Raw genomic sequence first — 288,358 nt, 5'->3', positions numbered from 1 at the left:
ACTTGTCTGCTGTGTGACCCTAGGCAAGTGGCTTCCCTTCTCTGTGCCTCAGTTACCTGAAAACAGGGATGGAGACTGTGAGCCCTACGTGGGACAGGGACTGTGTCCGACCCAATTATCTTATATCTATCCCAGTGCCTAATAAAGTGTCTGGCACATAGTAAGTAAGCACTTAACAAATACTATTATCATTATTATATTACCATATTGAATTTAGCCCCAATGACCAAGAGCTTAGAGGGTGATTATAACTGTGTGAGTCTCTCTTTCAAATCCTTACCACTCCAGGCATGCCTGATGAAAGAAATAGAAACTTAGCTGTTGTCTACAGGGATGTGTGTGCAATAAAGTGTTCTTAGCACACACACAAGTACACACAAATCCCTCTTTGACCCCATTGTATACCTATTTTGAAAAGTTTGTTAGACGAACCCGACTGGTCATAATTCACTGTGCCTCATGTATAATAAGCAGAAACTCACAGGCCTTTATGATGAATTGCCAGGGTAACACAGAGACATCTTGTTTGCATTTCAATGCAAGCAAGTGTCAGATTCTTATTTCATTACTCGCCAACACATTAGTGGATGGTTTTTAATTTCTTTTTTTTTTCTTCTCCCATAGCAGACGAAGATCCATGGAGACCTCTTTGCTCTTGCCACTTTCATGAGGGGCAAGGTTGTATTATTTTAAAACGCTACACTGTCTCAGACCTCACTCCCCACTTTGCTGAATTAACAAAATAAATGATAGGCCATGAGCCTGCTTGGTTTTCTTCACTTTTTGCAGAAAAAAAAAAACAAACTTTGTCCTCCTTAGACCACTTTGGTATAGAGCTAACTCAAGGATAACTGTGGCCTGTTCCTTCGAATTTCAGATTATTTAAATTTAGGATTTGCAGAAGGGTGGGGTCAGTGATGAGAACCAGAAGAGGGTTATTTCCCACAACTTTGATCCACAGCCCAGTTGTTTTTGATATTTCTGTTGATAATGACAAGCGAGAACAACAGATGAACCTCGGTCATGAAGGTCCAAGAGGCTGTCCATGGGAATTTATCGCAGTGCTTAATGGGTTTACCCAGGAGATCTCACCCTCTCTCATGCCTATTATTCTCATAAAGGGCTGATGGAATGTCAAAGTACCCAGAGAAGGGGCTTGGAATTCAAAACGACCTAGGTAAGCTTTAGAAGTGGGTAGACATGGAAAAAGTGTAAAGTCTTCTTTCTTCTTGAATGCTTCTCTTCCCTCTCGGTCACCCACAAATTTCCCTTTCATCTCAATCAGTTTACTGAGCACTTACTGCGTGCAGACCTCTGTACTATAGCACTCGTTTCCTTGATTAATTTGCTTCTTCTTTCCCTGAAGCCCTCCCTCTTTCGCTTGTCTTCCACTCTTTCATTCATTCAATCGTACTTATGGAGCACCTACCGTGTGCAGAGCACTGTACTAAGCTCTTGGAAAGAACAATTCAGCAACAAATAGAGACAATCCCGGCCCATATGTGAGTCTAGAAGCCCAGCTCCTCCCATCCCTTATCCCCTTCTTAATCCTCTTTCCTGCTTTCATTGTCTCTTCTTACTTCTCCCCCCATGTTTCCAGGCACCTTTCAGAGCCTAGAAGCTCTTGTAGAGGGGAGGGAAAAAATGCTAGAACAGGGGAAGAGTCAGGTGATGGAGAAAGTTTTCCCAATTCCCTTCTGCTCAGCTCAGCTACAGCAGGACCACATAATTATCTTGAGCATCAAGGAGTGCAGATTCATTGGAGAGTCACCTCACATCTGTTGAGTTTAATGTCATTCAGAGCGGCCGCTGATTAAATGCACTCAGCGGCAGCTCCGATTAACATTTTAAAGATGGCAAACCAAATTGGACATGGAGCCTTGTAAAAAGAGGTTATGGAAATAGTTACAGGCACAATTACAAATTCCTTGGGTCACAATCAGTGTGTCCCTAGAATTGCAAATAAAGAGCCGGGCTGCCAGCATATCAGTCTACTGGCGTGCTTAGAAAGAAAGGACCCAAATCAAACACAGAGGAGCCTTGGATTTAGCAAACTTTCCATTCCCAGTTGCTTCTCTTCCTCATTGCTTTCCATAGGTAACCAATGATCTTTGCTCTGCAATTAAGCAATCAATGGTATTTTCTGATTGTTTACTGCTCAGAGCGCTGTACTAAGCCAACCAACCAGTGTTGTACAAATACCAACATTATTACTAAGCGCTTGGGAGAGTACGGTACAAAATAGTCTAGTGAGTTACTGAAAAAAAACTAAAGAAGCAGCATGGCCTAGTGGAGAGAATGGACAGGATTGGGAGTCAGAGGACCTGGGTTCAGTTTACCACTTGTCAGCTGTGTGACCTCGGGCAAGTCACTTCACTTCTCTGTGCCTTAGTTTCCTCATCTGTAAAATGGGGATTACAGATTCCTTCTCCCTTATACAAATGTGAGCTCCAAATGAAACTAGGGGCACTTGTATCTACCCAACAGTTTGGAACCGGGTTTGACACATATACTTAACAAATATGCTTAACGAATATAACACATTCGTTATATAACAAATATATAATGAATATATGTAACCGATATAAGAATATGCTTAACGAATATTATAATAATAATAATGATAATAATAATAATGTTGGTATTTGTTAAGCGCTTACTATGTGCAGAGCACTGTTCTAAGTACTGGGGTAGATTCAGAGTAATCAGGTTGTCCCACGTGAGGCTCACAGTCTTAATCCCCATTTTACAGGTGAGGGAACTGAGGCACAGAGAAGTGAAGTGACTTGCCCACAGCTGCCAAGTGGCAGATCCGGGATTCGAACCCATGACCTCTGACTCCCAAGCCCGGGCTATTTCCCCTGAGTCGCGCTGCTTCTATAATAATAATAATAAGACCTGGGGAGCGGAGCCTACCTTTCTATATTATCTTAGTGAAGGTACATATCCTCTAAGTTAGCATTCTCTGACTAAACCCTCATTTCTTCTTCTCCCACTCCCTTCTGCATCGCTCTAACTTGCTCCCTTTATTCATCCTCCGCCTAGCTCCACAGCAGTAACTTCTAATATCTATAACATTTATTTATTCATATTAATATCTGTCTCCCCACCCAGACTGTAAACTCATCGTGAGCAGAGAATGTTTGTGCTTATTGTTGTATTGTACTCTCCTAAGCGCTTAGTACAGAGCTCTGCAGAGCACAGGGCATTTTTAATTATGTTTCTAAGTGCCGTCGAGTCATTTCCAATTCACATCAACTCCATGGATATATTTTCTCCAGAATGTCCTGTCCTCTGCCATAATCTGCATCTTTTCTAATGGTTCTTCCGTTATCATTGTTATGGTCTCTATCCATCTAGCTGCCGGTCTGCCTCTTTCATGTTTTCCCTGGACTTTTCCTAGCACTAATGTCTTCTCCAGAGAATTAGTCTTCCTGATTACGTGTCCAAAATGCACTAATCTAAATCGAGTCATTTGGCCTTCCAAAGACCACTAGTTTAATTTGCTCTAAAATCCATTTGTCTGTCTTTTGGGCCATCCATGGTATTCGCAAAAGCCATCTCCAACATCACATTTCAAAAGAATCAACGTAAGGACTCAATAAATGTGATTGAATGAACAGAGTTAGTAGAAATGACCACTGCCCTCAAGGAACTTACAGTCTAGTGGGGAAGCCAGACAATAAAATTAATTAAAGACAGGGGAAGCCGCAGAGTGCATGTATAGCCGGAAATGAGATGAGTATCAAAGTGCTTAAAGGGATACGGGCTCACATACATAGGTGACACAGAAGGGAGCCAAATAGGATGGGGAAATGTCTTCTGAAAGATCGATCAATCAATGGCATTTATTGAATATTTACTGTGTGCAGAGCACTGTTCTAAGTGCTCAGGAGAGTAAAATACAACCGAATTGGTAGTCGTGTCCCCTGTCCACAACAAACTTACAGTCTACAGGTCAACTTCACTGGAAAACCTAGGGGTAAAGATGAACTGCCCCTGCAAGAACTAAGCCAAAGTCTCCAAGTGGAGATTAAACAAATCTGGACCCAAGACATCAATTTTCAGGGTGAAGTAAAGTTGCGATGACTGCCAATGTTGTCTGTGGCAGCTCTCTCCCTCTTAGCTCTCAACTCTCTTTTCCCTAACACCTCATCTCACACTCTTCATTGCCCCAAACTCACCTTCTCCTGCTCCTTTTCTCCTTCCTCTTCTCCTTCCTCTGTCTTTGGCTCCCACCCTGTCTGGAACTTCCTCCACCTTCAAATTCACCAGATCACAGCTCTCCCGGTCTTCTAAATTCATTCATTCACTCAATAGTATTTACTGAGTGCTTACTATGTGCAGAGCACTGTACTAAGCACTTGGAATGTACAATTCGGCAACAGATAGAGACAGTCCCTGCCCAATGACAGGCTCACGGTCTAATCAGGGGAGACAGACAGCAGAGCAAAACAGAATGAAACAAAAACAAGACATTATCACGATAAATAGAAACAAAGGAATGTACACCTCATTAACAAAATAAATAGGGTAATAAGTAATATATACAAATGAGCACAGTGATGAGGGGAGGGGAAGGGGGGAGAGGGGGAGGAGCAGAGGGAAAGGGAGCTCAGCTGAGGGGAGGTGAAGGGGGAAGGAGGAGGAGCAATGATGGTATTTGTCAAGCACTGTTCTAACATAGATACAAGGTCACGAGGTTGTCTCACATGGGGCTCACAGTTCTTAATCCCCATTTTACAGATGAGGTAACTGAAGCCCAGAGAAGTTAAGTGACTTGCCCAAGGTCACACAGTAGACAAGTGGTGGAGCCGGAATTAGAACCCACGCCCTCTGACTTCCAAGCCCGGGCTCTTGCCACTAGACCACACTGCTTCATGTAAGCTGCTTTATGCTAAGTCTTCCTCAAATCCTACATCCTCCAGAAGGAATTCCCTAATTAATTTTGCTTCTCCCCAGGCCATACCCTTCCAAATGCCACATCAGTAGGTATATTTAAATGGTATTTGTTAAGCACTAACTCTGTGCCAGGCACTGTACTGAGTGCTGGGGTAGATACAAGCTAATCAGGTTGGATTCAGTCCCTCTCCCACATGGGGCTCACAGCCTCAATTTCATTTTGCAGATGAGGTAACTGAGGCACAGAGAAATGAAGTTACTTGCGCAAGGTCACATGGCAGAGAAGTCACAGAGCAGGGATTAGAACCTAGGTCCTTAATGTTAGTATTTGTTAAGCGCTTACTATGTGCCGAGCACTGTTCTAAGCCCTGGGATAGACACAGGGGAATCAGGTTGTCCCACGTGGGGCTCACAGTCTTAATCCCCATTTTACAGATGAGGTAACTGAGGCACCGAGAAGTTAAGTGACTTGCCCAAAGTCACACAGCTGACAGGTGACTGGGCTGGGTTTCGAACCCATGACCTATGACTCCAAAGCCCGTGCTCTTTCCACTGAGCCACGCTGTGTTCTATCCACTAAGCCACTCTGCCTCTCATATTTGCATTCACAGCCACCTGTAGTGCTTTAGTACATATTGATTTACATATTCTACTATTCCTACTAGATTTTGAGTCCCTGAGGCCAGGGATCAGGTTTACTAATTATATTCTATCCCAAGCACTTAGTTCAGGGCTTTACCCCATTTAAAATCTCAATAAATAATAATAATGTAATAATAATGTTGGTATTTGTTAAGCGTTTACTATGTGCTGAGCACTGTTCTAAGCACTGGGGTAGATACAGGGTAATCAGATTGCCCCACATAAGGCTCACGGTCTTAATCCCCATTTTACAGAGGAGGTAACCGAGGAACCGAGAAGTTGACTTGCCCAGAGTCATACAGCTGACAGGGGGCAGAGCCGGGATTAGAACCCATGACTTCTGACTCCTGAGCCTGTGCTCTTTCCACTGAGCCACACTGCTGTTGATTGAATACTTATTGCTTCATCTAGCCTTCTTTCTACTCTTTTCCTCCAAAGTGTAAAAGTGTTTGCTGTATATTTTATTACATTATAAACTCCTTGAAGGCAGGGATCAAGTCTATTAACCGTATTCTACTCTACCAATTTTCATACAGACTAAAATCTTAGTAGATAGTATTGACTAGGCCCTAATTAACCTTTTTTTCACTCTATTTTTCCTCCAAACTCTAATTATATTTGTCCCTCTCTCCTCCTTTATGAAATCCCATAAGGATGGGATTAAATCCCTAGGATGAAATCCCTAGAAGGATGGGATTATGACTTTCATACTTCCATTTGTATTTTCCCAACTACTTATTACAATGCTCTGCATGCAGTAGTACTCAATAAAATTAGACCTACCCCTCAATATAACCATTAAGCTCCTTGAAAATATGGATCTATTGTGAATGGTTGTATGGTGGGCAAGTTTTCCCACAGAAATCCAGGCTGTAAATTAGGTTCTGCTTCAAGCCCTGGAAAAGTTACATAAAGAATAATAATAATTGTGGCTTTTTTTAAGTACTTACTCTGTGTCAGGCACTGTTTGCAGTGCTGGGGTAGATTCAGGATAATCAGGTTGGATACAGTCCCCGTCCTACATGGGGCTCACGGTCTAAATCATTGTTTTATAGAAGAGGTAACTGAGGCATAGAGAAGTTAAGTGACTTGCCCAAGGTTACACAACAGCCAAGTGGCAGAGCCAGGACTACAACCCAAATCTTTCAGATTCCCAGGCCCGTGTTCTATTCACTAGGGAATTCTGCTTCTAAAATTCCTTTATGTCCCAGATGCTATAAGGTTAAATGCCCCTGAACTATAGATTCAATCTTCATTAATACAATTCAAAGTTTAACATCAAAATTCTAAATAAATTAGGAATTGAAATATAATTATGAGTTCTTACATGAGACTGCAGAAGTAGAAACTTGTTTTGTTGCCGGTGGTAGACGTTTTGCCACTTCAGCAAAAAATGTGTCCATCTTAAATTGAATAGCACAAACCTGGGAGTCAAAGGACCTGGGTTCCAATCCCATATCTGTGGCCTGCCTGCTGAGTGACCTTAGACAAGGCAAGTACATTCTCTGTGTCTCAGTTTCCTCATAGGTAAAATGGGGATTTAAGTCCACTCCCTCCTACTTAAACCGTGAGCCCCAAGTGGGACAAAGTCTGTGTCTGACCTGATTTTCCCCAGTGCTTAGTACAATGCTTGGCAAATAAAAAGCACTTAGAATTATTATTACTAGTAGTAGTAGCAATAATAATAATAAGATCAACCTTATTATTTTCTTCTTAAAGCAGGGTTATGTCCACTGAACTCTTCTGGGCACTCCCGACCTCCTTTCTTCAGGGTCTTCTTCATTCATATTTAAGAATTCACCTGCTTTCTTGAAAACTTTTTAATCTCAAGACTTTAGCTGGTGGTGGACGAACCATAACCTCTTCATTGGTTTCAGATTCTACTATGATGCCTTAGCTCATCAAAATTGGGTGAGGTACCTAATGGTCAACGAGTTCACTGAACGAGATGTAATTTGCAATGTGCCCTGTTTTCTCCATGAAATATTCACTGTTGATTGCTTCATCTCTGCCCAGGGAGCAAAGATCACGTGAGAAGCAGCATGCTCTAGTGGACAGAGCACGGGCTTGGGTGTCAGAAGCCCCTGGGTTCTAATTCTGGCTCCATCACTTATCTGCTGTATGACCTTGGCCACGTCCTTTCACTTCTCTGTGCCTCATACCTCATCTATAAACACGTGGGGCAGGGACTGTGTCTAACCCTATTTGCTTGTATCTACTCCAGAAGAATGCAATAGAGAAAGTATACATGATCTGAGTCCTCAAGAAGTTTATAATCTAGTGGGGGAGACAGGCCTGAAAATAAATTACAGGTAGGAGAAACAACTGAGTATATATATAACTGTGGAATATATTGACATTATCTTTGACTAATCTCACTCATTCAGCCCACAGATTCAATACATCACCAAATCCTGTGGTTTCTACTTTCACTCCAAATTACTATTTTGCTGGTCCAAGCACTTATGCTATTCTGCCTTGACCACTGAATCACTCCTCCTTGACCTCCCTGCCCCCTGTCTCTCCCCACTCCAGTCCATATTTCACTCTGCTGCTTGTATCGTTTTTCTAAAAAAACATTTTGCTCATGTCTCTCCACTCCATCTCTCAGGGTCAACCTGGAGAGTTTCCAGTAGTATACCAGTCTCGACTACAGGAGAGACAGTCAAGCAAAGGCATAACCATTCCATCCCTAGCTTGGGCAGTGGCTAACGAATGGAAGACAAACTCACCCACGCTGGACAGCGTGGGAGAGAGTCGAGCGCAGAGATTCAGGTTTACTGCGCGGGAGGAGGCAATAGTAAACCGTTTCTGTATTTTTACCAAGAAAACTCTGTGGATACACTACCAGAACGATTGCAGATGGAGGTGGGGCGTCCTGGGAGAGATGAGTCCATGGCATCGCTATGGGTCGAACACAACTCGACAGCATAAGACAACAATAATTCTCCACTCCTCAAAGACCTCCAGTGGTTGCCCGGCCACCTCTGCATCACCCCCTCCTATCTTACCTCACCGATGTCCTACTAAAACCCTGCCTTTACACTTCACTCCTCTAATACCAACCTATTCACTGAACTTTTTTCCCATCTATGTTCCAGCCCACCAAAAGCTTGGAGTCCATGGTGGGGAAACAGACATTAAAATAAATTATGGATATGTGCATACCTCTTATGGGGCTGAGGGTGGGGTGAAGATGGGGTGAATATCAAGTCCTTAAAGGGTGCAGATTCAAGGGGGTAAGCATTGCCAAAAGGAGAAAGAGGAGAGGAAATGAAGCAGCGTGGCCTAGGTGCAAGAACATGAGCCTGGGAGTCAGAGGTTGTGGGTTTTAATCCCTACTCAGTCTCCTGTGTGGCCTGGGTAAGTAACTTCACTTCTCTGTGCCTCGGTTTCTTCATCTCTAAAATGGTAATTCAGTGACCTTCCCTCTCCTACATAGACAATAAGTCCTGTGTGAAACATGGACTGCGGCTGACCTGATTATCTTTTACTTACTTCATGCTTACTACAGTGTCTGGTACATAATCAATCAATCGTATTTGCTGAGCACTTCCTGTGGGCAGAGCACGGTGCTAAGCACCTGGGAGACTACAATATAAAAGAGTAGACATGTTTTCTGCTCACAACTAGTTTACAGTCCAGAGGGGGAGAAAGACATCAAAATAAATTATCGATATGTATATAAGTGCAGTGGGGCTGAGGAGGGGTGAAAATGGGTACAAATCCAAATGCAAGGGCAACCCAGAAGGCAGAAAGATTAGGAGAAATGAGGGCTAAGTAAGCAGTTATATGGTAAGCCCTCAATCTCACCTATCTCGCCGCTGACCCCTGGGCCACATCCTACACCTGGCCCAGAACGCCCTCCCTCCTCAAATCCTCCTAACAATCACTATTTCCCCCGCTTCAAAGCTGTACAGAAGGCCCACCTCCTCCAAGAGGCCTTCCCAGACTAAGCCTCCTTTTCCTCATCTCCCCCTTCCTTCCACGTCACCTCGACTCGCTCCCTTTGCTCGTCCCCCTTCTCCCTACCCCACAGCACTTATGTATATATTTACATATCCATAATTCTATTTATTTCTATTGATGCTTGTTTACTTGGTTTGATATCCATCTCCCACCATCTAGATTGTAAGCCTATTGTGGGCAGGGGTTGTCTCTTTTTATTGCTGTATTGTACTTTGCAAGTGCTTAGTACAGTGCTCTTGATACAGTAAGCGCTCAATAAATACAATTGATTGAATGAATGAATAAATGGACAAGTACCATCAAAAAAAAATAAATGAGAGTCTAATGGGGGAGCCCTCTTGGAGGAAAGTTCAGCAGGTTGAATAATCATCCTTACAATAATAATAATAATAATAATGGCACTTATTAAGCACTTACGAAGAACCAAGCAATGTTCTAAGCACTGGGGTGGATAAAAGCAAATCAAGTTGGATATAGTCCCTGCCCCCCATGGGGCTCACAGTCTCAATCCCCATTTTACAGATGAGGTAACTGAGGCCCAGAGAAGTGAAGCGACTTGTCCAAGGTCACACAGCAGACAAGTTCATTCATTCAATGGTATTTATTGAGCGCTTACTATGTGCAGAGCACTGTACTAAGCGCTTGGAATGAACAAGTCGGCAACAGATAGAGCCTGCCGTTTGATGGGCTTACAGTCGAGAACCCGAGACCTCCTGACTCCCAGGCCTATGCTCTATCCACAATGCCATGCTGCCTTCTCATCATCATCAGTACCACCTATTTTCATGAAGAACATTGAACTAGTCACTGGAGACAGCACAAAAGCATTCGAAGATGCCATCCTTGTCCTCAAGGAGCTTTACAGACTAGCAGTGAAGGCAGGTGGTTACCAAAGTGGTAACAAGTGCTTAGGTTTCTTGGAAGAGCTCAAAGTGGGAGATTAGAGATTACCTGGGGAAGACTTCCTGGAGAACGTGATCTCAAAAGATGGAAGGAGAGAGGTGGTCTGTCAGACAGAATCGGGAAGGGAGATCTAGGCATGGAGGGGGGAGGTGTGATCAGAGGCAGAGTTAGCATGAGTGGACTAAAGAGTGCAAGCTGGGGACTCTCAGGGTTATCTCCTGCACTTCCAGGCCACAAAAATGGCACTTAAATCTCACAACTCCCCCCCAGCACATATCTACAACTCTTACATACTCCATTATTTAAGCACCAATTTATGTGCACATTATTATCTGTCTCCCCGACTAGACTGTAAACGCCTTGAAGGTTGGGATCATATAGAATCATGTTCATTGGACTCTCTCAAAGAGCTTAATACCGTGCTGTACACACAGTAGCTGTTCAATGAATCAACCCATCAATTGCATTTATTGACTGCTTACTGTGTGCAGAATACTGTACTAAGATCTTGGGCGAGCACGATATAACAGAGTCGGTAGCATGTTCCCTGCCCACAAGGGGTTAATCCTATTGATTAACTGATGGATGGATACAACCGGGAGTCACAGGACAAAATAGTGGGTAGCCTGGGCCAGCATTTCTATCAAGGTGGCCTCATCTTTTTTCTCACCAGGACTACATTTGCCATGACATCTGCCCTGGTCATAATCAAAATTTAGCCGATGTAACAAAAGCACCTTCAACCCTATTTTTCAATGATTTGCCCTTCCCCTAGTTCCCTTGCTTGCTTGCTTCCTTGACTGACGGTTCCCTTGCAGACATGACCTCTGAATGAGGATCCAATTATCTTGAACTTGGCCCCGATAACTAGACCTGTAAAATACAATCACAGCACCACTTTATTAAGCCTGCTGAGAAACCGCATTTCAAATCTTCTCCAAGTTTTACTAAATCACCCAATCCATCAATCATCCAATGGCTTTTATTGAGCCCTTACGATTTACAGAACACTGTACTAAGCATTTGGGAGAGTACAATGCAACAGAATTAGCCATGATGTTCCCTGCCCATAACGAGCTTGCAGTCTAGGAAGACCAAAAGATATTTATTTTCCAAAGGAAGGAGATTGAGCCCGTGCCTAATTTTGAAGATTTGTGGGGCACCTCCCAGCTAGAGAATTTAGAACAGTCCACTTTGCCATGGGAGGAATGAAAATTGGCCCATTCTAGAAATTGAAAGTCAGAGTGTGGGAGGAGAGATCCATTAACAGATACTCGGAGATCGAGGCTGGGGAAAGAGTAGCTTCTTTCAAACTCAGCCCCTCTCTGCATCTCAGAGTTAACTTACCTCAAGCGTTAGCAGACCTGTCTTCTGTCACTCCCCACCACATTGCACTGTGGTAATGGCTGCCTAAATCAAGCACATAAGAAGCTGAGACCCGACAGGTTTCAAAGTTTCTGAAGGAAAAGAAAATTGTGAAATGCCCCACTGGGGCCATGAAGCAATATCTAAGAGAGCAGACAGAGGCCCAGAGCCACGATACTCTGGCGGAGAGATAACGAGGTCCCACGCTGAGCTGCCACCAGCATTCTCAGAAAAGTAACAAATTGACAACATTCAGAAAGAATATTCTTCATTTCCAACAGTATCACTTATACCCTTTGGCATAAAGCACCTCCTGTCTTATTAACGTCTTCAACTTATTTTAGTGCTGAATCCAAGGTGAAAGGGGGGAGGGGAAAGCGAGGATAAGTTTGTTCCCGATTCCTTTAGGAACCAGAAGGAGACGGTGGCAGAGATGAATTGTAGACCTAGAAATAGCATTTTGGGGGGATGTAATGTATAATGTACGCTTTTTTTTTCATTTAATTCAGCCTAAACAACATCCTATCAGGTCAGACGGAGAAGAGGGTGAAAAGAAAGATACAGAGCACATGGGGAAATTAAAACCGAAATTATAAAGTTGTCCTTCATATTCAAAGAAGGCACCACTGACCGTGAAGTTTACCCAAGAGTGGGTGTGTAAATAAAAGCTAATGCAGGAACCACTGTTCTGGCCACACTGTACATGCCACAACACTGTCCTTCATGTTGTCATGCTTGGTGTATGCAACACCTGGCATTTTATTTTTTCTTTGCTTCCTTGTCTACCGCTCCTGGTGAAGCATTTCCTCAAAGAGAATACCTCCTTTCTTGATGGTACTGTACTACTCAGTTCTGTCCTCAAAAGTGACACCCAGAGGGTATATAGCTTTGATACAGCTTTCAGAGGCTTTGTTTCATCACGTCCTTAATACGTTTTCTATACTGTCTTGCTGTCCGTTTCCCAGTTTCGACGTGCCATACAGTAGTTGCTCGGGTATCCTGCTGTCGCTCATTCTCCACACACGTTCTCTTCCGTCCCCCTTCCCCTTCCAGTGTAGCTGTGTTACGGTGAGCATAACTTCTCTGTTGGAGACAGATTACTTTCCATAGCTTCATTGTCTGTGAATACCCAATGTCACTGCCACTGACTCTGGCTCATAAATGATGCGGTTGGAACTGCTCAAGGAGCCAGATGAGGTACCAGGGTGCCGTATTGAAAGTTGATAAAGATAGAGAAGGTTAGATAATCCTACAGTCTGTTTGCCATTAATTTTGTCTGGACTCTGAAAGCACTCTAACAGTCTCCCAAAGGGTGTGCTGGCCTTCTTGCTTAGGTTATCTTATTTCTTTGTCTATCACTGCATCTTTAGTCTGCTGCCTAGGTAAACAGGATACTGTGATAGCATTTTTTTCCCAGTGGCATTCATTAAGCACTTACTAGGTTCCAGATGCTGTACTAAGAGCTGGGGTAGATATAAGGTAATTGAATTGGAAACAGTTCCTGTTCCACATAGGACCCACAGTCTTAATCCCCATTTTGCATCTGAGGTAAATGAGACAGAGAGAAGTGGAGTGACTTGCCCAAGGTCCTTTGGCAGACAAGTAGCCGAGCCAGGATTAGAGCCCAAGTCCTTCGGCCTCCCAGTTCTGCACTCTATCCACAAGGTCATGCATTTTCCTCTGTGCTGCCAATATAAATTTTTGCTTGTTCGTATGGCTTCCCTGGTGCAGGCTGATACTTTGCTTCAGTTTTCTTCTGACAACCTTAGCCTGTATCACCTGGCTAATTTGGTCAAGTGGTTAAAACTATTTGCATGTCTTACTGAATGTGGGCTTTTAGGATGCAGTTATGTGCAAACTAGTTCTTGAATGACTGCTTCTAGGATTGTGGATGATGCACAAAGTGTGTCGAGATGGAACAGATTTCCAGAAGCACAGCCTAATGCCTGCAACCAATTCCCTTTTACCATCCTCCAGCAGGAATGCAGGAAATAATCAGTACAGAACCAAACCCATCTGTTGCTGAATTGTACATTCCAAGCACTTAGTACAGTGCTCTGCACATAGTAAGTACCCAATAAATACAATTGAATGAATGAATGAATCCCCTTTGCACTCCACTGGAAGTGGGAAGTAGATCAATCAATCCATCAATCAGTGGCATTTATTCGGTGCTTACTGTGTGCCTAGCACTGTACTGAGAAGCAGTAGAGCCCAGGCTTGGGAGTCAGAAGGACCTTGGTTCTAATCCCAGCTCAGCCACTTGCATGCTATGTGACCTTGGGCAAGTCACTACTACATTTCTCTGGACCTCAGTTACCTCATCTGTAAAATGGGGATTAAGACTGTGAGCCCCACGTGGGACAGAGATGTCCAACCTGATTTGCTTGTATCTACCCCAGCACTTAGTACAGTGTCTGGAACACAGTAAACACTTAAGACTTTCCACTCTCATAATTATTATTATTATTATTACTCATTCATTCAATCAATCGTATTTACTGAGTGTTTACTGTGTGCAAAGCACTGAATCAAAGCTGTACACCATCTGGGTGTCATTTTTGAGGACAGAACTGAGTAGTACACTGCCATCAAGAAAGGAAGTGCTCTCTTTGAGGAAATGCTTCACCAAGAGTGAGAGACAAGGAAGCAAAGAAAAAATAAAATGCCAGTGCTGCAAACACCGAACATGACAACACGAAGGACAGTGTCGTGGCGTGTACAATGTGGCCAGAACAGTGGTTCCCGCTTTAGCTTTTATTTAGCGTGTTTGGGAGAGTACAGTATAACAACAAAGAGACACAGTCTTGCTCACAACGAGCTCACAATCTAGAGGGGTTCTTGTCTTAAATATCTAGTCATCTCTGACCCATAATGATGCCATGGACACATCTCTTCCAGAATTCCCAACCTCCATCTGTAATCATTTCAGTAGTGAATCCATAGAGTTTTCTTGGTAAAAATACAAAATTGGTTTACCGTTGCCTCTTTTAGTGCAATAAACTTGAGTCTCCGCCCTCAACTCTTTCTCATGCTGTTGCTGCCCAGCACAGAGGAGTCCTGACTTATAGCATATTGCCTTTCACTCGCTAGTTGGTATTTGTTAAGCGCTTACTATGTGCAGAGCACTGTTCTAAGCGCTAGGGTAGACACAGGGGAATCAGGTTGTCCCACGTGGGGCTCACAGTCTTCATCCCCATTTTACAGATGAGGGAACTGAGGCACAGAGAAGTTAAGTGACTCGCCCACAGTCACACAGCTGACAAGTGGCAGAGCTGGGATTCGAACTCATGAGCCCTGACTCCAAAGCCCGTGCTCTTTCCACTGAGCCACACTGCTTCTCTGTCACTGCTTCGCTAGTCACTGCCCAAGCTAGGAATGGGATGGGTAGGCCTCTGCTTGACTCTCTCTCCCAAAGTCAAGTTGGATAGGATCCAGAGGGGAGAGAGGATCCAGAGGGGGAGACAGACATTAATATAAATAAATAAATAAATAAATAAATAAATAAATAAATAAATAAATAAATAAATAAATTACAGATATATACAGATGTAAATATATGTGCTGTGAGGAGGGGAGGGAGGATGAAAGGAGGATCAAGTAGGAGCGGCACAGAAGGGAGTGGGAGAAGAGGAGAAGAGGGCTTAGTCAGGGAAGGCTTCTTGGAGGAAATGTGCCTTCAATAAGGTTTTGAAGTGGGGGAGAGCAACTATCTGTCTGATAAGAGGAGAGAGGGTGATCCAGGCCAGGGGTAGGATGTGGGGGAGAGGTTGACGATGAGATAACGAGATGGAGGTACCCCTTGACGCTGTTTATTGCCACTGTTCTTGTCTGTCCGTCTCCCCCGATTAGACCGTAAGCCCGTCAAACGGCAGGGACCGTCTCTATCTGTTGCCGACTTGTTCATCCCAAGCGCTTAGTACAGTGCTCTGCACATAGTAAGCGCTCAATAAATACTATTGAATGAATAAATACTATTGAATGAGTGAGAAGGTTAGCCTTAGAGGAGCAAAGTGTGCGACCTGGGTTGTAGTAGGAGAGTAGCGAGGTGAGTTAGGAGGGGGCAAGATGATTAAGTGCTTTAAAGCAAATGATGAGGAGATTTTGTTTGATGCAGTGGTGGATGGGCAACCACTGGAGGTTCTTGAGGAGCGGAGGACATTAACTGAACTTTTTTTTAATAAAAATGATCCAGGCAGCAGAGTGAAGTAAGAGCTGCTCTTTAGTCTCTAACTTTCTCCTTCTCCACAGTCTTACATTTCCTCCCGCCTTTGGAACATCTCTCAACTGCCGACACCACAAAAGTAGAATGACCAAAACAGAACTCTATCATCTAGCCCACACTGCTTCTCTACAGTCTGAAACAAGGATGTTTACCCATCTGGTGAGAATGTACCCATTTTTCTTTTTCCGCGTCATTGTCCCTTGCGGTGGAAAGATTTACTATCGATCTGGATCAGGGTACTGTGGGCCCCAATCACTGTCAACATCATCATCATCATCATCGTCACTATCATCACTATCATCAGTGGTATGTTTCAATTGTCTACTCTGTTCAGTGCAATCGATCAATCAATCCAGTGGTGTTTATTGAGCACTTAATGTGTGCAGAGAGAGCAGCATGGCATAGTGTATAAAGTACGGGCCTGAGAGTCAGAAGATCATGGGTTCCAATCTTGGCTCTGCCACTTGTCTGCTGTGTAGCCTTGGGCAAGTCTCTTAACTTGTCCGGGCCTCAGCTACCTCATCTGTAAAATGGGAATTAAGACTGCGAACCCCACGTGGGACAGGGACTGTGTCCAACCCGATTTGCTTGTATCCACGCTAGCACTTTGGTACAGAGCCTGGCTCACAGTAAGCACTATGCTATAATTATTATCATTCAGAGCACTACACTGTGAGCCCATTGTTGGGCAGGGATTTTCTCTATCTGTTGCCGAATTGTACATTCCAAGCGCTTAGTACAGTACTCTGCACACAGTAAGCGCTCAATAAATATGAATGAATGAATGAATGAACACTTGGAAAAGTACACCAGAACCCAAAGCCCCAGACCCAGTCAACATGGAACTTGCATATGCTCTCTCAGGAGAGGCACATCTCTCTCATTCTTTTTTTATGGTATTTTAAAATGTTGGTATTTGTTAAGCACTTACTATGTGCCAAGCACTATTTTAAGCACTGGGGTAAATACACGGTAATCAGGTTGTACCACTTCGGGCTCACAGTCTTCATCCCCATTTTACAGATGAGGTCACTGAGGCACAGAGAAGTTAAGCGGCTTGCCCAAGTTCACACAGCTGACAGGTGGCAGAGCCGGGATTAGAGCCCATGACCTCTGACTCCCAAGCCTGGGCTCTTTCCTCTAAGTCACGCTACTGGTTATGTTTATCAGGTTGACCACAGTCCCTGCCCCACATGGGACTCCTAGTCTACATCAGGAGGGACATTCAAACTTTCACCAAATCCTGTCAGTTTTTTGTTTTTCTAATGGTATTTGTTAAGCGCTTACTGTGTGCCAGGTACCATTCTAAGCACTGGGTAGATACAAAACAAGCGGGTTGGACATAGTCCTTGTTCCACATGGGGCTCACACTCTTATCCTCATTTTACAGATGAGGTAACTAAGGCACAGAGAAATGAGGCGACTTGCCCAAGGTCACACAGAGGATCAATGGCAAATCCAGGTCCTTCTGACTCCCAGGCCCCAGCTCTATCCACTAGGTCATGCTGTTTCTCTACCTGCTGCATCTCAATTCTACGGTCTACTTCCACAACATCACTAAAAGGAGAGCTCACCTCCTGAGAGCTCACCTCCTCCAAGAGGCCTTCCCAGACTGAGCTTTCCCTTTTCCCTCTGTTCCCTCTCTGCTCCCCCTCCACTCCCTGCTCCCTCCCCCTTCACCTCCCCTCAGCTAAGCCCCCTTTCCCTCTGCTCTGCCCCCTCTCCCGTCTCCTCCCCTCAGCACTGTGCTCATTTGTATAGATTTTTATTACCCTATTTATTTTGCTAATGAGGTGTACATCCCCTTGATTCTATTTATCGTGATTATGTTGTCTTGTTTTTGTCCGTCTGTCTCCCCCTATTAGACAGTAAGCCCGTCATTGGGCAGGGATTGTCTCTATGTGTTGCCAAATTGTATATTCCAAGCGCTTAGTACAGTGCTCTGCACATAGTAAGCACTCAATAAATACTATTGAATGAATGAATGAATTAAAATCTGCAATTTCCTCTCTATCCAAACAGCTACTCTGCTGATCCAAACACAAATCCTATCATACCAGAAGACTTCTTGGGTATTCTTGCAGCGTGGGGCAAGCCAAAGAAATATTACAGCATTTCAAATGTGCCATCTCCATCCCCTCATGGAGGAGAAAATGTAAAAAACCTAATTCTGGCCTTTTCCACAGACCTCTCCAGGCTTTTTCCAATACCACGAAAATAAGGTTCAGGATTTTCCTGCAACACAAAAGAGCCTAAGATCGTTAGCCTTAGGTTTGGAAATCCGAGATCAGTTCATCCTTGGTACTATGGATAATTACGATACAGGCAAGTAAGAAGAGCATTCACTGGAGTTCGAAGAGTCAGATTAATTGGACACGTCACAGTACTCACAGCCAAAACCCTGACTATGGATTCAACTGTGCAGTCTTAAAATAAAACATGCATTTTACTTTGGGGATTGGTCTTCCCAAACAAGGAGCAGACAAACTGGCAGGTCACATTCCTACGGCATTTGGGGCAAGTCAAAGCCATCCACTGGCTACCATAGAAAGGGATGGCATAGGAAACATGCCCTAGTGGATTGAGCTGGCATCTGGGAGTCAGAAGGATATGGGTTCAAAACCCGGCTCCGCCACTTGTCCGCTGTGTGACCTTGGGCAAGTCAGAGTAGCTCGGTTGAAAGAGCACAGGCTTGGGATTCGGAGGTTGTGGGTTCTAATCCTGTCTCTTGTCAGGTGTGTGACTTTGGGCAAGTTACTTAACTTCTCTGTGCCTCAGTGACCTCATCGCTAAAATGGGGATTAAGACTGTGAGCCCCATGTGGGACAACCTGATTACTTTATATCTATTCCAATGCTTAGAACAGTGCTTGGCACATAACAAGCACTTAACAAATACCACAATTACTATTATTTTTACTATTACCCCCACCCACCCAAAGCTGGAACTCACATCTTTCCAACAGCAGATCTCCCTGTCTTCAAAGCCTTCCTTAAATCCCATCTCCCCTAGGAAATCTTCCCCTATGAAATCCCACCATTCCAGGCCTTCCAATAAAACTGTCACCCTTAGCAATTCTTTTATATCACAGGTGTTATATTCCCCACAGATTCCCCAATCTAAGGATTTGAATATATATACAGAATAATAAATATGTACACTTATACCCAAGTGCTTATACACTCACTCCCTCGGTGAACTCATTCGCTTTCACGGCTTCAACTATCATCTCTATGCAGATGACACACAGATCTACATCTCTGCCCCTGTCCTCTCCCCCTCCCTTCAGGCTCGTATCTCCTCCTGCCTCCAAGAAGTCTCTACCTGGATGTCTGCCTGCCATCTTAAGCTCAACATGTCCAAAACTGAGCTCCTCATCTTCCCTCCCAAGCCTTGTCCTCTTTCTGACTTCCCTGTCACCGTGGACGGTACGACCATCCTTCCCGTCTCTCAGGCCCGCAACCTCGGTGTCATCTTTGACTCGGGTCTCTTGTCTACCCCACACATCCAATCCGTCACCGAGACCTGCCAGTCTCATTTTATAATATCGCCAAGATCCTCCCTTTCCTCTCCACTCAAACGGCTATCTTATTGGTACAGGCTCTCATAATACCCTGGCTGGATTATTGTGTCGGCCTTCTCTCTGATCTCCCTTCCTCCCGTCTCTCCCCACTCCAGTCTATTCTTCACTCTGCTGCCCGGCTCATCTTCCTGCAGAAACGCTTTGGGCCTGTCACTCCCCTTCTTAAAAACCTCCAGTGGTTGCCTATCAACCTCAACACGAAACAAAAACCTCACTCTGGACTTCAAGGCTCTCCATCCCCTTGCCCCCTCCTACCTCTCCTCCCTTCTCTCTTTCTACCACCCACCCCGCACTCTCTGCTCCTCTGCCGCCCACCTCCTCACCGTCCCCCGTTCTCGCCCATCCCGCCATCGACCCCTGGGCCACGTCCTCCCGCGGTCCTGGAACGCCCACCCTCCTCACCTCCGCCAAACTGATTCTCTTCCCCTCTTCAAAACCCTACTGAGAGCTCACCTCCTCCAAGAGGCCTTCCCAGACTGAGCTCCCCCTTTTCCCTCTGCTCCCTCTGCTCCCCCTCTTTCCCCCCTTCACCTCCCCTCAGCTAAGCCCTCTTTTCCCCCCTTTCCCTCTGCTCCTCCCCCCCCCTCCCTTCCCCTCCCCTCAGCACTGTGCTCGTCCGCTCAACTGTATATATTTTCATTACCCTATTTATTTTGTTAATGAGATGTTCATCCCCTTGATTCTATTTATTGCCATTGTTTTTGTCTATCTGTCTCCCCCCCAATAGACCGTAAGTCCGTCAAAGGACAGGGACTCTCTCTATCTGTTACCGATTTGTACATTCCAAGTGCTTAGTACAGTGCTCTGCACATAGTAAGCGCTCAATAAATACTATTGAATGAATGAATGAATGGGGCGGGGAGGGGGAAAGAGCAGAGGGAGCAAGTCAGGGCGATGGGGAGGTGAGGAAGAGCAGAGGAAAATGATGCTTAGTCAGGGAGTTCTAATACCGGCTCTGCCATTTACCTGCCATGAGATTTTGGGCAAGTCACTTAACTTCTTTGGGTCTCAGTTCCCTCATCTGCAAAATGGTTATTCAATACTTGTTCTCCCTCCTTCTTACTCTATGAGTCCCATGTGGGTCCAAATTATCCTGCTTATACTCCAGCATTTAGTACAGTGCTTAGCATAAAGTAAGAACTTAACAAATACCACAATTATTTTTTATCATTATAATTACTATTACTATTTGTCACAAGAACGCTCCCTATTCTAATAATGTTTCATTTACTTTATTTATTTACTCACTCTTCCCTTCTATATTCTGGTTACCACCAGTCATATCTTTGCTCTTCATACTTCCTTCTGTTAGTAAATAACTTGTTCCTTCTCCATTAGCTTGCAAGGATCTTGAATGTAATAATAATAATAATGGTATTTGTTAAGCACTTACTATGTGTCAGACACAGTACTAAGTGCTGGGGTGGATACAAGCAAATCAGGAAGGACAGAATCCCTGGACTCAAGTATTTTTACAGATGAGGTAACTGAGGCTCAAAGAAGTTAAGTAATTGCTGAAGGTCACACAACAGACAAGTGGTGGATCCGGGATTAGGACCCAAATCCTTCTGATTCCCAGGCCCGTGTTCTACCCACTAGGCCACGCTGTTTCCTTGGTTCTTAAAAGCAGAAACCATATCTTAGGGACCTTTCCCAAACACTGAGTATAGTCCTCCTCAATAAGTACTTTGGATTGCTTGATCCAGTAATTTTGACAAGCTCACCCAACTCCCTGGGTTCCCAAGAGTGTTCACCTAGAAAAAACTTTGTTTTTGAAAAAGAATTTACCACCATCAAGCACAAATCCTAACTGAATTCCTAGTCTCAAACCCTTTTCCTCCTGCTGGGTCCCCTGAACAATAATTACTCTCCCCTCTATATCCAGAACACTTTACAAACCAAAAGTCCCAAGGGTGCTTTCCATACCAAGCACTGAGAATTACTTCACCAAATTTATTTATTTATATTAATGTAATAATGTTGGTATTTGTTAAGCGCTTACTATGTGCAGAGCACTGTTCTAAGCGCTGGGGTAGATACAGGGTAATCAGGTTGTCCCACGTGAGGCTCACGGTTAATCCCCATTTTACAGATGAGGGAACTGAGGCACAGAGAAGTTAAGTGACTTGCCCACAGTCACACAGCTGACGAGTGGCAGAGCCGAGAGTAGAACCCATGACCTCTGACTCCGAAGCCCAGGCTCTTTCCACTGAGCCACGCTGCTTCCCTCATAGATAATGTCTATGAGATTATCCCTCGTAGATAATGTCAATCTCCTCCTCTAATAATAATAATAATAATGATGATGATGGTACTTGTTAAGTGCTTATTATGTGCCAAGCACTGTTCGAAGCACTGGGGTAGATACAAGGTAATCAGGTTGTCCCACATGGGGCTCAGTCTTAATCCCCATTTTACAGATGAGGGAACTGAGGCACAGAGAAGTTGTGACTTGCCGAAGGTCACACAGCAGACAAGTAGAGTCGGAATTAGAACCCACGACCCATGACCTCTGACTCCGAACCCCGGGCTCTTTCCGCTAAACCACGCTGCTTCTACAAGCAGCTGCTTCTAGACTGTAAGCCCACTGCGGGCGGGGAACGTGTCTTTTTATTGTTGTATTCTCCCAAGTGCTTAGTACAGTGCTCTGAACACAGGAAGCTCTCAATAAATACAACTGCCTGACAAATTATGGTGAGCGGTCACCTCTGGGAAGGACCAAGGTGGACATCTTAACTGTCCATCTGTCAACGGTGGAGGACCAGACGTATACAAGAATAGCAGATCCAATCCAGGGTAGAGCTGGGAATCAGATTGTCAGAAAGTAATTACTCAGTCTGGAATTCGGCAAAATCACAGGTGGAAGTTGAGAGAGGCTTCCACAAGACCCTCGTTTTCCTAAGCTCTGCTCCCCAGCGGAAACTGAAATTAACAAATCCTTTGAAGCATGGTAGCGGAAACGTTTCTGAAGTCTTGTTAATTTCACTTGACCGCCTGACCAGGAGTCCCCTGGTAGAGGGGAGAAAGAATGTACAGAGGATGAGGTGAGGAAGCACAGTGGTAGGTGAGAAGTGGGAGGATTAAGGAGGATGAAAAAAGAAGTAGTAGAGGTGGGATTGAAAGCAACCCAGGGACCGACCAAAGGCAAAAAGAAAGAGAAGAAGAAAACGAATAACTTGGAATAAAACTAATAACTTGAGGGAGAGTCAGGAGGGCAGAGGATATTGCTGGGGGTTGGCTCTGGAGAGCACAAGAAAAGGCAACATTTTAGAAGAGAGGTGAGAAGGAGAGCCTGTTCAAATGCCATTTAAGAGACACCCTAATCCCACCTCCCTGGCCTCAGGTTGAATAATTCCAACACTTAGGCTGCTTGGCTCTAGTTCTCTCCCTCCAAGGTGGAACTTCTAGATATAAAAAATGCCTATCGTGAGATATATTGTCTTCTGTTTTATGCATGCTAATGTGGAAAATCAGTCAATCGACAGTATTTATTGAATGCTGCCCTCAAGGAGTTTACAATGTAGCTTGGGAGGCAGACATTTGCGATTTTAGTCTAGTTCTTTCGGGATCTGGATATGTGCCGAAAAGAGAAAACAACTATGGCGTTTTGACATATGAGAAAAGAAAATGGTGGGTGAAGTTAAAATTATTTACTCATTGACTCAGTTGTATTTATTGAGCACTTTCTGTGTGCAAAGCTCTGTACTAAGCGCTTGGGAGTGTACACTATAACAGTAAACAAATCCCTGTTTATCAGGTCCCCGTCCCACTTAGGGCTCGCAGTCCAAGAAAGAGGGAGTAGGATTTAATCTCCTTCTTTTCATCTGAGGGAAATGAGACTTAGAGAGAGTAAGTGACTTATCCCAGGTCACACATCAAGCAATTGACAGATCCAGGATGTATTGACAGCCCACAGCAGTTGTATACATCCACAGCACTTCCGTACATATCTGTAATTGATCTACTGCCCCTCTAGATTATAAACTCATTGTGGGCAGTGAATGTCTCTTTTTACTGTTATATTGTACTCTCCCAAGCGCTTAGTACAGTGATTTGCACAGTGAGTGCTTAATAAATACTATGAATGAATGAGTCAAGAAAGAAGAGAATTAAATGAATCCAGCCCATTCTTTGGGCGACTGTCAAGCAGGATATGGTGGCAGTGTGGTAACAGACTCCAGACCAGATTATAGAACGGCAGCATTGTCCAGAAGCAGCGTGGCCTAGTGGAAAAGAGCATAGGCCTGGGTTCCACCATCTATCTGCTGTGTGACCCTGGGCAAGTCATTTCAGTTTTCTGGGCCTCAACTTCCTCATCTGTAACAGGTAACAGATGACGGGTGGGGTCCACGCAGTCCGTGTGGGGAATTCAACCCGACAGCCCCTGTCGGACCGGTGGTTTCCAGAAGAACTCCCATCCTTCTTCACCCTCCCCCATCCATCCGACCCGCGTCTCGTCTCTTCTCTCTCTCTTTCCAATTGCTTTCTATCATCTGCTTGACCTCTACCCCTAAAACCAATGTTGCCAGATACTGGTCAGGGATGGCCACAGAGGTTTGGAGGAAAAATCAATCAAGTATATCAATCAATTGATCATATTCATTGAGCACTTACTATATGCTGAGCAATGTACCAAGCGTTTTGGAGAGTACGATACAACGTATACCAGTCACATTTCCTACCCACAATGAGCTTAGAGCCTAGAGGGATACACTATAATGTTTGCGCTCTTAGAGTTCCAGCCTAATGGTTAAGGATAAACCTTCTAACAGCTCTATTTTTCTCTCTATATCCCCACCTTGCCCTCAGATAACCCACCGAGCCCCTCTCATCCATGAATTTATCTTGTTTGGATGGATAGAGAAGCAGCGTGGCTCAGTGGCAAGAGCCCGGGCTTGGGAGTCAGAGGTTATGGGTTCGAATCCCGGCTCCGCCGCTTGTCAGCTGTGTGACTGTGGGCAAGTCACTTCACTTCTCTGGGCCCCAGTTCCCTCATCTGGAAAATGGGGATAAAGACTGTGAGCCTCACGTGAGACAATCTGATGACCCTGTATCTACCCCAGCGCTTAGAACAGTGCTCGGCACACAGTAAGCGCTTAACAAATACCAACATTATTATTAACATTATTATGGAGCAAAGACCGTGAGTTGGGATGTGGCAAGAGTCAAGAACAGATAGCTAAGAGGAAACCAGTTGATCACAAACCATCGAAAACCTATGGTCAAGAGTCTTTCAGTCAATCAATCAATTAATGGCATTTCCTGAGCACACTTCCTTTAATCGTACCCTCTCAAATGCTTAATACAGTTCTCTGAGCACTCTAGGGGCTCAATAAATACCACTGATTGATTGACCTATCCCAAGGTATCCAGTGGCTCCTGCTGGGAAATCATGGCCCGATTGGAATCCAGCTGTGGATGTGAAATGGGGAGCTACTCGTTCCAATTGGGTTGCTCAGCATGAGAATGCCAGACCTATTTTTGAAGCATATTCCCCAAGAAAGAGAATATATCCTGGGATACTTTCAAAGACGTAATCAAGTTTGAGTATGCTCAAGTTCAGGGTAATGCGATCTGTGGGTACTCAAAAAATACCATTGCTATTAAAGCAGGGAAAACTACACTAAAAGAGAGGAAGAGCTCAATTGGCTAAGACGAGGTAGGGGAAAAGACCATTCCAAATGATTTAAACCAAAGGAAAATACAAAATGTCAGAAGTCTTCATTTGGCCTCTGAGTGCTTCTGGCACCCAAGCCATTGGGTCAGTGATGAAGGAAGAGTGAAATGCCTCTGACGATTAATTCCTCAAGTGTAATTTCAAGCCTGGGCCCATCCTGGAAGATCCCAGGATGCTAATGAACCATGACACTGTTTTAATTTTCCCTTCGCCCAATACTTTATTAAAGCTGAGAACGGACTCCATCAAATATCCCTTCAAGGAAAAACAACAGAGGAGCGACATTTACCTCAATGAAATGTGAGAGAGGAGAGTTAGCTGGGAAGGAGGGGAAAGGGAAGGGATGAGACACGGAATTCATGTGAAATACGTGTGTGCGCTCACATGTGTGTGCGTGTGTGTGTTTGTGTGTGTGTTATTTCTCTTCTGCAGTGACCTCCTTCTGCCTCATCCATCAGCCTGGGGTTGGCTTATTCTAACCAGCAGATTCTTTTATTCTGTATAACAGGCCCATCAGACACAATCTGCATGCCAATTACTGGAACAGACCCCCTGATACCAAAAAATGGAAATTAGCTGTCAAGGAAAGGCTTCAGCAGCCCGGGCTTGGTGTTCCTGCTCTCTCTCGTTCTCTCTATCTCTAGCTCATATACCTATGCGCTCTATTCCGTGGGCAGCTCTGACAAGGGAGCCCCCAATGGAAAAAGTAATCTAAAAAAAAAAAAACCCCAACATATTTTATTGTTATTAGCATTAGTTGCTGACGTTTTCGGTACAATATGAAATTCACCGGAGGGCAAAGGCTCCCGGGGGTGAGGGTTAGGGGCAGGGGAAAGGAGGGAGATTTCTGATAATTGCATTTGGATGGTGGGAGATCAAAGCAGCCAAAAAAAGGGCATTCAAAGGATTTCGAGGATAAGGGCAAATGCAATGGAAAAGTGCCTAGGATCAGAATCAGAACGTGGATAGACCGTTCATCCCAGATGGAGGGGGGAGACACTACTAACTGGGACAACCCACCACACCTGGCTGCTGTCGATTCTAGCCCCCATTTCCACAACGCTGAGCCCGATTATGATGAGGGGACAGGTAGGGAGGGAGATTTTACTTAAGGGGCTCTTGGTTCACTCCGGGAGTGCTGCTCATTCTCTACCTCCCATTTTGCTTCATTACATAGTTCATTCTTACCACAAGCCCTATGGTGATCTTATTTTCCTGATTATTCGGCTCAAATCTGCACACTGGATCCTTGGAATGAAAGGCCCTTCCCTGTGTCTCTAGGCAGATTATTGCTTTTAAAATCTCCATAGAATGAGATTCCTCGGCCTCCCCCGGTGACCTCCCTATGCGTTAATTATACATGGATCTCTTCATCAGCTCCACAAGTACTGACATCTTAAGTGGAGCTGAGCAGGATAGTAGGAGAACATAGAAGAATATAATATGTGATCTTTACCCTCAGGGAGCTTGTATTCCTATGGGGAACGAAAAGTACACAAAAACTGACAAATACATAATAGATTTTAAAATGAGAGCATAATGATAAGTAATAAGTACAAGAGAACGTCAGTCATTTACAGTGAAATAAATAGATAACTAAATTAGAGTGCCGAGATGCCTATCGGGATGGCAAGACGGGATAAATTGGAGGATTCATTACTTGGGGCTCCAAATGAAAGAACTTTACACTGGAAAGTATATTTGATGCCCTTTTTGACTCTTGGATCTGTAAGAATTTTCTATGTATCAAAGGCCCTTGTACCCTCTGAAAAATCTCCTTTCCCTCACAGTGCAACTCTCCATCGACAAAAGGTTGGGCATAGTTTCTTGGAGAACTCTGAAGCAATAATTCTTAGTTCTGCTAAATGCTGACTCAAGGGTTTACTGACTCCCCTATAAGAGCTGAGAATAGTCCCTCTAGACAGTGAGCTCATATTGGTCAGGGAATGTGTCCATCAATTGTTATATTGTACTCTCCCAAGTACTTAGTAGAGTACTCTGCACACAGTAAGCTCTCAATAAATACTATTGGCTGACTAACACAGCAGTTCACAGTCCCAGCCTTTGCCACCTTGAGACCATTCACAACCCTAAATGAGACCCTAGATCCCTTTATGGGAATCTCAGGTACTGCTTCTTGTCTCCTCCCCAAATCCTGTCAGTCCCACCTTCACGACATTGCTAAAATCTGCCCTTTCCTCTTCATCCAAACTGCTTCCATGTTAATACAATCATTCATCCTATCCCACCTGGATTACTGCACCAGCCTCCTGCTGATCTCCCAATCTGACCCCACGCCGGTCCACACTTCACTCTGCTGCCGGATCATTTTTCTACATAAATGTTCAGGACGTGTCACCTCCTCAGAAAACTCCAGTAGCTGCTCATCCACCTCCAAATCAAACAAAAACTCCTCAGCATTGGCTTTAAAGCAGTCCACCACCTTGCCCCCTCCTACCTCACCTCACTTCTCTCCTTCTACAATCTAGCCCACACACTTCACCCCTCTAGTGCTAATCTTCTCACTGTGCCGCGATCTCGCCTCTTGACGCGACCTCTAGCCCATGTCCTGCCTCTGGCCTGGAATGCCCTCCCTCTTCAGATTTGACAAGACCATTACTCTCCCCCACTTCAAAGCCTTATTGAAGACATATCTCCTCCTTCCCTAAGCCCCACTTTTCCTCATCTCCCATTCCCTTCTTCATTGCCCTGAGTTGCTCTCTTTGCTCATCCTCCCTCCCAGCCGCACAGTACATATCTGTACATATCTGTAATTTTATTTATCTGTACTGATATCTGTCTCCCCCACTCTGGACTGTAAACCCGTTGTGGACAGGGAATGTCACTGGTTTTTGTTGTGTTGTACTTTCCCAAGTGCTTAGTACAGTGCTCTGCACACAAGCGCTCAACAAATAAGACTGAATGAATGGTTAGGGTGTCAGCAGTCACTGGAAAATGACCATCCTGAATTGCTCTGGCAAGAACAATTTTATATCGCCACAGCATAGCCTAGTGAAAAGAACACAGGGTTGGAAAACAGGAGATCTGGGTTCTAATTCCGCTCTCCCACTTACCTGCTGTGTCACCCTGGGCAAGTCATTTGACCACTTGGTGTCTCGGTTTCCTCATCTGAACCCCGAGAAGCTCACAGTCTAAGAATAAGAGAGGAAAGAAGGCAAGCAATTCAAAATGGAACATGAAACAACAAACACAAAAACAATAAAAAGACGTGGATGATGAAAAATGAAAAGGAAAAAACATAAAAGAGCAATAGGGAACCATGATTAGGGGAGCAGAGTTTCAGACTTCTCAGGACTCGGAGTCCACAGTTTGGCTTGCACTTGGATGTGCCCCCTTTATTCTTCCCATCCTCAGCCCCAAGTTACTTATGTCCATATCGGTAACATATTTATTTATATTAATGTCTGTCTCCCCCTCTAGACTTATGTTCATTGTGGGCGGGGAATGTGTCTACTGACTCTGTTGCAATGTACGCTCCCAAACTCTTAGCGCAGTGCACCGCGCTCACAAAGCGCTCAATAAAAACGATTGATGGATTGATTGTGGCCCTCTCAACCACAGTGAAAAAAACACTGCAGCTGAAGCGGCTGCCTCTGCTTTTCCAGTGTGTTGCGCTTGTGGTGGTTGGGCATTGATTTGTTCCCTTTCACCATGCTGACGTCGGGCAGCCCTCTACCTTAGCCTGCACAGATGAAAATCTATCAGAATGCTTGATATGCCTCTTGAGAAACAGCATGGCATAGTGGTTAGAGCTCAGACCTGGGAATCAGTAGCCCATGGCTTCTAATCCTGGCTCCCCCCACTTGTCTGCTGCACGACCTTGGGAAAGTCACTTTACTTCTCTTTGCCTCAGTTACCTCATCTGTAAAATGGGGATTGGGACTGTGAAGCCCATCTGAGACAGGAACTGTGTCCTACCCATTTTGCTTATATCCATTCATTCATTCATTCAATAGTATTTACTGAGCGGTTACTATGTGCAGAGCACTGTACTAAGCGCTTGGAATGTACAAATCGGTAACAGATAGAGACAGTCCCTGCCCTCTGACAGGCTTACAGTCTATTCGGGGGAGACAGACAGACAAAAACAATAGCAATAAATAGAATCAAGGGGATGAACATCTCATTAAAACAATAGCAAATAAATAGAATCAAGGTGATGTACATCTCATTAACAAAATAATGAGACAAAATAAACAAAATATCCACCCATGCTTAGTACAGTGCCTGGCACATAGTAAGCGTATAACAAATATTAAACATTATTATTATTGCTATTATTTTTATTATTATTACCGTGGCTTAGTGGAAAGAGCACGGGCCTGGGAGTCAGGGGTCGTGGGTTCAAATCCTGGCTCTGCCACCTATCAGCTGTGTGACTTTGGGCAAGTCATTTAACTTCTCTGTGCTTCAGTTCCCTCATCTCTAAAATGTGGATTAAGTCTGTGAGCCCCACATGGAACAATCTGATTAGTCTGTATCTACTCCAGTGCTTAAAACAGTGTTTGGCACATAGTAAGTGTTTAACAAATACCTTCATCATCATCATCATCATCATCATCTATCCATTATTTATTTACTTGCTCATTTATACTAATGTCTGTCTCTCCCTCAAGACTGTGAGCTCACTGTGGGCAAGAATGTGTCTGTTATTATACTGTACTCTACCAAGCACTTGATTCAGTGTTTTGCACACAGTAAGCACTCAATTAATACTAATGAATGAATGAATGAATGAATGAATGAATGAATATTTTCCCAGCCAAACCTTGGAGTCACTTAAAAGAGGGCTGCGATGCCTGGGGTATCCCCAGAGCCCTAAAATCCTCAATTTTCCCTTCTTCAGACTTATTCAGGTTCACTGTAACCCCGCTAAATTCATCCCAATTAACTTGGCCCTCCAAACCCAGAATGACACAGGCTCGGTTTCTGGGTGAACCTGGTGGCCTGAGCCCTGCCCTGGTCCATCAGTCAGTCAACAGTATGTCTAGAGTGGCCATGGTGTAGCAGATACAAACCCACTACATTAGGGCTAAGGAGAATACAATAGAACTAATAATAATAATGTTGGTATTTGTAAAGCGCTTGGTATTTGTAAAGTCATCAGATTGTCCCATGTGGGGCTCACAGTCTTCATCCCCATTTTACAGATGAGGTAACTGAGGCACAGAGAAGTGAAGTGGCGTGCCCACAGTTACACAGCTGACAAGTAGTGGAGCCGGGATTCAAACCCATGACCTCTGACTCCCAAGCCCGGGCTCTTTCCAGTGAGCCACGCTGCTTCTCACGGTCCCAGCCCGACAAAAACCATATATGCCGGCAGGGGAATAAATTATAGATCCTGCAGGTGAGCTCCTGGGGTGGTTACCTCGGGTCCCAGACTGAGCTCCCCCCTTTTTCCCTCTGCTCCCTCTACCCCACCCCCTTCACCTCTCCGCAGCTAAACCCTCTTCTCCTCCCTTTCCCTCTCCTCCTCCCCCTCTCCCGTCCCACCCCCTCAGCACTGTACTCGTCCACTCATCTGTATATATCTTCATCACCCTATTTATTTTGTTTAATGAGACGTACATCACCCTGATTCTATTTATTTGCCATTGTTTTTATGAGATGTTCTTCCCCTTGACTCTATTCGTTGCCATTGTTCTTGCCTGCCTGTCTCCCCCGATTAGACCGTAAGCCCGTCAAAGGGCAGGGACCGTCCCTATCTGTTGCCGATTTGTCCATTCCAAGCGCTTAGTACATTGCTCTGCACATAGTAAGCGCTCAATAAATACTATTGAATGAATGAATGAATGATGTCTGGGGGTCAGGCAGCAGCCCACTTCCCTGAGAATGGGCCTGTGGGCCTCTGTTGTTGCCAACTCCAAGCAATAGTGGCAGACCCCCCACCCCTCCCCTTTTTAATGGAATACGTGAAGCGCTTACTACGTGCCAGGCACTGTTCTAAGCACTGGGATAGATACAAGATAAGCGGGTAGGACACAGCCCCTGCCCCACGTAGGGCTCACGGTCTTAATCCCCATTTTACAGAGGAGGTAACTGAGGCCCAGAGAAGTAAAGTGACTTGCCCAAGGTCACAGAGCAGAGAAGTGGAGGAGCCGGTGTTAGAACCCAGGTCCTTCTGGCTTCCAGGCCTGTGCTCTATCCACTGGGCCACATTTCTCTACACCCATTCATTCCCATGCCTTCAATTACCATCTCTAGGCGGGTGATTACCAAATGCACCAGTCCAGCCCTGGCCCCTCTCCTCCGCAGGCTTGCATCTCTTCCCGCCTTTAGGACAGCTGTACTTAGTTGTCCCACTGACACCACCAACTTAACATGTCCAGAGAAGAAGGCCTCATCTTCCCACCCAAGTCCTCCCCCTGACTTTCTTCTCAATATAGTCAGCTCCACCATCCTCTCCGTCTCACAAGCCTTGGCACTATCTTTGACTCATCTCTTATTCACCCACACATTCAATCTGTTACCAAATCCTGTCGGTTCTACCTTCACAACGTCTCTACAATTCACCCTTTCCTCTCCGTCGAACCCGCTACCACGTTGAGCCAAGCCCTCGTCGTTTCCGGCCTTGACTACTGCATCAAGCCTCCTTGCTAACCTCCCTGCCTCCCGTCTCTCCAGTCCACACCTCACTCTGCCGTCGACATTATTATTTTTCTGAGAAACCATTCGGTCCACATCTCCCCACTCCTCAAAAACCTCCAGTGGCTACCCACCTCCTACCTCCACATCAAATAGAAACTCCTTTCCATTGGTTTTAAAGCACTCAATCCTCTTTCTTCCTCCTTCCTAACTTCAGTGATCTCTAACTCACACACTCCGCTCCTCAAACAGTAGCCTATTCTCTGTAACTTAATCTAAGGTATCCCCTTACCACCCCCTTACCCATGTCCGTCCTTGGGTCTGGAACTCCCTCTCCCTTCATATAATAATAATAATAACGTTGGTATTAAGCGCTTACTATGTGCGGAGCACTGTTCTAAGCGCTGGGGGAGATACAGGGTAATCAGGTTGTCCCACGTGAGGCTCACAGTTAATCCCCATTTTACAGATGAGGTAACTGAGGCACAGAGAAGTGAAGTGACTTGCCCACAGTCACACAGCTGACAAGTAGCGTGGCTCAGTGGAAAGAGCACGGGCTTTGGAGTCAGAGGTCATGGGTTCGAATCCCGGCTCGGCCACTTGTCAGCTGTGTGACTTTGGGCAAGTCACTTCACTTCTCAGTGACCTCATCTGTAAAATGGGGATTAAGACCGTGAGCCCCACGTGGGACAACCTGATTCCCCTGTGTCTACCCCAGCGCTTAGAACAGTGCTCGGCACATAGTAAGCGCTTAACAAATACCAACATTATTATTATTATTATTATTATTAAGTGGCAGAGCCGGAAATCGAACCCATGACCTCTGACTCCGAAGCCCGGGCTTTTTCCACTGAGCCACGCTGCTTGTCCAAATCTGACAGTCCGCCACTCACCGAGCCTTCAAAACCCTCCCTAAAACACATCTCCTCCAACAGGACTTCCTTGATTAAATCCCCATTTCCCTATATTCTGTCCCCACACTAACTGTGCACTGTGTGTACTCTGATCCTCACCCCTACCTCACAGCACATATATTCATATAATCATCATCTACTATTTCCTCTAACCATAATCCATTTTAATGTCTATCTCTCCCTGTAGATCGTAAGCTCTTTGTAGGTAGGGATCACATCTCTAACAACTCTGTTATATTGGACTTACTTAATGGGCTTAGTGCAGGGTTCTGCAGAGAGTAAGTTTGCAATAAATACCAGTGATTGAGTTGATTGATGCCTTTACAGAAACTGTAGAGAAGGCTGGCAGAGAATAATAAAATTATAATTATGTTACTTGTTAAGCAGTTACTATGTGCCAAGCACTGTTCTAAGCGCTGGGGTAGATACAGGCTAATCAGGTTAACTATGAGAAGCAGCATGGCTCAATGGAAAGATCATGGGCTTGGGAGTCATAGGTCATGGGTTCTAATCCCGGCTCTGCCACTTGTCAGCTGTGTGACATTGGGCAAGTCACTTCACTTCTCTGTGCCTCAGTTTCCTCATCTGTAAAATGGGGATTAAGACTGTGAGTCCCACATGGGACAACCTGATTACCTTGTAACACTCCCCCAGTGCTTACAACAGTGCTTGGGACATAGTAAGCACTTAAAAAAATAGTTGGACACAGTCCCTATCCCACATGGGGCTAACAGTCTTAAACCCCATTTTGCAGACAAGGTAACTGAGGCCCAGAGAAGTGAAGTGATTTGCCCAAGGTCACCCAGCACACAAGTGGTGGAGCTGGGATTATTCATTCATTCATTCAATCGTATTTATTGAGTGCTTACTATGTGCAGAGCACTGTACTGCGCACTTGGAATGTACAATTCAGCAACAGATAGAGACAATCCCTGCCTAACAATGGGATCACAGTCTAAGAGGGGATTAGAACTCAGGCCCTTGTGACTCCCAACGCCATGCTCTATCTATTTATCCATGCTGCTTCTCAGAGAAAATTTGGCACTGATTTGTTATAAACACCAGACTAAGTGGAAAATCAGTCAATCAATGGCATATATTGAGAGCTTCTACCGTGTGCAGAGTTCAAACACTCGGGAGAGTTCAATACAGTAGAGTTTGTAGACACAAATCCTGAGCACAGGAGTTTATAGTCCAGATTGGGAGGCCAACATTCGTTTTCAGTAAATAATTTATAAATATGGGCATAAGTTCTTTCATACAATAGTATTTACTGAGCGATTACTATGTGCAGAGCACTGTACTAAGCGCTTGGAAGGTACAATTTGGCCGCAGATAGAGACAATCCCTGCCCATCGACGGGTTTACAGTCTAATGGGGGAGACAGACAAGACAATTTAATCGCCATAAATAGAATCAAGGGGATGTACACCTCATTAACACAATAAATAAGTGTTGTGGGGCTGAGGGTGGGGCAGTTACCAAGTGCCCAGAGGGTATAGATCCAATTACATAGACAACACAGAAGGAAGAGGGGGGTGGGGAAAAGAGGGCTTAATCAGGGAAGACCTCTAGGAGGAGATGTGATTTTAATAGGGTTTTGAAGGTGGGGAGAGATGTGGTCTGGCACATATGGAGGAGGAGGAGGGAGTATCAGGCCAGAGAGAGGATGTAGGAAAGGAATTGGAGATGAGATAGACTGGATCGAGGCAGCGTGGCTCCGTGGAAAGAGCACGGGCTTAGGAGTCAGAGGTCATGGGTTCTAATCTTGGCTCTGCCACCTGTCAACTGAGTGACTTTGGGCAAGTGACTTGACTTCTCTGTGCCTCAGTTACCTCATCTGTAAAATGGGGATTAAGACTGTGAGCCTCAAGTGGGACAACTTGATTACTCTGTATCTGCCCCAGTGCTTAGAAGAGTGCTTGGCACATAATAATACCAACATTATTATTATTATTATTAGTGAGCAAGCTGGTGCTGGAGGAGCAAAGTGTGCGAGCTGGACTCTAGTAGGAAATCAGGGAGGGAAAGTAGGATGGGGGATGGTGATTGAGTACTTTAAATCCGAAGGGAAGGAATTTCTATTTGACATGGAGTGGGTGGGCAACCCCTGGAGGTTCTTGAGGAATGGAAAACATGGATTTAACTTGTTTTCGAAAAATGATCCGGGCAGCAGAGTGAAATATGGACTGGAGTCGGGAGAGACGAGAGGCAGGGAGGTCAGAAAGGAGAGTGGTGTAGTAGTCAAAATGGGATAAGTGTTCGTATCACAGTCGTAGCACTTCGGATGGGGAGCAAAGGGCGGATTTTAGCAGTGTGATGAAGTTGAACCGACAGGATTTGATGACAGATCAGACTACGTGGAAAAATCAGTCAACCAATGGTGTACATTGAGACCTTCTACTGTGTGCAGAGTTCCAACACTTGGGAGAGTTCAATACAGTAGAGTTTGTAGACACTCTACAAACCATGACAAAACCTGGGTTGAATGAGAGAGCTGAGTCGAGGACACTGCTAAGGTTGTGGGCTTGTGAGATAGGGAGGATGGCGGGATTGTCCACAGTGACGGGAAAGACAAGAGAAGGACAAAACATCAGAATCCCCAGACTAAAGATCAACGAGGGGCCAAGCACACTCTGCAAGACTGTTGGACTATACAACTGTCACATTCTGTTCTAACTTGGTTGAATTGTATCTCCCAAGTGCTTAGTACAGTGCTCGGTGCAGAGTTAGCGCTCAGTAAATACCATTGATTGATTGATCCTCAATCCTCCAGTGTCCATTTTATCAATAATAATAATAATAATAACAATGGTATCTGTTAAGCTTACTATGTGCCAGGCATGCTTGGTTAATTTATCAACGCTTAGAACAGTGCTTTGCACATAGTAAGCGCTTAACAAAGAGAAGCAGCGTAGCTGGAGAAGCAGCATAGCTCTGTGGAAAGAGCATGGGCTTGGGAGTCAGGGGTTATGGGTTCGAATCCCAGCTCTGCCACTTGGCAGTTGTGTGACTGTGGGCAAGTCACTTCACTTCTCTGTGCCTCAGTTACCTCATCTGTAAAAGGGGGATGGCGACTGTGAGCCTCACGTGGGACAACCTGATTACCCCAGCGCTTAGAACAGTGCTGTGAACATAGTAAGTGCTTAACAAATACCAACATTATTATTATTATTATTATTAACAAATGTCATCATTATTATTATTATTATTACTAAAATGCGGATTTGGAAAGAGTCTTTCCCATCTGGGGGCTCTAGCTTTGTACCCCACTCTAGTAAATATTTTTACATTTGTGTCCTCTCCACCTCTGAGTGGAAACTCCTTGAAGGAAGGGATGTGCCACTTGATTCTATCCTTCCAAGTGCCTAGTACAGTACACCGCACCAAGTGGATGTTCAATAAATACTAGTTACACTGTGAGCCAGGCCTGGCTCGAATACCTGTTTCTGTGTATTCTTTTCATCTGACTCTACAGAAAAGTGCATCTTGCGTAGGTTGATACACCACAGACAAGTTATTTTATTAATGTACCTTGAACTTCCTTTTGTCATGGTTATAATCATTCTTACATGCTCGCTAAGTCTGCCTTTTCATCTGCCTCACATTATATTCTTGGATAAAAATCAGAAGAAAAAGAACATAAAAACGTCATTTGCCATTCGTAAAGGGCACAGAATCCACCCTGGCCCCATTTACCATTTGTGGGGAGACTTGAAAGCCACTTGCCACAGCTCCTGATGCCCAAGTCAGACTGGGGATGTGTGAAACATCCCCTTAAAGACATGGTCATTTCATTCAATATGCAATTTTTCCTTCAGAATGGATCAATAACTTTCCTATAAGATTATGTCATTTGTACATCTTGAGAGTTGTAGGCATAGGTTAAGTAAAGTCCTGTGGGACAGAGAGAAGCAGCATGGCCTAATGGATAGAGCACGGGCCTGGGAGTCACAGTCAGGCAATTGTATTTATTGAGTGCTTACTGTGTGCAGAACACTCCTAAGAACTTGGGAGAGTACAATATAACCGACACATTCCCTGCCCACAACGAGCTTACATTCTAAAGACAAGCGTACTGTGAGAAAAACCTGGGTTCTAATCCCGGGTCCACCATGTGTCTACTCTGTGACCTTGAGCAAGTCATTTTGAGTCCTCTGTGCCTCAGCTATCTCATCTGTAAAGTGGGGATTCAGAGTGCGAGTCCCATTTGGGATGGAGACCGTATCCAACCTGATTAGCTTGTATCTACCCCATTGCTTAGAACGCTGCCTGGCACATAGTAAGCGCTTAACAAATACCATTAAAAAATATAAAATAGATCAGATGAGCATCCCTCTCCCCATCCTTCCACTGTACTAGGTAGCAAGGTCACAGTATTTGACATCTGAAGGAAGACCCAAATTCTAGTTTCACCAATCCTAGTGACTTTCTGAATGACCTTGGGCTAACCCTTTAGAGGCCTCATTTTCCTCATCTGTAAAATGGGAGAGTGCTGTCAACTACTGTACAGTAAAGAGCACCGATTTCTTTTGAAATGCGGTGTTGGAGAAAGCTTTTGCAAATACCATGGACTGCCCAAAAAACAAATAGATGGATTTTGGAGCAACGTGGTTCTTGGAAGGCCAAATGACTCATTTCATTTCAGATACATCATCAGGAGTAATTCTCTGGAGAAGACACTAATGCTAGGAAAAGTCCAGGGAAAACGTGGAAGAGGCAAACCAGCAGCTAGATAGATAGAGACCATAACTACATTAACGGAAGAACCTTTAGCAAGGCTATGACAGAAGATTGGACGTTCTGGAGAAAATAAATCTATAGCGTCGCTATGAATCGGGACGAACTCAGTGGCTCTTGATAATAATAATAGTAATAACAGTAAAGTAAATAGACATGATCCCTGCCCTCAAGAAGTTTACACTCAAGCAGGGATAAAGTGCTTTGGAAAAATACGAGTACTGTGTGAATTCCAAACATATCAGGGCCTAAACTTACTAAGAAGAAATTGATAGAGGGATTTCCCTGTGGAAGGCTCTGGCTTCCTTCTTTACTACTGGGAACTCTTCTTTGATTGAAGCAGCATGGCCTCTGAAGGGCGTCTGAAGGACCTGGATTCTAATCCTACCCTGCCACCTATCTGCTGTGTGACCTTGGGCAAATCACTTCAATTCTCTGGGCCTGTTACCTCATCTGTAAAATGGGGATTAAGACTGTGAGCCCCTTGTGGGACAGCGACTGCATCCAATTCATTCATTCAATAGTATTTATTGAGCGCTCACTATGTGCAGAGCACTGTACTAAACGCTTGGAATGTACAAATCAGCAACAGATAGAGACAGTCCCTGCCCATTGACGGGCTCACAGTCTAATCGGGGGAGACGGACAGACAAAAACAATAGCAATAAATAGAATCAAGGGGATGAAACATCCAATCGAATTTGCTTGTATCTGTCCCAGAGCTTAGTGCAGTGCCTGGCAAATAGCAAGCACTTAACAAATACCAAAATTATAATTATTACTTCTCTCCCCTGATGCCTGATGGTCTGGCTGGGAATCCCGAAGTGTCTTCTTTCAGCTCCACTGATTACCTTCCTCCTCCCTTCCTCTCCACTGGGACTGAAGGAAAGCTCACTCACTACAGCCTCAGCGGGAAAACGTGGCTCAACCGGACCTTTGTGGCAATCGATGCAAAGTGTCATTAGTCTGGGCTATTGTCTCTCGTCTTGGCTGTTCATCCAAGATACAACATCCCCCCCTTGTAATCAGCTCATGCCCTGAAGCCCAAGGATTGATAGCCCTTGTAACTCCGTGCCAGGGAGTGCAACTGCATATTTGAGTCCTATTCACAGCCGGGTTTAATCCTTATTGGAGTCTTTCTAAGCCATCTGCCAGTATACAGGAGAGCGGCCAGAAAACGGAGCGGCGTAATGAAGGGGGGGATTACGGAGCCGACTTGCAAAGAAGGACCTGGGCCACTTGTGCTTGTTCGAGGCCTTAGTTCCTTCCTCCATCACTGAACAGTTGCAAGCCATTTGTCCAAAACTGTGGGTGCTGCGGCCTTGCAGATAAGCTTTTGCAATCTCTAGAACTGCAGGCCTGTCTGTGTTTTCCTGCACAAACCGACAGCATAGAGATGGGCCAGGGAGCATCAGGAGAAAGGATAAAAGCTTAAAATTGGGACCCCCTAAGTGAATCCAAAGAACCCCGACATTATCAAGGACCCTGGAAGGAGAGGGGATTATAATAATGATGGTGTATGTTAAGCACCTACACTGTGCCAGGCACTGTACTAAGTACTGAGATAGATATGGCTTCAGCTATCATCTCTACGCAGATGATCCCCAAATCTACGTCTCCTCCCCGTTCTCTCTCTCTCCCTCCAGGCTCGTATCTCCTCCTGCCTTCAGGACATCTCCACCTGGATGTCCGCCCACCACCTAAAACTCAACATATCCAAGACTGAGCTCCTTATCTTCCCTCCCAAACCCTGTCCTCTCCCTGACTTCCCCGTCACTGTGGACGGCACGACCATCCTTCCCGTCTAACAGGCCCGCAATCTCGGTGTCATCCTTGACTCTGCTCTCTCATTCACCCCACACATCCAATCCGTCACCAAAACCTGCCGGTCTCACCTTCGCAACATCGCCAAGATCTGCCCTTTCCCCTCCATCCGAACCTCTACCGTGTTGGTACAATCTCTCATCCTATCCCACCTGGATTACTGCATCAGCCTCCTTTCTGATCTCTCATCCTCCTGTCTCTCCCCGCTTCAGTCTATACTTCACTCTGCTGCCTAGATTATCTTTCTACAGAAACGCTCTGGGCACGTCACTCCCCTCCTCAAAAATCTTCAGTGGTTGCCTATCAACCTTCGCACGAAGCAAAAACTCCTCACTATTGGCTTCAAAGCTCCCCATCACCTTGCCCCCTCCTACCTCACCTCCCTCCTCTCCTTCGATATCCCAGACCGCACACTCCGCTCCTCTGCCACTAACCTCCTCACTGGGCCTTGTTCTCACCTGTCCCACTGTCGACGACTGGTCCACGTCCTACCTCTGGCCTGGAATGCCCTCCTTCCTCACATCAGCCAAACTAGCTCTCTTTCCCTCTTCACAGCCCTACTGAGAGCTCACCTCATCCAGGAGGCCTTCCCAGACTGAGCCCCCGCTTTTTCCTCTGCTCCTCCTCCCCTCCCTATCGCCCGTACTCCTTCCCTCTCTTCTACCCCCTTCCCCTCCCCACAGCGCTTGTGTATATTTGTACATATTTTTTACTCTATTTTATTAATGATGTATATATATCTATAATTCCATTTATCTGTTTTGATGGTATTGAAGCCTGCCTACTTGTTTTGTTGTCTGTCTCCCCCTTCTAGCCTGTGAGCCCATTGTTGAGTAGGGATCATCTCTATCTGTTGCCGCGTTGTACTTCCCAAGCGCTTAGTACAGTGCTCCGCAAGCACTTAATAAATATGATTGACTGAAAGAATGAATGAAGAAAAGATCATCAGATTGAACACAGTCCATGTCCCACATAGGGCTCACGGTCTTAATCCTCGGTTTTACCGTTGAGGTCACCGAGGCCCAGAGAGGATAACTGACCTGCCTATGGACGCACAGCAGACAGGTGGCGGAACTGGGATCAGAACCCAGATCCTCTGACTCCCAGGCCCATGTTCTTTCTACTGGGCCATGCTGCGTCCTTAATGACATCAGAATCAGCCCCCACTTTCCACCCTCCCTGTAGCTAAGAGTCTCCCCACTCCCAGTGATCTGTTTCAAAAGCGTCAGAAGCCCTAGGGAGAACAGGGTACCAGAGCTTAATTGGAAGTGAATCATGCTTAACCCCCTCCTCCCATTGACAGCCCACCCAGTGTAGATGCTCGGGTAGAATGTCTGCCTCTAATCAGCATCCTGGGGAAGTTGGAGGTCCAGAAAAGGGTCTTATTTTCATGTTTCATTCAAATTGTTCCCAACTGAAATCAGCCTGATTTCAATTAGACCTTCCAGACTCCCCATGGCTTTGAGGAGACCTCTGAGCTGGCTAGGATGACAGGTCATCCAGCTGGACAGCCTGGCTTTCAGTTGACCTGCCCCTTATCTGGACCCGAACTTTTAAGGCCTTTTGAAATCTGGGGTTCCATGCCTCTCTCCAAAGCCACTCCCACCACCGGGTTCCAGTGCTTCAGACGCTCTGGCAGATGCCACATGGGCCTAGGAGGGGATTGCCAAGGGTCTGGAGCAAGTCGGGGGGTCAGGGGACCCTCCCCCAAATAGGAGCTGTTAGCCGGAATGCTGAGAGCTCCTGTCCTGGTTCTTGGTTAGCCAGCAGTGCCTGGGATATTAGTACTGGCATACTAGTAGTAGTAAAGTAGTAGCAAGAAGAAGGAGAAGGAAAAGAAAGAAAGGGAGAAAGAAAAAGAAGAGAAGGATGAGGAGAAAAAGGAGGAGGAGAAGGAGAGGAGGACAGTATTGATCACTTCCCTTCCCTCCCACACCACCTCCTGCACCAGCTGAGCTTGTGCCTGTATGTGACATATAATAATAATGTTGGTATTTGTTAAGCGCTTACTATGTGCACGGCACTGTTCTAAGCGCTGGGCTATACAGGGTAATCAGGTTGTCCCACGTGAGGCTCACAGTCTTCATCCCCATTTTACAGATGAGGGAACTGAGGCCCAGAGAAGTGAAGTGACTTGCCCACAGTCACAGAGCTGACAAGTGGCAGAGTCGGGATTCGAACCCATGACCTCTGACTCCCAAGCCCGGGCTCTTTCCACTGAGCCACGATGCTTGGCATGACTGTTCAAATAAGTAAAAATCTAAAGAAGCAGTGTGGTCCAGTGGATAAAGCAGCATGGGCCTGGAAGACAGAAGGACTTAGGCTCTAATCCTAAACTCCACCACTTGTCCGCTGTGTGACCTTGGGCAAGTCATTTCACTTCTCCATGCCTCAGTTTCCTCATCTATAAAAAGGGGATTGAGGCCGTGAGCCCCACATGGGACAGGGGCTGTGTCCAAACTGACCGACTTGTATCTACCCTAGCGCTTAGTACAGTGCCTGGCACATAGTAAGTGCTTACCGAATGCCACGATCGTTATTAATGTGACGTAAAAGTCACCGTCTTTGCCACTGTGCATATTTGGCGGTCCTGAAAAGACAACAGGGCAGTTTTTAGGGGATTAATTTCGCCTTCCTCTCAACAGGGGCTTCTCTTCAGTTTCCTCCAGTTGCTCCCCTCATTGTTTTGTGTTATCCATAATAATCCGCTTCACTGCATTATCTTTGGGTGCTGGTCACCTTGGGAGTGAAAGCTTCCCCACCCCCCCACCCCGAACCCCCACAGTGTTAATCCTTTTGTTCCCCACTGGGCACATGCTCAAGTCACGGGAGTCAGTCCAGGGAGTCAGAGGACCTGGGTTCTAATCCCAGCTCTGTCACGTACCTGCCGAAGGACCTTTGGCAAGGTACTTATTTTCCTGTACCTCAGTTTCCTCATCTGTAGAATGCTCTCTTAGACTGTGAGCCCTACGAAGGTCCCGGTTATCTTGTATCGATCTCAGTGCTTAGTACAGTACATGACACATAGTGAGCGCTTAACAAATACCGCAATCATCGTTAGTGTTATAAAGAGAGTGTCTCTCCTGCTGCTCTTTCGCAGAAGGGCTCATGGTTTGTTTAGGGATCCGCATCAACTGGATGTCCTGACAAGTCTCACTTAGCCTGCATTACCTCGACATAATAACCTCATACATCAAACTGGGAGAGCCTGCAGAGTCCTAGCTAGAAGTGTTCGGCTTCCACATCAGATATCATTACCAAAAGTCCCCTGTTCCCTCTGCTGCCTATGCAAAACCTCTCGGTTTCCCCAGAGTAGCTCCGGGAGAAAATACCCAGGAAAATGAACGTTTGTTATATATTCAGAGAAAGGCCCCTAATAAGCGGAAGGAAAGACACAGTCTGGAATATGCAGCCAGATTTTCTCCCGACAAAAAAATCTTTCCTGACACCTTGTGGCATCTGCACAAACCACAATGATCTACATTTTAAAGCATGGAAGTAGGCCCGCTCCCAAGCAGATCTCCAGACCTAACCTTCGTCAGGAAATTTCCACTTAAGACTTTTTCGTGAGTAGCACACAGGCCAGGGAGGCAGAGGGACCTGAGTTCTAATCTCAGCTCTGCCACTGGTCTGCTGTGTGACCTCGGGTAAGTCACCTGATACAAGGTAATCAGACTGGACGCGGTCCCTGTCCCACATGGGGCTCGCGGTCTTAATCCCCCTTTTGCAGTTGAGGTAACTGAGGCCCAGAGAAGGGAAGCGATTTGCCCAAGGTCACACAGCAGACAAGTGGCGCGGCCGGAATCAGAATCCATGACTCTGACTCCCAAGCCCGTGCTCTTGCCATTAAGCCATGTTGCTTCTTGATGGTATTTGTTAAACACTTACTGTATGCCAAGCACTGTTCTCAGCACTGGGGTAGATACGAGGTAACCAGGTTGTCCCACGTGGGGCTCACGATCTTAATCCCCAGTTTGCAGATGAGGTAACTGAGGCACAGAGAAGCGAAGTGACTTGCCCAAAGTCACAAAGCTGACAAGTGGCAGAGCCGGGATTAGAACCCGTGACCTCTGACACCCAAGCCCATGCTCTTTTCACTAAGCCACGCTGCCTCTCACTACAATACAACGGAGTTGGCAGATGTGTTCCTAGCCCACAAGAAGTTTACAGTCTCTCCATACATTTGCTGTCTTTACGCTGTCACTCATGACTTTGAACCCTCACCCCTAAAAACTTTCTCACTCTACTCCCTACCCCTACAGCACTATGTACATATCTTTATTAAATAGTATTTATTGAGCGCCTACTATGTGCAGAGCACTGTACTAAGCACTTGGAATGTACAATTGGGCAACAGAGACAATCCCTGCCCAATAATGGGCTCTCAGCCTTAACGATAATAATATTTGCTAAGCATTTACTACATGATAGATACTATGCCAAGGGCTGGGGTGGAAACAAGCAAATCGGGTTGGACACAGTCCCTGTCCCCCATGGGGCTTGCGGTCTTCATCCCCATTGTACAGATGAGGTAAGTGAGGCACAGAGACTAATGATAATAATGTTGGTATTTGTTAAACACTTACTATGTGCCAAGCACCGTTCTAAGTGCTGAGGTAGATACAAGGTAATAATAATAATAATAATAATGTGGGTATTTGTTAAGCGCTTACTATGTGCCGAGCACTGTTCTAAGCGCTGGGGGAGACAGAGGGGAATCAGGTTGTCCCACGTGGGGCTCACAGTCTTAATCCCCATTTTACAGATGAGGTAACTGAGGCACAGAGAAATGAAGTGACTTGCCCAAAGTCACACAGCACACAAGCGGCAGAGTCGAGATTAGAACCCATGACCTTCTGACTCCCGGGCTCGTGCTCTATCCACTATGCCACTCTGTTGCTTCCTCAACCAGTAATTTATTTTAGTGAATGCCTCCCCCATTAAACTGTAAACTCCTTGAGTTTATGGATCAAGTCTCCTTATTCTATTGTACTGTCCCAAGTGCTTAGTGCAGTGCTAGGCGTATATTAAGCACTCCGTGAATACGTTGATTGATGGATTTCCTTTAGAGGGATTGTCTGCTCAGGGGACTGCATCGTGTGGGCAGGATGAATTTTCTGGGGTCTCCCATCATAATAATGTTGGTATTCGTTAAGCGCTTACTATGTGCAGAGCACTGTTCTAAGCGTTGGGGCAGATACAGGCTCATCAGGTCGTCCCACGTGAGGCTCACAGTTAACCCCCATTTTACAGATGAGGTAACTGAGGCACAGAGAAGTTAAGTGACCTGCCCACAGTCACACAGCCGACAACTGGCAGAGCCGGGATGACTTAGTGGATAGATCCCGGTCCTGGGAGTCATAGTTCAAGGATTCTAATCCCGGCTCCGCCACTTATCTGCTAGGTGACCTTGGGCAAGCCACTTCACTTCTCTGTGCCTCAGTTATCTCATCTGTAAAACAGGGGTTGAGAGTCTGAGCCCCACAAGGGACAAGGACGTTATCCACCCCAGCTCTAAATACCGTATCTGGCACGTAGTAAGTGCTTAACAAATGCCATCCTTATTATCTACAAATACAATGATGATAATAATAATGTTGGTATTTGTTAAGCGCTTACTATGTGCAGAGCACTGTTCTAAGCGCTGGGGTAGCTACAGGGTAATGAGGTTGTCCCACGTGAGGCTCACGGTCTTCATCCCCATTTTCCAGATGAGGGAACTGAGGCACAGAGATGCGAAGTGACTGGTCCAGAGTCACACAGCTGCCAAGTGGCAGAGCCGGGATTCGAACCCATGAGCTCTGACTCCCAAGCCCGGGCTCTTTCCACTGAGCCACGCTGTCTTGTCTTATGCTGTTGAGTTTTCTCGGACCCATAGCGACTCCATGGACAAATCTCTCCCGGAACGCCCCACCTCCATCTGCAATCATTCTGGTAGTGGATCCGGAGACTTTTCTTGGTAATAATACAAACTTGGTTTACCGATGCCTCCTTTCGTGCAGGACACTTGAGTTTCCTCCCTCCACTCTCTCCCATGGCGCTGCTGCTCAGCACAGTGAGTTTTGACTTGTAGCCGACTGCCTTCCACTTGCTAGTCACTGGCCAAGCTAGGAACGGAATGGATAATAATAATAATAATGTTGATGTTTGTTAAGCGCTTACTATGTGCAGACCATTGTTCTAAGCGCTGGGGTAGACACAGGGGGAATCAGGTTGTCCCACGTGGGGCTCACAGTCTTCACCCCCATTTTACAGATGAGGTAACTGAGGCACGGAGAAGTGAAGTGACTTGCCCACAGTCACATGGCTGCCAAATGGCAGAGCTGGGATTCGAACCCATGACCTCGGACTCCCAAGCCCGGGCTCTTTCCACTGAGCCACGCTGCTTATCATAAGTGCTTATAAGCCTATATATATATATATATAGGCTTATAAGCTTATATATAAGCGCTTACTATGTGAGAAGCACTGTTCTAAGCACTGTGCACTGTTCTAAACGCATACAGTAAGCCCTTAACAAATACCACAGTTATTATTATGAACATCTTGGGCAAGTAACTTCACTTCTCTGGGTCTCAGTTTCCTCCTCTGTAAAATGAGAATTAAAACTGTGAGCCCCATGTGGGACAGGGACTGTGCCCAACACAATTTGCCTATATCTACCCCAGCACTTGGAAGAGTGCCTAGCACATAGTAAGTGCTTAACAAATATCATTATTATTAAACCCGGCAGTACCTATGCAGCGTGGCTCAGTGGAAAGAGCCTGGGCTTCGGAGTCAGAGGTCATGGGTTCGATTCCCGGATCTGCCACTTTCATTCAATAGTATTTATTGAGCGCTTACTATGTGCAGAGCACTGTACTAAGCTCTTGGAATGTAGAATTCGGCAACAGATAGGGACAATCCCTGCCCAATGACGGGCTCACAGTCTAATCGGGGGAGAGAGATGGACAAAAACAAGACAACATAATCACGATAAATAGAAACAAGGGGATGTACATCTCATTAACAAAAAAATTGGTTAAAAAATAATGTATACAAATGTGAGCTGTATGACTGTGGGCAAGTCACTTCTCTGTGCCTTAGTTACCTCATCTGTCAAATGGGGATTAACTGTGACCCTCACGTGGGACAACCTGATTACCCTGTATCTACCCCAGCGCTTAGAACAGTGCTCAGCACATAGTAAGCGCTTAACAAATACCAACATTATTACATTATTATTAGTCCCAGCTACACCACTAGGAAGTTACTTCACCTCTCAATGCCTCAGTTTCTCTTCCCGCAAATTGGTACCTGCTTTTTCCTACCTCACAAGGATGCCGTGAGTTCAAAATACTGTAATAAGCAACATGAAAGCACTTCGGATAATTAACCACATAAAATTTAAAGTGTCTTGAAATTCTTAATAATTATAATAATGGATAATTAACTACATAAAATTCAAAGTGCTTTGAAATTCTTAATGATTATAATAATTATGATATCTGTAATTTACTTATAGTGGGCCAAGTATTTTGCTAAGCAAGAAGATGGATGTAAGATAATCAAGTCAATCACAGCCCCTAGCCTATATGGGACTCACAGTCCAAGGGAGAATAGGTATTTAATCCCCATTTTATTTATGAGGAAATCAAGACATAGAAAAGTGAAATTCATTCATTCATTCAATAGTATTTATTGAGCGCTTACTATGTGCAGAGCACCGTACTAAGCGCTCGGAATGAACAAGTCGGCAACAGGTAGAGACGGTCCCTGCCGTTTGACGGGCTCACGGTCTAATCGGGGGAGTCGGACAGACGAGAACGATGGCAATAAATAGAGTCAGTGGACAAGTGGTAGAGCCAGGACTAGAATCCAAGTCTCCTGACTCCCACTCCTGCGGTCTAACTCCCAGGGGTCACCTTGACACCACCTCCAGGTAAGACTGAACGTTTAAGTCACCCCAGAGATGAGAGATCTTAGCGTCTCCACGGTAAGACTCTCAACACCCGCCTCGCGTAGTCTGTTTCCATGTCCAACTACCTCCAGTGGGAGATATCTTCTCAACTCCTAGGAAATATCCTTCTTTCTGCGGGTTAAGTTCATCTCTTCTCGTTCCAGTCTCAGTGGGCAGAAAGCGGTGACTTCAATCTTTCACTCCCCTTTGCGCACTCGAAAACCACTGTTAGTAAATCAAAGGTATTTACTGAGCCTTTACTGTATGCTGAGAACCGTACTAAATAAAGGATAAGGGAAGCAGCATAGTCTAGTGGAAAGAACACTAGTCTGGGAGTCAGAGGAAATGGGTTCCAACCCCATTTCTGCCACCCGTCTGCTGGGTAATCTGGATTATTAATAATAATAATAATGTTGGAATTTGTTAAGCGCTTACTATGTGCAGAGCACTGTTCTAAGCGCTGGGGGAGATACAGGGTCATCAGGTTGTCCCACGTGAGGCTCACAGTTAATCTCCATTTTACAGATGAGGTCGCTGAGGCCCAGAGAAGTGAAGTGACTTGCCCACGGTCACCCAGCTGACAAGTGGCAGAAACAGGAGTCGAACCCATGACCTCTGACTCCGAAGTGCAGGCCCTTTCCTCTGAGCCACGCTGCTTCCCCAACTAAGCAACTAACAACTTCTCTGTACCTCAGCTTCTTCAACTGTAAATTAGAGATCCAAACTTACTCCCTCCTACTTAGATTGTGAGCCCCATGTCCCTCAGGGACTGTGTCCAACCTGACTGACTTGTATCTCCCTCAGTGTTTAGAACAGTGCTTGGCACATAGTAAGTACTTAACGACGTAGAAGAAGAAAAAGTCGAGCTGATAGACACATTCCCTGCCCATAAGGAGCTCACAGTCTAGAGGAGGTGATGGGCCGACAGTTATTGTCTAGTCACTCTCCCCTCAGCCATCCCTTTGATGGGGAAAAAAATCCAGATCTCTTCGTATGGTCTAGTGGATAGAGCACGGGCCAGGGAATCAGAAGGGCCTGATTCTAAGCCCAGCCCCGCCTCCTGTCTGCTGTGTGACCTTAGGCAATTCCCTTCACTTTTCTGTGCCTCAGTTCCCTCATCTTTAAAATGGGGAACAAGAGTGTGAGCCCCATGTGGGACGGGTATTGGATCCAACATGATTAGCGCTTAGAACACTTCTTGACACATAGTAAGCACTTAACAAATACCAGCATTATCAGATACCATCATCAGTAGAAGCAGCGTGGCTCAGTGGAAAGCGCCTGGGCTTCGGAGTCAGAGGTCATGAGTTCGACTCCCGGCTCTGCCACTTGTCAGCCGTGTGACTGTGGTCAAGTCACTTAACTTCTCCGTGCCTCAGTTCCCTCATCTGTAAAAGGGGGATTAAAAGTGTGTGAGCCCCACGTGGGACAACCTGATTACCCTGTATCTCCCCCAGCGCTTAGAACAGTGCTCGGCACCTAGTAAGTACTTAACAAATACCAACATTATTATTATTATTATTTCCTTCATACCTCCTGTTTCACAGCTTTTTGATCATCTAAGGCCTCTCTCTCCAGGCCCTGCCCGTCTTTACAAGGCCAAGCCATGTTTCCTCCGGGACCCCAGACTGTAAACTCGTTGCGGGCAGGGAGTGCATCTGTTTATTATATTGTCCTCTCCCAAGCGTAGTACAGTGTTCTGCACACAGTAAGCACTCAATAAATATGACCGACTGAATGACTACCACAAAGAGATTACCGTGGTGCTCTTGGACGTTCACCTAAAGCACCCATTTCCAGAAAGTTCCTTCCTCCCTTCACTGGGCACAAGACTCAGTTCAGCAGTGTTACAGTGAGACAGAGGAAGCACTCATCTCTCTGGCAAATTGCCTTCCCGGTAAGGTGACAGCTCATTCTCCCAGACCGGGAATCTCCAGATGAGGCTCACTCAGTAGTTAGTAAGTATTAATGACAATCGCAAGGCAAGAAAACCAGCATAAGAAGCAACGTGGCCTAGTGGATGAAACACAGGATTCATCATCATCATCATCATTGGCATTTATTGAGTGCTTCCCGTGTGCAGAGCATTGTAGTAAAGTCTAGGGGGGATAAAAGGACTGAGTGATAGAGTCCTATTTTTTGTTTTTTCTTTTGTTTTATGGTATTTGTTAATACTAGTGGATTTCATCTCTCTCAGGAGGAAGCATGGCCTAGTGATAGAGCCTAGGCCCGGGAGTCAGAAGGACCTGGGTTCTAATCCCAGCTCCGCCATTGGTCTGCTGTGTGACCTCGGGCAAATCACTTTACTTCTCTGTGCCTCAATTCCCTCATCTGTAAAATGGGGATTAAAAGTGTGAACCTCATGTGGGATGGGGACTTGGTCCAACCTGATTAGTTTGTATCTATCCTAGAACATAGAATAATGCTTGGCCCATAGTAAGTGCTTAACAAATAGCGTTATTATTATCTCTCTCCCCTGATTGCCATTCCTCAACTTACCTTCCCACACCCTTCCACTTGCATGCCCTTCTTAGACATAATCTCCCGCAACCAACAATTCGCCACCAGGGCCACCCTCTCCCTTCCCGCGTCTCCTTGTCACAAGCGCTTACTACAGTGCTCCGCACATAGTAAACACTCAATAAATACCACTGACTGACTGATTCCCAGACTCAGACACCCACCTGTCCCTTTGCCCTCTGAGAGCATCTATTACACTGACACGTACTTAATCAGAAGGGATATTTATTGAACACCCATTAGGTAAAGTACAATAGAATGAGGAGACACTTTTTTTAATGGTATTTGTTAAGTGCTTGCTAGGTGCCAAGCACTGTACTAAGCGCTGAGGTAGGTGTAAGATAATTGAATCGAACACAGTCCCTGTCCCTCATAGAGCTCACGGTCTAATTCCCCATTTTACAGAAGAGGTAAATGGGGCAGAGAGAAGTAAAGTGATTTGCCCAAAGTCACACAGCAGACAAGTAGCAGAGCCGGGATTAGAACCCAGTCCCCTGACTCTCGGGCCTGTCCTTGTTCCACTAGGTCACACTGCTTCTCACACTCTACTGGGGAAGACAGTAATTACAAATAGCATCATTGGCTTAAATTACTGAATGTACTGATACAATAATAATAATAACAGTTATGGTATTTGTTAAGTGCTTACTATGTGCCAGGCACTGTACTAAGGTCTGGGGTAGATACAAGCAAATCGTGTTGGACACAGTCCATGTCCCTTGTGTCACGCACAGTCTCAATCCCCATTTTACAGATGAGGTAACTGAGGCACAGAGAAGTAAAGTGACTTGCCCAAGGTCACACAGCAGACAAGTGGAGCCAGGCTTCGAATCCATGACCTTCTGACTCTCAGGCCCATCAGAAGTGAAGCAGCGTTGCTCAGTGGAAAGAGCACGGGCTTCGGAGTCAGAGGTCATGGGTTTGAATCCCGGCTCTGCCACTTGTCAGCTGTGTGACTGTGGGCAAGTCACTTAACTTCTCGGTGCCTCAATTCCCTCATCTGTAAAATGGGGATGAAGACTGTGAGCCCCACGTGGGACAACCTGATTCCCCTGTGTCTACCCCAGCGCTTAGAACAGTGCTCTGCCCCTAGTAAGCGCTTAACAAATACCAACATTATCATTATTATTATTATTATTATTATTATTAAGAGGCGAGTAAATACATACAAATAGTGCTGGAGATGGATGATGAGGTTTGTATATGTGAATAAAGACCCCGGCCACATGTGTTTATATAAGGGTGGTGCACGTGCTTGTGTGCGTGCGTGTTTATCCAGAAAATACACAAACACACAACTCCAGGAACCAGATTCCTTTCTAAACCCCCTCTAGGAGAAACGAGAGCATCTCTCAGTTTGTTAATCTATAGAAATCAGGGCGCCAATGATGACATTGTGAAGGACTGAATCTAGCTCATCTCTCTTAAATGTTCAAAGTGTTCTCCTCCAGACCTCATAAAAGGCTCTCCGGGCAAGAGCAGCAGTTACCTAATCGACTCACCTGCCCGTTTTATAAATGCCATTGTCCGGGAGAGAATGGATCTCACCGTCAATCTGTCCCATTCTTTATCAGCTGAGTGAGAGAATTGTTGTGAGGAGAGAGCGGGGACAAAGAGGGGGAACGAAGACAGAGGAGATCGGGGCTGCTGCCTGCGGATGAAAAGATGCAATTTCGGACTCGGAGAGAAAGTTCTTTTCTGTAGCAATGTGTCTGGGTGGTCAGCAATTACCCAGCACAAAAACCCTCCAAGATTGCCCCTTCTCCTGTGGTTTTCTCTCTCTGCTCTGAAGCCGATGCTCGCCTGTCCGTTTTCCTCTCCTGGGAAGCGTATTGATCCGATATGGGAGCGGAGTGGTAGTTTTTAACCCGAGTGTCAGCAAAGGAGAGAAGGGCACAATTCAAACTACCTCTGTAGTTCAAGGTTGGGCCATCTGATGCTGGATTTCATCACTGTTCGTTCACTCATCGGTCCTCTAATGCTAACCTTCTCACAGAGAAGCAGCGTGGCTCAGTGGAAAGAGCACGGGCTTGGGAGTCAGAGGTCATGAGTTCTAATCCCTGCTCTGCCACTTAGCTGGGTGACCTAGGGCAAGTCATTTAACTTCTCTGTGCCTCAGTTACCTCATCTGTAAAATGGGGATTAAGACTGTGAGCCTCACGTGGGACAACCTGATTACCCTGTATCTACCCAGGCGCTTAGAACAGTGCTTGACACATAGTAAGCACTTAAATGCCATCATCATTATTATTATTACCTTGATCTCTTCTATCTCGCCGCCAACCTCTTACCCAAGTCCTGCCTCTGGCCTGGAATGCCGTCCCTCCTCCCATCTGACAGACTAAGACTCTCCCCTCTTTAAAGCTTTACTGAAGACACATGTTCTCCAAGAAACCTTCCCTGACTAAGCCCGCTTTTCCTTTTTCTCCCACTCCCTCTGCATCACCCTCACTTGCTCCCTTTATTCATCCCCCCTCCCAGCCCCACAGCACTTACATACATATCTCTAACTGTATTTATTTATATTAATGTCTGTCTCCTCCTCTAGATGTAAGCTCACTGTGGGCAAGAAATGTGTCTGTTATATTGTTGTATCACAGTCTCCCAAGCGCTTAATACAGTGCTCTGCATACAGTAAGTGCTCACTAAATACAATCGACTGACTGACCAAATTCCCTTTTCACAGATGAGGTAACTGAGGTCCAGAGAAGTGAAGTCACACAGCAGACAAGGTGCAGAGCTGGGATTAGAATCCACGTCCTTCTGAGTCCTAGGCCTGTGCTCTATCCACTAAGCCAGGCGGCTTCTCGTAGAAATGCCGCTTCTCATGAAGTGCTCATAGTCCAGAGGAAAGAACAACATTTCCGGGAATCAAGAGATGGGGCGGAGAGGCCTGTCTCTATTTTGCTGGGGCTTCGTCAGCGGGCGGACAGGTCCAGCAGGAATCTTGAAAAATAACCAGCCGACGAGGACGGGGAAGGCCGCACAAGTGACCGAATGAAACACCTGGCGGGTCCTCCCGTAGGCACAGCACAGACATTAGGCCACAGATTAAGACTCCCAGGCCCAAGCTCTATTTACTAGGCCATGTTGCTTGAATGTGGGAAAACTATTCTCAACAAATATGAATTTTTAAGAATCCTTCCAAAGGTCTTTTCTAATTTCTATCTTGTTTTTCAGGAAATGTGGCTGAAACTTGGTCTTTTCTGCCCTCTAGTGACAGGATGTAAAGAGCTGCTGGAACTGCTTCACTGCCTGGTTCTTTGCACATCAACTCATCATTTGCCGTGGTTTGTGAATTTGAAGTTATTTTTTTCTTTCTTTCTACAACCTAATCCCAACTCTATTACCCCATAAAATCAGATTTCCCTTACCAGATCCAGGATTCCCTGTTTCTGGTGTCCCCTTGAGAGACATATTTCCCCCACCCCCCATCTCAAAGGATCCCCGTTGTCTTAATCTGCAGGTGTTTGGAAGCTTGGGGTCTGAGTCTCTATTCCTCTTAATAAAATAATATTTCTCTCCAACATGCCCTCTGTTTTCTGAATTTTATAAATTTACCAGACATCCCTCAAAAATCTTCGGCTGTCCACTTCCACATCAAACAGAAACACCTTACCAACAGCTTTAAAGCACTCGATCACCTTGGCCCCTCCTACCTCACCTTCCTGATTTCCTACTACAACCCAATCTGCAGGCTTCACTCCTCTAATGCCAAACTACTGACTGTCCTCTCATCGCGTCTATCTCACCACTGACCTCTCTCCCACGTCCTGTCTCTGTCCTGGAATGCCCTCCCTCTTCATATCCGACAGTCACCCTCCCCATCTTCAAAGCCTTATAGAAGGCACATCTTCTCCAAGAGACCTTCTAAGTCTTCATTTCCTCTTCTCCAGCTCCCTTCTGAGTTGCCTTTGTGCTTGAATTTGCTTCTTTTATTCACCCCTCCTTCAGCCCCACAGCACTTGAGTACATATCTGTAATTTATGTATTGATAATACATAATATCTCATAATATCCCATAATATCTCATAATATCCTGGCTGGATTATTGTGTCAGCCTTCTCTCTGATCTCCCTTCCTCCTGTATATCACTACCCCTTCTTAAAAACCTCCAGTAGTTGCCTATCGACCTCCGCACGAAATAAAAACTTCTCACTCTAGGCTTCGAGGCTCTCCATCACCTTGCCCCCTCCTACCTCTCCTCCCTTCTCTCTTTCTACGGCCCACCCCACACGCTCCACTCCTCTGCCTCCCACTTCCTCGCCGTCCCCCGTTCTCGTCTATCCCGCCGTCGACCCCTGGGCCACGTCCACCCGCTGTCCCGGAAGGCCCTTCCTCCTCACCTCCACCAAACTAACTCTCTTCCCCTCTTCAAAGCCCTACTGAGAGCTCACCTCCTCCAAGAGGCCTTCCCACACTGAACTTCCCCTTTTCCCTCTGCTCCCTCTGCTGCCTCTCTGCCCCCACTTCACCTCCCCTCAGCTAAGCCCCCTTTTCTCCCTACTCCTCCCCCTCCTTCCCCTCCCCTCAGCACTGTGCTCGTCCGCTCATTTGTATATATTTTTATTACCCTATTTATTTTGTTAATGAGATGTACATCCCCTTGTTTCTATTTACTGCTGTTGTTTTAATGAGATGTACATCCCCTTGATTCTCTTTATTGCTATTGTTTTTGTCTGTCTGTCTCCCCCGATTAGACTGTAAGCTCGCCAATGGGCAGGGACTGTCTCTACCTGTTGCCGATTTGTGCATTCCAAGTGCTTAGTACATTGCTCTGCACATAGTAAGCGCTCAATAAATACTATTAAATGAATGAATATTGATATTAATGTCAGTCTCCCCCTTTAGACCGTAAGCTCTCTGTGGGCAGGGAACTCTGCTATATCATTCTCTCCCAAGCACCTGTTAGAGTGCTCTGCACCGCAAGAGCTTAATAAGTATGATTGACTGATTGAATGGTTATTGTTCTTTGAGGTAAGTCAAACCCTTTTTTTCAGTATTTCCCTTAGGTGGTAGTTAGCGTAGCCTGGCACAAGCCAACAATACCGCTAGCAGTGGAGATGGATCCTGATCTGGTTCTCCAACCTATGGAGGATTCTTAGTCAGTCAGTCAGTCAATCCTATTTATTGGGTATTTACTTTGTACAGAGCAGGATACGAAACTCTTGGGAGAGAACAAAATAACAATATAACAGACACATTTCCTGCCCACAACGAGCTTACAGTCTAACCGGGGGAGACGGATGTCATTATAAATAAATTAATTACAGATATGTGCGTAAGTGCTGTGGACTTGAGAGGGGAGATGAATAAAGGGAGCAAGTCAGGTTGACACATAAAGGGACTCGAAGAAAAAGAAAAGAGGGCTTTGTCAGGGAAGACCACTTGGATAAGATATGCCTTCAGTAAGACTCTGAAGTGAGGGAGAGTAATTATCTTTAGGCTTGAACTCTTCCATTCTCCCCACACACCATGAGGCTGGGAGGCGGCCTTCCAGCACCCTCTGAGAAAAGTTCTGAGAGTGAATAGGATGACGGGAAACCTGCAGAAGCCGGTCATGCAAATGAGCACCTGTCCGAGGCCTCAGGAGCAACCGTCTCCAGACACACTGCTTCCTCAAAATTAGACCTCAAGCAGAAGAAATTGTGTACGTTAGTACCACTTTTCATGTTGTAAATGGGCAATAGTTTCTGAACCAAGATAATTATTTTGTTTTTACAAAAATTACCCAGGGTGATGTACTCATTTTTAGAGGAAATCACCACTCTCTCCATCTTCAAAGCCCTATTCAAATCTCATTTCCTCCAGGCAGCCTTCCCTTGACTAATCTCTGTGCCCAATTTGGTGTTGCCAATGCCCTTAAAGTAGACAGGGAACTGGTCTACCAACTCTGCTGTATCACACTCTCCCAAGGGGTTACTACAGAGCTCTCTGTACACAGTAATCACTCAATAAATACAATTTATTGATTGATTGATTGATTGATTAAAGTCTGTATCCCCTAAACACTTACCCCCCTCAACCCGATCCCCACTGCACTTACATACAATATCCTTATATTCTGCCGCATCCCCTATCTGCAATTTATTTTAACGCCTGGATCTATCACTAGAGCATGAGGGCAGGGATTATGTCTACCTAGTCTATGGACTCTCCCAAGTGTTTAATACAATGCTCTTACATAGCAAAGCACTTAATAAGTACCACTGATTGATTATGATAATTCATTGAGGTATTTGTTAAGTGCTTACTATGTACCAAGCACTGTAGTAAATGCTGGGGTTGGTATAAGATATTCGGGTCACAGTCCCTGTCCCACACGTGGCTCACAGTCTAAGAAGTAAAAATAATAATAATTATTACGGTATTTGTTAAGCACTTACTATGTGCCAGGCACTCTACTAAGCACTGGGGAGGATATAAGCAAATCGGGTTGGACCCTTTCTCTGTCCCAGATAGGGCTCAGAGTTTCAAAAACCATTTTACAGATGAGGTAACTGAGGCCCAGAGAAGTGAAGTGGCTTGCCCAAGGTGATACAGCAGACAAGTGGTGGAGCCGGGATTAGAAACTGTGATCCTCTGACTCCCAGGACCAGGCTCTAGCCGCTACGCCAAGCAGGCATAAATAAAAGAGGAACCCAAACCCCTGATTCAGGGATGAGGGGGAAGGGAAAGGCAAAGGATTAAAAGCACTGTGGAGGAATTTGGAGTGACATCGAAGCAATGGACCTAGTAGAAGAAAGAGGAGTAAATACATCCGATCGTACAATCCTTGGAATCCAGAGGAGAGGATTAAGACTATGAGCCCCACGTGGGACAACCTGATTACCTTGGATCTATCCCAGCCCTTAGAACAGTTCTTGGCACATAGAGTTTAACAAATACCATGATTGTTATTATTATGATTACATATTGAATCCCCATTTTAGAGATAAGAAAACTGAGGTGCAGAGAAGTTAAGTGACTTGCCCAAGATCACACAGCCAGCAGGTGCAGAATTAGAACCCAGATCTTCTGATTCGTAGGCCCGTTCTCTCTCCATTAGTCCAAACTGCTCCTCAATAATAATAATTATGGTATTTATTAAGACCTTACTATGTGCCCGGCACTGTTCTAATTGCTGGAGTAGATATAAGAAAGTTGGGTTGGACACAGTCCCCGTCCCACACAGGTCTCACAGCCTTAATCCCGATTTTATAGATGAGGGAACTGAGGCCCAGAGAGGTTAAGTGGCTTGCCCAAGGTGACCCAGCAGATAAGTGCAGAGCTGGAATTAGAGCCCATGACTTTCTGACTTCCAGGTTCTAGCCACTAGACCATGCCATATATATATAAATGTCAGAGAGGTGTCACCATAGGTTAGCCGATTTTTACTTCTTTGGAAGTAAAAAGGATGTGTCATTCCTCCCTAGAAAAAGGGGACACATTCAAAAACACCATAACTGCCATTCGTCTTAGATCTGTCTTGGACCTGATTATCTCATATCCATTCCAGCACTCAATATGGGGGTCGACACATAGTAATCTCTAAACGAATAACACAGTTATCATTATTATTCATTCAATAGTATTTATTGAGCGCTTACTATGTGCAGAGCACTGTACTAAGCGCTTGGGATGAACAAGTCGGCAACAGATAGAGACGGTCCCTGCCGTTTGACGGGCTTACAGTCTAATCGGGGGAGACGGACAGACAAGAACAATGGCACTAAACAGCGTCAAGGGGAAGAACATCTCGTAAAAACCGATGGCAACTAAATAGAATCAAGGCGATGTACAATTCATTAACAAAATAAATAGGGTAACGAAAATATATACAGTTGAGCGGACGGGTACAGTGCCGTGGGGATGGGAAGGGAGAGGTGGAGGAGCAGAGGGAAAAGGGGAAAATGAGGCTTTAGCTGCGGAGAGGTAAAGGGGGGATGGCAGAGGGAGTAGAGGGGGAAGAGGAGCTCAGTCTGGGAAGGCCTCTTGGAGGAGGTGATTTTTAAGTAAGGTTTTGAAGAGGGAAAGAGAATCAGTTTGGCGGAGGTGAGGAGGGAGGGCGTTCCAGGACCGCGGGAGGACGTGACCTAAGGGGTCGACGGCGGGATAGGCGAGACCGAGGGACGGCGAGGAGGTGGGCGGCAGAGGAGCGGAGCGTGCGGGGTGGGCGGTAGAAAGAGAGAAGGGAGGAGAGGTAGGAAGGGGCAAGGTGATGGAGAGCCTTGAAGCCTAGAGTGAGGAGTTATTATTTACATTATAATAAACACAAAACGTCCTAAATTGAGGACTTTCCAACTGCAGAATGTGAGTCCTATGTGGGAAAGGGATTATCTCTGTCCTGATTAATATGGATGGGCTTCAGCGTTTGGAACAGTGCTTGACAATAGTAAGCGCTTAAAATTACCATTATAAATAATAATGATTAGCTGGGCTGCCTCTAAAAAACTCTGCCTTTCTCCTTTTTCCTGTTCTCTTGGTATTCATGGTGTTCTGGGCCTAGGGGTGGGAAAATCATAGTATCTGCCGAAGCTTGTGTGTGCTTCTTTTGGTGAGGGATAGCAGCCAGGGGTGAAGGTCGAAGGTCAAGGTGGGGGCTAGGGGAAAGTTGGGTGAGGGGAGCAGGGGAAACAGAGCAAAAGGAGTGGGAAGACAGTTGAGGTTGGGGAATAAGTATCTGGTAGGGATTAACCAAGCAAAACCAATGACCGAACAACCAAGCACATGCCGTTGTATGTAAAATAAATAAAATAAATTGTGGTATTTGTTAAGCGCTTACTATGTGCAAAGCACTGTTCTAAGCGCCGGGGGATACAAGGTGATCAGTCTGTCCCACGTGGGGCTCACAGTTTCAATCCCCCTTTGACAGATGAGGTAGCTGAGGCACAGAGAAGTTAAGTGACTTGCCCAAGGTCACACAGCTGACTAGCGGCGGAGCCGGGATTAGAACCCGTGATCTCTGACTCCCAAGCCCGCGCTCTTGTATGCTCCCAAACGCTTAATACAGTGCTTTGCACGTAGGAAGCGCTCCTTAAATAGGATTGAATGAATCAAAGGGAGAGGGAGCTGGACTTTTCTTTCTGACGAGGCTGCTTTTAACAAAAGTCTCCCGGGAACTGGAGCCAGAAAACTCCCAACAAAGAAGCGCTTGGGCAGCTAATTCGGGAACTTTCAGAGAGAGCCACAAGGAGACGCCAGATCCCCAAAAACATGCCCAAATAAATCCTACTAAAATGGACAAAGAATTCCCAGAAAAAGAGAAGAAAAAGGAAATCAACCTCCAGGCAGGGAGTAAACAGATGTAACCTTCCCAACACAATCAATCAATGGCATTTACTGAGCACTTACTTTGTGCACGAGCCCTATAAAAGCTCCCTCAGTTGTGTCCAACTTCAGGAAAGACCAGGCCCAGCTCAGTTTTTATAATAATAATAATAATGTTGGTATTTGTTAAGCGCTTACTATGTGCAGAGCACTGTTATGAGCACTGGAGTAGATACAGGGTAATTAGGTGTTCCCACATGAGGCTCACAGTTAATCCCCATTTCACTGATGAGGTCACTGAGGTCCAGAGAAGTGAAGTGACTTGCCCACCGTCACACAGCTGACAAGTGGCAGAGCTGGGATTCGAACCCATGACCTCTGACTCCCAAGCCCAGGCTCTTTCCAATGAGCCACGCTGCTTCTCAAAACAAGTAGTGCCAAGCACTGTTCTAAGCGCTGGAGTAGATGCAAGGTAATCCAGGATTTACTATATGCCAGGCATTGAACTGAGCAGTGGGGTAGATACAAGCTAATCAGGTTGGAGGTAGTTCGTGTCCCATATTCATTCATTCATTCATTCAGTAGTATTTATTGAGCGCTTACTATGTGCAGAGCACTGTACTAAGCACTTGGAATGAACAAGTCGGCAACAGGTAGAGACACTCCCTGCCGCCATATGAGGCTCACCATCTTAATCTCCCTTTTCCAGATGAGGTAACTCAAGCACAGAGAAGTTAGGTGACTTACCCAAGGTCACCCAGCAGACAAGTGACAGAACAGGTTTTAGGACCCAGATCTTCTGACTCCCAGGTCTGTGCTACTTCCACTAGGCCATGCTGCTTCCCTGCTCTTCTGCTCTTCAATCAATCACTCAATCAATCGATCATATTTATTGAGCTCTTACTCCATGCAGAGAATTCATTCAATAGTATTTACTGAGCGCTTACTATGTGCAGAGCACTGTACTAAGCACTTGGAATGGACAAATCGGTAACAGATACAGTCCCTGCCCTTTGAGGGGCTTACAGTCTAATCGATTACAGTCTAATCAGAATTGCTCTGAGCACTTGGGAGTGAATAATAGAATTGAGAAGCACGGTTTGCCCTCAAGGAGTTTTCCATATGGATAATAACAATAATAATAGTTCTGGTATTTGTTATGCGCTTGCTATGTGCCAAGCACTGTTCTAAGCCCTGGGATAGATACAGGGCAATCAGGTTTTCCCACGTGGGGCTCAAGTCTTAATCCCCACTTTACAGATAAGGTAAGTGTGGCACAGAGAGGTTAAGTGACTTGCCCAAGATCACAGAGCAGACAAGTGGCGGACTCGGAATTAGAACCCATGTCCTCTGACTCCCAAGCTCTTGCCACTGAGCCACGCTGCTTCTCAGGAGGAGGCAGAGACTGTGAGCTCGTTGTGGGCAGGGGATGTGTCTGCTTATTCTTATATTGAACTCTCCCAAGTGTATAGTACAGTGCTCTGCACACAGTAAACCCTCAATAAATGCAATTGAATGAATAAATGAACACCAAATTCGGTACATGCCATCACAGGCTGGGGCAGGCAGGATCAGGAGAAAGGAAATAGTCACCCAGCCTCTAGGCTATAAGCTCCTTATAGGCGGGGAATATGTCTTGTTTATTGTTATAGTGCTGAATACACTGCTTTGCGTGCAGTAAGTGCTCAGTAAATATGATTGAATGAATGAATGAATCAATGAAATGTCTCCTCACAAGTCACTAAAAAGTAAAATCAGTGCTGTCACCTTTACTCTTTACCACTTTCTCCCTGGGATAATCTGAATGAAGAGGACCTGGGGAAGTAGCATGGCATAGTGGATAGAGCCCGGGCCTACCAGTCAGAAGGTCATGGCTTCTAATCCTCGCTCCACCACTTGTCGGCTGTGTGACCTCGGACAAGTCACTTCACTTCTCCGGGCCTCAGTGACCCCATCTGTAAAATGAGGATTGAGACTGGGAGCCCCATGTGGGACAGCCCGTTGTGGGCAGGGATTGTCACTCTTCATTGCTGTATTGTACTTTCCAAGTGCTTAGTACAGTGCTCTGCACACATTAATAGCGCAATATATATGATTGAGTGAATGAATGAATGACCGGGACTGATTAGCTCCTATCTACCTAAGTGCTTATAACAGTCCTTAGAACAGTATAGTAAGTGCTTAACAAGTACCATTATTATTATTGTTATTATTATTATTATTAGTCTAATCCCAGCTCCACCACTTTCCTCTCATGTGTGAACTTGGGCAAGTCACTTCACTTCTCTGGGCCTCAGTTACCTCATCTGTAAAATGGGGATTAAGGTGGTGAGCCTCATGTGGGGCAGGGACTGTGTCCAACCTGACTAGCTGACCACAGATGTCCTCCTTGGTACCATACAAAGAGTCATGTGGGTCATCATACATTTTATCCTGGACACGTAACATCATCATCATCGTCGTCGTCGTCGTCATCGCCAGACTACTTGTCGTGTTCCATTTTGTTTTGCTGTCTGTCTCCCCCATTTAGACTGTGAGCCCGTTATTGGGCAGGGATTGTCTCTATCTGTTGTCGAATTGTACATTCCAAGCGCTTAGTACAATGCTCTGCACATAGTCAGCGCTCAATAAATATGAATGAATCATCATCATCATCATAATAACCCCACTGATATTTGTTAAGTGCTTACTTCATACTGTCCTAAGTTCTGGGATAGATGCAAACTAATCAGGTTGGTCACAATCTCTGTCCCACCAGGGGCTCATAGCCTAAGTGATGTGATGATGTGTGAGAAGCAGCATGGCCTATTGGATAGAGCACAGGTCTGGGACTCAGAAGGTTCTGGGTTCTAATCCCATCTCCACCACATGCCTCTTGTGTGCACTTGGACAAGCCACTTCATTTCTCTGCGCCTTACTTTCCTCATCTGTAAAAAGGGGATTAAGACTGTAAGCCTCATGTGGGACAGGGACTTGTGTTCCACCTGATTACCTTGTATCTACCCCAGCGCTTAGAACAGTGCCTGGCACATAGTAAGTGCTTAACAAGTACCACAGTTATTATTAGATGCTGTTTTGTGGCCCTAAACTGATTTTGCATGATCCCAGAACGTTTCTCTGGGGGAAATCTCTGAATCTTTAAAGTCGAAGTATTTCTCTCCCAGGTCAATGATTTTCCCTGAGTAATCACTCATCTCCTCGCCCTAATCCCCACCCCAACCCTTTCCGCCCCTTCAGTATTTCCCCATTACCTATGAACTTTGAGTCCTCACTCCTTAAACGCTTGGTGACATCCGCCCCACCACGGCACTTAGGTAAAAAATTTTCAACTCTGTTGCTTTCCCCTTGTCTTGCCTTATGCCGTCAAGCCGCCTCCGACCCATAGCGACGCCATGGTCACCTCTCTCCCGGAACGCCCCACCTCCATCTGCAATCATTCCGGTAGTGGATCCATAGAGTTTTCTTGGTAATACTAAGGAAGTGGTTTACCATTCCCCCCTTTTGCTCAGTAATCCCCTTTTCCCTCTGCTCCCTCTGCTCCCCTTCTACCCCCCTCTTCAACTCCCCTCAGCTAAGCCCTCTTTTCCTCCCTTTCCCTCTGCTCCTCCCCCTCTCCCTTCCTCACCCCTCAGCACCGTACTCGTCCGCTCAACTGTATATATTTTAATTACCCCATTTATTTTGTTAGTGAGATGTACATCACCTTGATTCTATTTATTTGCTACTGTTTTAATATGTTCATCCCCTTGATTCAATTTATTGCTATCATTCTTGTCTGTCTGTCTCCCCCGACTAGACTGTAAGCCGTTCAAAGGGCAGGGACTGTCTCTATCTATTACCGATTTGTCCATTCCAAGCGCTTAGTACAGTGTTCTGCACATAGTAAGTGCTCAATAAATACTATTGAATGAATAATAATAATAATAATGTTGGTATTTGTTAAGCGCTTACTATGTGCCGAGCACTGTTCTAAGCGCTGGGGGGAGATACAGGATCATCAGGTTGTCCCACGTGAGGCTCACAGTTGATCCCCATTTTACAGATGAGGTCACTGAGGCCCAGAGAAGTGAAGTGACTCGCCCACAGTCACACAGCTGACGAGTGGCAGAGCAGGGATTCGAACTCATGACCTCTGACCCCCAAGCCCGTGCTCTTTCCACGGAGCCTCGCTGCTTCTCGATAAACCTGAGTCCCCACCCTCGACTCTCTCTTATGCCGCTGCTGCCCATCACGGGTGAGTTTGGACTTGTAACAGATTGCCTTCCACTCGCTAGCCACTGCCAAAGCTGGGAATGGAATGGACAGGCCTCTGCTTGACTCTCCCTCCTGTAGTCGGGACTGGTAGACTACTGGAAACCCTCCAGGTGCCACCCTGAGAAAGGCTGCTTCCCCCTACCTGTAAATTATTTTAGCATCTGCCTCCGTTGCTAGAGCGTAAACTTCTTAAGTGCGGGGATAGTGGCTACTAACTACTGTCCTCTCCCAAGCTCTTAGTGCATTCATTCAGTTACATTTATTGAGCGCTTACTGTGTGCAGAGCACTGTACTAAGTGCTCGGGAGCGTACACTACAACAATAAACAGACATATTCCCGGCCCACAATGCTCTGCACACAGTAAGTACTCAATAAATACCACTGATTGAAGGATTGATTACTTGGTGTGAAATCTGGCACAGCATCCACACCCAGAGGGAGGAATAGAAAATAAAAATCGGTCATCAAAACATCTGGTACACGTTGCTCCTCTAGCGCCAGCCTGATCGTTATGCCTTGATCTCATCTATCTCGCCGCCAACTTCTCGCCCACGTCCTGCCTCTGGCCTGGAACACCCTCCCTCTTCATATCTGATAGACGATCGCTCTCCCCACCTTCAAAGCCTTATTGAAGGCACATCTCCTCCAAGAGGCCTTCCCCGGCCGAGCCCTCATTTCTCCTACTCCGTCTCCCTTCTGCATTACCCTTCCCCTTGGATTTGCATCCTTTATTAGCCCCAGAGCGCTTATGTGCATATCCAGAATTTATTTATTTTTATCAATGTCTATCCCCCCCCCCAGCTCTAGGCTGTGAGCTTTTGATGCTTTTCGATGCTACTGAGGCCTGACTACTTGTTTTGTTTTGTTGCCTGTCTCCCCCTTCTAGACTATAAGCCTGTTGTTGGGCAGGGACTGTCTCTATTTGTTGCCGAATTATACTTTCCAAGCGCTTAGTACAGTGCTCTGCACCCAGAAAGTGCTCAATAAATACGATTGAATGAATGAATGAGCTTGTTGGGTGGAGGGAAGGTGTCTACCACTTCTGTTATAATGTACTCTCCTAAGAGCTGAATACAGTGCTCTGCATGCAGTAAATGTTTGATAATTAGGATCGATTGATTGGTACCACACCAGAAGCAGACAGGGTGGAGGTCATCTGGAAATTGGACAACTGGGCCAGCCTAGTTTGAAATCAAGATGAGTCTTTGCAAGACCTTGGGCAAGTCACTTCACTTCTCTGTGCCTCAGTTATCTCATCTTGGGTATTCACTTACTGCTCTTTCGGGGCGGGGGGGCCTCTTTTAATGTTGCCTGTCTACTTGTTTCTGTTTTGTTGTTTGTCTCCCCCTTTCAGACAGTGAACCCATTGTTGGGCAGGGATTGTCTCTGTTGTCGAACTGTACTTTCCAAGTGCATAGTACAGTGCTCTGCACATAGTAAGCACTCCGTAAGTACGATTGATTGAATAAATGAATGAGTAATAGCTGCAGCTATTATTTTCAACTTCTCTTCTCTACCTAGAAATGCTGGTGAATCTGGAAGATAGGCCCGGTCCTTTGGAATTCTTTCACCCAGTGGGAGCCACCTCACATTAAGATCCAATTTTGCAATGGAATGGGGTCATTTGGGATGGGAGCATTTTGAAAATGCATTGGCCTAACTCGTTCAGTGAGTTCTGGGAATCCAGTGCTTTTTTCAGAATGCCCTGATGGCAGAAAGCTAAGCAGGCGGTCAGGAGTAAGTTCTGTTCCTGTCTTGATGGTTGTAGGCTTTTCTGTCTAAAAACAGATCCATCCAACTTCATTTTTTTTTTTTTGGTATTCGTTAGGTGCTTACTATGTGCCAAGCATTGTTCTAAGCTCTGGGAAAGATACAAGGTAGTTAGGTTGTCCCATGCGGGGCTCACAGTCTTCATCCCCATTTTACAGATGAGCTAACTGAGGCCCAGAGAAGTGAAGTGACTTTCCCAAGGTGACACTCAGCAGGCAAGTGGCGGAGCTGGGATTAGAATAATTATAATAATAATAATAATACTTAAGTGCTTACTATATGCCAAGTACTGTTCTAAGCGCTTCGGTAGATAGAAGCTAATCAGGTAGGATTGTTCCACATGGGGCTCCCAGTCTCAATCCCCATTTTACAGATGGGGTCCCTGAGGCCCAGAGAAGGGAAGTGACTTGCCCAAGGTCGCACAGCAGACAATTGGCAGAAATGGGATTAGAACCCAGGTCCTTCAGATTCCCAGGCCCATGCTGATCCACTAGGCCACGCTGCTTCTAGGTTGAGCCTCGGTCCCGAGATTTTACGACTGAAAAGCTGCACAAAGGACGAAGTCGGTTACAGTGTTAGGGGTTTGCACAGTGCCACTCACTCTCTCTTGTCACTGCCACTGGAGCACAGAGTGCAATCATTCCATCAATCAGGAATACTTACCGAGCACTTACTATGTGCAGAGCACTATACTAAGCCCTAGAGAGACACTTTTCCCACCCCCAACTAGTTTATATTCTAGAGGGGGAGACCGACATTAGTACAAATACAGAATTACGGCTAACGAGTGATTGGGCAGGGTGCAGTCTACTGCGATGTACACTCAAATAGTCGTATAGGTAGGAGTCACTAAATTGTGATATTTGTTAAACGTTCACGATGGGTCAAACACTGTACTCAGCCCTGGGGTAGATACAAGATCATCGGCCCCACATGGGGCTCACAGTCTAAATAGGAGGGAAAAGGGTGTTTGAAACCCCATTTGACCGTTGAGGAAATTGAGGCACAGAATAGTGAATTGACTTGCCCAAGGTCACAGAGCAGACTAGTGGCAGGGCCGGGATTAGAACCCAGCTCCTCTGACTCTCAGGCCCACGCTCTTTCCACTAGGCCAAGCCAAACCGAAGTGACCATACTGGAGTTCCGATGCTCCGCCACAGAGCCATGATCCAGCCGGGGGGTGTCTCAGTAGCCTCCGTGGTCTTCACTGGCCTGGTGGAAAGAGCACGGGCTTGGGAGTCAGAGGATCTGGATTCAAATCTTGGCCCCGCCACATGTCTGCCGGGTGATCTTAGGCAAGTCATTGAACTACTTGGTGCCTCAATTATCTCATCATTATCTCAAAATAGGGATTAAGACTGGGAGCCCCATGTGTCCTGGACGGATTAATTTATATCCATCTCAGCGCTTAGAACAGAACTTGACATATAGTAATAATAATGTTAATGTTGGTATTTGTTAAGCACTTACTCTGTGCAGAGCACTGTTCTAAGCGCTGGGGGAGATACAGGGTCATCAGGTCGTCCCACGTGAGGCTCACGGTTAATCCCCATTTTACAGAGGAGGTCACTGAGGCACAGAGAAGTTAAGTGACTCGCCCACAGTCACACAGCTGACAAGTGGCAGAGCCGGGAGTCGAACCCATGACCTCTGACTCCGAAGCCCAGGCTCTTTCCACTGAGCCACGCTGCTTCTACTTGTTAAGCATTTAATATGTGCAGAGCACTGTTCTAAGCATTGGGGTAGATACAGGGTAATCAGGTTGCCCCACGTGAGGCTCATAGTTAATCCTCATTTCACAGATGAGGTAACTGAGGCACAGAGAAGTTAAGTGACTTGCCCACAGTCACACAGCTGACAAGTGGCAGAGTCAGGATTCAAACTCATGATCTCTGGCAAGCCCGGGCTCTTTCCATGAGCCACGCTGCTTCTCTGGCATATATTTAGCAATTAAAAATACCACAATGATAATTATTATTATTATTCACCACCCACATTAGTTGGCTACCTTTCAGGATTCATGCTAGGCCTGTCCAGTTACAGAATGTCTGAGCTGATTCTTCCATCAGAATCCTCCACCACTGGTGGAATAGATAGAAAGCTTCTGGTGGTGGAGTCCATGTCTTCTCCTTCTCTTTAAAGCAGTCAATCACCTTGCCTTCTCCTACCTCACCTCATTACTCTCTTATTACTACCCAGCCCGCAGACTTTGCTCCTCTAATCCTACCCTTCTCGCTGTGCCTCCCTTATCTTTCTCGCTACGCACCCCTCACCCACATCCTGCCCCTGTCCTGGAATGCCCTCCCTCCTCAAATCCAACAGACAATTACTCTCCCATCCTTCAAAGCCTTATTGAAAGTACGATTCCTCCGGGAGTATTTCCCAGTCTAAGGCCCCCTTTCCTCTTCTCCCATTCCCTTCTGTGTCACCCTAACTTGCTCTCTTTGTTCATCCCTTCTCCCAGCCCCACGGCATTTATTTACATATTTGTCATTAATTTATTTGTACTAATGTCTCTCACCCCCTCTCTACACTGTAAACTAATTCGAGGGAGGGAATGTATCTGTTTATTGTTGTACCGTATTCTCCCAAGCCCCTCTCAGGGTTGCACCTGGAGAGTTTCCAGTACCCTACCAGTCTCGACCACGGTAGGGAGAGCCAAGCTGAGGTCTACCCATTCCATTCCTAGCCTGGGCAGTGGCTAGCCAGTGGAAGGCCATCTGCTACAAGTCATTTCAAGCAGCATGGCCTAGTGGCAAGAGCACGGATCTGGGAGTCCGAGGATGTCAGTTCTAATCCCAGGTCTACCACTTGTCTGCTGTGTGACCTTGGGCAAGTCGCTTCACTTCTCTGTGCCTCAGTTACTCAGCCCTAAAATGAGGATTAAGACTGTGAGCCCCATGTGGGACAGGGACTGTGTTCAACCTGATTACCTTGTACTTACCCCAGTGCTTAGAACAATGCTTGGTACATAGTAACCACTTAACAAATGCCATAATTATAATTACTATTATTACCCAAAAACCCCTCCCTGCCCCTCGCTATAATCAACCGATCAAGTATTCATTGGTGTTCATTTAGCACTTTCTGCATGTAAAGCACTGTTCTAAGCACAAAGTTGGTAGACATGTTCCCTGCCCACAAGTAGCTTACAGTCCAGAGGGGGAGACAGTCTTTAAAATAAATTAATGGATAGGCACTTAAGCTGTGTAGGGCTGAGAGTGGGGTAAATATCATTATTATTATTTATTCATATTAATGTCTATATCCCCCTCTAGATGTTAAACTTGTTATAAGCAGCGCCTGGTAATTCTCCCAAGCACCTAGTACAGTGCTCTGCCTGTAGAAAAATAAAAAAATAAATAAAAATAAATGGTGGTATTTGTTAAGCGCTTACTATGTGCAAAGCACTGTTCTAAGCGCTGGGGGATACAAGGTAATCAGGTTGTCCCACGTGGGGCTCACAGTTTTAATCCCCATTTTACAGATGAGGTAACTGAGGCACAAGAGAAGTTAAGTGATTTGCCCAAAGTCGCACAGCTGGCAGGTGGCGGAGCCGGGATTAGAACCCATGACCTCTGACTCCCAAGCCCGGGCTCTTTCCACTGAGCCATGCTGCTTCTCTAGTAAGCACTCAATAAATAGCACTGACTGGTTGATTGTTATCAAGTGCTTAATGAGTACAGATCCAAGTACAAGGTTGATGAGGAACGGAGAGGGAACAGAGAAAAGGAGGGGTTAGTTGAGGAAAGCCTCTTGGGGGAGATAATAATAATAATAGTGGTGTTTGTTAAGCACTTACTATGTGCCAAGTACTGTTCGAAGAGTTAGGGTAGATACAAGGTAATCAGGTTGCCCCACATGGGGCTCACAGTCATCATCCCCATTTTAATAATGTTGGTATTTGTTAAGCGCTTACTATGTGCCGAGCACTGTTCTAAGCGCTGGGGTAGACACAGGAGAATCAGGTTGTCCCACTTGGGGCTCACAGTCTTCATCCCCATTTTACAGATGAGGGAACTGAGGCACAGAGAAGTGAAGTGACTTGCCCACAGTCACACAGCTGACAAGTGGCAGAGCTGGGATTCGAACTCATGAGCCCTGACTCCAAAGCCCGTGCTCTTTCCACTGAGCCATGCCACTTGTTCATTTTACAGATGAGGCATCTGAGGCACAGAGAAGTGAAATGACTTGATCAAAGTCACACAGCTGATAAGTGGAGGAACCGGAATTAGAACCCACAACCTCTTACTCCCAAGCCTGTGCTCTTTCCACTAAGCCACGCTGCTTCCCTATGTTGTGACTTTAATTAGGCTTGGAAGGAGAAATTGATAGTCTGCGATATATTCAGGGGGAGGGAGTGTCAGGCCGGAGGAAGGATATGGGCTAGTGGTCAGTGGAGAGACAGCTGAGTTTGAGCTACAGTGAGTAACTTGGTGTTAGAGGAGCAAGGTATGCAGACTGGGTTGTAGTGTTTGTTAATTTAGTCATATTTATTGAGCACTTACTGTGTGCAGAGCACTGTACTAAGCGGTTGGAAATTATAATTTGGCAACAAATAGAAACAAGCCCTGCCCAACAACGGGCTTACAGTCTAGTTGGAAATCAGCGAGGCTATGTTGGAGGGAGAGAGCTGATTGAGTGATTTAATGCCAATGGTAAGAAGTTTCCATTTGCTGCAGAGGTGGCTGGGCAACTCCCAGAGACTCTTCAGCAGTGGGGACATGTGAACTAAACAATTTCTTAAGAAAAATGATCCAGGCAGCAGAATGAAGACTGGAGTGGAATTAGCAGCAGCAAAGAGAAGGGAAAATCAGATTGATCGATTTTATTCCCTGTGAGCAATTCAGATAAAACACCAAGTGTTAGAGGAGGTGGGAGCTATTGACTAAAATGAGAACGAGAAGTTATCTATGGAATTCAGTTCCGCCTGTTTCTGTCCGCTCTCTGAAAGCGTGCCATATGGAGAAATGGTTGGGTGTCCTCGAAGCATGCTAGCTCAGAAATCCTTGGCATCCTTAATGTAACACTGTTACTCAGTCACTGAGAAGGGAACACATTTTGGAGACCACAAACTGGGGCAGGAGGTGGGGGCGGATGTAGGCTGAGGAGGCAGAAATCAAGTCCATAGATGGCTTTCTTAGTTCCTGTGCACGAGCTACGGAGAACTGCTGGACAAAATCCAGATAATAATAATAATAACTGTGGTATTTGTAAAGTGCTTACTATGCATTAAGCGCTGGAGTGGATACAAGCAAATCAGGTTGGACACAGTCCCTGTCTCTCTTAGGGCTCACAGTCTTAATCCCAATTTTATAGATGAGGTAAATGAGGCCCAGAGAAGTGAAGTGACTTGCCCAAGGCCACACAGCAGACAAGTAGCAGAGCTGGGATTAGAACCCATGACCTCTGATTCCCAGGCCTGAGCTGTATCCACTAAGCCATGCTGCTTCCCGGCATATAGGCATATATCAGGCTGACCTTGTCCATCTTCAATTCATCCTCACCTGCTTTAATTCTGCCCCTTTCTCCGCTCGGCAACATTATTTTTCTATCCTTAATGACTCCCATGCCCATTGACCTCGCCAAATATTTTGGACTTTTAACACCCTCCTCAAATCCCTCTGCCCTCCCAGACCTCTGCAATCTCTTGCCCCTAATGACCTGGACATGTACTTTTTTGAAGATATCAGGCATGATCCCCCTAAAACCTCTCTGACTCCTCTCCAGTCCAGCCCACGTCCTGACCCTTCTTGGACTCTCCCATTTTTCCCAGCAGTATCTCAAGAGATCTCCTGACTCTTCTCAAAATCTACCCCTTCCACAAGCATCTCCGAAGTCAGGATTAGAACTCAGGTCCTTCTGTCTCTCAGTCCCCTGCTCTATCCAAAAGGCCACGCTGCTTCTCTTGAAGACAGAGGGATGGGCCAAATGACCTCCGAGGGACCCTTTAAGCCTAAGGCTTCCAAGAGTCTTTGAAAATAGCCGTTGCCTCAAAAATAAGTGTAAGAGCAGGGGGGATCAAAGAGCAGGGAGAGCGCTCTGTTACTCAAGGAAGAGTGCGAGTACAGTTGAACCACAACACCTGCGCTGAGGAGAAAAGCAGAGTTCATGATCTCCCTGGCTTCTCAAACCTGTGGGTCACCTCAGACCCCTCTGTGAATGAGGGATAGAAAGGGAGAGAGAGCACAGAACTTCACAGACGGATCCAGAGCCTGCTGGACACAGCCCAGTTGTTTCATTCATTCGATTATATTTATTGAGTGCTTACTGTGTGCAGAGCATGGTATTAAGTGCTTGGAAAGTACAATCTGGAAACATATATAGACAATCCCTGCCCAACAACGGGTTTCTCTTAGGCAATAGGGGAGATCTTAGCCTATATTGTTCTAACATTCGTAATTTCCAGTTGTATCCTTCCAAAAAGCAGCACAGCACCGAAACTATTTTAATTCGGTAAGAGGATGTGCCATATTGCCCCTGAAGAAAAATATCCACTGTCATTCGCTACAACCCTTTTTTAAGAATAAGAAGTAATGTTTGAATAAGTGTTGAATTTATTTGTTCTCTCTATTGCTTACAGAAGATGACAAACTGGCCCGTGCTAGGATGGTTTAGTTGAAGTCCTGTTGGGAAGCAGATTTGCCTGCATGACCTTCCAGGATCACTTTCTGAAACAGGACACAGCCTGGAAGTCAAAGCATCATGAATGCAGGGTAAAGTGGGCTTTTAAAAAATATGTATTTGGACAGATGAAACCTCTATTATTCAAATTATTCCTGTCACCCCAAAGACTCCTTTAAGACTTTCGATCAGCTCGTTCTCTCCTACCTCACCTCGTTTATCTCCTGCTACAACCCGACCGGCACACTTTGCTCAGGAAATGCCAACCTACTCTCTGTACCTCAATCTCATCTATCCTGCTGCCAACCACTTGCCCACATCCTGCCTTGGGTCTGGAACTTCCTTCCCCTTCATATCTGACAGACAAAACCTCTCCCCACCTTCAAAAGCCCTTCTAAAATTCTATCGCCTCCAAGAAACTTTCCCTACCTAAGCCCTAATTGAATGAATGAATGAACTATGCACTTGGCTGAGTATTATTTCAGCACTTTGATACTCCCCTTAGCCCCATAGCACTTATGGAAATATCCTTATACTCTACTATTTCCCCTATCTGTAATTAATTTTCATATTCATTGAGCCAATCCTATTTACTGAGCATTTACTGTGTGCACAACACTGTACTAAGCACTTGGAAAAGTACAATATAACAATAATATCTCCCCCTGAAGACTCTACGTTCCTTGTAGAAAGGGACCGTGTATACTAACACTATTTTATTGTATTTTTTTCAAGTGTTTAGTACAGTACTCTGCACATAAGTGCTCAATAAAGATCTCTGATTGACTGATTGATTGAGGCCTTAAAATCTCTAAGGAGAAAAGGGATGATACTGTAATCCTCAATGCTGCTTCCCTACTGACTCGTTAGGTATTTATACAGCAAGAAAGCATGTATGGACAGATTCACAGGAATTATATCTCTATTTCAATCACCAAGTAAAGAAAAATGTGTTAATCAGTTGATGTTTCACTATTTAAAAATATACCATTAGGCCCAGGACCAAATCTTCCTTAGACTGGGATTCTCATAAGGGATAGGGAATGTGTCCGACCTGATTTTCTTGTAGCTACCCACTCTCTGCCTCCTCTCTCTCCCCACTCCAGTTCAAACTTCACTCTGCTGCCCAAATCAGCTTTCTGAAAAAAAAAAAAAATTCAGTCCACGTCTTCCCACTCCTCAAGATCTTCCAGTGGTTACCAATCCACCTCTACACCGAACAGAAATTCCTGACCGAAGGCTTTAAAGCACTCCCTCAGCTCATCTCTTCCTAACTCACCTCGCTGATCTCCTACGACGGCCCAGCCTGCCCACTCCGCCCCTCTAGCCCCATCTTACTCAGTGTGCCCTGATCTCGTCTATCTCGACGCGGACCCCTTCCCACTTCCTCCCCCTATCCTGGAACTCCCTCCCCCTCCAAAAACCACCACTCTATCCACCTTCAAAGCTTTATTAAGGTCACATCTCCTCCAAGAGGCCTTCCCTGATTAAGCCTTCTTCTTCCCCGGCGCCCTCTCCTTTCTGCGTCATCTATGCACTTGGATCTGTTGGCCTTTAGGCATTTGTTATTCACCCCACCCTCAACCCCAAAGCATTTCTGTATATACCTGTAAATTATAATATAATTCATATTAGTGTCTGTCTCCTCAACTAGAATGTAAGTTCATTGTGGGCAGGGAACATATCTGCCACCTCTGTTGTACTGGACTCTCCCAAGCGCTTAGTACAGTGCTCTGTTCATAGTACGCGCTCCAAAAATACCACTGATGATGGTGATGATGTCCCAGTGCATAGTGTAGTGCTTGGCACCTAGTACATTCTCAACATACAATTATTATTATTACTGTTATTAATTGCGCTACTGATGAGAGCCTCTTTATCAATAGTATTTACTTAGCACTTACTATGTGCAGAGCACTGTACTAAGCACTTGGGAGAATGTCAGTCAATCGTATTTCTATATATGTATAATATATCTATAATTCTATTTATTTATATTGATGCCTGTTTACTCCTTTTGATGTCTGTCTCCCGGCCTCTAGACTTGTAAGCCCATTGTGGCAGAGATTGTCTCTCTTGAGTGCTGTATTGTACTTTCCAAGTGCTTAGTACAGTGCTCTGCACACAGCAAGTGCTCAATAAATATGATTGCATGAATATAGAGAACTGTACTAAGCACCTGGGAGACAGTCAGTCATATGTATTTGAGCACTTACCGTGAGCAGAGTACTGTATTAAGCACTTGGGAGAGAACAATATAATAATAAACAGACACATTCCCTGCCCACGACGAGCTTACAGTCTAGAGGATGAGTTTATAGTCTAGAACACAAGCTTACAGTCTATTACCTAATTGAAGGCACAACTCCAAAATGCCGTCCCTGACTAAGCCCTCCTCTCCTCTTTTCCCACTCCCTTCTGCGCCTCTCTTCTTCTTTCATCCTTCTCCTTCTTTCATCCTCCCTCCCGTCCCCACGGCACATATGTATATATCTGTATATATCTGTAATTTATTTATTCATCTATCTATTTATATGAACGCCTGTCTCCCCCTCTAGACCGTGAGCTTGTCTTAGACAGGAATGTGTCTATTGGTTGTTATATTACACTCTGCCAAGCTCTTTCTACAGTGCTTTGCTCACAGTAAGCACTCAAATACGATTGAATGAATGAATGGAAGAATGAATGAATGAATATCGCTTACAGGCTAGAACGTGATACACTGGAGTGGTAGATACGATCCCTCACCTCCTTACCATTTTAATGCATGCTTCTGGCAGGGAGCGTAGCAGCAGCACATTAAAAAGCAGTGATGAAAAACGATCTGGGAAACGCCATGCACAATATGAATAAGGAAGGCATTTATTCACGCAGCTCTGCCTCTGGGTCACCCTATTCATGGTAGCTTAGGAGTCTAGGAAGTCCCTCTTTTGGACCACATCGGTTCCACTCGGGATTGCTTGGCTGAGCCGGAAGAAACCAGCCCCACTTTCCGCCCTCATTTCAGGAGTAACCATGCAGACACGGAACACCGCATCCTCTCTTGTATTTTTTTGTTTGCTTATTTTGTTTTGTTTATGGCATTTGTTAAGCGCTTATTACATGCCAGGCATTTTACCAAGTGCTAGGGTAGGTACGAGCTAATCAGGTAAGGTACAGTTCGTGTCCACATGGGGCTCACAGTCTTAACTCCCATTTTACAGATGAGGGAACCGAGGCCAGGAGAAGAGAACTGACTTGACCAAAGTCACCGGCAGATGAGCGGCAGAGCCGGAATTAGAAGCCAAGTCCTACTGAGTCCCAGACTCATGCCCTATAATAATGATGGTATTTGTTAAGCACTTACTATGTGCAAAGTACTGTTCTAAGCGCTGGGGGGGGGGGTGGGGGAATACAAGGTACTCAGGTTGTCGCACGTGGGGCTCACAGTCTTAATCCCCATTTTACAGATGAGGTAACTGAGGCAAAGAGAAGTTAAGTGACTTGCCCAAAGTCACACAGCTGACAAGTGGCGGATCAGGGATTAGAACCCATGACCTCTGACTCCCAAGACTGGGCTCTTTCCACTGAACCATGCTGCTTCTCACGTCCTATCTACTCATTGAGGGGAGAAGCAAGGAAGACAGAACTGGACCCTTGTTCGGTTTCTCTCAAGAGGGTAGCCCTCTCCCCCACAGAGGATATTAATCAGTGTTGGTATTTGTTAAGCGCTTACTATGTGCAGAGCACTGTTCTAAGCACTGGGGTAGATACAAGGTAATCAGGTTGTCCCACGTGAGGCTCACAGTCTTAATCCCCATTTTACAGATGAGGTAACTGAGGCACAGGGAAGTTAAGTGACTTGCCCACGGTCACACAGCTGACAAGGGGCAGAGCCGGGATTCGAATCCATGACCTCTGACTCCCAAGCCCGTGCTCCGTCCACTGAGCCACACTGCTATCATGTCAGGTACGTCTCTAAATCCTTACACACCCTCAGCGTCGCCGCTCACCAGTCTCTTCCAACTAAACGAGCAGGCCCAGCAACTCCCAGGCCCGTCAGTCATCCGAAAGTTACCCACCAAGCCCGGAAAGGTTTCAGGGTGGAGTACAAGTGGCTGTGGGAAACTCCATCTAAGTCGTCCATTGGAGAGTCCTTCTGGAGCTGGTCGGGCCTGGCCAATGGGACTGAGCCCAAATCTGGCTGGCCCGTCTACAGAGCTTCCTGGATCCAAGCCCGGAAGAGATCCTCAGGAGACAGTACCCGCACGGTTGTATCGCAGAATTCGATCTCCTCCATCTTGCAGTTGATTAACTTCTGCGGTGAATCCTTTATTCTCTGGAAAAGGAATTGGTCAGTGAGCGTTGACTCGACGAATCGGATTTTCTTCACACATCTAATCGTACTCTGATCTAGCTCTTTGACTACGGTTCCTCGCAAATACCCCTGGGAGAGGGAGAAGACAGGGGTCACCCCATTCCCAGCGTGGCTCTGGGACGGGGAGTCCGAAGAGTTGGGTTCTAATCCCAGCTCTGCCACTTGCTTGCTGTGTGACCTTGGGCAGTTCACTTAACTTCACTGGGCCTCCATTTCCTCATCTGTAAAATGGAGATGAAATACCTGTTGTCTCCCGTCCCCTTAGACTGTGAATGCCACGTGGGGACAGAGACTTTATCTGATCTGACTGTGGTATTTGTTAAGCGCTTACTATGTGCCAGAGACTGTATTAAACACTAGGGTGGACACCAGCAAATCAGGTTGGACACAGTCCCTGTCTCACATTGGGCTCACAGTCTCAATCCCCATTGCAGAGGAGGTAAACTGAGGCACAGAAAAGAGTAGTGACTTACCCAAGGTCACACAGTGTACAGGTAACAGAGGAGGGTTTAGACCTTCTGACTCCCAGGCCTGTGTTCTATCCACTAAGGCTTGCGGCCTCTAGATTTGAGCTCCTTGTGGGCAGGGAATGTGTCTGTTTGTTGTACTGTACCCTCCCAAATACTTAGTACAGTGCTCTGCACATAGTAAGCGCTCAATAAATACTATTGAATGAATGAATGAATGAATGAATGAATGAATGCTTCCCATCTACTCCAGTGCTTGGCACTTAACAAGTGCTTAACGAATACTATTAATATTATTATTATTCTTCACGGTCATTCGCCGGGGTTTCTCTAACTGATCCCCACAAGTACCAAGGGGAAATCGCATTTTTATCACTTGTGCAAGTTGGTCTCCAGCAATGGATTGCAATCTCCTCCAGGGCAGAGACTCCGTTTTTTCTTTCTAGTCTAAGTTTCCACATGCCTAACAGAATGATCTGCACACAGTAGTTGCCTAAGAAGTACTGATTAATGACATTAAGGATGAGGTTAATGACAAAGACAAAAATAATGATTATAAGATGGCTCATCAACAGAGATCATTGGCCAAGTGGATAGAGAATGGGCCTGGGAGTCGGAAGGACCTGGGTTCTAATTCCAGCTCTTCCACTTGCCTGCTGTGTGACCTTGGGCAAGCTGCTTCACTTTCTCTGTGCCTCAGTTCCCTGATCTGTCAAATGCAGGTTAAGACTATGAGCCCCGCTTGGGTTAGGGACTGTGACCAAACTGATTAGCTCATATCTAACCCCAGTACCTAGTACAGTGCCTGGCACATAGTAAGTGCTTAACAAATGCCATAAAAAAGGAGAGAGCCAAAGCTCACAGGTGACCCGCCAACTGCATAATTAGACCTTGAGTGAGCATCGACATATAACCCAAATATTAGAGCCTGGTGGATTAAGTTCCCTATAATGGCCCTAAAGTACATTTAACCATGTCTCATGGTTACAAGTACCTTTACCATTTACCAAGTACATTTAACCACGGGCCCTCAAGCGCTTAGTACAGTGCTCTGGACAAAGTAGGCGCTCGACAAATACGATTGACTGACTGACTCTCCCCGAGCTAGCCGTCCTGTACTTACACTGCTGAGAAAACATAGTGTTAAGCCCAACAATTTTTACCACTATTATAGGCCCTGGGCAACTAGGCAGGTAGATACCTGCAAGACTGATAGGAGATATGGTTATCGCCATTTCCATGGGAGAGACTCGCAGTACGAGGCCCCATGGACTGTGCCTAGGTCTTTGCCAAGTCACACACTCATTAGGCAGGGCAATACCAATCGGGCATGCCCCAGTCTGACCCGCCTCTGGAACGGCAATGACTTAGAGCGAGCTATTTGGGAGACAGAGCTGGATGTTCCTTCCTCCTCCTCCTCCTCCTCCTCTTCTTCTTCCTCCTCCTTTCCAGCCCGTCTTAAATTTCCAGTCACCAGCAGCAACTAGTCCCAGGAAGTTTCAATCCGTTCCAGAAAACAATGAAGTGAGCGATTCGCCTAATTGAATTCTCATTCATTCCATCGTATTTATTGAGCGCTTGCTGTATGCAGAGCACTGTACTAAGTGCTTGGGAGAGTACTGTAGTTCATCCCTGAAAGACAAGGCCAAGAGTGTGGCAAAGGGAGTGGATTTCCTTTTCGGGGAGGGCCCCGGGACACGTTTGTTCTAAAATGGAGGGCGGATGAGATGCGGTGTTGCCAGGAATGTCTGGGAGATGCAGGGGGATGAGGGGAGAAGCAGAATGACCCAGTGGAAAGAACCCAGGCCTGGGAGTCGGCGGACTTGGGTTCTAATCCCGGCTCTACCAGTTGCTGTGGTATGTGAGCTCAAGCAAGTCGCTTCACATCTCTCTGCCTCCTATTCAACTGTAAGCCCCATGTGGGACAGGGACTGTGTCCAACCTAATTCACTTGGATCTAACCAAGCACTTAGAACAGTGTTTGACACACAGTAAGCGCTTAACCAATACCATTTAAAAATAATAATAATCACTGAGGCCTAGCTGCAAGATGAAGAGGCAGCTTCCTCCACATTCCAGTTCTTGACCGTGGAACAAACGGAAGAAAAAATGATTGCTCATCTCTGATCTGAGTTCCCACAGGCCACCAAAAAGAGCAGGGGTGCAGGGAATCAAGGCTTATAACAGTCCTTAGAACATGAAGCATGTTACATGTTAAGAGTATGTTAAGAGCACATGGTTAAGCTCTTAACACATACCACAATTATTACTATGATTCTCAAAGTTTGACATATTGCCCTATACCAAAATTCCCTGATATCTTTTCTCCTCTCCCCAGCGGCACCCTGTTTTCCAGCCCGCTCCACTGTGGAAACCCACTAATTGCTCATTTCAGTCCCACCCTCACCAGCATCCCATTTTAAGGAAGAAAGAAACTACCAAGGTGTTGGGGAGGACCACCTCGGGGCAACACGAATAGCGGAAGATCTGATTCATTTTCCAAACGAGGAGCGGCAGAGTGACTAGAGTCACCAGAAATCCAGCGAAGGACACCAACGTCAGAGTCAAGGGGAGGAATTCATCTGGAGAAAAGGAAACGTGATTATTCTGGAAATTCCACAGAGGCAGGAGCTAGTCTAGTCTCAGTGTACACCCCTTTCGTTCGTTCAATCGTATTTATTGAGCCTTTATTGTGCACAGAGCACTGAACTGCCTCCAGGATGTCTCCACCTGGATGTCGGCCCGCCACCTAAAACTCAACATGAGCAAGACTGAGCTCCTCATCTTCCCTCCCAAACCCGGTCCTCTCCCAGACTTCTCTATCACCGTGGATGGCACGACCGACCTTCCCGTCTCTCGGGCCCGCGATCTCGGTGTCGTCCTTGACTCGTCTCTCTCGTTCACTCCACGCATCCTATCCGTTACCGAGACCTGCCGGTTCCACCTCTACGATATCGCCGAGATCCGCCCTTTCCTCTCCACCCAAACGGCTACCTTACCGCTACGGGCTCTCGTTATATCCCAGCTAGACTACTGTGTCGGCCTTCTCTCTGACCTCCCTTCCTCCTCTCTCGCCCCGCTCCGGTCTATTCTTCACTCCGCTGCCCGGCTCATCTTCCCACAGAAACGATCTGGGCCTGTCACTCCCCTTCTTAAACACCTCCAGTGGTTGCCTATCGACCTCCGCTCCAAACAAAAACTCCTCACTCTAGGCTTCGAGGCTCTACATCACCTTGCCCCTTCCTACCTCTCCTCCCTTCTCTCTTTCCACCACCCACCCCACACGCTCCGCTCCTCCGCCGCCCACCTCCTCGCCGTCCCTCGGTCTCGCCCGTCCCGCCGTCGACCCCCGGGCCGCGTCCTCCCGCGGTCCCGGAACGCCCTCCCTCCTCACCTCCGCCAAACTGATTCTCTTCCCCTCTTCAAAACCCTACTTAAAACTCACCTCCTCCAAGAGGCCTTCCCAGACTGAGCTCCCTTCTCCCTCTACTCCCTCTACCACCGCCCTTCACCTCTCCGCAGCTAAACCCTCTTTTCCCCCTTTCCCTCTGCTCCTCCACCTCTCCCTTCCCCTCCCCACAGCACTGTACTCGTCCGCTCAACTGTATATATTTCCATTGCCCTATTTATTTTGTTAATGAATTGTACATCGCCTCGATTCTATTTAGTTGCCATTGTTTTTATGAGATGTTCTTCCCCTCGACTCTATTGCCATTGTTCTTGTCTGTCCATCTCCCCCAATTAGACTGTAAGCCCGTCAAACGGCAGGGACTGTCTCTATCTGTTGCTGACCTGTTCATCCCAAGCGCTTAGTACAGTGGTCTGCACATAGTAAGCGCTCAATAAATACTATTGAATGAATGAATGAATGAACTAGGTGCTTGGGAGAAGACAATACAACAATAAACAGGCATATCCCCTGCCCACAGTGAGCTTGCACTTTAGAAATGAACTTAAGAGTCTAGAGATGAGCTTACCTTGTCAATAAATCTAGCAGAAGCATTTATTGAATATTTATGCAGAGCACCGTATTATGTTATGGGCAGAGAATGTCTCTGTTTATTGTTATATTGTCCTCTCCCAAGTACTTAGTTCCTCGCTCAGGATCACACCTGGAGAGTATCCAATACTCTACCAGTCTTGGCTGCAGGAGGGAGAGCCAAGCAGAAGCAGCGTGGCTCAGTGGAAAGAGCACGGGCTTTGGAGTCAGAGGTCATGGGTTCGAATCCCGGATTGGCCACTTGTCAGCTGTGTGACTTTGGGCAAGTCACTTAACTTCTCGGTGCCTCAGTTACCTCATCTGTAAAATGGGGATTAAGACCGTGAGCCCCATGTGGGACAACCTGATTCCCCTGCGTCTACCCCAGCGCTTAGAACAGTGTTCGGCACATAGTAAGCGCTTAACAAATACCAACATGATTATTATTATTATACATATTCCATATCTAGCTTGGGCAGTGGCTAGTGAGTGGAAGGCAATCTGCTACAATTAAAACCTCACCTGTGCTGGGCAGCAGCGGTATGGGAGGGAGTCGATGGCGGAGACTCAAATTTACCACGCGGAAGATGGCAATGGTAAACCATTTCCACCTATCTACCAAAAAAACCTCTCTGGGTACGCTACCAGAACCATCGCAGATGGAGGTGAGGCATTCTGAGAGAGATGTGTCCTTGGAGTCGCTACAGGTCGGAGATGACTTGACAGCATAAGACAAGACAGTTGCTTAGTACAATGCTCTGCACACAGAAAGCGTTCAATAAATATGACGAATGAATGAATCGTCTTCCGACTCTGTGGCATTGTATTTGCCCAAGCACTATTACAGCCTCTGCACTCAGAAAATGCTCAATAAATACCACCGAGAGCATACCGGAGCCCAGAGGAACATATGAAGCACCATTAGAGGGCAACCAAATGGTCCATCCAGACCAGTGATAGATTGTCCCTATCTGGCGCCAAATTGTACTTTCCAAGCACTTAGTGCGGGGCTCTGCACACGGTAAGTGCTCAATAAATGTGATTGAATGAATGAGTAAATGATAGGGAATTCCCAGATGGCAGAGTCCAGCAGAAATTGGGAATGTACTGTACTAAGCATGTGGGAGAGTATACAAATGAGCTTAGAGTAGAGGGGGAGGACAGACATTAATGTAAATAAACTTTGGCTAGGACTACTTGTTTTGTCTTGCAGTCCATCTCCCCGTTTTAGACCGTGATCCCGTTGTTGGGCAGAGATTGTATCTATCTGTTACCAAAGTGTGCTGTCCAAGCGCTTAGAAGGGTGCTCTGCACCCAGTAAGCGCTCAATAAATCCGATTGAATGAATGAATGAATTCAAGGCCGTAGGGGTGAATAAAGGGAGCAAATTCAAATGTGAGGATGATGCAGAAGGGAGTGGGAGAAGAGGAAATGTGGGCTTAGTCAGGGAAGACTTCTTGGAGGAGACTTCTTCCCTTGAAAGCTTTTTTCCCCTTCCCCTCCCCTCAGCATTGTGCTCATTTGTATATATTATTTATTACCCGATTTATTTTGTTAATGAAATGTATATCTCCTTGATTCTATTTATCTTGATGATGTTGTCTTGTTTTGTTTTGTTCTGTTTGGCCCTGCTGTCTGTCTCCCCCATTTAGACTGTAAGCCCGTCACTGGGCAGGAATTGTCCCTATCTGTTGTCGAATTGTACATTCCAAGCGCTTAGTACAGTGCTCCGCACATAGCAAGCGCTCAATAAATACGATTGACTGAATGAATGAATTTCCGATAGCAGCCATCACGGCACTTAATAATGAAAATAATCATAATAATGGTATTTGTAAGTACTGACTGTCCCCTCCCAGGATCGCAACTGGAGAGTTTCCAGTACTCTACCAGTGTCAGCTATGGGAGGGGGAGTCAAGCAGAGACCTAGCCATTTCATTCCTAGCTTGGCCATTGGCTAGCAAGTGGAAGGCCATCTGCTACAAGTCAAAACTCACCCGTGCTGGGCAGCAGCGACATGGAAGAGAGTCAAGGCTGGAGACTCAAGTTGATTGCGTGGAAGGAGGCAGTGATAAATCACTTCCAAATTTCTACCAAGAAAACACTACAGATACACTACCAGAACGATTGCAGCTGGAGAGTGGGACGTTCTAGGAGAGATGTGCCCGGGGTGTCACTATGGGTCGGAAACGACTCGACGTCGTAAGACAAGACAAGCACTTACTGTATGTCAAGCACTATACTAAGCACTGGGCAAGATACAAGATGAATCATTAGTCCTCACATGGAGCTCTCAGTCTAAATAGGAGGGAGATGAGGTATTGAATACCCATTTTGCAGAAGAGGAAACTGAGGTTTGGAGAAGTTCAATTATTTGTCTAAGGGCACCCACCAGACAAGTGGTGGAGGCAGGAGAAGAACCCAGGTCCTCTGACTCCCAGACCTAAGCTCTATCCATTAAGCCACACTGTTTCCCACTTGAGTCCTCACCACCAAAGCACTTGGCTACTCAACCCATCCCCTCCCTGCTGAAGGATTTATTTACATATTTTTAACTTCTGTTGCTTCCCCCAACTAGCAATTTATTTTAATATCTGTCTCCCCTCCCAGAACGTAAGATCCTGAGGGCAGAAATTATGTGTAGTAACTATATTGTATGTCTGTCTTCCCGTTCTAGACTATGAGTTCGTTGCGGGCAGGACTGTCCCTATTTGTTGCTGAACTGTACTTCCCAAGTGCTTAGTAGAGTCCTCTGCACAAAGTAAGCGCTCAATAAATACGATTGAATGAATGAATGATGTGCTCTCCCAAGAGCTTAGCACAATGCTCTGCCCAGACTAAAGGCTCTATAAAGACTATTATTAATAATAATAATGGTATTTCTTAAGCACTTAACTATGTGCCAGGCACTGTACTAAGCGCTGGGGTGGATATAAGCAAATCGGGTTGGACACAGTCCCTGTCCCTCGTGGGGCTCACAGTCTCGATCCCCATTTTCCAGATGAGGTAACTGAGACCCAGAGAAGTGAAGTGACTTCCCCAAGGTCACACAGAAGACAAGCGGCGGAGCTGGGATTCGAATCCATGACCTTCTGATTCCCAGGCCCGGGCTCTACCCACTACGCCATGCTGCTTCTCTATTATTGACAGAGGCCATCATCATATCCTCCCTCTCAATTTTCTAGGACTCCTCTACCTCTCAATTTTCTCCTTGGTTGAGAAACTGGAGACTAAATAGAAACTGAAGCTTTCTGAGACTTTCATCACTTTGATGTGGAAGGCGGGTTTAGGAAAGGAGGTGCAATTTAAGGAAAGGCAGGGTGTTGGCAAACAAATATGAGAGGAAAAATCCAATCTGCGCCTCTCAAATAGGAGGGGATCGCTTGAACACTGACTGGACTTTACATCACAGCTGTATTGATTTGTTCTGGACTGATAGTTTTCCAGAAAAATCCGAGGGGCTACTGCCTTATGCTATTTCACTGAACTCCAGAGGGTGTTCTTTTGGGGTAGGTTCTTAGCAACCAAAAACAGACCCCTCGCCCAAATATTTTGCCAGCCCCCCTCCACACCCCACGACGGTGTGGCCGACTGGATAGAGCACGGGTCTGGGAGTCAGAAGGAACTGGGTTCTCATCCTGGCTCTGCCACATAACTTCAATCAGTCGTATTGAATCGTATTCAATATCTGCTGGGTGACCTTGGGCAAGTGACTTCACTTCTCTCGTGGCTTAGTGGATAGGACACCAGCCTAGGTGTCAGAAGGAGCTGAGCTCTAATCCCAGATCTGCCACTTGTCTGCCGTGTGACCTTGGGTAAGTCACTTCACTTCTCTGGGCCTTAGTAACCTCATCTGTAAAATGGGGGAAAAGACTGCGAGCCCCATGTGTGAAAGAGACTGTTCCAACTTGATTACTTGTATCTACCCAGTGCTTAGAACAGTGCTTGACACATAGTAAGTGCTGAACAAATACCATCATCATCACTCTCTGTGCCTCACTTAACTCATCTGTAAAATGGGAATTAAGATTGTGAGTCCCATGTGGGACAGAGACTTCATCTAACCCAATTTGCTTGAATCCACCCCAGCGCTTAGTATAGTGCCTGGCACACAGTAAGTGCTTAACAAATACCACTTTTATGATTATTAATTACACCAAATCTGTCTTAATCACCAGTTGGCCAAATCAGATTCACACAGGCCTGCTTTCGCTCCCCGTTTTGGCAAGAATAGCATTATGGAATCGAGGGTGACATTTTTCTAATAACGCCAGCCGGTTTGGAAACACCACAATGAGGATAAGGGAAGAAATGGCTTGTGCCCACATGCTTGGAGATTTCCAGAGCTCAGCTATGCCCTAATGTGGGATTTTGCAAGAACGCATTGCCAGAGAACAAGGCGTAGTGGCGAGTCTGGCATCGGATCACTCTCACCTGGTACTCTGACACAGTCCACCTGGTTGAAGTCACTCCTCCTCTCGATGACTTCCACCACGGTCTGGGCTCGCACGCAGTACTCAGCTCCGGACTCCATGGTTTCCAGGTGCGTACGCGTGCCACCTTCCCTCAAGGTCTTGTTGACAACCTTTTTGAGACGCCCAGAGAAGGATGGTTAGATTCTGAGAGCGGAGGACAGAGAATGGCTCTATCACCAGCCTATACTGAGAGCCTGCCTGGTGAAGAACCCTGTCCTAGGCCTGGTGTAAGCTACCAGATGTACAGTGCTTGGATCTAATGAATTAATTTCATTACGGCATTTGTTGGCATTTACTATCTGTCGAGCACTGTTCCAAATGTTGTATTAGATACAAGGAAGTCACATAGAACACAGTCCCTGTCCCTCATGGGGATCACAGTCTAACTAGGTGAGAGAAGGGTTGATCCCCCCCATTTCACAGATGAGGAAACTGACACCGAGAGAAATTAAGTGACTTGCCAAGGTCACCCAGCGGGCAAGTGGTGGGGCTGGGATTAGAACCCAGGTCCTCGGACTCCCAGGCCTGCGCTTTTTCTACTAAGGCACACTGCTTCCCCGAGTAAATAATTGCAAAGCATTTGGAGGGCTTTGCAAGGCCTGCTCAAGGTTACTCTCTAATTACCCAAGTTCCAAAATATACCTTATACTTCCCTGGAGTGTTCACTGTTCTCCCAGCTTCCGGCCCGTCCTGAGCTTCGATCTTTACTCCATGCCGCTGCCCAGATCATCTTCCTGAAGAAATAGCTGAGCCCACATTTCTCTTCTCCTCAAAACCTTCCACTGTGTCCCTTCACATCAGCATAAACACCTTACAGGCTTTCTACCACCTCACCCCTCCTGACCTATCCCTTCACTGATTCCTTCCCGTTATTCTCCATCGCGCCACTTCATTCCTTCCAAACCAAAGTCTAGCTGCCGCTCTTTGATATCCAGCTCTAGTTCTCCCCTCCTTCTTTAACATGTTGATTTATCCTCCCTCCCCCACCTCCACCCTCAGATCTTTAAAGGACAACCTTGTTGTTTCTCTCCCTTTCCCCCTCTCAGACTGGCTTCTGTGAAAGGACAGGTTGAATAAAATCCTCATTCTTCTGAATGGCAAAATCCGAAAGGGAAGATAAATACAGTGAGACTTACCTTAGAATCATGGCCTTTCTTCCAGTACATTAATTGGTATTCAAAAGATGGCCCCATGTCTTCCATTTCCACTATTAAATGGTATCCATCCACACAGACTTTCATTTTAGGAGGGGTTAGGACAGCTGTCAAAACAAAATGAAGCCTCAATCCTAGTCCTGGACCAGAGCTATAATTCTCAGTGGTTAACTCAGGAGACGAGCACAGAAGCCCGACTGAACTGCTTTCTTGGGGATGTCAGAGCCGGACAGAGAGAAGAGAAGCAATGCGGTATAACGGAGAGAGCGCGTGCCTTGTAGTCACCTGCCACCCTCTTGCTCTGTGACCTTTGGGCATCACTTTCCTTTTCTGCGCCTCAGTTTCCTCATCTGTAAAACAGGCATTAAATACCTGTTCTCTCTCCCACTTAGACCGTGAGCCTCGCCGTGGTTCAGGGACTCTGTCCGACCTCATTGCCTCGTATAATGATAATAATAATGACGATGGTATCTGTTAAGCGATTACTATGTGCCAAGCCCTGCTCTAAGCGCTGAGGTAGATACAAGGTAATGAGATTGTCCCACATGGGGCTCATAGTCCTCATCCCCATTATACAGATGAGGTCACTGAAGCACAGAGAAGTTAAGTGACTTGCCAAGGTCACACAGCAGACAAGTGGCAGAGCCGGGATTAAAACCCACGACCCCTGACCCCCAAGTGGGGTTCTTTCCACTAAGCCAAGCTGCTTCTCAATCTTCTCAATCTGCTCGCATCTACCCCAGCGCTTAGTACAGTGCTCGGCACACAGTAGGTGCTTAAGAAATGACACAGTTAGTATTATTGAAAGCTGTGAGAAAATCCATGTCAAACACAATGAAGAAATCTCCTTGGCCCCTGCAGACTTCATAAAAATCACCCATCTCATAACTCTATGTTTAGAGACCTGTCGGCGTTTATATACTGCACGAGACCCAGTGGATCCAGCCGCAGTTTAGTCAAATCACTTAATTACTCCCACTGCTCCTCTGATTAATAATGTTGGTATTTGTTAAGCGCTTACTATGTGCAGAGCACTGTTCTAAGCGCTGGGGGAGATACAGGGTGATCAGGTTGTCCCACGTGGGGCTCACAGTTTTAATCCCCATTTTGCAGATGAGGTCACTGAGGCCCAGAGAAGTGAAGTGACTCGCCCACAGTCACACGGCTGACAAGTGGCAGAGCCAGGAGTCGAACCCATGACCTCTGACTCCGAAGCCCAGGCTCTTTCCACTGAGCCACGCTGCTTAGTCACTCATTCATTCATTCATTCAATAGTATTTATTGAGCGCTTACTATGTGCAGAGCAAGATACAATGACGACAAAACAGGCCCACCCAGACACAGCAGAGTGTTCCAGAGATTCCTCCTGTTCCGACCATCCCCAAAACTGAGAGGACCCCAAGGGCACAACTATTCTTCGACTGCAGATGGTTAATGAATTCTACTAATGTATTAAATGATCTTGGGGATCCTCCTTGTTGAATCCTTTCTGCTTCTTTTACTTCATAAGACTAAGTGTGTATGTATATGTGTGTGTGTGTGTGTGTGTGTGTGTGTAAGTGTGTGGAACTCACGCACTTAGAGAAGCAGCATGGCGAAGGGGATAGAGCCTGGGCCTGGGCAAGAGAAGGTCATGGGTTCTAATCCCGGCTCTGCCACTTGCCTTCTGTGTGACCTGGGGCAAGTCACTTCACTTCTCTGGGCCTCAGTTACCTACTCTGGAAAATGTGGATTGAGGCTGGGACTGAATTGTACTTTCCAAGTGCTTAGTACAGTATTCTGCACATAGTAAGCGCTCAATAAGTACGATTGAACGAATGACGGGACCTGTTTCCAACCCAATATGCTGTATCCACCCTAGCGCTTAGTATAGTGCCTGACACATAGTAAGCGCTTAATAAATACCATAATAGACTCAGTTAAGAAATTGAAGTTATTTGAATATGTGTCTTGGCTCTCATTCATTCATTCAATCGTATTTATTGAGAGCTTACTGTGTGCAGAGCACTGTACTAAGCGCTTGGAATGTCCAATTGGGCAACAGATAGGGACAATCCCTGCCCAACAAAGGGATCACGGTCTAAACGGGGGAGACAGACAACAAAATAAAACACAGCAAAAGAAAACAAGCATTATGCCGGCTCATACTGGCAGGCATAAGTGAGATCTCAAAACCCAGGTCTTATCGACGGGTGACAGCTGCTTTTTGCTGTTGTTTACAGTGGTACTTGTTAAGTACCGATTATGTGCCGGGAACTGTGCTAAGCGCTGAGGTAGATATAAGATAATCAGGTTGGACACAATCCATATCTCATGGAGTTCACAGTCCTAATCCCCATTTTACAGATGAGGTAACTGAGGCACAAAGAAGCGACTTGCCCCAAGGTCACACAGCAGCCAAGTGGCGGAGCCAGCATTAGAACCCAGGTCCTCTGACTTCCAGAGCAGAGGGGAAACAGTGTGGCTCGTGGAAAGAGCCCGGGCTTGGGAGTCAGAGGCCATGGGTTCGGATCCCGGCTCTGCCACTTGGCAGCTGGGGGACTGTGGGCAAGTCACTTCACTTCTCTGGGCCTCAGTTCCCTCATCTGTAAAGTGGGGATGAAGACTGTGAGCCTCACGTGGGACAACCTGATTACCCTCTATCTCCCCCAGCGCTTAGAACAGTGTTCTGCACATAGTAAGCGCTTAACAAATACCAACTTTATTATTATTATTATTATTATTCCAGGCCTGTGCTCTTCCACTAGGCCACGCTACTTCTCCTCATAGGAAGGTAACACGTCCACCAACTGTGTAGCACTGTACTCTCGCAACCATTAAGTACAGTGCTCTGCACACAGTAAGCATCCTCAAGTTACCTCTGATTGATTGTTTGACTGCCTACAATCCAGTGCATAATTATCAGATGCTGAAACAGATGATGAAATCTTAGCCTCTCCACGACCAGTTTATATTTTGAGATTTAGGAATTTTGCCTCAGTTTCAAAGAAAGCAGATAGATGAATTTATACAAATGATTGAAGAAGACCTTGCTTGAGAGCAGAGGTAGGAACAGGGGTTCAGAAAGCGTCGGCCTGTTGCAAACCCCTTTTGAAGACAAGTAGACTGTTATTTAACCTAAATTGGTTCAATTCATCATTAAAGTTTTAAAACTACCCCAAACTGTGTCTATATCTATGATTCTATTTATCTTGATGGTATTGATGCCTAACTACTTCTTTTGTTTTGTTGTCTGCCTCCCCCTTTTAGACCGTGTGCCCGTTGTTGGGCAGGGATTGTCTCTAGCTGTTGCCGAATTGTACATTCCAAGCGCTTAGTACAGTGCTCTGCACACGGTAAGTACTCAATAAATACAATTGAATGAATGAATGAATGAACTGCAGAACAAGTTTCTACTTTGCAACCTCCTACAAAGACTCATTATCACACTACCACTCCTAATTGAGTCAATGCCTGAAAATATGCTTTCAATTACTCTAACAAAGGTTAAAAGATAGTTTGGTGATGCTTAATGTAATAGAATATAGCACACAAAGGAAAGTTTTGGAATAGATCCCAATTTATAACTCTTGGGGGAACATCTTGTCCTGTTCGGCATTTACTGGGTCGAAAAGTGGAGTCCCGGAAAGAGCACGGCCCTGGGAATCAGAGGACCTGGATTCTAATCCTCATTCTGCCCCTCACCTACCATGTGTCCTTGGCCAAGTCACTTAACTTCTCTGTACCGCAGTTTCTTCTCCTGAAACACGGGGATTTCCTTCCTTTTTCTACTGAGACCCCTGTGGGACCTGATAATCTTTCTTCTTTTTTTAAGGCATTTGTTAAGTGCTTACTAAATGTCAAACAATGTTCTAAGCGCTGGGGTAGGTACAAGGTAATTAGGTGAGACACAGTCCCTGTCCTTCATGGGGTTCACAAAGTAGGAGGGAGAACAGGTAATTAATTCCCATTTTACAGTTGAGGAAACTGAGGCACAGAAAATTTAAGTGACTTGTCCAAGGCCACACAATAGCGATGTGGTGGAGGGAGAATTAGAACCCAGGTCCTCCGACTCCCAGGCCTGTGCTCTTTCCACTAGACGGCACTTGTTTCTCACGCTGCTTATCTTGTATCTATCTCAGCATTTAATACAGTACTTTTCACATAGTGAGAGCTTAACAAATATACAGCTGTTAAATAGCCATTTACAGGCTTTCCATGATTTCAAGGAACACATTATGGCTGCTTCTCGGGGTATGCCTATGTACGGAACTGACCTAAGGATGTCTGTATTACATCCTTACATCCTGCTTGGGAGAAGCAGCATGGCTCAGTGGAAAGAGCGCGGGCTTGGGAGTCCGAGGTCACGCGTTCTAATCCTGGCTCCGCCACTAGTCAGTTGTGTGACCTTGGGCAAGTCACTTAACTTCTCTGTGCCTCAGTGACCCCATCTGTCAAATGGGGATTAAAACTGTGAGCCCCACGAGGGACAACCTGATCACCTTGTATCCCCCAGCGCTTAGAACAGTGCTTTGCACATAGTAAGCGCTTAACAAATACCACAATTTTTTTTATTTTATTTATCCCTAAAGCAACCTTGCAATTAAATGCCTGGATTTAACCAACCATCATCTTTCCCTACGGTTGATCAGTTAATAAGAGAAGTAGCACGATGTAGTGGCTAGACACACGAGCTTGGGAGTCAGAAGGTCATGAGTTCTACTCCCAGTTCCACCACAAGCATCTGCTGTGTGACCTTGAGCAAGTCACTTCATTTCGCTGTGCCTCAGTTACCACATCTGTAAAACGGGGATTGAGACTGTAAGCCCTACTTGGGGCAGGGACTGTGTCCAACCTGATTTGCTTGTAATAATAATAATAATGTTGGCATTTGTTAAGCGCTTGCTATGTGCCGAGCACCGTTCTAAGCGCTGGGGTAGACACAGGGGAATCAGGTTGTCCCACGTGGGGCTCACAGTCTTAATCCCCATTTTACAGATGACGTAACGGAGGCACCGAGAAGTTAATAGACTTGCCCAAAGTCACACAGCTGACAAGTGGCGGAGCTGGGACCCAGTGCTTAGTACAGTGCCTGGCACATAGTGAGCGCTTAACAAATACTGTAATTATTATTATTATCATTATCTTGCTTTTATTTTGTATACTTTTTTGTGTTGTGTTTGACTGTTTCATCCATCCGGCTTTGTCTGCCTCCCGTCCCTTCTCATGAGTTGTCCTCTTGGATTGTGAGCCCCTAAGGACGGGGACCATGTGTAATTCCCACCTCTCTATTCTCTCCCAATGCTTAGTTCAGGGCTTTGTACACGGTAAATGCCTAATGAGTACTATTCCCAATACTCTCCATTTCCACTAAGGATGGAATACGTGACTATAAGCTTAAACTGCGGCAGGGAGGATTTGGATGAGCGAAGAAGAGATGCCGTCATATCAGAACTGGGTTTCTTTCACAAAGGATGGATTCTCATCCACTGGGATGGGTTAGGTGCAGAAGATGAAAGGACCAATGGCCTAGTGGGGAGAGCACGGGGCCGGGAGACAGAAGGTCCTGGGTTCTAATCCCCGCTCTGCCACTCGTCTGCTGTGAGGCCTTGGGAAAGTCACTTCACTTCTCTGGGCCTCAGTTACCTCACCTGTAAAAGGGGGATTAATGCTGTGAGCACCATGTGGGACAAGGACTGTGTCCAACCTGATTAGCTTGTATCTACCCTAGTGCTTAGAACAGCGCTTGACACTTAGTAAGCGCCAAACAAACACCATCATCATTATCTCAACCATGATGCTATGATGAATCATTTCAAAAGGGAAAGGTCACCCGAAGAATGGTACCATGTTAATACAATCACTCATCCTATCCCATCTGGATTATTGCCTCAGCCTCCTCGCTGACCTCCCAGCCTTCTGTCTCTCCCCACTCCAGTCCATACTTCACTCTGCTGCCTGGATCGTTTTTCTACAAAAAAGGTTCAGGACATGTCAACCCACCTCCTCAAAAAACTCCAGTGGTTGGCCATCCACCTCCGTATCGAACAAAAATTCCTCACCATTGGCTTTAAAGCAGTCCATCACCTTGCCCCCTCCTACCCTACCTCAGTTCTCTCCTTCTACAACCCAGCCCACGCACTTTGCTCCTCTAAGTGCTAACCTTCTTACTGTGCCTTAATCTCCCCTGTCTCGCCGCCCACCCCTGGCCCCCGTCCTGCCTCCGGTCTGGAACGCCCTCCCTCCTCGAATCCGCCAGACAATTACTTTCCCTCTCTTCAAAGCCTTACTGAAGGCACATCTCTTCCAAGAGACGTTCCCAGACTAAGCCCCACTTTTCCTCATCTCCCAGTCCCTTCTGCTTCGCCCTGACTTGTTCCCTTTGCTCTTCGCCTCTCCCAGCCTCACAGCACTCATGTACATTTCTGCAATTTTATTTATTTATATTGACGTCTTTCTCCCCCTCCTCTAGACTGTAAGCGGGCAGGGGATGTCTCTGTTTATTGTTGCATTGACCTTTTCCAAGCATCTATACAATACTCTGCACATGGTATGCTTAATAAATACGATTGAATGAATGAATGTCCCACTAAGGAGTACAGATGGGACCCCCAATTTGTAGCTAATTAGCTAATTATCCTAAGGGAGTTCTGGGAGGGGCCCATTTGCCAAAAGTACCAGTTGTTCCACAAACACAGAGCGTTTCCACGGGGATAGGGACGGTGACTGGCCGCCAACTCCTAATGAAAACCACTCCTCTGACTCTACCTGCCCGGTTACATTCCCCACATCTAGACAGATAGCAAGCCCTGAGGCTGAGGCTGGATGATCGTCTGGTGGGGTGGAGGGGGAGGTTTTGTTGAGTTGTTTGTTTTCTTAATGGTATTTGTTACATGCTTCCTATATGTCAGGCACTGTACTAAGCGCTGGGGTAGAGACAAACTAATCAGGTCGGACACAGCCCATGTCCCACATGGGGCTCACAGTCTTAATGCCCATTTTACAGGTGAGACAAAGGAGACACAGAGAAGTGAAGTGATTTGCCCAAGGTCACCCAGCAGACAAGTGGCAGGTTCGTGCTCTATCCACTACGCCACACTGCTTCTCAAAGCAAGGTTGAGCACAGCAAGATCAGTTCTGCAAAGCAGTGGGGCTGCGTATTGTCGCTATCACCTTCCCCACCCCGATGTAAGAAGAGAGCATTGGGAAGGGCTTAGCTCATTTCAAACTAACTACAAATGTATATTTCTCTGACTGGAGAGCACCTACGCTCTCTAAGCCAGATCTCAGCAAAGTCTGATCTTCACCCATCCATTAGAAAGGGAAGCATCAGAGGGGAAAATAATAATAATAATAATATCTGTGGTATTTGCTAAACCCTACATGTCAGATGCTGCACTACTGGGGAAGATCCAAGTTAATCAGGACAGACACAGCCTCTGTCTCGCACGGGACTCACAGTCTAAGGGAGAACAGGTATTTAATTCCCACTTTAGAGATGAGGAGACTGAGGCACAGAGAAGTTCGGTACCTTGTCCAAGGTCACAACAACAAGTCATTGGCAGATTTGGATTACTCATTCCAAGATGGCAGCCTCCGGCCACAGGTTAGAAGCCGCCAATCCTCTGTCTACTCAGTAACTCCCCTTTTTCCTGAAATACTGGTTTGGGAGTTTGGGAGCCTATCTGGTACTCTCATTGTCCAAACAAAGGCAAATCAATCAATCATATTTATTGAGCACTTACTGTGTGCAGAGCACTGTACTAAGCACATGGGAGAGTACAACACAACAATATAACAGACATTTTCAATATAGACAAGGCTTAGTGCAATGCCCGGCACACACTAAACCTTCAACAAATACAACTTTTTTTTAATGGCATTTGTCAAGCGCCTACTTCGTGCCAGGGACTGTATTAAGTTCTGGGGCAGATACAAGCTAATCAGGTTGGACACAGTCCATTAAAATAATAATAATAATATTAATGATATTTATTAAGCACTTCCTACGTGCCAAGCACTGTTCTAAGCACTGGGGGGGGGGGACATACCAGGTTATTAAGCTGTCCCAGGTGGGGCCTACAATCGTAAATCCCATTTTCCAGATGAGGTAACTGAGGTACAGAGAATTTAGGTGATTTGCCCAAAGTCACACAGCTGACAAATGGCAGAGCCGGGATTAGAACTCACGACCTCTGACTCCCAAGCCCATGCTCTTTCCAGTAAACCATGGTGCTTCTCTAACAATGGCGCTTTCTATGCGTCAAGCACTATTCTAAGCGCTGGAGCGGGGAGATACAAGGTAATCAGGTTGTCCAATGTGGGGCTCACAGTCTTAATCCCCATTTTACAGTTGAGCTAACTGAGGCCCAGACAAGTGACGTGATTTGCCCAAAGTCATACAGCTGACAAGCGGCAGAGGTGGGATTAGAACCCATGACCCCTGACTCCCAAGTGCGGGCTCTTTCCACTGAGCCATGCTGCTTCTATTATCCCACATGGAGTTCACAGTCTTAATCCCCACTTTACAGATGAGATAACTGAGGCACAGAGAAATCAAGTGATTTGTCCAGGATTACACAGCAGGCAGGTGACAGAGACAGGATTAGAACCCAGGTCCTCCTGACTCTCAGGCCTGTGCTCTATCCACTAGGCTATGTTGCCTCTGATTGATTGATAGGGTTAAGCAACAAGAGACTGGAGACAGGATTAAGACGACAAATCCTAGAAACAGTCCCATAGTGTTCGAGAGGTTTGTTGGGGTTTTTTAAAAGGATATTTGTTAAGTGCTTACTATGTGTCAAACACCGTTCTAAGCATGGAGTAGATAAAATTAATTCGGTTGGACACAGTCCCTGTCCTGCATGGGGCTCAGAGTCTAAGTAGGCGGGAGCATGGGAGAACTAAGGCACAGAGAAGTTAAGTGATTTGCCCAAAGTCACACTGCAAGCATTAGGCAGAGTGGGACTGGAACCCAGGTCCCCGGACTCCCAGGCCCATGCTCTTTCCACTAGGCCAACCCTCAACTCTGCCACTGTTCTGCTGTGTGATCTTGGGCAAGTCACTTCACTTTTCTGTGCCTCGGTTACCTCATCCGCAAAATGGGGATTATGATTGCGAGCCCCATGGGGGGGAAGCAGCATGGCTCAGTGGAAAGAGCACGGGCTTTGGAGTCGGGGGTCATGGGTTCGAATCCCGGCTCTGCCACTTGTCAGCTGTGTGACTGTGGGCAAGTCACTTACCTTCTCTGTGCCTCAGTTCCCTCATCTGTAAAATGGGGATTAAGACCGTGAGCCCCACGTGGGACAACCTGATTCCCCTGTGTCTACCCCAGCGCTTAGAACGGTGCTCTGCACATAGTAAGCGCTTAACAAATACCAACATTATTATATGGACTGTGTCCAACCTTTTATCTTCCCTAGCACTTAGCTCAGTGCCTGGCACATATGAAGTGCTTGACAAATGCCATAAGTAAATGAAAATGGGCCAAGAAGTGGGAGTTTGAGGTCCTTGGTGTTCTAGAGGCAGCACAGAACTTTGGGGTAGGAAGAAACCAACGGGCTTTTTTTTCTTTTTAAATGAAATTTGTTAAGAGCTTACTAAGTGTCAGGCACTTTTCTAAGCGCTGGGGTAGATACAAAGTAACCAGATTAGACACAGTCCCCGTCCACCCCTGGGGCTCACTGTCTTCATCCCCATTTTACAGATGAGGGAACTGAGGCCCAGAGAGGTGAGGTGACTTGCCCAAGGTCCCACAGCAGACAAGGGTTAGAGCTGGAATTAGAACCCAGGTCCCTTCTGACTCCCAGGCCCGTGCTCTATCCACTAGACCGCGCCGCTTCTCTCGAGAACAGGTGGTTCTAGAAGCAGTGTGGAAGCCAGAGTTGTGGTAAGGGAAGACAGAATCCCAACCGCAGTGAAGACCAATGTGCCAGGCTCACAGGCTTGGCATATTCGCCAAGAAGCAGCGTGGCTCAGTGGAAAGAGTCCAGGCTTGGGACTGAGAGGTCATGGGTTCGAATCCCCGTTCTGCCACTTGGCAGCTGTGTGACTGCGAGCAAGTCACTTCACTTCTCTGTGCCTCAGTTACATCATCTGCAAAATGGGGATGAAGACTGTGAGCCTCACGTGGGAAAACCTGATGACCCAGTATCTACCCCAGCGCTTAGAACAGTGCTCTGCACATAGTAAGCACTTAACAAATACCAATATTATTATATTCGCCTCTAGAAGACTTCAGGGGCTTTGCCAAGGCCTGAGCGCAACTTCCAACAAAATCATTTTCCACTGGACACTTGTTCATATTTATTAAGAGAAAAAGTGTGGCTCAGTGAAAAGAGCACGGACTTTGGAGTCAGAGGTCATGGGTTCGAATCCCGGCTCGGCCACTTGTCAGCTGTGTGACTGTGGGCAAGTCACTTCACTTCTCTGGGCCTCAGTTCCCTCATCTGGAAAATGGGGATGAAGACTGTGAGCCCCATGTGGGACAACCTGATTCCCCTGTGTCTACCCCAGTGCTTAGAACAGTGCTCGGCACATAGTAAGCGTTTAGCAAATACCAACATTATTATTATTACTATTACTCTATTTTATTAATGATGTGTATATATCTCTAATTCTACTTATCTATTTTGATGGTATTGATGCCTGTCTACTTGTTTCATTTTGTTGTCTGTCTCCCCCTTCTACACTGTGAGCCCATTGTTGGGTAGGGATTGTCTCTATCTGTTGCCCAATTGTACTTCCCAAGCATTTAGTACAGTGCTCTGCCCACAGTAAGCGTTCAATAAATACAATCGAATGAATGAATGGACGTTAAAGTCGGTGTTTCAAACTCTTCTTTCCAACGTCTTTCAGGCAGATAGATAAAAATCTAGCAAGACGAACTGATGGATGTGTTAATTTACTCCAATTAATTATCTGGGTATGTTTCTTATGAAGAGCCAACCAAGTGAGTTGCAATAGGGCAGGCTCACCCAAATAACGAATCAATCATATTTATTGAGCATTGGTGCCAACAACTACTTGGGAGAATACGATATAACAGATTTGGTAGACAAATTCCCTACCCACCGTGAGTACTTTGGTAAATCAACCAATGGTATTTAATGAGCCCTTATTTAGTGCAGGACACGGGACTCATTGGTTAGGAGAGTACAATATAACTGAGTTGTTAGACATTTGTTCATTCATTCAATCGAATTTATTGAGCACTTACTGTGTGCAAAGCACTGTACTGAGCGCTTGGGAGAGTACGATACAACACATTCCTGCCCACAATGAGCTCACAGTCTAGAGACGTTCCCTGCCCAAAATGAAGACTTTTGAAGATCGATCCATCAATCAACCGACGGTTTTTATTGAGTACATGCTGGGTGCAGAGCACTGTACTAAGTGCTTGGGTCTATACTTCTATTTATTTATATTGATGCCTGTTTACTTGTTTTGAGGTCTGTCTCCCCCATTCTAGACTGTAAGCCGGGTGTGGGCAGGGACTGTCTCTCCTTGTTGCTGAATTGTACTTTCCACACACTCAGTACAGTGTTCTGAACACCCTAAGTGCTCAGTAAATACAATTGAAAGAGTGCAGTATAACAGACTTGTTATACACACTACCTGCCCACCACAAGCTTACAGTCTGAAGGGAAAGGGTGTCTTCCGGAGGGGGTGGATCTCATCCCAAGAATGAATTACGTCCAGGACTTGGGCAACCCACCAGTTACTCGGGTGACCTCTACTCTCCTTGCTGTTCTCTAAGTGATGCCCAGACTTTTTTCCAAGCCCCTCTGAAAAGAATAAATTCCCCATGGGTCGAAAGCTGGAACGATGTAAACAGGCCTTCAAATGGCAGTGGTATTTAATAAAAATAATTGCGGTATTTGTTTAGCCCTTCCTAGGTGTCAAGCCCTGTTTCAAGCACCGGGGTAGATACAAGGTGATCAGGTTGTCCCACCTGGGGTTCACAGCCTTAATCCCCATTTTATAGATGAGGTAATGGAGGCACAGAGAAATGAAGTGACTTGCCCAAGGTCACATAGCAGACAGGCAGAGGAGCCGGGATTAGAACCCATGTCCTTTGACTCCCAAGCCCGTGTTCTTTCCACTAAGCCACGTTGTCCCATCTCAGGGTTATGGAGTGTTAAGAAGCCAGCCCTGATAGGTTAGCGAGGCCATGCATCTAAATACATACAGTTAAAAGAAAAACAAGACGTCGTCAGCACGGTTTCCAAAGGTTCCGGACCAGGGAAGTGTCACCCCTGACCATAGCTGATATTTAACACGTCTCCTAAGGTACAGGTCTTGTCTCTGGACATGCTAAGACCATTTCCAGTTGATGGTGTTGATGCTGAAGTTTAAGAACCCTGTTTTTCATCGGTCCAACACATTAAGAGGAATTTATATTCCACACACTGCCAGGACGATTGCGGTTGGAGCTGGGGCGTTCCGGGAGAGAGGTGTCCGTGGCGTCGCAGCGGGTCGGAGACGACTCGACAGCGTAAGACAAGACGTAATAAGAGAAGCGGCGTGGCTCAGTGGAAAGAGCCCAGGCTTGGGAGTCAGAGGTCATGGGTTCGAATCCATCATACGATTTATTTGATTCTATTTATTGCTATTGTTCTTGTCTGTCCGTCTCCCCCGATTAGACTGTAAGCCCATCAAAGGGCAGGGACTGTCTCTATCTGTTACCCATTTGTACATTCCAAGCACTTAGTACAGTGCTCTGCACATAGTAAGCGCTCAATAAATACTATTGAATGAATGAATGAATGAATGAATCCCTGCTCTGCCACTTGTTAGCTGTGTGACTGTGGGTAAGTCACTTCACTTCTCTGGGCCTCAGTTACCTCATCTGTAAAATGGGGATTAATTGTGAGCCTCACATGGGACAACCTGATGTGCCTTTATCTACCCCAGCGCTTAGAACGGTGCTCTGCACATAGTAAGCGCTTAACAAATACCAACATTATAATAAGAATGCTCCCTATTTTGAAACCTGTAGTTCAGGGAGAGAGATCCGTATGATCATCGATTACCCAGTCACTGTCTCCGAGTTCTAACAATAATAATAACGATGACATTAGTTACTATGTGTCAAGCCCTGTTGTAAGCGCTGGGGTAGATATAAGCTAATCAGGTTGGACACGGTCCCTGTCCCACACAGAGGTCCCAGTCTTCATGCCCATTTTACAGGTGAGGTAACTGAGGCCCAGAGCAGTGAAGCGACTTGCCCAAGGTCCCACAGCGGACGAGGGGCTGGTCCTTCTGACTCCCAGGCCCACGCTGCTTCTTCCCAACTGCCACTTAAAAACCCAACGCTCCAAAATTCAACGGCGTCTTCCTTACCAACCCAGAGAGGTCCCTGAGGGTGAAGAAGGAAAGAAATGTCTTACTTGAATTGCGATTAAAAAACCTTTCCAGTGTGCTCCAAGCGGAAATCTTCTTGCCCAGAGTAGCTCTGACCCTCAGGTTATAGGCCACCGTGGCGGTGATGTCGTCTGTAACGTTACACTGAGGAGAGCTGATGGAGCTGCACCAACTGGTTGGGATCCAGGTATGCCCACTGTAGTATCTTTCATACTCCCTGTGCGAAAGAAGGAAACAGATTTCATCAAAACTACATTATTGCAGGCAGGTTCAGGAAACAAACAAAAAAAAAATCCCGGAACTACAGAATTCACCACCTGGTAAAAATAATGGTGGTATTTGGTAAGTGCTTACTATATGCAAAGCACGCTTCTAAGCACCGGGGGGGATATAACGTGATCAGGTTGTCCCAAGTGGGGCTCACAGTCTTAATCCCCATTTTACAGATGCCTCAGTTACCGAGAAGTGAAGTGACTTGCCCAAGGTCACACAGTTGATAAGCGGGGGAGCCAGGATTAGATCCCATGACCTCTGACTCTCAAGCCCGGGCTCTTTCCACTAAGCCACGCTGCTTCTCTGCCTTGGCCTCACCTACCTTAGAACAGTGCTTGGCACATAGTAAGCACTCGTGGCTTAGTGGAGAGAGCCCGGGCTTGGGCGTCAGAGGTCCGGGGTTCTAATCCCGCCTCTGCCGCTCGTCAGGTGGGTGATCTTGGGCAAGTCACTTCGCTTCTCTGAGCCTCAGTTCCCTCATCTGCAAAATGGGCCCGAAGCCTGTGAGCCCCACCTGGGAAACCCTGATTACCTTGTATCTACCCCAGAGCTTAGAACCGTGCTTGGCACATAGTAAGCGCTTAACAAATGCCATCATTATTATTATTAACAAATACCATAATTATTACCTACCTTTCCCAATCTCACCTTCCTCATGGTGCTTTTCTTATGGTGCTTTTTTTTATGGTGCTTACTATGCTCCAGGCATTGTATTAAGTCAAACATATTTACTGAGCGCTTACTGTATGCCAAGCACTGTATTAAGCACTTGGCCAAATACAATACAACAATAAACATACACATTCCCTGCCCACAGGGGTAGACACAAGGTAATCAGTTTGGACACAGGCCATGTCTTATAATGGGGATCACCATCTTAATCCCATTTTACAGATGAGGTAACTGAGGCTCAGGAAAGGTAGGTGACTTATCCAAGGTCACGCAGCAGACACATGGCAGGAGCTGGGATTAGGACCCAGGTCCTTCTGACTCTCAGGTCCGTGCTTTAGCCACTAGGCCATGCTGCTTCCCATGTTACTAGGCCAGGAAAGCAAATGGATCTCTCGGCAGAAAATACATTCTAGCTGTTAATCCATGTGCACGGTTCAATGGACTAGATAACTACTCTTCAATGTGAACATTGATGCTATTGATGTCTGTCTACTTGTTTTGTTTTGTTGTCTGTCTCCCCCTTTTCTAGACCGTGAGTCCACTGTTGGGTAGGGATTGTCTCTGTTGCCAAATTCTGCTTTCCTAAGCGTGTTGTAAAGTGCTCTGCACACAGTAAGCACTCAATAAATACGATCGAATGAATGAACGGATGACAATGTCATCTTCAAACTCCAGTACTGCTCTGGGCTGTAATTCACCACCCAGAACAGCAAGCCTTAGGCATTCTGGCACTTTGGCCTGGTCTCCAGGTGGATCGTGCATCAAATGCTGGAAATATCCTCAGGTCGTAGTTGGGACCATTCTTAGAGTCTTAAACTGCTAAAACTGAGCTCAGGTAGGCTCAGCTTCAGGAGCTTCCTGACAAACACCAGTTGTAATGAACACCAGCAATATGAATTAGAGATTATTCCATATCCATTTTTATTCATTTCCACTGATTACTTTTATTTAGGCCCAACCTGATTTTTTCTTTTAGGCCCAATCTTTTCCAGTGCTTAGTATGGTGCTCTGCACCCAAAACACTTAGGAAACATTATTACTTCAAATAATTTTACTACTACAAGCCCAACCTCATAGCATCCCCTATTAGGATCTTTACATTCTCTTTCTCTGAAAGACTCAGATCATAGATCTCATATTAATTAAATGTGCAGACCTTCTAGGCAGTTTTGCCTTCCCTACCGCATATTCACCACCAGATTAATCAATCGATCATTCGAGAGTATCTATTGAGTGCTTACTGTGTGCAGGGAATGAACTAAGCACTTGGGAGAGTAGAATTTTTTATTTATTTATTATTTATGTATTTATTTATTTGTAATTTATTTAGTTACATTAATGTTTCTCTCCTCCTCTAGATTGAAAACTCACTGTGGGAAGGGAATGTGTCTGTTTATTGTTATATTGTGCTCTCCCTAACATTTAGTAGAATAGGTGCTCAATAAACATGGTTGAATGAATACAACAGAGTGGGTAGGTATATTCCCTGCCCACAGCAAGCTTAGAGTCTAGAAGGGGAGGTGGAGGAAATATCATTTCTCCCCTGAAATCTATATTAGAGTTGGAGATTAAATGATTTGCTCTGGAAACTCCCAGCTATAATCCCTCAGCCTGCCATTTCCAGAATTTTTAGAAGATTTGAGGAAACTCGTCCTCAGTCTCCTCTAGTCATTCTGCCAGTCAGTCATTCTGTCAGTCAGTCATTCAGTCAGTCGTATTTATTGAGCACTCACTGTGTGCAGTGGTACTAAGCACTTGGGAGAGTATAATATAACAATATAACAGACACATTTTCTGCCTACAATGAACTTGCAGGCTAGAGGAGAAGACGTTAATATAAGTAAATAAAATTACAGATTTGTATGTATGTGATTTGGGGCTGGGAGGGATTGAATAAGGGAGCAATTCAGGGTGACGCAGAAGGGAGTGGGAGAAGAGGGAAGGAGGACTTAAGTAAGGGAAGACCTCTTGGAGAAAGGAAATTGGATTCTGAAGTTTATGTTGTATGACCAGGCCCTTAGGGATCAAACAGGATCTTCTGAATGATGATGACGATTTTTTGTGTGATTATTGGATTAGTTAAGCGCCCACAATGTGTCAAGCACTCTTCTAAGTGCTGGGGTAGAGACATGTTAATGAATGTAGACACATGAGTCCCACATAGGGCTCACAGTCTAAGGAGGGAGAATAAGTATTTAACACCCATTTTACAGTTAAGGAAACTGAGGCACAGAAAAAGATAAGTCACTTGCCCAAGGTCCCTCAGCAAGCAATTGGCAAATCAGGATTAGAACCCAGGTCCTCTGACTCCCATGCAGGTCCCTGCTCTTTCCGCTAGGCCACAGTACTTCTCGATGTCTGAAGACCTAGAGAATCAAGAAAATCCAGCACGGAGGCTTACCCCTGGAACTCAACTGAATAATTTGCAGATTTTCCATGAACGGTGACTGGGCTCCAGATTAGGATGTGCTTCATGTTGGTGGAATGAACAGAGAGGTTCTGTGGAGCTGGCAGGTTCAATCCTCCATCTACGTTGCCAAGAAGAAGATGGAGAGAGGGTGGGAGAGAGAGACAGGCAGACAGAGAACCACAGAGAGAAAGAGATGAGAGGTTTGAATAGGCTGAATGAAAACCACAACTCAGTCTGATTTCATCATCAGAATGAAAGGTCAACAAAAGGTCATCCAGTCCTTTCCTCTGTCTCCGGGCTCAATAACGCCAAGACCAATCAATCGGTGGTTTTTATTGAGTGATTATTGGGTGCTGAGCACTGTACTGAGTGCTTGGGAGAGTCCAGTGCAGCAGAATCTGTAGACACGTTCCCAGCCCACAAGGAGTTTAGGAGTCTCTCTCTGATGAAGCTCTTTAAGCCACTCGATTTGTTCTCTCACTTATTCTTCAACCGTAGCTTTTGTCAGATTCTAAACGATGACCTTCCAGACTTACGTAGAAAGTTGAAAGTAGCTAGCTCTGGTGTGCATTAGGGCTCACTCAGAATCAAACACTGCTAAGCACGGGATCGGATACAGGTTAATCAGATCCTACAGACCCCCGTCCACAGGGGGCTCACAATCCTGGCGATAAGGAGAACGGGTATCGTATCCCCATTTTCTAAATGAAGGAACTGAAATCCTGAGCGCTTGAGTGACCAGTGTGAAGTTACAGCACAGGTAGAGGCAGAGCTGGGATTGCAATGAAGAAGTATTCTCCCCCGATTAGACCGTAAGCCCGTCAGACGGCAGGGACCGTCTCTATCTGTTGCCCGACTTGTTCATTCCAAGCGCTTAGTACAGTGCTCTGCACATAGTAAGCGCTCAGTAAATACTATTGAATGAATGAAAAGTAGAATTTCCAATCCGATGCCCTTTCCACTAGGTCACAGAGCAATGGACATTCTCCATGTCTTTGATACGCCTGAGTCATTCTTCGACATTCTCCGTGTCTACTTCCTGGAGGTCCTCTGGGCTGAGGGGTGGGGTCAGAGAAGCAGCGCGGTTCAGTGGAAAGAGCCCGGGCCTTGGGAGTCAGGGATCTTGGGTTCTAATCCCAGCTCCGCCGCTTGTCAGCTGTGTGGCTTTGGGCAACTCACTGAACTTCTCGGTGCCTCAGTTACCTCATCTGTAAAATGGGGATGAAGACTGTGAGCCCCACGTGGGACAACCTGATAACCTTGTATCCACCCCGGGGCTTAGAACAGTGCGTGGCACATAGTAAGTGCTTAACAAATACCATCGTTATTATTAGAATAGTGGTCTCCTGGGACCAAGAATGGGGAAAGTCAGCCCTAAGTGAGACACCAACCCTAATCCTAAAACACAGCCATAATTCCTGCCTCCCATTGTTATACCAGCTTCTGCCTTATTTGCCTGCTTTCCCAATCATAATAATGTTGGTATTTGTTAAGCACTTACTGTGTGCAGAGCACTGTTCTAAACGCTGGGGTATATAGGGTAATCAGGTTGTCCCACTTGAGGCTCACAGTCTTAATCCCCATTTTACAGATGAGGTAACTGAGGCACAGAGAAGTTAAGTGACTTGCCCACAGTCACACAGCTGACAAGTGGCAGAGCCGGAATTCGAACCCATGACCTCTGACTCCCAAGCCCGTGGTCTTCCCACTGAGCCACGCTGCTTCTCTAAATTCCCAAATTGCACAGCAAACTTTAGAGACATACCTAGACAGCTCTAAAAGGATAGCATTGGAAGGCTCAAATGGGCCAGTGGAAGACTCCTGAGAGAGTACCCGAAAATAAGGTCAGCGGACGTGGTCCCTGCCCACGAGGAGCTTCCAATCTCTCCTCCCAACCTCAGACCTCTGGGCCGGCTGCCCCGGGGCCAAGCTCACTTGAGCCGGCTTCGCTCCGGGACCCGGCTTCACCACAGAGGAAGCCCGACTCCTTCCCAGTGAACAGCCTGGGGCCTTTTCTTGCTCTCCCCGTGGGCGGGACGTGTGTCTGTCACATCATTCGATCGTGCACTCCCAAGCACCCAGTGAGCGCTCAGTAAACACCACTGATTGACGGACTAGTCAGGAGTCTCTGTCGTGAGAATGTATCCTCTCCAATGGATTGTCCTCTACATGAGGAGCAGCGTGGCTCAGTGGAAAGAGCCCGACCTTGGGAGTCAGAGGTTGTCGGTTCTAATCCCAGCTCTGCCACTTGTCAGCTGTGTGACCTTGGGCAAGCTGCTTAACTTCTCTGTGCCTCAGTTACATCATCTGTAAAATGGGGGATTAAGATGGCGAGCCCCGCGTGGGACATCCCGCTTACCTTCTATTTACCCCAGCACTTAGAACAGTGCTTGGTCCATAGCAAGCGCTTAACAAATACCATAATTATTATTATCATTACTTCTTCCAGACCAGTTTCATCTGGTTTTGAGAGATTTTCATTAAAGAGGCCTGACTGTCTCCCTCAGTCACCCAATCTGGGGCCTAACTCTACTTACTACCGGGAAGTTCTCCCTCTCCTTTTCTCTCCCCTTCCTGTTGCAATCACACGCTCTCTTGTTCAGCCTAAGGGAAGGCAGGGAAAATCTCACCATCTCTATTTTAATCACTGCCCTTTGTCTAATTGCTAGGTTCAGCTTCGTTCATGTTCAAAAATGACTGCTGATTTATGTTTCAGGTAAGGAGATGGAGAGGAAGTGGGTGATGTGTAGTGGATCAGCCACCCACGCGAGACTTGAAAAATCAGAGCCGAGGATGATAGCTGAAACCATAACCTCCAGGCACTGCTTCTTCATATGGCTTTACCTGTTTGTTTTAAAGAGTCTTGAAAGTAAGTACAGCAATTACGAAGCAGTGGATACGCCACGGGCCTGGAATCAGAAGGAACTGGGTTCTCATCCCGGCTCTACCACTTGTCTGCTGTGTGACCTTGGACTAGCCGCTTAACTTCTCTGTGCCTCAGTTCCCTCATCTGTAAAATGGGGATTAAGACTGAGCACCATGTGGGACAGGGACTCTGTCCAACTTGACGATCTTGTATGTACCCCAGTGCTTAGTACAGTGCCTGACACATAGTAAGCCCTTAACAAATACCAAAAAAAAATTATCCGGACTAGATATGAATAGTAAAATTCATTACATCAGAATATTTCAATTATTAGTACCAAGTGCCAAAGCACTATCATAATCCCTGGGATAGATCCAAGATAAACAAAGAGGTGGGTAAATTTGGTAACTGAATCCCCATTTTAGAGGTAATAATACTAATAATAATAACTGTGGTATTTGTTAAGCACTTACTATGTGTCAGTCATTCTACTAAGCGCTGGGGTGGATACAAGCAGATTGTGTTGGACGCAGTCCCTGTCCCACATGGGGCTCACAATCCTAATCCCTATTTTACAGATGAGGTAACTGAAGCACAGAGAAGTAAAGTGACCCCCCTCCCCCCAAGGTCACACAGCAGACAAGCGGCGAAGCCGGGATTATAAACCAGGTTCTTCCGAATCTCGGGCCGGTGAAACTGATGCACAGAGAGATGAAATGACTTATTCAGTCACACAACAGTCTGGGGACTGAGCTGGAACTAGAATCTATGCTTTCCGATTGCTGGCCTATAATCAATTCCTAAGCCTTATCACCTCTCTTCAGCAAATCTATGGCAAAGTTATTTAAACTGCATCGTCATAACATCAGCTTCTTCTTTACAGAGTTTATGGAGGCCGAATGAAAAGAGCAAAGAATGAATTCCTTTCCCCAACATACCAGCCACGGATTACTTCCCAGACTCTTTCTTTGGGCCAATTATAATCAATCAATCGACTGTATTTATTGAGTGCTTACTTTGTCTACTATGTGCAACACACTGAACTAATTGCATAATAATGGTAATTGTTAAGCACTTACTATGTGCCAAGCACTATTCTAAGCACTGCGGTAGATACAAGTCAATCAGGTTGGACATAGTCCCTGTCCCACATGGGACTCACACTCTTAATCCCCATTTTACAGATGAGATAACTGAGGCTCAAAGAAGTTAAGTGACTTGTCCAAGATCACACAACAGACACGAAGCGGCGATGGGATTAGAACCCAGGTCCTTCTGGCTTTCAGGTCCATGCTCTATCCACTAAATTAGAAGCAGCGTGGCTCAGTGGAAAGAGCACGGGCTTTGGAGTCAGGGCTCATGAGTTCGAATCCCAGCTCTGCCACTTGTCGGCTGTGTGACTGTGGGCAAGTCACTTAACTTCTCTGTGCCTCAGTTCCCTCATCTGTAAAATGGGGATGAAGACTGTGAGCCCCACATGGGACAACCTGATTCCCCTATGTCTACCCCAGCGCTTAGAACAGTGCTCGGCACATAGTAAGCGCTTAACAAATACCAACATTATTATTATTAAATTACACAGCTTCTCTAGTACCTCACAACAGAATCAGCAGGCGCATTCCCTACCCTTATTGAGCTTACAGTCTAGAGGTAGAGACAGATATTAATATAAATAAATAACAGATATTAATATAAATACTTTATAACATTTGTTATAGATATGTGCGTAAGTGCTGAGGGGTTGGGAGTGGGGAAAATATCCTATGACCAAAGGTCACAGATCGAAGTCCATAGATGACGCAGAAGGGAGAGAAAGCTGGAGAAAAGAGAGAGTGATGATCTGGCGTACGTGGAGGGGAAAGGAATTCCAGGCCAGGGGGAGGACGTGGGAAAGAGGTCGATGGTGACGTAGAAGAGAGAGGTGCACAGTGAGTAAACTAGCGCTAAAGGAGTGGAGTGTGCGGGCTGGTTTATAGGACGAGATTAGAGAGGTGAGGTAAGAGGGGGCAAGCTGACTGACTGTTTTAAAGCCAATGGTGAGGAGTTTCTGTTTGATGCGGAGGTGGGAGGGCAACCACTGCAGGTTCTTGAGGAGTGGGGAGACAAGGACTGAAAGTTTTGGTGATAAATAATCCACGCAGCTGATGAAATATGAACTGGAGTGGCGAGAGACAGGAGGCCGGGAGGTAAGCGAGGAGGCAGATGCGGTAATCGATGCAGGATAGGATGGTGCTTGGATCAGCGTCTTGCAGTTTGGACAGAGGGGAAAGGACAGATTTTTTGGCTGGATGTTGTGAAGGTAGAACCAATGGGATTTGGTGACGGATTGACTATGTGGGTGAAATGAGAGAGGGGAGGAAAGGATTATGCCAAGGTTACAGGCTTCTTAGATAAGGGAGGGTGGTGGTGTTGCCTACAGTAATGGGAAATATCTGTAAGACATAATAATGTTGGTATTTGTTAAGCGCTTACTATGTGCCAAGCACTGTTCTAAGCGCTGGGGTAGACACAGGGGAATCAGGTTGTCCCACGTGGGGCTCACAGTCTTAATCCCCATTTTACAGATGAGGGAACTGAGGCACCGAGAAGTTAAGTGACTTGCCCACAGTCACACAGCCAACAAGTGGCAGAGCTGGGATTCGAACTCATGAGCCCTGACTCCAAAGCCCGTGCTCTTTCCACTGCGCCACGCTGCTTCTCTAACATAGATAATATCCATAAGATATTATAAGAGAAACGGAGAGTGAAATATATAAATGCTATATGCTAACGCTACTACTAATTGTGGTACTCATTAAGCACTTACTATGTGTCAAGCTCTGTACTAAGTGCTGGGGTAGATATAAAAATAATCAGGTCCCACATGGGGCTCACAGTCTAAGTAGGAGGGAAAACAGATATTGAGTCGCCATTTTGCAGATGAGGGAACTAAGACACAGAGAGGTCAAGTGGCTTGCCAGTCACCCAGCAGACAAGTGGCAGAGTCAGGATTAGAACCCAGGTCCTCTGACTCCCAGGCCTGTGCTCTACCTATTGCCAGCCTGAGGAACGATCCAATTGGGTGTGAACCAGCTGTGAGGTCGAGCTCTCTCTAGCTGGTTAATGATAGATAATTTTTCGAGTCAGTAAAAAGCACCGAGTCTAATTCGCTCTGATTATCTTGTACTTCCCCCAGCATTTAGCACAGTACCTGACTCAAAGTTAATGGTAAATAAGTGCCATTACTATCATTCATAAACCAACACAATCAGATTGCTACCTTGCTTGAATGTCATCTCTCAGTCTGGTATTGGTATTTTCGTGTAATTCACACTTCGAAGTGAACGCCCAAGGCTGTTGTTTAGCATTTAACTTTGTTGGCAATATCTAAAGATGCTGCCTAATTTTCTACATCTTTAATAATAATAATTAGTACTCGTTAAGCGCTTACCTTGTGCCAAGCACTGTTCTAAGTACGAGGTAGATACAAGTTAATCAGGTTGGACACAGACCTTGTCCCACATGGAGCTCATAGTTTTAATCCCCATTTTACAGATGACATAACTGAGGCCAGAGAAGTTCATTCATTCATTCATTCACTAGTATTTATTGAGCGCTTACTATGTGCAGAGCACTGTACTAAGCGCTCGGAATGAACAAGTCGGCAACAGATAGAGACGGTCCCTGCCGTTTGACGGGCTCACGGTCTAATCGGGGGAGACGGGCGGACGAGAACGATGGCGATAAATAGAGTCGAGGGGAAGAACATCTTGTAAAAACAATGGCAACTAAATAGAATCGAGGCGATGTACAATTCATTCACAAAATAAATAGGGTAATGGAAATATATACAGTCGGGCAGACGAGTACGGTGCCGAGGGGATGGGAAGTGAGAGGGGGAGGAGCGGAGGGAGATGGGGGGAAAAGAGGTTTAAGCTGCGGAGAGGTGAAGGGGGGCGGTAGAGGGAGTAGAGGGAGATGGGGAGCTGAGTCTGGGAAGGCCTCTTGGAGGAGGTGAGTTTTAAGTAGGGATTTGAAGAGGGGAAGAGAATTAGATTGTCTGAGGTGAGGAGGGAGGACGTTCTGGGGCCGCGGGAGGACGTGGCCCAGGGGTCGACGGCGGGATAGGCGAGACCGAGGGAGGGTGAGGAGGTGGGCGGCAGAGGAGCGGGGCGTGCGGGGTGGGCGGTAGAAAGAGAGAAGGGAGGAGAGGTAGGAGGGGGCGAGGAGCCTAGAGTGAGGAGTTTTTGTTTGGAGCGGAGCTGGATAGGCAACCACTGGAGGTGTTTAAGAAGGGGAGTGACAGGCCCAGAGCGTTTCTGCAGGAAGATGAGCCGGGCGGCGGAGTGAAGGATAGACTGGAGCGGGGTGAGAGAGGAGGAAGGGAGATCAGAGAGAAGGCTGACACAGTCGTCTAGCCGGGATGTAACAAGAGCCCTGCCCAAGGTCACACAGCAGACATGTGGCAGAGTCGGAATTAGAACCCAGGTACTTCTGACTCCCTGGCCTGGGTTTATCCACTAAGCCACACTGCTTCTCTGTTCTCAGGTTGCATTTTCCAATTTTATATGTAGGCTATTATAAGCTCCCTGAGGCAGGGATCAGATCTACCTATCCTATTCTATTCTATTCAATAGAATTTATTGAGCGCTTACTATGTGCAGAGCACTGTACTAAGCGCTTGGAATGGACAAATTGGCAACAGATAGAGACAGTCCCTGCCCACTGACGAGCTTACAGTCTAATGGGGGAGACAGACAGACAAAAACAATAGCAATAAATAGAATCAAGGGGAGGTACATCTCATTAACAAAATAAATAGGGTAATAGAAATATATACAAATGAGCGGACGAGCACAGTGCTGAGGGGAGGGGAAGGGGGGGAGCAGAGGGAAAGGGGGGAAAAGGGGGCTTAGCTGAGGGGAGGTGAAGGGGGGGTAGAGAGGGAGCAGAGGGAAAAGGGGAAGCTCAGTCTGGGAAGGCGTCTCGGAGGAGGTGAGCTCTCAGTAGGGCTTTGAAGAGGGGAAGAGAGTTAGTTTGGCAGAGGTGAGGGGGGAGGGCGTTCCGGGACAGTGGGAGGACGTGGGCCAGGGGTCGACAGCAGGATAGGCGAGAACGGGGGACGGCGAGGAGGTGGACGGCAGAGGAGCGGAGCGTACGGGGTGGGCGGTAGAAAGAGAGAAGGGGGGAGAGGTAGGAGGGGGCGAGGGGATGAAGAGCCTTGAAGCCTAGAGTGAAAAGTTTTTGTTTCGTGCAGAGGTTGATAATACCTATCAATCAATCAATGGCATTTATTGGTGCTTATCGTGTATATTGAGCACTATACTAAGTGATTGGGAAAGTACAATATAAGAGAGTTGTTAGACGTGTCTCCTGTTTACAGTGAATTTATCTACCACACTGTACTCTCCCAAATGCTTAGTGCAGGACTTTACACCCAGGAAAGCCTCAATACCACTGAATGATTAATTCAAGCAGTCCTTGCCTAACACTGAAAGCTTGTTGTGGGCAGGGAATCTGTCTGTTTATTTTTATACTGTACTCTCCCAAGCACTTAGTACAATCCTTTGCACACAGTAAGCGCTCAGTAAATACCAATGAATGAACAAATGAAAGAAGAAGGCAAGAGATGGGCCGAACTCCTGAACACTAAGTAACTACACCTGTTTGCTTAGAGGGTAGAGAGTAATGAATATCTCTGTGGGCAACATAAGTTTGTAGAAAATTTGGAGGCTTCGACAGAAAACCAGCTTCCTAAACTTCCTAACATCCCCTTCATTCTATTTCTCTTGATGATGGTGTCTTGTTTTCGTTTTGTTCTGTTTTTCTTTGCTGTCTGTCTCCCCCGTTTAGACTGTGAGCCCATCATTGGGCAGGGACCGTCTCTAACTGTTGCCGAGTTGTACAATCCAAGCGCTTAGTACAGTGCTCTGCACAAAGTAAGTGCTCAATAAATACTATTGAATGAATGAATGAATGAATGAATAAACTACTCAAACCTAGAGAAGTCCTCTTTGACTCAGTTTAATGGCTTCCCCATCTTAGAGAAGCAGCAGGCTTGGAGAGTCCAGAAGGAAAGCCCGGTGTGGGCAGGGATCGTCTCTCTTTATTGCTGAATGTACTTTCCAAGCGCTTAGTACAGTGCTCTGCACACAGTAAACACTTAAACATAATTGATGAATAAATGAATAAATGACTTCCCCACAGAATTAAAGAAGCCGAAACTAAAGCCTCCATCCTCTCAACATTGAGAAGCAGCTTGGCCTAGTGGATAGAGCATGGGCCTGAGAGTCAGAAGGACCTGGGTTCTAATCCTGACTCTTCCACTTACCTACTGTTTGCCCTTGGACAAATCACTTAACTTTTCTCCGCTTCATTGTACCTCATCTATAAAACTGAGATTAAGAGTGTGAGCCTCATGTGGAACATGGACTGTGTCCAACCTGATTAGCTTGTGTCTACCCCAGTGCTTAGAACATTGTCTGGCACAGAGTAAGTGCCTAACAAGTACTATAATTACTATTATAATTATTATTATTATTATTAATAAAGACCATTGATTGGTTGAACTTTTGACAATTTCAACTGGCTTAATTCCCCATTAGTTATTGGGTTATTAATTGTTTTTCTGACTTTCTCCCATCTCGAGGCCAATAGAGGAGATATCCCCAACGCTTACCAGTGGCTTTTTCACAGAAGAGAAAGTGGATCGAAAGACAGATCTTTAAAAGTTCCTGACGGAAACGGTCTATCCAATTCAAACCTCAGCAAAGCCTACACTTCACCGGGAAACAGCTGGAAGCTCCCTTCCATGCGGAAAAGTTTCCATCTGGCAGTTATCAGATCAAGAGCCTCCAACTAGACATGAAGGGGCTTGAAGGAGGATTAAGACTCGAGGCAGAGATCTCGGGGGAATAAAACATGTGGTTACACGTGAAGCTGCGCATACGGGGAAATCCATCATGGCCTTCTCTGGAGAGAAACAGCCTGTACAGAAATATCTCAAAGTGATAGTGGTAATAGTAGCATTTTATTAAGTGCTTATCGTATGTCAGGCAGCGTAAGACGTGCAGGGAACGAATACCCATATGGGAATTAGACACGGTTCTTGCCCCTCTGTGGGCTCGAAGCAGCTTCATTCGGTCATATTTACTGAGCGCTTACTGTGTGCAAAGCTCTGTACTAAGCGCTTGGGAGAGAGCAATATAACGATAGCATTCCCTGCCCACAACGAGCTCAGAGCTTGCAATATAGGCCTTCCCCTTACAGTTCCTGAAGTGACGGGGGAGGTGGAAGGTGAGACGATTTTTCTGAAGCTTGGAGCTGGTCTGAACTTCCAGATTGCACCTCTCTGCTTGTGTTTCTGTTTCTAAGACAGTCTCACATTTGAAGCTCAGTTCCTTCCTACCCAGTGTGCAACTCTTCCTGAAGAGGTACACAAGGAGGGGTAAATGTAAACATCTCCGAGGTCAACTTTAGAACAAGAAAAGAGGACTCTTTGAGCAAACACCCAAGCTTCTTTGGACTCCTCCAATATTTAAAGATTTCCTTTGAAAGGCTCCCTGCTTGGCACTGCTTTTCTTTCCCCTTAGTTTTGCTTCCTTAAGCAACCCGAAAGAAGTTGGACAGTTCTAAGAGGAAAATTGATTATTTGGGGTTTCTTAATACGCACGTGAGGTTCTCGATATTCCCGGAACCCCCGGTACCAACATCTAGGGAAAAAAGTGCTCTTTGTCTTTTTTTTCCCCTACACCTTCAAGCCCAGGTTTTGACCCAAAGCAAATTCCCAAGAAGTATTTTAGCTCCTCATTTACCTGCCGCCAAAGATGGTATCAAAAAGCAGAGAATCACCACAATAAGGCTCGTCGCTATTCCTTTCAGAAACATTCTGGGGCTCCAGGATTAACTATTGCGGCTCGGGTTGGGATCGTCTCTCCCCAGATATCGTCTCGCGTCTGCCTTGGCCATGCTTGGAGTTTGGGTTTCGGAGCCAAGTTTGGAATTTCTGTAGGATCAAAGCTGCGCTGGAAAAGATCAGACTGACGCCCGAAGTCAGCACTGAATCTTTCCTACCCATCCAGCTGGGTTGCACAACGGGGGGGGGGGGGGGGGGGGGGGGGGGGGGGGCGGAGCTACAAGGCGGAGCAGAAAAAATTCAGCTCAGTCGACTACATTTGCCTAAAAGCCTGTAGCCCTGCCAAAGGAGATGACCAAAATGTAGGCAATGGCCTTGACTCACTGTGGGCAGGGAACGTGTCCACCAACTCTGTTATACTCTCCCAAGTGCTTGGCACAGTGATCTACATGGAGTAAATGCTCAATAAATATCATGGCTTGATTGACTGATACTGAAGAGTTTCTCGGGAGACACTGCCAGTCGTTCTTCTTTATTGAGTACTTACTGTGCGTAGAACATTCATTCATTCAACTGTATTTATTGAGCTTGTACTGTGTGCAGAGCACTATACTAAGAGATTGGGAAGTACAATTTGGCAACAGATAGAGAGAATCCCTATCCAACAAGGGGCTCACAGTCTAGAAGGGGGAAACAGGCAACAAAACAAGTAGAGAGGCATCATTACCATCAAAATAGATAAATAGAAACATAGATAAATGCACATCATTAATGAAATAAGTAAAGCAATAAATTTGTACAAATATATACAAGTATTATGGGGAGGGCAAGGGGGTAGAGCAGAGGGAGGGAGTCAGGGCGATGGGGAAGGGGGGAGGAGCAGAGGGTAAGGAAGGGCTCAGTCTGGGAAGGTCTCCTGGAGGAGGTGAGCTCTCAGTAGGGCTTTGAAGAGGGGAAGAGAGTGAGTTTGGCGGATGTGACGGGGAGGGCATTCCAAGTCAGAGGTAGGACGTAGGCCAGGGGTCAACGTCGGGACAGGCAGGAACGAGGCCCAGTGAGGAGGTGAGCGGTAGAGGAGTGGAGTGTGAGGTCTGGGCTGTAGGAGGAGAGAAGGGAGGTGAGGTAGGAGGGAGCAAGATGATGGAGAACACACTACACTAAGCACTTGGGAGAGTACAATATAACAGGCACACTCCCTTCCTACAACGAGCTTGCAGTCTAGAGGGAGAGACAGACATTAATATAAATAAATAATAAGAATAGTATCTGTTAAACACTTACTACGTGCCGGGCACCGTTCTAAGCGCCGGGGTAGATACAAGACAATTGGATTGGACACTGTACCTGACCCTTATGGGGCTCACAGTCTTAATCCCCATTTTACAGATGAGGGAAATGAGGCCCAGAGAAATGAAGTGGCTTACCCAAGGTCACACAGCAGACAAGTGCCGGAGCCGGGATTAGACTCAGAACCTTCTGACTCACGGGCCTGTGCTCTATCCACAAGGCCAAGCTGCTTCTCACTAGACCAGTAAAATTAGAGGTATGTACATAAGTGCTGTGGGGCTGGGAGGGGGAATGAATAAAGGGAGCAAGTCAAGGTGACGCAGAAGGGAGTGGGAGAAGAGGAAAATAGGGCTTAATCAGGGAAGGCCTCTTGGAGGAGACGTGCTTTCAATAAGGCTTTGCAGGAGGGGAGAGCAATAATGTGTCGAATATGAGGAGAGAGGACGTTCCAGGCCAGAAGCAGGACACGGACGAGAGGTCAGCGCTGAGATAGACGAGATGGAGGTACAGTGACGAGGTTGGCATCAGGGGAACGAAGTGTGTGCAGGCCGGGTTGCAGTAGGAGAGCAGAGAGGTGAACTGGGAGGGGTCAAGGTGATTGAGTGCTTTAAAGCTGATGGTAAGGAATTTCTGTTCGATGTGGAGGTAGATGGGCAGCCACTAGAGGTTCTTGAGGAGTGGGGAAATGTGGCCTGAACAATTCTGTAGAAAAATGATCCGGGCAGCAAAGTGAAGTATGGACTGGAGTGGAGAGAAACAGGAGGCAGGGAGGTCAGCAAGGAGGCTGATACAGTGATCAAGGAGAGAGAGGATGAGGGATTGTTCTAACACGGTAGCAGTTTGGATAGACTGATAGAAGCTAACTCTCAGGTCGCATATATCTGCTCCTAACCTTCTCACTGTGCCTCGTTCTCGCCTGTCCCGCCGTTGATCCTCTGGCCCACAAAGCCCTCCCTCCTCAAAGCTGCCAATCACACTTCCCCCCTTCAAAGCCCCACTGAAGGCTCTCCTCCTCCCAAGAGGTCTTCCCAGACTAAGCCCCCTTTTTCCTCGCTCCCCCTCCCCCAAACTCGCCCCAACTCGCTCCCTTTGCCCTGCCCCTCCTACCCGCCCCACAGCACTTGTGTATATATGTACATATCTATAATTCTATTTATAGTAACGCCTGTTTTACTTGTTCTGATGTGTGTGTGTGTATATATATATATATATTTCTGTGAGCTCATTGTTGGGTAGGGATTGTCTCTGTCTGTTGTCAAATTGTACAATCCAAGCGCTTAGTACAGTGCTCTGCACACAGTGAGTGCTCAGTAAATATGATTGAATAAGTCCATTCATTTATATTGATGCTATTGATGCCAGTTTACTTGTTTTGATGTCTGTCTCCTTCCTTCCTGTGAGACCAGTGTGGGCAGGAATTGCCTCTCTTTGTTGCTGAATTGTACTTTCTAAGTGCATAGTACAGTGTTCTGCATGCAGCAAACGTTCAATAAATACAATTGAATGAATTGTATTAGCTTGGGATTAAGCTAATTAAGTGCTTGGGAAAGTACAATAGAGTCAGTGGACCCAACCCTACGCTCAAAGAGCTTACAATCTAGCAAAGGGTACAGACATGGAATTAAATTATTGTTAGGAGGAAGCGGTAGAATGTAAAAATATGGACATGTGTAAAAGTGGGGTGGAAGGGGAGAAGGCGAAAAGAGCACCACCAAGTACTTAGGTGCCACAGAAGTGATGACAAGCAGCGTAGCTGAGTAGATAGAGAACAGTCAGAAGGACCCGGGTTCTAATCCCAGCTATGCCACTTCTCTGCTGTGTGACCTCAGGCTAGTTGCTTAACTTCTCTGGGCCTCAGTTACCCCATCTGTAAAATGGGGGTGAAGACTGCGAGCCCATGTGGGACAGGGATTGTGTCCAACTCAATTAACTTGTGTCTACCTTAGAGCTTAGAACTGCTTGGCACATAGTAAGCACTTAAAGAGTACCATAATTATTCATTGTCATTATTATTACTGAAGTAGCAGTCGGTGAGCACAAGCTCTAAAGCAAAGAGAGGCAAGCTCCCAGGACTAAAACAATCTGGTATCTCTTCTATCTCATCACCGATCCCTCGCCCATGTCCCATTTCTAGCCTGGAATTCCCTCTCCCTTCCTACAAGACAGATCTCCACTCTCCCCTTCTGTGAAATCATCTCAAAATCACATCTCCTCCATGACTTCCCCAACTAAGCCCTCGATCCCCTATCCCATCTCCCTTCTGTATTGCTTATGCGCTTGGATCTAAATGCTTTAAAGGCCTGAATATCCACCCCGCCTTCAGCACCCCAGCACTTGGGTAATTTATTTTAGCGCCTGCCTTCCCCTCTCAACTGTAAGCGCCTTGTGGGCAAGAAACGTGTCCATCAACTCTATTTCAATGATTAGATCCCAGGTGAGCTTACGTTCTCTGAGGATCAAAAAAAGGCCACATGTTTTCCATCTGGAATTGGATGATGCTGGGATCTGTGGACCAGTCTGTTGAACATCAGAGCCTAGGAAGATATTAGAATTTTAAAAAGTAATGATAATAAAAAATTATTATTATATGTTAAGGTCTTAAGCTTCTCCCTAGACTGTAAGCTCCTTCTGGGCAGAGAATGTGTCTACCAACTCTGTTACGTTGTACTCTGAAGCAGTGCGTCAAAGTGGTTAGAGCACGGGTTTGGGAGTCAGAAGCACCTGGGGTCCTAATCCGGGCTCCGCCACTCGTCTACTGTGTGTCTTTGGACAAATCACTTAACTTTTCTGTGCCTCAGTTACCTCATCTGTAAAAAGGATATGAAGACTGTGAGCCCCGTGTGGGACATGGATTATGTCTAACCTGATTAGCTTGTATCAACCACAATGCTTAGTACAGTGCCGGGCACATAGCAAGCTGTTGACAAATACCATTAAAAGAGTGCTTAATTCGGTGCTCTACACATAGCAAACAGCTCACTAAATATGATTGATTTTACTAGGTGCTAGGAACTGCATTAAGTGGTAGGTTCATTCATTCATTCATTCAATAATATTTATTGAGCGCTTACTATGTGCACAGCACTGTACTAAGTGCTTGGAATATACAATTTGGAAACAGATAGAGAAAATCCCTGTCCAATGACAGGTTTATAGTCTAATCGGGGCAGACAGATGGACAAAAACAAGACAACATGATCACAGTAAATAGAATCAACCTCATTAACAAAATAAATAGGGTAATAAAAATCTATACAAATGAGCACAGTGCTGAGGGGAGGGGAAGGGAGGAAAGAGGAGCAGGGGGAAAGGGGGCTTAGCTGAGGGGAGGTGAAGGGACTGAGGGGGGAGGGAGCAGAGTGGGGAGGGGGAGCAGAGAGGGAGCAGATGGAGCAGAGGGAAAAGGGGAAACTCAGTCTGGGAAGGCCTCCTGGAGGAGGTGAGCTCTCAGTAGGGCTTTAAAGAGGGGAGGAGAGTTAGTTTGGCAGAGGTGAGGAGGGAGGGCAGTCCGGGACAGCGGTAGGACGTGGGCCAGGGGTCGATGGCGGGATAGACATGAACGGGGGATGGTGAGGAAGTAGGATGGCTACAAGTCTCAGGGCTCAGACCTAGTGCTTAGAACAATGCTTGGCACACAGTAAGCACTTAACAAATACCATTATAAATAAATAGAATTCTAAGGTAAGAAGAGCAGTTCTCTTAACCACATTTTATAGGTGAAGAAATAGAGATGTAGAGAGGGTAAGTGAGGCACCCCTTCTCCAAGAGACCTTCCCTAAGCCCTCTTTTCCTTTTCTTCAGCTCCCTTCTGTGTCACCCTCTTTTGCTCCCTTTATTCATCTCCCTTTCAGCCCCACGGCACTTATGTACTTATCTGAAATGTATTTATATTAATGTTTGTCTTCCCCTCTAAATTGTAAGCTCACTGAGGGTGGGGAACCTATCTGTTACATTGTTATATTATGCTCTCACAACTGCTTAGTACAGCGTTCAGTGTAGCCAGTGGCAGAGATGGGATTAGAACCCAGGTATCCTGCTTCCCAGACTCATGTCCTCAACCATCAAGAGGAGCATAAAGTATGTAGAGGCCCCAGCTGGGCCCGGTGAAGACCAAGTTATTCCGGGTCAAGTAAAATTAATATGGCATTTGTTAAGCGCTTGCTATGTGCCAGGCACTGTACTAAGCGCTGGGGTGGATACGAGCAAATCGGGTTGGATGTAGTCCCTGTCCCACGTGGGGCGCACAGTCTCGATCCCCATTTTCCAGATGAGGGAACTGAGGCCCAGAGAAATCAAGTGACTTGTCCAAGATCACACAGCGGACAAATTGGCGGAGCTGGAATTAGAACCATGACCTTTGGCTTCAAAGTTCTCCATCCCCTTGCCCCCTCCTACCTCAACTCCCTTCTCTCCTTCTCCAGCCCAGCCCGCACACTCCGCTCTTCTGCCGCTCACCTCTTCAATGGGCCTCATTCTCACCTGCCCCGCCGTCGACCCCCGGGCCACGTCCTACCTCTGGCCTGGAATGCCCTCCCTCCTCACATCTGCCAAACTAGCACATTTCCCCCCTTCAAAGCTCTACTGAAAGCTCACCTCCTCCAGGAGGCCTTCCACGATTGAGCTCCCCTTTTCCTCTGCTCCTCCTCCCCTCCCAATCCCCCCTTCTCCTTCCTTCTGCTCTGCGCCCTCCCTGCCCCACAGCACTTGTGTATTCATGTACATATTTACTATTTTATTATTCTATTTATTTTAACAATGTGTATATAGATCTATAATTCAATTTATTTATCTTGATGCTATTGATGCCAGTCTACTTGTTTTGTTTTGCTGTTTCCACCCATCTAGACTGTGAGCCCGTTTTGGGGTAGGGATTGTCTCTGTTGCTGAATTGTACTTTCCAAGCACTTAGTACAGTGCTCAGCACATAGTAAGTGCTCAATAAATATGAGTGAATGCATGAATGACCTTCTGACTTCCAGGCCCTTCCTATTTAGAGAAGCAGCGTGGCTCAGTGGAAAGAGCACGGGCTTTGGAGTCAGGGGTCATGAGTTCGAATGCCAGCTCTGCCACTTGTCAGCTGTGTGACTGTGGGCAAGTCACTTCACTTCTCGGTGCCTCAGTTACCTCATCTGTAAAATGGGGATTAAGACTGTGAGCCCCACGTGGGACAACCTGATTCCCCTGTGTCTACCCCAGCGCTTAGAACAGTGCTCTGCACATAGTAAGCGCTTAACAAATACCAACATTATTATTATTATTATACCCACTAAGCCACGCTGCTTCCTAATAGCATTGGATAAACTGGCCGTACATAGACCGGGCAGAAGCAATAGCAAAACTCCTTCTGGGCTTTGGGAAGGCTTTTGATTCCATCTCTCATGACATCTTCAGCCAGGATCTAGGTAAGACTGGGCTTGTCTTGTCCTCTGCTGTCGTGGCTCCTCCGACCCAGAACGCCCCACCTCCATCGGCAATCTTTCCGGTAGTGGATCCACAGAGTTTTCTCGGTCAACGTCCGGAAGTGGTTTACCGTTGTCTTCTTCCGCGCTATTTGCGTCACCCCCTCGACTCTCTCCAGTGCCACAGCTGCCCAGCGCAGTTTGGAGCAGTTTGCCTTCCACTCACTAGCCACTGGCCAAGCTAGGAGTGGAATGGACAGGCCTCTGCTTGACTCTTCTTCCAGTCGCCGAGACTGGTAGAGCCCTGGAAACTCTCTGGTTGTGATCCTGAAAGGGGAAGATTGGGCTAGACCTTGCTATACTGTTTGTTTGGGTACCCTGCTGATCTGGGGCTCAACCCCAAAGGCTAGTTCATCGAGGAGCATGGCGTAGTGAATAGAGCACGGGCCTGGGAGTCAGAAAGTCATGGGTTCTAATCCCGGCTCCACCACTTATCTGCTGTGTGACCTCGTGCGAGTCACTTCTCTTCTCTGGGCCTCAGTTACCTCATCTGGAAAATGGGAATTGAGACTGTGAGCCCCACGTGGGACAGGATCTGCCTCCAACTCCATTTGCTCATATCCACCCCAGTGCTGAGTACAGTGCCTGGCACATAGTAAGCGCTTAACAAATGTCATTATTATTATTATTATCCATCAACGAATCAGTGAGCTCCTACTGTGTCCAGAGCAGCATCATCAATGGCATTTACTGAGTGCTCAGTATGTGCAGAGCACCGTACTAAGCTGCTGGTACAGGTACTTTCTTACCGGCTGACTGAACACAAGGAAACAGAGTTGACAGATGAGTTTATGGTCTACTGGGGGAGACAGACATTAAAATAAATTATGGATATGTATACATAAGTGCTGTGGGGCTGAAGGTGGGAGAAGCGCTTAAACTGTATGGAAGCAGCACGGGAAACAGTGTGGCCTAGTGGAAAGAGTGCAGGCTTGGGAGTCAGAGGACCTGGGTTCTAATCCTGGCTCTGCCACGAGTCTGCCGCTAAATACGACTGAATGATAGAATGAATAGTCTGCTGTCTGGCCTTGGTAAATTACTTAGCTTCTCTGTGCCTCAATTCCCTCATCCGTAAAGTGGGGATTAAATCTTATCGTTACTATAATATTTGTAAAGATCTTACCATGTGACAGTCCTCTAGACTGTAAACTCATTGTAAGCAGGGAATGTGTCTGTTATATTGGTTTATTGTACTCTCCCAAGTGCTTAATACAGTGCTCTGCACAAAGTAAGTGCTCAAAAAATACGAGTCTGACCGATAAGCACTGTTCTAAACGCAGGCGCAGATTCCAGTTAGTTGGGTTGCACACAATCTCTGTCCCACATGGGGCTCACAGTCAATCCCCATTTTACAGATAAGGAAATTGAGGCAAAGTGAAGTTAAGTAACTCACCCACGGTCACACCATCTACTTGATTAAGAAAATTAACATCGTCAGGTGTGAGGTCCCTAAAATCACCCCTCCCCCTCCTCAATCCCCACTCCCCCCGGCCTCCTCTTCAACTTTTCCAATCTTCCCAGCAGTATCTCCAGAGGAGATCTCCTGACTCCTCTCAAATGCCACCCCTTCCACATGCGCATCAGACCCCATTCCTCCTACCTTATTGAAACTCTCCCCCATTCCCTCCTTCCTTCCTTAGGGGCCATCTTCACTCTCCAATGGCTTCTTCCCCACTGCCTTCAAACATGCCCACGTTTCCCCCATCCTAAAAAAACTCTCCCTTGACCCCACGGCAACCTCCAGTTATTGCCCCATCTCCCTCCTACCTTTCCTCTCCAAACTCCTTGAGTGAATCATCTACACCCGCTGTCTCAAATTCCCCTTCTCCAAACTCTCCCTTGGACCCCATCCAATCTGGCCTCCGTCCCCTTCTCTCCACTGAAACCGCCCTCTCAAAGGTCACCAATGATCTCCTTCTTGCGAGATCCAACGGCTCCTACTCCATCCTAATCCTCCTCGACCTCTCAGCTGCCTTCAACACTGTGGATCATCCCCTTCTCCTGGATACGTTACCCAACCTTGGCCTCACTGACTCTGTCCTCTCCTGGTTCTCTTCTTTTTTCTCTAGCCGTTCATTCTCAGTGTCATTCACGGGCTCCTCCTCTCCCTCCCACCCCCTAACTGTGGAGGTCCCTCAAGGTTCAGTTCTCAAACCCTTTCTATTCTCCATCTACACTCATTCCCTTGGAGAACTCATTCGCTCCCGCGGCTTCAACTACCATTTCTATGCAGGTGATACTCAAATCTACTTCTCCTCCATGATCTCTCTCCTTGTCTCCAGGCTCACATTTCCTCCTGCCTTCATGACATCTCTACTTGGATAGCCTCCTGTCCCCTCACACTTAATATGTCCAAAACAGAGCTCCTTATCTTCCCACCAAATCCCTGTCATCTTCCGTACTTTCCCGTCACTGTAGATGGCACCACTATCCTTCCCGTCTCATAAGCCCGGAATCTTGCCGTTATGCCGACTCGGCTCTCTCATTCAACTGCTATATATCGCCAAATCCTGTCAGTCTCACCTTCGCAACATCGCTAAAATCTGCCCTTTCTTCTCCATCCAAACTGCTACAGTGTTAGTATCATCACTCATCCTATCCCACCTAGATTACTGCATCAGCCTCCTTTCTGACCTCCCAACCTCCTGCCTCTCCAATCCACACTTCACTCCTCTCCCCTGATTATCTTTCTACAGAAATGATCAGGACATGTCACCAACCCTCCTCAAAAAACTCCACCGGTTGCCTATCAACCTCCATATCAAACAAAAACTCCTCAGCATTAGCTTTAAAGCAGTCTACCACCTTGCACCCTCCTACCTCACCTCGCTTCTCTCCTATAACCCAGCCCGTACACTTGGCTTCTCTGCTGCTAACCTTCTCACTGTGCCTCCATCTCACCTGTCTCACGGCCGACCCTTGGCCCACATCCCACCTCTGGCCTGGAACGCCCTCCCTCCTCAAATCCGCCAGACGATTACTCTCCCACTCTTCAAAGCCGTACTGAAGGCCCATCTCCTCCAAGAGGCCTTCCCAGACTAAGCTCCACTTTTCCTTATCTCCCACTCCCTTCTGCGTCACCCTGACTTGCTCCCTTTTCTCTTCCCCCACTCCCTGCCCCACAGCACTTAACGCATATATCTGTAATTTCACTTATTTATATTGATGTCTGTCTCTCCCCCTCTAGCCTGGGAGCTCTTTGTGGGCAGGGATATTCTCTCTTTATTGCTGTATTATACTTTCCCAGTACTTATTTTAGTGCTCGGCACATAGTGAGCACTCAATAAATTCGATTGAATGAATAAATGAATGAATACTAAGTACATGGGAGAGTACAATATAACCAAATTGGTAAACATGTTCCCGGACCACAGTGAGCTTGCAGTCTAGAGGGAGGTACTCTGAGAGGTGGACCCCTGTGAAACATAAACAGCACAAATACAGGATGGGAATAACTGACTGAACACAAGTACAGGTAAAGGAGCCGGGGCTGTCTTGAAGCTATACGGGAGTAAACGTTCTAATGCCATCGTAAAAGACGCCAACCTGGAATAAATAAATATGGCCGTAATGTACAAGATTCCTAGAGAAGCAGCGTGGTCTAGTGGATAGAGCACAGGCCTGGGTTCTAGTCTCTATTCTGCCACTTGCCTGCTGTGGGATCTTGGGTAAGTCACTTCACTTCTTTGGGCCTCAGTTACCTCATCCGGGGATTAAGACCCGGAGCCCTATGTGGGGCAAGGACTGTGTCCAATCTGATTAGCTTATATCTACTCCAGTGCTTAGAACAGTGCCCGGCACATAGTAAGCCCTTAACAAGGCTTTCACGCTTGGAAAAGATGCGGAGAAATCAAAGAGTTAGGGAGATCAGAGGAGAGTGACAAAAATCGTTCAAGAACTCGAAAGAACCCTAACCCTATATGAAAAATTCAAAGGAATTGGAATTGGCTAGCCCAAAGATGGAAAGATTGGAATCGCTCAAAATCTTCTTCAAATCTATGAAAAAGTTTTATGAAAGGCTCAAACAACTGTTCTCTGTATCACTAAGGACCAAACCAGAGGAAATGGTTTTAAATTGAAGCCAAGAGTGATTTCAGTCAGACACAAGACAGAACTTCCAAACAAAAGAGTGTAACAGCCCAAGGAAAGGGCTACCAAGGAAGGTTGACGAGACTCCCTACTATGGTAATCTTTCCTGAAAGAAGCAATATTATCTCCCCTCCGTGACTTAGGAGGCAGGGGACTAGACCAGGTGATCTGTCAAGTAACTTGACTATTTGATTATTATTTGATGATTCTAGAAACACTGATCTAGAAATAGACTCTGCATAGTGATACACAGTGCATATGCTCAGTTCCAACAAACGAGTAGTGTGCATAATAAGAATAAGAATAATGTTGGTATTTGTTAATCACTGTTCTAAGCACTGGGGTAGATACAGGGTAATCAGGTTGCCCCACATGAGGCTCACGGTCTTAATCCCCATTTTACAGATGAGGTAACTGAGGCCCAGAGAAGATAAGTGACTTGCCCACCGTCACACAGCTGACACGTGGCGGAGCCGGGATTCGAACCCATGACCTCTAACTCCCAAGCCCGCACTCTTTCCACTGAGCCACGCTGTGCATCTAAGAAGCAGCATGGCATAGTGGATAGAGCACGGGCCCAGGAGTCAGAAGGTAGTGGGTTCTAATCCCGGCTCTGCCACGTGTCTGCTGTGTGACCTTGGGCAAGTCACTTCACTTCTCTGGGTTATCCCATCTTTAAAATGGGGATCGAGACTGTGAGCCCCTCGTGGAGCAGGGGAATGTGTCCACCTGAATTGCTTGTATCTCTCCCAGCACTTAGTACAGTGCCTGAAACATAGTAAGCGCTTAACAAAGACCATAATTATTATTACTACTGAAATTCTCAATCTCCACATCCATGAAATGGAAAGGAGGGAGACACTATACTCTCCTAGAACTGAAGCTTTGAGAAGATTGTGGCACCAAGAGAGGAAAGGGAAATCTGGCACAAAGCAGCATGACCTAGTGGAAAGAGCAGGGGCCTGGGAGTCAAGAGAGCTGAGTTCTAATCCCAACTCTGCCAATTACTTGTTGTATGACTTGGGGCTAATCACATCACCTCTCTGTGTCTCAGTTTCCTCAACTGGAAAATGGGCATTCAATACCCGCTCTCCCTCCTACTTAGACTGGGAACTCCAAGTGGGACAGAGATGGGATGCAACCTGATTAATCTGTATCGACCCTAGTGCTTAAAACAGTGTTAGACACATAGTAAATTCTTAACAAGGACCATAATAATAAAAATAGCAAATGCAACTATGCAGCCAGGATACATTTTACACGTCCATCGTGCGGGCAAGATCGGTAGTTAAGTTTCAATCCAATCAGTCAGACCTGCTCACCCACTTGAATCTAGAAGCAGAAGTATCTTTTCCAAACTCAAGGGACGACAATATTTTCAAACAGAATTTTATGGGAAATGAACGTTAGGAGTAAAGAGAGAAAGCTAACTTTTGCTTTGCCTCATTTCCTTGTCTAAAAACAGCAGTGCCAAATAATGCTGCTGATCCAAACCAGCAATCAAATGTATTGAGCGCTTATTGTGTGCAAAGCATTGTACTAAGTGCTTGGGGGAGTATAATATAACTGAGTTGATAGTCATGTTCCCTGACCACAATGAGCTTACAGCTTAGAGGTTATGATATACATTAATGTATATGAATAATTTATAATATATGATTTATAAATCAATCATTTATGGAGCGCTTCCTGTGTGCAGAGCACTGTACTAATAGCTTGGGAGAGTGCATTATAATGGAGTTGATAGGTACATTCCCGGCCCACAAGGAGCTTCCAGTCTAGAATGGGGAGGCAGACGTTAAACAATTACGGATATGTACTTAAGTGTTGTTGGGCTGAGGGAGGAGTGAATAAAGGGGGCAAATTCTAATGCCAAGGTGACGCAAGGGGGAGTGGAAGAAGAGGAAGAGCACGGGTTTGGGAGTCAGAGGTCGAGGGTTCTAATCCCGGCTCTGCCACTTGTCTGCTGTGTGACCTTGGGCAAGTCACTCAACTTCTCTGTGCCTCAGTTACCTCATCTGTAAAAATGGGGATTAAAAAAATGTGAGCCCCACGAGGGACAATCGGGCTACCCTGTATCTCCTCCAGCGCTTAGAATAGTGCTCTGCGCATAGTAAGCGCTTTAACAAATACCATAATTATTAAATGAGAATTTAGGGAAGGCCTCTTGGAGGAGAAATAGATCCATTTCCATTCCTGAGGTTGAATGGCAAGGAAAGGGGATAACATACAATTGGGCTAACCATCTTGTTGCCATGGAGACAGACTCCTGGGCTGGATGGACCCAAGAATGTACTTTAGCTTATTGGCTCTTACCCTCTTCACTACCTCCCTCAGGGATTCTCAGCAGAAACCCCCAAAGTTTTCACCTGTCTCAGCCGGCACCAACCAGGGTTACATGCCATCGTTTGCCTCTCCCTGTGGCTGAGAAGGCAGTTTTCCACTGAGGGAGTGTCTGTCACAGTTGCTACCAAATCCTCCCACCCCATCCGAGACCTGAATGTGCCTATCTTTTAATCTTTGGCTTCCTCTTCCCCCAATCTGTTTCAATGTTTCTCTCTCTTGTCAACTTATAATAATAATATTGGTATTTATTAAGCGCTTAATATGTGCCAGACACTATATTAAGTGCTGGGGTGGGTACAAGCCAATCCGGTTGGACACCGTCCCTGTCCCACTTGGGGCTCACAGACTCAATCTCCATTTTACAGATGAGGTAACCGAGGCAAAGAGAAATGTAGCGAGGTAAACGAGACAAAGAGAAGTGAAGCGACTTCCCAAGATCACACAGCAGATTGGCAGATCCGGGAATAGAACCCTTGACCTTCTGACGCCCCGGCCCGGACTCTATCCACTACCCACTCTATCCTCTATCCACTACGCCGTGCTGCCTATGAACTATTTCAGGACAGGGATCATGTCTACCAAATCTATTTTACTCTCCCAAGCCCTTAGAAGTGTTCAATAAATACCATTGGCTAATTGATTGATTTTCATAAGAGCTCCTCACTTGTCAGCTCTAAGATGATCTGTGACATCTACAGTCAGGAGCGATCATCTGCCCCAATTTCAGGTCAATCAAAAACAAGGATGCTTTGGATTTAGCAGAAGATCCTTAACTAAAATAAGGCAACGCAAGGATCTACGTGGATAAGGAACATATCGTGAAGAAATGCAATTTTCAAAAAGGCGGGGCTTCACTTGGACTTTTCCCATTTCCACACGATTCCATCAGGGGGAACTCTCCCAGTAAACAGAATGAAGGAGAACCTTTGGAAAGTACTTGGCTGGTTTAAATAGGCCTAAATTAACACTGTGATTATTCATTCAATAGTATTTATTGAGCGCTTACTATGTGCAGAGCACTGTACTAAGCGCTTGGTATGTACAATTCGGCAACAGATAGAGACAATCCCTGCCCATTGACGGGCTCACAGTCTAACTGGGGGAGACAGACGGACGAAAACAAGACAACATAATCACGATAAATAGAATCAAGGGGTTGTACACCTCATTAACAAAATAAATAGGGTAATAAAAATATAGACAAATGAGAAAAATATGGAACACTTCACGAATTTGCATGTCATCCTTGCGCAGGGGTCATGCTAACCTTCTCTGTATCCTTCAGAGTATATGCGCTGCCGAAGCGAGCACACTTTTCCCTCCCTCAGCGCAATCGCAGAAAGAAAAGCACCTACAACCTCGAACGAAGATGAAGAGTTAATTCATTATGGCCCATCTCTGGCAGATATTGTAAAGCTTAACGATGTAGTTGATAGCGACTCTGAAGAAAGAGGACTTTTATCAGGTAAGAAAAGGGGAGAGCAATATTTTACCTCCTCCCTCGGCGATTAAACTGGAATCCCCACAGTTCAATGAGAAACCACAGCCGCCTGACAGCTATGTCCTCAATTTTAAAATACCTCTCCGTCTTTGATATCTTTTCATTAAAGAAAAATTCGACATGTAATTAACGGTGTTAAGAGTATACAGACTGAGATCCTCATATCCGACAATGACTCTCCCCCCTTCAAAGCCTTATTGAAGGCACGTCTCCTCCAAGAGGCCTTCCCCGACTAAGCCCTCTTTTCTTTTTCTTCCACTCCCTTCTCTATCATCACGACTTGCTCCCTTTATTCAACCCCCACCTCCCAGGCCTGCAGCATTTATGTACCTATCTGTAATTTATTTCTATTAATGTCTGTCTCCACCTTAATACTATAAGCTTGTTGTGGGAAGGGAATGTGTCCATTTATTGTTCCATTGTACTCTCCCAAGCGCTTAGTACAGTACTCTGCACGGAGTACGCACTCCATAAATACGACTGAACGAAGGACGTTAGGAGCCCTAGCATGCTTAATCAGTCAGTGGCATTTATTGAGCGCTTACTGTGTTCGGTCCCTTCTCAGGGTCACACCCGGAGAGTTTCCAGTAGTCTTCCAGTCTTGGCTATGGGAGGGAGAGTCAAGTAGTGGCCTGTCCATTCCATTCCTAGCTTGGCCAGTGGCTAGAGAGTGGAAGGCCAACTGCTACAAGTCAAAACTCACCCGAGCTGGGCAGCAACGGCATGGGAGAGATTCATTCATTCATTCAGTAGTATTTATTGAGCACTTACTATGTGCAGAGCACTGTACTAAGCACTTCGAATGTACAAATCGGTAACGGATAGAGACAGTCCCTGCCCTCTGACGGGCTCGCGGTCTAATCGGGGGAGACGGACAGACGAGAACGATGGCGATAAATAGAGTCGAGGGGAAGAACATCTCACTAAAACGATAGCCAATAAATAGAATCAAGGTGATGTACATCTCATTGACAAAATAAAATAGAGATTCGAGGGCGGAGATTCAAGTTGACTGCGGGGAAGGAGGCAGTGGTAAACCACTTCGGGATTTTTTACCAAGAAAACTCTCTGGATCCACTACCGGGACGACTGCAGATGGAGAGCGGGGCGTTCCGGGAGACAGGTGTCCACGGTGCCGCTATGGGTCGAGAACGACTCGACGGCATAAGACGAGACTGTGTTTGGAGCACTGTACTATGCGGTTGGGAGAGCGCAATACAACGGAATTAGCAGACGCATTCCCTGCCCTGAGGAGTTTATTGTCTAGAGGGGGGTGCTAAGCCACACTGCTTCTTCTCCCTCCTACTTAGACTGTGAGTCCCATGTGGGTCAGGGACTGTGTCATTATCTTGTGCTTAGAACAGTGCTTGGCACATCCTAAGTGTTTAACAAATACTACAATCGCAGATGAAGACACAAAGGCACAGAAAAGCGACTTGCCCCAGGTGACCATGGCAGGCAACTTGCAGAGGCAGGATTAGAACCCCTGTGGTCTGAGTCCCTGGCCTCTGCTCTTTTCACGAGGCCACGCCGCACCCATTAAAGCTAGTAGACTCTCCCCGTGGAGGGTGGGTGCATGAGCGACTGGGTGAAGGTGAACTGAAGAAGAGAAGATGATGGATTGTGATAACCAGACTACTGTGTCAGCCTTCTCTCTGACCTCCCTTCCTCCTCTCTCGCCCCGCTCCGGTCTATTCTTCACTCTGCTGCCCGGCTCATCTTCCCGCAGAAACGATCTGGGCCTGTCACTCCCCTTCTTAAACAACTCCAGTGGTCGCCTATCGACCTCCGCTCCAAACAAAAACTCCTCACTCTAGGCTTCGAGGCTCTCCATCACCTCGCCCCTTCCTACCTCTCCTCCCTTCTCTCTTTCTACCGCCCACCCCGCACGCTCCGCTCCTCCGCCGCCCACCTCCTCGCCGTCCCTCGGTCTCGCCCGTCCCGCCGTCGACCCCCGGGTCGCGTCCTCCCGCGGTCCCGGAACGCCCTCCCTCCTCACCTCCGCCAAACTGATTCTCTTTCCCTCTTCAAAACCCTACTTAAAAATCACCTCCTCCAAGAGGCCTTCCCAGACTGAGCTCCCCTTTTCCCTCTACTCCCTCTGCCATCCCCCCTTTACCTCTCCGCAGCTAAAGCCTCATTTTCCCTTTTTCCCTCTGCTCCTCCACCTCTCCCTGCCCATCCCCACGGCACCGTACTCGTCCGCTCAACTGTATATATTTTCGTTACCCTATTTATTTTGTTAATGAATTGTACATCGCCTCGATTCTATTTAGTCGCCATCGGTTTTTACGAGATGTTCTTCCCCTTGACGCTGTTTAGTGCCATCGTTCTCGTCTGTCCGTCTCCCCCGATCAGACCGTAAGCCCGTCAAACGGCAGGGACTGTCTCTATCTGTTGCCGACTTGTTCATCCCAAGCGCTTAGTCCAGTGCTCTGCACATAGTAAGCGCTCAATAAATACTATTGAATGAATGAATGAACCCTGTGAAGAGCCCCAAACTGGACACTGACATCCAGAAAAGGCCCTCAAAACTCTTGGCTCCTCCGTCCTTCCCTCCCTAACTGCCCTCTTCAACCGTTTGCCCTCCAATGGCTTCTTCTCCACTGCTTTCAAACATGCCCAAGTCTCCCCTATCGTAAAAAACAAAACCCTCCCCCGATCCTATGGCTCCCTCCAGCTACTGATGTCTGTCTTCCCCCTCTAGACTGTGTGTTTGTTGTGGGCAGGGATTGTCACTTTTTACTGTTGCATTTTAATAATGATGGTATTTCTTAAGTGCTGACTAAGTGCCAAGCACTATTCTAAGCACTGTTCTAATAATAATGTTGGTATTTGTTAAGAGCTTACTCTGTGGCGAGCACTGTTCTAAGCGCTGGGGTAGATACAGGGTCATCGGGTTGTCCCACGTGAGGCTCACGGTCTTCACCCCCATTTTACAGATGAGGTCACTGAGGCCCAGAGAAGTGAAGTGACTCGCCCACAGTCACAAAGCTGACAAGTGGCAGAGCTGGGATCAGGTCGTCCCATGTAGGACTCACAGAATATATCCCCATTTTACAGATGCGGTAACTGAGACACGGAGAAGTCAAGTGCCTGGTCCAAAGTCACACAGCCGATTAGTGGCGGAGCCAGAATTAGAACCCATGACCTCTGACTCCCAAGCCCGGGCTCTTTCCTCCAAGCCACGCTTCTTCTCTGTATTTTCCCAAGCGCTTAGGACAGTGCTCTGCTCACAGTTAGCGCTTAATAAATACGACTGAATGAATGCAATGATAGCCAAACGTTTCTTTAAAAGGGATGGAAAAAAATTAAGGAGCAATTAGGAGGTCGAATTAACTTTCTTGCACATCCCCGGATGAAGGTAGTTTTACAGCAAGGCAATAAAGGGGTGGAGCGGGCTAGTCTAAATCAGATTTTAAGAGGATGAAACGGCAAACAACCCAACTTGCTAAACTAACTGAGCGAGTTGAACAGGACGGAGCTGTCATCCCTCCCTACCCCTGGCAATGATCCACAACTGGTGATGGGGCCAAACACCATTTGTGGTTCCGAAAGTTTAGGGCTATATGAGAGGAAGGGTGGCCTAGTGGATAGAGCACAGGCCCGGGGTCAGAGGGTCATGGGTTCTAAACTCAGCTCTGCCACTTTTCTGCTGTGTGACCTAGACCAAGTCGCTTCACTTCTCTGTGCCTCAGTTACCTCATCTGTAAAATGGGGATTGGGACTGTGAGTCCCAAGTGGGACGGGGACTGTGTCCAACCCAATTTGCTTGCACCCGCCCCAGCACTTAGCACAGTGCCTGGCACATACTTTGCACATAAGACATACCACAACTAGGGTTATTATCATTTCTCATAGATGCAAAGTCTGCTATATGTTTTATATACTAAATACAATGACCGGGATTGCTCTTCGTTTAGTTAAAAAAAACCACAACTGTTTATAGATTTAGAGTCAGTGATAATAACATCATTAGTTATCCCCTAAGCATCCGAAAATTGAAACTACTCAAGACTTCGGTTTCCCAGGACAATGAGGAGCTTACTGTGTATTGTGAATAATGTCCTGAAATTTCCTTCCTTGTTTTCATTTTGGAAGTTTATAAATTTGACTTTTTAAAGGTAAGTATTTTTCCTTTCCCTTCATTTTGGCCTCTCACTTTTTGCAAAAGCAATCATTTAGAGATAGGTAAAAGATTAAAAAAAAAATTTCTCCTATTCTCCCTCCTGTATGCACTGCCTATGCACTTGAATCTGGGCCTCTTCAGATCTTGATATTCACCCCACCCTGCAGCTGAACAGCACTCGTGTACATATTTTTATACTCTCCTATTTCCCCAATCTGCAATTTATTTTCACTTTTGTCTCTCCTAGAGTCTGTAAATCCCTTAGGAGCAGGGTGTGTACATATTTTTAGACTCTCCTATTTCCCCAATCTGCAATTTATTTTCATTTTTGTCTCCCCTAGAGTCTGTAAATCCCTTAGAAGCAGGGTGTGTGTCTGTCAATTCCACTGTACTGTACTCTCCCAAACGTCTAGACCGTAAACCCGTCAAACGGCAGGGACTGTCTCTATCTGTTGCCGACTTGTTCATTCCAAGCGCTTAGTACAGTGCTCTGCACATAGTAAGCGCTCAATAAATACTATTGAATGAAATACTATTGACTAGTACAGTGGTTGCTGAATGGTAATAACAATAAGAATTATTATGTTTTTTGTTTTTTGTGAGCTCCCTCTCTGCTCCCCCTTCACCTCCCCTCAGCTAAGCCCCCTTTCCCTCTCCCCCTCCCCCTCTCCCTTCCCCTCCCCTCAGCACGGTGCTCATTTGCATATATTTTTATTACCCTATTTATTTTGTTAATGAGGTGTACATCCCCTTGATTCTATTTATCGTGATTAAGTTGTCTTGCTTTTGTCCATCTGCCTCCCTCGATCAGACTGTAAGCCCCTCAATGGGCAGGAATTGCCTCTATCTGTTGCCCAATTGTCCATTCCAAGTGCTTAGGACAGTGCTCTGCACATAGTAAGCGCTCAATAAATACTATTGAATGAGTGAATGAATGGTCACAAGAAGCTTAAAGTCTATAGGGGGAGACAGACATTCATAAAAGTAAATAAATTACGGATATGTACGTACGTGCTGTGGGGCTAAGGGTGCGGTGAATAAGGGCTGCAAATCCCAGTGCAAGGGTGATGAGGAAGGCAGTGGGAGAAGAGGAAATAATAATAATAATAATAATAATAATGTTGGTATTTGTTAAGCATTTACCAAGTACAGAGCACCGTTCTAAGCATTGGGGTAGATACAGGGTCATCAGGTTGTCCCACGTGAGGCTCACAGTTAATCCCCATTTGACAGAAATGAGGGGGGAATCAGGGAAGGCCTCTTGGAGGAGTTGTGCCATTAATTAAACTTTGAAGGCGGTAGAGAGATGGTCTGTCGAGTACAAAGCGGGAGGGAATTCCAGGCCAGCGGTAGGACGTGGGCAGAGTATACTTGAAGAAACTCTGTATCCCGGAGGTTGAGACCCATCGGAGAAGGAGCACGGTGTAGTGGATAGAGCAAAGGCCTGGGAGTCAGAAGGTCATGGGTTCTAATCCCGGCTCCACCACTTGCCTGCCGTATGACCTTGGGCAAATCACTTCAGAATCCTCTGTGCCTCAGTTACCTCATAGGGCAAATGAGGATTGAGACAATGAGCCCCACATGGGACAGACACTGTGTCCAACCTGATTTGCTTGTATCCACCCCAGCACTTAGTGCAGTGCCTGGCACGAAGTAAGCGCTTAACGAATACCATTATCTGTATTGTTCCTTCATTCATTCAATCGTATTTACTGACTGCTTACTGTGTGCAGAGCACTGTACTGCGCACTTACTGTGTGCAGAGCTGTACTAAGCGCCTGGAGAGTACAATTCGGCAATAGATGGAGACAATCCCTGCCCAACGACGGGCTCCCGGTCTAGAAGACTGGAAGAGTGTTATTATAATTATCATTAATACCAGATTAGAAGAGAGGTTTCCTTACATCTGGGAGTATTGCAATGAGAAAAATCATTATGGCAGTACTAATTTCGGCCCACCTGACCTACTTCTTGCCGGACTCGCAAGGAGCAGGACGAGAGGAGACCCCGTCTACCATCTTACCATTACTCTCGCTACCAAAATCCCGGCGTTTATTTCGTCCCCAAGAGCGAAGTAAGAAGCGGCGGCACGGCCTAGAGGATGGATGCCGACTCCACCACTTGTCCGGTGATCTTGGCTACATCGTTTCACTTCGCTGGGCCTCCTACCTCATCTGTAACACGGGGATTGAGAGCGTGAGTCCCAAATAGGACATGGACTGTGTCCAACCAGATTAACTTGTACCTACCCCGGCACATGAGAAGCGCTTAACAAATACCATTAAAAAATATAACCCTCTCATTAGAGGAGAATGATTGAAAAGTATTGAGTGTTTACTGTCTACAGAGCACTAAATGACTGCTAGGGGGACCGCAATAAATCTGTGTACTTTCCAAGTGCTTAGTACAGTGCTCTGCACAGAATAAGTGCTCAATAAATACGACTGAATGAATAAAAGAGTTTAAAAAGCTCAGAGTGATGCCACAGTGTATTATTATAATAATAGATTAAATTAATAATAGTGCTAATAATAATTGCGGTATTTAAGTGCTCACTATAGGTTAGGCACTGTACTAAGCACCGGAATATATACAAGATAGGTTGGACAAAGTCCATGTCTCACATGGGGGTCACAGTCTCAATCCCTATTTTAAACATAATAATTATGGTTTTTAAGCACTTACTATTTTCCAAGCACTGTACGAAGCACTGGGGTGGATACAAGGAAATCGAGTCGGACACAGTCTCTCTCCCATGAGGGGCTCACGGTCTCAATCCCCATTTTACAGATGAGGAAACTGAGGCCCAGAGAAGTGAAGTGACTTGCCCAAGGTCACATAACAGACAAGTGGCATAGCTGGGATTAAAAATAATAATAATAATAAAATAATGTTGATATTTGTTAAGCGCTTACTATGTGCAAAGCACTGTTCTAAGCGCTGGGGGGATACAAGGTGATCGGGTTGTCCCACATGGGGCTCACGGTTTTTAATCCCCATTTTACAGATGAGGTAACTGAGGCCCAGAGAAGTGAAGTGACTTGCCCAAAGTCACACAGCCGGCAAGCGGCGGAGCCGGGACTAGAACCCACGATCTCTTACTTCCAAGCCCGTGCTCTTTCCACTGAGCCACGCTGCTTCTCATTGGATTAGAACCCAGGACCTCCTGACTGCCAGGCCCGTGCTCTATCCACGACGCCATGCTGGAAACCGAGGCAGAGAGAAGTAAAGTGATTTGCCCAAGGTCGCAGAGCAGACGAGTGGTGGAGCTGGGATCAGAACCCGGGTGCGCTGACTCCCATGCTTAACCATGCTCTGTCCACTGGGCCACGTTGCTTCAGTGCAACCCAAACTCCGTTCTCACTAGCGAGTGGAATATCCATGCTAGGTTTTTAAATCCTCACCAGCTGCGAACTTGCCTTCCTTTTGACTTCCAGCCTTTAGATTTTAAGGTCGCTGTGGGCAGGGCTTTTGTCTACCCACTCTGAGAAGCAGTGTGGCTTAGCGGGAAGAGCCCGGGCTTGGGAGTCAGAGGACATGGGTTCTAATCCCGGCTCCATCACTCGTGTGCTGTGTGACCTTGGGCCACTGACTTTCTTTGTGCCTCATTTACCTCATCTGTAAAATGAAGATTAAGACCGTGAGCCCCATGGGGGACAACCTTGTATCTATAAGTACAGTGCTCGGCACACGGTAAGCACTTAACAAATACCATCATCCTCATCAACTCTGTGGCACTTAGTACAGTGCTCTGCACACAGTAAGCACGTGGTAAGTAATAATAATAATGTTGGTATTTGTTAAGCGCTTACTATGTGCAGAGCATTCTTCTAAGCGCTGGGGTAGACACAGGGGAATCAGGTTGTCCCACGTGAGGCTCACGGTCTTAGTCCCCATTTGACAGATGAGGTAACTGAGGCACAGAGAAGTGAAGTGACTTGCCCACAGTCACACAGCTGGAGCCGGAAGTCGAACCCATGACCTCTGTCTCCGAAGCCCAGGCTCTTTCCACTGAGCCACGCTGCTGATCGGTTGATTGATAGCTAAAACAGAGATATTGAACAGGAGGTGCCTTTCTCGAAATACGGTGGGCACAGAATGCTGATTTTTTTTTTTTTTTTTTACTGTTTCGTGTTAGGCATGTGGAGAATATATTTTAAAAGCCTGGTCCAGAGGGACGGATACACCTGGAGGAAGAGATGAGCACTGCTGACCTCCACGGCTATTTGAGAATTCAGAAACAGTAACGCATCTACGAGGGTCCCAAGGGTATCCGTTCGGCTTCTGACGCTGCTCAACTCGGGCTGCTTTTTCGAACTCGTCCCTGTCTTTCAATTACCCACATGTGGAAGTGCTTTGACCCTCTCCCCTCCTTCCCCCCCCCCCCCCACCGCCTAGAGTTTCCTCAAAGATTTTAACCCCGAGACAACCGAACACCTTATCGAATCTGAAAAACAAAGCCGGCTATTATGTCAAAATCGTTTTAAAGATTATGCTTTCTGCAATTAAGCCATAAGAGAGTCCTCTATTAACTCCCACCGGTTACAAATAATAGCAGGACGAGAGATAGCAATAAACTCTCCGCGTCACCGCAAATAATGCCCCAAGACGCGGAAACGAAACTGTGGCATGGGTAAGAGATGTGAATATAAAGCCCAAGATCTTTCCGTCAGAGGCTTCTGAAAGCCCCGCGCACCGTGAAATGATTAGAGCCGCATCCGACAGATCCGATCGAGTCCATAAAACCAAAGTTGGTTTATGAGATACAGCTCAACATGGCATAGGATTAGATGATGGGCTTGGGAGTCAGAAGGTCATGGGTTCTAATTCCGGCTCTCTTTGCCGCCGCGTGACCTCGGACAAGTCGTTTCACGTCTCTGTGCTTCAGCCTCATCTGTAAAATGGGGATAGAGACTGCGAGCCCCATGTGGGACAGGGGCTGTGGGCAACCCAAGTTGCTCATATCTACCCCAGCACTTAATACAGTGCCTGGCACATAATAAACGCTTAACAAAAACCACAATTATTTTTTTATTAAGTTGGGGGAACTTTAGGATCGGCATCGCAATACACTTTTTTTAATGGTATTTGTTGAGCACTTACTATGTGCCAGGCACTGTGTTAAGCACTGGGGTAGACAGAAGCTAATCAGGTCGGACACAGTCCTTCTCCCATATGGAGCTCACAGTCTTAATCCCCATTTTACAGATGAGGGAATGGAGGCCCAGAGAAGTGGAGCAACTTGCCCAAGTTCCCACAGCAGACAAGCGGCAGAGTCAGAATAAGAAGCCAGGTCCTTCTGACCCTCAGGCCCGGGCTCTTTTCGCTCGGCCACGCTGCTTCTCGGCAGTTGAAGAAACCGCGGCCCTGGAGCGCTCCAGAGACACGTGACAGTCAGGGGACCGGCCCGTCACCGACTCGACAAGAGGAAACCAGGAATTCTCAACAGCGGAGCGGTCAACCGGAAGAGCGCTTGTAGCCCAAGGATGGTCTCGGGAAGTGCAACGAGGGAAATTCCGCCGGAAAGCACCCCGAGGCCGGAGCCGCATCCGGCGGTCCCTCGGTGGTGGATTTTCGGATTCGCGATATCACCTTTTCAGGGCGGGCTGGACCCCCACCTGGAGCCCCTCCCAGCCCCAGCGTCCGCTTAGCCGCCGGCAGCCCCAGTTCCGCCTCCTCGGCGGCCTGTTGCTCCTCCGCCTCTCCGGGAAAGCCCCGGCAGCCCTGAGTCACCCGAGAACCTTTCTAGTCCTTCAAGTGCAGCTGCTGTCTGAGGGCGCAGATGGTTTTGGCAGTTTCGCCTCATTCACGGGGCTGGGGGTGGGGGGGGGGGGCTCTCTCTAACGGATCCCCGCCGTGAGTACCTTGGTGTGGGCAATTCTCCAGGGCCTCTAAGCGGGGCTTCTTTCGAACCACCTGGGAGCCTCTCCTCGCGGGTGGACAGAGAACGCGTCTCTTTATTGTTAGATGGCCCTCTCCCAAGAGCTCAGTACTGGGCTCTGCACAGAGTATGCGCTCAATAAATAAGATGGACTGACTGACTGACTCACCACCTTCTAGAAGGCTGAAATATCAGCGTGGCTCAGTGGAAAGAGCACGGGCTTTGGAGTCAGGGCTCATGAGTTCTAATCCCAGCTCTGCCACTTGTCGGCTGTGTGACCGTGGGCAGGTCACTTCACTTCTCTGGGCCTCAGTTCCCTCATCTGTAAAATGGGGATGAAGACTGTGAGCCCCACGTGGGACAACCTGATTCCCTTATGTCTACCCCAGCGCTTAGAACAGTGCTCGGCACATAGTAAGCGCTTAACAAATACCAACGTTATTATTAAAAATGAACCCCAGGCAGGCTCAACGTCTGACCCTTTGAGCGGTTTCAGCAGCATCAACTGTGGGCCAGATTCGTACGACTCTCTTGTCAAGAACAATAATAATAATAAAAATTATGGTATTTGTTAAGCGCTAATTACGTGCCAGGCACTGTTCTAAGCGCCGGGGTAGATTCAAGATAATCAGGTGGACACAGTCCCTGTCCCACATAGGGCTCATAGTCTTATCTCCCATTTTACAGATGAGAGAACTGAGGCCCAGAGAAGCGAAGTGACCTGCCCGAGGTCACACAGCAGACAAGCGGCGGAGCCGCGGGATGACCTTCCGACTCCCGGGCCCGCGCTCTATCCACTCCGCCGTGCCCTTACCTCCGACGACGACGACGAGAAGCGACGTGGCCTAATGGAAAGAGCACCAGCCTGGGAGTCAGAGGATCTGGAATCTAATCCTGGTTCTGCCCTTGTCTGCCGTGTGACCTTGGGCAAAGCAGTTCCCTTCTCCGGGCCTCAGTTACCTCATCTGTAAACCGGGGATTAAGACTATGCGCCCAGTGTGGGACGAGGACCGTGACGAACACGATTCGCTTGTAACCACTCCAATGCTTAGGACAGTGCCTGGCACTTGGTAAGCGCTTAACAAATACCACATCATTATTATTATTATTATTAGAACGCGGGTCTCCTGCCTCCCAATCCCATTCTCTTTCCACTAGGTCACGGCTTCCTCCCCAGGAGCGTTCCACGAGATCAAACATATGACCTTTTGAATGGGAAAGCGGGTTATCCCCTTCTTCCTCCTCAGAGGCCTCTCTAACAACCGTTGTGGTTGATACTTCAGCTCCTTGCGGGCAGGGAATATAGCTACCAACTCTGCTATATTATATTCTCCCAGTGCTCTGGACACAGTAAGAGCTCAATAAATACCACTCATCGATGGATTGCTATATTGCACTTTCCCAGGCTCTTAATATAGTGTCCGGCACACAGTTAGCATTCAATAAATACCACCGATCGACTGCTCCCTCTCGAAGCAGACCGAAAGTACCTCAGGCACCCTTTTAGCCTCACTTGCGTACGAAACGACGAATACCACGAAAGGTCAGATAACTCGAAACAACATCTCCACCCTTCAACCCTCAACTTCCTTCCCCTTCTTCCATTTTCACGAACGCTTAGTACAATGCTCTGCACCCAGTAAGCGCTCAATAAATACGACTGACTGACAGTTCCAGGCATGTCATGATTTTCTGTTGTGGGAACGGTTAGTAAAACCATCTTGGACTGCTTGCAGAAAGCTCTGTATGTTTCATCCAGCTCACACCCTTATTCAGCAACCAAGAGGTGAGGATTGGTCAAATTGCCATTTAACACTGAACAGAAGCCCTTAAAAGAAGTACAATAATAATAATAATGTTGGTATTTAAGCGCTTCCTATGTGCAGAGCACTGTCCTAAGCGCTGGGGTAGATACAGGGTAATCAGGTGGTCCCACGTGAGGCTCACAGTTAATCCCCATTTTACAGATGCGGTAACTGAGGCACAGAGAAGTGAAGTGACTTGCCCACAGTCACACAGCTGACAAGGGGCAATGACTTAAGTGACTGGCCCAAGGTCAAATCATGAGACCACTGCCTAGTCAAGGCTCAATCCCCAGTCGTTGGACTCCAAGATGAGGATCGGTTTCTTTTTTTTCCTTTCCTTTTCCTTTCTTCCTTCTCTTTCTCCCTTTCTTTCTTTCCCTCTCTATTTCTTTTTTATAGTATTTGTTAAGCGCTTACTGTGTTCCAGGTACTAGGTATGTTCCAGCCCTGGGTGGGGCTCCCAGCCTTAATCCCCCTTTTACAGATCAGTGAACTGAGGGCCCAGAGAAGTGAAGCGGCTTGCCCGAGGTCACACAGTAGACAGTGGCGGAGCCAGAATTAGAAGCCAGGTCCTCCTGACTCCCAGGCCCGAGCTCGCTCCACTCGGCCACGCTGTTTCTCACATGTGATGGGGATGAATGTACATTTTTCACACCATCGGGAAGGCAAGATAAGATAGGCATTTTGCTTCGGCCTTCACCGATTTGATCTGGGGATACTGAGGTCTGAGTAGGCTCTGTATTCTAGAACCAAGAGGCCAGCGTGCCTTGAGTGGATTTTTAAGGCCAAACTTTCAGGGGCTTTTCTCTCTGACCTACTCAGTTTAGGGTATTTACGTGTTTAAGCAGGCAGGGTTTTTTAAAAACCCAGAAAAATTTGATGATGAACTTCATTCTCGCTGACCTACTCCGTTTAGGGTATTTACATGTTTAAGCAGGCACGATCTTTTAAAAACCCAGAAAAATTTGATGATGAACTTAAACTAGATGAACCCATTGAAGATGCTGTTAGCAGTGGTATTCTTTATGGCCCAGTGGCTAGAGCACAGGCCTGGGAGTCAGAAGGTCATGGATTCCAATCCTGGCTCCGCCCCTTGCCTGCTGTGGGACCTTGGGCAAGTCACTTCACTTCTCTGTGCTTCGGTTACCTCAACTGTAAAATGGGGATTGAGGCTGTGAGCCCCACGTGGGACGGGGACTGTGCCCAACGGGATTTGCTTAGTACAGTGCCTGGCACATAGTAAACACTTACCAAATACCATAATTATTATTAGTACTAGGGAAGGTGAGGGGAAAAACATGATCTCATCTCAAAAGATGTCTCGTTAACTGAAGTAGGTTTCTTCTTTCGCTCCATCGCCTTCTAGTGCGGTAATCATTGAATATGAACACAACACAAAAATGAAGCTGTTGATTAATGGACACGTCGGAAGACACGATCTATGCCCCCAAGGGGCTCATCCCAAGCCTAAACGATTCGAGATAAACGTCCTTAATGAACCCTAAGGAGTAAACCTCCACGCCATCGCTCTGTCTCTAATAATAATCGTAATACTAACAACTACGGTATTTGAGAAGCGCTTACGATGTATCGGTCGCTGTTCTAAGCACTGGGGTAGACACGAGTTAATCGGGTCAGGGAGAGTCTCTGTTCCACACGGGGCTCACAGTCTACGTAGGAGGGACAATGGGCATTAAATCCTCATTTTACAGATGAGGAAATGAAGTGCAGAGTAATATAGTGCCTTGCCCAAGTTCACAGGCAGACAAGTGGAGGTGTTGGGATTAGAACCCAGCTCCTCTGCCTCCAGGCCTGTGCTCTTTCCCCTGGGCCACGCAGTTGTCTCTAGACGACGACAACTACCCTACCCTTTCAAGATTCTGACTTCCATGAGCCTGACATCCATTAACTTACCTCAGAGAAGCAGCGTGGCTCGGCGGAAAGAGCCCGGGCTTGGGGGTCAGAGGTCATGGGTTTGCATCCCGGGTCTGCCACTTGTCAGCTGTGTGACTGTGGGCAAGTCACTTCACTTCTCTGGGCCTCAGTGACCTCATCTGGAAAATGGGGATTAACTGTGAGCCTCACGTGGGACGACCTGATGACCCTGAATCTACCCCAGCGCTCAGAACAGCGCTCTGCACATAGTAAGCGCTTTAATGCCAAGATTATTATTGTTACTAATTTAACGTATTTGTGAACTCCTGTTGTTCCACGGGGGAAGGGGAGAAGTGTTGTCACCCAAACCAAAATAACATGTCAGTATAATAGCAAATGGGGCAGAGTGTCAGGACCTAGGCTCAGCATGGCCTCGTGGACACAGGCCTGGGAGTCAGAAGGTCGAGGGTTCTAATCCCGGCTCCGCCGCTTATCTGTTGTGTGACCTTGGGCAAGGCACTTCACTTCTCTGGGCCTCAGTTACCTCATCTGTCAAATGGAGACTGTGAGCCCCATGTGGGACGGGGACTGTGTCCAACCCAATTTGCGTGTATCCACCCCAGGGCTTAATTACAGTGCCCGGGACAGAGGAAGCAAGCGCTTAACGAATACCACAGTGATTATTCCCAAAGGGAGATTCCATTATCCTGATAACAACTCTTGGCAAGTTAAAAAAAAATAACTCTGCAACAGATTCAAATTCATAAAGAGTATTTTATACTATGTATTTCAGGATGACCGATATCTACGGTAAACACACATGGCATAAACCGTGAGCTTACATCACATTTATTTCAGTTAAACTTGTCTAAACAACCGACTTTATAAACGAAATGGCAGGGAATTAGATCGTTAACTATGGGCTAGGATGCTATAAAAGCTTAAGGAGGTAAAGGTGTAATGAAAAGGAAGCTCTAGATGTCACTGCCTTCACTGAATTTGCAAAAATCTATTGCTTTAGGGTATTTTCCCACATTTTCTGAAGCCAGGAATGCCACCCAGTGGCAAGACTGGCTATAAATTATTTTGACGATTAAAGGAACAAAACTCATCCTTCAGGAAAAAAAAATAAAAACCGACAATGAATTTTAAAAAGCAGCCTGAATTAAACATACAGAGAGAACTGCTGCTTCAATTTTAACAATAGCACTTTGGTACATTAAATGTCTGTGTTTAAAATGCAAAGAGAAACAAGATAAACAATTCACATACTTAAGGAACACTTTAGAGGTCTAGTTTTATAATGAAAAAGATCCTCCACCAAACTAAAACCTTCACAAAAAGCTGATTGCTGTTGATATTTATACTGATTTCCACCATTTACTAAGAGAAGTGGCTTTTATACACATTTGCAAATAAAATTACATTTATAAATACTTGCAATAGCTTAGTTTAAGTCTTTAGAATTTTACGTTAGGAGAAGAAATCACACTTTATATTCACCAGAAACCACCGCACTTGGTAAAAAAAAAAGAAATAAACGCACTTCGGATCATCTGGAGGAAAAAAAAAAGATTTCAGAGTATTAAGTGTAATCACAGGTCGGCTCTGCCTCTCCCAAATAAACAGGGCTGATTCACAATTTTTTTTTTAATAAGTATGGCATTCTTGGGAAAGAAGTCTGAAATTTTGTACCCAAGTCGACGAAACTCGTAATTGCTTCCCAAAGTAGCTATAAAGCAGAGAGTAGAATATTTTTAAAAAGCGTCTAACGTCTGTTAGTTCTATCCAAGAAACCGTCAAATATCTCAATATCGTCTCCTCTTTCTCTAACACCTGGCCAAACCGCATTTCTTATTGGCACAAATATAACATATTCTAGAGTGAGACTGAAAAAATAACGCTATAGAGTCCATTTACAGTTGGAAAACTTATAGATATATCTCACAGAGATTGCTTCATTCCCTTGCAAGTAGCAGATGGAGGATAAGCAGAAAGAGCCAATTCTTCGAAGTGTTTAGTTTAGGATTTGGGGTGGGGTTTTTTTTTTGCTTTTTTTTTTTTTTTTTTTGTCTACAGCTGTAAATTAAAATTGCCCAGAATGTGTTTTTTAACCTGTACTACCATCTGCTGTGCCTCACCTAAAGACAGTAAAGTGAAGGAAGTTTGAGAAATACAGTAATGGCTGATACACAAAATTTGGTATTTACAGTGGCCCATGAGAAAAGGGGCACCTGAGGACCATTAATGGCCTTTCCAGTCATTATTGCTCTTCAGTCCCAAATAGAAAACTTGAACGTTTCTTGGGAAAATTACTTTAGCCTAGCCCTCCACATGGCTACCGTATTTTAAGACTTAAAAAATGCCAAGGCCAAAGACCGGCCCAACGTGATGGCTGTTGGGACTAAGAAACGCCCGCAGCCTAGACCTCGTGGCGAGTAAGAAGGCCTCGGACTCGATGGTCTCCTTTCCGGACCAAGCCAGGATTTCAGAAAACAGAACGCTGATACTCCAGGAGGCGAAAACAGAAAGAAGAATCCAGAACTAACCAGGCCGAAGGAGCGAGGTTGCAAGTCACTGCTATACACAGAGGCTATTTACAGAAAAAGGTGTATACATGGAGGTGGGCTAAATTATACGAAAAAATACATATGTACTGTAGTCAACTTTCATATAGAGTTAGAAACGGCAATTTCCAGTCTGGCATGACCGGAAAACGTCTTCTCAGTCTTCAATCGCATTTCCAACGGAAAATGTGCCGAAGTCACTTCAGAACATCCGTTCATCAGGACAGATGTTTGACGAGATACAATTTTTCGCCTTGTTCGCTTGTAAATATCGGGGCCTTTTTGTAATGTTCTACTAGCTCTTCCATGGTGCTGAATTTCCGTTGTCCGATGCAATACATGCTCTCCTTTAGCTGCACTTTAAAATGCTTGTTTTTCCCCTGTGCTTTCAGCGACACGGAGAAATCATTTGGCTGAAAGAAAATACGAAGCGTGAGTTGAAATCCATTCCCAACAGCTTTTATGAAATGAAACTAGCACTTCTTCGGAATGTGTTCTTAAGGAAGATCGCTGGGATATCTTACAACTTCAGAGAGCCACCGCGACGTGAGGCACCTCCTTGCAGGAGGCGGAGGATGGTCACGGTTTTGGGGGGTGGGGCTTCCACGGGCCAAAACCACAAGCCCCCCGGCCAGTGGGAGTGCCAGGGGTGGGCTAGCCAGGTCTCTGATGGATGACTGTCAAATAATGATAGTAACTGAGGTATCTGTTAAGTGCTTTCTATGTGCCAAGCACTGTACTAAGCACCCGGGTGGATACAAGATTCATCGAGGCCCGCATGGAACCCACGGTCTAAGTAGGAAGGAGAAAGGGCATCGGATCCCCTTTTTGCACACGAGGGAACTGAAGCACAGTGACTTGCCCACGGTCACACAGCAGGCTGGTGCCGGAACCGGGATTGGAACCCAGTTCCTCCGACTCCCAGGCCCCAGCTCTTCCCACTAGGCCATGCTGTATGTTGATATTTCCAGAATATGTGAACGTTTCCAAATGATCCGAAGAGCCCCAGGGACCACCCTATTAAAAAGACAATAGCTGGCGAGAGGCAGAGAGAAGTCAATTTGTACACTTCTAGCTTCCAGGACATTGCCCAGAGCAGATGCGGGTATAAAACACCCTCTGCATTATTTTGTTGGCATTTCATCTTTCAAAGTATCACCAAGTTAACAGAACTGCCTGCATTTCCAGAAGCGCATTTCCCAGAGCCGTTCTCGAGTTATGCGTTACTAAAGTATATTCGAGCAGGTTCTGAAAAACGCCCTCTGGAGTATTTTACTTTCATTAAGGCCTCCATTAAATTACCAATATCAGAACAGGGGCGTTGTTTGGAAAGTCAAACTTCCAGAAATACAGGGTGACCTCCAGTTATTATTCTCATTAATAATAATTATAATTATTAATAATGGTACACGTTAAGTGCTGACTAAATGCCAAGCACTGTTTTGAGCACTGGCTTTTGGAGCACCGAAGATGCACGTGAGACTGCTCGCAGGAAGTCCACAACCGCACGAGGAGGTTGTGAGGATAAAAATCAGGTAACCGATCATTTTTCAAGTGCAATATAAATTCGAGGTATTGACAACCCCCAATAAGGATGCGCTTTCTCCAGTAGCTTGTAGCTTCTATCCCAGTGCTTAGGACAGTGCTTAACAAATACCACCCTTATTATTATTATTACTAGCTGAAGTTTCCGAGAGGTTTTCCTAGGGCGATCTCTAGAGGAGTAACGGTGATCAATTCAAACGATAATAACGTTGGCATCTGTTAAGCGCTTCCTATGTGCACAGCACTGTTCTAAGCGCCGGGGTAGATTTACGGGGTAATCAGGTTGTCCCCACGTGAGGCTCACAGTCTTAATCCCCATTTTCCAGATGAGGGAACCGAGGCACAGACAAGTGAAGTGACTTGCCCACAGTCACCCAGCTGACCAGCGGCAGAGCCGGGATTCGAACCCATGACCTCCGACCCCCAAGCCCGGGCTCTTTCCACTGAGCCACGACAGGTAGGCATAACTGCGGTAGTGTCACGAGAGAACAGGGGAGGCGACTATCATCTGTGATTAGGGTCTCATTTGGGTATTTCCCATTGTTACAAAATCTGTAGGGATTCCCAAACCTGAAGTGCTTTGTTTCGTTTCAAGAGGCAATTCTATTTTTATTTTAGTTTGTTTTCATTAGTAGCATAAGTCGCTTGGAACAATAAATGGGCTTATGACATTCTGTACTTCCTTGGCTTCGTGACTACTGAATTCCCTCATGGTTTCTGAGCCCGATAGACCGTAAGCTCGTTGCGGGCAGGGAACGTGTCTCATATCGTTGTACTGTACTGTACTCCCCCAAGCGACTCAGTACAGTGCTCTGCGCACAGTAAGCGCTCGGTCAATACGGCAAGGCTGTCGTGGTGAAGGCATTCTTTAATTATGCAACCTTCTCTTTCGGGTGACCGCCCCGGGACTCCTCTAAGTCTCGTTCCGCGGAGTCAGAGAGGCGATGGCCACGAGAAGCAGCGTGGCTCAGTGGAGAGAGCCCGGGCTTTGGAGTCAGAGGTCACGGGTTCGACTCCCGGCTCTGCCACTGGTCAGCTGTGTGACCGTGGGCGAGCCGCTTCACTTCTCTGCGCCTCAGTGACCTCCTCTGGAAAATGGGGATGAAGACCGGGAGCCCCACGGGGGACAACCCGATTGCCCCGTGTCTGCCCCAGCGCTTAGAACGGTGCTCGGCACATAGCAGGCGCTTAACAAATACCAACATTATTATTATTCATCCAATTCCAACAAGGAGACCAACTGGGAACCACGGGAAAGGAAAAGGACAGAGAAAGAGAAGCAGCGAGGTCTACGGGATAAAGCCCAGGCCTGGGAGTCAGCACGCGACCGTGGCTCAGTGGCAGGAGCCCGGGCTTGGGAGTCGGAGGTCACCGGTTCGAATCCCGGCTCTGCCACCTGTCAGCCGGGTGACTGTCACTTCGCTTCTCTGGGCCTCAGTTACCTCATCTGTAAAACGGGGATGAAGACTGGGAGCCTCACGTGGGACGACCTGATGACCCTGTATCTCCCCCGGCGCTTAGAACAGCGGCCTGCATATAGTAAGCGCTTAACAAATACCACTGTTATTATTATTATTAGTGACCGCTATTCCGAGGTATTTTCCTGGCAAAGGCCGTCGACCAAAGGATACCGTGAAAAGGTTCTTGGCTAGTATCATCTACGGCTAGGTTGACCAGACACATGAGCATCGCTAAGCTTCTTCGGGGAAGCAGCGTGGCTCAGCGGAAAGAGCCCGGGCTTCGGAGTCGGAGGTCATGGGTTCGACTCCCGGCTCTGCCCCTTGTCGGCTGTGTGACCGTGGGCGAGTCGCTTCACTTCTCTGGGCCTCAGTGACCTCATCTGGAAAATGGGGATGAAGGCGGTGAGCCTCACGTGGGACAGCCTGATGACCCTGTATCTCCCCCAGCGCTTCGACCAGCGCTCTGCACATAGTAAGCGCTTAACGAATACCAACATTCTTATTAAGCTTCTCAACGTAGCTCGATCTCGCCTAGGTCGCCGCTGACCTCTCGAACACGTCCTGCCCCCCGTCTCGGAAGGCCCTCCCTCCCTGTATCCGACAGACTGTGACTCTCCCCCCTTCAAAGCTTTATTGAAGACACCTGTCTTCCCTGACCGAGCCCTCCTTCCCACTTCTGCCCTCCTTCCCACTTCTCCCCCTCCCTTCCGCGTCCCCCTGCCCGGCTCCCTTTATTCATCCCCCTCCCGGCCCCACAGCACTTACTGTACAGATTTGTAATTTATACTGACGTGGGTCTCTCCCTCTCCGCTGTGAGTTGACTGTGGGCGGGGAATGTGTCTCTTACGGTGTTATATTGTACTCTCCCAAGCGCTCAGTACACATTAAGCACACATTAAGCCCCCGATTAGACCGCAGGCCCGTCCGAGGGCAGGGACCGTCTCGATCTGTTACCGATTTGTCCATTCCAAGCGCTCGGTACAGTGCTCTGCCCGTAGTAAGCGCTCAATAATCACTCCTGAAGGAATGAAATCAAGCGCACGATAAATACTGCGGACTGACTGGCTGACTGGGCTTTGGCTTCTCCCCGGGAGCCTAGAGCAGAGCGCGTCTGCTTTATCGATTTGCACTTTGTAATTCCCCCCAAACTTTCAGCGATGTCCAAAGAGTCCCCGCAAAACGGCCTCGCTGAATTTTCCTCTCTGTTTTTCAACCAGCTATCCTCGGAACGCCCCGTAACTCCGGCTTAGAACAATCCGGTCTAGGCAAAACCCCGTCCCTGGATTCTAACAAACGGACGGTGGTGTCTGTGCTATCTGTTAAGCGCTTACTACGCACCCCTCTTTCGAGCGTATTTACTGAGCGTTTACTGTGTGCGGAGCACTGTACTAAGCGCTTGGGGAGTCCAATTTGGCAACAAATAGAGACAGTAATAATGAATAATAATAATTACGGTATGTGTTAAGCGCTTAACTATGTGCCGAGCACTGTACTAAGCCCTGGGGTGGACACAAGCAGATCGGGTTGGACACAGTCCCTGTCCCACGCGGGGCTCACAGTCTCAATCGCCATTTCACAGATGACATAACCGAGGCCCAGAGAAGTGAAGCGACCGGCCCAAAGTCACACAGCGGACAAGTGGCGGAGCCGGGATTAGAACCCATGACCTCTGACTCCCGAGCCTGGGCTCTTTCCACTGAGCCACGCTGCTTCTCTACAATCACTGTATGAAGCGCTGGGGTAGACAGAAACTAATCCCTTCATTCATTTAATACTATTTATTGAGCGCTTACTCTGTGCAGAGCACCGTACTGAGCGCTTATAATGATAATGCTATTTGTTAAGCGCTTACTATGTTCCAGGCACTGTCCGAAGCCCTGGAGTCGGCACGAGGTGATCAGGTTGTCCCACGGGAGGCTCACGGTCTTAATCCCCATTTTACGGATGAGGTCACTGAGGCACAGAGAAGTGAAGTGGCTCTGTCAGAGTCACACAGCAGACGAGTGGCGGAACGGGGGATTCGAATCCACGACCTCTGACTCCCAAGCCCGGGCTCTTGCCACCGAGCCCCGCTGCTTCTCCGATCGGGTCGGGCACAGTCCCTGTTCCACACGGGAATCGCAGCCTTGATCCCCATTTTACAGATGAAGTAACGAAGGGCCGGAGGAGGGAGCAGACAAGCGACAGAGCCGGGATTAGAACCCAGTTCCTCCTGACTCCCGGGCCCGTGCTCTATCCGCCATTCATTCAATCGTATTTACCGGGCGCTCGCTGTGCGCGGAGCACTGTACTAAGCGCTTGGAAAGTACAATTCGGCAACGGACAGAGACGATTCCCTCCCCGACAGCGGGCTCCCGGTCTAGAAGGGGGGAGCTTCTAGTGCTTGCGTGGCTCAGTGGAAAGGGCCCGGGCCCGGGAGTCAGAGGTCACGAGTCCGAATCCCCGCTCCGCCACTTGTCAGCCGAGTGACTGTGGGCGGGTCACTTCACTTCTCCGGGCCTCGGTGACCTCGTCTCTAAAACGGGGATTAACCGTGAGCCTCACGTGGGCCAACCCGAATCACCCTGTCTCTCCCCCAGCGCTTCGAACAGCGCTCTGCACAGAGTGAGCGCTTAACAAACACCAACATTATCCTCATTACTCAGAACGGTGCTTGGCACACAGCGAGCGCTTAACAAGCACCACAGAGTAACACCAATGACGTCAACAGCAGGCCGCGCCGTCTCTCACGGCGATCCCCCCGTCGGGAAAACGCGGCCCCCTCCGCTTCCCCGCGCGTCCTGACTTACCGACGATTCGCTGTCCCGGATGAGGAAATCGCCTTCGTGCCCCCTCTCGTTCAACGCCATCTCCGCCTGGTGGCGGGTGACCTTCCCGTAATACCACGGGTTGCCGGCAAACCTGCCCGTGGCGGCGGGCCCGATGTAGTCGCACTGCGGGGGCGACGGCTCCGAGCCCGGGGCCAACTGGCTGCTCTGCGTGACGGTGACGTAGTTCTTGGGGACCAGGCCCACCTGCCCGTTCCCCTTCTTACACTTCCACCACTCGGGGTCGTTCTCGGGCTTCTCGATGACGTCCATCACCTCCCCCTTCTCGAAGTTCAGCTCTTCGTCATTGGAGGAGCTGAAGGGATAGAGGGCCTGCACGACGTGCAGCACCTGCCCGCTGTTCAGGTGGTTGACCACGGCGGCCAGTTTCTCCGACAGGGAGCCCACGTGGTCGCCCGGGGGCCCGTCGCCTTCCTCGGTCACGTAGTTCGAAGGGAACCACCCGACCTGGCCGTTGTAGCTCCCCCGCCACCACCCGTCGCTGCACTTCTCCATGACGATCACTTTGGTCCCCTTGGTCAGGGACAGCTCGTCCTCCCTCTCCGCCATGTAACTGAACTTCACGTAGGCGGGCACGTTGAGGTCGTAGAGGCGCTCGCCGGCGTCGGCGAAGCCGTCGTCCGCCGGGCAGGCCGAGTCCGGCACGCTGGGTTTCCTCTTCACTTTGCCGATCCCTGTTCGCCGAAGGACAGGGGAGGAGAGAGAGGAGCGACGGTTACCGGAGAAGAAATCGCTCGGTCGTCTAAAATACCGCACGGGCGGCGCGAAACGGCTCTCCTCGGCAAAGAGCGAAAGAAGACGGCTCGACCGACCGATCGCCCTGTTTTTCTCGAGCCTCCCGGGTTCCGCACGAGGAAGACGGACGAGCCTTACGGACCACTCGGTTCTTTTATTTTAACGGTGTTTACTAAGTGCTTACTGTGTGCCAGGCACCGTCCTAAGTGCGGGGCTAGATCCGAGCCGAGCCGTTCGGACACGGTGTCATTCGTTCATTCGCTCGCGTGTATCGAGCGCTTACCACGTGCGCTAGGCGCTTGGAATGTACAATTCGGCAACGGATGGAGACCATCCCCGCCCACTGCCGGGCTCACGGTCTAGTCGGCGGAGGCAGATGGCCAAAAACGACTTAAGCACCATAGATAGAATCCAGGGGATGGACACTTCATTAACAAAATGAATAGGGTAAGAAAGACATATACAAATGGGCACAGTGCTGAGGGGAGGGGAAGGGGGAAGAGCGGGGGGCGGGAGGAGGAGCGGAGGGAAGAGGGGGGAGCTCAGTGTGGGAAGGCCTCCCGGAGGAGGTGAGCTCTCAGTAGGGCCTCGAAGAGGGGGAGAGAGTTAGTGTGACGGAGGTGAGGAGGGAGGGCGTTCCAAGGCGGCGGGAGGATGTGGGCCGGGGGTCGGCGGCGGGACGGGCGTGGACGGGGGATCGTGAGGAGGTGGACGGCAGAGGAGCGGAGTGTACGGGCTGGGCGGTAATGACAATGTCGGTATCTGTTAAGCGCTTACTGTGTGCGGAGCACTGTTCTAAGCGCTGGGGTAGATACAGGGTCATCCCGTTGTCCCACGTGAGGCTCACAGTTAATCCCCATTTGACAGAGGAGGGAACGGAGGCCCAGAGAAGTGAAGTGACTCGCCCACGGTCACACAGCTGACCAGCGGCAGAGCCGGGAGTCGAACCCATGACCACCGACTCCGAAGCCCGGGCTCCTTCCACTGAGCCACGCGAGAGAGAAGGGAAGTGCGGTCGGAGGAGGCAAGGTGATGGAAAGCTCTGAAGCCAAGAGTGAGGAGTTTTTGCCCCAGAGTCCCACACGGGGCTCACAGTCTTCATCCCCATTTAACGGATGAGGTAACTGGGGCCCAGAGAAGTCAGGTGAGGTGCCCAAGTCACCCAGCGGACAAGCGGCGGAGCCGGGGCTAGAGCCCAGGTCCTTCTGACTCCCAGCCTCGTGCTCCATCCACTTAGCCGCACGGTTTTCGCTACACACTTTGGCTAGGACTCCGTTCGGGAATTATGGAACATCCTGCCGGCGACGCAAGCCCGTCGGACGACAGCCTGGGCCCGGTGTCGGAAGTAACGGTTGTGTGCGGGCGGGTGAGGTCACACAACGCAGGATTCCTCGAAGGGGACATTTTGCACACGGGCAACCTCCGGACCGTACTGACGACTAAGTGTACTTGAGGCTGTCACTATAATGGTCACGGGTTCTAATCCCGGCTCCACCGCTTGTCAGCTGTGTGACTCTGGGCAAGTCACTTCACTCCTCTGAGCCTCAGTGACCTCATCTGGAAAACGGGGCTGAAGACCGCGAGCCCCACAGGGGACAACCTGATCACCTTCTATCTCCCGAGCACTTAGAACAGTGCTTTGCACATGGTGAGCGCTTAACAAATGCCATCATTATTATGAGAGAAGCAGCGTGGCTCAGTGGAAAGAGCCCGGGCTGGGGAGTCAGAGGTCATGGCTTCGAATCCCGGCTCTGCCACTTGTCAGCTGCGTGACCGTGGGCGAGTCACTTCACTTCTCTGGGCCCCGGTTACCTCACCTGGAAAATGGGGATTGACCGTGAGCCTCACGTGGGACAACCTGATCACCCTGTATCTCCCCCAGCGCTCAGAACGGTGCTCGGCACATAGTAAGCGCTTAACAAGTACCGACGTTATTAACCGACCAATCAACTGTATTTATTGAGTGTCTACTAGGTACCGAGCACTGAAGAGAAGCGGCGTGGCCTAGTGGATAGAGCACGGGCCTGGGAGTCAGAAGGACCTGGGTTTTAATCCCGGCTCTACCGCTTGTCTGCTGCGTGACCTCGGCCAAGTCACTTCACTTCTCTGGGCTTCGGTTACCTCATCTGTCAAACGGGGATTGAGAGTGGGAATCCTGTGTGGGACAGGGACGGTTCATTCATTCAATCGTGTTGATTGAGCGCTCACTCCGTGCAGGGCACTGTACTAAACGCTTGGAATGTACAATTCGGCACCAGACAGAGACTATCCCCTGCCCGTCGACGGGCCCGCAGTCTAATCGGGGGAGACGGACGGACAAAAACAAGACAACGTAATCACGATAAAGGGAATCAAGGGGACGGACACCTCACAGCGTCAAACCTGACCGTCCTGCACCTACCTCAGTGTTTAATACGGTGCCTGGCACATAGCAAACACTTAACAGATACCACGGCTATTACTATTATCATCTGCCGCTGGCCAGCTGTGTGACTTTGGCCAAGTCACTTCACTTCTCTGTGCCTCAGTTCCTTCATCTGTAAAATGGGGAGGAAACCGGTGGGCCCCACGTGGGACAACCTGATCACCTTGTATCCCCCAGCGCTCAGAACAGTGCTTGGCACATTGTAAGCGCGTAACAGATGCCACCATTATTATTATTATTATTCCTAAGCACTTGGGAGAGTACGATGTGACAATATAACAGACACGATCTCTGCCCACAGTGAGCTCACCGTCTAGAGGACCGTAAGCACTACGTAAAGTAACGGCTCTACAGAGAGGGCTCTAGAAAGTGAAACACTTTAAATCAGAAACTCTTGGGAAAGTTGCCAATAGGGAAAACAGATAGGCGCAACCCTAATTAGGCCCGGAGCAGTATAAATCGCCCGGTTGTCGAAGGAGTTTGTCTTCTAACTCTGCCTTAGGAATTCCGAGGTCCTGAATACAAGGTACTACCTTTCTTCTTTGAAAAGCGATGGTCAAAACGCGGACGTCAAAAAAGCGGAAGAGGGGTAAGAACCTCACGTCCAGAGAAAATTCACAGTCAGTGATGAATTTACGAAAACTCCTCCTTTCCTAGTTTTCAGAACCGCTGTCCTTTTTTACTGATCTTTTCCCCTATAATAATAACAATAATAATAATGATAATAATGATGGTATTTGTTAAGCGCTTCCTATGTGCAGAGCACTGTTCTAAGCGCTGGGGTAGATACAGGATATCAGGTTGTCCCACATGAGGCTCACAGTCTTAACCCCCATTTTACAGATGAGGGAACTGAGGCACAGAGAAGTGAAGTGACTTGCCCAAAGCCACACAGCTGACAAGTGTCGGAGGCGGAATTCGAACCCATGACCTCGGACAGAAACAGAAATAAAATCACAAACCACAAAGTGGCTCCTAATCTTTTTAAGCCCCGTATTCCTGCTTGTCTTCCTGACACCTATTCAGAAATCATTCCTACGGAAAGTTCTTCGGTACATCTTTCCTTTTAAAAATGGCATGTGTTACGCGCTGACTATGTGCCGGGCACTGTACTGAACGCTGGGGAGACACAGGCTAACCAGGCTGGGCACAGTCCCTGTCCCACGTGAGGCTCGCAGTTTTAATCCCCATTTTTCCGACGAGGTAACTGAGGACCAGAGAAGGGAAGACTCTTGCCCGAGGTCAGGATTAGAACCCAGATCCTTCCGACTCCCAGGCCGGCGCAGCATCCACCTGACCCCGCTGCTTCTCTACTTTGATCCTATAATCCGTTCTAATATTTGACTTCGTTTTTTGCAACGCTTCCCCAACAAGAAGCTTGGACTCTGTTGAAAAACCAATGCCTGGGATGAGGGTAAAATAAATTCGCTTCAAATCCAGAATTGGAAAGCTATGTAAATACTTACCCGGCAAAGTCACTTGGGGAAAGCGGCCGCTAGGACTAGGGCAGTGAATAAAAGAAAGAGATACTTGAGGATGTAACAGATTGTCAGCACAACGATCATGACTACTTCTTCCTGCCCCCAGAAGCAGAGAAGGGGAAGAGCCCGAAGATACGATCTCGAGAAAAGAAGCCGTCACGGTGGAAAGGGAAAACTGACTTCTCTTAATCCTTGGAGGCTGGAGAAGGAGAAGTAATTCAAATGAACTCTGCTGACCCAATTTTCACTAGTAAATCTTCACTACGCCTTAGAAAGATGGAAGATACCAGCTCCCGAACGCCTACTAAAACGAAAGTCACCAAGTGCCCGATACACACCATTTTTTACGTTATTTATTAAGCACTTACTATGGGCCAGACCCCGTACTAGGCGCTGGTGCGGACACCAAACAATCGGGTTGGCCAGAGTCCTTTATCCCACACTGGGGTCATGGTCTTAACCCCCAATTTATAATAATGGTGGCATTTGTTAAGCGCTTACTATGTGTAAAGCACTGTTCTAAGCGCTGGGGGGATACAAGGCGATCAGGTCGTCCCACACGGGGCTCACGGTTTTTAATCCCCATTTTACACATGAGGTAACTGAGGCACAGAGAAGTGAAGTGACTTGCCCACGGTCACACAGCTGGCAGGCGGCGGAGCCGGGATTAGAACCCAGGTCCTCTGACTCCCAGACCTGTGCTCTTTTCACTAGGCCATGCCACTTCATCAATGCTGATATAGCGACTCATTAATTGATGGGAAGAAGTCGTTGTGGGCAGGGAATGTGCCTTTGCTGAACTTTCCAAAGTGCTTAATACACTGCTTTGCCCACAGTAAGCGCTCAATAAATACAGTTGAATGAATGAATGAAGTGCTCTGACCTCCAGAGTGTGAGAAAAGCTCAGCAGTATCTTGACATGTTCTGGAAACAGACGGATAACGTTAGTTTTACTGTACATGCTCGTTGTGGGCAGGGAATGTGTCTTGTTTGTTGTTGTACTCTCCCATGCGCTTGGTACAGTGCTTTACACACGGTCTGTGCTCGATAAATACAACTGAATGAGCGAATGACAAATGAGGATAGAATTTCGGAGGTTCACGGGGAAGAAATCTTGAAAAATTCTTAGAATTTCACGAGACCTTAGTGAAAATATGAGTACACGCCCTCATTTTCGTTATGATTTTACTTCATGACCAACTTATTTTGTTCAAAGAATAATAACGTTGGTATCTGTTCAGCGCTTACTGTGTGCCGAGCACTGCGCGCTTGGGTAGATACGGGGTAATCGGGATGCCCCATTTGAGGCTCACCGTCTTAATCCCCATTTTACAGAGGAGGTAACTGAGGCACCGAGAAGTCAAGTGACTTGCCCAATGTCACCCGGCTGACAGGTGGCGGAGCCGGGATTAGAACCCATGGCCTCTGACTCCTAAGCCTGGGCTCTTTCCACTGAGCCAGGCCGCTTCTCAGAGCAATGATGAAATCTTAAGTTCCACACCCTTTAAACAACTGTGAATATTCATAACTATAATTACACTGTAATTATATAGTAATGCAAATCTTCCTCTACTTTCTTCCTTTGAGAATCGGACGGAAAAGTATGCCTATTTGCACATATATTATATATATATATATATATATATATATATATATATATATATATATATATATATATATATATTTGTGTGTGTGTGTGTAGTTGCCCCTCTTACTTGAGGTTATCACTGGAAGTGAAATCTGAGTTAGATGAAAAGGCTCACGTGAGCCCCATCACCTCCAGACTCTAGGTTCGCTGTGGACGGGGAACATTTCTACCGACACTATTAACGGTATGCTCTCCCAAGCGCTTAGTACAGTGCTCTGCACAGAGTAATTGTCCATTAAATACGATCGCGAGCCCACGCCCCATTGATCTAATAAAGACTGCAGTGGTGTGGTGTGTCTTATGCGCACGCTGAGCGTGGCTCGGTGGAGAGGGCCTGGGCTTCGGAGTCAGAGGTCATGGGTTCGACTCCCGGCTCTGCCACTTGTCAGCTGTGTGACTGTGGACGAGTCACTTCACTTCTCTGTGCCTCAGTTCACTCATCTGGAAAATGGGGATTAACTGTGAGCCTCACATAGGACAACCTGATGACCCTGGTATCTCCCCCGGCACTTAGAACAGTGCTCGGCACGTAGTAAGCGCTGAACAAATACCAACATTATTATAGAGGCAAAGCCTAACCCTAGTTGTACTGTCATAGTTCAACTGTCGAGAAGCAGCGTGGCTCAGTGGAAAGAGCACGGGCTTTGGAGTCAGGGCTCATGAGTTCGAATCCCAGCTCTGCCACTTGTCGGCTGTGTGACTGTGGGCAAGTCACTTAACTTCTCTGTGCCTCAGTTCCCTCATCTGTAAAATGGGGATTAAGACTGTGAGCCCCACGTGGGACAACCTGATTCCCCTATGTCTACCCCAGCGCTTAGAACAGTGCTCGGCACATAGTAAGCGCTTAACAAATACCAACATTATTATTATTATTATTATAGTTGACTTTTGCAGAGCCTGGGGCTGTTTTGGTTTTCACCTCCTTATTTTTCTATTTTAATGACGCGTCTAAGAGCCTTTTCCCTCTGCTCCGATGGACTTCCAGTTTTCAACTGCGACGCAGCACTGACCGAGACTTCGTTTTACCGTGTCCTTCAACTGCTTCCGCTGTGCTCAGGGTCCCAACTTTAACTCCCCATTCAGCAGCTGTTAGGGTATCCTGTTGTTGTCGATTCTCAGTCATTCGGTGGTATTTTCGGAGCGCTTTCTCCGTGCAGAGCACTGAACCAAGTGCTGAGGACGGTCCACCACGATGGAGTCGGTGGACACGATCCCTGCCCCACGAGGGGCTTACGTTTTTCAAACTCCCACCCGGATGGCCGTGTACTTCAAATGTGGTCTTCACAAGTTGGGAGACTATAGAACAGTCAATTCTCGATACAGTTGTAGCAAGGCTGAGGACTTTTTATTTCTGGGAGAGAAAAGGGTTTCCCCGGGACTTAAAACCCATCTCTGGTTCCTACTTAATGCGTTTTCCCAAGGTAGCAGTTGAGGCCTAAGTGCCTAAAAGTTGACATGAACTTTTTACTTGAACATGTAACTTTTCTGGGACTTTAGCAGATTCAAATGGGGGCTCTAATTCTTACGCAGTGAGGTCACAGCCAAAGAGGTGTGTTTTAAAGACCTTTCAGCTGGCCTGAGTGAAAGCCGACCACAGGAAGGACAGGAAAAACGACATAACCCATGAGGCAAAGGGGACGGTTGGCTAATAATATCACCCAAAGGCAGCGGGAGAGGCAGCGTGGCCTAATGGATAGCCCAAGGGGCCGGGAGTCCGAAGGACCTGGGTTCTAATCCCAGCCCCTCCACTTGTCTGCTCTGTGGGACCGTGGGCAAGCTACTTCCCTTCTCCGTGTCTGGGTTCCCTCATCCGTAAAATGGGGATTAATACCGTGAGCCCCATGTGGGACACCAACTGAGTCCAACCTGAGCAGCGTGGCTCAGTGGAAAGAGCCCGGGCTTCGGAGTCAGGGGTCATGGGTTCGAATCCCGGCTCGGCCACTTGCCAGCTGTGTGACTGTGGGCAAGTCACTTCACTTCTCGGTGCCTCAGTTCCCTCATCTGGAAAATGGGGATGAAGACTGTGAGCCCCAGGTGGGACAACCTGATTCCCCTGTGTCCACCCCAGCGCTTAGAACAGTGCTCGGCACATAGTAAGCGCTTAACAAATACCAACATTATTATCCACCACGGGGCTCAGAACAGTGCCCGACACGTAGTAAGCACTTAACAAATGCTATTTTAAAAAAGGCCATTAGGATGAAGTGTGACCTAGTGGCAAGAACACGGGCCTGGGAATCAGAGGACCTGGGCTCTAAGCCAGGTTCTGCCCCGGACCTGCCGTGTGACCATGGGTAAGTCATTTAACTTCTCTGTGTCTCAGTTTCCTCATTTGCAAAATGGGGAATACCTACCGAAGCTTACTAGGGCCTGTGCAGAAAAAGGAAGCAGATCTGGACTATGTATATATCTTGACTGTGGTTATACCTATGATTCCATTTATCTATTTTGCTGGTATTGATGCCCGACGACTTGTTTGGCTTTGCTGTCTGTCTCCCCTTTTTAGACTGTGGTCGGGGATCGTTCGGCAGGGACTGTCGCTATCTGTTGCCGAATCGTACGTTTCAAGTGCTCAATACAGTGCTCTGCATGTAGTAAGCGCTCAATGAATACAACTGAATGAAAGAATGACCGACTAACATCTACACATCCTCTCTTCTCCTCTCTTCTCTTCCTGAACACAGGAAGATCCCTCTTCTTATATTTAATCTTCGCTGCGTGTGAATCGGTCAAGCTGTCCTATCTATCTCTTCCTCCTCAAACGGAAACTCCTCACCATCGGTCTTTCACGGACTCAATCCGCTCTCCCGGTCCTACCGTACCTGGCTTATCTCCTACTACAACCCAGCCCGCACACTTCCTCACCGAACCTTGAACTCATCTCTCCGGCCATTGACCGCTTGCCCATATCCTCCCTCCGCCCGGAACTCGCCGCCGCTTCCCATCCAACTGCTCTCATCACCTTTAAAGCCCTCGTAAAAATCACATCTCCTCCTAGAGGGCTTCCCTGACTAAGCCCTCACCTTCCCTATTCGCTCTCCCTTCATATATATGTATATATATATATATATATATCCTCGTACCATGCCATTTCCCCTCTCTGGGTTTTATTTCACTGTCTGTCTCCCGCTCTAGACCGTAAGCTTCCCTGTGGGCAGAGATCACGTCTACCAACGCTACTGTACTGCACTCTCCCAAGTGCTTAGTACGGTGTTCCGCAAACAGTAAACACTCAATAAGTACTATTTAATTAATGCCGGGATTTGTTAAGCGCTTACTATGTGCAGAGCACTGTTCTAAGCGCTGGGGGAGATCCAGGGTCATCAGGTCGACCCACGTGAGGCTCACAGTTAATCCCCATTTGACCGATGAGGTCACTGAGGCACAGGGAAGTGAAGTGACTCGCCCACAGTCACACAGCTGACAAGTGGCAGAGCCGGGATTCGAACCCGTGACCCCTGACTCCCAAGCCCGGGCTCTTTCCACTGAGCCACTCTCATCGATGGATGTTGATAACCTAAATTTGGGGACCATAACTAGCATTCCGAGCCGCACACCATCTTGGCATTTCAGGGGATTCCTACTTCGGTCTGCTGCCGTGTTATCCTTGTTCATTTCCTCCGAATCCAATAACTTACGTATCACCTCGTTTTCTCTGAATAGAAATATGAGTCAGAGGTATTTGGTAAACCCTACAACTATTTTTACTGGATGCTAAATGCTCTAGGCTTGACGCAAGGAAAAAAAAAAAAAATCCCATAAAACCGCTCTCACACACCCGTCTGAAGAAGTTAAAACACTCGCTGTGACACCCCCCAAAACAGAATGGCTTAGGGATGAGACGCCAAGTCATGTTTTTTAACCTCTAGGCTGAAAGCTCTCCCCTTTTAGACTTTAAGCTCGTTGTGGGCAGAGAATGTATCTGTTTATTGCTATTTTTATTCATTTAATCGTATTTAGTGAGCACTTACTGGGTGGGGGGCACTGTACTAACCACTTGGGAGAGTCCAATGCAACGACATACACATTCCCTGCCTATAGTGAGCTTGCCCAAGCACTCGGCACAGTGCTCTGCCGACTGTAAGCTCTCAATAAATACAACTGAATGAACGAACGAACCTTCCAAGACTGGGTAGCCTGTTCTGTTCTCTCGGTCGTGAACATTTCGAATTCTCCTCGTCCTTCCGCTTGCCGCTTCTTGCCTCTCCCCCTCGTTTCCCACATACAGTTCTGGAGTTTGTCAGCCTTGACCGCTCACCTTCTCGATTAGTTTTGCCCATTTTCTTCGGTGGGACTGACCTCTTAATGATAATAATAACAATAGCTGTGGTATTGGTTAAGCGCTTATTATGCGCCAGGCACTATACTAAGCGCTGCGGTGGCTACAAGCAAACAGGGTTGAACACAGTCCCTGTCCCAGGAGGGGTTCACAGTCTCAATCCTCATTTTACCGTTGAGGCCCGGAGAAGTGGAGTGACTCGCCCAAGGTCACAGAGCAGTCAAATGGCGCCTCCGGGACTAGAACTCATGACCTTCTGACTCTCGGGCCCGTGCTCTATCCAATTCGCCAGGCCAGTGGGTCAGACCCATCAGGAAAGGGGATCGCAAAGTAATAATAACTATGGCATTCGTTAAATGCTTACTAGGTGCCGGGCTCTGCACCAAGCGCTGGGGTGGATACAGGCAAATCGGGTTGGGCACAGTCTCAAACCCCATTTTACAGAGGAGGGAACTGAGAAGCGAAGTGACTTGACCAAGGTCACACAGCAGACAAGTGGGGGACCCACGACCTTCTGACTCTCAGGCCTGCGCTCTAGCCACGAGCCTGTCGTTGGGCAGGGATGGTCTCTATCTGTTGCCCAACTGTCCATTCCAAGCGCTTAGTACAGTGCCCCGCACATAGGAAGCGCTCAACAAATCCTATTGAATGAATAATAATAATAATAATGATGTTGTATTTGATAAGCGCTTACTACGTGTCGAGCACTGTTCTAAGCGCTGGGGTAGATACAGGGTCATCAGGTCGTCCCACGTGAGGCTCACAGTTATTCCCCATTTGACAGATGAGGTCACTGAGGCACAGAGAAGTGAAGTGACTTGCCCACAGACGCACAGCTGACGAGTGGCAGAGCCGGGAGTCGAACCCGTGACCTCTGACTCCGAAGGCCGGGCTCCTTCCACTGAGCCACGCTGCTGCTTCGCAATGGCAAAGACTAATCCGCCGGCGGGGCAAGCCGTAAGCCGGAACCGGCAATCTTGACTCTAATGTCAAAACGAAAACACCGAAGAGAGAGCCGCGACAGTCCGAAGCGAGCTCGCATCGGTGAGCCGCCCGAAAGCCCTTTGCGGGTTGCCCGGGGACCGCGTCCTAATAAGCCAAGATCAATCAACCCGGTTAGAGGGAAAAAAAAATATACCGCCTCAGTACGGCTCCCGTCGTGGTCAACGGACATGCTACCCTATTCATTCATTCAACAGTATTTACTGAGCGCTTACTATGTGCGGAGCACTGTACTAAGCGCTTGGAACGAACAAGTCGGCAACAGATAGAGACGGTCCCTGCCGTCTGACGGGCTCACGGTCTGATCGGGGGAGACGGACGGACGAGAACACCTGATCTGACTGGAGATCCGGGCTCCCCTTAGTAGAAACTAGACAGTTTATCGTTTGGAGGAATTCACTTTGGGTTCCTTACGCCGTCAAAACGACTTTGTATTGCCTTACCGGCACTTTTTTAAATCAATCGATCGATCGATCGATCGATCGATCATCCGCTTTTACTGGGTGCTCACTGTGTGCAGAGCACTGGACTAAACACGGGGGAGAACATAACTTAATATTAACAGAGTTGGTAGACGTGTTCCATGCCCCCAGTGCGCTATACTTCTTATGAAATGTCTTAAATATTTCTTAAGAAATAGGGGCTTAGCGGGAAGAGCCCGGGCTGGGAGACAGAGGTTGTGGGTTCTAATCCCGGCTCCGCCCCTTATCACCTGTGTGACTTCGGGAGAGTCACTTAACTTCTCTGTGCCTCAGTCACATCATCTGTAAAACGGGGATGAAGACTGTGAGTCCCACGCAGGACAACCTAATCACCTTGTATCCCCCCCAGCGCTTAGGACAGTCCTTGGCACATAGTAAGTGCTTAACAAATACCATCATTTTTTACAAAGCAGTGTGGCTTGGTGAAGAGAGCCCGGGCTTGGGAGTCAGGTCGTGGGTTTTAAGCCCGGCTCCGCCGCTTGTCAGCTGAGTGACTTCGGGCAAGTCGTTTTACTTCTCTGTGCCTCAGTTACCTCATCCGTAAAATCGGAATTAAGACCGTGAGCCCCACGTGGGACGACCTGATCACCTTGCATCTCCCCCAGCGCTTAGAACGGCGCTTGGCACACAGTAAGCGCTTAACAGATACCATCATCAATTAATTAAGAGCTTACTGCACGCCCGGCGCCGTACTAAGTGCTGGGGTAGCGCTAAACTAACCGGGATGGGCACCGCCACGTCCACACAACCTCAATCCCCATTTTACAGATGAGGTAACTGAGGCACAGAGAAGTTAAGTGAGTTGCCCTTGGTCACGCAGCAGGCAAATGGGGGAAGTGGGATTAGAACCCAGGTCCTCTGACTCCCTGGTCTGTATTCTTTCCTCTAGGCCACGCTGCTTCCCTACATACATTACTGAACGTTTAGACTGAGCTCACCACAGGAAAGCATGGAAATATAGACGGCGATGACGATGATGATGATAATAATAATAATGTTGGTATTTGTTAAGCGCTTACCCACGCTGCCTAGAGGCCCCTGAGTATACTGTCGGAAAAACAACTGCTTTGGAAGGTTTCTGTGCAGTCCTGCTTGGAAATTCATTATGGGAACGTGACTGCTGACTCCGTTGCACTCTACCTGCCCAGGCGTTTAGTACAGCGCCCTGCAAATGTCATCCCACTGACTGACTGACTGACAAGGGCTGGAGGTCTCCACTCGGCCTGCCTACTCTGTTCCTTCTTACCGTGCCTCCATCTGGTCTCTCTTGCCGCCTGCCCCCTTCCCGCCTGGAACTCCCTCCCCCCCCCCACAGATCCGACAGACTCCCGCGGTCCCCACCGAAATTCGACTACCGTCACACCTCTGCCTTCGAGAAGCTTCCCTTGACGGACCTCTCCTTTTCCCACTCCCTCTTCCCCCCTCGGTGGGCGCCGACGACCTCGGTCTGTACACCTACGCCCTCGCACGGGGAGCCCGGGCCCACAAGTCCTAAGATGTCCCGGCTCCGCCACTTGTGACCTTGGGCTTCACTTCTCCGGGCCTCGGTTACCTCATCTGTGAAATGGGGACTGCAGACCCCCCCCCCCCGTGGGACGGGGACCCATTTGTCTGTACCCACCTCAGTTATTAGTACGGTGAATGGCACATAGAGAGTCCTTAACCACTACCAAGGCTGTTATTATCCAGAGCTCGGGACGCTGCCCGACACATAGTGCGCATTTCGACAGTAGTATTTACTGAGCGCTTACTACGTGCACAGCACTGTACTAAGCGCTTGGAACGGACAATTCGGACGCTTGCGGGGTCCGCGTGGCGCGAGGTTCGGTGGGGGTGGTGGCAGTGATGCCTGCCTACTTGTTTTCTTTTCTTTTGTCGTCTGCCTCCCCGCTTCTAGACCGTGAGCCCGTCGCTGGGCAGGGATGGTCCCTATCTGTTGCCCAACTGTACTTTCCAAGCGCTTAGTACAGTGCTCTGCCCACAGTAAGCGCTCAATAAATACCACTGAATGAATGAGTGAGCATTTAATACCGTAATTATTATTTGACACCTCACCGCCCAGCACTTACAATAATGTTGGTATTTGTTAAGCGCTTACGATGTGCAGAGCACTGTTCTAAGCGCTGGGGGAGATCCAGGGGAATCAGGTGTACATCTCCTTACATTCTGCTGCTTCCCCTATCGGTAATTTATTTTTTGCCTATCTCCCCTGCTATAAATCAATCGATCGTATTTTTTGAGCGCTTACCGACTGCAGAACACTGTACTAAGTACTTGGGAGAGGACAATGTAACAGAATTGGTAGACACGTTCCCTATCCACAACGCATATGTGTGTGTGTGTGTGTATATGTGTGTGTGTGTGTGTGTGTGTGTGTGTGTGTGTGTGTGTGTGTGTATATACCTATGATTCTATTTATCAATTTTGATGGCCTACTTGTTTTATTCTGTTGTCTGTCTCCCCCGTTTAGACTGTGAGACCGCGGCTGGGCAGGGATTGTCTCTATCCGTTGCCGAACTGTACATTCCAAGCGCTTAGTAAAGTAAGCGCTCAATAAATACGATCGAATGAATGAATGCACGCGCTTACAGTCTACATCCCCTTGACCCTATTGATCGTGATTAAGTTGCCTTGCTTTTGTCCGTCCGTCTCCCCCGATTAGACTGTGAGCCCGTCACTGGGCAGGGATTGTCTCTATCTGTTGCCGAACTGTACATTCCAATCGCTTAGTATAGAGCCCCGCACACAGTAAGCGCTCAATAAATATTATTGGATGAATGAATGGAGGGGATGGGGGCCGATATCTCGTCTACTAACTCTACTGTATCGTACTCTCCCAAGAGAGTAACAGTGTCCTGCCACGCAGTAAGTGCTCAAGAAATAGAGAAGCAGCATGGCTCAGGGGAAAGAGCCCGGGCTTGGGAGTCAGAGTTCATGGGTTCGAATCCCGGCTCTGCCACTTGTCAGCTCTGTGACTGTGGGCGAGTCGCTTCACTTCTCTGTGCCTCAGTTCCCTCATCTGTAAAATGGGGATTAACTGTGAGCCTCTCGTGGGACAACCTGATGACCCTATATCTACCCCAGCGCTTAGAACAGTGCTCCGCACATAGTAAGCGCTTAACAAATACCAACCTTATTATTATTAAGAAATAGCACTGATTGATAAACGCCTCTTCACGTCCCTGTCCATGACTTCACTAGAAACACTATTCTCGGTAGAAGCTATCCTTCCTATCTTCCAACTCTCCACCGACAATCTAGCTCTGACGCAAATACCAACAGGACCCTCTGCTGACCCCGAAAATTCTCGCTTCCTCGGACCCCGGCGAAGGAACACTGCCTGAGAGGATACAGGGGGGGCTTTTTAGTAATTTCTCTTTCAATTGAGAAATAGCCAAAAGTTGATCATTTTGAACTATTTTTCCCAGGAGAAAGATAAAATGGGGGAGAATTCCAGCCTAGCTCTGAAAGGTTTTCAACAGTGTTTTCATTTTCCCGATACTAAGAGATCATAAAATACGAAGGACTTTCTGGTTGAGTTTTACGGGAATCGATGTTCTCTCAGAGAATCGAGGGAGGGTGTTTTGATCGTTTTTTCCTGAAGCGTGTTTTCCAGATGCGGTGGCTGACTTACAGCTTCGGCCAGAGCCTTGACTTTTAAAATCTTCAGGGAAATGGAGATTAAACTCACTGAATTGAGCAGAGAATAGCTAAAACACATTGCCACAAGGTCAGCGATGTCACAATTTTGAATCGAGGGATCAGATTCACAACGTCAGGACACAGTTAATGGGGATTAACTGTGAGCCTCACGTGGGACAACCTGATGACCCCGTATCTACCCCAGCGCTTAGAACAGTGTTCTGAACATAGTAGGCGCTAAACAAATACCAACGTTATCTTCAGGAACTTGGACGTGGGTCATCGCCTAAATTACCGACACTAAGCAAGCCGCCATGAACTGGGAATACACTCTGATTTGCTTCAGCAAAACTACGTAAAAACCAACCCGATAGCTCTAGCACTCCGCACTTTCGATATTTCCCAATACTAGAGCAACCTCGGTAGATCGATCTCTCTTGCGGCACGATCGACACGTCTGATAGAGAAGCAGGGTGGCCCAGAGAAAAGAGCACGGGTCTGGGAGTCAGGAGACCGGAGTTGTAATCCCGCCTCGGCCACTGGCCTGCTGTGTGACCTTGGGCAAGTCACTCTGCCTCTCTGCGCCTCAGGTTCCTCATCTGAGAAGCAGCGTGGCTCACTGGAAAGAGCACGGGCTTTGGAGTCAGAGGTCATGGGTTCGAACCCTGGCTCTACCACTTGTCAGCTGTGTGACTTTGGGCAAGTCACTTAACTTCTCGGTGCCTCAGTTACCTCATCTGTAAAATGGGGATTAAGACTGTGAGCCCCACGTGGGACAACCTGATTCCCCTGTGTCTACCCCAGCGCTTAGAACAGTGCTCGGCACATAGTAAGCGCTTAACAAATACCAACATTATTATTATTATTATCATCTGTAAAATGGAGATTCAAGATGTGTTCTCCCTCCTTCTTACAATGTGAGCGCTATGTGGGACCTGATGATCTTGTATCTAACCCAACGAGCACTTAACAAACACCGCAATTATCATCATCAATATTCTCATTCTTATCTGAAATGGTAAATACATATTATTCCGGCCAGCTTTAAGTTGAGAGAGAAAAATGGGGTGACTCCATCAAGCAAACCTGTTTTCCATCCTCAATTATCATGGCTCAGTTGAAAAAACTTCAATATTTACGATTCCCCAATCTAAGCAGCCAAAACATCTCTCTCCAGTCAACATTACTTTCTTCTCTTGTGAAGAGCCACGGCATATTTTTCCCCTTTCTTTTCCACAACCCTCCCCTTCATCCCCTCGCCCTACACAGACACACACACACCCCCTACCCTTTATCGGTTGAGTCAGTGTTTATCAGGAAATTTGGGGGGGAAAAAAACACCAGGGTTAAAAAACGGTATTCCGGGAAATTAGAAAAGAGAAGCCAACGAGCCACAGACGTGGTACTTTCCCATCTTAATTCTGGGCTCGGTGTGGAAATGCCTGAACTTCTTGGCTTCGAGTCAAAATTAAACCATCTCCGGAAACATCCTTCAGTTGAGTTTCCCAGGGGAATCTGTCTTTCCGGGCCTTCCCGGGGCTTCTTGAGACAAGAACGAAGGAGCGTGGCCTAGGGATTTGAACATTCCAAGCGCTTAGTACAGTGCTCTGCACAGAGTAAGCGCTCAATAAATACTATTGAATAGTGGACAGAGCACGGGCCTGGGAGTCAGAGGACCTGGGTTCTAATCCCGGCTCCACCACTTGTCTGCTGTGTGCATCGTACTCTCCCAAGCGCTTAGGAGAGTGTTCCACATATAGAAAGCACCCAGATCCCGCTGTTTGTTAGACTGACCTTGGGCAAATCACTTAACTTCTCTGTGCCTCAGTTAGTTACCTCACCCGTAAAGAGGGGATTAAGACTGTGAGACATGGAACGTGGACCACGGCCAACTTGATCAGTCCCAGAGCTTTGCCGAGTCCTTCGCACATAGTAAGTGCTTAACAAATGCCATTAAATTAAAAAGAAAAGGAAAGAGGTCGGACTTCAGAGTCAGGGGACCTGTGTTCTTATCCTCATTCCGCCACTCGCCTGCTGTGAAACCTCGGGCAAGTCGCTTAAATGGCATGTGCCTCAATGTCCTCATCTGCAAAATGGGGGGTTAAATAACTGTTCTCTCTTCTTCATAGGGTGACAGGGACTGTGTCTGACCCGATCATCTTGCACCTACCCCAGTGCTCAGTTCAGTGCTTGGTACATAGCAAGTGCTTAACAAATACCACAGTTAGGATTTTCATTCTTATTGGAAGCTCCGGGTTGATTCGGTTCCAACCCAACCCCATCAGATTCCAATGGGAAGACACTTTCTCCCTCCCCTGGGCAGAAGGGAAGCGGCGACGACGTCACACCGGCTCTCAGATGGACAATACGTCCGGGCTTCCCCAACCCGGACCACGATACATCCGGTCTCCTATAACTCCGGGATGTTGTTGTAAAATAGCACCACGAAGGGAAACCCACGCCATAGTACTTCCCAAATCTCACACGACTGGCAAATCCGCCAAGCCTCTTCTTTAATAAGCTCAATTATGCTCCCGTTATCAGAACGTTCCTTAGTCCCGTTGGATCCAAAACGCCCGCTGAGACGCGTTACCACGGAACCGAGCGAAGAGCGAATGTCGCCGGTAACTTCGCATCGTGTGATTTTAAAAAGGCTCTCATATTAACTGTGAACATGGCCCTAAGGGAATTTAGCCTGGAAAAAAGAGAAAAGACACTGGGGCAAAAAAGACGAATGAGAAGCGATCCTAAGCCAGAAAGATATGACTCTGAACGTGCTACCATGTGGTTGTGCGGATCGCTCCGCCCCACGGCGCTTGTGAATGTTTGCACGTATGAATTATTCTATTTATTTTATTAATGACGTGTATTTGTGATGCGGGGAGGGGGGGGTAGAGCAAAGGGAGCGAGTGGGGCGACGCGGAGGGGAAGGGGAGATGAGGAAAAGGGGGGCTTGGTCTGGGAAGGCCTCTTAGAGGAGGTGACACTTCAGTAGGGCTCTGAGGAGGGGAAGTGCGACTGCGGATCTGAGGAGGAAGGGCGTTCTAGGCCAGAGGTAGGACGTGGGCCGGGAGTCGACGGCGGGACAGGCGGGGACCAGGCACGGTCGACGCAGGGGAGCGGATGGATAGAGGAGAGAAAGACTTGAATCAGGGTAGACCTCTCGGAGGAGGTGTGATTTTAGGAGTGATTTCAAGGTGGGGAGAGTGATGGACTATTTGTTAGGAAAGGGGAGGGAGCTCCGGGTCAGAGGGAGGACATGAGAAGCAGCGTAGCCTAGCGTATAAGGGCACATTCCTAATCCTAGTTCCGCCACTTGTCTGCCGCGTGACCCTGGGCAAGTCACTTCATTTCTCTGGGCCTCAGTTACCTCGGCTGTAAAATGGGGATTAAGAGTGTGAGCCCCGTCGTGTGGGACGGGGATTACGTCCCAACTGATTACTGCGTACCTACTCCGGTATTTAGAACAGTGCTTGACGCATAGTAAGCACTTAACAAATACCATCATCATCATCAGGTAGGTAGAAAAACAGCACGGCCTAGTGGAAAGAGCACACGTCTGGGGTGGGGGGGGTCGGCGGGCTGGGTTCGAATCCTACCTCCGCCACGTATCTGCTGCTTGACCTCGGGCAGGACACTCAACTATTCTGTGCCTCAATCACCTTATGTGAAAAATGGGGACTCAGTATCTCTTCTCCACTTAGATTGTGAGTCCCATGTGCGACCTGATTATCTCGTCCCTACCCTAGAAGCAGCGTGGCTCAGTGGAAAGAGCCCGGGCTTTGGAGTCAGAGGTCATGAGTTCGAATCCCGGCTCTGCCACTTGTCGGCTGTGTGACTGTGGGCGAGTCACTTCACTTCTCTGGGCCTCAGTGACCTCATCTGGAAAATGGGGATTAAGACCGTGAGCCCCGCGTGGGACGACCCGATTCCCCTGTGTCTACCCCAGCGCTTGGAACAGTGCTCTGCACATAGTAAGCGCTTAACAAATACCAACATTATTATTATTATTACCCCAGTGCTCTGTAGAGCGCTTGGCACATAGTACGCACTTAACAGACACTACGGTGACCATTACTAGAAAAGAGGGTCTATGAGAACATGATATGGGGCCCTTTAGTCTACAGAAAAGAGCGCTGATTTCTTTTCCCAACTGTGATTCCGAGGACCCGCAATCAGCCAGAAAAGCAGCGTGGCCCAGTGGATAGAACCCGGGCCCGGGAGTCCCGACTCCACCACTTGGCTGTGTCACCCCTGGGTGAGTCATTTCACTTCCCTGGGCCTCAGTCACCTTATCTGTAAAATAGGGATTAATAATAATTACTATGGCATTCGTTAGGCGCTTCCTATGTGTCAAGCACCGTTCTAAGCGCTGGGGCAGATACGAGATAATCGGGCTGGACACAGTCCCTGTCCCACATAGGGCTCACAGTCTTAATCCCCATTTTACAGATGAGGGGACTGAGGCCCAGAGAAGTGACTTGTCCAAAGTCACAGAGCAGGCAAGCGGCGGAGCGGGGATTAGAACCCATGACCCTCTGACTCCCAGGTCGGTGCTCAAGCCACTTGGGAGCCTCACGTGAGATAGGCACCGAGTCCAAGCTGATTAACGTGTATCCGCCCCAGGGCTTAGTATAGCGCTTGACACACTTTAAGTGCTACACAAATATCATTAAAACAATTCCTTACACCATTATGGCTCCCCTGTGGTACAACCTTTTGAGTAAGCCTGGTTTTTCTTGGCTGTTCGTCACACTCTGGGTCTTTTCTAGCCAACTGTGTTGGAGCTCTGGAGATCGTATTGGCTCAGTGGAAAGAGCCCCGGGTTGGGGGGTCAGAGGTCACGGGTTCGAATCCCGGCTCTGCCACCTGTCAGCCGGGTGACCGTGGGCGAGTCACTTCGCTTCTCTGGACCTCAGTCACCTCATCTGGAAAACGGGGATTGACCGTGAGCCTCACGTGGGACCACCTGATGACCCTCTATCTCCCCCAGCGCTTAGAACAGTGCTCTGCACATAGTAAGCGCTTGACAAATACCAACATTATTATTATAACTACGGTACTTGTTAAGCGCTTGCTGAACAAGCACCAAGCACCGTTCTAAGCATCATTCATTCATTCAATAGTATTTACTGAGCGCTCACTATGTGCAGAGCACTGTACTAAGCGCTTGGAATGGACAAACGGGCAACAGACGGAGACCGTCCCCGCCCTCCGACGGGCTCACGGTCTTACCGGGGGAGACGGGCAGACGAGAACGATGGCAATAAATAGGGTCGAGGGGAAGAACGTCTCTTTAAAACGACGGCAAGAGGCAAGTGAATCAGGTGGACGCGGTCCCTGCCCCATATGGGGCCCGCGTTCTCAGTCCCCATTTTACAGATGAGGTAACTGAGGTCCAGAGACGTGAACTGCCTTGCCCGAGGTCGCACGGCAGACGGCAGATGTGTGACGGAGCCAGGATTCAAACGCAGCTCCTCCCGACTCATTCCTTCGTCCACTCACGAAATCGCATCGACTCCCAGGCCCATGCTCTACCCACCGAGCCGTGCTGCTTCTCGGCTACCGGGAGTGGATTAACGTTACACAGGGAACTAACTGTAACTGCTTAAAGTTCACTGTTATCGTCGGTTTAGCGGCAAAAGTGAACTTTGAACAGTTATAATTAGTTCTCTGAGCAACTCTAATGAGCTTCTGATACAGCGCTGCCGGGGCAGCACAACGACCTCCTCCCGGGGCTTGAAACGTGGTGGTGGTTGTTTTCCTCCCCCCATTTGTTTGCCACAGAGAATTTCACCCCACGTGATTGAAAGCAAGCAGCACCCAAGTCCCTGATCCAGACTGTAAGTTTGTTGTGAGCAGGGAACGCGTCTCCCGAGTACTCAAAGTCCCGAAACTGTTACCGCGTTAATCCAAGCGCTGCCTTGATTACTCTATCGGCCTCCTCGCTGACCTCCCTGCCTCCGATCTCTCCCCAGTCTAATCGTAATCTTGGTATTTGTTAAGCGCTATAATGTTGGTATTTGTTAAGCGCTTACTATGTGCCGAGCACTGTTCTAAGCGCTGGGGTAGACACAGGGGAATCAGGTCGTCCCACGTGGGGCTCACGGTCTTAATCCCCATTTTCCAGATGAGGGAACTGAGGCACCGAGAAGTGAAGTGACTTGCCCAAGGTCACACAGCTGGCAGGTGGCAGAGCCGGGGTTCGAACCCATGACCTCTCACTCCAAAGCCCGTGCTCTTTCCAGTGAGCCACGCTGCTTCTCTGTGGGGAGCGCAGCTCGGGGTCAGCAGGTTGTCCCACGTGAGGCTCACAGTCTTCGTCCCCATTTTCCAGATGAGGTCACTGAGGCCCAGAGAAGGGAAGTGACCTGCCCACAGTCACACAGCTGACAAGCGGCGGAGCCGGGATCCGGACCCGTGACCTCCGACTCCCAGGCCCGGGCTCTTTGCGCTGAGCCACGTCTCGTTGCCCAGATCGGCTGCTACGGAACCGTTCGGACCGTAGTTTTCCCCCGTCCTCAATAACCACCCGTGGTCGCCTATCAACCTGCGCGTCAAACGCTGCTCATCGCCGGCTTTAAAGCATTTCTTCACTTTTCGCCCTCCTACCTCACCTCGTGCCCTTCAACGGCACCTCCCTGCTCCCCTACTCCAAACCAGCCCGCACACTTCGCTCCTCTAATGGTCACCTTCTCCCTCGACCTCAAACTCGTCCATCTCATCGCCGACCTCTCGCCCACCTCCCGCCGCTGGCCCGGAACACCCTCCCTCCTCATATCCGACAGAGGATTACTCTCCCCCTCTTCAAAGCCTCACTGAAGGCACGTCTCCTCCACGACGCCTTCCCTAAGCCCTCCTTCAATGATAATAATTAATAATTGTGGCATCTGCTGAGCGCTTACGACGTGCAAAGCGCTGTTCTAAGCGCTGGGGGATACGAGGCGATCAGGTCGTCCCACGTGAGGCTCACGGTCTTCATCTCCATTTGACGGATGAGGTCACTGAGGCACGGAGAAGTTAAGTGACTTGCCCAAGGTCACACGGCTGACTAGCGGCAGAGCCGGGATTAGAACCCGTGACCCCCTTTCCTCCTCTCCCACTCCCTTCTGCGTCGCCCTGACTCGCCTCCTTTATTCATCCACTGAATCGTATTTATTGAGCGCTTACCGTGGGCAGAGCACTGTTACAATAATGTTGGTATTTGTTAAGCGCTTACTATGTGCAGAGCACCGTTCTAAGCGCTGGGGTAGAGACAGGGGAATCAGGTTGTCCCACGTGGGGCTCACAGTCTTCATCCCCCTTTTACAGATGAGGTAACTGAGGCCCAGAGAAGTGAAGTGACTTGCCCACAGTCAGCAGACAGGTGGCAGAGCTGGGATTCGAACCCGTGACCTCTGACTCCCAAGCCCAGGCTCTTTCCACTGAGTCACGCTGCTTCTCTATTCACTGTTCTAAGCGCTCGACTCATCCCCCATCCCAGCCCCACAGCACTTTATGTACATGAGAAGCAACGTGGCCATGAGGAGCAGCGTGGCCCAGCGGAGAGAGCCCGGGCTTGGGAGTCAGAGGTCGTGGGTTCTAATCCCGGCTCCGCCACCTCTCTGCTGTGCGACCCCGGGCAAGTCACTTAACCTCTCCGTACCTCAGTGACCTCATCTGCAAAACGGGGGTGAAGACTGTGAGCCCCACGTGGGACGACCTGATTACCCTGCATCTACCCCAGCGCTTAGAACGGTGCTCGGCACACAGTAAGCGCTTAAGAAATACCAACAATAATGATAATAATTTTGGTATTTGTTAAGCGCTTACTGTGTGCCGAGCACCGTTCTAAGCGCTGGGGTAGACATAGGGGAATCGGGTTGTCCCACGTGGGGCTCACAGTCTTAATCCCCATTTTACAGATGAGGGAACTGAGGCACGGAGAAGTGAAGTGACTTGCCCACAGTCACACAGCCGACAAGTGGCAGAGCTGGGATTTGAACTCATGAGCCCTGACTCCAAAGCCCGTGCTCTTTCCTAATGTCTGTAATTTTATTTATTTATACTCATTTCTGTCTCCCCTTCCAGACTGTAAACTCGTGGGCAGGGAATGCGTCTGTTACATTGTTAAACTGTCGTCTCCCAAGTGCTCAGTACAGTGCACTGCACACAGTGAGTGCTCAATAAATACAATCGACTGACTACTCTGCCAAGCACTTAGTACAGTGCTCCGCACAGAGTGAGCGCTCAGTAAGTACAACCGATTGCTGTTTCACAAAATTTTGGCACTCGGATCTAGTTCCTCTGGACAGTTGGTGTTCGCCGGCCCCTCGGCCCCAGAGCGCTCGAGTACGTATTGAACAGTGCTCGGCACATAGTAAGTGCTTAACAAATACCAACATTATTATATTTGTAATTTATTTATATTACAGTGTCTCCCCCTCTAGACACGGTGAGCAAGGAACTGGCCTCCCAACTCTGTCGAACTGTACTCTCCCAAGCGCTGAGTACGGTGTTCCCCGCACAGTGAGCGGCCGATAAATACCAGTGACTGACGGACTGATCTGGCCGACATTTTACCGCAGTCGCCACCGTTAAGCGAGGCTTCGGGTAACGTGAACCCCCCGCCTCGCCGGCCCCTCGGTCGACACGAGAAACCCAACGGCAGGGAAGCGTCCTCTCCGGGTCCCCTGGGAGCCGAGCGGGAGGAAACGGTCTTCGGTTCCAGCAGAAAAGACCCCCGTTGGACATCGGGAAGAGCCTCTGTCACGGAGATAATACACTAGGAGGGTCTCCAAGGGGAGTTTGTGGAATTTCCTCCCCTGAAGATTTGACCGTGAGCCCGTCAAACGGCAGGGACCGTCTCTATCTGTTGCCGACTTGTTCATTCCAAGCGCTCAGTACAGTGCTCTGCACACAGTAAGCGCTCAAGAAATACTATTGAATGAATGATTTTTTCCGGAAACAACGAGTGGTTCAAGATATTCCCCAACCTAGGACATGAGCTGAATCAGAAGATCCCGCCAGGCCCTGCCTGGTCTCATTATAATAGGATGACTTTATTTTATCGGTTTATTTATTACGAGACGCAGCATGGCCTGGTGGATAAAGTCCGGGCCTGGGGGGGGGGGGGGGGGGGGGGGGTCAGGAGGTCGCGGGTTCTAATCCCGGCTCCGCCACTTGTCTGCCGTGTGACCCTGGGCAGGTCACTTCACTTCTCTGGGCCTCAGTTCCCTCATCTGCAAAACGGGGATTGAAACTGTGAGCCCCACGTGGGACAGGGACCGGGTCCAATCCGATTTGCTTGTATCCCCCCCGCAGCGCGTAGTTCAGTGCCTGGCATATAAGTAAGCACTTAACAACTTCCGTTATCATTATTATTACCATTTCACTTTCGGGCACCTCGGTCAATAGCATCCACCACAATCTCTCCAAAGCGTGGCTCAGTGGAAAGAGCCCGGGCTTGGGAGTCAGAGGTCGTGGGTTCTAATCCCGGCTCCGCCACTTGGCAGCTGGGTGACTGTGGGCAAGTCACTTCACTTCTCTGGGCCTCAGTGCCCTCATCTGTAAAACGGGGACGAAGACCGTGAGCCTCACGTGGGACAACCTGATGACCCCGTATCGCCCCCAGCGCTTAGAACAGTGCTCTGCACGGAGTAAGCGCTTAACAAATACCACCATTATTACTTTTTCTACCTAAAAACAGCCAGAAACCAGACATGGAAGTGCAGGGAACCAGAAAATCCACAGCACAAACCGGCAACAAGGAGAACTCGGAAGAGTTGGCTGGAGTGGCATATTTTGACCACTGACCCTAACTCGGGAAGCGAACGAGGCAAATGAGGTACGCCTCACGCCAAATCTCCGTTCGTTCATTTTATCGTCTTCCTGGTTTATGGAACTAAGTGGAAGGTTCCTGCTATCTATCGCCGGTCACTGTTTCCTTGGCTTCCTCGGGCGGTCGAGCAGTTGTCGGGAACTGTTTGCTTTTACTGAAACCCAAAGCGAAAAGCACATGAAACCAAACCGAACGCAATTTATCTCCAGATCTGCAAGAGAACCCTCGACAGCCGCAGAGATTAGGTTTACCGAATGATCAAAATAAGAACCGAGTGTTATTTTCCTACATAAGCCTTGATTCCGACTCCAAAACAATCCCAGGAATCCACCATTTTCTTTCAGTAAATTTTTCTCTCCTTAGTGAGAAAGCAGCTGCTTTTAGGATCCGTTCCCAAATCGCCTGCGTTCAAAATAGTTGATTCCTCGGTGACACCACCCAACCACCCCAGGTTCCAACGCTATCTTATGGGCAGAAATTATACGAACATTTCTGTGTGTCTGTAGGAGGTCGTTAATTTGCCATCTCCAAATTTACACCTTCCTCTTTGTCTTTCCCAGGGGGAGAAGACATTAAAGTGCTTTAACACTTATCAGGGTAAACCCCAATTTACTCCTGGATCTCAAACCGTTGCACTATTTCCCTGATTAAAGATGGGGGTCGGCGGGGGGGAGGGGAAAGTTTTAAATACAACCATTGTTTCCATACTCGATTGAACACATTCAATTAAAAGGCCAAATCCTTTATACACCGCGTCCTCCTTTTAGCATCACTATTCACTCTAAAACACTGTTTTAAAAGGGCTCCGATGTTATCTGTCGAGCCACGGCTACAAACGAAACAACTGGAAAAATCAACATTTGTCTAAAACACTGCCGAAGTAACACGCGGCCCCAGAGTTCCGCTTCGTTTAGAAAGGGAGACAACACAGCTTCAAGCATGCGACATTAGGGCAGAAAGAGATCAACTTACTGAAAAAATCCTTGAGGACGTTTAACCAATCCATTCTGTATAGGGTCCCTGTGCTTTCTTTGTGTGTTTCACGGCTCAGGATGATTCTCGGCCAGCTTCCTGGTATGTTCCTCAACACTGAAACTCCCCACACCCGATCCATGTGACTTGGCCCACACCCAGACAATAGAAAGTTTTTCTGAGGCTTCTCCCCTTCCCAAACTTTTAATCCACCTAAGAACTCGTTTAACAAGTACATCCTCCCTGCAACAAACTGTGATTTTACTATTGGGAGGCGGCAGTTCGAAGGAAGGTGACCTTACTGGGAATGGGAACGTCTGTCCCGGGAGTTTAAGATCTTACTTTTAAAAACAGCAAAAACTAAGTCCTTCTATCTCAACTAGAGAAGCAGCGTGGCTCAGTGGAAAGAGCCCGGGGCTTGGGAGTCAGAGGTCGTGGGTTTGAATGCCGACTCGGCCACTTGGCAGCTGTGTGACGGTGGGCAGGTCACTTCACTTCTCTGCGCCTCAGTTCCCTCGTCTGTAAAATGGGGATGAAGACTGTGAGCCTCCCGTGGGACAACCTGATGACCCTGTATCTACCTCAGCGCTTAGAACAGCGCTCTGCACGTAGTAAGCGCTTAACGATTACCGACATTATTATTATCATTAACTCCCCCTCCATTTCTCCACGCTTTTTCTTCTTCCCATCCAGGGGCTCCCTCCGACCTCCACCTCAGTGGCACTCTGAACTGTTAATAACACTGGGGATTGGGGAAAGGGGTAGAAAAGAGATGAAAAGGAAAAAAAAAAAAGTGGTGGGGGAGATATCCGGTCATGCCGCTGGCAACACTTTTACACGATGGCAGGAAAATTTGGGAAGGGGCTGATTGAGGAGAAAAAGGGAAAAATCCAAGACAGGGGATGGAGGGCCACACTGGCAATGTTTGTCTCTGATCCCTGGAAGCCACGATCCTTCAGCCACCTGAGGGACCGGTCTAGGCTTCCGCTCTGCAAGGGGGCGGCTAAGAGGGAGGAAGATCGATCGATCAATCGATCAATCAGTCGTTTTTACTGAATGCTTAATGTGTGCAGGACACTGAGCGCCTGGGAGAGCAAAACACGACAACATAATACACACATTCCCTGCCCACAACAGCTTACAGTCTAGAGGGGGAGCCAGACGGTAGTATAAATAATAATAATAATAACGTTGGTATTTGTTAAGCGCTCACTATGGGCCGAGCCCTGTTCTAAGCGCTGGGGTAGACAGAGGGGAATCAGGCTGTCCCACGTGGGGCTCACGGTCTTCATCCCCACTTTACAGATGAGGGGACTGAGGCCCAGAGAAGTGAAGTGACTCGCCCACAGTCACCCAGCTGACGAGTGACAGAACTGGGAGTCGAACCCATGACCTCTGACTCCAAAGCCCGTGCTCTTTCCACTGAGCCACGCTGTTTACTACGTGCAGAGCGCTGTACTAAGTGCTTTGGTAGGAGGAGATTAGGGAAGTGGGGTGGAGGGGGCAAGGGGACTGACTGACTGTTTTAAAGTCGATCGTAAAATTTTTGTTCGATGAGGAGGTGGACGGGCCACCGCTGGACGTTCTTGAGTGGGGAAACACGGCCTAAATGTTTTTGCAGAAAAATGATCGGGGCAGTAGAATAATAATAATGTTGGTATCTGTTAAGCGCTTACCATGCGCACAGCACTGTTCTAAGCGCTGGGGTAGATACAGGGTGATCAGGTTGCCCCACGTGAGGCTCACAGTTAATCCCCATTTTACAGATGAGGTAGGTTCATTCATTCAATAGCATTTATTGAGCGCTCACTACGCGCAGAGCACTGTACTAAGCGCTCGGAACGAACAAGTCGGCAACAGATAGAGATGGTCCCTGCCCTCCGACGGGCTCACGGTCTAATCGGGGGAGACGGACGGACGGGAACGATGGCGACAAACAGAGTCGAGGGGAAGAACGTCTCGTAAAAACGATGGCAATCAAGTGAGGCACAGAGAAGTGAAGCGACTCGCCCACAGTCACACAGCTGACAAGTGACAGAGCCGGCGGTCGAACCCACGACCTCTGACTCCGAAGCCCGGGCTCTTTCAGTGGGGAGAGACAGGAGGCAGGGAGGTCGGCGAGGAGGCCGATCCAGTAATCGAGGCGGGACGGGATAAACGCGTGGATTAACGTGAGAGCGGTTCGGCTGGAGAGGAAAGGACAGGCCTCGACCATGTCGTGAAAGGGGAGCTTACGGGATTTAGGGACGGAGTGAGTATGGGGGTTGAATGAGAGGGAGGAGTCAGAGGAAACACCCAGGGAGGAAGAAGGGAGCGGGGTCAAGGTGATGGAGTCAGAAGCACCAACCAGTGGGTGTATCAGATCGCGGGACGCGGAGAAGCAGATGAGTCAAAGGCAGCAGCTCTTGCAGCAGCGTGGCTCAGTGGAAAGAGCCTGGGCTTCGGAGTCAGAGGCCATGAGTTCGACTCCCGGCTCTGCCCCTCGTCAGCTGTGTGACCGCGGGCGAGTCACTTCACTTCTCTGGGCCTCGGTGACCTCATCTGTAAAATGGGGATTAACTGTGAGCCCCAGGTGGGGCGACCCGATGACCCCGTAAGCGCCCCAGCGCTTCGAACGGTGCTCTGCACAGAGTAAGCGCTTAACAAATACCAACCCGCTGGCGGGGGAGAAGGGAAGAGGAAATTACAGATCCTGCCGGCGGGCTCTGGAGGTGGCCGCCTCCGTGGATGGGGGTCAGGCAGAAGCTAGACCCAGGATAATCGGGTCGGACGCACTACGTGCCCCCGCGTGGGGCTCGCGGTCTTAACGGTCCATTGGACCGTGAGCCCGTCAAAGGGCAGGGACCGTCTCTATCTGTCGCCGACTTGTTCATTCCAGGCGCTGAGTCCAGTGCTCTGCACATGGTGAGCGCTCAATAAATACTACCGAATGAACCCCCACTGTACACACGAGGTAACTGAGGCTCGGAGAAGTGAAGTGACCTGCCCAAGGTCACACGGCAGTCGAGTGACAAAGCGGGGATTGGAATCCGGGTCCTTCCGTCTCCCACGCACGTTCTCTACCCACTAGGCCACGCCGCTTTTAGATTCACTGCTCCACCCGGGGTCGGGTTACCGTGGCAGCTGTCACGTGGGCGGGTCACGGAGGAAGACGCCCGAAGACGGCAGCCGAGGGAGAGTAATAATAATAATGATAATGATGATGATGGCGGTATCTGTTAAGGCCACTTGTCGGCTGTGTGACTGCGGGCAAGTCACTTAACCTCTCTGTGCCTCAGTTACCTCATCTGTAAAACGGGGATGAAGACCGTGAGCCCCACGTGGGACAACCGATTCCCCTGTGTCTACCCCAGCGCTTAGAACGGTGCTCTGCACATAGTAAGCGCTTAACAAGTACCAACATTATTATTAAGGGCTTACAATGTGCCAAGGACTGTTCTAAGCGCTGGGGGATACAAGGTGATCAGGCTGTCCCACGTGGGGCTCGCCGTTTTCATCCCCATTTTACAGATGAGGGAACCGAGGCACAGAGAGGTGAAGTGACTTGCCCAGAGTCACACAGCTGGCCAGCGGCGGAGCCGGGATTCGAACCCATGACCTCTGACTCCCAGGCCCGGGCTCTTTCCACCGAGCCACGCTGCTTCTCTGTATTTGCTCCTCTTTCATTCCTTTTCTCTTTCTTTCTCTTTCTCCTCCCCCCGCCTCGACCCCATCCATTTTAGTCCTACCGCCATCCCACCTAGGTGACTGAAATTCCCGTCCCTTTATTCCCCGTGGGATCTTTCAAATCAATCTCAGTGGAAAGAGCCCGGGCTTGGGAGTCGGAGGTCATGGGTTCGAATCCCGGCTCTGCCACTCGGCAGCCGGGTGACCGTGGGCGAGTCACTTCACTTCTCTGGGCCTCAGTTCCCTCATCTGGAAAATGGGGATTAAGACTGTGAGCCTCACGTAGGACGACCTGATGACCCTGTACCTACCCCAGCGCTTAGAACAGTGCCGTGCACACAGTAAGCGCTTAACAAATACCGACATTATTATTATCATTAATCAATCGGTCCTAATTACTGAGCGCTTAGCGTGTGCATAGGACAGGACGAAGCGTTTGGGACAGTAAGAGGTTTGCCAGACGTGTTCTCTGACCACGAACGGGGACTGGTGGGTAGAGCACGGGTCCGGGAGTCCGAAGGACCTGGGTTCTAATCCCGGCTCCACCACTCGTCGGCTGGGTGACCCTGGGCAAGTCGCTTCACTTCTCTGGGCCTCAGATACCGCATCTGGAAAATGGGGATTGAGACTGGGAGCCCGTAACCACCCCAGCACTTAGTACGGTGCCTGACACATAGCGAGAGCTTAATAAATACGACAATTAGCATTATTAAGGCTCTTACAGGGTAGAGGAGATATTAAGGATACGATTTGAACGTAAACGCTGTGGGGCTGAGGGTGGGGTGGAGTGGGGTTCTAATCCCAGCTCCGCCATTTGTCCGCTGTGCGATCTCGGGCATGGCACTTCATTTCTCTGTGCCTCGTCTGCAAGATAGGGATTACGACTGGTGAGCCTCATGTGGGACATCATTCCAAGCGCTGAGTACAGTGCTCTGCACATAGTAAGCGCTCAGTAGATACTACTGAATGAATGACTGAAGCAGCGTGGCTTAGGGGAAAGAGCCCGGGCACGGGAGTCAGAGGTTGCGGGTTCTAATTCCGGCTCCACCACTTGTCGGCTGTGTGACTTTGAGCCGGTCATTGAAGCAGCTGCTTAGAGAAGCGGCGTGGCTCAGTGGAAAGAGCACGGGCTTGGGAGGCAGGGGTCATGAGTTCGAATCCCAACTCTGTCACCTGACAGCTGTGTGACTGTGGGCAAGTCACTCCACTTCTCTGTGCCTCAGTCACCTCACCTGTAAAATGGGGATTAAGACCGTGAGCCCCACGTGGGACAGCCTGATTCCCCTGTGTCTACCCCAGCGCTCAGAACAGTGCTCTGCACACAGTAAGCGCTTAACAAATACCAACATTATCATTAACTTCTCTGTGCCGCGGTTACCTCATCTGTAAAATGGGGATTGAGACTGAGAGGCCCATGTGGGACAACCTAATTACCTTGCATCTACTCCAGTGTTTAGAACTATGTGCTTGGCACATTCATTCATTCATTCCGTAGTATTTATTGAGCGCCTACTATGTGCAGAGCACCGTACTAAGCGCTTGGAACGTACAAATCGGCAACAGATAGAGACGGTCCCTGCCCACTGACGGGCTTACGGTCTAATCGGGGGAGAGTAGTGACCGCTTAACCAATACCAGCATCACTATTATTAGTAGTAGTTTTTATCTACGCCAACACTTAGAGTGCCTGACACTTAGTAAGCAATTGACAAATGCCACAAAGAAGGGTAAAAAACTGGTCTTTAAAATAATCTGTTAATACATAAAGGGAAAATGCCCCCACGGTGATAGCACATGACTTAAAATGGAGCTTCTTAGCTTCCGGAAAGCAAATGACTTCAAGGTTAATCAGGCTTAGGGTTCTTTTCCCTTCGTTCCAGTCAGAATATACTTGGAGACATTGACGAGAGAGAGGGGTTGTTTTTTTAACTTCCTCTTTTTCCAGTTTCTCAATTTTCGAAGACGATTTTATGAAAATGGGTCAGTTTACAAACATTCCTGTTCCTTCCTGTACACTCATCACTAACAGTGACATCCTTCCTCCTTCTGCAAAATCCGCTTTATCGTTCCCAATCCCTCTCTACGCGTAATCTCTCTAACATGAAGGACAGAAATGTGTGCAAAATTCCGGCCCGTCTACCTAACTTCACGGAGGAAATGTGCCAGATTCCAACGGTCTTCATTCCAACCCCAGCCCCGCCACTGACTGCGGGCCGGACATTTGACCGCTTCGTCCTTCGGAGTTTTCATCGGACAAACGGAGAACAACGCCGTATTTCTTCCCAGTGGGGAGTGTTATCACCACCTACTTTAACAGCACTGGGAGAAACAACTGCTGGGACCTAACGTCGACCGCTCGGCAAGCGTTTAAAACGACCGCTCAAAAGACTCTCTTCCACAAAGAAGGCACCCGATGTTCCTCTTCGATTCAAATGGAGGGAGGGCTTTCCCGACTACCGGAGATCAAACCCGGGGCCTAGCCTGCCCCCGGCCCCCTTCCTGTCAGCCAGTAGGGAGAGGGCGAGGAGACAAAGGACAGAGGTTAATCCTCACCCCTCCACATTTCCTTCCTAAAAGCACAGCCCAGGGGGAGGGAAGGGGAGGAGGGGGGCTGGCAACCGTGGCCTCCTGCCCCCCTCACCACACAAAGCCGCCTCCTCGGGGAATCGGAAAGAGGAGGGAAAGCAGAGAAACCAAGGGGGAGAAGGAGATTCCGGGGGGAGAAGGGAAAGCGAAGGCTGAGCTCTCTGGGAATTGAAAATATCATCGAAATGGAACGTGCTAATTGTTTTCAAAAGAGCAGATTCGAAAGGGCAAACCGCCAGCTGCTCAAATGGGCCAAGTCAGAGGGCTGCGTTTTTTCCTCGCAGAAATGTTTAGGGGAATTCGTCAATACCAAAAATGATGACTAAGATCCTGTCATTACCCAGCGCTTAGAACAGTACTTGGCACATAGTGAGCACTTAACAAATACCATTATTATTTGCGGCAGAATATGTCCTTGTCTTTAAACAGAGGGCTTAATTTATACTATAAAGACCACGATAACACCACCCGTTGCTGACGAAAAAACAAGGCTCTGGGATGACCGACCGAAAGGTATCGACAAGCAGAAGCAGCGCCTGTGAGTTCATTTGGGGCAGGGAACATGTCGACCGACTCTGGTAAACTGTACGCTCACACCTACGCTTAGTACAGTGTTCTGCACACAATCAGCGCTCAATAACTTCGAGTGACTCATTCATTCATTCATTCATTCATTCAATCATATTTATTGAGTGCTTACTGTGCACTGTACTAAGCGCTTGGAAAGTAAAATTCGGCAACAGGTAGAGACATTCCCTACCCAACAGAAGGCTCACAGTCTAGAAGGGGGAGGCAGACAGCAAAAAATGGATGGCCAAGAACTAAAGACAGACTTACAGATCCTGACAAATGCAATCTGGACACCTTTCTCCCCGAGTAAAAGCCAAAATTCCTTTGCTCTGTATCAGAGCGAGTACTTTTATTAAAGAAACTCAGATTTTTCTTCATGTTTGGTGACGACGTTTATCAAAAATACAATCCTTTCACCCACCGACTTAACTTTGCCCTGTTAAGAAACCGCGGGGCATTTTAACTCAATTGTCTTGTGCTCTAATAGGAATTTCTCCATTAAACTTCTAAAGTACAGTTTTTATTTTGATCTTTCTCTACTCACATACCCACCGAGGCCCTATAACGGGTTCCCGTTCCACCATTTGGAAATGGCACAGTGGAAAAACGAGGGGGAATTCTTCCTACCATATGCTTCTGCTCCGGTACAACCGGAATCCCAAGTTGGCATTCGTCAAAAAGAGACAGTTGTATTCACACACATGGATTCGGTCAAGGTGAGGCTGATAAACTGCTAGGCTGCTCTCTTGGACTGTGGGGTGCTTTGTGGTCTTGCAATTTTACAGGATTCAGACGAGGTAAAATATAAATGACTGTGCAGGATGGAAGGCATTCTGCCACTGGTGGACTTTAGAACAATAAAAGAACTGGTGATGAAAAATGTCACACACTGTGGTAAATTCCAACCGTCCACTGCCTAACCCGTTCATTCCCAATCAATCCATGGAACCTACTGGGGCTTACTCTGTGCAAAGCACTGTACTAAGTGCTTGGAGGAGTAAAACACTGTACACGAGCCCTTCCCACAAAGAGAAGCGGCATGGCCTAGTGAATAGGATGGGGCCTGGGAGTCAGAAGGTCTTGGGAATCAGAAGGATCTAATCCCAGCTCCACCACTTGTCTCTTGTGGGACCTTAGGCAAGTCGCTTCACTTCTCTGGGCCTCAGTTTCCTCGCTTGCCAAATGGGGATTAAACTCCTGCTCTCCCACCCGCTTAGACCGCGAGACCCACGTGGGACACGGACTGTTTCTGACCTCGTATCTACCCCAGTGTTTGGCACAGGGTAAGCGTTTTTGGTTTTTTTTTAAATGGCATTTAAGCACTTTCCCATGTGCTGGACACTGTTCTGAGTGCTGGGGAAGATAAGGGCAACCGGGTTGGACACAGTCCCTGCGCCACATGGGGTTCGCAATCTTAATCCCCACTTTACAGACGAGGGAACTGAGTCCCAGAAAAGTGAAGCACCTGCCCAAGGTCACACACCGGACAAGCGACGGTGCCGGGACTACAACCCAGGTCCCTCTGACGTCCAGGCCCGGGCTCCGTCCACCGATCCCGTGAGACCTCTCTGTGATTCTGCAATACAAAGTCTTGTCATTTTTCTAAAGGCCTAAAGAAGAACTTACCTAAGGTATCCTTTAGGTTTTTAACGATAGAAGCCTTGCGAGCACTGTTCTTCCTCTCGACGTAATTGGAAGGCACAAAACCCGTCTTGTTCATGGAGTTCCGAACCCTCCACCAGGACTTGGAATCATCCAGCAGCCACAGCCTCTCATTCTTCTTGATGTCCAACTCTTGATCTTGTTGGGCCACGTAATCGAATTTGGCTATCACCACGATCTCTTCGGCCATCTTGCAGATGCTCTGGCACTGTGGATACAAAAGGTTCACGCAACTATATCATCACCTTTTGTTTTCGAAGACTCCACCGATGGTACAGCTCGCCTGGGAGCGTGTGCGAGACTGACAGCGCCGATGTGGAATCCACCGTTCCAGCCACCTTGAGCAGGCAATCCCTCAGTGGAATTTACCGAGCGCTTACCGTGTGCAGAACGCTGTACTTAGCACAACAGAGGGGACTTGGTAGACACGTACCCTGCCCACAGGGAGCTTACAGTCTAGAGGGAGAGCCAGACGTTGACACAAATAGATTACGTCTCTATATATATAACTTTCCTGCGAATCGCAAACGACTGGCCGGCACTCGATAATAACAGCGTACATAAGTGGGCTGAGGATGCGGTGAATTCGGGGTACGAATCCAAGCGCAAGGGGGATGCGGAAGGGGGAAAGGGTGTAGAGGAGATGAGGGCTTGATCTACGTAGGTTGTCCTTTGTTGTGTTGTTGGACTTTATGTTTCCAGTGCCCGGCTCTGTTTTCTCTCACGGTCTGATAGGAATCTTTCCACAAAATTCTATCCCGGCTCTGCCACCTGTCAGCCGTGTGACCGTGGGCAAGTCACTTCGCTTCTCTGTGCCTCAGTTCCCTCATCTGTCAAATGGGGATGAAGACCGTGAGCCTCACGTGGGACAACCTGATGACCCTGTATCTGCCCCAGCGCTTAGAACAGTGCTCTGCACATAGTAAGTGCTCAACAAATACCAACATTATTATGTCGTTACTGAAGAAACATACAACAAACCCATACCAAGTGCAGGTTTCCCTTTTAGGCTGGTTGCCTATGGGAGTTTCTTCCAAAACTGCTCACCAATGTTCTATCCCTTGGGCTGCTTTAGTCCCTGATCAAACTATAATAATAATAATAATAATAATATTGATGGTACTTGTTAAGTGTTTACTGTGTGCCAAGCACTGTTCTAAGCACCGAGGTAGATACAGGGTAATGAGGTTGTCCCACATGGGGCTCACAGTCTTAATCCCCATTTTACAGATGAGGTAACTGAGGCAGAGAGAAGTTATGTGGTTTGCCCAAGGCCACAAAGCAGACAGGTGGCAGAGCCGGGATTAGAACCGAGGTCCTCTGGTCCCCGTACGCATCGGTGCAAAAACACCACCGGTCCCATGGATCCATCGATGGTATTTATTGCCATCTGCTACCGTTTGAACTCTGACACTGTGGCAAGTTACTCTTACGCTTCCCTTTTCCTTAACGGCCGCTGATCGTGGAAATCTGTGTGACTGCACCCTCGTTATCAGCAAGCTCAATACGGGCCCGGCACAGTCTACCAGCGTGACTGTGAAGAAGCAGCGTGGCTCAGTGGAAAGAGCACGGGCTTTGGAGTCAGAGGTCATGGGTTCGAATCCCGGCTCGGCCACTTGCCAGCTGTGTGACTGTGGGCAAGTCACTTCACTTCTCGGTGCCTCAGTTACCTCATCTGTAAAATGGGGATGAAGACTGTGAGCCCCACGTGGGACAACCTGATTCCCCTGTGTCCACCCCAGCGCTTAGAACAGTGCTCGGCACATAGTAAGCGCTTAACAAATACCAACATTAACATTACCAAAAAGAACAAAGTCTTTGAACCTGAAATGGCCTCATTCATTCATTCAGTCAATCATATTTATTGAGCGTTTCCTGTGTGCAGAGCACTGTCCTAGCACTTGGGAAGTACAGTTCGGCAACAAATAGAGACAATCCCTACCCGACAACGGGCTCACAGTCGAGAAGGGGGGAGACAGACAATAAAACAAAACAAGTAGAGAGGCATCGATATAAACACAATTAGAGATATATACACATCATTAATAAAATAAATAGAATAATAAACGTAGAGATATACAGAAGTGCTGTGGGACGGGGAGAGGGGTAGAGCAGGGAGAGGGAGTCGGGGCGATGGGGAGGGGAGGAGGAGCAGAGGAAAAAGGGGGCTCAGTCTGGGAAGGCCTCCTGGAGGAGGTGAGCTTTCATTAGGGCTTTGAAGGGGGGAAATGTGTGCCAGTTTGGCGGCCGTGAGGAAGGAGGGCATTCCAGGCCAGAGGCAGGACGTGGGTCAGGGATCGACAGTGGGACAGGCGAGAATGAGGCACCGTGAGGAGGTTGGCGGCGGAGGAGCGGAGCGTGCGGGCTGGGCAGTAGAAGGAGAGAAGGGAGGTGAGATAGGAGGGGGCGAGATGATGGAGAGCTTTGAAGCCAAGAGTGAGGAGTTTCTGCTTCATGCGAAGGTTGACAGGCAACCCCTGGAGGTTTCTGAGGAGGGGAGTGACGTGCCCAGAGCGTTTCGGTAGAAAGCTCATCCGGGCAGTAGAGCGAAGTATAGACTGAAGTGGGGAGAGACAGGAGGCTGAGAGATTGTAAGAATCACCAATGCCACAGAGATTACAATCCCACAGAAAGGCACAGAAAGCATCGTCCCTACCACCCTGACAATGGGAAAAACATTTTTTTTTTAAAATGTACTCAGACCTGTGATGGATACAACCTTAGGAAACACTCGTTACTGCACAAAATGACCAAACGCAAAGAACTCGAAAGGGCTGCTTCGATAGAGAAGTGTTTTCAGCAGAATGATATCCTCTAGACTGTGAGCCCATTGTGGGCGACGACGTCTCTCTCTGTGGCTGAACTGCACTTTCCAAGAGTTTAGTAGAGTGCTCGGCACACAGTAAGCGCTCAATAAATACAACTAAATGAATGCCCTGTGTCTACAACATGCACGATGGGGCATTTGTGAAGTGCTTACTTTGTGCCAAGCACCGTACTAAGCGATGAAAAGAAACACTGGGTTTCCACAGAAGCAGTGTGGCTCAGTGGAAAGAGCCCGGGCTTTGGAGTCAGAGGTCACGGGTTCGAATCCCGGCTCGGCCCCTTGTCAGCTGGGTGACTTCGGGCAAGTCACTTAACTTCTCGGTGCCTCGGTTACCTCATCTGGAAAATGGGGCTTAAGACTGTGAGCCCCACGTGGGACAACCTGATTCCCCTGTGTCTACCCCAGCGCTCAGAACAGTGCTCGGCACATAGTAAGCGCTTAACAAACACCAACATTCTTCATTCTTCTTCTTCTTATCCCGAGAACCTTCTCGGCGGGCAGTGCGAAGGACAAACAGCAGAGTGGAAGAAAGTGAGAGGAATCTGGAGGGAGTGGCTCCTAATTTTGCCATCGTGGACGAGTGACTACGCTCTAATTAGGCCTTTTAGTGCTCGGGGTGGAAAACTCAATGCTGTGCTGTCAGAGCTGATCCGTGAAGCAGACGTGGCAGTTTGAAAGGATTATTACTCCGGGACTTCTTGGTCGGCAGTAGAGACTCCAGTCAGTCGGTGGAATTTATTGAGCGTTTTTTAAAAATTGTATCTGTTAAACACTTCCTACTCATTCAATAGTATTTATTGAGCGCTTACTATGTGCAGAGCACTGTACTAAGCACTTGGAAGGGACAAACTGGCAACCGACCGAGACAATCCCCGCCCACTGACGGGTCAGACTCTGTGCTATGCACTGGCTTAGGAACACGTTAATTGGGTCAGACGCAGTCCCTGCCCTGAATGGGGCTCGCAGTCTAAGTAGGAGGGAGAACAGGTATTTAATCCCCATTTTACAGTGGAGGAAACTGAGGCACGGGAGTCATATGACTGGCCCAAAGAAACACCGAGCGATCGGCAGAGCCGGGATGTGAACCCAGGTCCTCTGACACCCAGGCCCGCGCTCTCTCCACTAGGCTTCGCCGCTTTCCCGGAGCACTCTACTAAGCACTTGCGAGACAACAGGGCAGGAGGGTTGGTAGACACACTCCTTGCCCACAAGGAGCTTTCCATCTAAAGGAGGAGTTTGAAACAGAGACCCTGAGGGGATCTCCTGGTTAGGCAAGCAGTTTAGTAACCGGACAAACAAGTACTCTGTAATAATAATAATGTTGGTATTGGTTAAGCGCTTACTATGTGCAGAGCACTGTGTTAAGCACTGGGGGGAGATACAGGGGAATCAGGTTGTCCCACGTGAGGCTCACAGTTAATCCCCATTTTACAGATGAGGGAACTGAGGCACGGAGAAGTGACGTGACTTGCCCACGGTCACACAGCTGACAAGTGGCAGGGTCGGGATTCGAAACCACGACCTCTGACTCCCAAGTCCGGGCCCTTTCCACTGAGCCACGCTGCTTCTCATGGCCGGAGGGCTCTGGCTCCACCACTCGTCTGCTGTGTGACCTCGGGCAAGTCACTTCACTGGGCCTCAGTTACCTCCTCTTCTGTAAAACGGGGATTAAGATAATGAGTCCCGTGTGGGACACAGACTGTGCCCATGCTGACTAGCTGGTATTGACTCCAGCGCTTAGAACAGTGTGTGGCACTTAGTAAACAATAATAATAATGATAATGATGATATTTATTAAGCGCTTACTATGTGCCAGCACTGTTCTAAGCGCCGGGGAGGATACAACATAATCAGGTTGTCCCACGTGGGGCTCACAGTCTTCATCCCCATTTTCCAGATGAGGTCACTGAGGTACAGAGAAGTTAGGTGACTTGCCCAAAGTCACACAGCTGACAAGTGGCGGAGCTGGGATTAATAATAATAACGTTGGTATTGGTTAAGCGATTACTATGAGCAGAGCACTGTTCTAAGCGCTGGGGGAGATACAGCGTAATCAGATTGTCCCACGTGAGGCTCACAGTCTTCATCCCCATTTTATAGACGAGGTCACTGAGGCACGGAGAAGTGAAGTGACTTGCCCACAGTCACACAGCTGACAAGTGGCGGAGCGGGATTAGAACCCAAGGCCTCCGACTCCCAAGGCCGGGCTCTTTCCACTGAGCCACGCTGCTTTCTAGAACATGAAAAAAGGGGAGGGGGGGAGGGTGGAAAGAGAAGGATTACATATGTGATTGTTTCTTCAACCACCCACACCCTAGAGTCCAAAGCTCCCAACTAGAGATCTGGGAGATTCAAAGAGCAGAATTTAGGGAGCTGCAAGTTGTTCTGCTCTTCGACAGCTCTCTCCCCCTCTCAGCTCCGTGCTTGGAACGGTCACCCAATCTGCCCCACTCTAGTTCTGGCCCAAACTGGCATCAAAATGGATGACTGTTACTAAATGAATAAATTGTGCTTGGCACCGGATGGCAGAAAGGCAGGCTCCATCGTCAAAAGGACACGACTGCCAGCAACAGCGGGGAAGTAATAATAATAATAACGTTGGTATTTGTTAAGCGCTTCCTATGTGCAGAGCACCGTTCTAAGCGCTGGGGGAGATACAGGGTCATCAGGTGGTCCCACGGGAGGCTCACGGTCTTCATCCCCATTTTACAGATGAGGGAACTGAGGCCCGGAGAAGTGAAGTGACTCGCCCACAGTCACACGGCCGACAGGTGGCAGAGCCGGGAGTCGAACCCATGACCTCTGACTCCCAAGCCCAGGCTCTTTCCGCTGAGCCACGCTGCTTCCCTACTAGTGCGGCCTAGTGGAAAGAGCCCGGGCCTGGAAGTCAGAAGGACCTGGGTTCTAATCCCGGCTCTGCCAACTGCTTACAGATTGCCCTTGGGCTAGTCCCTGCACTTTTCTCTGCCTCAGCTATCCCGTTCTCCCTCCTAGTTAACCCGTGAGCCTCAAGTGGGACAGGGCCTGTGTCCAATCGAATTCACCTACCCCAGCACTCAGAACAATGTTTGAAACTTAATAAATACCATAAAAAAAAAAGTGGAAGCGAGCCAAAAGCTGGCGTCGGAAAAGAGCGTCTGCTGTCACTTGGGAGGTGTCCGACAAATACTATCTGCTGGTAGAGTCACACAGAAAATACGGAATAGATCGGGACCCGAGAGTGAAAATAACATATTTGTCGTCCAATGATATTTTCATAATGCTGACCCACAGGTTTCAGGAGAGATCAATCATATTTATTGAGTGCTGTGTGCAGAGCACTGTACTAAGAGAAGCTACTTAGGGAAGCAGCTACTCAGAGAAGCAGCGTGGCTTAGTGGAAAGAGCGTGGGCTTGGGCGTCAGAGGTCATGGGTTTGAATCCCGGCTCCGGCACTGGTCAGCTGTGTGACCGTGGGCAAGTCACTTCACTTCTCTGTGCCTCAGGTACCTCACCTGTAAAATGGGGGGGTTAAGACCGTGAGCCTCACGCGGGACAACCCGATTACACCGTATCTACCCCAGTGCTTAGAACAGTGCTTGGCACACAGTAAGCGCTTAACAAATACTAACATTATTACTAGCCGCTTCGGCGAGTACAATATCATTGAGTTGGTAGACGTGTTAGTCAAGCAGTCAATCTTATTTACTGAGAGCTTACTGTACTAAGCGCTTGGGAGAGTACACTATAACAATATAAAGACAAATTCCCTGCCCACAACGAGGTCTAGAGGAGAAGAATACAAATGAACTACAGATATGTGCATAAGTGCTGTGGGGCTGGGAGGCGGGAATGAGTAAAGGGAGCAAGTGAGGACCGTCTAGATCAAGATTAAGAGGCATATTAGCGTTATCTCTATCCTGCATTTATTGTTTGGTTCCTCTTTTCATAGCTCTTTCCTTTCTCAGTATCCTTCTACTTAAACCTATCGCTCTACTTATCGTTACCTTAAACTATAAACTCCTTCAGAGGAGGAAACGTGTCTTTAATCCTTATGTACATATTTTAATTCACTGACCTTCACACGGGCCCTCGATAAGTACTAATTAACCGAGACCCACGAGAGATATTTGAGTTTTGTGTCCTCTTGCCATTGTCCTCCATATAAAATTGCAACTTCCTGCCTTCCTATTAGCCGTTTTCCGGTCCCTTTCCCCCTCTCCAATCCCTCTCTCACTTCACCCACCTTTCTCTTGCTTCCTTCATCCTGAATGTTCCCTTCACTCCATTTTCTCTTATTTCAATCAATGAGGCTCAGTGGAAAGAGCCTGGGCTTCGGAGTCAGAGGTCATGGGTTCGACTCCCGGCTCTGCCACTCGTCAGCTGTGTGACTGTGGGCGAGTCACTTCACTTCTCTGGGCCTCAGTTTCCTCATCTGTCAAATGGGGATTAACTGTGAGCCTCACGTGGGACGACCTGATTACCCTGTATCCACCCCAGCGCTCAGAACAGTGCTCGGCACGTAGTAAGCGCTTAACAAATACTAACGTTATTATCCATCGATTAATGGTACTTATTGACCATTCCCTGTGCGGAAAGCACTGCACTACGGCACTAGGGAAAGTACAACGGAGTTGACAGACGTGACCCCTGCCCGCAAGGAGCTGACGGTCTACGGGGGAGACAGACATCAGAATCAATTCCGGAGGGGGGAAAACAGTGGCGTGGAAGGATAATAATAATAATGGTATTCGTTCATTCATTCATTCATTCAATCGTATTTATTGAGCACTTACTGGGTGCAGGGCACTGTACTGTACTCGACCTGTAGTCTCTTTCTCTACCTCCCTCTGCTCATTTTTCCCTAACTCCTACCGTCTCATTTTTTGAAATGGAATCTGTGAAGCGCCTGCCGTGCGCCGGACACTGCACTGAGCACTGCGGCAGACTCAACTGATCGGGTCGGACACGGTCCCCGTCCCGCTTGGGACTCACAGACTTACTCCCCATTTTACAGTGACTGAGGCACAGAGGAAGTGAAATGACTTGTCCGAGGCCACGCGACGGACGAGTGGTGGAGCTGGAATCAGAACCCAGGTCCTTTCTCATCTCCCTTCTTCCTAATGCACTGCTGAAATAAATATTAAAAATAGTTTGTATTTTTATATTTATTCCTATTTTTATATATGTTTTTATTTATATACAAATTTATATTTTTGTATCAATAAATCTGTCCAGGGCCACAACAGAAAGACGAAGGCAAGAGGGGATATCACTGAAATCTACAAAATCATAAAGAGGGTGGACAGGGCGACCGTAGAATTGTTCACTCAAACCCACAACACCCACATGAAAGGACATTTATCGACGCTTTGAAGGCGATAAATTCAAAACAAACAAAAGGAAACACACCTTCGGACGGCAGACGGTAAGCATATGGAATTCATCACAGGAAGCGGGGCAGACAAAACATATGGGCGGGTTCAAGGGAATTTTGGTTAAATCCTTCAAGTAATAATGCCAAATCAGCTACTGGAGGGAAAATTGAAACCGTAGAGAAGAAAATGCAGAAGAGAAGATGTAGAGAAGAGAAGCAGAGATGCCTAACGGAAAGAGCAGGAGCCCGGGAGTCTGGGATTCGCCCCGGCTCCGCCATTTGCCCGCCGTGTGACACGGGACGACCCACTTAGCTTCCCCGTGTCTCGGTTTCCTCATCCGACAGGTGAGAATTCAATAACGGCTCTCGATCCTACTCAGACCGTCAGCCCCATGTGAGTCGCCCAAGGTCACGTAGCAGAGACTTGGCGGAGCAGGGATTCGAACCCAGGTCCCTCTGACTCCTAAACCCATGCTCCCTCCACTGGAGCACGCTGCTTCTCAAATCCTGATTTGACAACTGCATCGGCCTCCTCACCGGCCTCCCCCTCTCCAGCCCATTCTCTCCTCTGCTGCCTGGACTACTGGTCTAAAATGTCCCTCCCTGTACATCTCCCCACTCCTCTAGAACCTCATTCCTCATTCATTCATTCATTCATTCAATAGTCTTTATTGAGCGCTTACTAAGTGCAGAGCACTGTACTAAGCGCTTGGGATGAACAAGGCACCACAGACCAACTTCTGGCCATTAGCTTTAAGATCTCTCAATTCTCCTTTCCCACCGCCCCGCATCTTGCACTCCTAATTCCTCGCCAAGGAACGTCTCACCGTGCCTCGTTCTCATCTCTCCTGCCCTCCCGCTTCAAATCGGTCATTTGCTATGTGACCTTGGGCAAATCACTTCACTTCTCTGGACCTCATCTGGAAAATGGGGATCGAGACTGTGAGCCCCACGTGGGATGGAGACCGTGTCCAACCTGATGAGCCGATATCTTCCCCAGCGCTTAATACAGTACCCGGCACATAGTACGTACTTAACTGATACCATAAAAAAAAAAAAAAATCCCACAGACTACAGCTCTCCCCATCTTCAGAGCTCTTCTGAAATCAATTCTCCAGGAAGCCTTTCTGATCACCTCATTTACTAAACCCAACTGCCACTTCAGCATTTCTGGGCTTCTTAAGCATTTGTCAACCCATCCCTTCCCACTACATATATGTATACATATATGTAGTGGGAAGGGATGATACGCATGTACAAAGAGAGATCGACATATCTCTCTCTTTCCATATAACTGGATGGTCCTCTCTCATCCCCTTCCACTACATATATATATATATATACACATATATATATATATATATATATCATCCCCTTCTTAAGCATTTGTCAACTCATCCCTTCCCACTATATATATATATATATATATCTATATATATATATATGCATATACAAAGAGAGATCTACATATCTCTCTCTTTCCATATAACTGGATGGTCCTCTCTCTCTATATAGAGTGTAATGTAAAAAGAGAGAGAGAGTGTGGGGGGAGAGAGAGAGAGAGATCTAGTTAGTTGAGAGGGAGCGTGGCTCAGTGGAAAGAACACGAGCTTGGGAGTCAGAGGTCACGGGTTCTCATCCCAGCTCTGCCACTTGTCAGCTGTGTGACTTTGGGCAAGTCACTTAGCTTCTCCGTGCCTCAGTTCCCTCATCTGTAAAATGGGGATGGAGACCTTGAGCCCCCGTGGGACAAGCTGCTTACCCTGAATCTGCCCCAGCACTCAGAACAGTGCTTGGCACATAGTAAGTGCCTAACAAATACCATAGTTATCATTATCATCGCTTACCTAGATACGCCCCTTTCTTTCTTCCTCCTTCTCTCCGTGAATTATTTCTGTGCCCGCCTCCCCTACTAGATCAAAGGTAGCTGGGATGGGGAATCGTCTCCTCTTAATTCTCGTGCACTCTCCCAAGCCCTCGGTATGGTGCTCTGTCCCATCGATTAAATGACAGGACGGAGACCGGCAAAATCCCGCGCCAAGTCTCGCCTGCTTGGGGACCGTGACGGAAACCTCGGCGGCCTGCCCACACCTGGCTGATCTCTTGGCCGGAGAGGGGGTGAGCTTGGCTGCGGGCAGCCTGGCTCAGTGGAAAGAACACGGGCTTGGGGGTCGGAGGTCATGGGTTCGAATCCCGGCCCTGCCACTTGTCAGCTGTGTGACCGTGGGCAAGTCACTTCACTTCTGTGGGCCTCAGTGACCTCACCTGGAAAATGGGGATGAAGACTGTGAGCCTCACGTGGGACAACCTGATTATCCTGTGTCTACCCCAGTGCTTAGGACAGTGCTCTGCACATAGTAAGCGCTTAACACAGACCAACATTATTATTATTATTATTATTAGAAAACCCACGTTCTCCCTTGATGGAATTTGGCTGTCATTTCCCACGCTGATTTTACTTACACAGTAACAACCACCGCATTTTGACTCCGAGTGACTTTTTAAAATTTCTGTACAACCAAGGCTTATGCCAATATGATAGTTTTCCAAAGTCTATTTGGAATGTTTGGGAAAAACCTCTGTAATGACATGATTCGGGATATCTAAAGGCGAACTTCTCTTGTCGATGTTTTCAAGACAAAAGCGTTCCACCTTTAGGGAGAATGTCATAAACTCCAGGACTTGTGTACTTAGCTATTGAAGTTGGATTTACGAGATCAGTCAAATCAGATTTTCCTATATTGGGAGCCAAACTCCGTCTGTGGCCAACTCCCAGTTTTTTTCTGAAAGGGGCCGAGAAGCAGCGTGGCCTGATGGGAAGCGGCGCGGCTCGGTGGGAAGAGCCCGGGCTTGGGAGTCGGAGGCCACGGGTTCGAATCCCGAGTCTGCCGCCTGTCAGCTGTGTGACTGTGGGCAAGTCACGACTTCTCTGTGCCTCAGCTACCTCATCTGGAAAATGGGGATGAAGACTGTGAGCCTCACGAGGGACAACCTGACGACGCTGTACGCACCCCAGCGCTTTGAACGGTGCTCCGCGCGGCGTAAGCGCTTAACGAATACCAACGTTATTAATGGAAAGAGCACAGGCCTGGGGTCAGAGAATCTGGGTTCTAATCCAAGGTCTGCCACTTGTCCGCTGCGTGACCACGGGCAAGGCACTTCACCTCTCTGGGCCTCCGTTTCCTCAACTGTAAAACGGGGATTAAATACCAGTTCTCCCTCCTACTTATACCGCGAGCCCACGCCGACAGGGACCGTGTCCGACCTCTTCTACCTGTACCTACCCCAGCGCTTAGAACGGTATTTGACCCCCCAGTAAGCCCTTAAATACTTTTAAAAAAAAAAAAACAGTGATTTTTTTCCCGACAGACAAATGCATCTGGACTACACCAAACTCTCCCTGAAGATGCTAAGTCTCCGCGATATAATAATAATGTTGGTATCTGTTAAGCGCTTACTATGTGCAGAGCACTGTTCTAAGCGCCGGGGTAGATACAGGGGGAATCAGGTCGTCCCACGTGGGGCTCCCAGTCTTCATCCCCATTTTACAGATGAGGTAACTGAGGCGCAGAGAAGTGAATAATAATGTTGGTATTTGTTAAGCGCTTCCTATGTGCAGAGCACTGTTCTAAGCGCTGGGGTAGATACAGGGTAATCAGGTCATCCCACATGAGGCTCACAGTCAATCCCCGTTTTCCAGATGAGGTAACTGCGGCCCAGAGAAGTGAAGTGACTTGCCCACGGTCACCCAGCTGACAGGTGGCAGAGCCGGGATTCGAACCCATAACCTCTGACTCCCAAGCCCGGGCTCTTTCCATTGAGCCACGCGCCTCAGGAAGTCTCTCATACAACAAAACCGCGGCGATGCGGGGAGCAAAACAGTTCCATCAGTCGTATCTGTTGAGCGCTTCTCGTGCGCCAAGGGGAGTACTAAGCGCTTGGGAGAGCGCCCCGATGGCTGGCGTACATCTGCCCCTTCAAACCACAAGCCGTACCGAGGACGCGTGCCGACGGCTGGCCAAATGAGAGAAAAATCTTAATTGCAGGGGCACGAGGCCAAATGATCTCACTCCCACAAACAAATCTGTTACCGGGAAGTACAGGCGATCTCACCCTATTAACTAATTGCTTCAAATTCTTTTGCTAAGTGCTTTTCAGCCTCCTGGAAAGAGGACGGGCCTGGGATTCAGAGGACCTGGGTTCTAATCCCGGCTCTGCCACCCGTCTGCTGTGCGACTGTGGGCAAGTCGCTTCACTTCTCTGTGCCCCAGTGACCTCATCTGAAAAATGGGGATGGAGGCGGTGAGCCCCACGCGGGACGTGGAATGTGTCCAACCTGATCACCCCAGCGCTCAGTACAGCGCTGGCTCACTGTAAGCACCTGACATATATTACTAGAGAAAAAAAAAACCCACCTAAGGTGGCTGCGATTTTGTCGACTGTTATGACATTTGATGTATCGGTACAAACCTGAAATTCACCCTTAAAAATCGAGTCCCTTAATTTCTCATAGTGTGTTACTTTGCCAAATTGTTTATTACCAGAAATGGAAAGCAATGGCAAGAATCAACTAGGAATTCTGCCCAAGGTTTCTATTTCTTCTCTAATCTAATTCACATTTAATTTGGGATAATAATAATGATAATAATAACCATGTTGGTATTTGTAAAGCGCTTACTACGTGCAGAGCACTGTACTAAGCACTTGGAAAGTACTTCAGTGGAAAGGGCCCGGGCTTGGAAGTCAGAGGTCATGGGTTCGAATCCCCACTCTGCCACATCTCAGCTCTGTGACTGTGGGCAAGTCACTTAACTTCTCCGTGCCTCAGTTACCTCATCTGTAAAATGGGGATTAAGACAGTGAACCCCAGGTGGGACAACCCGATTCCCCTGTGTCTACCCCAGCGCTTAGAACGGTGCTCTGCACATAGTAAGCGCTTAACAAATACTTAACTTCTCTGTCCCTCAGTGACCTCATCTGTAAAATGGGGATGAAGCTTGTGAGCCTCACGTGGGACAATCTGATTACCCTGTGGCTACCCCAGCGCTTAGAACAGTGCTCTGCACAGAGTAAGCGCTTAAAAAACACCAACATTCGTAGTACTATTATTATATCAGATAATCTGCGTGGCTCAGTGGAAAGAGCCCGGGCTTGGGAGTCAGAGGTCATGGGTTCGAATCCCGAGTCTGCCACTTGTCAGCTGGGTGACCGTGGGGCCAGTCACTTCACTTCTCTGGGCCTCAGTGACCTCATCTGTAAAATGGGGGTTAACTGTGACCCTCACGTGGGACAACCTGATGACCCTGTATCTCCCCCAGCGCTTAAAACAGTGCTCTGCACATAGTAAGCGCTTCACAAATACCCACATTATTCAGGCCACAGTCTAAGTAGGAGGGAGTAAGATCATTCATTCATTCAATAGTATTTATTGAGCGCTTACTATGCGCAGAGCACTGTACTGAATCCTCATTATGCAAGCGAGGGAACTGAGGCACAGAGAGGTTAACGACGATAACAGTAACGATGGTGTTCGTTAAGCACTGACTATACGCCAAGCACCGTTCTAGGCTCTGGAGTAGCAACGAGGTAATCACAGTCCCGATCCCCTTTTTACAGATGAGGTAACTGAGGCCCAGAGAAGTGAAATGACTCGCCCAACGTCGCACCGCAGACGAGTGGCGGAGCCGGCATTCGAACCCACGGCCTCTGACCGCCAGGCCGGGGCCCCTTCCACCGGGCCAGGCTGCTTCGTGTGTGGGTGTCGGTGGGTGTGTCTGTGGGCGTAGGCATTTATAAATCTTGATTAACGTCTCGTCCTGGGCCAGGAGGTGACTAACCGTATTCATCTCGGTCAATATATCTGGGTCACCGATGGGAACGTGAGACATCGAGGCGGCCGAAGTCCACCCAAGCTCTTCTGCAAGCCACCAGAGACGCTACGTTCGTTCCGTCGTATTCAGTGATAATAATGTTGGTATCTGTTCAGCGCTTACTATGTGCCGAGCACTGTTCTAAGCGCTGGGGGAGATACCGGGTCATCGGGTCGTCCCACGTGAGGCTCCCGGTTAATCCCCATTTTCCAGATGAGGGAACTGAGGCACAGAGAAGTGAAGTGACTTGCCCACAGTCACCCAGCTGACACAGGTGAGCTGAGCAATCTACTCAGTGAGCGATTTACTGAGCGCTTACCGTGTGCAGAGCGCGGTACTGAGCGCTCGGAGAAGCGGCGTGGCTCAGTGGAAAGAGTCCGGGCTTGGGAGTCAGAGGTCATGGGTCCGAATCCCGGCTCTGCCACTTGGCAAGCCGGGTGACCGTGGGCGAGTCACTTCACTTCTCCGGGCCTCAGTTCCCTCATCTGTCAAATGGGGATTAACCGCGAGCCTCACGTGGGACGGCCCGATGACCCCGGATCTCCCCCGGCGCTTAGAACGGTGCTCTGCACATAGTAAGCGCTTAACAAATACCAACATTATTATTATTAAATGCCATCATCTACCACACTACCACTGACCCGCTGCCAGTGAAGCAGCTTGGCTCAGTGGCGAGAGCAAGGGCTTGGGACTCAGAGGTCGAGGGTGCGAATCCCGGCTCTGCCACTTGTCTGCTGTGTGACTGGGGGCAAGTCACTTCTCTGTGCCTCAGTTCCCTCATCTGGAAAATGGGGGTGAAGACTGTGAGCCTCACGTGGGACGGCCCGATCACCCTCTATCTCCCCCAGCGCTTAGAACGGTGCTCTGCACACAGTAAGCGCTTAACAAATACCACCGTTATTATTATTTATCAATGAGTGCCAGCCTCGCGGGATGTCCGACAATACCTTCCCTGTGACGTGCGTCTAAATCTTGAATCAGAATCTTAAATCTAAAATTTTTCAGCGCTTACTGTGTGCCAGGCACCGTACTAAGTGCCGGGGGAGAGAGGAGCGAATGAGGTGGGACGCGCCCGCAGCACAAGTCGCTGCTCTCGTTTTTCCTTTCATGTTGCCCGGTCCTCACGGAGCTTCCGTTCGCAGGGTCTCATCCCGCTGCAAATCGCCCATCTCCAAGCGAGGCTGCCTTCCGCGGGAACGCGCCGAATCCTCTCCCTCTGACCCCGGCTCCGCCGCCTGCCGTGTGACCTTGGGTGGGTCGCTTCCCTCCCCCGTGCCTCAGTCCCCTCATCTGTAAAATGGGGATTGAGACTGGGAGCCCCACACGGGACGGGGCTGTGCCCGACTCGATCTGCTCGCATCCACCCCGCCGCTCTGTACGGCGCTTGGCGCACCGTAAGCGCTTAACAAGCACCGTCGCTATTCCTTCATTCATTCGATGGTATTTACTGAGCGCTTACTATGTGCAGAGCACTGGACTAAGCGCTCGGAATGGACAATTCGGCCACAGATGGAGACGATCCCCGCCCATTGACGGGCTCACAGTCTGTCTGTTGCTTTGGCTCCCGGTGCTCGTAAAACACCTCTCCTTCGTTCGCTTTTTATCTTTTCCCTGTTCGATAAGCAGCAGTGTCGGTGGCTGTTCAATCAATCGATTAATGGTATTTAGCGGGCACTTACTATGTGCTAAGCCCTTGGGAGAGTGCAATCCAGAGTCAGTAGACACATTCCCTCCTCGTAACCAGCTTAGAGTGTAGCGGGGGGGAGATATTAATATAAATAAGCAATTTCATGATGCATAATTTAAAGATAGGTTCCCGAGCGCTGTGGGGTTAGGGGTGGGGGGCGTTTATCAAATACCCAAAAGTCGCCGATCCGAGTGCAGAGACGTCGCAGAGGGGAAGGCGAGCCGGGGCAAAGCGGGTTTAATCGGGGAAGGCCTCTTGGAGGAGGTGTGACATGCTCCTCTCACGTTCAACCCAGCAGAGTTGGGTTGCGACGATCATTATTTTGATGCTAGTGGATGAACCGCATCCTCGTCGTTCGGATTCATTCATTCGATCGCATTTACTGGGCGCTTACTGTGTGCAGAGCACTGCACTAAGCGCTTGGAATGTACAATTCGGCGACAGATAGAGACGATCCCTGCCCTTTGACGGGCTCACGGTCTAAGAGATGACGGTAGCTGTTAAGCACTTACTATGTGCAGAGCACTGTTCTAGATACAGGGTGATCAGGTTGTCCCACGTGGGGCTCACAGTTTTAATCCCCATTTTCCAGATGAGGGAACTGAGGCTCAAAGAGGTGAAGTGACTTGCCCGAAGTCACACAGCTGGCAGGCGGAGGAGCCGGGAATCGAACCCGTGACCTCTGACTTCCAAGCCCGGGTTCTTTCCACCGAGCCCGGCCGCAGGCCAAACGGAAGGTCTCCAGCGCTCGCTTTAGTGCTCGCCCACCCAGACGCGATCCATCCTATGCACTGAGCGCTTACTATGTGCAGAGCACTGGACAAAGAGCTTGGGAGAGCATGATGCAATCCAGGCCCGTCTCCCGCCCAAGGACTCCTCACGGAAGCCACTCCGAACCCTCGAATAATAATAATGTTGGTATCTGTTAAGCGCTTACTATGTGCAGAGCACCGTTCTAAGCGCTGGGGGAGACACGGGGGAATCGGGTTGGCCCACGTGGGGCTCACCGTCTTCAGCCCCATTTTCCAGATGAGGGAACTGAGGCACAGAGAAGTGAAGTGACTTGCCCACGGTCACCCGGCTGACAAGTGGCAGAGCTGGGATTCGAACTCATGAGCCCTAACTCCAGAGCCCGGGCTCTTTGCACTGCGACACGCAGCTTTAAGGAGTTCGGTCAACGCGATCTATAGGCTTATTGAGCGCTTCCTGCGTGCAGAACACTGGACTAAGCGCTTGGGAGAGTACAATACGAGAGAAGAAGCAGAACCATTCCCTGCCCACTGCACATACCCGTAATGTACTTAGTTATCTATTTATTTTTATAAACGTCTGGGTTCCCCTCTACACGGTGAGCAAGAAAGTGGCCGGTGTTATAATCCCAAGTGCTTTGCACAGGGCTTCGCACACGGTAGGTGCTCAACGAATGCGACTGAATGAGACTCCTCAGGGAAGCCACCTCGAACCCCTCGAGCTGTTCCGTCGACGTCGTTCATAGGCCATATTCGATCAATCAATCAATGGCATTCACTGAGCTCCTACTGTGTGCACAGCACTGGACTAAAACGCTTGGGAAAGCACGATGCGAGCGAGTCGACAGACCCGATAATAATAATAATAATAATGATGGTATCTGTTAAGCGCTTACTATGTGCCAGGCCCTATGCTAAGCGCTGGGGTGGATACGAGCAAATCGGATCGGACGCAGCCCTCGGCCAACATGGGGTTCACAGGCTCCATCCCCATTTTACAGATGAGGCAACTGAGGTTCAGAGAAGGAAATAATAATAACGTTGGTATTTGTTAAGCGCTTACTCTGTGCGGAGCACCGTTCTAAGCGCTGGGGGAGATCCAGGGTCATCGGGGCGTCCCACGTGAGGCTCCCAGTCTTCATCCCCATTTTACGGATGAGGTCACTGAGGCACAGAGAAGTGACCTGCCCACAGTCACGCAGCCGACAAGTGGCAGAGCTGGGATTCGAACTCATGACCTCGGACTCCCAAGCCCGGGCTCTTTCCGCTGAGCCACGCTGACTGGCCTAAGGCCACACAGCAGACAGGGGGCGGAGCCGGGATTAGAACCCATCACCTTCTGACTCCCAGAACGCGCTAGCCACTCCGCTTCTCACTATGCCGATCCCCTCCCAAAAGGGGCTCACAGTCTCCTGGGGGAGACGGGGCGGCGAGGCAACGTCAAGGACCAGAGGTCAGCCCGTCGATGGCACTCTCTGAGCGCTTACTGCGCGCGGGGCACCGTACTAAGTGCGTGGGAGAGGACACTTAACAAGAAGCAGACACGCTCCCTAATAATAATAAAAATTTGGCATTCGTTAAGCGCTTACTACGTGCAGAGCACTGTTCTAAGCGCTGGGGGAGATCCAGGGTCATCGGGTCGTCCCACGGGAGGCTCACGGTTAATCCCCATTTGACAGATGAGGTCACTGAGGCCCAGAGAAGTGAAGTGACTTGCCCACGGTCACCCAGCGGACAAGCGGCAGCGTGGCTCAGTGGAAAGGGCACGGGCCTGGGAGTCAGGAGGTCATGGGTTCGAATCCCGGCTCGGCCCCTTGTCAGCTGGGTGACTTTGGGCGAGTCGCTTGACTCCCCGCTGCCTCAGTGACCTCATCTGTAAAATGAGGATTAAGGCTGTGAGCCCCACGTGGGACGACCCGATTCCCGTGTCTCCCCCAGCGCTTAGAACGGTGCTCGGCACGTAGTTAGCGCTTAACGAATACCAACGTTAATCAATCAGGTGGCAGAGCCGGGAGTCGAACCCACGACCTCTGACTCCGCAGCCCGGGCTCTTTCCACTGAGCCACGATGCTCCCTACCCTCAATGAACTTCCAGTCTAGGGGGGAGTCCTGACACCGGGTCCGCGGTCGGTCTCTCAGCCCCGGAGCTGTGCTCACCTCCACGCGCGCGCGTGATCCCCGAACAGCCGCTCTAACTGGCAAATCAACCTGCCCCGGCAAAAGCGAGGAGGACGGAGGAAACGTCTCAAGGGGCCACTGTCGCTTCCCCCGGGGAAACGGGGCAGCGCCAGCCGCCGGGCCATCCGGCGTGCGGCCGCAGAGGAAGGAGCGGCTTTCTTCCCCCGGCGGAAATTTCGGGAAGGACCGCGAAGCCAGGCAGGAGCGAGAACGGTGCCAGGCGCCGCCGGGACGGCCGGGACGGCCGAACAGGGGACGGGCTTTGTGTGCGGACGGTGCGGCGCCGCCGCATCTGCCCTTTCGGACAGACACGCGCAACACCAGGTGAATTTCTTCCACGGCCAACGGCGACCGGTCACAATCAGTGACCCGCCTTAGTGGCTTGCAACCCAAGGTGGGACATTTTAGCCTTCCGGGAAACCGCAGCTGAAATTAAGCAGGGGGAAACAGGGCTGGAGTGGTTGAATTTAGAATTCGGAAAGAACTGCTCTCATCTCATCATTAGAGAAGCAGGGTGGCTCAGTGGAAAGAGCCCGGGCTTGGGAGTCCGGGGTCATGGGTTCGAATGCCGGCTCCGCCACGTGGCCGCTGTGTGACCGTGGGCAAGTCACTTCACTTCCCTCATCTGTAGAGTGGGGATGAAGACTGGGAACCTCACGAGGGACAACCCGATTACAGCGTGGCTCAGTGGGAAGAGCCCGGGCTTGGGAGTCAGAGGTCGTGGGTTCGAATCCCGGCTCCGCCACCCGGCCGCTGTGTGACTGTGGGCAAGTCACTTCACTTCTCTGGGCCCCAGTTACCTCAGCTGGAAAATGGGGATTGACTGTGAGCCTCACGTGAGACAACCTGATGACCCTGTATCTCCCCCAGCGCTTAGAACAGTGCTCTGCACATACTAAGCGCTTAACAGATACCAACTTTATTATTATTATGAGTTGTAAGAGACTGGAAATTTGGAATCGCCTGGAAACTCAGGCAGATAATGCAAACCTCACTTCCACTGACCTAGGAAAAGCTCCTCAAGTTACAGCCCAGATGGCACTCATTCCAAATGGATGAGCACTTTACACAATCAGACTTCTTGTTTTTCCCGGCCCCAATCGCCACAGAATAAAACCTGTTAATTACTCGCCTCACTTTATTCTCCTGCCTTCCTAAAGCATGAATCCCTTGAGGAGTTCAACTGCCTTCTTTTGGAAAAAAAGATAGGGCAACTGCATAGCTACATAAAAAAAAACCGTCCAAAGGGGAAATCTAGCATGCATTTGCAAATGCAACTGGATGCAGTTTGACACAATTTGACAGTTTCCTGTTTCTGATAAAAATCTGTTCTGTGACAATACCCAAATGACTAACTCAGGAAGTTTGGGTGGGTTGCAGCAGATCTCACAGTAAACAATGAAACAAAAAAACAAAAAAAGCCCCATGTGGCTAATAACACTATGCTGTAATTGTCTCCCTTTCCCCTCCCTCTGACCTCGCCTAAAAAAAAGGGGGGGGGGAGGGGGACTTTCTAGGGGGTTACTGCAATTCACTAGCATTTTTTTCTTTTTAAAGAAGAAAAAAAAAACTATAGCCTCTCAAAAGTAATTTTTAAATGTCGTGGGTCCAGATACAGACTGAACGGAGGAAAGGATGCCAGCACTATTCAGGCAGAAAGACCACAGGGGTGAGTGAAAAATGACAGCCTACCCAGGAACTAAATTTCAAACTCTGCATAAAGACCCTTGCTCTGAGGATTCAAAATCATCAAAGTACCTGGGATGAGCATCATTTCCACAGCGTGGCTCAGTGGAAAGAGCCCGGGCTTGGGAGTCAGGGGTCATGGGTTCCGATCCCGACTCTGCCACTTGTCAGCCGTGTGGCTGTGGGCAAGTCACTTCACTTCTCTGGGCCTCGGTTCCCTCGCCTGTCAAATGGGAATTAACTGTGGGCCTCACGTGGGACAACCCGACGACCCTGTATCTCCCCCAGCGCTTAGAACAGTGCTCTGCACACAGTAAGCGTTTAACAAATACCAACATTATACAACGAGAGTTGGTTGACACGTTCCTTGCCCGCAACGAGCTTGGTCTCCCGGGCGCTTATTACAGTATTCTGTACACAGTAAGTGTTCAATAAATACCATTGATTGATTGATATTCATTCATTCCATATTTAAGTGCTCACTGTGTGCAGAGCACTGTACTAAGCATTTGGGAAAGTACAATACAATAATAAACAATGACATTCACTGCCCACAATGAGCGAACAGTCTAAGGGTGGCGGGGGGACAGACATCAATACAAATAAATAAAATGACAGATATAAACATAAGTTCTGTGGGGCCGGGAGGCGGAGGAAGAGCAAAGGGAGCGAGTCGGGGTGACGCGGAAGGGAGTGGGAGATGAGGAAAAGCGAGGCTTAGTCTGGGAAGGCCTCTTGGAGGAGGTGGGCCTTCAATAAGGCTCTGAAGGTCGGGGGGGGAGAGTCATTTTCGGACGGTTTTGAGGAGGGAGGCCGTTCCGGGCCAGAGGCGGGACGTGGGCCAAGGGTCGACGGCGAGCCGGGCGAGATGGGGGCACAGTGAGGAGGTGAGCGGCAGAGGAGCGCAGCGTGCGGGCTGGGTAGCAGAAGGAGAAAAGCGAGGTGAGGCAGGAGGGGGCAAGGTGACGGACTGCTTTAGGTGTCCACTATGTACAGAGCACTACATTATGCACTTGAGTAGAAGAGACTTGGTGGATCTACTCCCCGTCCTCGAATCTAGCAGAGAGACAGTTAAATAAATTAGAGATTGCGGAGGAGGGGGTAAGAGAGTACAAGGAGGCGCACCTAGGTGCTAAGGGGAGGGAGGAGTGTCAATACCTTGGTTTGGAAGCACTGACTTGGCGGTCGGGGGATTTATGGCACAGAGATGAGAAATTCATCATCAATTCACACTTCACAAATCACGTTAACTGTCAGGTCTCAAGACACTACATAATACACCCCACAGTTAAATGCTCAATAAATACCACTGGTTGGGTTTTTTTTTTTTTTACGGTATATGTTAAGCGCCTCCTTTCTTGGATTTTGTTAAGTGCCTACTCTGTGCCGCGCACTGCTCTAAGCCCTAGGGTAGACACAAGGTGATCAGGTCGGACACGGTCCCCGTTTTACGTGGGGCTCACAGTCTTCAACCCCACTGGCGCTTAGTGTTAGGCGCACAGTAAGCGCTTAACGGATGCCATCGTCGTCATTATTACGAGGGAACTGAGGCCCACAGAAGTGAAGACTGTCTCCATCTGTTGCCGATCTGTCCATTCCAAGCGCTCAGTACAGTGCTCTGCACGTAGTAAGCGCTCAATAAATACTATTGAATGAACGAACGAACGAATGAAGTGACTTGCCCAAGGTCACGCGCACACAGGTGCCAGGGCCGGGACTGGAACCCAGGCCCTCTGCCTCCCACCAGGCCCGTGCTCTTGCCCCGCTGCCGATGAGGCAGCAGTGAGGCCAAGCGATCTGTCGTGACGGCTGTCGTGGCTGGTGTGAGGTAAAGCGTTTTTTTCTCAGACTGAAGGCGAGAGAGGCAATAGGATACGGTGGCACAAATGGTTTTAATTCCCGAGGGCATTTGGTGAGCTCTTATTCTGGGCGAGAAGCACTGTGCGAAGCTCTGGGAAAAGGCACAGGGAGGATCTTGGAGGACAGGGCACAGATTGGTATTCAGGCCAGAATTCACGGGCTTAAAAATAGGGAAAGGATATGATGGGAGGGGGGTAGGAGGGAAACCCAACCAAACTGTGGTGGCTCTAATGAGTTCAGAGCAACCAACAGATATGCCGGAAACATATTCCTATGAAATTAATTCAATTCTGAAAAAAACTGGGGGTTCCAGACTGAAGCCTCTACACTGTAGAGGCTTGATTCTATTTATTGCCATCGTTCTCGTCCGTCCGTCTCCCCCGATCAGACCGTGAGCCCATCGAAGGGCAGAGACCGGCTCTATCTGTTACCGATTTGTCCATTCCAAGCGCTTAGTCCAGTGCTCTGCACATAGTAAGCGCTCTATCAATACCGTTGAATGAATGAATGAACTGTAAGCTTGTTGTGAGCAGGGAATGTGTCTACCAACTCTGCTGGACTGTAATAATAATAATGATGGTATTCGTTAAGCGCTTGCTATGAGCCAAGCACTGTTGTACGCACTGGGGTAGACACAAGGTAATCAGGTCGTCCCACGTGGGACTCACAGTCTTCATCCCCATTTTCCAGATGAGGCCACTGCAGCACCGAGAAGTTGAGTGACTTGCCCAAAGTCACACAGCTGACGAGTGGCGGAGCCGGCATTAGAACCCAAGACCTCGGACTCCCCAGCCCGGCCTCTTTCCACTGAGCCACGCTGCTTCTCTCCCTGTACCGTCCAAACACCTAGTACAATGCTCTGCACAAGGTAACGCTCGACGGCATTGCTGCTGATAATGAAGGAGGAGTCTGGGCAACCAACAGAGAAGCAACGTGGCTCAGTGGAAAGAGCCCGGGCTTGGGAGTCGGAGGTCACGGGTTCGAATCCCGGCTCGGCCGCTTGTCAGCCGTGCGACCGCGGGCAAGTCACTTCACTTCTCCGTGCCTCGGTTACCTCATCTGGAAAATGGGGGTTCACTGTGGGCCTCCCGGGGGACAACCCGATGACCCTCTATCTACCCCAGTGCTTAGAACAGTGCTCCGCACATAGTAAGCGCTTAACAAACACCACCATCAATTTGTCATGAAGTCTGCCATGGCTGGTGTGAGGCTAAACAAAAAAAAATTTCTTAGACTTGAAGGCGAAAAGCACCAGGATAGAGTGGCACAGAATTTTTTAATTCGCTCGATCGTATTTACTGAGCACTCGCTGTGTGCAGAGCACTGGAGACTGGGTGCTTATTTCAATGATTTAATGCATTTGGTGAACAGTCATTCTGGGGGAGGAGCACTGTGCCAACCACTGGGAAAAGACAGAGGGAGGATCATTCAGGCCTGGATCCCGGCTCCCAAGTCTAAAGAGGAAAGCACTGATCGACTGAAGGATTGAAAGGCGAGTGGAGAAGCCCAACGGCCACTGAGGGGAGTGAAAAACACGAAGAGTACAACACAACCCATAAATTAACAAGAGTAGCAATAGGCCCTGTGCTACACAGTGCAACTGCAGCCACTGTGGGTTTTAACTGCAAATCATTCCCTGTCCGAACACGTTATCTGCCTGTGCTCTCCCAATTCCCTCCTCCGTGAGGTTCATTCAGCAATACCCATCCACTCTGGGGAGTTTTGATTTCGAAACATTTGGCAGATCTACAAACAATATGAGGAATATTAAGAGTTCTTAGAGCTCACCGCCTCCGAGAGGCCTTCCCGGACCGAGCTCCCCTTTTCCCTCTGCTCCCTCTACCCTCCTTCACCTCTCCGCAGCTGAACCCTCTTCTCTCCCCTTTCCCTCCGCTCCTCCCCCTCTCCCGTCCCCTCCGCTCGGCACCGTACTCGGCCGCTCGACTGTATGTATCTTCATCGCTCTATTTATTTTGTTAATGAGATGTACATCGCCCCGATTCTATTTATCTGCTATTGTTTTAACGAGACGTTCTCCCCCTCGCCTCTATTTATCGCCGTCGTTCTCGTCCGTCCGTCTCCCCCGATCAGACCGTGAGCCCGTCGAAGGGCAGGGACTCTCTCTACCTGTTACCGATTTGTCCATTCCGAGCGCTTAGTACAGTGCTCTGCACATAGTAAGCGCTCGATAAATACTATTGAATGAGTTCAATTTTTCCAATCCAAGAAACCGACACCTTCCGTCTATCTGTACGAGAAAAACGAACGGGCCCACCAAGAAGCAGGATAATGGCTGTACTTTTTTTTTTTTACTCAAGTAAAAATTCCATTTTTTACAAATATTTAATGGGAATACAGTCTCTTTACATGATGGGAAGAATCGATCACAACCTACCGCTCCGCCTGGGCTTCACAAACCAGCCCTTCCCACCTTTTCAAAACACCCGCCCCCTCCCTTCTTCGCTCACAGCCATCTCGGACGGCTCGCTCTCCAACGCCTTCTTCCCCACAGCTTTAAACACTGCTTCGTACATAGAAATGTAGCGGGGCTCAGTGGAAACGGCCCGGGCTCGGGAGTCAGAGGTCGTGGGTTCTAATCCCGGCCGCGCCACCTGTCAGCTGTGTGACTTTGGGCCAGTCGCTTAACTTCTCTGTGGCCTCACTGACCTCCTCTGTGAAAGGGGGATGAAGACGGTGAGCCCCACGTGGGACAAGCTGATTTCCTTGCGTCTACCCCAGCGCTCAGAACGGCGCTTAACGAACGCCATCATTATTATTTAGCTGCAATTTAGTTATTTATTGATTTATAATGTCTGTCGCCCCCTCTGGACTGTGAGCTTGTTGTGGGCAGGAGTGGGACTGTTTGTCGTTACCTTGTACTCTCCCAAGCGCTCAGTACAGTGCTCTGCATACAGTAAGTGCTCAATAAATACAACTGAATTAATGAAACAGGTTCCCACATCCCCTATCCAAACAAAGCCCTTCCTTGGCCCCACGGCTCCCTCCAGCTAGCCCCCCCGACCCCCGTTTCCCTCCTATCACTTAATAATAATAAATAATGTTGGTATACGTTAAGCGCTTACTATGTGCAGAGCACCGTTCTAAGCACCGGGGGGGATACAGGGTCATCAGGTGGTCCCTCGTGGGGCTCACAGTTAACCCCCATGTGACAGATGAGGGAACTGAGGCCCAGAGAAATGAAGTGACTTGCCCAGAGTCACCCAGCTGACAAGGGGGTAGACTCGGGATTCGAACCCACGACCTCTGACTCCCAAGCCCGGGCTCTTTCCACTGAGCCACGCTGCTTCTCTCAGAAGCCTGTGAGTGAGCTGACTACACCCACTGCCTCTATTTCCTCTCCTCCCATTCTTTCCTTGAACCCCTCCAATTCACAGAAACAGCCTCCCCTACGATTCGTTCATTCATTCATTCAATAGTATCTATTGAGCGCTTACTATGTGCAGAGCACTGTACTGAGCGCTTGGAATGGACAAATCGGCAACAGAGAGAGACGGTCCCCGCCCTTCGACGGGCTCACGGTCTAATCGGGGGAGGCGGGCAGACGAGAACGATGGCGATAAATAGAGTCAAAGGGAAGAACGTCTCATTAAAACAGTAGAGGCGTGGCTCGGTGGAACTGTAGTAAGCTCTGGGGCGGATACGAACTAATCAGGTCCGTGTCCCGCATCCTTAATCCTCAGTATAGAGATGAGGCAACTGAGGCAGAGAGAAGTTAAGTGACTTCCCCAGGTTCACACAGCAGACCGGCGGTGAGGTGTGGATTAGAACTCGGGTCCTTCTGACTCCCAGGTCCACGCTCTATCCACTCGGCCACCCGGCTGCGGTGTGACCGTGCGCAAGTCACTTCCCCGGGCCTCGATAACCTCATCTGTCAAACGGGAATTATGAGTGTGAGCTCCATGTGGGACAAGCTGATTAGACTGTATCGAGCCCAGCTCTTAGAACAGTGCTCTGCACAGAGTAAGCGCTAAACAAATACTATTATAATGATTATCACTGTTACAGTCCCGCTGTGGGAGAAAGACATTAAAACAGTGCTGGGCACATAGGGAGCGCTTAACCGATATGTGGCTCAGTGGAAAGAGCCCGAGTCTGGGAGTCGGAGGTCATGGGGTTCGAATCCCGGCTCCGCCACTCGGCAGCTGTGTGACTGTGGGCGAGTCACTTCACTTCTCTGGGCCTCAGTTACCTCACCTGTAAAAATGGGGATTTAAAAAAAAGGGAGGCCCACGCGGGACAATCTGATGACCCCGTATCTCCCCCAGCGCTTAGAGCAGTGCTCTGCACATAGTAAGCGCTTAACAAATACCAACAAATACCACGTTCACCGTTATCATTGTGATCATCCCTAATCCTAGAACGGGGCTTAGTGGAAAGGGCAGGGAACTGGGACTCAGAGGGTCTGTGTTCTAATTCTGCCTCTGCCACTTGTCTGAGACCTTGGGCAAGTCACTTAACTACTCTATGCCTGAGCTACCTCAACTGTAAGGTGGGGATTAAATGTGGGACGTGGGTCATATCTGACCTGAATTAGCTTAAATCTACCCTAGCACTCATTACAGTGCCTGGCACGTAATCCGTCCTTGAAAAATACCATGAAAAATGAAAAATATCTTTTTAAAAAACTGGAGAAGTAAGTTAAACCAGCTACATTTCACCAAAGGTCAATTTCAGACAGTCACTGGGATCCTACTTTTCTCAAACCGTCGTTCTTTCTATTTTATCTTCCCGGTGCGGTTTTCTCATCATCCTGTCGTGGTCCCGATCGTTATACGATCAGAGATGACGGATCTCGTTTTTCTCAAATGCTTCTGTCTCCCCCTCTCTCTTCCTTATCCACTAAACAAAAATACTTCTCTGTCAGGGAGCATTAAACCAAGATAAACAATCTGGCACCCAAGAAAAAAATTAGCTTAATCATTCCACGTGGCTCCAAAGCCACTGAGCGGCCTCAATGTATCGATAACCTTAGGGCCACTTGATGATAATTAATAAAAGAAGATGGGCAAGATGTAGTAACTCCTCTTTTTGACATTCTATTCATTCAAAACATCAGAGGGCTGGGTCGAGCCTTCACACATCATCCTGCCTATCCTCCCGCCCGAGGAGCAGCATTCATTCATTCATTCAATAGTATTTACTGAGCGCTTACTATGTGCACAGCACTGTACTAAGCGCTTGGAATGGACAAATCGTCAACAGATAGAGCCAATCCCTGCCCTCTGACGGGCTTACGGTCTAATCGGGGGGAGACGGACGGACAAGAAAAGTAGCAACAAATAGAATCGAGGGGATGAACATCTCATTAAAACAATAGCAAATAAACAGAATTAAGGCGATGTACATTTCGTTATGACCTAGTGGACAGAGCCCGGGCCTAGGAGTCAGAAGGTCATGGGTTCTAATCCCGGGTTTGCCACTTGCTTGCCGTGTGTCCTTGGTCAAGTCACTTCACTGCTCTATAGCTCAGTTCCCCCATTTGTAAAATGAGGATTGAGACTAGTGGGTGCCCCACTTGGGCTCACAGGGGCCCTTCCCAGACTGAACTTCCCCTTTTCCCTCTGCTCCCTCTGCTCCTTCTCTGCCCGCCCCCGCTTCACCTCCCCTCAGCTAAGCCCCCTTTCCCCCCCTTTCCCTCTGCTCCTCCCCCTCTCCCTTCCCCTCCCCTCAGCACTGTGCTCGTCCGCTCAATTGTATATATTTTTGATTACCCTACTGATTTGGTCAATGAGATGTCCATCCCCTGGATTCTATTTACTGCTACCGTTCTCGTCCGTCCGTCTCCCCCGATTAGACCGTGAGCCCGTCAAAGGGCAGGGACCGTCTCTATCTGTTGCCGATCAGTCCATTCCAAGCGCTTAGTCCGGTGCTCTGCACATAGTAAGCCCTCAATAAATACTATTGAATGAACTTGGGAGAGGGATCATTCCACCCGATTTGCATGTGTCCACCCCAGCGCTTAGTACGGGGCCTGGCACATAGTAAGCGCTTTAAATACCACAATGATTATTATTATTATTATAGAATTACACCTGAGTAATACCTGCCTGGTGAGAGCTCACTGTGGGCAGGGAACATGTCTATCAACTCTGTATATTGCACATTCCCAAGCGTTCGGTACAGTTTGCCCTGCACGGGGTAATAATGTTGGCATCTGTTAAGCGCTTACTATGTGCAAGGCGCCGTTCTAAGCGCTGGGGGGATACAAGGCGATCAGGTTGTCCCCTCATGGGGCTCACAGTCTTCAGCCCCCTTTTACAGATGAGGGAACTGAGGCCCAGAGAAGCGAAGTGAGTGGCCCAAAGCCACACAGCTGACAAGCGGCGGAGCCGGGATTCGAACCCATGACTTCTGACTCCCAAGCCCGCGCTCTTTCCACTGAGCCACGTATCTGTTAAGCTTTTACTAAGTGCAGAGCACCGCTCTGAGCGCTGGGGGAGATACAGGGTCAGCAGGTCGTCCCACGTGAGGCTCACGGTCTTCAACCCCATTTAGCAGATGAGGGAACCGAGGCACCGGGAAGTGAAGTGACTCGCCCACGGTCACGCAGCTGACAATACGTACCTGAGGGCTGTGCGCCTGGCCAGGGGGAGAAGAAAGGGAGCAGATCCAAGTGCCAGGATGACACAGAAGGGAGTGGGAGAAGAGGAAATGGAGGGCTTAGGGAAGGCTCCTTGGAAGAGACGCGCCTTCAGAAAGTCCCTCCCACCCGGCACCGTGTTGAATCACGCCAGACGGGGTTCGGAAACTACCGTCCCCCCTCCCGGCCGGTGGACGACAGGTCCCGGTGCGGACGCGGCTCCCCAGACGGAGAGCCTGACGTTCTTCATTTGCCTCAGTCGAATTTACCGAGCGCCCACCGGGCGCAGAGCACTGTACTGAGCGCTTGGGAGAGTACAGTGTGGGAGACGCATCCCCCGCCCACAGTGAACTTAGACATCTCTCCCGGGAGGTCTTCCCTAAGCCCCCCTTTCCTCTTCTCCCGCTCCCTCGTCCGTCGCCCTGACTTCCTCCCTCTGTACTCTCCCCGCTCCCGGCCCCACGGCGCTTCCGTAAATATCGGCGACTTCTTTATATTAACGTCTGCCTCCTCTTCACACTACAGACTGTAAGCTCTCTGCGAGCAGGGAGTGCGTCTACCGTTATATTTTAAGCGCTCAATAAATACGACCGAATGAATCAACGCTCTAACGGTCTAGATAGGGGAAGCAGCGTGGCTCTGGGCTTCGGAATCGGAGGTCACGGGTTCGACTCCCGGGCTCTGCCACTCGTCAGCTGTGTGACCGTGGGCGAGTCGCTTCGCTTCTCCGGGCCTCAGTTCCCTCATCTGTAAAATGGGGATTGACTGTGAGCCTCCCGTGGGCCCACCTGATGACCCCGTATCTCCCCCAGCGCTCAGAACGGTGCTCTGCACATAGTAAGCGCTTAACAAATACCAACATGATCATTATCAGAGGGGGAAACAGACATTAAGGTAGATAAGTTATGGCTACGTACATAAGTGGGGCAGAGGGAGGGGTGCGTCAAGTACAGATGAGGTAAGTGAGGCACAGAGAAGTGAGGTGACTTGCCTAAGGCCACACAGCAGGCAAGTGGTAATAATGTTGGTATTCGTTAAGCGCTTACTACGTGCAGAGCACCGTCCTAAGCGCTGGGGGAGATACGGGGTCGTCAGGTGGTCCCCCACGAGCCTCACAGTCTTCATCCCCATTTTACAGATGAGGGAACTGAGGCACAGGGAAGTGAAGCGACTCGCCCACAGTCACCCAGCTGACGAGCGGCAGAGCCGGGAGTCGAACCCGTGACCTCCGACTCCGAAGCCCGGGCTCCTTCCACTGAGCCAGGCTATTCATTCATTCATTCAATAGGATTCATTGAGCGCTTACTATGCGCAGAGCACGGGTCTAAGCGCTTGGGATGGACAAGTCGGCCACAGATAGAGACGGTCCCTGCCAGGCTAGAGCTCATGGGGTCTAGTCGGGGAAGGCCTCTGGGAGGAAGTGTGCCGTCAATGAGGCTTCGGGAGCAGGTAGAGGGACCGTCCCCCGAACGTGAAGAGGGAGGGCGTTCCAGGCCGGAGGCGGGACGCGGGCGAGATGAGAGAGACGAGATGGAGGTTGGGTGCAACGGAGTCGACGGCCACGTTCCCCGCCGACAACGAGGCCTGAGTTCATCAGGTGGGACCCGGTCCCCGTCCCGCCCGGGGCTCTCGGTCTAGGCGGGAGGGAGATCGGGAACCGCATCCCCCTTCGACAGGTGAGGAAACCGAGGCCCGGGGAAGTTCGGCGACTCGTCCGAGGCCAGGCGGCCGCCGGGGCGGGATCGGAACCCGGCCCGAGCTGCTTCCCCTTTGCAGGTGGAGAGGGCGAGGCGAGCGAAGCGGACGGCTACGGATGAGTGCTAAGGAGAGTGCAGGTAAGTTCAGAAATCCAACAACCGCGGCGCGAGGCCGCGCGGCTGCCGAGCCGGGATCGGAACCCGGGCCGAGCCCCTTCAAGATTCTCTAGACCCCATCACTTCATGGAGAAGCAGAGTGGTCTAATGGATAGAGCACAGGCCCGGGAGTCGGGAGAACCTGGATTTTAATCCCGGCTCCGCCACGTAGCTGCTAAGCCACTCGACTTCTCTGTGCCTCAGTCACTTCATCTGTAAACCGGGGATTGAGACTAATAATAATAATGTTGGTATTTGTTTAGCGCTTACTATGTGCAGAGCACTGTTCTAAGCGCTGGGGGAGATACAGGGTCATCAGGTTGCCCCACGTGAGGCTCAAAGTCTTAATCCCCATTTTCCAGATGAGGGAACTGAGGCGCAGAGAATAATAATAAACTAATAATGTCGGTATTTGTTAAGCGCTATGTGCACGGCACTGTTCTAAGCGCTGGGGCAGATACGGGGTCATCGGGTTGTCCCACGGGAGGCTCACAGTTAATCCCCATCTTCCAGATGAGGTAACTGAGGCCCAGAGAAGTGAAGTGACTTGCCCACGGTCGCCCCGCTGACGAGTGGCAGAGCCGGGATTCGAACCCACGACCTCGGACTCCCAGGCCCGGGCTCTTGCCACTGAGCCGCGCCGCTTCTCACGCTGATCGTCTCCTCCAGCACTTAACACAGTGCTTGGCACGCAGCAAGCGCTTAACAAAGGAAACCGAGTCTTTGGGCTGGTCTCTTCCGGTAGGGTCGAAGCCCCAGGTGGGGGCAGGGACTGCGTCCGGCCCAATCTGCTCGTATCCACCCCGGCGCTTAATACAGTACCCTGGGCGCCCGGTAAGCGTTTTAACAAACGTCGCTCTTGTCATTCATTCTCTTATGACCTTTACGTCGGTGGCTGTCTCCAGTGCTAGACTGGAAGTTCTTTGAGGGCAGAGATTGGGTCTACTGACTCTAGTGGACGCCCCCAAGCCCCGAATACACCGCTCGGGACCCACTAAGGGCCCCATAAAGACAAACCCATAGAATATTTCCATTCAAAGACCCGGAGCACTTTAGGACGCAGGCGGGCCCAGCGGAAAACCCGATGTTCTGCAATAATTCAACCAGAAATACCAGGAAAGCGACCGGCTGCAGTCGTCTTTTTTTTGTATCGCGCCGGAGACGGTCACGGCGTCATTCTTTCGGCGTTCCAAGTAAGAGGAAATTAGTTTGCAGAAGGAGGAAACCCTCGGGTGGAGATTTCGACAACTAAATCGTCGAATCCCGGGGCCTGAGCGACGTTGGTGACTCTTCACTGCGACGAATACTCCCTCGAGAGTCAGACAAAGCCCCCGATTTCACCTATCGGAAAGCACCCCGATATTCACAGCCCCCTCCGTCCTCAACGGGAGGGGTGTAAAGAAAAGACGGTGGTATCCGTTAAGTGCTTACTATGTGCAGAGCACTGTTCTATGCACCGGGGGACACAGGGCGAGCAGGTTGTCCCACGCGGGGCTCACAGTTTTAATCCCCATTTTACAGACGAGGTCGCCGAGGCCCAGAGAAGCGAAGTGACTCGCCCGCGGTCGCGCAGCTGGCAAGCGGCGGAGCCGGGATTAGAACCCACGACCTCTGACTCCCGAGTCCGGGCTCTTTCCACTGAGCCACGCTGCTTCTCTAAGATCGCCGAAGGGCTGTAGCCACCCTGTGTGAGGAGGATGAAACGATAAATACTTACGGGCGCTAGACTAGTACGGATAGATCGACATTCGCATCTGCCGAGGGTTCTGCCGAACTATCCCAGCTTTGTCCCTTGCCTGCTGTGTGGCCTTGGGCGAGTCGCTTCGCTTCTCCGTACCCCTATTTCCTCATCTGTAAAACGGGGACGGAGACTGGAAGCCCAATGCAGGACAGGGACCGGGTCCAACCCGATTTATCTGCACCTACCCCGGCGCTTAGCACAGTGCCTGACACACGGTAAGCGCTTATCGAATACCACATCTATTAATAACAATGATAATTGTTAGATATTAGAACCTGGGTCTTTCTGACCGCCAGGCTCATGCTTTTATCTACTAGGCCACGCTACGTCCCATATCCCTGCGTCGTCATCATCGGAATAATAACGCTTGGGAGTCAGAGGTCCTGGGTTCGAATGCCGGCTCTGTCGCTTGGTGACTGTGGGCAAGTCACTTCTCGGTGCCTCAGTGACCTCATCTGGAAAACGGGGATGAAGACCGTGAGCCCCACCTGGGGCAACCTGATTCCCTCGTGTGCAGCCCAGCGCTTAGGACAGTGCTCTGCACACAGTAAGCGCTTCAACAAATACCAACCTTATTATTATTATGATAGTTTTTATTATTATTATGATAGTGGCATTTGTTAAGCACTGACTATGCGCCAAGCACTAGGGGAAATACCAGCAGACAGTCCCCGTCCCACACGGTGATTACAGTCCAAGGCGGGGGAGGAGGGAGAGAAACAGGCCTTTAATCCCCATTTTATGGATGAGGAAGCTAAGGTCCAGAGAAGTGACTTGCCCAGAGTTATATAACAGGCGAGTGCAGAAGCCAGGATTAGAACTCGGGTCCCCGGAGCCTCGGGGCCGTGCTCTTTCGCTCAATACTATTTATTGAGTGCTCGCCGTGTGCCGAACCGCTGGTGCGTAATTATTTAGCTATTTCTTCCCGACCTTCGAGCTACTCGCCTCTCATACCTTTCTTTCCCTCTTGTTCCCTTTTATTCGTAAGTGATCGACGATGACGACGATATTCGATACACGCGTACTCTGGGCCGAGCGCTGTAGCGGGCGCTGGAGTGATAATAACGTTGGTATTTGTTAAGCGCTCACTAGGTGCGGAGCACCGTCCTAAGCGCTGGCGGAGATACGGGGGAATCAGTTGGTCCCACGTGAGGCTCACAGTCTTCATCCTCATCTTACAGATGAGCTAACTGAGGCGCAGAGAAGTCACTTGCCCACGGTCACCCGGCTGCCAAGCGGTAGGGCCGGGATTCGAACCCGTGACCTCCGACTCCCAAGCCCGGGCTCTTTCCACTGAGCCACGCTGCTCCTCTAGATATAAGCGGATCAGGTTGGACAGAGTCCCCGGCCCGCCCGGGGCTCACGGTCTACAGGCCTGTGTCTGCCTGTCTCCTCTGTCAGATCATAAACCCACTGAGGGGAGGAACTATTTGCCCTATTTTTCCTCCTTCTTCATAACTGTCTATTATTTTTGTGTCTGTCTTCCCCTCCTACACTGGAAACCCCTTTAAGGGCCTGCATCGTGCCCACTACGAGAAGCAGCCTGGCTCAGTGGAAAGAACCCGGGCTCGGGAGTCCGAGGTCACGGGTTCCAATCCCCGTTCCGCCACTTCGCAGCTGTGTGACTCCGGGTAAGGCACTTCACTTCTCTGGGCCTCCGTTCCCTCACCTGGAAGATGGAGATCAAGGCTGTCAGCCCCACGTGGGGCGACCTGATTACCTTATATCCGCCCCAGCGCTTAGCAGAGTGTTTGGCACACAGTAAGCGCTTAACAAATGCCATCTTTATTATTGTTATTACTAACTCTTTGCACTTCTCAAGAGCGGTACGGTACAGTACTCTGTATACAGTAAGTGAGCGATTAAATACTATCTGCCGTAAGATCATTCCGGGCAGGAAACACGCCCGCTTATTCTTTAATTCTGTAGTCTGTAGAGAAGCAGCGTGGCGCCGTGGAAAGAGCCCGGGCTTGGGAGTCAGAGGTCACGGGTTCGAATCCCTGCCCCGCCACTTGTCCGCTGTGGGCCTGTGGGCGAGTCACTTCACTTCTCTGGGCCTCCGTTCCCTCATCCGGAAAATGGGGATTAACTGTGAGCCTCACGTGGGACGACCAGATTCCCCTGTGTCTCCCCCAGCGCTTAGAACGGTGCTCTGCGCGTAGTAAGCGCTTAACGAATCGCAACGTTATTATTATTATTAGTCTCCCAAACACTTAGAACGGTACACTGCACGCCACAAGCACTCAGTAAATACCACCGATTAATCCGTCTACTGACTCTGACGCAGTCTACCAAGCAGAGCTTATACAAACTACGTTTACGGAAGCGACGATAAGCCGTCAAATGCTCACCGGTGTCGCATTAATTTTTCCCGATTTCAGCTGCATTCAGTGTTCACCTGAAAAGAGAAAGGAAAGTCTCATGAAGTAAATTTTTCCAAACGTACCCGCATTATCCGAGTTGTATATTAAAAATCGGGGCATCAAACTATTTCTCTCTCACCAATGCTTCGGGCTCTGACATTTCACATCGAGCAGAATGCGACGGAAGCAAAAATGAAACCCCGAAAACAACTCATCGTAATCGCTGACGGATCGATCGATATTTATTGACCACATACTGCGTGCAGGGCAGACGGTGCTTAGGAAAGCACAATAAATCGGAATCGGTGGACACATTCCCTGCCCAGAAGGAGTTTACTCTACAGAGGGGCGGTGTGGCCCGGCGGACGGCACCCGAGCACGGGAGTCGCAAGGTCCCGGGTTCCGATCTCAGCTGCGCTACAGCATGTCTGCTGGGTGACCTTGGACAAGTTACTTAACTTCTCTGGACGTAAATTACCTCATTCATTCATTCAATAGTATTTATTGAGCGCTTACTATGTGCGGAGCACTGCACTGAGCGCTTGGAACGGACAAGTCGGCAACAGATAGAGACGGTCCCTGCCCTCTGACGGGCCTCATCTGTAAAATGGGGATTAAGAGCGTGAACTCCACGTGGGACAGGGACTGGGTCCAACCTGATTGACTTGTATTTACCCTAGGACTTAGAACACCGCTCGGCACACGGTAAGCATTTATCAGTCCCGACTCCGCTCCCTGTCTGCTGTGTGACCTCGGGCAAGTCACTTAACTTCTCTGGGCCTCAGTGACCCCGTCTGTAAGAACGGGGATTAAAAAATGTGAGCCCCGCGGGGGACAATCTGATGACCCTGTATCTACCCCAGAGCTTAGAAGGGTGCTCTGCACATAGTAAGCGCTTAACAAATACCATAATTATTATTATCGAGTACCATTATCATTACTATTAATTATTATTCATTCATTCAACCATAATCATAGTCAATCATATCAATCATATTCTCCCCTTTCTAGACGGTGAGCCCCATGTTGGTTAGGGAATGACTCTACCTGTTGCCGAATTGCCCTTTCCAAGCGCTTAGGACCGTGCTCTGCACGCAGTAAGCGCTCAATAAATACGACCGGATGAATGAATGAATTTATTGAGCGTCTTTCACGCCGAGGACGGCACCCTTCCCTTGGACGCACGATCGGATCTTCGGTTTTCTGACGGCGTTCTTCGTTCATTCATTCAACAGCATTTACTGAGCGCTTACCGTGTGCAGAGCGCTGTACTAAGCGCTCGGAATGGACAAATCGGTAACAGATAGCGACTGTGAGCCCGTCAATGGGCAGGGATTGTCTCTATCTGTTGCCAATTTGTCCATTCCAAGCGCTTAGTACAGTGCTCTGCGCATAGTAAGCGCTCAATAAATACTATTGAATGAATGAATGAATATTGAGTACTCACTGGGTGCAGAGGACGGCACTGAGTGCGTTGGGGAGCATAACACTGTAGGCAGACATGTTCCCTACCCACGGGAAGCTTACAGTCTAGAGGGGGAGACAGATATTCACGATTAGACCGTAAACCCGTCAACGGGCTGGGACCGTCTCTATCTGTTGCCGATTTGTCCATTCCAAGCGCTCAGTACAGTGCTCTGCACATAGTAAGCGCTCAATAAATACCATTGAATGAATGAAATATTCCAGTACAGAAGCGCTGTGGAATTGAGGGTGGGGGAATAAAGAGTATTAATCCAGGGTAAGGGCGGAGCGGGGAAATGAGGCCTCTCGGAGAAGACGAGATTTTAATAAGGCCTTGAAGATGGGGAGAGTGATGGCCTGTCAGGTATAATAAAAATAATATTGGTATTTATTAAGCGCTTACTATGTGCAGAGGACCGTTCTAAACGCTGGGGGAGACACAGGGTGATGAGGTTGTCCCACGTGGGACTCACAGTCTTAATCCCCGTTTTACAGACGAGGGAACTGAGGCCCAGGGAAGTGAAGTGACTTGCCCACGGTCACCCAGCTGCCAAGTGGCAGAGCCGGGATTCGAACCCATGACCTCCGACTCCCAAGGCCGGGCTCTTCCCACCGAGCCGCGCCGCTTCAACGTGCTTCAGGTACGAAGGGGGAAGGGGTTCCGGGCCAGAGGCGGGACGTCGGCGGTGAGACGGAAGAGGGCGAGGTAACAGTGGGTAGGCCGGTGTTAGAAGAGCAAAGCGAGAACGTGCCGGGATGTAGTCAGAAATCAGCGAGGTAAGACAGATGGGGCCGAGGGGAAGCTTTCAAGTCGATAGTAAGGAGTTCCCGTTTGGTGCAGAGAGGGATGGGCAACCCCTGGATATTCCTGAAGAGTAGGGAAACACGGACTGACCTCTTTGTTTTAGAAAATAATAACGATGTCGGTATTTGAGCACTGAGCACTGGGGGAGATACAGGGTCATCGGGTTGCCCCACGTGAGGCTCACATGCCCACTGGACGGATGAGGGAGCCGAGGCCTAGAGAAGTGAAGTGACTTGCCCACAGTCACACAGCTGAGGAGCGGCGGGGGCAGGATTCGAACCCATGACCTCGGACTCCCGAGCCCGGGCTCTTTCCACTGGGCCACGCTGGGCAACCGAGTGAAACGTGGACCGGAACGGGGAGAGACAGGAGGCGGCAAGAAAGCTGACGGAGAAGTCAAGGCAGAGAAGGAGAAGGGCTGGATCAAAGTGGGAGCAGTGTGGAGAAGAAGAAGAAGAAAGAAGAAGGAAGAAGAAGAAGGAAGAAGAAGAAGAAGAAGAAGAAGAAGGAAGAAGGAAGAAGAAGAAGGAAGAAGAAGGAAGAAGAAGGAAGAAGGAAGAAGAAGGAAGAAGGAAGAAGGAAAGAAGAAGGAAGAAGGAAGAAGAAGGAAGAAGGAAGAAGAAGGAAGGAGGAGGAAGAGGAAGAAGGAGAAGGAGGAAGGAGGAAGGAGGAGGAAGGAGGAGGAAGGAGGAAGGAGGAAGGAGGAAGGAGGAAGGAGGAAGGAGGAAGAAGGAAGAAGGAAGAAGGAAGAAGGAAGAAGGAAGAAGGAAGAAGAAGAAGAAGAAGAAGAATGGTACTTGCTAAGACCTTACTGAGTGCCAGGCACTGTTCCAAGCGCTGGGGTAGACGCAAGATAATCGGGTCGGACGCGTCCCCCGTCCCCTCAAGGGGCTCACGGTCTTAATCCCCATCTGACTGACGAGGGAGCCGAGGCACAGAGAAGTGACTCGTCCGAGGTCACACGGCAGACGAGCGACGGACCCGGGATTAGAACCCAGGACCTTCTGACTCCCAGGCCCGTCCTCTATCCACCAGGTCCCGCTGGTGGATAGAGAAGCAGCGTGGCTCAGCGGAAAGAGCCCAGGCTTCGGAGTCCGAGGGCGTGGGTTCGAATCCCGGCCCGGCCACTTGTCAGCTGTGTGACTGTGGGCAAGTCACTTCACTCCTCTGGGCCTCAGTGACCTCATCTGTGAAATGGGGACGAAGACCGTGAGCCCCACGTGGGACAACCTGATTCCCCCGTGTCTCCCCCAGCGCTTAGAACGGTGCCCCGCACATAGTAAGCGCTTCACAGATACCCACATCATTATTATTATGCCGGAGGAGAGAGGGGCAGGCAAGTGAAGGCAGAACCGCCAGGAGCCGGTAAGCGACCGAATACACGGTTCAATGAGGGAGATGAGTCAAGGATATCCCCAAGGTTAGGGGCTCGTGAGACGGGGAAGGGTTGAACACGGCGAAGAAGAAGGGAGGAACGAGTGTTCCGATAAAGCGTGAGCGGGACGGCGTCAGCGGGGCGGATGGAGGGGGTGGAGGAGGAGGGCGGGTAGCCGCATCTTCAAACAGACACCTCTGCTCTCTACCCCGACACCTAGCACACTGTTTGGCTCCGAGTAAGAATTTAATAAACACGGCAGTTAACCGGTGCCCTACCCCCGCCCTTCACCTCTCCGCAGCTGAACCCTCTTCTCCCCCCATCTCCCTCCGCTCCTCCCCCTCTCCCTTCCCATCCCCTCGGCGCCGTACTCGTCCGCTCGACTGTATATATTTCCCTTACCCTATTTATTTTGTTAATGAGATGTACATCGCCCCGATTCTATTTAGTCGCCATCGTTTCTACGAGACGCTCTTCCCCTCGACTCTATTTATCGCCGTCGTCCTCGTCCGTCCGGCTCCCCCGATCAGACCGCGAGCCCGTCAGAGGGCGGGGACCGTCTCTACCTGTTGCCCATTTGGTCGTCCCGAGCGCTCCGTACGGTGCTCTGCACACGGTAAGCGCTCGATAAATACTACTGGATGAATGAATGAATCATTCAAGTCGACTGGGGTGCGGCTCCTTTAAGGCTAGATGTGCTAGGCGAACACGGCAAGGGAGGAACATTTGGAGAAAACTCAAACCAAAAGACAGAGAGCATCGGAAAACGTCGATTTCACTTGGCGGAACAAGCCGCCATTTGCTGTACGCCGTTAATCCGTCGCCTGAAACCTTGAGGTTTTCTTTCCGACATCGCTGTTCTTCGCACTCAGAGAGACGACCAATTTAATTTCACCTCTGGATGTATCGGGGGGGGGGGGCGGGGACTGAGAAGGAAATGTCAAACCCACAGTACTGACCGACTGCGTGCACACACACACACACACACACACACAGAGTGTCTTTTGTTGTGTTACCACGTTTGCTGGTGTCAAAAATCTTTGTCGCGCCGTTCTTTTTTCTCTGTGTCGACTCGTCAGTGGAAGGGCAGAAGGGCCAAGGCGGGTGTCGGAGTGCTTTCTGCTTCAAAGCCAGAAGTGTCATCGGGGCAGTCGCTTCCCCCTCTAGACTGCAAGCTCGTTGTGGGCAGCGGGGAATGTTGTCGGTTATATTGTTATACCGAACGCTCCCATGCGCTTAAGCGCTTTGCGCACAGTATGCGCTCAACAGATACGACTGAACGCATGAACTTAGAAGCACGGGCACATCTAGAAGGCCAGAAATGGGCGAGTCCGTGATCACCGCCGTTCGGAAGGAGGAGGGACTTTCCGAATGAGGGTCTGTACGGCGCCGCCCCCTGAGCCGTTCATCCGGTAGCTTAATAATAAAAATAATAATAATGTTGGCATCTGTGCAGCGCTTACTACGTGCAGAGCACCGTTCTAAGCGCTGGGGGAGATACGGGGTCATCAGGTTGTCCCACGCGAGGCTCACGGTTCAGGTTGTCCCACGCGAGGCTCACGGTCTTCATCCCCATTTTCCAGAGGAGGGAACTGAGGCCCAGAGAAGCCAAGTGACTCGCCCACGGTCACACAGCTGACGAGCGGCAGAGCGGGGATTCGGACGCTTGACCTCCGACTCCCAAGCCCGGCCTCCTTCCACTGAGCCACGCTACTTTCGTCCTGCGACGTCACCAGTCGGTCGGTCAGTCGTATCTCCCGGGCGCCTACTGCGTGGAGGGCACTGTACTAGACGCCTGGGAGAGGACGACGGAATAAGAGATGCCTTCCCTGCCCACGGGGAGCTACCAGTTTGCGTGCGTTTTAAGTGGTGTTCGTCTACAGTAAATCGGCGTGCTCTCTGGACGTCGAGTTTCACTTAGCACTGCAGTATTACCCTCGGACGTGCGTCAAGTGGTGCTTTTTTACGATAAATCGGTAGGTTACAAACGCTAGATTCTGAAGACCCTTTCACCTGGAACGCATTACCCGATTCATTTCCTTCTGTTTCTTTTCTCACGCAGAAATTCACATATTTAGAACACATCTAGACTATAAGCTCCCTCAGGACTGTAAGCTCGGTTTTTGTGTTTTTGTTTTTCAACGGTATTTAAGTGCTTACTCTGTGCCGGCCACTGTACTGAGCACTGGGGTAGATCCATGCTCATCGGGTTGGACACGGTCCACGTCCCACACGGGGCTCACAGTCTTAATCCCCCTTTTACGGATGAGGTAAACGAGGCCCGGAGGAAAAAAAAAATGATGGCATCAGTTAAGCGCTTACTATGTGCACCGTCCTAAGCGCCGGGGAGGATACGAGGGATCAGGGTGTCCCACGCGGGGCTCACGGTCTTAATCCCCATTTTCCGTTTGAGGGAACGGAGGCACAGAGGAGCTAAGTGACTCGCCCGAAGTCACACGGCCGGCAAGCAGCCGAGCCGCGATTAGAACCCACGACCTCTGACTCCCCAGCCCGTGCTCTTTCCACTGAGCCACGCCGCCGTCTTGCCCCAGGTCGCACGGCAGACAAGCGGAAGAGCCGGCATTAGAACCCAGGACCTCCCGACTCCCAGGCCCGTTGCTCTACCCACTAGGGCACGCTGCTTCTCCTTGGGGGCAGGGAACGCGTCCACCCACTCTACCATATTGTCCTCTCCTAAGGGCTCAGCACAGTGCTCGGCACACAGAAAGTACTCGGTAAATACCACTGATTGACCTCAAAGAGGCCTGTAACGATGATAATGTGGGTATCTGTTGAGCGCTTACTGTGTGCAGAGCACCGTTCTAAGCGCTGGGGAGGATACAAGGCGATCGGGGTGTCCCACGTGGGGCTCGCGGTTAATCCCCGTTTGACGGATTGCTCTTGATTCTATTTATCGCCATCGTTCTCGTCCGTCCGTCTCCCCCGCTTAGACCGTAAGCCCGTCAGAGGCCAGGGACCGTCTCTATCTGTTGCCGACCCGTTCATTCCGAGCGCTTCGTGCAGTGCTCTGCGCACGGTAAGCGCTCCATAAATACTCCTGAATGAATGAATGAATGAATGAATAACCGAGGCCCAGAGAAGCGACCCGCCCACGGTCACACAGCCGACGAGCGGCAGAGCCGGGATTGGAACCCACGGCCTCCGGCTCCCGAGCCCGGGCTCTTTCCGCTGAGCCGCGCTGCTCCTCTACCCCCGCCCGACCCCCTCCCTCGCGAGCTCGACGGGGTCTCCGGTGAAATGAGAGAGCCCCGCCTCGGCTCCCGGGGTTTGAGGATGGGGAAGCCGTGAGAAGGAAGAGCCGACGTCCGGCCAACGTGAAGGTTCTTCCCCGGGGGGCGGGACCGCAGCACCGGGCCGCCGCCGGGCCGCGACCCTCGGGATCCGGGAGGCCGCCGCCGCCGTCTCGGCCGCCCACGCTGGCCGTCGAGAATCTCTGAAATGCAAAGGCAGATCGGGCCCGTTTCCCTTTCAAAATCGCAACTGGCCCCCTCGAAACCGATCGCCAAAATCAGCCTAAGAAAGTGAGGGAGCGGGTCTTCGTCACCGACCTCCGGGGGCACCTTCAGCGTTTGGAGGCGGAGGTCACGGGTTCGAATCCCGGGCCCGGCCACCGGTCGGCTGGGGGACTTGGGGCAAGTCACTTCACTTCTCGGCGCCTCAGTGACCTCACTCATCTGTAAAATGGGGGTGAAGACTGTGAGCCCCACGTGGGACATCCCGATTCCCGTGTCTACCCCAGCGCTTAGAACGGTGCTCGGCACACGGTAAGCGCTTAACAGATACCGACGTTATTATTATTATTATTATTATTATTATTATTAAAAGAAGTTTTCGAGGCTCTTTGCTAGCTACAAGGACGGCTTTTAAGAAAGGAGTCAGTTCCCGGAGAGCCTCGTGTATTTCCGCCACTCTCCAGATTCTGAGGGAAGCACATCGAAGATAATAACGTCGGTGGCCGTTAAGCGCTTACCGTGTGCCGAGCACCGTTCTAAGCGCTGGGGGAGAGACGGGGTCATCGGGTTGGCCCACGTGAGGCTCACCGTCTTCATCCCCATTCTACAGATGAGGGAACTGAGGCCCAGAGAAGTGAAGTGACTCGCCCACGGTCACACAGCTGACGAGCGGCAGAGCCGGGAGTCGAACTCGTGACCTCGGACTCCGAAGCCCAGGCTCTTTGCACTGAGCCGCGCTGCCCCTCCGTATTCGTTAGGAATAGATGAGATTATTTAAATGAAGCTACTTGGATTGTGGGCCCCAGGTGGGACTGTGTCCTACCTGATTATTTTATACTGAACCCCCCCCCCCGCATTGAAGTACAGCGCTTGGCACGAAGAAAGCACTTAAATGTTCCCCGTTTCCCCTACTAGAGTAATCGTGGGCAACCAGGAAGGTGAGGAATGGCTAAGAAGGATGCATTCTTGGAAAGTTTCCAATTTTTTTATCATCATTTTTATTATTATTATTATTATTATATTTGATAAGCCCTGACTATGTGTCAAGCACTTTGTAAGCACTGAGGTAGATCCAGGTTTATCAGGTCGGACAAGATCACCTGCCCCGCGTGGCGTTCACAGTTAAGCCGGAGGGAGGAGGCTAATAATAACGCTATCTGGTAAGCGCTTACTATGTGCCAGGCACCGTACTGAGCGCCGGGGTGGATCCAAGCAAATCGGGTTGGACGCAGTCCCCGTCCCACACGGGGCTCACGGTCTCGATCCCCATTTTCCAGATGAGGGAACCGAGGCCCGGGGAAGTGACTTGACCCAGGTAACACAGCAGACAGGTGGAGGAGCCGGGATTAGAACCCAGCTCCTTCTGGCTCCCAGGCCCCTGCTCTTGTACAGAGCGGGAAGCAGCGTGGCTCGGTGGAAAGAGCCCGGGCTTCGGAGTCAGAGGTCACGAGTTCGACTCCCGGCTCTGCCACTCGGCAGCTGGGTGACCGCGGGCGAGTCACTTCGCCTCTCTGCGCCTCAGTTCCCTCAGCTGGAAAATGGGGATTAACCGTGAGCCTCACGTGGGACGACCCGATGACCCCGTATCTACCCCAGCGCTCAGGACGGTGCTCGGCACAGAGCAAGCGCTTAACGAATACCGACATTATCCTCTTCAAATCAGCACGCTGACCGCGACCGACTCAACTGAACCGAACTGTACATTCCAAGCACTCAGCACAGAGTTCGGCATAAAGTAAGCACTCAATAAATGAGATTGAATGAATGCATGAATGAGTGAACCAAGCTCTCGGGCCTCTGAATCTCCTTTCTGGGAAACCCTGCGTAAGCAGCCTCACGACATCGCTAAACCCCGCCCTTTCCCCTCCATCCAAACTGGGACCACGATACTACAAATCGCTCATCCCCTCCCGCCGTATAATGTCGGCATTTGTTAAGCGCTTACTATGTGCAGAGCACCGTTCTAAGCGCTGGGGGAGATCCAGGGTCATCGGGTCGCCCCACGTGAGGCTCGCGGTTAATCCCCATTTGACAGATGAGGGAACCGAGGCCCGGAGAAGTGAAGTGACTCGCCCACGGTCACACAGCTGCCAAGTGGCAGAGCCGGGATTCGAACTCATGACCTCTGACTCCCAAGCCCAGGCTCTGTCCACTGAGCCACGTTGCTTCAGCCTCCTCGCTGACCTCCCAGCCTCCTGCCTCTCCCCAGTCCAGCCCACACTTCACTCTGCCGCCCGGATCGTTTTTCTACAAAAAACGTTCTGGACGAGTCTCCCCCCTCCTCAAAAAACTCCTAGTGGTTGCCCACCCACCTCCGCATCAAACGACAACTTCTCACCACTGGCTTCGAAACTCTCAATCCCCTTGCCCCCTCCCACCTCATCTCACTACTCTCCTACAACGACCCAGCCTACACGCTTCGCCCGTGGCTCAGCGGAAGGAGCCCGGGCTTGGGAGTCAGAGGTCGTGGGTTCGACCCCCGGCTCTGCCACTTGTCAGTTCTGCGACTGTGGGCGAGTCACTTCACTTCTCTGGGCCTGTTACCTCATCTGGAAAATGGGGATGAAGACGGTAAGCCTCACGCGGCACGACCTCGTTACCCTGTATCTCCCCCGGCGCTTAGAACAGTGCTCTGCGCATAGTAAAAGCGCTTAACAGATACCAACATTATTATTACTATTGCCAACCTTCTCACTATGCCTCAATCTGATCTACCTCACTGCCGACCCTTCACCCACATCCTGCCTCTGGCCTGGAAGGCCCCGTGGCTCGGTGCAAAGAGCCCGGGCTTGGGTCAGAGGTCATGGGTTCGACTCCCGGCTCTGCCACTTGTCAGTTCTGTGACCGTGGGCGAGTCACTTCACTTCTCTGGGCCTCAGTTCTCTCATCTGGAAAAGGGGGATGAAGACGGCGAGCCTCCCGTGGGCCAACCTGATGACCCTGGATCTCCCCCAGCGCTTAGAACTGTGCTCTGCACATAGTAAGCGCTTAATAAATACCAACATCATCATTATTATTATTATTATTATTAAATCCGACAACGACCCTCCCCCACTTCAAAGCCCTACTGAAGGCACATCTCCGCCAAGAGGCCTTTCCAGACGAAACTCCCCGCCGTTCCTCTTCTCCCACTCCCTTCCGCATCACCGTGACTCGCTCCCTTTGTTCATCCCCTCTCCCAGCCCACAGCACTCATCTGTCATTTATTTATTTACATTCAGGTCCGTCCCCCTCATCCTCTCACACTGGAAGCTCCTCGTGGCCAGGGAATGTGTCTGATGGCTGTTGAATTGTACTCTTTCAAGCGCTCAGTACAGCGCTCTGCACACAGTAAACAGGACTGAATGAAGAGTCCATGACAGTTGGAGGCAGCGTGGCTCAGTGGAATGGGCACGGGCTTTGGGGTCAGAGGTCACGGGTTCGAATCCCGCCTCGGCCACTTGTCAGCTGTGTGACTTTGGGCGAGTCACTTCCCTTCTCGGTGCCTCAGTTCCCTCATCTGTAAAATGGGGGTGAAGACCGTGAGCCCCACGTGGGACAACCTGATTCCCTTGTGTCTACCCCGGCGCTTAGAACAGTGCTCGGCACATAGTAAGCGCTTAACAAATACCAACATTATTATCGTTAGTTTTAATCACTGCCACGCTGACCTGCCGTAGGCGCTAAAAACAGTTACTGCTCCCATTTCCTACTACTGCTCGGCCCGCACGCTTGGCTCCTCTAACGCCGACCTACTCACTGTACCTCCATCTCGCCTACCTTGCCGCCGACCCCTCGCCCACAACCTGCCTCTGGCCGGGACCGGCCTCTCTTCTTCACCCTCAACAGAGGATCACCCTCCCCACTTCAAAGCCTTATTAAAATCGCATCTCCTCCGAGAGGCCTTCGCGGACTAAGCCCTCGGCACCTTTTCCCCCACTCCCTTCTGCATCGCCTTCACACTGGGATTTGTACCGTTTAGTCGCCCCGGCCTCGGCCCCACGACGCTTACAGTAATAACGTCGGTATCCGTTAAGCGCTTACTATGTGCCGAGCACCGTTCTAAGCGCTGGGGGAGATACAGGGGAATCAGGTTGTCCCACGTGAGGCTCGCCGTCTTCATCCGCATCTTACAGATGAGGGAACTGAGGCCCAGAGAATAACAATAATAATAATAATAATAATAATAATGGCGGTATCTGTTGAGCGCTTACTATCCCGACTCTGCCCCTTGGCAGCTGTGTGACTGTGGGCAAGTCACTTCACTTCTCTGGGCCTCAGTTCCCTCATCTGGAAAATGGGGGTGAAGACTGTGAGCCTCACGTGGGAAAACCTCATTCCCCTGTATCTCCCCCAGCGCTCAGAACAGCGCTGTGCACGTAGTGAGCGCTTAACAGATACCAACATTATTATGTGCACAGCGCTGTTCTAAGCGCTGGGGGAGATGCAGGGTCAACAGGCTGTCCCACGTGAGGCTCACCGTCTTCATCCCCATTTTCCAGATGAGGTCACTGAGGCCCAGAGAAGTTAAGTGACCTGCCCACCTGACAGGTGGCAGAGCGGGGGTTCGAACCCATGACCTCTGACTCCCAAGCCCGGGCTCTTTCCGCTGAGCCACGCTGCTTCTCACTTATGTACGTACCCCTAATTTATTTCAATAATCTGTCTCCCCATCTAGACTATAAGCTCGTCGCAGGCGGGGAACGGCTTGGCACGGTGCTCTGTGGACAGTAAGCGCTCAGTAAACCCGACTGAATTACCGTTCCGGCGGTGGTGAACTTCCCGAAAGTGGGAGCCTCGAGTCAATGCTGCTGTGCAAATCTCACAGTGGGTAGGATAGAGAGAGGCATTAAAAGCATCCACAAGAAAACACCACTAAAACTCCCCTCAAAAATGCAGGGACTAAAGAATTTTCACTCCCTATAAAGCAGAAATGATTAATTTCCCAAGTTGTGTATCCAGTGGAGGGCAGCAGAACCCTTTTGTCATTACGTTAAAAAGTCCATTTTCAACTAAATTTAATTTTCAGAAAGCGGCTGAACAGTGAAGTCGGGGGCACGGCCTTTATACAGGCGTTTTCTACCTTCCTAATTTTGAAATGGGAATTCACGTGACGGAAAACAGAAGCGGTACTGAGAATTCTCTCGCTCGGGGTCCATTTAAAGATGCCTACTTTGTTGCTTAATTCTACATTTCGGGCATTAATACCGTAAGGCAGCTGGCAGACGGGGAGACGACGAAAAGTTAATCGATCCGATATACCTGGAGAACTTGGGGGGGTCAACTCAGGGCACGGGGAGGAGCAGAGAAGGGTGGCCGCGGCAAAATCTTGGTCGTCGGCTTGAAGGAACTCAAACGCCTCTCCCCGGTCCTCGCTGACTTCCCATAATAATGGCGGCATCTGTTATGCGCTTACTATGTGCCGAGCACTGCTCTAAGCCCTGAGGAAGATACAAGGCGATCGGGTGGTCCCACGTGGGGCTCACGGTCGTCATCCCCATTTTCCAGATGAGGGAACTGAGGCGCAGAGAAGTGAAGTGGCTCGCCCGAGGTCACACGGCAGGCAAGTGGCGGAGCCGGGATTAGAACCCGTGACCTCCGACTCCCAAGCCCGGGCTCCTTCCACCGAGCTGCTTCGACACAACCACCCGAGCTCCCATTTCGTTCCTCTAACGCCGACCGTCTCACCGCCCCTTGATCTCGTCTGTCTTGTCGTCGCCCCCTCGGTGATACTAACTGATAACCGTGGCTTTTGCTAAGCGCTTACCACGTGCCCAGCGCTGTACTGACTGCCGGGGTGAATGCCAGCGAATGGGGTGGGACGCGGTCCCCGCCCCGCATGGGGCTCACAGTCTCAATCCCCATTTTGCAGCTGAGGTAACTGAGGCGCGGAGAAGGGAAGTGACTCTGCCCATGTCCCCTCTCCGGCCTGGAAGCCCCTCCTCATTCGCATACCACAGACCACCGCTCTCCCCACCTTCAAAGAATTATTAAGATCACATCTCCTCCGAAAGCCCCATACCTCTAGAGACCCAACCGTAATTTCTTTTAATGCGCCTGCCCTTTATTTCGTAAACTTCCGGTGGGTAATAATGTTGGTATTTGTTAAGCGCTTCCTCTGGGCAGAGCACTGTTCTAGGCGCTGGGGGAGAGACAGGGTCATCAGGTGGTCTCACGTGAGGCTCGCAGTCTTGATCCCCATTTTCCAGGTGAGGGAACTGAGGCCCGGAGGAGTGAAGTGACTTGCCCCCAGGCGCACAGCTGACGAGCGGCGGAGCCGGGATTCGAACCCATGACCTCTGACTCCCAAGCCCGGGCTCTTTCCGCTGAGCCGCGCTGCTTTACTGTACTAGGCTCCCCCAAGCCTTTGTAATCCTCATCCTGATTATTCTTATTATCCGTGAGGCGTCTACAGGGTAGCGAGCCCGCAGCACAACCTGGAGCCGCGCGTCCTAGTCAACGCAGCCCGGGCCTGGGAGCCCGAAGGCCCCGGGTTTTAATTCCGGCTCCGCCACTTGTCTGCTGTGTGATCTCGGACAAGTCGCTTCACTCCTCTGTGTCTCGGCTCCCTCACCTGTGACATGGGGGTTACGACTGCGAGCCCCATGTGGGACAACCTGGCTCAGCGGAAAGAGCCCGGGCTTGGGAGTCGCAGGTCATGGGTTCGAATCCGGGCTCTGCCACTTGGCAGCTGTGTGACCGTGGGCAAGCCGCTTCGCTTCTCTGTACCTCATCTGTAAAATGGGGATTAAGACTGTGAGCCTCACGTGGGATGACCCGATGGCCCTGTATCTCCCCCCAGCGCTTAGAACAGGGCTCTGCACATAGTGAGCGCTTAACAGATACCAACGTTATCATTATTACCCTCGTGCTTAGAAAAGTGCTTGGAACATAGTGAGCGCTAAACAAATGCCATCATCCTTATTCTTATCATTATTCCGCTCTACACATACAAAGAACATTCTGTGGAGTCGGAGGACCCGAATTCTGATTTCGGCTAATAATAATAATAATGTTGGTATGTGTAAAGCGCTTACTATGTGCCGAGCACCGTTCTAAGCGCCGGGGGAGACACAGGGGAATCAGGTCGTCCCACGTGGGGCTCACAGTCTTCATCCCCATTTTACAGATGAGGGAACTGAGGCACGGAGAAGTTAAGTGACTTGCCCACAGTCACACAGCTGACAGGTGGCAGAGCCGGGATTCGAACCCATGCCCTCTGACTCCAAAGCCCGGGCTCTTTCCACTGAGCCACGCTGCTTCTCAGCTCTGCCTGCTGTGTGAACTTGGTCAAGTCGCTTAATTTCTCTATGCCTCAGTTCCCTCATCTGCAAAATGGGAATTAAGACTGTGAGCCCCACGTGGGAAAGGGACTGTTTCCAACCTCGTCAGCTGGTATCTACCCCAGTGCCCAGTACGGTGCCTGGCACATGGTAAGTGCTTAACTACCGCCATAAAAAAAAAAGTTAAGAACACCTTTGGGCACACAGTAAGTGCTCAATAAGTACTAGTGATCGACTGACTGCTCTTCAAACAGGAAGCTGACCACTTTTCTGGCTGACCACAGAGCACCGTGGCTTACTGGACACTGCACGGGCCTGGGAGTCGGAAGGTCATGGGTTCTAATTCCGGCTCGGCCACGGGTCTGCTGTGTGACCTTGGGCAAGTCGCTTCATATCTCTGGGCCTCCGTTAACTCATCTATAAAATGGGTACTAACAGCGTGAGCCCCGTGTGGGACAGGGACTGCGTCCAACCTGATTACCTTGTATCTACCCCAGCGCTTAGAACAGTGCTTGAACCCCAGTAAGCGCTTAACAAGTACCATAATCATTACTACGGTTTTTATGATTATTAATAATAATGCTGGTATTTGTTAAGCGCTTATTACGTGCGGAGCACTGTTCTAAGCGCTGGGGTAGACACAGGGTAATCAGGTTGCCCCACGTGAGGCTTACAGTCTTCATCCCCATTTGACAGATGAGGGAGCTGAGGGACAGAGAAGTGAACCGACTTGTCCACAGTCACACAGCTGACACGTGGCAGAGCCGCGATTCGAACCCATGACCCCCGACTCCCAAGCCCGGGCTCTTTCCACTGAGCCACGCTGCGCCTCACGCTGTTGCTGCAGTGAAAGCCGGATCCAGTATCCGTGTCCGGGAAGAACGGCGCCAAGTTAAGGCCCCGAGGGACAGACGGCAGGCAGGCTTCCCGCTGCCCGCCCGGATCCGAGGTCACCTCCTCCCGCACGGTCCGGACGCCCTCCTCGGACCCACACGTTAGACTCCAGAGAAGGCCACGGTTGTGGGAGCCATGTGGTCTAGTGGAAAGAGCGTGGCACTGGGAGTCAGAGGATCAGGGTTCTAATCGCGCCCCCCCCCCCCCCCCGCCCCCCACTTGTCTGCTGGGAGACCTCGGGCAAGTCACTTTGCTTCTCTGTGCTTCCGGGAGACCCTGCTCTGTCCCCTTCCCCATCACCCTCCCATCCCCCCGCCGCTCAGTCCTGGGTGGCAGGATCGGATGCGTTCAGTCACCCTCGGGTTTCGCCCCGGACTGGGGAGGCAGAGGGGCAGACCGTGAGCCCCTTGTTGGGGAGGGAATGTCTCTATCTGCTGCCAGAGTGTACTTTCCAAACGCTTAGTACAGCGCTCCGCACTTGTTAATGAGGTGTACATCCCCTCGATTCTATTCGTCGTGATTAAGTTGTCCGTTTTTGTCCGTCCGTCTCCCCCGGTTAGACTGTGAGCCCGTCGACGGGCAGGGATCGTCTCTACCTGTTGCCGAATTGTACATTCCAAGCGCTCGGGACAGTGCTCTGCACATAGTAAGCGCTCAGTAAATACTATCGAATGAACGAATGAATAAGCGCTCGATAAATACGACGGAATGAATTGAACGGATGAATAAAATGGAGATTCAAAACCCGTTCCCCCTCCTATTTTGGCTGTGAGCCCTACAGGGACGGGGGCTGTGCTCCCACCTCCATTATTTTGTATCTAACCAGCCCTAGGTACAGTCAGTGTTTGCTACAGAGGAAGCACTTAAGCACCACAATTATTATTATTATCCTCAGTAATATTCCACATGGGAAAAAACAATATCGTACTCTCTCCTGGGACTTTCCCACCACCATCTTGGACACCATTTACAGAGCGGCCGCCGTGTGCCGAGTAGCGTGCTCGAAAATAACCGCGGTGCTCGTCTGGCGCTTACTCTGTGCCGAGCACCGTACTGTGTGCCGGATGAGATACAAGACCAACAGGTCCCACCTGGGGCTCCCGTTCTCAGCAGGAGGGAAAACTGGCACCGAATCCCCACTCTGCAAAGGAGGGAACTGAGGTGGAGAGAGGTTAAGCGACGCAACAGGTAAATGGGAGAGCCTGAATTAGAACCCAGGACCTCTGACCGCCAGGCCCAGGCTCCTTCCACTAGGTCACACAGTCCCTGTCGGCGGGACTGACTTTGGAGCCCTGTGAAGGTAAAAGAAGCGGCGGCTCACGGTGTCCTCCCAATTATCAATCGGCGGTATGCTCTGAGCGCGTTCTAGGTGCAGAGCAGACCCGCTCCCTGCCCACAACCGGACAGGGAGCCAAACATAAAAATAAGTGATTTATAATACATGATTTAAAAATATGTGCATAAGTGCTTGGGGATTGAGGGTGGGGCAAATATCAAATCCCCAAAGGTCACCACAGATGACCCAAGCGAGCTGGGGAAAAGGGCTTCATCGGGGGAGGCCTCTTGGAGGAGATGTGACCTGAATCATGATTTGAAGGTCGGGTGCGTGGTGGTAAAGTAAGGCTCCCTCAGAGACGAGAGATCCATTCGTTCAATCGTATTTGTTGAGCGCTTACTGTGTGCAGAGCACTCTACTAAGCCCTTGGAAACTACAATCCGGCAACAGATAGAGACGATCCCTGCCCGACGACGGGCTCACGGTTGAGAAGGGGGGAGACGGACAACAAGACAAGTAGACAGGCATCAATATAAATAGAATGGTAGATAGGTACACATCATTAATAAAATAAATAGAATAATAAATATGTATATACACACACGTGCTATGGGGCGGGGAGGGGAGTAGAGCAGAGGGAGGGAGTCGGGGCGATGGGGAGGGGAGGAGGGGCAGAGGGAAAGGGAGGGCTCAGTCTGGGACGGCAGAGATGAGGTGACCTAACTGCAAAGCTGACGTCAGGTTTCTCAAAAATCGTCTGATGGGCAGGAAAAACAATCTCCTCAGCTGAGACTCTTCTCTCCCATTTTGTTCCATGTGGCATTTGACCACAACGAGTCCACCTGCAGTGGTGATGGGCTGGAAAGGTAAACCAGACTAAGCTGGCCATGAGCAGGGAGAGCTCACCTCCTCCAGGAGGCCTTCCCAGACTGAGCTTCCCCTTTTCCCTCTGCTCCCCCTTCACCTCCCCTCAGCTGAGCCCCCTTTCCCTCTGCTCCTCCCTCTCTCCCTTCCCCTCCCCTCAGCACTGTGCTCATTTGTCTATATTTTTATTACCCTATTTATTTTGTGAAGGAGGTGTCCATGCCCTTGATTCTATTTATCGTGATTGTGCTGTCTTGTTTTTGTCCGTCTGTCTCCCCCCCGATTAGACTGTGAGCCCGTCAATGGGCAGGACTGTCTCTATCTGTTGCCGAACTGTACATTCCAAGCCCCCAGTCCAGTGCTCTGCACAGAGTAAGCGCTCGATAAATACGACTGAATGAATGAATATTGAATGAATCGTCTGACACCGACTGTCCTCTCCCTAACACTCGGTGCCGAGCCTGCACACAGGAGGTGCTCAGTAAATACTATTCACTGACCGGATAGGAAAGAAAACCAGGAGTCCCCCCCCCCAAAAATTAAACTGATATTTACGGACAGATTACTCGGCACTGAAACTTTACAGGACGCAACAGGCACGTGCCCGCTTACGCTGTCGAACTCTCCCCAAAGCGCCTGCTCGGCACGAGTAAGGGCTCAGAAAATCCCGCCGCTACCAGAACACACCGAAGACCAATCTGTCGGGTCCCTAGATGACAGGGCTTGGTGAAGGGCCAAATCAGCCAGATTTCCTTTCCTCTACAACAGAGTAACAGGCTACGACGACGAGAGAAGCGCTAAGATGACTCTATTAATCAAAAAGGCTTCCGAAACACATATAACACGCTCGGCCAAGGAACGGTACCATGCCCAGATGACTCAAAAGTCAGGTTCGAAGGGCAGCAGTCGACGGCTTGGTGAGGCAAAAGCCCATCGGTCGGTGTCTCCTAAGGAACGCGACCACCCATTCTGTTCTACCGAACTCTCCCAGGCGCCCCGTACAGCGCTCTGCAGACCGTAAGCACTCAATAAACGGCGCAGATCGACTGATTACGGGCTACTCCTAGGGCCGATTCCTTTCGACGCCTAAAGTGAAAGAATCGAGAACACCGCTCCTATATTGTACTAAATTGGGCAGGGTTGCTAAGCTTTGAGAGGAGAACTTAAATTCAAAATGACACCGATAAGGAATCAAAGTTGTATCCGTTAGGCGCTTTCTCTCTGCTAAACACTGTACTAAGGGCTGGGACAGAGAGGAGATAATCCGGTCGGGCAAAGGCCGCCCGACTCACGTGAAAGTGCAAAGACAAATGCGAAGGAGTACAGAAGGGCTCAAAAATAAGCACCTCAAACCCATGAGGAAAAACAGACTGCTCAAGACCTACGGAAAATGAACTGGAGATAATAATGATGGCATCTGTTAAGCGCTTACTATGTGCAAAGCACTGTTCTAAGCGCTGGGGGGGAATACAAGGTGAACAGGTTGTCCCAAGTGGGGATCGGAGTCTTCATTCATTCAGTCATTCAATAGTATTTATTGAGCGCTTACTATGTGCAGAGCACTGTACTAAGCGCTTGGAATGAACACGTCGGCAACAGATAGAGACGGGCCCTGCCGTTTGACGGGCTTACGGTCTGATCGGGGGAGACGGACGGACAAGAATAATGTTGGTATTTGTTCAGCGTGGCTCAGTGGAAAGAGCACGGGCTTTGGAGTCAGAGGTCATGGGTTCGAATCCCGGCTCGGCCACTTGTCGGCTGTGTGACTTTGGGCGAGTCACTTCACTTCTCGGTGCCTCAGTTCCCTCATCTGTAAAATGGGGATGAAGACTGTGAGCCCCACGTGGGACAACCTGATTCCCCTGTGTCTACCCCAGCGCTTAGAACAGTGCTCGGCACATAGTAAGCGCTTAACAAATACCAACATTATTATTATTATTATTATTATTATTATTATTAAGCGCTTGCTATGTGCAGAGCACTGTTCTAAGCACTGGGGGAGATACAGGGTCATCAGGTTGTCCCTCGTGAGGCTCACGGTCTTCATCCCCATTTTCCAGATGAGGGAATTGAGGCCCAGAGAAGTGAAGTGACTTGCCCGCAGTCCCACAGCCGACAAGAAGCAGAGCCGGCATTCGAACCCGTGACCTCCGGCTCCCAAGCCCGGGCTCTTTCCCCTGAGCCACGCCGCTTTCGTCCCGCAACGTCACCCGGTCGGTCAGTCGTCTCTCCCGAGCGCTTACTGCGTGGAGAGCACCGTACTAAACGCTTCGGGGAGTACGACAGAAGAAGAGATGCCTTCCCTGCCCACGGGGAGCTACCAGTCTGCGTGCGTTTTAAGTGTTCGTCTAATCGGCCTGCTCTCTGGTCGTCTAGTGTCCGTGAGCACTGCGGTATTACCGTTTGACGAGCGTTAAGTGGTGCTTTTCTACAATAAATCAGTCGGTTACAAACGCGCTAGATTCTGAAGACCCTTCCACGCTGCTTCTTGAAATCTCAACTCCCTCCAGGGGGTCTTCCTTGCCTAATTTCTCCCCTCCCCGGGTTCCTTCCTGTCACCCAGCAGCACGGCACTTTGCATCGACCCCACACGTTTATCCTCACGACGCCCTTTCCCAGCACTTCTGTACGTATCCTATGACTCTGTGTATATTTTTATTACCCCATTTATTTTGTTAATGAGATGTCCAGCCCCTCGATTCTATTTATTGCTACTGTTTTCGTCCGTCCGTCTCCCCCGATTAGACTGCGAGCCCCTCAGTGGGCAGGGATTGTCTCTCATCTGTTGCCGAACGGTTCCAAGCGCTTAGTACAGTGCTCTGCACATAGTAAGCGCTCAATAAATACTACCGAATGAACTTCGGCACTCACCTATACATCTGCTTTCCTTCTTTCTCCTCTCGGTAAAGGTTTTAGCAGGTCTTCCCACAACAGACCGCAAGCTCTCCGAAAACAGGGATCCTCTCGATTAATTCTACCGGACCCTCCCAGGGGTTTAAGCGGCAGCGGCGCGGCGCAGTGGAAAGAGCCCGGGCTTGGGAGTCGGGGTCGTGGGTTCGAATCCCGGCTCTGCCACTTGCCAGCTGTGTGACTGCGGGCGAGTCACTTCACTTCTCTGGGCCTCAGCTTACCTCATCTGTCAAATGGGGATTAACTGTGAGCCTCCCGTGGGCCAACCTGATGACCCTGTCTCTCCCCCGGCGCTTAGAACATGCTCAGCACATAGTAAGCGCTTAACAAATACCAACATTATTATTACAACCCGATCACCTTGCATTTCCCCCAGCGCTTAAAACAGTGCTTCACACATAGTAAGCACTGAAGAAATGCCATTATTATTATTATTATTAAGTACAGTGCTCTCCCCAGAATAGGTGCTAAGTACCGACTGATTCAAATGGAGATAAAATCTCTCTGGTTTACCAAATGATGGCTTTGCTCACCAAACCACTCCTCAGAGCAGCGTGGCTCAGTGGAAAGAGCCCGGGCTTGGGAGTCCCTTCCTACCTCTCCTCCCGTCTCTCTTTCCACCGCCCACCCCGCACGCTCCGCTCCTCCGCCGCCCACCTCCTCGCCGTCCCTCGGTCTCGCCCGTCCCGCCGTCATCCCGGGCCGCGTCCTCCCGCGGTCCCGGAACGCCCTCCCTCCTCACCTCCGCCAAACTCATTCTCTTCCCTTCTTCGAAGCCCTACTTAAAGCTCACCTCCTCCGAGAGGCCTTCCCCCACTGAGCTCCCCCTTTTCCCTCTGCTCCCCTCTACCCCCCTTCATCTCTCCGCAGCTAAACCCTCTTCTCTCCCCTTTCCCTCCGCTCCTCCCCCTCTCCCGTCCCATCCCCTCAGCACTGTACTGGGCCGCTCAACTGTATATATCTTCATCACCCTACTTATTTTGTTTAATGAGATGTACATCACCCTGATTCTATTTATTTGCCATTGTTTTTAGGAGACGTCCTTCCCCTCGACTCGATTTATACCATTATTCTCGTCCGTCCGTCTCCCCCGATTAGACCGTGAGCCCGTCAGACGGCAGGGACTGTCTATCTGTCGCCGATTTGGACATTCCAAGCGCTTAGTACAGTGCTCTGCACATAGTAAGCGCTCAATAAATACTACTGAATAAATGAATGAGTCAGAGGGCATGGGTTCGAATCCTGGCTCCGCCACTTGTCAGCCGTGTGACTGTGCGCAAGTCACTTCACTTCTCTGGGCCTCAGTTCCCTCATCTGTCAAATGGGGATGAAGACTGTGAGACTCACGTGGGACAACCTGATGACCCTGTGTCTCCCCCAGAGCTTAGAACAGTGCTCTGCACCTGGTGAGCGCTTAACAAATACCAACATTATTATCATTACGTTCCTTGCTTTGGCCTGACTGTGCTTTCGCTTTATATCTCTTGATCTGGTCCGTTACCGACACCCTACTTGACTTTTTTCCCCATCACCATCAGACCACTCCAGGCCCGTTCTATCTAGCCTGGGCTGCCAGGTTTGAGAAACAGCACGGTGTAATGGACAGAGCACGGGCCTCGGAGTCAGAGGAACTGGGTTCTAATCCCGGCTCTGCCACTCGGCTGCTGTGTGACCTGGGCCAAGTCACTCCGCCTCTCTGGGCCTCAGTCACCTCATCTCTAAAACGGGGATTGAGGCCGTGAGCCCCACGTGGGACAGGGACTACTCATGCGATCATATTTATGGAGCGCTTACTCTGTGCAGAGCAGTGTATTAAGCACTTGGAATGTACAATTTGGCAACAGATATTCAATAGTATTCATTCAATAGTATTTACTGAGCGCTTACTATGTGCAGAGCACTGTACTAAGCGCTTGGAACGAACAAGTCGGCAACCGATAGATATCCGCCCCATCTCCCCCGATAAGACCGTGAGCCCGTCAATGGGCAGGGATCGTCTCTACCTGTTGCCGATTTGTACATTCCAAGCGCTTAGTACAGTGCTCTGCACATAGTAAATGCCCAATAAATACTATTGAATGAATGAATGGATGCTTATATCCGCCCCACTGCCTAGCAGAGAGAAAGCACTTAAATACCATGATGATTATTATTATTGGGAGGCCAGGAGCCGAGCCGTTATCAGAATGGATCTCTGCTCCATCCGGAAACCTTACCGATTCAGAACGCCGCCCGCGTACGAGCCCGCTGCCTAGCGGCTACTGTATGCCCATGACTACCCTTTACAGAACGGGGGGTCAGCCACCCTTTTGGGCAGAAGAGCCTCACAGGATTATAAGAATTATGGTATTTGTTAAGCGCTTACTATGTGCCAAGCACTATTCTAAGCACTGGAGTAAGAAACCCTACTTAAAGCTCACCTCCTCCAAGAGGCCTTCCCCCACTGAGCTCCCTTTTTCCCTCTGCTCCCTCTACCCGCCCCTTCACCTCTCTGTAGCTAAACCCTCTTCTCCCCCCTTTCCCTCTGCTCCTCCCCCTCTGCCATCCCCTCCCCTCAGCACTTTACTCGCCCGCTCAACTGTATATATCTTCGTCACCCTATTTATTTTGTTAATGAGATGTACATCGCCTTGATTCTATTTATTTGCTATTGTCTTAATGAGATGTCCTTCCCTTTGATTCTATTTATTGCCATCGCTCTCCTCTGTCCGGCTCCCCCGATTAGACCGTAAGCCCGTCAAAGGGCAGGGACTGTCTCTGTTACCGATTTGTGCATTCCCAGTGCTTAGTACAGCGCTCTGCACATAGTAGGCGCTCAATAAATACTACTGAATGAATGAATGATACAAGGTAATCAGGTTGTCCCACGTCGGCCTCACAGTCCTAACCCCCGGCTTTACAGACGAGGACAAGCGGCGGAGCGGGGATTAGAACCCACGTCCTCTGACTCCCAAGCCCGTGCTCTTTCCACTGGGCCACGTTCGTTCATTCGTTCAATCGTGTTTATTGAGCGCTTACTACGTGCAGAGCACTGTATTAAGCACCTGGAACGTACAATCCGGCAACAGAAAGAGACCGTCCCCGCCCACTGACGGGCTCACAGTCTAATCGGTGAGGTCAGAGGGTGGGTGCGAATGGCAAATGCGAGGCTGTCCTACATTCATTCCACGGTATTTATTGAGCACTTTTTATGTGCAGAGCACCGTACCGAGCGCTTGGAATGTACAATTCGGCAAGAGATAGAGACGATCCCTGCCCAACGACGGGCTCACAGTCTAGGAGGGGGAAGCTGGGTGGCAAGCACCCCGAAGCCAGAAGGGGCGGAGACGGGGGGCTGTGGCCAACCGGCCCTCCCGGAAGGGTGGCGGAGGAGGGAAGAGGGGAAGACTCTGCCCTCCGAACGGCCAGCGAAGAGCTCCCTCGGCAGTCATTCATTCCTTTATTCATTCAATAGTATTCACTGAGCGCTTACTATGTGCAGAGCACCGTACTAAGCGCTTGGAACGAACAAGTCGGCAACAGATAGAGACGGTCCCCGCCCCCTGACGGGCTCACGGTCTGATCGGGGGAGACGGACGGACGAGGACGACGGCGATAAATAGAGTGGAGGGGGAGAACGTCTCGTAAAAACGACGGCAACCGAACAGAATCGAGGCGATGTACATCTCATTAACAAAATAAATAGGGTGATGAAAACACATACGGTCGAGCGGACGAGTACGGTGCCGAGGGGACGGGAAGGGAGAGGGGGAGGAGCGGAGGGAGATGGGGGGAGAGGAGGGTTAAGCTGCGGAGAGGCGAAGGGGGGGCGGTAGAGGGAGTAGAGGGAGAAGGGGAGCTCAGTGTGGGAAGGCCTCTCGGAGGAGGTGAGTTTTAAGTAGGGTTTCGAAGAGGGGAGGAGAATGAGTTTGGCGGAGGTGAGGAGGGAGGGCGTTCCGGGACCGCGGGAGGACGCGGCCCGGGGGTCGACGGCGGCAGTTGCGGGGAGAGCCGAGGAGGGCCCCGGCCTGCACCGGGCGGCCGGAGCGGAGGGAGCGGGAGGCGGAGGGCCCGGGCAACTCCAGCAGCCCGCCCGCCGGTCCCCGGGGACGGGCCGGGCAGCAGGCCCCGGAGGGGGGCGACTTCCTCAACTTCCTCAAACAGCAGCTGGGGCTCCGCGACCCAGGTCCAGACACGGTTCCCGGCCTTCGTGGGGGCTTACGGGCTAAGCAGGAGAGACGATAAATATTCGATCCCCATTTTTACAGATGAGGCAATGGAAGTTATGTAACCTGCAAGGTCACCCCGAGGTGAAGTGGCATCAGGGACTCCAGGGCCTCTGACCCCCCAAGGCCCAAGCTCTTTCCCTCTTCTCCCCCCTTTCCCTCCGCTCCTCCCCCTCTCCCGTCCCACCCCCTCAGCGCCGTACCCGTCCGCTCGACTGTATGTATCTTCATCGCCCTATTTATTTTGTTAATGAGATGTACATCACCCCGATTCTATTTATTTGCTATTGTCTTAATGAGATGCCCTTCCCCTCGATTCTATTTATCGCCATCGTTCTCGTCCGTCCGTCTCCCCCTCTTAGACTGTAAGCCCGTCAGAGGGCAGGGACGGTCTCTGTTACCGCTTTGTCCATTCCAAGCGCTCAGTGCAGTGCTCTGCACATAGTAAGTGCTCAATAAATACTATTGAATGAATGAAAGTGGAAATCACACTGGCCACCCGAAATATGAGGATGGGAACCATCATCTCTATAATTACTAACTGCGGCACTCGGGAGGTTCTTGGACAAAGAGGAATGACCCAATTTCCTCTGTGGAGAGCGGCCCTCTGCTCCGGCCACTTTATCGGTGAGGAGCCACAGATCCAAAGCAGGTTGGTAAACACGACGCTGGCGTAGGAAACTGATCTTGCAGACTAAAGGGGCGAGCGACGTGAGGCGCCCTAGAGGGGCAGAAATGGCTCCGGAGCCATAAACTCCTGGGTTCTAATCCTGCCCGCTGGGTGACCTTGGGCAAGTCACTTCTCTGGGCCTCCGCTCCCTCATCTGTAAAATGGGGATAGAGACCGTGAGCCCCACGAGGGGCACGGACTGTATCCAACCCCATCTGCTTGTATCCGCCCCAGCGCTCTGTACAGTGCCTGGCGCATACTGAGCACTTAATAATAATAATGATGTTGGTATTTGTTAAGCGCTTACTATGTGCAGAGCACTGTTCTAAGCGCTGGGGCAGACACCGGGGAATCGGGTTGTCCCACGTGGGGCTCTCAGTCTTAATCCCCATTTTACAGATGAGGTAAATGAGGCCCAGAGAAGTGAAGGGACTTGCCCACAGTCACACGGCTGACAAGTGGCCGAGCCGGGATTCGAACCCATGACCTCTGACTCCAAAGCCCGTGCTCTTTCCACTGAGCCACGCTGCCTCTCTACCAAATACCATTATTATTACTATTATAATAAGCAGCTGACCCCTGACCTAGGGTCAGTCAGTCAATCGTGTTTCTTGAACGCTTACTGTGTGCAGAGCACTGTATTACGCGCTTGGGCGAGCACAATGCAACAAGCCCACCAATGGGCAGGGATTGCCTCTATCTGTTGCCGAACTGTCCATTCCAAGCGCTTAGTAGAGTGCTCTGCACATAGTAAGCGCTCGACAAATTCTACCGAATGAACAAACGAACGAACGAACCAACGGTGGATGATGAACAGCTTCCGAGAGTCGGCTCTACGCTATGGACTGAAAAGAAGCGTAAAGAAACCCAAGGGGGAACATTACGTACCAGCAAAAAACATTTATAATGTTGGTATTTGTTAAGCGCTGACTACGAGCAGAGCACTGTTCTAAGCGCTGGGGGAGACACAGGGTCATCGGGTTGTCCCACGTGAGGCTCACGGTCTTCATCCCCATTTGACAGATGAGGGAACTGAGGCCCAGAGAAGTGAAGTGACTTGCCCACAGTCACACAGCTGCCAAGTGGCAGAGCCGGGATTAGAACCCAGGTCCTTCGGACACCCAGGCCCGGGCTGAGTTTATCAGAAATTTAAGGTCATCACCAAGTTCTGCTTCCAAACAGGACACTAGGATCAGCGTGCAGATTCATTCAGTTGCATGCTCAGCGCTTAGAAGAGTGCTTGGCACATAGTGAGCGCTTAACAGATATGATCATTACTGATGGAGCGCAGGTGAAAGGAAAAAACGGAATCAACAAGTGCAGCGTGACCTTCAGGAGATGAACACAATTTAACGACAGATAGCTTTATATAAAACAAAAAAAAAAATAAGCAGCATGGTCTGATGGGCAGAGCACAGAATTGGGAGTCAAGAAGACCTGGGTTCTAATCCCGGCTCCACCATTTTTTGGTTGCTGTTGTTAAACACTTATAGCTTGCCGGGCACTGTTCTAAGCGCTGGGGTAGATCCAAGATCATCAGGTTGGACACAGTCCCTGTCCCACGTGGGGCTCACTGCCTTGATCCCCATTTTCCAGATGAGGTAACTGAGGCCCAGAGGAGTGAAGTGACTTGCTCCAAGTCACCCAGCAGAGAGGTGGCAGAGCCGGGATTAGAACCCAGCTCCTTCGGACTCCCAGGCCCGGGCTCTTGACGCCAGGCCGAAGAGGACCGATCCAGAGAAACCAATTCCATGGTGGACGGCGGGGAGTGGGAGGAAACGGACGCCAAAGGGGAGAAGACTCCGTGCTGATGATTCTGTTACCCATTTGTCCATTCCAAGCGCTTAGTACAGTGCTCTGCACATGGTAAGCGCTCAATAAATACTACTGTATGAATGAACGAATGATTCGGGTCCTATGGCTTTCGGGGGGCCGCAAGCGGGGCTTGGAGATCGACTCGGCTTCTTGCCCCACGCCAACGGGGCAAGGTGGCCAAATTAAGACCTCGGCCCCGCCTGGCGGGGGACGGACCGGGTCCCGGGGAAGAAGGGAACGCCATGAGGCGGCCCGAGAAACCAGGCCCGACGCTGCAAGTGGCAAAAAGCACCAGTGTGGCGACGGCTAGCTCGCCGTGCACGGTGTGGTCGGCTGCGCCGCGTACAGCTTTTCGGCCACATCCACATTTGTGAATAAGATCTCACTGTCGGCGCCGTTATCTTCGACCGAAGAAAAAAAAAAAAGAAGCTAAAAATATACGGGTACATGAAGTTTATTCGCTGTCATCTCGATCCCAGGAGTTTTTTGGGTTTTGGTTTTTTTTGTTTTTTTTTTAAAAAACTGCTCGCTAACTAGCGGGGTGGATTTGTTAATTCTTGAATATGCGGTTCGCTGCCTAATCAAGATAGGTACGCCCAATTTTTTAAATCGGTTTGCTGCTTCCAGACAATAATAATGTCGGTATTTGTTAAGCGCTTACTGTGTGCAGAGCCCTGTTCTAAGCGCTGGGGGAGATACAGGGGAATCAGGTTGTCCCACGTGAGGCCCACAGTCTGAATCCCCATTTGACAGATGAGGGAGCTGAGGCCCGGAGAAGTGAAGCGACTTGCCCACAGTCACACGGCCGCCAAGTGGCGGAGCCGGGATTCGAACCCACGATCTCTGACTCCCAAGCCCGGGCTCTTTCCACGGAGCCACGCAGACAACCCTCCGGCCCCGATGCCGTCCTGTTTCTCGAGCCCCATTCATCCTCCTCCGCAACCGGCGATATACGGGGGCTGGGGGGGGGGGGGGAGGTTCGACGCGACATAAATACACTAGACGACGGGAGACCCCCGTTAAGCAACGTAACCTCGTGGACAGAGCCCGGGCCTGGGAGTCAGAGGGAGCTGGGTTCCAATCCCGGCTCCGCCCCTCCTTGGCCGTGGGACCGTGGGCAAGTCCCTTCACGTCTCTGAGGCTCTGTGACCTCCGTGAAATGGCGATTAAGACTGTGAGCCCTATGTGGGTCACGGACCGCGTCCAACCCGATTAGCTTCTAACCGCCCGCGTGCTTAGACCAGTGTCCCGCGCGTCGTAAGCGCTCAACCAATACCATAAAGAAAGGAATATTTAGAAAGGCAGGGCAGCTCTACCTGGAGGTTAGATTCTGATGGGGGAGAGAAGCATAGGAAAGCTGGCTAAGGAGAATACGCGAGCAGACGCAAAAATAACAGTCCTCCTCTACTACTATGAGCCCGATGGGGAACGGGAAACCCGTCTGGACTATTCATCTTGTACTCACCCTGGCGCTTAGCACCGACGACTATAATGATAATAATGTTGGTATCTGTTAAGCGCCTGCTCCGTGCAGGGCACCGTTTTAAGCGCTGGGGGAGGTGGGGGGTCATCAGGTCGTCCCACCTGAGGCTCACAGTCTTCATCCCCATTTTCCAGATGAGAGAACCGAGGCACAGAGAACAATAATAATAACGTTGGTATCTGTTAGGCGCTTGCTACGTGCAGAGCACCGTTCTAAGCGCTGGGGGAGATCCGGGGTCATCGGGTCGTCCCACGGGAGGCTCACAGTCTTCATCCCCATTTTCCAGATGAGGGAACTGAGGCACGGAGAAGTGAAGTGACTTGCCCACGGTCGCACAGCTGACGAGTGGCGGAGCCGGGATTCGAACCCACGACCTCTGACTTCCAGGTCCACGCTCTTTCCACTGAGCCACGCTGCCGAGAGTAGCATTTATGAGGCGCTTACTGAGTGCCAGGCATTGTACTAAACTTATTGAGAAGCAGCGTGGCTCAGTGGAAAGGGCCCGGGCTTGGAAGTCAGAGGTCATGAGTTCGAATCCCGGCTCTGCCACTTGTCGGCTGTGTGACTGTGGGCAAGTCACTTCACTTCTCTGTGCCTCGGTTACCTCATCTGTAAAATGGGGATTAAGACTGGGAGCCCCAAGTGGGACAACCTGATTCCCCTGCGTCTACCCCGGCGCTCAGAACAGTGCTCTGCGCATAGTAAGCGCTTAATACCAACATTATTATTATTATTATTAAACTCTGGGACCGGGTACTCAGGTGGGAATCGGGCCAGGTCCCGACATCCAAGGGGCTGACGCTCCAAATACTAAACCCAGCGGAAGGGCCGAGCCCCAGGCGCAAAAGGAAAAACTAAATAACAACGGTGAAGCGAGATAAGGTCAGGCTCAGCTCGTCGTAGGCGGCGACGTTTCTGCTTGCCGCCACACCGTCCTCTCCCAAGCGCTCGGTACGGCGCCCTGCACCCAGCAAGCGCTCGATCCACACGCCCGAATGAAAGGCCGTGGGCTACCGGGGCGCGAGGGGCAGTGTGGTTCCGTGGACGGGGCGCGGGCCTAGGAGTCAGAGGGATCTGGGTTCTAATCGCAGCTCCTCCACATGTCCGCCCTGGCACCTTGGGCAGCGGCAAGGCACAGTGGCAGAGGAGAGGCCTCGGAGTCGGGTGGGCCCGGGTTCTAATCCCGGCTCCGCCGCCGTGGGAATTTGGCCAAGTCACGTCACGTCTCTTGGGCCCCAAGTTACCTAGCCTAGAGAAGCTGCGCGGCTCAGCGGAAAGAGCCCGGGCTTGGGAGACGGAGGTCACGCGTTCGAATCCCGCGTCCAGCGCCTGTCAGCTGTGTGACTGTGGGCAAGTCACTTCACTTCTCTGGGCCTCGGTTACCCCCATCTGTAAAACGGGGATTAACACTGAGCCCCACGTGGGACAAGTGATTCCCCTGCATCTAGCCCGGCGCTTAGAACAGTGCTCTGCACATAGTAAGCGCTTAACGAATACCGACAAATACCAACATTATTAATCTGTAAAGTGGGGGATCGAGACCGTGAGCCCCGCGTGGGACGGGGACTGTGTCCAACCCGACCTGCTCGCATCCAGTGCTTAGTACAGTGCCTGGCACATAGTGAGCGCTTAACACATACTATAATTATTATTAATATTATTATTATTATTATTATTATTCTCTAGGCTTCCGTTATCTCATCTGGAAAACAAGATTTGAGACTGTGAGCCCCACGTGGGACAGGGACTGTGTCCAACCCGATTTGCTTGGATCCACCCCGGCGCTTAGTACAGTGGCTGGCACATAAGTGCTTACACAAACACCATAATTATTCCACTTCTTCTCCGGGCTTCAGAGAAGCTTTAGAGGGCTTTAGAGAAGCAGCGTGGCTCAGTGGAAAGAGCACGGGCTTTGGAGTCAGAGGGCATGGGTTCGAATCCCGGCTCTGCCACCTGTCAGCTGTTTGACTGCGGGCAAGTCACTTCACTGCTCTGTGCCTCAGTTCCCTCGTCTGTAAAATGGGGATTACGACCGCGAGCCCCACGTGGGACGACCTGATTCCCCTGTGTCTACCCCGGCGCTTAGAACAGTGCTCTGCACATAGTAGGCGCTTAGCAAATAGCAACATTATTATTCAGTTACCTCATGTGGAAAACAGGGATGAGAGTGTGCGCCCCATGTGGGACAAGGACTGTGTGAAACCTGATTTACCTGAATCCATTCCAGCGGTTAGAACGGCGCTCGGGACACAGTCAGCGCTTAATAAGTACCGTGATTATGATTATTAGGTTGGGGCCCTCCGTGGCTCCGAGCCCAGCGGTGGCATCTGAGCCCCAGCCTCCTCTGCAGCTCTGAGGGGCAACCGCAGCTCAGCGACCCTGCGCGTTCCAGGGTGCGGGGGCGTCTCGCTGAACCCGCCGCTGCTTCTGTCGGGACCGCGGGCCCGGGACCACGGCGACGCGGCCCGCGTGATGACTGTGGCATTTGTTACGTGCCGGGCGCTATACTGACGCCCGTCTACTTGTTTCGTTGCCTGTCGCCCCCTTCTAGACTGCGAGCCCGTTGCTGGGTAGGGTTGCTGGTAGCTATCTGCTGCCAAATTGTAATGAGAATAATAATAAGGGAACTTACTAAGCGTTTAGTATGTGCCAGGCACCGTTGCTGGGTAGGTTGCTGGTAGCTATCTGCTGCCAAATTGTAATGAGAATAATAATAAGGGAACTTACTAAGCGTTTAGTATGTGCCAGGCACCGTTCCAAGCACTGGGGCGCTTAGCGCGGTGCTCTGCACACAGTAAGCGCTCAATAATTCAACTGATTAAGACTGTGCGCCCCACGTGGGACAACCTCCTCACCTTGTATCTTCCCCAGCGCTTAGAACAGTGCTTTGCATACAGTAAGCGCTTAAATGCCATCATGATGATTAAACCTTTGGATGAAGTACTTGAAATCCCTTCACGATTCCTTTAGGCAACTTCAATAACCCATTTTCTCTCTTCCTGAATTTGCCCTTTTGGTCTGGTATTGGCAACAGTCATGGCAAATAATTTATAAAGAGAATGTGGCTAGTGCTTGAATAACATCACTGAATAACCTGCTCTTATTCCGCCGCCGGGCATATTGTCTCTGTTGCCAGAGCGAATTATTCTCCGGTTTTACGGGACAGGCCCGATGATCGCCTCACACCACCACGCTGAGCGGCAGCGTGGCTCCGTGGACAGAGCCCGGGCTTGGGAGTCAGAGGTCATGGGTTCGAATCCCGGCTCTGCCACTCGTCGGCTGTGTGACTGTGGGCAAGTCACTTCACTTCTCTGGGCCTCAGTGACCTCATCTGTTAAATGGGGATCAAGAGTGTGAGCCTCACGTGGGACAACCTGATTACCCCGTATCTACCCCGGCGCTTAGCACAGTGCTCTGCACATAGTAAGCGCTTAACAAATACCAACATTATTATTATTATTATTATTAGACTGTGAGCCCATTACTCGGTAGGGACTGTCTATCTGTTGCTGAATTGGACTTTCCAAGCGCTTAGTACAGTGCTCTTTACACACTAAGCACTCAACAAATACGACTGAATGAATTATTCTCAGGTACTAACACCCTGTACCCGAGACCACCCTGAAATCCGAATTATGCTCTCCCCCCCTCCTTAGACTGGGGGCCCCACGTGGGACGGGGACTGTGTCCGACCTGACTTGTCTCTACCCCACCGCTTAGAAGAGTGCTCGACACAAAGTACTTGACAGATACTATTTTTAAAAAAAAATTCCCATACAAGCATCTAGGCTCGCCACTGATTAATCCTCCTCCTAGTGACCTCTGTTCAATCAGCCAGTGCTATTCAGTGATCACTTAGTGGCTTCCGAGTCCTGTACCAAACACCTGGGAGAGTACAAATTAACAGAGTTGGCAGAGACTTTCCCAGCCCCCAAGGAGCTTATTTTGTCTCTTGGTACGTTCTAATTCATTCATTCACTCAATCGTATTTATTGAGCGCTTACTGTGTGCCCTGGCCCTTCGTTCTAACCGGGAAAACCCGCTTTCTGTCCTTAGCACACACAAGCTTCCCGGACCTCTGGGCTTTCCCTAAGCCATTCTCCTTGGGGCTTTATGGATTTTTATTACTATTATTATGATATCTGTTAGGCACTTACTATGTGCCACACACTCTATTAAGCGCTGGGGTGGATATAAGCAAATCGGGCTGGACACAGTCCCTGTCCCACGTGGGGCTCCCAGTCTCAATCCCCATTTTACAGATGAGGTAACTGAGGCCCAGAGAATTAATTATGGCATTTGTTAGACGCTTACTCCGTGCAAAGCACTGTTGTAAGCGCTGGGGAGGATAGCAGGTGATCAGGTTGTCCCAGGTGGGGTTCACAGTCTTCATCCCCGTTTTCCAGATGAGGTAACAGGCGCAGAGAAGTGAAGTGACTTGCCCAAAGTGCCACAGCTGGCAAGTGGCTGAATCGGGATTTGAACCCATGACCTCTGACTCCAAAGCCAGTGCTCTTTCCACCGAGCCACGCTGCTTCTCTGAAGTGAAGTGACTTGCCCAGCGTCACCCAGCAGACAAGCGGTGGAGCCAGGATTCCTCATACTCGTCCTAACTCTCCTATTAAACTCTAAAGTCCTTGATAACACGGATCACGTACACCCCACGAAGCCTAGAAGAAAATATCACAGAGCACCCCCTCAAATAGCTTTGGCTGACTCATGGGGAGACTACCTACGTCCAAAAGACGGGTCGCCGACATCCTGGTCGAACTCACGGCCCTGCCGGCGGCCTCCTGCGTGCCCGTGGGGAAGTCCCTTGACGTGGCCGTGCCTCAGTTCCCTCAACTGTAAAATGGGGATTCGATTCATTCATTCAATCGTATTTATTGAGTGCTTACTGTGTGCAAACCACTGCACTAAGCGTCTGGGAGAGTAGGACAGAACAACAAATAGACACATTCCTGCCCACAGCGAGTTCACGGTCCAAAGATTCGACGCCTAGTCTCCCTCCTACTTAAACTTTCGGTCCCATGTGGGGCAGGGATGCATCCTACCTAATTAAGTTCAATCTACCCCAGGACTTACAACAGTGCTTGACGCATAGTAAACTTTTTATTTTTAATGGTACTTGTTAAGCACTTACTATGTGCCGGGCACTGAACTAAGCACTGGGGTAGAGGCCAGCTAATCAAGTTGGACACAGTGAGCCCGTTGGAAGGGACTGTTTCTTTTTGTTGCCCAATTGTTATAATAATGTTGGTGTCTGTTAAGCGCTTACTACGTGCAAAGAGCTGTACTGAGCGCTGGGGGAGATACAGGGTCATCAGGTTGTCCCACGTGAGGCTCACGGTCTTCATCCCCCTTTTACAGATGAGGTCCCAGAGAAGTGAAGTGACTTGCCTACGGTCACCCAGCTGCCAAGCGGCAGAGCCGAGATTCGAACCCATGACCTCTGACTCCCCAGCCCGGGCCCTTTCCCCTGAGCTACGCTGCTTCTCACTGTACTTTCCAAGCGCTTAGTACAGTGCTCTGCACTCAGCAAGTGCTCAATACATACAACCGACGGACTGAACACGGGGTTCAGGGTCTTAATCCCCTTTTTCCAGATGAGGGAAGTGAAGTGACTCGCCCAAGGTCACCGAGCAGACAGGAGGCGGAGCTGGGATTAGAATCCGGGTCCTTCTGCCTCCCAAGGCTGTGTTCTACCCGCTAGACCACGCCGCTTCTCTGCCAAATACCGTAATAACCTCTTTCAGGAAACCCGAATGTTTCTCGGTTGAGAAAACGCTTGCATCTCTATTCCAATCCCAACCCCCCGATACGACCAGGTCACCCGGGGGGGGGGGGGCGAGGAGGAAACACTTGCATCACTTCCAACTGCTTAAAAAGAAACATCTGCTCAAGTCAAAGGAGGGATGATTAACTTTAACATATGGGAAGACACTAAGTCAGCACGAGGAAGTCTGTCGACATTTTAAGAAAACAAAATTCCTTCGGTCTGACCACTCCAAATGGGGACCGCAAAATTTGTCGTCCCCCCCACCAAAAAAAACCGGAGTAACCTTTGAGCTACAGTATTTAGTTCGTCATCTGATCTGTCAGACTATCGCTCTGTGCTTCAAATATGAAGAAAGAAATATGAGTTATCCTTGGACCCTCTGCAGCAGAGGCTGGAGAAAATAAATTCCGTCGGCCAGAGCAACTGGGGGGGTATGGTTCGATAAATTCATTCATTCATTCAATAGCATTTATTGAGCGCTCACTATGTGCAGAGCACTGTACTAGGCTCTTGGAATGTACAAATCGGTAACAGATAGAGACAGTTCCCTGCCCTCTGACGGGTTTACAGTCTAATCGGGGGAGACGGACAGACAAGAACAATAAAATAATCTTAACGTTCAGGTAGTCCATTCGTATTGCGATTACATCATTATTATTCATTCATTCAATAGTATTTATTGAGCGCTTACTATGAGCAGAGGACTGTACTAAGTGCTTGCAATGGACAAATCGGTAACAGATAGAGACAGTCCCTGCCCTTTGACGGGCTTACGGTCTAATCGGGGGAGAAGGACAGACAAGAACATTATTATACTAACGTCTGTCTACCCCTCTACGCCGTAAACTCGCCGTGGGCAGGGAACGGGACTACGACTCTGTCGAACTGTACTCTCATTAACAATGTTGGTATTTGTTAAGCGCTTCCTATGTGCCGAGCACCGTTCCAAGCGCTGGGGGAGATACAGGGTCATCAGGTTGTCCCACATGAGGCTCACGGTCTTAATCGCCATTTTACAGATGAGGGAACTGAGGCACAGAGAAGTGAAGTGACTTAATAGTATTTATTGAGCGCTTACTATGTGCAGAGCACTGGACTAAGCGCTTAGGAACGTACAATTTGGCAACAGATAGAGACAATCCCTGCCCACTGACGGGCTTACAGTCTAATCGGGAGAGATAGATGGACAATCTGGGAATCAAGGGGATGTACAGCTCATTAACAAAATAAATAGGGTAATAAAAATCTACACAAATGAGCTGACGAGCCCAGTGCCGAGGGGAAGGGAGAGGGGGAGGAGCAGAGGGAAAGGGGGGGAAAAGAGGGCTCAGCTGAGCGCTCAGTACGGGACTCAACACACAGCAAGCGCTCGATAAATACCCACTGACGAGGAGGACGACGGAAGTCTGGCTTTCGTAAACGGTCCGGCTTCTATTTGGTCTCGCGATCGGAGCATTTTCCCTTCGGCTGTGGGGCTGCGAGGTCCGACTCCCTCCGGCCTCGGGGCCTCGGTCAAGAGGAGATGGGGACGCCTGGGGCTAATCGAGAAGCAGGACCCCACTGCTGTAGAAGCGGCGTGGCTCAGTGGAAAGAGCCCGGGCTAGGGAGTCAGAAGCCATGGGTTCGAATCCCGGCTCTGCCGCTTGGCAGCTGTGTGACTTTAGCCAAGTCACTTAACTTCTCTTGACCTCGTCTGTAAAATGGGGATGAGGACTGTGAGCCTCAGGTGGGACAACCTGATGACCCTGTATCTACCCCAGCGCTTAGAACAGGGCTCTGCACAGAGGAAGCGCTTAACAAGTACCAACATTATTACTATTATAGGGTGGAGCCGGGAGGGAGACGGCGTGCCTGAACTTCTGTTTTCGGCTCACTTTCATTTTGGAAGGGGTCGGTTTCCTGGGCCTCCCTCCCGCGGCTGGGCCGCCTGTCTCAGGAGCGTTGTGGGCAGGGATCGTCTCTCTTCATTGCCGCACTGTACTTTCCCAAGCGCTTAGTCCAGTGCTCGGCACACAGTGAGCGCTTAAATAGATAAGACTGAACGAATGAATGGCTCCGCGGGGCGTGTCGGGAGGAAGAGGACGGTGACCGGTGGACTGAGGAGTAGCTTGGCCTGGGGGAAAGAGCGCGGGCCTGGGAGTCGGAAGGATGTGGGTTCTAATCCCGGCTCCGCCGCGTGTCTGCCGCGGGACCCTGAGCAAGTCACTTCACTGCTCGGGGCCTCGGTTCCCTCATCTGTAAAATGGGGATTAAGACTGTGAGCCTCAAGTGAGCCTGGGACCGTGTCCAACCCCATCAGCCCCTATCTACCCCCAGAGCTCCAAACAGTGCCTGGCGCATAGTAAGCGCTTTACAGATACCATTATTATTATTATTATTATTACTATTTAGAGGTGACTACATACACACGAGATCTTAAGGGAACTGTCTGGCAGCTGGAGAAGTTACAAGACTAAGGCTTAGCCCTTTGCTGGGCTTTCCCACCAGAACTCTTCAAACCATATCTTTAAATCATAAAATTAAAAATCACTTACTGAGAGTAATGTCTGCCTCCCCCTCTAGACACCAAGCTCGCTGTGGGCAGGGTATGTGTCTGCTACCTCTGTCGTACTACAGCGGCGTGGCTCAGCGGCAAGAGCCCGGGCTTGGGAGTCAGAGGTCGTGGGTTCGAATCCCGGCTCTGCCACTCGGCAGCTGGGTGACTGTGGGCGAGTCACTTCACTTCTCGGGGGCCTCAGTTCCCTCAGCTGGAAAATGGGGATGAAGGCTGGGAGCCTCACGGGGGGCAACCTGACGACTCTGGATCTACCCCAGCGCTTAGAACAGTGCTCTGCACAGAGTAAACGCTTAAATACCAACATTATTATTACTATTATTCCTCTCGCAAGGGCTTAGCACGGCGCTCCCCGCACGGTACGGGTTCAAAAAAAAGTCACCGATCGATAGAACTCCTCCAAATCGGAGGGAGCTAGGGTGGGGGGAGAGGGAGAAGAGTGGCTCATAAATCCAGCGTGGGCACGGGGTTCCCTCCCGAGCGATGCCAAGGGAGTCTCGCTTCTTTCCTTCAGTTATGTGCTGAGTAAGGAAGCCCACGCTGCTCCTTCCCTCCCGGCCGAGAGGGCTCGGGCGGAGGCTGGGGGAGGCGAGGAGCTGGGGGAGGAAGGAGGAAGAAGAAGAGGCAGAGAGAGTCAGAAGAGAAAGTAGGAGGAGAGCGAGCGAGAGCTTCATCTTCCGCAGGAGCGACAGAATTAGACTGTGTTACTTAGCTCGGGAGCCCCTTGCGGGCCGGGGACCGGGCCCAACCTAATTCGCCTGCATCGCCATCAGCGTGCGGGACAGCGTCGGACGTCAAGTAAGCGCTTCAGCAGCGTGGCCCAGTGGAAAGAGTCCGGGCTTGGGAGTCGGAGGTCCTGAATTCGAATCCCGGCTCTGCCACCTGGCAGCTGGGTGACTGTGGGCAAGTCCCTTCACTTCTCGGGGCTTCCCTCATCTGGAACATGGGGATTAACTGTGAGCCTCGTGTGGGACAACCTGGTGACCCTGTAGCTACCCCAGCGCTTAGAACAGTGCTCCGCACATAGTAAGGGCTTAGATACCAGCATTATTATTAAATGCCATCAAAAAGAGTCGGCGAGTGGGGCCTCGGTGAAAGGGATGGTGCAACTTACTAGGATGGGAGCAATCCTGCCTCGCTGGCCTCACCCAGCAGAGAGGCTTGGAAACTGCCCAGGGCTGAGGCACGGTTCGCCTTTTCATCGGCTCTAAAGCTATAATGACAGTTATAACGTTAATGTTGGTATCAGGCGCTTACTATGTGCCGAGCACTGTTCTAAGCGCTGGGATCGTCACAGGGGAATCAGGTCGTCCCACGTGGGGCTCACAGTCTTAATCCTCATTTTACAGATGAGGTACCTGAGGCACCGAGAAGTGAAGTGACTCGCCCAAAGTCACACAGCCGACGAGTGGCCGAGCCGGGGTTCGAACCCATGACCTCTGACTCCAAAGCCCGGGCTCTTTCCACTGAGCCACGCTGCTTCACCCTCCCAAGCACTTAGAAGAAGAATGCTGCTTGTTACCTCTTGACTGTATTGACTGCGGGACCCAGATTTCCACGGTCACGCTGAGCAAGCAGAATCGGGATTAGAACCCAGGTCCCCCGGCTCCTAGGCGCGTCATCTTCCCACTAGACCAGCCGGCTTCTGGTGGCTCTCCACTCTGGCCCAAAGTCACACAGCTGACGAGTGGCGGAGCCGGGATTCGAACCCATGACCTCTGACTCCCAAGCCCGGGCTCTTTCCACTGAGCCACGCTGCTTCACTCTCCCAAGCACTTAGAGTGGTGCTCTGCATATCATTATCGCTCAATAAATACCATTGACTGATTGCCCCCAAAATGAGTCATTTCAAGCACTGAGTAGTTAAAAATAAGAACCCACTGTCACAGTTTAAAATATAATAATTATAATAACTACGGCATTTATTAAGCACTTGCTAAGTGCTACACACTGTCCTAAGCGCTGGGGTAGATACAAGATAATCAGGTTGTCCCACATGAGGCTCCCAGTCTTAATCTCCATTTTACAGATGAGGGAAGTGAGGCGCAGAGAAGTCCAAGGTCACACGGCAGACAAGTGCCGAGGCGGGATTGGAACCCACGACCTCTGACTCCCAAGCCCGGGCTCTTGCCACTAGGCCACGCTGCTTCTCATCCCGCTCATGGGACATTCCACTGGCTAAACGCCGTCTGTTTTCCCTGGGCCTGGATCTTTCCCGCTCCCGAAATCTCAGAGAGATTTTTAGCCCTAAATATCTGCGCTGGACCTGGAGGCAGCCGTTTCCACGAAGGGACCGCGCGGCTCAGTGGAAAGAGCCCGGGCTTGGGAGTCAGAGGTCATGGGTTCGAATCCCAGCCCTGCCACTTGGCAACTGGGTGACCGTGGGCAAGTCACTTCACTTCTCTGGGCCTCAGTGACCTCATCTGGAAAATGGGGATTAAGACTGTGAGCCTCACGTGGGACAACCTGATTACCCTGTAATAATGTTGGTATTTGTTAAGCGCTTACTATGTGCCGAGCACTGTTCTAAGCGCTGGGGGGGACATAGGGGAATCACGTTGTCCCACGTGGGGCTCACAGTCTTCATCCCCATTTTACAGATGAGGGAACTGAGGCACAGAGAAGTTAAGTGACTTGCCCATCTACCCCAGTGCTCAGTACAGTGCTCTGCACATAGTAAGCGCTTAACAAATACCCACATTATTATTATTACAGGTGTCCAAATTCAAGGTGAGTCTACAGATTGCAGATCTATAATTGATTTATTTATATTGATGTCTGTCTACCCCTCTAGACTGACTGTGAGCTTACTGTGGGCTGCAAATGAAGCAGCGTGGCTCAGTGGAAATAGCCCGGGCTTGGGAGTCAGAGGTCATGGGTTCGAATCCCGGCTCTGCCACTTGTCAGCTGTGTAACTGTGGGCAAGTCACTTCACTTCTCCGTGCCTCAGTTACCTTGTCTGTAAAATGGGGATTACCTGTGAGCCTCACGTGGGACAACCCGATTACCCTGTATCTACCCCAGCGCTCAGAACAGTGTTCTGCACACAGTAAGCGCTTAACAAATACCAACATTATTGTGTCCGTTATACTGAGCTCTCCCAAGCGCTTAGTACGGTGCTCTTCACACAGTACGTGCTCAATAAATACGACTGAATGAATGGGGCTTAGTGGAATCGATAGAGCTCCAAGTTTAAATTGAATAACTGTAGCTTTTAAAAACTGTATCGCAGATGTCTGAACCGCGCCTACTCTGCTCATCTTAATGGGAATTAGAGAAAGATTTTTAAAAAAAGAGGGCAAGGTTAGAATGTATTACTTTTGAGGGTGGTACTGGGGAAGGGACGAGTCAATCTGTTACAGGTTATGAGCTGAACTAATCCCAGCTTCATCTATATGATTAGATTTCTGCAAACCTGCTAAGCAAGTGTTAAAAAAAAAACAACAACTCATTCTCCAACCCCATTTACATTTTAAGCATCCTGTGTTTTATAGCAGGTGCTGCATTGCTCTAGCTGACTACAAAAATGACTTCAGGATTGAACAGCAGGTACGGGCAGTAAAATAGCATGAAACACGAGAGCTCCTGGAGAAATTAAAATTTAAAAAAAAAAGACTGCTCACCGTTTCAGCTAACTATATTTCAAATGACGTTTAAAATGCAAGCGTTCAGCTTATTCTACTGTTTCCTACAAGAAACTCATACCGAACTTTTCAAACACTCTTCAAGAAAAATGCCACTGAGCCAACGGGAATTGTGAGATCTAGCGGTACAATGTCCTTTCTATAATTAAGAGAAAATGTGAGTTTTTCTCTGCTAGGTCCCTGTTTTACTCTCAGATTACAAGTGTGAAATTTTCAAAGCACTGCAGAAAAACCGAGAGTTCCACTGCTCAAAGCAATATCTAAACGAGGAAGTACGTTCTAATTTCAAAAACCCAATACTCCGATTGGTATGTGAAGACCACAGAAATTTGCATTCCACTTGAATTGATCCTCCCTCGCACTGGCTTGCACCAAATTCAGATTATTTGTCTTTACTTTAAATGACAATGCTTTTCATATCTTATCCAACAAGCACCTGCATTGTAAGTACTTCCTGAAATAACCACATCCCTTTACAAGAGTGTAAGTGTCTAACTAGAACAAATTGCCAACGCGTTGCAAGGCATTTGAGACCTCTCAGAAAAGAAAATTCCTACTGAAGAAAACATTTTAAAAAAAAAACAGAGAGATAAATCGCACTGAGAATCTGTATCAAGTTAGTCCTCCAACATTCCACCCGAAGCCACGCCTTGGAAAAGTAGTTTTTAAGCGCCAATATTCCCACCACATCTCCCTCTCTGGTGTAACTTACAAAGAGAAGTTATTAAGATCCACATGGGCATCTATGGTCTCCACCACCGGAGCAAACAGCAGCCAAATATCCTGCTCGACTTCTCATACCTGACCTCTTTCTCTTTTGCACAGCCTTTTCCTCCTTACGCCTTTCAACTTGCCTCATCTTGATGAGACAGACAAAACCTCAATTTCTGGACTTCATAGCCACTCTGACCTTCTCAAAAACTGTCTCGTGACTGATTAAAAAATATCAAATCCACAAACTGTCCTCTGACCTGCCTTGCTTGCTTTCCTTTTTACGGTATCTGTTTTTGTGGTGCCTGTCAAGCTCTTACTCTGTGCCGGGCACTGTACTGAGCACTGGGGTAGATACAAGTTAATCGGGTTGGACGCCGTCCCCGTCCCACAGAGGACCCACAGCCGTCATCCCCATTTTACAGATGAGGTAACTGCGGCACAGAAGGGTGAAGCGGCTGGCCCAAGGACACACAGCGGACAAGCGACGGAGCAGGGATAAGAACCCAGGTCCTTCTGACTCCCAGACCCGTGCTCCGTCCACTAAGCCACACTGCTTCTAATTTCCTCTTAAAATACTGCTTGTTTCCTCTGCAGTTGCCCTGGTACCTCCACTTCTTAACTACAGATCTGCAGACCAAATCAGCAGATTTCACTTAATCCTCCAACTTCCTCCCAATGCTCATTAGACCTTAAACCACCCTCTTCAGAGTAGCCAATTCTTGCAGCAAATCTACTGTGTATGGGGAAAGGGTTACGCTTTCGGCGGGTCCTAAAAAAGGGTACGGGGTAAAGTCCTTCAATTGTGAAATATCTTAAGGCCCAGCTCATGCTAAATCCCGGAAGTCTGGACGTGAACGAGGCCTAACCTTGCTTTAGAATATCACTGTAACAATAACCGCGGTATTCGTTAAGTGCCTATAATGTGCCCAACGTGGTCTTAAGCGCTGGGGTAGATTCAAGATAATCAGGTCAGAGACAGTCTCCATCCCAGATGGGGCTCCCCGTCTAAACAGGAGGGAGAACAGGGGTTTAAACTCATTTTTGGATGAGGAAACTGAGGTGTGGGGATGTTAAGTGACTTGCCCAAGGTCACGGAGCAGGCGAGTGGTTGGAACAGGGATTAGAACCCAGGCCATCCGATTTCCAGTCCATGTCCTTCCGTGATCCGGCACGCCTGCAGACACGGAGGGTCCTCTTTCTTTGTCTAAAACAATCCCTTGCCCATTCTGGCCAGAACAAGCCGCTCAGGGCCCGCAGAGAACGAAAACCACCACAGGAGCACAACCCACCCCCGTCATCAGGCCTGAGCCTAGCTCGCTATTTTTCTGCAGCCTGGCCTAGAGCTGGACTCAACCACTCGTATTTACTGAGCACCTACTGGGTGCAGAGCACTGTACTAAGCGCTTGGGAGAATACGACCCAAGAATTTAACAGACACATTCCCTGCTCACAACAAACTTCCAGTCTCAACCCCCTCAACGGCTCTAGCCGGGGTTTCAACAACTGGTAATATGAAGAGTCGCCCTTCGGTCTGAGGGTGACTCTGCCCACGGTGACACTGCATCCCTGAGAAAGTACCTAAGACGTGGAATCTCTCGCCCGCTTTCTCCATGAAAATAATAACCGTGGCATTTGTTACGCGCTTACCGTGCGCTACAAACGGTACTAAGCGCTGGGGTGAATACAAGCCGACGGGGTGGGACGCAGTCCCTGTCCCACGAGGGGCTCACAGTCTCAATCCCCATTTTCCAGATGAGGTCACTGAGCCCCAGAAAAGGCCAGTGACTCGCCCAAGGACTCACAGCAGACAAGCGGCGGAGCTGGGATTAGAACTCATGACTTTCTGTCTTCCAGGCCCGGGTTCTATCCACCATGCCATGCTGCTTTACCACTGCTCCCTCCCCCACTTGGAAAGCCACCGCTGAGCAATACAGGAGATTATTATTCATTCTTTCATTCAGTCGTATTTAGTGAGCGCTTACTGTGTGCAGAGCACTGTACTAAGCGCTTGAAAAGTACAATTCGGCGACAGATGGAGACAATCCCTACCCAACAAGGGGCTCACAGTCTAGAAGGGGGCGACGGACAACAAAACAAAACAAGTAGACAGGCATTGATACCATCAAAATAAACGTGCATCGTTAATTAAATAAATGGAGCAATAAATAGGCACAAATATAGACAAGTGCTGTAGGGAGGGAAAGGAGGTAGAGCAGAGGGAGGGAGTTGGGGCGATGGGGAGGGGAGGAGGAGCAGAGGGAAAGGGAGGGCTCAGCCTGAGAAGACCTGCCGCTGAGTAGATCAAAACGGGACATTATCATCTTAGTCTACTTCTGGTGAAAACCGGGGAGCGGTCACATCGTCTCCCCGAAGGTTAGGACGCATCGCGTAAAGAATTCCTCCAGAAGCCCCCCACCATCTTGGGCAAAGTAAACGTCGAGCTTTCGAAGTGAAGTATCAGCAGGGTATCCTATGAATAAAAGCAGCTGGTCACCTACAAGCCCCCTTATCCGACTGGACGTTATCCCCCTACTATTATCCAGCGCTTACTACAGCGTCTGGCACACAGAAAGCACCTAACAAATACCATAATTATTACTGCAAGCTACCTGAGGGCAAAGATCCATCTACCAACTCGGCCATCTTGGTGTCTCACAAATGCTTAAGACGGTAAATACCACCGGTTGACGGGGAATGTCCTGTTTACTGTTGTACTGTACTTCCCCCAGCGCTTAGTACAATGCTCTGCAGACAGTAGGCGCTCAATAAATACCACTGAATGAATCACTGCCTGCCGATCAAATCGGCAAAGTTAACACGTGTAATTATAGTTTATTTCCCTATCAGCCAACCCCAGATGAACCCTAACCGGTCAGGTGCCTCCATTCTATTGGGAAGCTTTTCCCCCTGATAATTTTCAGTGAAGTATTAAACGGGGGAGTCATGCTTGCTATAAATTCCTTGAAGCAGCCTGAACTTCAATCCTTACTACGTGCACAGCACTGTATCTCTTCCCACCTCCTGACGGCCACCTTGGGGCTCAAATCACGAGCGTGAGCCTGAGGGACCGATCAACCCAAGAATTAGGTGGGGGGGATTCGGGAGATCCTTTGGGAGACAATTGTTGGTATGAAGCTCCTCCACTCCCTCAGGAGTTCTGGCTAAATCATCCATGTGTCTGAGCCCGTAAGAATTTTTGAGGAAGAGGAATTTCAGAAATCCAAGGGTCCCTGGATCAAGGAGTTCCAACCCAACTCACAAAATTTGGCTGAATGGGACTGGCAGTCCTCCATGACTTGCAGGGGCGGACTGACACGGTTGCCATATACTTCAGAGTTAAATTATGAGGAATGGGATTACAGTTTTGAGAATTTAGACTCATCACCTTTAATAAAGATTTGCATTTGGGTGACGGCGTCAAACCGTAATAACCATGTGGTTTTTTTAAGCACTTACTATGTGCCAAGCACTGTACTAAGCTCTGGGGAAAGTATGAGATAATCAGGTTGTGCACAGTCCCTGGGGTTCACAATCTACGTAGGAGGGAAAACAGGAAATGAATCCCCATTTTCAAGATGAGGACACTGAGGGACGGAGCAGTTAAGGGACTTGCCCAAGGTCACAGACCAGACAAGCGGCAGAGCCACTCATGTGACTATCACCTTTCACTGTTTGGACTTTGAAAATTTTTTTTATAAAAATGTTTCCCTGTTTGCAATGCTTAAATTAGACAAAAGGATATATGGGATTTAACACACTTGGGTCCTTTAGCATTTTCTCTGATAATAAATTATTGGCTCATTTGTGACCCTCTTGGTGCCCTTCAAGAGGAAAGTACTGGTCTAGAAACAGAAACCCAAGTAGAAAGGGCTCTCAAGCAGCAAAAAGGGATCAAAGATCACTACCCTGTTGATTGGGAGTCTTAAAGGCGCTTCTACAATCCCTTTTCTCTAAAGGGGCCATAACTACTTGATGACCAATGAATATGGTCTGAATATTCAGGGCTCTATCTGATTTATGTCAGTTTCTACCACCCAGGATGACTGTTTCTTTTTCCCCCATGAGGGTTAAACCCAGAGCATTTTTTTTTTAACATTTTGTTAAGGTCCAGATATTGGCAAGATTATAAGAGGGCTGGACCAGAGAGTGGGGCTAACAGAGATGGAGCTGAAAAGCCAGTTGAGACAGAGGAATGGAGATGGCCTAAGGCAATCAAAAGATGGGGGAGGGGAAAGCCAGAGGTGTGGGAGAGTAAGGGGAAGCAGAGACAGGAAGAAAAGGCAACAGAAAAAGAGCAAGGGAGAAGGGAATCTGGATTACTTTCTGTCTCCCCCTCTAGCCTAGAAACTCACTGCAGGCAGGGAACGCATCAACCACCTCTGTTATATTGTATTCCCTCAAGCATTTAGTACGGTGTTCTGCACACAGTAACTGCTCGATAAATATCGATCGATTGACTGGGTCAAAGAGAGAAAACGGTGAAGACAGAAAGGAAAAAAACAACAAATATAAAGCTACAACCCCCCATCCCGCCCCCACTCCATATAAAAATGCAAAAGCCCCCTCCACACCACTACGAGCAGTAGTGGCAGGGATTCCTGTGGTCACCACCGCTCAGGTTATTAATAAGAATATTTGTGCTATTTGTTAAGCACTTACTGTGTGCCACTATTTTACTAAGGACTGAGATAGACACGAGATCGGGTCAGACACCGTCCGTGTCCCTCATGGGGCTCGCGGTCCAAGTAGGAGGGAAAACAGATTTGAATTCCCACTTTACAGATGAGGAAACTAATGCACAAAAGAAGTTAAAGACTTGCCCGGGTTCACACTGCAGGCAAGAGGAGTTGGGATTAGAACACAGCTCCCCCGACTCCCAGGTCTGCGCCCTTTCCACTAGGCCGCACGCATACCTCAAAACCGAGATTTAGACACTAGAATCTTACATTAGGCAAGGCTTCCTTTAAGGCACCTACGAATACCAACGTTGCCGTGATGTCAAGCACTCAGCCCCTGGAAAATGGAATTAAAATGGTAACGTCTAATAGTGCTGCCACTTTAAGGGGTCAATCATCTATATCAAAGATGATGATGATGCCGACGACAAAGGACGGTTTGGATTTCTGTTTTAAATTCAGTAGCCATTAGGTGAAAGATCCGATGAGAGCTTTTTGACAAATAGTATATATACAGAGAAAGAAAGAGAGAGTATATATAGTTGTACTTTGTACTTGCAGGTGCCACAGGCAGTGAAATTCACCCAAGAGGGGGTATGTGACTGAAAAAGCCAATATGGAACCCACAGTTCCAGCCACAACAGGTACCGAAAAAGGCTGTCCCTTGCGCCGATAGCGTCTGGCACTATTTTTGGTTTTGCCTCCCTGTCTCTCGTTCCTTGTGAAGCTTTTGTTCAAAAAGAGCTGCTCCTTTCTCGGTCGCAGTACACCACGCCGGTCTCTCCTGATCGACTTGACTCCTAGCTCTCAGCGGAAGGCGGCACCGTCTGAAACTCTCTTTTGCCGTTTTCTTAAGACATTTCCTCCGCCCTCCTTGCTTTTGGTTTCCCGATTTGAGCTCTCCCTACAACCAACTGCTCGGCTATCCTGGTGTTGCTCATTCTCCTTATATGTCGCAACCGGCGAAGCGGGTTGAGATGCGTATGAGCTTCAACGGGAATTTTTCTACGGCCTGCTGAGCAATGTGCTTCCCGGCCAGCCCTTACAATATCTGAAAAGCATTTCTTGACCTTAGGCAAAAGTGCTTTTGGTAGAAAATAAACTACCAAGTAGTACCCAGTGAATTCTCTTTCCCCTTTCTTCCTGTTATTACACCATAGAGTCATTGCTTCACCCTGGCAAGGAACAACTTGCTAAAGCTATTTTTCTGTCACTGCCAAAAGAAATCTCATTGGCGGGGAGGGTAAGGGAGAAGAGAGAAGAGGAAGAGCTGGAGAGGGGAGGATAAAAATCCAACTCAGCTTCCTGCCCCATGACAACTCTTTAAATATCTCTGAGACAGCACAGCTTTTTAAGAAGTCGCTTCAAAAGCCCCACAGAATGGGTCCATCCTTATGTTATGGGAAAAGCATTCTTCCCAGATTGTAATGGGATTAGTCCCTGCAAAACAGGATCGCATATCCTTTGGGGGAAACGCTTGTATACTGACAAATAAGAGAGGTGGGTCTACAGTGCTTGGCACAAAGTAGGCGCTTAACTAATGCCATCATTATTATTATTCTTACTATCAAATCTGTTGTGCCGTACCTTCCCCAGCACTTAGGACAGTGGTCTGCACACAGTAAGTGCTCAACAGAGACAACCGATTGATACAAAATTGATGGGGAGAGCTGATGGTAGGATTTCTGAAACAGAGTCAGATTCTTAGAGACAGGTCCTGAGAACCTCCTGGAGAGATCTTAAAGATCAGAGCTGTGGAACAGTCAACAGGGATGGGTTAAATCCATTTTTTTCTCCTGGGTTATTTTCTTCTACTTGCCTCTCTCCAGCGGGCCTTTAAAATCTATTACAATCCAGAAGGAGCTAACGAGTTTCAAGTATCTGCTACTGAAGGGGATATCTGCAGGTGGGCCGTGTATGCAGCAGCGATGGGATTACTGGAGGATATCGGCGAACCTTGAGGGGAATTTGAGAAGCATTGGCCTGGAGCGGGAACGTATGGGGAGGAGGGAAAAAAAAAATCAAAGGAGTAACGGAAAAATTGGGTCACAGATGCTACAACAGACAAGCTGCTGAAATGTCTTGGGAATAGGACTTGAAGGACTGCGAAGCTGAGTCAGATAGTTTGATAGTTCGGCTTTTCCTACCACAATCATCTTAAAATCTACAACACAGCTCTACAGCAATCCTTTCAGTAATTGTCTTCCTGGCAGGACCTGACCTAGGCTTGAGAACTTCATCGGGTGGCTCCTGAAGTCATTTGCTCGGTCCTGATTATTTAATTTAGCAACCTTAGAAACAAATTCTCTTACTGGATTGGGTTAAAGTGATTTCGATTTGTGGGTTTGCTTAAAACGGTCAGATGTATACTATCAAGTAGTACAGATCTGTACTGTCAAATTGCTGAAAAGCATGGCTTTGGACTATGAGAAGCAGCATAATGGACAGAACACGGGCCTGGGAGTCAGGAGGGCATGGGTTCATTCATTCAATAGTATTTATTGAGCGCTTACTATGTGCAGAGCACTGTACTAAGCGCTTGGGATGAACAAGTCGGCAACAGATAGAGACAGTCCCTGCCGTTTGACGGGTTTACAGTCCTAATCCCAGCTCTGCCACTTGTCTGTGCCCGACCTTGGGCAAATCATCTCACTTCTCTGTGACTCAGGTTCCCTCATTTGTAAAATAGGGATTGAAACTGTGAGTCCCGTCACCCCACCTACCCTAGTCCATGTCCTACCTCTGGTCTGGAACGCCCTCCCTCCTCGAATCCGCCAAACAATCCCAATTCCCCCCCTCAAAGCCCTACTGAAGGCTCACCTCCTCCAGGAGGCCTTTCCAGACTAAGCCCCCCTTTTCCTCTGCTCCCCCTCCCCTATCACCCCGACTCGCTCCCTCTGCTCTTGTATATATATATATACAATATACAATATACAATGTATATATATAGTGTATATATATATGTGTACATATTTATAATTCTATTTATATTAATGATGTGTATAGATCTATAATTCTATTTATTTATATTGATGCAACTGATGCCTGTTTACTTATTTTGATGCCTGTCTCCCCCCTTCTAGACTGTAAACCCGTTGTGGGCAGGGATTATTGGCTTCTGAACTGTACTTTCCAAGTGCTTAGTGGAGTACTCTGCACACGGTAAGAGCTCCATAAATACGACTGAATGAATGACAGACGCTGTGTCCAACCCGATTTGCGCGTATCCCCCCCAGTGCTTAGTAAAGTGCCTGGCACATAGTAAACTCTCAACAAATATCATTATTATTATTATCCCCTCAGATGAACTACAGCACTGTTCCAAAAAACCCTACAAACCTAAATCCTTTACAGCAATCCAGTAAGAGAAATTGCTTGTTTCTAAGGCTGCTAAGTTAAATAATCAGGACCAACCAAATGACTTCAGGTGACACCCCTTGAAGTTCTCAAGCCTAGGTCTGATCCTGCCAATAAGACAATCACTGAAAGGACTGCTGTAGAGCTGTGTTGTAGATTTTAAGATGATTGTGGTATGAAAAGCTGAACTATCAAACAACTGTTAGCTGCTAGATTGCAGGAAAATGAGACACCTTATATTCAAAAGTGGTTATATGACGCCAGGACTGATCTATTTTTGTCCCACCCTATTAAACTGACAGAAGGCAAAAGAGGAAAATTCACACCACACTTGACTGAGATGCAGGTCAGCATATGGTCAAATTACCTCAAGTGTTCACTTCTTTGGTGGGGAGGAAGCAGAGAGACAACAAGGATGAAGACATTCACCAATACTTAATATTGATTTTTTTAAAGAGAAAATTGAATAGGACAGTATTCCCCTCACTCATACTTCACTCCACTAAATATTTCAGCTCAAGCTGTCCACATGGTTTAAAAGCAGAGAAGGTTGTTTTTTTTAACTGGCCTCAGATTTAAGGTACCTGAAAACATCTGAAGAAAGCCGTCTGTTCACTTCGGCCTATTTACACATTCTGAACCAGTGGACTCTATACACAGACCTCTAAAAATACACACGTAAAAAACGGAGGACTGGCAAATGGGTCTTTCTAGCTTACCGTTCGAGGCGAAACTTAAAGGCTATATGCACAAGGTGGCTAGCGGTGGGTTAGAAATTACACATTTTAAGCACTACAGATGGGAAAAAAAAGCACCTCAAACTATACAAGGAAAATAATACTAGCCGGGCGACACGGTGACATTTCTAATCACAAAATTCAAACACCAGACCCCTCAACCGACCAATTAAAAATCAATTTTGACAAAATCAGCAGTAACCTACAGAGGAACTTCTCGCTCGTTTAGTTTTGTAACATTTGACTATACAGAACCTGGACACGTAAAACCACTTTGTGCGACAAGAATTAAATGTCGGGTAAAAATATACCGTCAACGTACGTAAAGATTCAGTCAGATGTAAGCATCCTTTGGTCCAGATACTTCAGAACAGCAAACGGAGAAGCAGCAAGGCCTAATGGAGGGAGCACGAGGCTGGGAGTCAGAGGACCGGGGTTCTCATCCCACTTCTGCCAAAGGCTTGCTGTGAGCCCTTGGGCAAGTTACTTAACTTTGCCGTGCCACAGTTCTCCTGTTCTCCCTCCTACTTAGAATGTGAGTCCCATGCTGGAGGGGGACTGTATCCAACCTAAGTAACATATTTGACACATAAATACGCCTTTTTAAAAAAAAAAAAAAAGAGCATCCCAAGTCCACCTAATTTGGGCCCACAGCTCTAGGCCCTGAGCTTTTGAAATCCCAACCGTCCCCACTTAGGCAGGGAAGCTCGGTCAGCGCAAAACCAGACAGCGGGCGAGTCCCTGAATCAGAGTCTCATGGTCTCAGTCTGTACGGAGGAAGGAGAACCATTTAAGTAGGAGAGGTTCTGGCTCTCTCCCGGGTAAACAATTCTGCTCTTTAAACTCCATCTTGAAACCCTCTTTAAACTCCAAGCCACCTCCCACCCAAGTCCAGAAGGGGCAACCCAACAGCAGTCAATTTCCCCCCAACCTCAAGCATCTTTGGGATAGCCCCAATGTATTTCAGAAAAATCCATACAATAATGGTATTTATTAAGCACTTACTAGTGCCAAGCACTGTTCTAAGCACTGGGGGTGGGGGGGGGGATACAAGGTAAGCAGGTTGTCCCACGTGGGGCTCAGAGTCTTAACCCCCATTTTACAGGTGAGGTAACAGGCACTGAGAAGTGAAGTGACTTGCCCAAAGTCACACAGCTGACAAGGGACGGAGCTGGGATTAGAACCCGTGACCTCTGACTCCCAAGCCCGGGCTCTTTCCACTGAGCCACGCTGCTGTTTCTTCCCAGTCCTTAGACGAGAAGAAATAACTTTTTAAAATGCTATTTTTCCTCATTAAAATCAATGCATCAATGGTATTTATTGAGTGTTTAATATGGGCAAAGCACTGAACTGAGCAGTTGGGAGGAGAGTACAATACAGCAGCCCCATTCCCTGCCCCCACACAGCTTAGTCTAGAGGGATATTGTTCCGATGAGGGAACAGGCCCGTGTGATCACCCAGTGGCGGAGCTGAGATGAAGACCCAGGTCTCCTGTCTCCCAAGACATGCCCCTTCCGGGATGCTGCCCCTCCAATCCATCAAATGGAAGCTCAAATAAACAGTAATAATAATAATTGTGGTGTTTGTTAAGCGCTTACTAGGTACCAGGCACTGTACTCAGCACTGGGGTGGATACAACTGAATCGGGTTGGACACAGTCCCTGTCCCACGTGGGGCTCACGGTGTCAGTCCCCATTTAACAGACGAGGTAAAGGAGGCCCAGAAAATGATAATAATTATGGTATTTGTTAAGCGCTTACTATGTGCCGAGCACCGCTCTAAGCGCTGGGGTAGGTATAGGGTAATCAGATTGTCCCACGTGGGGCTCACATTTTTTAATCCTCATTTTTACAGATGAGGTCACTGAGGCACAGAGAACTGAAGTGACCTGCTCAAGGTCACAGACCAGACAAGGGGAAGAGCCGGAATTAGAACCTATGACCTTCTGACTCCCAGGCCCGGGCTCTATCCACTACGCCATGCTGCTTCTCACGCGATAGCAAAGGAAGGGCTCCATTTGGAAACTGAAAATGATTGGCCTAACTTATCCTGCTTCAGGCAGGGCCGGGCCAACTGTCTGGTGACGCTTGGGGTTATTAGCGAAGCCCCCTCAGTAGGAGGAAGAGCTCCCAGCTCCGCCCGGAACCCGGGTCCAGGGGAGGAATGTGCCGGAGCGGTGAGGAATGTGCAGCGTGCGCGAGGAAGCTACAAATCTACGACCCTCTCCTAGGACTCGCCACTGCCTTTGGCCTAGAACCGGGGGGGTCAAGGGGGTGGCTTGGCAGAGGGTATGCAGAGAGAGAAGACTGTAAGCTCCTGGAAGACCAGGTCCTTTTCTTTCACTGCACTCTCCCAGGTTTCCTCTGAATGCAGGAAAACAAAGCGTCAGACCAGGCTACCTCTCAGTGGAAAACCGAGTCGACCCGCTGGGAGGTCTGCTGTCGAGAGAGGAGGGGCTCTTTTCCAGCAGGAGCTTCAAAAGGAACACGGACAAGCGGAGGGAAATCAGCGATAGCACCAGGTGCTGCGAACAACGCGAGAGCACGAAAGGGCAGCCTTTGTGGTTCTTAGATGAGGGAGGAAAAAAAAGGTTTCTCAAAGTTATTACCACCGTGAGCCCCACGTGGGGCAGAAATGGTGCCCGACCCGGTGATCTTGTATAATAATCTGATCCTCCGGCACTCGGCATAGAGTCAGCACTTCACCGATCACATTTTTAAAAGTACTAACCATTTCCACTTAACCGAAGGGACGTTACTCTGACGAGGAACCGGGGGGCGGCCACTCGGTCTGGACTGTAGGTTTCGCACTGGCCCTTTTGAACCAACATTTCCCCCCGACTGTGAAACTCACTCACCTATACAACGTAGACAATTACAAGCTCTCCCAAAGGTCTGACGTAGACCTTTGCCCGCAAAAGGCGCTCGATAACTACTCCTGAACTAAAGAAAGGAGGCACCACGAGCCACCACATCTGTTAACATTTCCCACCGGCTGCTTATTTTTCGCCACCGTGGCCCAAGAAGAGCAGGTAGGAGGGGATGCTAAATGAGGTCAGGAGGAGGGTGCGAATGGCAAATGCGAGACTGTCCTTCTCCTACTAATAATAATTACGGTATTTGTTAAGTGCTTACTATGGGTTCAGCACTGTTCTAAGTGTTGGGGTAGACACATTCATTCATTCATTCGATAGTATTTATTGAGCGCTTACTATGTGCAGAGCACTGTACTAAGCGCTCGGAACGAACAAGTCGGCAACAGATAGAGACAGTCCCTGCCGTCTGACGGGCTTACGGTCTCATCGGGGGAGACGGACGGACAAGAACAATGGCAATAAAGAGAGTCAAGGGGAAGAACGTCTCGTAAAAACAATGGCAACTAAATAGACACAAGGTCTTCACCTCCATTTTACAGATGAGGTAACTGAGGCACAGAGAAGTTGGGCCGCTTGCCCAAGGTCACACAGCAGACAAGTGGCAGAGTCGGGATTAGAAAGCACGTCCTCTGACTCCCAAGTCTGTGGTCTTTCCATTAAGCCAGATCACTTCTCAACCAATAACAGCTACTAGCATTCACTCCTTCATTCAGTCGTATTTATTGATCACTTAAGCACCGTTCTAAGCACTTACGAGCAGTTACGGCCAGGAAAGCCCTAGCCTCTAACTACTGAATATCCAGATTCATTCATTCATTCAATAGTATTTATTGAGCATTTACTATGTGCAGAGCACTGTACTAAGCGCTCGGAATGTACAATGCGGCAACACACAGAGACAATCCCTGCCCAGATGAGAAGGACCTGACCAGATTCTGATGCTCTGCTATAGGCACTATCGTAAATCGCCAGAACACGCTTTCCGTGGCTGTGTCGCTACTTCAAAAAGGGAAATTTGCCCATAGATGAGAGATACGTGCGGCTACTCAAGAAATTCAAGTGTGGGTGTGATTTTCTCATTAAGCCTTCCTGCCAGACACTCCAGACACTAGCCGCGTTAAGCACTTGGCCGAAAGAAACTACGATGATAATTCCTGTGGTACTCGTCAAGCGCTTACTGTGGGCCAGGCGCCGTGCTAAGCGCTGGGGTGGATACGAGCAGAACAGGTTGGACCCAGACCCCGTCCCACAAGGGCCGCACAGACTTCATCCCCATTTTACAGAGGAGGGGACTGAGGCTCGGAAAAGTGAAGTGACTCTCCCAAGGTCACAAAGCGGACGGGTAGCGGAGCCGGGATGGGAACCCAGGTCCTCTTGACCCCCAGGCCCGTGCTCTATCCACTGGGCCATGCTGCTTTCTAACGTTCCAGTCCAATGGACAGTACGAGAGTAGGTCAGGAATGACTAATAATAATAATAATGTTGGTATTTGTTAACCGCTTACTATGTGCCGAGCACTGTTCTAAGTGCTTGGGTAGATACGGGGTAATCAGGTTGTCCCACGTGAGGCTCACAGTCTTCATCCCCATTTTACAGATGAGGTAACTGAGGCACAGAGAAGTTAAGTGACTTGCCCAGTCACACAGCTGACAAGGGGCAGAGCCGGGATTCGAACGCATGACCTCTGACTCCCAAGCCCGGGCTCTTTCCACTGAGCCACGCTGCTTCTCTAGCGTTCATTAAGAGGACTAGGCCTTTGCCACAAGATTAGCAATCTGAGACCCTTCTGGAACACTTCCTCTGTGGCCTAAAAAAACCTAGGGTCCTGCCTTTTTTCCTTCATAGTTTCATCTGGATGCAGAATTTAGGCTGCTTTTCTACCAGGCCTCAGCCATGCTTTGGTCTCCCCCAGACGACAATAGGCCCCAGTTGAGATTCTCCTTAACTCCACTGTGAAGACCCACACAGGACCATGGCTCCTTTATCTTTCTGCGAGAAGGACCTGTCTGGAGAAGCAGTGTGGCAGGGGCCTGGGAATCAGAAGGACCTGGGTTCTAATCCCGGCTCCACCACTTGTCTTCTCTGTGACCTTGGATGAGTCACTTAATCTCCCTCTATCTCAGTTACCTCATCTGTAAAATAGGGATTAAATTCTGTGAGCTCCGGGCAGGACACGGACGGTGTCCCATCTGATTTACTTCGTATCTGCCTCGGGGCTTAGAACAGTGCCAAGCACAGAGTAAGCACTTAAATACCATTAAAAAAAATTGTTTTCACTATTTCAACAGAGGCTGAATGCAATCCGTTCTCCTAAAACGGGAGGCTGCATTCTTGACAAACCTCAAGTCAAGGAAAGCCTCACAAGTGCTGACGAATACCACAGTCGTCATTATTAGGTGTCGCACCGACTGTTCACTGTTTCTTCCAACATCCCATCACGTTATATCCAGAGAAGATACGTGCTGAAGGAAAAACACTGCCTAATCCCCCGAAAGGGTTCTATCAAAAACACATTGGGCAAAATCTGCACTACAGTAAAACCGAGTGAACTTCAGAGTTATCATCTGTAACTTCTACAGCGGCTCGGGCTTTAGTTTACGGCTACCCTACTCTCCCCTGAGAACTTCCCTGCAGAAGAGACAACCGGGCCGACCTGCAAGTCCCTGAACTGGAATACCCGTAGCCATTTCCGTAACCATTCAATCCATCAATCAATGGCATTTATTGAGCACTTACTGTGCGCAGAACACTCTACCAAGGGCTTGGGAGAGTACAATATAATGACGGGCAACAGGCTCGCCAATTCATCGAAGACGGTACCTTTTCAGTTAGAGATGTATCGATGAGTTCCTGAAATAATATATCTAACGGCTACTCGGGTAACCTTATCAACAGTGATATCCCTCAGGCTATCAGTTTTTTTAATTCGACGTGTTGGATTGTTCTGCCATTTTTTGCGGCAGAGTGGAAAGAGCTGTGGCAATCCCCAGCCGAGAAGCAGCGTGGCTCAGTGGAAAGAGCACGGGCTTTGGAGTCAGCGGTCATGGGTTCGAATTCCGGCTCTGCCACTTGTCAGCTGTGACTTTGGGCGAGTCACTTCACTTCTCGGTGCCTCAGTTACCTCATCTGTAAAATGGGGATTAAGACTGTGAGCCCCACATGGGACAACCTGATTCCCTTGTGTCTACCCCAGCGCTTAGAACAGTGCTCTGCACATAGTAAGCGCTTAACAAATACCAACATTATTATTAATCCCCGAAAAACTATCAGAATCCATCATTCGAAGCAATCGACCGAATAAAAATTTTTCACAAGTTGGATCTTGGTTTCCAGATGGAAAGGAAGGTAAATTTCACTTTCTTATTACAATTCTTTGATTCTTTCCAAATTTCTAGGGCTTCTCTCAAGCTGAGTGCGAAAGTAGGGAATACTATTAAAAGCTATATGAAAAATGTAAAACGCCGACCAAATTAAGTGATCGTTCCTGATCGCGTTTCATTCATTCATTCAATAGTATTTATTGAGCGCTTACTATGTGCAGAGCACTGTACTAAGCGCTTGGGATGAACAAGTCGGCAACAGATAGAGACGGTCCCTGCCGTTTGACGGGCTTACGGTCTAATCGGACTGTACGCAATCGGATTCTACGCAATCAGTTACATTTACGGAGCGCTTACTCTGTGCAGAGCACTATACCAATTGGGAGAGTATAATGCAGCAAAGGTACACATTCCCTGCCCACCACGAGTTTACAACTCCCTCGCCTGCAATTCAGATCTTCAAGAAAAATATTGCCTTGAATAACTTACATGCCAACTGAACGTTTATCGTCCCTCTCCCCAAGAAACACCCCAGCCGGGTGGCCTCTTCGCGGACTTGAGAACGATGAAAAATCAATCTTAAAAAAAAAAAAAAAGAAAATAAATTGCACACGCTCCGGGAGCCAAGAGACACGGGGGCCTAATCCGGGCTGGGCCGCCTACCCGCTGTGTGACCCTGGGTAACTCACTTGACTTCCCTGTGCTCTGACTTCCTCGTCTGTAAAATGGGGGTGCCGTCCCTGTTCTCCCTCCCCCTTGGCCTCCCTGGTTCCGCAGCATCTACCCCAGGGCTTAATGCAGAGGAAGACTTTAACATACCCCACTGTTCAGCTGCACTGGGGAAGGAGAGTTTTTGGTGTTGGGGAGGGGGGGAGAGGAGATTTGGGTTAGGGGGAAATGTCTGCTGTGTGACTTTGGGCGAGTCACTTCACTGCTCTGTGCCTCAAGTACCTCATCTGTAAAATGTGGATTAAAAGCGTGAGCCCCACGTGGGACAACCTGATTACCCTTTATCTACCCCAGCGCTCGGAACAGTGTTTGGCACATAGTAAGTGCTTAACAAAGAACATAATTATTATTATTATTACTGAGAGGAGGGGATGGAAGGGAACTTTGGGGTGGGGCGGGGGGGGGGGAATGGAGGGGAAGGGATGGAGGGGAACTTGGGGAACACGGGCCAGGGAGTCAGACATGGGTTTTAAATCCTGGCTCCAGCACTCGTCTGCCATGTGACCTTGGGTGAGCCACTTCACTTCTCCATGTCTCATTTATGCCATCGGTAAAATGGGGATTAAGACTGTGAGCCCCACAAGGCACACACCTGGTTACCCGGGTCTACCCCAGCGCTTAGAACAGTGCTTGGCACATAGGAAGCGCTTAAATACCATAATTACTATTATTAACTCTGGGGTGGGGGATAGAAGGGGACGGAGGAGAGAGTGCATTGTGGGGGAGATGGGAGGGTGCATGCATTTTTGGCCATCCCCTCCCCCTCACACCCCCTGCAGGGGGTCCCCGGGGGCCGGGTGGGCGGGGGGAGGGGCCCAGGTTTGTGAGTGCTGGGCACGCCCCGGTAGGGGGAAGGGGGGAAAGAAGGGGAAAAAGAGGGAGAGAAGAAGGGAGAGGAGGAGAAGGGGGGAAAGAGGGAAAAGGAGAGGAAGAAGAAGGGGGGGAAGAAGGAATAGAAGAGAGAAAAGAAGGGGGAAAAGAGGGAAAAGGAAAGGAAGGGGGAAGGAAGGGGGGGGGAAGGAGAGGGAGAAGAGGGAAAAGGATGGGGAAGATGGGGAAAACAAGGGGGAGAAGGGGGAGAAGAAGGGGAAGAAGGAAGGAAAAAGGGGAAAGAAGGAAGAGAATGCAGAAAAGAGGGGAAAGAAGGGGGAGAATGGAGAAAAGAGAGGAAAAAGGGAAGGAGGAGGAGCAGGTGCGGGGGGGCAGGGGCAGGAGCAAGAAGGGCAGGAGGAGCGGGGGGGCAGGGGGAGCAGGGGGAGCGGGGGGCAGGAGCCGGGGGGGCAGGAGCGGGGGAGGGGCAGGAGCGGGGGAGGGGCAGGAGCGGGGGAGGGGGGCAGAGGGAGGCGCCGTCCATCCCTCCCCACCTCCATCGGGAGTCCGTCTGCGGCGGCACCCACTGACACCTGGGGCCCCGGGGGTCGGCCAGGGCCAGGGCCAGGGCCCACTGCCAACCCGTCACGGGACAGGGAGGGTATCTCTATCTGTCGCCCCACTGTCCATTCCAAGCGCTTCGTCCAGTGCTCCGCACCTAGTAAGCGCTCAGTAAAGAAGCAATAAAGAAGAGGGATGAAGACCGTGAGCCTCCCGTGGGACCACCCGATGACCCTGTATCCTCCCAGCGCTTAGCACAGTGCTCTGCACAGAGGAAGCGCTTAACAAATACCAACATTATTATTCTCTGGGCCTCAGTTCCCTTATCTGTAAGATGCGGATGAAGACTGTGAGCCTCACGTGGGACAACCTGAAGACCCTGTATCTCCCCCAGCGCTTAGAACAGTGCTCTGCACAGAGGAAGTGCTTAACAAATACCGACATTATTATTATTTTCTCTTGGCCTCAGTCTCCTCATCTGTAAGATGGTGATGAAGACTGTGAGCCTCACGTGGGACTGCCTGATGACCCCGTATCTCCCCCAACACTTAGAAAAGCGCTCTGCACACAGTAAGTGCTTACCAGATACCAACATTATTATTATTATTCTCTGGGCCTCAGTTCTCTCATCTGTAAAATGGGGATGAAGACTGTGAGCCTCATGCGGGGCAACCTGATGACCCTGTAATAATAATAATAATAATAATGTTGATATTTGTTAAGCACTTACTCTGTGCCAAGCACTGTTTCAAGCGCTGGGGAAGATACAGGGTCATCAGGTTGTCCCGGTATCTCCCCCAGCGCTTAGAACAGTGCTCGGCACAGAGTAAGCGCTCACTAAACTTCTCTGTGCCTCAGTTCCCTCATCTGAAAATGGGATGAAGACTGTGAGCCCCACGTGGGACAACCTGATTCCCCTGTACCTATCCCAGCGCTTGGAACAGTGCTCTGCCCAGAGTAAGCGCTTAAATACCAACATTATTAACAAATACCGTATCTCCCCCCAGCGCTTAGAACAGTGCTCTGCACGTAGTAAGCGCTTAACAAATACCCTATCTCCCCCAAGCACTTAGAACAGCGCTCTGCACAGAGGAAGCGGCAAGGATGTCTCTGTTACCGATTTGTCCGTTCCAAGCGCTTAGTACAGTGCTCTGCGCATAGTAAGTGCTCAATCGATACTACTGAATGAACAAAGACCATCATTATTATTATTATTATTATTATTAATAATAAATATGAATGAATGGACGGGGGGGGGAGGCGGCCCTCGGGGCCCGGGTCGGTGTCCCCTCACACACACAACACACACACACACACACAAAACGCACACATTCATTCATTCAATAGTATTTATTGAGCGCTTACTATGTGCAGAGCACTGTATTAAGCGCTTGCAATGGACAAATGGGTAGCAGATAGAGACAGTCCCTGTCCACTGACGGGCTTACAGGCTAATCGGGGGAGCCGGACAGACAAGAACAATAGCAACACACACACACAACACACGCATGACACACAACACACATCACACACGCATCTCACACAGACACACAACACACACGACACAGACACACAACACACACGCCACAGACACACAACACACACGCCACAGACACAAAACACACACGCCACAGACATCACACACACCACGCACACGCCACACACACGACACACATCACACGCCACACACACATACGACACACAGACACACAACACAAATATCACACACACATCACACACGACACACATCACACACAAGACAGACTCAGAGACACACAACACACACATCACACACACCTCACACACGACACAGACATACAACACACACCACACACGACACAGACATACAACACACATCACACACACCCCCCCCACACACAAGACAGACACACGACACGCACCACACACACACATCACCCAGACGACACACGACACACACCACACACACACACACGACACGGACGACACACCACACGGACGACACACGACACACACGACACACACATCACCCAGACGACACACAGCACACATCACCCACACACAGACGACACACACCACACACATCACGCAGACACACAACACACCCCGAGAGAGAAGGCGTCAGGACCGGCCCAGCCCCTCCCCCCCCCCCCAGCCCCCCGCCCCGGCCTCGCGCCCTTGGGCTCGCGCGCCGCCCGCTCACCTGAGGCAGGGTCGTCCGTCCGTCCGTCCGTCCGTCCGTCCTTCCGTGCGTGCGTCGCCACCCCCGGTGCGGCCGCTCGGAGCGGCTCCTCCTCCTCCTGCTCCTCCTCCTCCTGCTCCTCCGCCGGCCGCCGCCGCCGCCTCCTTCTTCTTCTTCTCCTCCTCCTCCAGCTCCTTCTCCTCAGGAAACCCCCGCCCGGCCTCGCCCCCCCATTGGCTGCCTCCCGACCAATCGGCGCGCGAGCCGGCCGCGCGCCCGCCGCCCATTGGGCCGCACGCCCGTCCGTCCGAGCCCCCGCCGCGCTAACGTGGAGGGAGGAGGGGGCGGGGCGGGGGCCCGGCCGTGGTCCTCGCCCGCGTCGTCCTCTCCCGCGTTAGAAGCCGTGGCCATTAGAACGGACCCAAAATGACCCAAAATGACCGTTCAACCGTCGTGGGCCGCACATGTCTGCAAGCCTCACGCGACCCCCTGGGGGAGCTCGATGGAGGCCGGCCCAGACCCGGACCCGACCGGCCCAGACCCAACCAAACCTGGCCTGAACCAAACCAGGCCGAACCAAACCGGCCCAGACCGGACCAAACCGGCCCAGACCGAACCCGACCGGCCCAGACCAGACCAAACCGGCCCAGACCGAACCACACCAGCCCAGACCGGCCCAGACCGAACCAAACTGGCCTAAACCAAACCGGCCCAGACCGGCCTGACCGAACCAAACCTGGCCTGAACCAAACCAGGCCGAACCAAACCGGTCCAGACCGGACCAAACCGGCCCAGACCGAACCCGACCGGCCCAGACCAGACCAAACCGGCCCAGACCGAACTAAACTGGCCTAAACCAAACCGGCCCAGACCGAACCCAACCGGCCCAAACCTGGCCCAGACCAAAGCAAACCGGCCCACACCGGTCCAAACCGAACCTGGCCCGAACCGAACCAGACCGGTCCAATCCGAAACAAACCTGGCCTAAACCGAACCACACCGGCCCAGACCGGCCCAGACCGAACCAAACCGGCCTAAAACCAAACTGGCCCAGACCGGCCCAGACCAGACCAAACCGGCCCAAACCTGGCCCAGACCGCAGCAAACCGGCCCACGCCGGTCCAGACCCAACCGAACCTGGCCCAAAACGAACCAGACCGGCCCAATCCGAAACAAACCTGGCCTAAACCGAACCACACCGGCCCAGACCGGCCCAAACCGAATCCAACCGGCCCGGACCAGACCGAACCGGCCCAGACCGAACCAGACCGGCCTAAACCAAACCGGCCCAAACCGGCCCAGACCGAACCAAACCGGCCTAAACCAAACTGGCCCAAACCGAACCCAACCGGCCCGGACCAGACCGAACCGGCCCAGACCGAACCAGACCGGCCTAAACCAAACCGGCCCAAACCGGCCCAGACCGAACCCAACCGGCCGAAACCAAATCGGCCCAGAACGAACCGGCCCAGACCAAACCAAACCTGGACCAGACCGGCCCAGGCGCAACCCCCCACTCGAGGCCCGTCCTTCTGGGGAAAAGGAAAATTAATTGACCATTCTTAGGGTATTTGTTGAGCCCTCAGTCGGCGCTGACTGCTGTTCCCCAAATTGTAATAATGATAATGTTGGTATTTGTTAAGCGCTTCCTCTGTGCAGAGCCCTGTTCTAAGCGCTGGGAAAGATACAGGGTCGTCAGGTTGTCCCACGTGAGGCTCACAGTCTTCATCCCCATTTGACAGATGAGGGAACTGAGGCCCAGAGAAGTGAAGTGTTTTGCCCAAGGTCACCCAGCTGACAAGTGGCAGAGTCGGGATTCGAACCCATGACCTCTGACTCCCAAGCCCATGTTCTTAACACCGAGCCACGCTGCTTCTCATTCCAAGCGCTTAGCACAGTGCTCTGCACATAGTAAGCACGCAATAAATCCTAATGAGTGAATACTGCACACCGTTCTCAGGCTGGGGGTAGATACAGGGTAATCGTGGCTCACAATTTTAATCCCCATTTTGACAGGTGAGGGAACTGAGGCCCAGAGAACTTAAATGACTTATAATAATAATGATGATGATGGCATCTGTAAAGCGCTTACTATGTGCCAAGAACTGTTCTAAGTGCTGGGGGAGATACAAGGTTGTCCCACGAGGGACTCACATTCTTAATCCCCATTTTACAGATGAGGTCACTGAGGCACAGAGAAGTTAAGTGACTTGCCCAAAGTCACACAGCAGAGAAGTGACAGAGACAAGATTAGAACCCATGACCGCTGACTCCCAAGTCCCGGGCTCTTGCCACTAAGCCATGCTGCTTCTCTACTGTATGTGTGTGCATAACAAAAACACTCCCACTTGTTTCGCTGTCTTCCGACTCCGAGCCCGTTGTTGGGCAGGGATTGTCTCTATGTGTTGCTGAATTGTACACTCCAAGCGCTTAGTACAGTGCTCTGCATATAGTAAGCACTAAATAAATACGATTGAAGGAATGAAAACATTCCCACTTATTTTGTTTTGTTGTCTGTCTCCCCCTTTTTGGACTGTGAGTCCACTGTTGGGCAGGGATCGTCTCTATCTGTTGCCGAATTGTACACCCCAAGCACTTAGTACGGTGCTCTGCACATAGTAAGCGCTCAATAAATACGACTGAATGAATGAAAAGATTCCCACTTGTTTGGTTTTGCTGTCTCTCACTCCCCCTTCGTGGAAAGAGCCTGGGCTTCGGAGTCAGAGGTCATGAGTTCGACTCCCGGCTCTGCCACTTGTCAGCTGTGTGACTGTGGGCGAGTCGCTTAACTTCTCTGTGCCTCAGTTCCCTCATCTGTAAAATGGGGATTAACTGTGAGCCTCAAGTGGGACGACCTGATTACCCTGTATCTCCCCCAGCGCTTAGAACAGAGCTCTGCACATAGTAAGCGCTTAACAAATACCAACATTATTATTCTAGCTTGTGAGCCCATTGTTGGGCAGGGATGGTCTCTCTCCACCAGTGCTTAGAACAGGGCTTGAGAAGCAGCGTGGCTCAGTGGAAAGAGCCCGGGCTTGGGAGTCAAACGGCAAGAGTTCTAATCCCGGCTCCACCACTTGTCAGCTGTGTGACCTTGGGCAAGTCATTTAACTTTTCTGGCCCTCAGTTACCTCATCTGTAAAATGAGGAGTAAGACTGTGAGCCCCATGTGGGACAACAACCTGATCACTTTGTATCCCCCCCACCCGGCGCTTAGAACAGTGCTTTGCACATAGTAAGCGCTTAACAAATGCCATTGTTATTATTATTACATAGCGCTTAACAAATACCGTCATCATCTGTTGCTGAATTGGACATTCCAAACGCCTAGTACAGTGCTCTGCACACAATAAATGCTCAATAAATGCTCTGCACATAGTAAGCGCTAAATAATTACTATTGAATGAATGAATAAATATGAATGAATGAATGAATGAATGAATGAATGAATGAATGAATTCCCAATGGCCACAGAGAACTCTCGACGCTTTCCTCAATCGCCACCGAAAAGGGCGCATCCACCGCATCTGGATTTTTATCTTCAGGGGTTTTTTTGTGTGTTCGTGGAGCGCTTACTATAATAATTATGGTAATTGTTCAGCCCTTCTCTGTTCATTCATTCATTCGATCCGATTTTTGAGCGCTTGCTAATAATGATAATTATGGTACCTCTTAAGCGCTTACTTCAATCATAGTTATGGTACGTGGTAAGCGCTTAACTATGTTCATTCATTCAGTCGAATTTCTTAATAATGTGGGACCTGATGATCTTGTATCTACCTCAGCACTTAGCACAGTGTTTCATTCGGTCGTATTTATCGAATGCTTACCGAGGGAAGAGCACTGTACTGAGCGCTTGGGAGAGTACAATACAACAGTAAACGGACACATTCCCTGCCCACAGCGATCTTACTGTCTAGAGCATATAGCGTTTAACAAATGATCTAATCCAGTCAGTGGTATTTATTGAGCTCTTACTACGTGTAGAAGCAGCGTGGCTCAGTGGAAAGAGCACGGGCTTTGGAGTCAGGGCTCATGAGTTCGAATCCCAGCTCTGCCACTTGTTGGCTGTGTGACTGTGGGCAAGTCACTTAATCCCCATTTTACAGATGAGGGAACTGAGGCACAGAGAAGTTAAGACTGTGAGCCCCACATGGGACAACCTGATTCCCCTATGTCTACCCCAGCGCTTAGAACAGTGCTCGGCACATAGTAAGCGCTTAACAAATACCAACATTATTATTATTATGTGCACTGCACAGTTCAAAGGCTTGGGAGAGTACAAGAGTTGGCAGATAAATTCCCTGGCCACAAACGGTTTACAGTCTAGAGGGAACTTACAGGGTTTTTTAATTACTATTATTTTATCCAAACAGCTTCCAAACTGGTCCTTGATCCCCTGCAGTCTGGCTTCCTCCCCCTCCTCTGAAAGGGGGCTATGATTATTATTATGTATTGTATTTGTGAAGCACATACTCTTTGTCGAACATTATACCTCAATCTTGTCTTCTTGCCAAATCCATCCGCCTCTACTCCCTCTTAATCCTCCTCGACCTATCAAGGAGCCTTCATCAATGTCGACCACCTCCTTCTCCTGCAAGCTTTCACTAACCGTGTCGTGGTCGTGGACCCCCTCCTCTCCTGGTTCTCCTCCCATCTCTCTGGCCGCTCCTTCTTCGGGCCATTCGCCGACCACTCTTCTGCCTCCCACCCTCTGCCCGAGTGCCTCAAGGCTCAGTTCCGAGTCCCCTTCGATTCTCCATCTACACACGCTCCCTGGGCGATCTTCTCTCCCATTGCTTCGCTGACCATCTCTGTGCAATAGAATACCAAATCTACCTCTCCGGCCCCAACCTCTCTCCTTCTCTGCAGTCTTGCATCTCCTCCTGCCTTCGGGATATCTCTACTAGGATATCCCGCTGGACAGCTCAGATTTAGCACGTCCCGAACAGAACTCCTCTTTTTCCCACCCATACCCTCTCCTCGTCGTAACTTTCCCGTCACGGTAAAAAACGCTACCATCGACCCGGCCTCGCAATCACATAATCTTGGTATCATCCTCCACTCAACTCTTTCTTCAGCCCAGAGATTCAGTGTGTCACTAAGTCTCTAGAATCTTCCCCTTTCTCTCCGTCCAAATCCTATCTCGCCTTGATTACTGCCTCCTCACTGACCTCCCTGCCTCTACCCTCTACCCATTCCAGTCCATACTTCACTCAGTTGCCCGGGTCGTTTTTCCCCCTGTTAGACTGTAAGCCCGTCAAAGGGCGGGGACTGTCTCCATCTGTTGCCGATTTGTACATTCCAAGCCCTTAGTACAGTGCTCTGCACATAGTAAGCGCTCAATAAATACTATTGAATGAAAGCCACTTCTGTGCCAAAACCTCCAGTGGTTGCCCAGCTCTTTCTGCATTAAACAGAAACAAACACTCCAGCAGCTCTTCCCCTTCTACCTAACCTCACTAATCTCATTCATTCATTCAATTATATTTATTGAGTGCTTACTGGGTGCAGAGCACTGTACTAAGCACTTGAGAGAGTACAATAGAATAATAACAGACCCATTCCCTGCCCACAATGCTGTTACAGTCTAGCGGGGAGACAGACATAATATAAATAAATTACAAGTATAATAATAATAATAATGTTGGTATTTGTTAAGCGCTTACTAGGTGCAGAGCACCGTTCTAAGCACTGGGGTAGACACAGGGGAATCAGATTGTCCCACGTGAGGCTCACAGTTAATCCCCATTTTACAGATGAGGTAACTGAGGCACAGAGAAGTTAAGTGACTTGCCCACAGTCACACAGGTGACAAGCGGCAGAGCAGGGATTCGAACCCATGACCTCTGGCTCCCAAGCCCGGGCTCTTTCCACTGAACCACGGGTATGTACATAAGTGCCGTGGGGCTGGGAGTGGGGTTGAATGAAGGGAGCAAGTCAGGGCGACACAGAAGCGAGTGGGAAAAGAGGAAAGGTGAGACTGGGGGCAAGTCACTTCACTTCTCTGGGCCTCAATTCCCTCATCTGGAAAATGGGGATGAAGACCGTGAGCCTCACGTGGGACAACCTGATGACCCTGTATCTCCCCCAGTGCTTAGAACAGTGCTCTGCACAGAGCAAGCGCTTAACAAATACCGGCATTATTCTTGTCTGTCCGTCTCCCCCGTATTAGACCCGTAAGCCCGTCAAACGGCAGGGACTGTCTCTATCTGTTGCCGACTTGTTCATTCCAAGCGCTTAGTACGGTGCTCTGCACATAGTAAGCGCTCAATAAATAAATACGATTGAATGAAAGGGAGCTATCATTATTATTATTACGTATTATACTAAGCGCATACTATATGTCAAGCACTATACCTCTGATCTTGTCTATCTCACCACCGACACCCCGCTCACAATCCTCCCTCCGGCCTGGAACTCCTTCCCCCTTCGTATCCGACGCACCACCACTCTTCCCATCTTATTATTTTTATTTTAGGATGCTTGTTAAGCACTTACTATGGGCCAGGCCCTGTACTGAGCACTGGGGTAGGTACAAGCTGATCGGATTGGACACGGTCCATGTCCTTCATGGAGCTCACGGTACCAATCTCCATTTTACAGATAAGGTAAATGAGGCACAGAGAAGTGAAGCCTCTTGCCCAAGGTCACACAGCAGACAAGTGGCAGAGGAGGAATTAGAAGTCAGGCGTTTCTGACTTCCAGGCCGGTGCTTTATCCACCAGGCTAAGCTGCTTCTCTTCAAAACCCTTCTAAAAATCCTATCTTCTCCAAAAAGCCTTCCCTGACTAACTTTCCTTTTCCCCCTCTGCACTTGGGTCTGTACTCTCCCCTCCCCCAACTGCATTTATGTAAATATCCTAGTTCTCTGCCACTTCCTCTGTCTAATTTATATTCATGTCTCTCCCCCGACCCCACCAGAGGTAAACTCCCAGCGGGCAGGGATCGCATCTACCATCTCTATTATATTTTATTCCCTTAATTTCTTAGTAGGGTGGTCTGCACGCGATGCGGTCTGACCACAATAAATACCATTAATTGATTGCCACCGGTGAGGAGGCTGCTAGAGCAATCTAATGGGCATATAACAAGAGTTTGCCCCATCAGGGGCTGTCTGGGGGAAGAAGAAGAGGCAGATCGAGAAATTAATAATAATGGCATTTGTTAATAATGTTGGTATTTGTTAAGCCCTTACTATGCACTGTTCTAAGCGCCGGGGTAGATTTACAGGGTAATCAAGTTGCCCCACATGAGGCTCACGGTCTTAATCCCCATCCCACATGAGGCTCACAGTCTTAATCCCCATTTTACAGATGAGGTAACTGAGGCACAGAGAAGTGAAGTGACTTGCCCGCAGTCACACAGCTGACAAGTGGCAGAGCCGGGAGTCGAACCCGTGACCTCTGACTCCCAAGCCCGTGCTCTTTCCCTGAGCCACGCTGCTTCTCTGCTCCTTCTTCTTCTATTTGTTAAGCGCTTACTATGTGCCAGACTCTGTACTAAGCGCTTTTGAGGGAAGACCCTCGGAGCTGAATGAAAGTGAGCTCTTTTCTAGGCTGTAAGCTCCTTGTGGGTAGGGAACCTGTCTGCCAATGCTATTGTATTATAATTTAATTATTTGTATTGATGTCTGTCTCCCCCACCCCCAGACTGGGAGCTCGTTGTGGGCAGGGAATGTCCATTTTTATTGTTGTAAGGTACTTTCCCAGGTGCTTAGGACAGGGTTCTGCACACAATCGGTGCTTAATAAATACGATCGCCTGAATGAATGAATGAATATTGTATTGTTCTCTCCCAAGAGCTTAATACAGTACACTGCACACAGTAAGTGCTCAATAAGTATAACTGATTGATCGATGAAAGCTGAAAGATCACAAGCTTTATTCATTCA

The 288,358-nt window shown here is 48.9% G+C and overlaps 2 protein-coding genes and 3 non-coding genes across 7 annotated transcripts; 2 read left to right on the top strand and 3 right to left on the bottom strand.

Annotated features, from left to right (window-relative positions):
• Positions 1-67,676: 67,676 nt before the first annotated feature.
• Positions 67,677-67,814, top strand: LOC114816494. Its single transcript, XR_003764276.1, has one exon. It is a non-coding gene; the product is annotated as a small nucleolar RNA SNORA7 (small nucleolar RNA).
• Positions 67,815-75,603: 7,789 nt separating this feature from the next.
• On the bottom strand, positions 75,604-105,672 carry IL20RB (interleukin 20 receptor subunit beta). The gene is made up of 7 exons (XM_039914633.1): positions 105,612-105,672; positions 102,830-102,956; positions 99,510-99,700; positions 86,122-86,246; positions 84,945-85,095; positions 78,971-79,113; positions 75,604-76,025 (listed from the first exon to the last, which is right to left on the bottom strand). The coding sequence occupies exons 1-7, from the start codon at positions 105,670-105,672 to the stop codon at positions 75,900-75,902; spliced, it is 924 nt and encodes a 307-aa protein (XP_039770567.1). The 3' UTR covers positions 75,604-75,899.
• LOC114817245 lies at positions 82,360-82,497 on the top strand. Its single transcript, XR_003765094.1, has one exon. It is a non-coding gene; the product is annotated as a small nucleolar RNA SNORA7 (small nucleolar RNA).
• A 22,256-nt stretch (positions 105,673-127,928) lies between the features above and the next one.
• Positions 127,929-128,030, bottom strand: LOC114817255. Its single transcript, XR_003765106.1, has one exon. It is a non-coding gene; the product is annotated as a U6 spliceosomal RNA (small nuclear RNA).
• A 14,634-nt stretch (positions 128,031-142,664) lies between these two features.
• NCK1 (NCK adaptor protein 1) lies at positions 142,665-280,600 on the bottom strand. Of its 3 annotated transcripts, XM_029067718.1 has the most exons (6): positions 280,486-280,600; positions 276,693-276,781; positions 220,040-220,086; positions 185,245-185,488; positions 150,272-150,984; positions 142,665-144,890 (listed from the first exon to the last, which is right to left on the bottom strand). In XM_029067718.1, exons 3-6 carry the CDS (start codon positions 220,073-220,075, stop codon positions 144,696-144,698), a joined length of 1,188 nt encoding a protein of 395 aa, XP_028923551.1. In that variant the 5' UTR covers positions 220,076-220,086; positions 276,693-276,781; positions 280,486-280,600; the 3' UTR covers positions 142,665-144,695. The 3 variants fall into 3 exon arrangements, with proteins under 3 accessions (XP_028923551.1, XP_028923557.1, XP_028923566.1); XM_029067724.2 differs by lacking the exons at positions 276,693-276,781; positions 280,486-280,600 and adding an exon at positions 221,499-221,517; XM_029067733.2 differs by lacking the exons at positions 185,245-185,488; positions 220,040-220,086; positions 276,693-276,781; positions 280,486-280,600 and adding an exon at positions 176,797-176,897.
• Between the last annotated feature and the right edge of the window lie 7,758 nt (positions 280,601-288,358).

The sequence above is a fragment of the Ornithorhynchus anatinus genome, chromosome 1 (genome assembly GCF_004115215.2).
Source record: "Ornithorhynchus anatinus isolate Pmale09 chromosome 1, mOrnAna1.pri.v4, whole genome shotgun sequence".
In the NCBI taxonomy this organism is placed as follows: Eukaryota; Metazoa; Chordata; class Mammalia; order Monotremata; family Ornithorhynchidae; genus Ornithorhynchus; species Ornithorhynchus anatinus.
Note: the sequence above shows the minus strand (reverse complement) of the source record. Positions and strands in the feature narration are given on the sequence as shown.

Coding starts and splice junctions, on each gene's coding strand:
- IL20RB (XM_039914633.1), bottom strand. CDS start 105,672: ATGAAGAAGCAGTGCCTGGAGGTTATGGTTTCAGCTATCATCCTCGGC. Junction 99,701..102,829: donor TATTCAGTTGAGTTCCAGGG/GTAAGCCTCCGT, acceptor TCTTTCGCACAG/GGAGTATGAAAGATACTACA. Junction 76,026..78,970: donor TGGTCCTCCCCAACACCTTG/GTAGTTTCTTTC, acceptor TTCCTTTTCCAG/AGAATAAAGGATTCACCGCA.
- NCK1 (XM_029067718.1), bottom strand. CDS start 220,075: ATGCAGCTGAAATCGGGAAAAATTAATGCGACACCG. Junction 185,489..220,039: donor GAAAAATTAATGCGACACCG/GTGAGCATTTGA, acceptor TTGTATCCACAG/TGCCAGAGCATCTGCAAGAT. Junction 144,891..150,271: donor TCCGGGACAGCGAATCGTCG/GTAAGTCAGGAC, acceptor ATTTTCTTTCAG/CCAAATGATTTCTCCGTGTC.